Genomic DNA, 288,358 nt, shown 5'->3' on the forward strand with positions numbered 1-288,358 from the left:
ACTTGAATGTTGAATGTCACCGTATGCGTGAAATTATATATTTCGGGGTAGTGTGAGCTTTTAATGTTTAAGTCATATTAAACTCTTAAGTCAAATTAAGCAGACCCGGCATTGGCAATGTAGCCATAACTTTCTGATAGTAAAACAAAAATTGGCAACTTTAAAATTAAACATGCCAAGGTTTTGATACACTTGTCTTAAGATATTAATGAAACACTTCAAAACACTGACGTGAAGTGTCCAGATTCTCAGATGTTTGTTGCGTGAGTTTTTGTTTAGTTGTGTGGTTTTTTTTTCAGTGAATGTCTGGCACATTGCAATCCTCAAAACATGTGGTTATCTTTGTTGTATTGGCATAATCAGTGACTTGTACATTCAGCAATAGCATTTTAGCAAGTTTTACAGCCAGCAATATTATTCAGTTCAGATAAGGATTCAATCATATGCAAAGAATGGGTTTAATCATATGCAATGAACGGATTTAAACTTGCTGAATGTAAAGATTTGAACTTCAAGTCACTGTAGGTTTAGTAATTGCTTATTGTATTAGTTTAGATGCTAGCACTGCATGTGCTGTGCATTGCTCTCAATTTTAATAAAATAAAAAGTTGAAATGCACTTTATCATGTTTGGTCTTTTTCTTGGTGACAAAATGTGCTTCTCCTTTTTCATTGTTAATCTGGGGTGTCTCACTGCAATCAGTAATGATTAAGTGCCACAGATGCAGTTTCTAATAGAAGCAGCTCACACATTTAGCTAGGAAAGTTCATTATATGGAACAGCCCCTTGTAGCTGTTCTGCTTGGTCCCCCAGACCTAGTGGCCTGTTTTGGTTCATGTTTTCTTAAATGTGGGGGTGTTGTTCAAGTGGTGGGTCTTCCTTCCACCTGCAGAAAAATGGCTGCTTGATCAGATAATAGGTTTTGCCCCAAACCCCTTTCCTCCCAAACATCTGATCAGTGGTATGTGGATTTAACCCCTTGCAGAATGATCTTGCACGCCATTCAGAGTTTTGACACCAAAACACTTTCATAGTCAGAATTCACCCCAATATATTTCCAGAATTATATGTTTTATGTCCATATAGTAATTGAAGGGTGTGAAAAGGGAATGTGTGGTTTTAATTACCCCAAGTGCCCTTTTCAATTCAGAGGTGCTTGAATGTTTATTATTAAATCATTAAAATAGAATTTTTCTATCTTTAAAATAATGACTCCAACAAGGAGAGAGTAGTATCTTGATAGAATAGGATGGTGCTACTTAATAAATGTGGAACAGATCTCTGTTTAAACAAAGCACCTGAAACTTCAGCATTCACACAACTCAACCAGCATTAAACTACTTAAAGGTGGAATAAAATGCTGAAATAAAGTTGTGTCCACACCTGGTACAGGAAGGTACTTAACCCCTGAGATTTCTTCTGGAGTAAGTGACTGCAGATGGGGAAGGTAACTTCCAATACAGAAAGCACAATCTTCCAAAAGTCATTTTGAAAACAGCAGCTCAGACAAATTGAGAATGGTTGGAGATTATAGGGTGTCAAGCTTTAAAAAGCTCTGTAATTGAAATGTGATTTTCACAATCTTAACTTGGAAGTTTAGTTTGATTTACTGTTCTTGGCAATATAAAATTTAGCAGAGCAGTTTGCAATGTAATTGCATGGTACAACAATGGAAGAAGGAACAAAATTAAGACGTGATAAAAGCCTGGGAAGACAAGTCTGCCAGGAAGCCATTAAAGTATTCGTCTCATACAAATGGTGCATTGAGTTGAAAATTATGTGAATTAAGCTAGGTTTTTATGGTAAGAACTCTTAACCCACCCCCTCAGTAACTAAAGTGTTTGGGGATAGGGCTGGCAGCTCTCTAATACACTGTCAACCTGGTGCCCTCCATATATTTTTTACTATATCCATCCCTTGACACCTTGCTGTCCCCTGTTCCCCTGGAATAAGTACTACAAGGCTCCAGAACAGGAACATTCCTCTTAGGGGATGTGAATCCACTGCAACATTGTGACATATTGCACTTGTATTAATGTACTATGGAAGTGGGTGCAGGCTGTGCCTTGTGTTGCTGGTACATCAAGTGGGGGGAAATAGTGTGGGTTTCTTTTTCTGGTTAAAAGAAATATATATTGGGTAGAATAAAAAGATAATTCCCTGCAGCCAATCAGAAGCCGCGCTTTGGAAGTCAGATGTTTCGGAAGTCAAACAGAATTCCAGAACGGATTCTGTTAGACTTTCAAGGTACGACTGTACAGCAAAGGAAAGTGTGGCTGGAGCAGTAGACCTTTAAAATAACCCCTCGGTTGCTTCTAAAGTTCTCCACTTCTCTTAGCATAGAAAAAGACCACGTGTTTGGTAAGTTAAAGATGGTTTACTTACAAACTCTTCAAAGATCAGATTCGTGTGCTTTTCCATAGAGCAGTCAGAAAAGACAAGCGGTAAGACTGGAGTTCCAAAGTCGTGAAAGTTCCTAAAGTATAGAAACATAAGGATGGCTTGCTTAAGTCACATGGTCTAAGCTAGAGGTAGAGTTCGCATGATGGAAGAACAAAGGCTTTATCACCTTCCTAATGTGAGGGGAAGTGACCTAGTTAAACCTGGCAGGACAGCTTACTCTATGGTCTTAACCCTTTCATGCATTAATTAGGCTTAAGCCTGATTCTCCCACAAATACTGGGTGCAGATGCACCGAAAAGCACAAACATGCAAGTTAATGTTTCAACAACAGAACTTTGCCTTTTGCTCCACCCTCCCCCAATCTGGAAGGCATGCTGGGGCAGGGAGAGCAAATAAAGTGCAATTGCATGACTGCAGCTGATGGCCACAGTCTGCACTATGCAGCAGGTTGGTTGTGCAACTAGTGCATGCTAAGAGAACAGCATCTGGCACCAGAAATGTTTGTTACTTCAGCCCTGGTGGCTGGACAGCATTTTTCCCACTGCACCTGTGGGGGCATTGTTCAAAGACTGGGGGGGGGGGCACATTTCTGTCCCAGCCTCTGCTTTCTGAGGTGGCTGCCTCACTCAGCCCAATGGTAGATCCAGTTCCACTGCTATGTGTTGTGGTTCAGATTATGGCAGGCAGCTGAGTTTTGAGACTTTCCCTTGATAGGAGAAGTCAGGTGTGTGCCTTCCTCAGTCACTGTGTATGCTAAAATCATAAGCTTGCCCTCAAACATAATTATATGCCTCTCCTTATGTAACTAGCACTGGGCGAGGGTTGTTTTCCTTTGTAATGCTGGGGATGGCCGAGGGCCAGCTCCTGTCTGATTTTTGGGGGGTGTGAGGGGAATAAAAGCTGATGGATTTGTCAACAATCCAGGAGCTTTATGGAACAAGACAAATTCATCCGTCTCTGCTAATCCTCCCCTGATACAGAGGATTTTCCTGCCATTAAATGATAGCTTTTGAGAGCAGAGAAAATGCCAGCCTTTCAGAGATGCTGCAACAGAGCTAACCGCAAGCTTCAGAAGAAAAAAGGACAACACAGACATCCCCCTGTCAGGTAAGGGAGGCAGGTAACCAGTCCTTTAGGTGTTGGTGGAGGAAAGTATCTGTGGCTGGTTACATATAGCCATACATTTACATTATTTCCAGTCCACTTCATATTTCAGTGTGATGTATTATAAGACTGTTTGGGCAAGTAGGATCGCAATCCAATAAACAATTTTTTGGGAGAAAGTCCCATTGAATTTAGAGGGAATCCAATTCACTCTGAAAATAAAGATGCGAAGGATTGGGTTGCTGGTTGGAAAGGTTTGTGGAAGAAACCAGCGGAAGGGAGATCAGTTGTGCTTTCAGACAGAGGATGAAAAAAACATATTATAAGCAGTACATTTTTAAAAAGAAAGGCAAAGGACAATTGCAAATCAGAACTGTATGGCATAGTTCCCTGTTTTTGGTCTGCTTTTAGATTTTGGAGGACCTGAGATGCCACAAGCAACTAATCAGGGTAATGTTTGTCATCATTTTAAATGGTAAGTAGACTTTTCATTCCACAAAATTTTACAGCAATTTCTAAAGCTAGTAGTGTGTAGTTCTTTTATTTTGAAAGAGTTAATTTATGTTAAGCACCCACTGTAGGGAATTTATCAGTTTTTGGAGTCAGATTTTTCAGCATAAAGGTACAGGACTGGATCATTTGACAATTATTACAACATCTGTGTCATTTTTCTGCTATGCTACCCTTTTACTTCAGTCATATCTGGACACCAGCAATTCCCCTTTTGTTTAATCTATTACATTGATTAGTTTTTGTGGTTCTTTGAAGAAAAATATGGACCATGAACTTTGAGGAAATTGTATCCCTCTGTGGACTCTACTTAATTATGTATTAACTGTCTTTCTGTGTAAAGACAGTATGGCGGCTGTCTTTTAAGCTTATTCCTTTCTTTGGATACCTAAAATGGATACTTGCTACAAATGTCAAATTGACATTTGGGATTTGAAGAACTTTTCAGCATTTTGTGTGGCTTAATTTGTGACTTTGATTAGGGACAATTTTATGAAAAATAAAAACACTGCCCATTCCCTGCTATACTGAGGCAAATTAGAATAAAGTGGGGATCCAGTTTACAGTGGGGGGGATTATTTACCTCAGTTTAGTGCTCTTTTGACTTAGTTTATCCTTCCTTCTCTTGCATGGAATAGCTAAGCCCTTCAGGTAATGCATACTTAATTCTGGGTGACACAGTTTTGCGTTAATAATGCCTAAATAAACAGTAGACTAGAGCTGTGCAGATAGATGATTTGATGGTGGAGTATTGCATTGTGGTCACTAAAGCTGACTTACACACAATACACAGACTAGCGTTGATGCCTTTTAGTTAAGGGGAAATGAACAGAAAGAGTTATGCAGCAGGCTTTATTTTACTGCAGCTGTAGGCCTTAATGTTACCACCCTTTATGTTCCTAAGTACCAAAGATACATCTGTGTAGGAGAAAGCAGTGTTTCTTACCATTTATTAACATAAATGATGGTGTGTGTTTTTTTTAAAAATCCCTTTAAAATGTCCTCTCCTCCACCCGAAGTACTTGACTGATTATTCCTATTCCAACTTTTAAGGCAGGACTTATAGCAGGGATGGGGAGCCTAGAGCTCTCTGAATGTTGTTGGACTACAACTCCCATCATTTGCTGATCATTGGCCACGCTGGTGATGACTGATGGGAGGTGGAGTCCCAACAACAGCTGGAGCAAGGATGGGGACCCTTTTTAAGGGGCCATGGGGGGGGGCAGAGGCAAAAGTGTGCAGAGCAATGCGTTCCAACATAGCACGAGTGGGTCTATGTTTCTCCTTCCCTGTGTGCCCCCCAAAAATCTGCTTTGGAGGGTTGACAGTCTCTCGCAAGCAGATGTTGGTGGGGGCACAGTGGGGAGAAGGGAAATCAGAAGTCTTGTTGCACAAGCTGATTTCCATTATGCAAGCAGATCAATATCATTAGGTGTTGTCTGCTCACTATTCAGTAAGCGTGTGTAGCATTCCAAGCTTCACAGAGAGGACTTTTAGAAAGGCTACAAGCACACATTTATTAATTACATGTTGCTTTATAAATGTATTTTGTTCTGGGGGATAGTCCATTAGCAAGTTTCAAGCAGCACCTAGAATCCTAGACACGAAATGATTCTCAAACGACAAATCAGGACAGTCAGTTTGGACACATTTCCACCTCTCCAGATAGTCATTAAAAAGTGGTCCTGAGTGCAAGTATCTGCCTGAGTGAATGTGACATACCACTGACACCTTGTCCAAGTCCTTGATGGTTTCTGGAATTAATATTATTAATAATAGTGGAGTGGTATTCTAACTCATTCCCTCGGTGCAAAGATTACCGCTAGCGCAACGGGACTTTCTTCCTCTTCTCCCTTGCACCCTCCCCAAATCTGGAGTATTGAGGGGAACCTTTGAACAGATTTAGCAGGGACTTGTCCCACTGAAGGCAGAAGACAAAACTTTGAACTCGTTTTAATTAGCTTGCTCTTAAAAGCTGAGTACATTTTTGGCCCAATACCACATGTTTGTGTTTGGTTGCGAAGACCTGCTAGCTTTTACTGCTTATACTCCATTAACTTGTGTTTAAAAAATTGTTTGCCCAATGCTTGAAAATGTGGGGCCCTGTGAGCAGATAAGCTGACACAAGGACCCTGTAATATTGCAGTGACATTGATGCCTTTAAACTCTCATCACCTGCCATGATGACAATCTTATCGGTTGGCTAGCCTGCCCACAGTGTGCACTTGAGAAGCCTCCCCATTCACAACCAATAATTTCAGTTTCTCCTTTTCGCTATCGAGAGAGTCCTAGGCTTAGTTCCAGCTGCATCCCTTAAATACAGTTCACAGGAACAGAGAAAACGTACTGATGGGAAGAGGATGGGAAAATGCCTTCATTATGTAAATTGGGGGCAAGTCTCTCCCTTGAAAGGATCCCAAAGAAGAACCTATTGGATGTGATAGCGAAGCTTGTAGAGCTTATTGAGATTCTGCGAAAGTAAATCAGCTTCTTGAAACTTAATAGGACCCTTCCACAGCTGGTGTTTGTCTCAGCAACTAGTCACTCAATCCCAGTACATTTCTGGGCTCAATTCAAAGGGTTGGTGCTGACCTTTAAAGCCCTAAACGACCTTGGCCCAGTATACCTGAAGGAGCGTCTCCACCCCCATCGTCCAGCCTGGACACTGAGGTCCAGCGCTGAGGGCCTTCTGGCGGTTCCCTCACTGTGAGAAGTGAGGTTACAGGGAACCAGGCAAAGGGCCTTTTCAGTAGTGGCGCCTGCCCTGTGGAACGTCCTCCCTGCAGATGTCAAGGAAATAAACAGCTACCTGACATTTAGAAGACATCTGAAGGCAGCCCTGTTTAGGGAAGTTTTTAATGATTGATGTTTTAATGTATTTTTAATCTTTTGTTGGAAGCTGCCCAGAGTGGCTGGGGAAACCCAGCTGGATGGGTGGGGTATAAAGAATTTATTTATTTATTTATTTATTATTATTTATTATTACTAGTAAGCAAGATCCATTCATTATATAAATATTGTGTTTTGATACTGTGAGTGTTCACTAATATCTGATTTTTCTCTTTCTCTCCCCCCGCTTCCCTTGCTGGTACTCTTCCTTGCCAGTCCTTCTCTGCATCCCCCCTGTTCACTGTGTGTGGGCCTGTGTCCGCTCCTGCCCCACTAGCTGTGTGTGCACTCAAGAGAGGAGTTGTGCCATTCTTTGTGACCGTGCTGGTTTCACACAGATCCCTAAAGAGTTTCCCTGTGAGGCCTACTCTATTAACCTGGATAAAAATAGCATCAAATTCCTCGCTGAGAGGGCATTTGGTACCCTCCCATCCCTCAGATCTCTCTCATTAAGCCACAACAACATATCCTTCATCACTCCTGGTGCTTTCAAAGGGCTAGCCAGCTTGACGGAACTAAAAATGGCCCACAATGAATACATTCAGTATTTGCACACAAGGACTTTCATTTCACTCAAGAGGCTCGTCAGACTGGACTTAGCGGACTGCAACCTTTTCAACATCCCAGACAGGATTTTTATAGAGCTTCCAGCTCTTCAGGAACTCTTTTGCTTTCAGAACAACTTCAAAAGGATTCCAGGAGCGATACGAGGGATGGAGAATTTGACCCATGTTTATCTGGAGAAAAACAAGATTGAAGCTGTGGCTTATAATTCTCTCTTGGGTCTGACCCAGCTGAAATATCTCAATCTGCAAGATAACAGAATAAACGTGATTCATGACAGAGCTTTTCAGTACTGTCAGAAATTGGAGTATCTTTATTTAAATGACAATGTCCTCAGTGACCTCCCTGATAACTGTTTTGACGGCCTAAGACGTCTCAACATGCTTAATCTTGGCGGCAATTTACTTCGAAATGTCTCTAATACATGGTTCCAGGACCAGTTAGAGCTGGAAGTTTTGTATTTGGACAGGAACAGGATTAGCCACATTGAGGAAGGGGCTTTTGAAAACCTCATAAGCTTGGTGTCTTTGCACTTGAACAGTAACAACCTAACCACCTTGCCTTTCTCAGTCTTCCAACCTGTCTACTTCCTAGGAAGACTCTATCTTTTCCGGAACCCCTGGGAATGCGACTGCAGGATTGAGTGGCTGAAGGAATGGATGGAGAACTACAGACTCGTTAGGGATATTCCTTGTGCCTCCCCATCCTCTGTGGCCGGTCTTGACTTAACTGATGTTTCTTTCGAGAGAACGCCTGAAGGTTTTTGTCTTGACCCAGAGGAGCTAAATGCCACAACTTACAATCCTTTCGCAACCGCAGAACCACAATCTACCACAGAGAACAAGTTCAACAGCCTTATCTCTAAATTCCTGCTCCAGAAGGGCCTTTCGGAAGAAGTAGGAAACACCACAGAAGCTTTTGTCAACACAACCTTGTTAGATGGATTGACTAATGAGGCATCTTTAGGACTGGGGGAATGCAATATCAGATTAGTATGTTATCTAAATCTTTGGATATTGTTTAGAACTACTAGAAGTTCTATACCCTCTGTATAGTGTTTTGTACAGGATAGAATGTTAAGTACCACCTTCAGACATAGATCAGGTACAAAAGGTCTCTGTGGTTTAGTGCATATTTAGACCTAGTGATCTACTTTGGGCCCATCTTTCAAAATAGGTTTAGGTTCACAGAGGCAGAACTCATTTATAAAGCGCTTTATAATTTTATAATCTGTCACACTGAGTGAGTGTGATTCCTGTCATTAGTCTCCCATAAGAGTGACTCTAAAGTAAAGCTGCAGTAAAATTAATCCAAATTCACGATGAATTGAAAGGTTGGCAGGAACATGATTGCTGTTCATATTTTATAATCAGACATAGCTTAATAAGGAAGACAGAAAACAATATGTATGGTGATATGTACTGAAAAAAATAGATAATGGACTTGCAGCTTTACTAAGGGATTTGGCAAGACATTCTGGTGGTTCTTACATATAGGATGCTATTGTCATGGAACAAAAAAGGGTGATGGTGTTCTGCAGCTATTAAAAGGATCAGAAAAACATAGGGATCAGTTTCTCTGTATGAATCTCTTGCACCTGATGGGAACCTATTTAATAAGACTAAAGCATAATAATCCAGATATTAGGGATGGGGTTTTTCCCTTTTTCTGCCATGTTTTTTATAAACACACTTCACAAACATATATCCATGTTTAAACAAGACTTTTCACTTCCTCTGCTAGACCTAATTCCTCTGCTTACTGTAGGGAGAGCATTTCACCATTGCTACCACAAACTGTACTTGCCATGCCTGTGAGTCTGGCAGTGTTGAGAGAGAGGCCTAACAACTGCCACCGTCCCATTCCATTATCTTCAGGGGACAGCAAAGGAAGCTCCTCTTAACACCCATGATAGCTACATGGAATTACTACCATTAAGTAGTGGGTTGACAAAGCAGATGACACAGAGATTCCTCCAAGTAGTTCTTTATAAGTAAGCTGGAACTGAACTGAACAGAACACAGCTCAGCCGGCCTGCTTTTATAGCCAGCCAGCTGTCACATTGTAACAACAACCCAGGGTTTCCCGCCTAAATTAACTGACGTGGACCTGAGTGAAAACAATATACACAATACCCCTGGTGGCCAGGGTGAGCACTTCAATACATAACAACTACTATATCAGATGCTAGGAATTAAAAAAACACACACGGGAGGAGCACCACACTCGTGTCCTAACTATAAACTGGCTAGTTTCTGTGGGAAAGAAGAATGCTGGATTAGATGGAGACAATTGACTTTTACCAAGATGGAGCCACAAATGCAGTTTAAGGCAAGCTGCTCCTTTGCTCCCACAGCTGCTGTCACACCCATTTTTACAGAAGACCTGCTTCTGTAAGGCCACAAATGTTGACACTGCCAAAATCATTTCTGCTTCCAAGGCTGACCTCTCTCATTTGACTCAACATTAGCTGGAGTGCCATGGTTTGAATTGTTCTCCCCTCATGATAGCCACACTTTGCAGAAACAAGGGAAATAAAATTCTGGCAGCTTTATAAAGAAAGGCTGCTAACATTCTTCTTCAAACAATGCATAATGAACATACAGAACTCACAGCTGTGAGGTGTGCTGACCACCATTAGTTTCGATGGGTTAAAAAAAAAAATCTGAATTGACATATTGACAGCTTTTACTTGTGATAGCTAAACATAATCTCTATGTTCAGATGCAAGATACTTCCAAAACACATGGGTATATTAGAGATAAAAAATAAGAGAAAGCCACTACCATCTTCATGCCCAGTTTTTGAGCTCCCAGAGACATTTGGCTGACTGCTTTTGGAACAAAATGTCTGAATACATGGCCTTCCCACCAGGCGTGTTGTTACGTTCTGATGCAACAACCATGACATGAATTAAAATATTTAATTTCTCATAGTGATCTCTCCCAAAATTACATTTTCACTTCAGTTAATTTCTTCAATAGTCATCTCCCACCCTGATTTTCCCACTAAGTAGTGTTACTTGTCATGATCATTGTTTTTAAAATTGCTTTATTACATCATTACATCCAGTCATTTCATCTCTCCTTCAGACTTTGTCCACTGGGCTGTGGGTGAACTCAAGGGAGGGAGAGGGGAGGGGGTAAGCCCCTGACTCTTCACAGGTGCTGAGCAAGCCAGCAGTCCTCTCCACCAAATAGAAGGGACTTGGACAAAGCAGGGTATGTAGCATATATAATGTAAATAAAATTAAAATGGGCAGGGACAGCTGTTATGCTATGGGCAGTGGCTACTCAGGTCAGTAAGCCATTTGCCCCTGCCTCCATCATCCCTACCTCTCCTCTGTGAAGAACAGCTCAGGACCACAATACCTCAAGGACCGCCTCTTTCCATATGAACCTACCCGGACCCTGAGATCATCTTCTGAGGCCTTTCTTCGTGTGCCTCTTCCTCGAGAGGCCCGGAGGGTGGCAACACGAGAACGGGCCTTCTCTGCATTGGCTCCCGTCTCTGGAATGCTCTCCCCAGGGAAGTTCGCCTGGCGCTTTCATTATACACCTTTAGGCACAAGGCAAAAATGTTTCTTTTAAACCAGGCCTTTGGTTGATTTGATTGACATCCTATGCCCTTTTAAAATGTGGGGTTTTTTTTGGGGGGTGTTATTGGGTTGTTGTTTTATTTTGATTATACATTTTGTGGTTTTATATTTTGATTTTATTCTGTGACCTCCAAGTACAGGGCAGTATATATCAATTCAAATAACTCCACCACAAGCAACTATGTGGTACTCCTGAACTCCCTATGACAGAACTGTAGAATCACAGAACTGTAGAGTTGGAAGGGACCACCAGGGTCATCTAGTCCAACCCCCTGCAATGCAGGAATCCTTTGCTCAATGTGGGGCTCGAACCCACAACCCTGAGATTAAGAGTCTCATGCTCTACTGACTGAGCAAATCCTGCAAGTGCCATTTATGCAGCCACACCACCTGGAGTCTCTTAACCCTTCAATTACATCTCAAATAGCACATAACAGGCCATTTAATTATTATTCTGTTTTTTAAATTTGCTTTTAAATGGTTTGTTGTGCTATAGGCACTGAATATATATAGAAGTCTTTGCAGTGCTATAAGCTATACTGCAAGGAGAAAGACTACAGATACATATAAAAAATTATGAATGCCCCCCTCCTTAGAAAATGTCTGTACTCATACATGCCTTTATAGGCATGGATATTAATTAGCATTCATGAAGAAACCAAATCAGTGTGTAAGGTTTCCACTTGGAAAATATTATTATTCAGGGTTTCTTAAAAGCAGATTTTCCAACTGCACAATTCCCCATCACTTAAAAAACCAAACAAACATAAATGAGTTCAAAGCATGCTTTTCTGCTTGTTTACAAGGACTTGCATGGTTTGCAACTCCATGCCTACATGTTGGGCAAAATAAATTCCCGCATTGCAGGGGGTTGGACTAGATGACCCTTATGGTCCCTTCCAATTCTATAATCCTATGACTCTACACTCTGTAGCAATGACTGTTTCTCCATAGGAGTCAGCAGTTCTTATCTACTATGCAGTCTCTAACACAGGACAATCCAATGGCCCTTGCACTAATATAAAGCCCAACTCAATATCACTTACATTGGTGCAAGAGCCATTGTATCTTCCTGAAAGTTACCTGTATCTATTCTTTTTGCCCCATCAAACATGTGCTACCAAAGCTGGTATCTCTCAAACACGAGGGGGAGGAGGAAGAGGATCCTGGCAAGGGCTGGGACTGGGACACACTGGGGCAAGCAGGGGATAGGGAAGGAAGTACTCACGCGATGGCGAGGGGATGAGGGCCAATGCACAGGAACCAGAGCCAGAGGGGGGCTTGTCCCCACAAACATGGCAGGCCCTGAAGTGTAGAGAGCAGTGGGAGAGGCGTTGTAGGAGGCTGAGGCAAGCAAGGGCCTACAGCCCAGCTCCCTAGCTGGCCAGGTGGGACTCACTAGCTCTGGGAATGCGTGTGATTCCTCAGCTGGAGTGGGCTTGGCACAGGTGAGGGTCATCTGCCTCATCAAGCCCAGATGCTGCAATCAGCAGGCAAAGTACCAAAGGGAAGCAGAGAGGAAGTGCTGTGTCTGCTCAACTGCCCATGTTGGTGGACCTTGGCTTGAATGTTCCTGGACCTCAACTGTACTTTGCTTCAGGTTTGACTCTGGACTGTATCCTGATATCAGACATTTTTACTTGGACTGTGTTTCCTAACCTTTGGACTTGGTGTGGTTTGATCCCTGGACTTTGAACGTGACTTGCTTGCCAGGTAGGTCAGGACACTCCCTGTTTCTCACGTTTGTGTGAGGTGGGGGAAGGAGAGAAGGAAATTGACGAGTGGAGCTTTCATTCAAGAAAACAAAACAGCCAACAAACCAAACAATGTTCATTGATGAAATATTTGGCGTTGTGTTGAGAGTGTGTCTTTCATGGCTTTGAGAGAAAAGATCAATTTTTTTTGCAGGGCTGCCAAATTACAAGTTGTCAGGGCTGCCACTCAGTCCCAGCTCACATAGGACCACGCTAGCCAGCGTTCAGGTTAAAAGAGTCTTTATTGGATTACAGGTTCCATTTCCAAACTGCAATGTGCAGCCCTACTTCTTCTAGGTCAGACCGGCGAAGACCCGTCTGAGTCTCCGCCTCTAGCACACCAGCTTAATACCCTAGCCTTGCTCCACCTCCTGCGCCTTTCCCTCCGTCTCTGGGTCCTTCTGCCCCCCGGGGTCTCCTTTTTCCTACTCTCTTCTGACGCGGACCCCCCTGACCCTTCCGCCTCCTTGCGGCGGGCTTTGGGACCTGGTTCACTCTCTGGGCTGCTTACTGCGCCAGCTTCCGCTACATTTGAACTTGGCGCGCGCGCCCAACTCTCAACCTTCCTCTTGATCGTTTCGTCGCTCCCCGAGGTGGGCGTGACTACTCCTGACTCATGCCCTCCCTCCTTCTGAAAGCCTCCGGAACCCGATATCTGGTCCCCTTTCTCCCCGCTGTTCCCGTCTGGGTACGTGGGTCCCGATCTCCAACTGCTGCTCTCTGATTCCTCTCTGGACCCTTCTTCCTGGGATGTCCCCCTGCTTTCCCCCCTTGCTCTGACTGCTGGCGCTCCCTTCTGGGAATCCTCGGACTCACTGGATAAGCTCGGCGATCTCGGTTCGTCATCCCCACTCATCTTTCCTTTGTATTCCTCCCCCTCGCTCTCTGTCTCCTCCCTTCTCTGCGTCTCTGCTTCTGAACCCCTGACATCCATCCCCCCCTCAAAGCCCCCCCTTCCCCCCTCCCCACTTTCAAGGGTGGTTGCAGGGTGCTCCATCATCACAGGAGTGAATGCCGGATACAGTTCGCTCCTCGTTGCTGGCCGCCAACTGAAGACCTCCGAGTCTTCCTCCTCGCGTTCGTCAACGGTGAGCTGCTCCGCCTCCATTTCAGTGCCGCCGTGCTCGAAACCGAGATCCTCCCCGCACACGTCCATGTCAGTCTCTGCGTCGGTCGCTTGACCTGGCATCTCCAGCCACCTCCGGCGCCACTGCTCCTCTGGCCGATCGTCCCACCAATACGAGGTGTCGGACGCCGAACCCTCCGGTGACCCCTCTGGGGAATGTGTGCGCTGTGCGGGCTCCCCGTCCGAGTCGAAGCCATGGAACGTGCTGGAGGAAAGTGTGGGCGTGAACAACCAGTCGTCGAAGAAGCCTGCTGGCATGGGTCTGTGTGGGAAAAGGGCATGAAACTCGTCCTTGAGCAGGGGTTCCTCCAAAGCGTAGTCTGGCACCCAGCTATTAGCACTAGCCCGGGTGCCCTCTCTGGCTAGGAGGTATTCCACTCCGTCTTCCCCCCATCTGGAGTCCAAAATCTCCGTGACTTCGTTGATGGGGTCCTGCTGTGGCAATCTTCCCGCCTCCGACCGCTCCTGAGACGGACTCGGTGCTGTTCCTGGTTCCTGGAACCTGTGAGGTGTCCTGTAGGGAGTGAGCACCGACCTGTGGAACACCGGATGCATCCTGGAACCCTCCGGTAGCACCAGCCTGAAAGCTACTGGATTGATCTGCGCTTCGACTTGGTATGGACCGAGTTGCTTGTGCCCCAACTTCTTTTTGGCTAACGATCTGGTCGGCACTGCGTGGGCTGCCAACCAGACCCAGTCTCCCACTCGGATCTCTTCGCCAACCCGCCTGTGCTTGTCCGCTTGCACCTTGTATGCGTGCTTCGCTAGCTCCAGCTGCCGTCGGAGTTGATCGTGGACCTCCTGCAACTCAGACGCGAAAGTGTCCGCCGTCTGCGGTTCCCCTTCCCCCACTCTGTCCAGTCCCGGGAAGGTTCTGGGATTCCTCCCATTGTTGGCGAAGAACGGTGTCACCCCTGTGGACACGTGCTTCGTGTTGTTGTAGGCGAACTCGGCGAGCGGCAGGTAATCCACCCACGTCGCAGGCTGTTGATTGGCATAGCATCTCAGGTACTGCTGCATGATGGCATTGACCCTCTCCGCTTGCCCGTTGGTCTGCGGGTGTCTCGCTGATGTCAGGTTGATTTTGACGTTCAGGAAGCCCATCAGCTTCTGCCAGAAATTCGAGATGAACTGGCGACCGCGGTCGGACAGTATAGACCGCGGCAGCCCGTGCACTTTGAACACGTGATCTATGAACAGTTTGGCTGTTTGTTCTGCCGTGGCCACCTTCGCACACGGTATGAAGTGTGCCATCTTGGTGAACAAGTCCACCACCACTAGTACAGCCGTCTTGCCTCTCGAGCTGGGTAGATCCGTGACAAAGTCCAGGGCCACCCTCTCCCACGGTTCAAACGGCGTTTGCAGCGGTTCGAGCAGTCCCGCCGGTGGTTTGTGCACCGGCTTGGCCCTCTGGCAGGTGTCGCACCTCGCGACGTAGTCCGCGACTTCCCCTCTCAGTCTGGGCCACCAAAAGTCCCTTGCGACTAATTCCACCGTTTTTTCCGTGCCAAAGTGCCCGGCCGTGGGTGCGTCGTGCAACTGCTGCAGTACCTTGGTGCGAAGTTCATCTCCCGGCACGTAGATGGCCCCTTTATGTAAGAGCAAGCCGTCCCGTATCTGGAACTCGTCGCTCTTCGCCGTGCCCTTGTGCACCTCGGCCATCTTCGCCTGCGCGAATGAGTCGTCCTGCAACGCCCGCCGCACCGCATCCAGGTCTACTGTGGCTGAAGCGCACGCCCACGCTGTTGGCGCGAAGATGTGCATGGCTGCCGCTGGCGTCGCCTCTTCGAGGTATTGCGGTTTTCGGGACAGTGCATCCGCCATGATGTTGGTGTCGCCTGGGACGTACTCTATTCGGAAATCGAAGTCAGCAAAGAACTCCGCCCAACGTATCTGCCTCTGGTTCAGGAACTTCGCCGTGCGCCAGTGCTCCAGATTCTTGTGGTCCGTGCAGACCTGCACCGTGTGCTTGGCGCCGATCAGGAAGTGCCTCCATGCTTTGAATGCTGCATGAATGGCAAGCAACTCCCTGTCCCAGATGGTGTAGTTCTGCTCCGACTTGCTGAGCTTTCTGGAGTAGAACGCTCCCGGTCTCCAGACCCCCTGTGGGTCCCTCTGCAGCAGGACAGCTCCCACTGCTCTATCGGACGCGTCTGTCTCTACCCGCATCGGTCTGCTGGGGTCGATATGCAGCAGTTGCTCTTCCGACGCGAAGAGACGCTTGAGTGCCTGAAAGGACTGCTCTGCCTGCTCCGTCCAGATGAATTTCTTTTTCTTGGAGCTTAGCGTGTCCGTAATAGCCGCCGTCTGCATCGCGAACCCTTTGATAAACTTGCGATAGAAGTTGGCGAAGCCGACAAACCGCTGGACCTCCTTCCGGTTGCGCGGGCTCTTCCAATCCAGCACCGCTCGCACCTTGGCGCTGTCCATGGCTAGCCCCTTGTCCGACAACTTGTAACCCAAGAAATCCACCTCCGTCGTGTCGAACTGGCACTTCTCCAGTTTGGCGTACAGTCTATGCTGCTGCAACCTCTCCAGCACCTCCCGAACATCCTGGTCATGCGCTTGCTGCGACTCGGAGAATATCAGGATGTCATCCAGAAAGCAGACGCACTTCTTGTAGAGGAGTCCCGCCAACACGATGCATGAAAGCTTGAAAAACGTGGGAGCCATTTTGCAATCCAAACGGCATCACTCTGTACTCGTAGGTTCCCAGAGGCGTGAACATGGCTGTCTTCCACTCATCGCCCTCCCTCATGCGGATGAGATTGTACGCCCCTCGCAGGTCCAACTTGGTAAACACGCGTCCCTTGCGCACCGTCGCCAGTAGGTCGTCAATCCTGGGCATGGGGAAATCAGAGGGCTTGGTCATCTTGTTCAAGAGGCGAAAATCCACCACCAGCCTTTTTTGGGGCGTGTCCTTTTTCTTCACAAAGAAAACAGGACTGCCCCCTACTGCCCTGGACTCCCGGATGAAACCGCGCTCCAAATTGTGATCTATGAACTGTTTGAGTTCCTGTAGTTCATCCTCCGACATGGAATACAGCCTCCCCTTCGGTAGCGTCGCCCCTGGTAGGAGGTCAATCTTGCAGTCATATTGCCTGTGCGGTGGTAACTTGTCTGCCTCCTTCTCGCAGAAGACCTCCAGAAAGTCTGCATATTTGTGGGGGACTGCTTGCAACGTTCCCAACTGCAGTTGTGATTCCTCCTCCTCTCCCTCCTGTTCGGGCAGGATGCAGTGTTCTGCGCAGTAAGAGGAGCCGAAGATCAGCTGTCGCTGGTACCAAGCCAGTGTCGGACTGTGCCTGTCCAGCCAACTCATGCCCAACACAATGGGTGTGTCCGACAGGCGGGTGACGTTAAAACTGATGACTTCCCTGTGGTTGCCAAGGCGCATCACCATTGGCGGCGTTTGCTTCACCACCTGCCCCCCCAGCAACTCTCTACCATCCACTGTGACGACTTGCAGGGGCAGAGTGGCCGGTAATAGCTGTATAGCGTGCTGCTCCACAAAATCCTGTGCTATAAAGTCTGCGTTGCTTCCAGAATCCACAGAAAGCGGCACTTCGATAGTGACGCCATCGGGCAGCTGGAGAGATGCTGTGAGTTGCACTACTGGTTTGGGTGGGAGGGGGTCCGTGGGTTGCAGGATTGCTGGGGACTGCTTCAGTGATGCGTCTGGCTGGGCCCCAGTGCCTCTGTCTCCAGCCAGACATCGTCGTTTCCCTGCTGTTGTTCGCTGTGTTGCGTGGCCGCTTTCACCATTGCGGAGGCTGCAGTGTGCTTGGAGCTCCTCTGGGGACACTCTTTCGCCAAGTGTTGAGAGCTGTCGCATATATAACACTTCCTGGTCCCTCTAGGAGGTTTAGTCTTGACTGCCGCCGGTGCAGGGGCTCTGGTAGCTGACTGAGCCCTGGCGCCTCCCACCTCCATAGGTTCCACTCCCCCTCCTGGCGGAGGTGTGGATTGCGTACGCGCAGCTTCCCTGGGAACGAAAGAGAAACTTCTCGCTGCTTCGCGCCCTCCACGTCCTTCGTCTCTGCACCATGGACGTTCTTCCAGCCTCACCCCCACAGTCAGCGCCCTTTGGACCACCTCCTGCGTGCTCCGGGGCCTCTCCCTCCTCGCAATTTCGTCTTTAACAGCACTGCTCAAACCTTCCCAGAAGAGGTCTCTGACTGGGGGCGAATCCCGGTCCCATTCTAAGGCACTGACCAGCGCAAAAAAGCGGGCGTGATACTGGCGTACGCTCGCCCTCCCTTGTTTCAGTCCATGAATCTCCCGTCGGGCAAGATCCACGTCAATGGTAGATAAAAAGCACGCATCCATCGCTTTGATAAAGGCATCTGCATTCTGAAGCGCCGGATCTTTATCCCTCCACAAATTGCGTAGCCACGCTTTCGCATCCCCATGCAAATGGGATAGTATAAACCCCACTTTCTCTTCCTCATCCCTAAAGTCTTTCGCCAGCAGTTGCAGTGCGCACATTACGTCTGCTCGAAAATTGGGGTACTGTTGTAAATTCCCATCGAAGTGAGCCACAAGCCCTCCTGCTCTCCGTGCCAACCCAACCCCCTCCGGTCTGGGTCCTGGCTGCCCATGCTTAACCAATGCTTCAAACCTGGCGTGGAGATCTCTGTAGGCGGCTGCCGCATCCTCCTCCCTTTTCTTGGATGCCTGTACCTCCGCGTTCAATTGGGTCACTGCCTGTTGCAGCGCTGAAATTTTCTCTGCTTCCGTCATCTCTGCCAACCGTTGTGAGCTCGCTCCCAAACACCAATTTCCTCCTCTCGCTGCTTCTGCCTCCGCTGCGAGGTATCAGGTGTCCGAAGCTTTAAAGAGACGGGTCTTACTGTCAGGGCTGCCACTCAGTCCCAGCTCACATAGGACCACGCTAGCCAGCGTTCAGGTTAAAAGAGTCTTTATTGGATTACAGGTTCCATTTCCAAACTGCAATGTGCAGCCCTACTTCTTCTAGGTCAGACCGGCGAAGACCCGTCTGAGTCTCCGCCTCTAGCACACCAGCTTAATACCCTAGCCTTGCTCCACCTCCTGCGCCTTTCCCTCCGTCTCTGGGTCCTTCTGCCCCCCGGGGTCTCCTTTTTCCTACTCTCTTCTGACGCGGACCCCCCTGACCCTTCCGCCTCCTTGCGGCGGGCTTTGGGACCTGGTTCACTCTCTGGGCTGCTTACTGCGCCAGCTTCCGCTACATTTGAACTTGGCGCGCGCGCCCAACTCTCAACCTTCCTCTTGATCGTTTCGTCGCTCCCCGAGGTGGGCGTGACTACTCCTGACTCATGCCCTCCCTCCTTCTGAAAGCCTCCGGAACCCGATATCTGGTCCCCTTTCTCCCCGCTGTTCCCGTCTGGGTACGTGGGTCCCGATCTCCAACTGCTGCTCTCTGATTCCTCTCTGGACCCTTCTTCCTGGGATGTCCCCCTGCTTTCCCCCCTTGCTCTGACTGCTGGCGCTCCCTTCTGGGAATCCTCGGACTCACTGGATAAGCTCGGCGATCTCGGTTCGTCATCCCCACTCATCTTTCCTTCGTATTCCTCCCCCTCGCTCTCTGTCTCCTCCCAAGTGCACTGGTATGATCCTCGCCAGCGTACGCACTCCACCCAATGAATCACTGTGCTCAACAGCTGTGGAGCTGAAATGATCCTGAGGGAAGGGAAACACCTCAGGTCTTGATTTGGGGGGGTGAGGCGGGGAAAGAAGATGCAACGTCTCTTTCCCTTCCCCTCTTCTTGACTTAAGGGTTCAAAATCCCTAATTAAGCATTAGCCCTGTCCTCAAACTTGTTTAGGACAGTACCCTGCCCTTTCTCCCAGAGGAGTCCAGGGTGGTAAACAAGTGATAAAGCAATAAAAATCTTAAAAATATTGCATATGCAGACAAGGCAATATCTCTGCTTAAAAGTGCTCAGTAAACACATACACATAATGTCCCTGCCCCGATTTTTCCAATTGCACTTTTTTGTCTACCTGGGCACCACCATAGCCATCCACTTTTCAACTGATGCTGAGCTGGACAAGCGTATTGTCAAGGCAGATATGGCAATGGCTCGCCTCTCCAAAAGGGTGTGGGAGAATGTGATGCTAATGACCAATGTCAAGATGAAGGTCTAGCAGGCTTGCATGTTGAGCGCACTGTTTTATGGAAGTGAGTCGTGGGCAGAAAGTTTTTGGGTGTCACATGGCAGGACAGAGTCTCATACAAATATATGCTCTCTCAAGCCCATATTCCTAGCATGTTCACACTCCTCTCTCAGCGACATCTATGTTGGCTTGCTCATGTACACAGCATGAAGATGGCAGAACCTCCAAGGATGTGCTGTATGGGGAGCTGGCTTCAGGCACTAGGCCTGTTGACAGACCAACTGTTATCAAACATGATATGAAGGTTGGCAACATTGACCCTACTGTGTGGGAATCCCTTGCAGACGATTGTAGTGCCTGGGGACAGACAAGTGAGGTGCATCCACAGCAGTGGTAGGAGGAGTGCAGAGAGCAGAAACGCCATGATGCACCCGTAGCAGCAAAATGGGTGGAACTTAATTTTTGCAGCTTTCATCAGTGAGAGGGTCTTAAAAATATTTTTGGGGGTGTGAGAAATTCAGATCTGCTATTTACCAAAGAATTTTAATTTTGCCTCTTAAAAATGTCATGTAATGCTAAATAATAATAATAATAATAATAATAATAATAATAATAATAATAAAAAAACTGCAAGTACTTGACAATCATTTTTAATTATTTCCAGTGAATTTTTACACACATTTTACTTACCAAGCAAAACTAAATTATATTATATTAATTTAACCAAAATATCTTTTGAATTCCCAAGTTATGTTACAACTTTTTAGCACCCCTCATTCTTGGAATTTGAAAGCTGAAAAATTCAACACTCCCTTAGGCTACTGTGAACTAGATAATTATGTAACCTGTCTTTAGCTTTGGATATTTTTTTTTAAAAAGTGTTGTCTAGTGTAAGATTAATCTTTTTTAATATAATGGGAACTCTTAAAAGAGCACTTTCCCCAATCTGGCGATACAATAAGAAAATTTTTTACCCACAAGTGCATGGAGCTTGTAATATGTGGCTTATGGTTTTCAAAGCACACATATTCCAACATAAATGATAAAAGAAGTGAAAGAATAAAATGTCTGACTAAAATTTCCCTACACAAAGATCCTGTTTTAAAATATAATTCATGTTCTTACATCTGCAATGGGTATTATAGGGAAGAATAGGCAAACAGGTGGTTTCTAAACAGGATTAAATAAATAAATAAAAAATCATTGACTAGGCATGTCAAACACACAATCCAGCCACAAAAGCCAGTTCCCACTCTTGATTTAAAAACAGCAGGCGGTGTTATTAATGACGGATGCTTCAACTAATAATGACCCTTTCCTGACAAATTTTAGATGGTTTACAGAGTTACACATTGTTTCTGCTGAGCCTTTCAGAGTAGCAGCCATAGTAAGAAATAATGAACAACTTGTTATTGCATGGACTGGTGGAAATGTATTGTCCAGCTTTTCCAAGCCCAGCTGCTGTTGAAAGCGGTAGAATCCTCACTCTTTCTCCAGTCTATAGTTTTGACTGCCTTAAAAAATAGGATTTTATGCTGCTAAATTCCTAACTGGGTGGCCCTATTATTGTTCAGCTATGCAAAGAAAAAAGCAATCACAGCAGCAGTAGCAGCAAGCATTTTTGGGTGGAGTGTTAAATACACCCAAACCCAGGCATTCTAGCCAATGCAGTGTTATAGACAATTTTCCTACTGCAAAAAAGGGGCCAGATGGCATGATAACTACTTGATTGATCTCCTCTGTGCACTACATTCAATGACTTTGGATTTTCAGGCTATTTATAAATGCAATAATCTTCTTAAATGCTAAATTCAACTGTGTATTATAAAAGGTCTCGTCCCTGTCCCCTCCTGTATCAGCCAAATGCTGTAGATTAAGTTGAGGATTTCTCTAGGGAAAACATTGTTCATCATGCGGCTTGAAGTTTGCAGATATTTGATAAAACTGCTAGTAGGATCCAGAATATTGGTTGGCTTTCATTTCTGTACAGCTGGTTCTTTTTGTAATGTATATTTAGGAACTGCTTTTATTGCTGTTGTCCTTAACATGAAAACTTTATTAGGGCAATTGTAGTAAAAAAAAGGTTAACAGTGCATTTTAAGCAAAAGCCAGCAGACAGGGTTTCTCAAAACTAATAAAAATGCAGAAATATTTGTGACTTAAGAGGTAGCAGCAAACGTTTAAGGACCCATCAACTATCTTAGAAACTCAATTACAAAAAAACTTTCCATTTCAGGGAAATTTGTGCTGTTCAGGGCCATGACTCTGAACAGACAGGTTGACAATATTGATTTGGACTCCTGTGGTTATTTCAGCCGCAGGTTGGGGACCCCTGATCTAGCCTAACCCTCAACAATGCAGGAATCTTTTGCAAAATGTGGGACTCAAAGCTATGCTCCTGAGACATGGGTGTAGCCAGGACTTTTGTTAGGGGGGGCAGGGATGATGTGATTGGTCAGTTAGTTATTTCTATTGTTTTACTTGAGAAGACTCCCTGGAAAAGACCCTGATGTTGGGAAAAATGGAGGGCACAAGGAGAAGGGGACGACAGAGGATGAGATGGTTGGACAGTGTTCTCGAAGCTACGAACATGAGTTTGACCAAACTGCAGGAGGCAGTGGAAGACAGGAGTGCCTGGTGTGCTCTGGTCCATGGGGTCACGAAGAGTCGGACATGACTAAACGACTAAACAACAACTTTGTTTTACTTGATCTGTGGGGGGGGGCAGCTACGCCCATGCCCATGCTCTGAGATTAAGAGTCTTATGCGCTGCCAACTGAGCTATCTTAGTTTTGCTTGTTCACTGGAATACACATACGGAGTCTATACAGCTGAAGGTATTATTTTGCATAGCAAGTACCCAACTGGCAACAAATCCCATTCGCACAGAATGATAAGGAGTTGGAAATGTGCTCAAATGTCACCTAGGTGAACTCCCTGCTTACTGCAGGTTAGCCAGAGTCAGTGGGAGATAAGAGAGGCTTTTTAAGAATTTGCTGAGTTTCCCGGCACAGGAAAGACTGAGGTTTTGGACTTTGTAGGTAATGATTGAACTGCATTGTAACGATATGTGAATTTGTTCTCAAGCATCAGCCATGGGGTTCGGGCAAATGAGCTCTCCTGGCATTTTGGAGCTGGAGTGAACATGGAAAGCCCTTAGCAGAACATACTAAGCTGAAAGGTTTTTTATGCATTGAATTTGATAATGTTTGATCATGAGCTATCCTCAGTATATTTTCTTCTTCACAAGTTTGAACAATTTGTGCAAAAAAGTAGTTAGCCCTGAATATAGTGCTCATCAATTTAATTGGGTGACCCTGAACTCTAAATTTCTATCTACACTCCTCTCAGTTCCATTCATTATTGTCAAAAAATCCCAATGCAACTCCATAGCTTTTTTCTGAACTAAAAAAAATAATCATGAAAAACTTTCCTCATACGGTGGGTGCTCCAAACACAATAATTTGGGTAGCACTTTGGGGTACCTTTTCCAAAGGTATGATCTCCTTTTTGAAATGGAGCACCCATTCACAGTATTCCAAATACAGCCACACCATTAGAATAACAAAGCATTATGATGCTAGCAATTTCATCTCCAACACCTTTCCTAATAATTTAAGTCTTTCCTACCACTTCGCTCCCACTATTTAAAAATCTGAACAGCAGCTAAGGAGGAAAGGGCCAATTTGGACCACCACTGCACCACTAAGGGTGGGTTAACTTTCCCACTGCATATTGTTCTCCTACTGAAATTTGCCACTGTGGATGCTAATTGTATCACAGTAAAAATTAGCTGCATGACACTTGTTGGTTCTACATTGCAGGGCAAATAGCTGCTGGAGAAACTATTTAAATCAGAAGAAGGCACTGGGAGAGGTTATCTCCCACCCTGATACCAGAGTCCTGATCCAAACTTCCTCCTTGTGACTGCTATTCAATTTTAAACAACAACAACAAACCTGGAAAATGTAATTACAGATCCCCATGGGAATATGTCATGGCTACATGCACTCCCTGAAAACAATGATCTTTCCATTTCATTTTCTGCTAATCCTTTCATAAACAGAGTACTAGTCACATAAAGCATTCTGGCATATTTTTCAGTGAAAAAACCATGAAGGCATTTCCACAGGACGAGAATAAGGGGTTGACATTGCTGAATAAACATGACACTCAGGTAAACATTCAAAGATAACTGGCCTAATTCACTTGAGTATCTGGCATATCCCCACTCCCCCTTGGATTCCCCCAAAGTAACATCTATGTGTTGATTTACCCCCATTTCAGAATACCAATTAAAATGAAAGCTAGTAGATATCAGAATATTACAAAACAATGCAGTAACTCACCATGGTAATTTCTTCATAGAAGTGCTAATTCTCTGGACAGATGCTCTCTTTTTTCCTCGAGACCCATTTCAATTTCATTTAAATATTAATAATGGTAAGGTTTCTTATTCCAACAGAAAACAAAGCCTCTGTTTATAATGCCTTTTGGATTGATACATACAGAGAGGCTCCTTCATTGTTCCCTAATATTATTTTTAAGAAGGGGTAGTATGGGGGCACCATACTTTAGTGGTTCCATTCTGACCTCCAGGGCTGTTTCCAGAGTAGTCATGGGAGGCTACTGTTCAGTTGTCCTGTGGTGTCTTTTGTTTCTCAAAAACATGGCAGCATAGGCACATCCAGTAAATCAGGGTGGGCAGGTTTCAGGCTTGCATTTTCTACCTTTAAAAAACAAACAAACAAAAAACCCACAACTCTGAAATTTACCAAATGGAGCAAGGTGCAAATGAGTGGCTGGGGTGGAGAGAACAGCATATTCTTCAAACTGAGGAGCAGGATGCTTCCAAGCACCTGCTCAAGTTCACAGAAAAAGGCACTCCTGGTTTTCACTCTTGAGACATCGTTTGCACAATATATTTAAAGTGGCATCATACCTCTTTAAGCAGTCACGACTTCCACATGAAGAATCCTGGGAACTGTAGTTTGTTAAGGTGATGAGTTATTAGAAGACCCTTATTACCCCCACAGAGCTACAATGCTCACAGTGGTATAGCAGCCAATCCTTCTTCCTAGTAACTCTGTTTTGGATGCAGAGTTCTGCATTTCGATGCCTCTGAAGGCGCTGTTGCTCAGTATGGTGTTGTGACGCCCAGTTTGGTGTGATGGTTCCAAGCTGTACCAATTCTGACACCTCTGAAAATACTGTTGCTTAATTTGGTGTGTTGGTTCCCAAGAGCGAAGAGCAGGTTTTGGTCTGCTTGGATACCATTGGACAATGTTTTGAATCCAAACAGCAGACTGAACCATTCCAGACTCTGCCTATCTGGAGATGTCACAAGAGATTGTTGCTCAATTTGGTGCAACAAACTGGGTCAATGGGGATGTCTCTGATGATTCTGCTATTCCAATCTGACATGGCGGTTCTTAAGATGGAGGTGCAGATTTTGGTCTTTGTTTGGAAAAGGTTGGCTGCTATTTTGAATCAAGATGGGGGACTCCACCATTTTAGATGGGGTGGGAGGTGGTGGCATTGTTAATGGGTGTTGGCAGTGCAGGAGCCACCCACCAAGGGTGCAATCCTGGTGATCACAGAATCATAGAATTGCAGTCAGAAGGGACCCTGAAGGCCATCCAGTCCAATCCCCTGCAGTGCAGGAATTTCAACTGAGAAGCACAATACTACAAACCATGGGTGCTACTTAGCTGCATTAAAATGAACTAGGGTTTTGCTGTTGTCATGGAAGATGAACTTGCATCACAAGTGTACACAGATACTGCTAATAAATATGCTACTAGCACAAATGTTTTTGATAGTGGCACTGGCTACTAAATCCCCATAATTTGCTGCTGAATATTTAGCTAAAGAATAAAAAGTTTAACACATAAGAGCAGAAAAAATCCAGAGAGAATAAGTCACTAATGCAGATGTTAGAATGCTGGGAGATTAAAAGCTTATTGAATCAGCTCAGTGATTCCATTTCCACAGCACTGGATTATAATAGTACACTCAATTCCTTAAGAATAATGTTGATGGTAAAGAAACAGCTGTATATTGCTTCAATTTTTTGCCAGCCCTGTGATGCAAGGCATGATGTCATAAAGTCAGGAAAACCATGTAGTCTAATAACAAATGCAAATTAAATGGTTATGTTTATAGTTGAATAATCAAAGCCTGGGGAGGGGATAGAAAAAGGGATATCTTTTTCTCATTAAACTTACATTGTGCCAGGTTCAGAAACTCAAAACTAGCTTGCAATCCGAATTTCTGAAGGTGTCATGGGCTATGCAATGAGACAAAGGCAACTGATAAACGTTCTGGGTGCTATCCAGCTAAATTATGGTTGTCCACTGAGATCAATGTATTTAAGTTTACTGGGTTGTGCAATGGGACTTCTCACCTGCATACCCTCAAAATCTGCTATAAAAGGTTTGCAGAGTAGTTCTTTGGGACATGCGAGGAAAAGTGAGGTAGGAGAAATCCTGTTGCACAAGTGGAACTCTGTGTGCAGAGCTGGATTCAACTCATTGATTTCAATGGGTATACTCTGAGGAGGACTAATGTTGGGTATCACCCTCTATACATAAATACCCTAGTGCAAAGACTTATATGCCAAAGGAAATGGCTCTCTTTGCTCTCGCTTGCAGTCTTCTCAAAGTGCATTAACTCTTCTTAGGCCCTTTAAAAATCTTTAGTCCTTTATATTGTTAACATATGTTGAATTCTGAATGGTTCTCAAGGAGGTGAAGCTATCTATGAGTAAATAATTTTTTTTTGCATTTTAACGTTGAGGATAACATTTTTCAAAAACATACTGGAATTTAATAACAAAAGCAAAAAATCCATATTAAATAATAAAAATGTAAAACAATCAGTCCAAGGTACATCAATACTGGCGATAAATGGTGATTTAAGTTCACAAAGACATCAAACTGGGATGGGAAATGCTCAGTCTCCCTCTTCTAGGACAGGGAACAGACGTTACCCTTTGCTGAAGGAAGGTCAGATAAATCAGAAAATAGCAACAACCCTGAGATGAATACATGGAAAATATTTGCTTATTAAGGCTCTGCATATAAAATTTAGGACTGCTTCACACATTGTCAAGAACAAACGCTTCCCCATTCAGTATGCACTGCAGGAGGACGTGGCCAATTGGAAGCTCCCAGAGATTTGTACCTGTGCACCACATGTTTGTTTTATTACGCATATTTTTTTCGGTATATTGTTTTTAGCATGTATAATATGCGCACATGCTAAAAATGTGACTGTATGAAGCAACCCTTATTTGCTAAGTGAGCCACAAGTCTTCAAGTCTTGCAGTCAAACCACGTATGCCAATCAACACAAAGATGGCGAGAATCCCTCCCCACCCTAAACATCTACAAAGGAGTTGACTGGCTTTTGAAGCACCTGAAGAATCCTGTGATGAAATGAATGACCCAAGGCATTTAATTGTTGAACACATAAAAGGAAGTATATTTAAAATAAAAAATTGGTCAGAATGTAGAGTCATTTACCGTTGAAAGGAATTTACAGGGCTGCGGCAGATGAGTCTTTTGGAATTGTTAGTTCATCGCAATGCCTAAACTGGTTTCTTCATTGCACAGTATTTTCTCTTAAAATGTGTGCATTTTCAAAACAATTACATACATATTAAAAATCAGCATTTCTTTGCTTAAACGTAATTAAAACGTTAATACTCTCAGACAACACAGATCTGAAATGGTGAAACCAGTAATTTTTTCCCCCTCCCACCTTTACAACAAATTAAATTGAGACAAAATTACAAACACATTTCACTACATGATTATTAATAAAAATTAGGAGTTTTGTTTATAAAGTTGCCCAAAATGCAAGGGATGTGCATAGGTTTTACAACTTAGTCATAGTACTTAATTTTATTCCCTTGGGTACTTCCCCCCATGAACGGAATGTACTTTGCTGTAGATTACAGTTTTTTTTCAACACAGATACACCAACAGCATGAACGCTTGCGACTGTCCACATGCATTAAGAGTCAAGACCCAACTTCAAATCTCTATAAGTTTTACAGAGTTCTTCAAAGAGACAGTATCACATTATTCGGATATTACATGAAAGTACTTCAAAATACTATTCTAAAAATAAAAAAGCAAAGGAAGGCCATTAGAATTTAAGAATTGATCTTGTTATGATTGGGCTAATAATTTCAAATAAATAAAGGAAAGCAAGGTATTCCAATTCACAAAATCAGACTCTAAAAAGAATGTAGTGTTCCAACCCCAAGTTAAGTAACAGATCATATTATTATTAAAATAGATTATAGAAAGCAGCATCTATTTTGTGCAGTTTTAGGGGCCTTTGAAATTAAAAGCTATGATTTCCAAAAATATAACATTCCAAAGGATTGAATAATACATATATTTAAAGATACATTTTAATAAAGTTTAGGAGAACTGATTAAAAAAGATACTGTCTCTTTAAATTAGCATTTTCTCCTCCTATCTATAAGGACATGACGATAATTATAAATTTAGGTCACACTACATCTAGGTAGTCTCTAGGGGCCAAGACCTGTTGACACAAGGTCAATAACAAAGAGGTTCTTCCATGTATGAGGTGGTTCCCAGTAATGATAAAATTCTTCCGGTGATAAGATTAATACACCCAGGAGACGGGAACCCATTGCGAGGCTGTACAAACAAGCTCAATGGCTTCCTCCAGATGCCTGATTGTTTCATCAATTTCATTGTTGATAATTGTAAGATCAAAGTAGTGTGCATATGTTCTCTGTAAGATTTCAGATTCCTTTTGCAAGCGCTGAAGAGATTCATCCTGCACAGTGATGGGGGAAAAGGGGTGGTGAAACACATGTATTATTTTCTTGCCATTATATCTTGCATGTGTTACTTAGACAGAAGAGACTACCAAATGAAATTCTTACCTAAGAATTTGTCAGTGATTTAGTACCTTAATAAACGCCAAATTCCACTTAATTTGTTATACAGTTTGCCATAGTCTTAGGTTTCTCACATCACAACCATACACTTATCTACTTTCAGGGAGACTTGAATGGACAAGGAATGAAGATGAGAAAAAAGGATCAGCATAAACAAGGACCAAGGGGTGTGGAGGGCTATGTCATTAAGGACAACACACCACATACAACCTATTTGTCTTCTGTTATGCATTGATTTGATTAAGGCACATGAGCAATCTAATTCATTTCAGTGAAAGAAGCAGATCTGCACGCATAAAGGAACATGAGCATGATTCTGTTGTCTCTTTCTAAATTGGGGGTGGGTGGGGGTGGAGCTAACCTGTGGCCTTGCAGATGTTATTGGATTCCAACTCCCATCAGTCACAGCTAGCATGGCCAAGGGTCAGGGATGATGGGAGCTGTAGTCCTGAAATGTCTGGAGGGCCCCATGTTAGTCGCCCCCTTATTTAAATGAATGGGGCGGCCCTTGTGAAATCGCTTAATTCACACAAACTGGAAGTTCCTTTATTCACAACGAATTGGTAGATGGTGTTGACTAAAAGGAATACATTGTATGCTCTCTGGTACACATGAACTACTAAAGTGTATTAGAGAACAGGGAAGTTGGGAAACCATTACAGGATCATATTAAGTTTTTCTGATGTGCACACTTTTGCAAACCCTTTAAAGGTGTGGGGAACCTGTGGTCTTTCAGATGTTGGATTTTCAACTCCCATCAACTCCAGCCAGCATGACCAACAACCAGAGAGCCGTATGTATCCCACATGTGCTCTAAACCTATAAATGCTGGTGTTGCCTTCACAGGGACAACTCTGTTCCCTCCAATAGGAGCAGCCTATGCACACAAAGAGCTTCTAGTTTGGGTATTGTGCATTAGCAACATGAGACCTGCGGTATCAACTAATCCACAGATATATTGCTCCCTCTTCATTACTTTGGCCTATATGAAATTGCCACCACGGGAAACATTCACAGATCAACACACATTCTGAGAAAATTGTGTGAGGCTCTGAGCACTCGTCATTTCCAGTTGTACCACACTCCTCCTGAACAGGCACGTATCAGGAAAGGGGGGTGAAGCAGAAAAGTACTAAGATTCAGAGCCAATGGATTCAGAAGCCAGGCATGTTATAGCCACACCCTGGTGATACTATGGGCCTTAAAATGATCATGGTGTAAGGCAGGCACTTTCAACCTGCGGCCCTCCAGATGTTTTGGCCTACAACTCCCATGATCCCTAGCTAACAGGACCAGTGGTCAGGGATGATGGGAACTGTAGTCCCAAACATCTGGAGGGCTGAAGGTTGGGGATGCCTGGTGTAAGGCAAAGAAAGTGCAGTTGTTCCTCATTAGTCTAAGTATCTACCAAGAAGCTGCATTTTGGCTTCAGGGATATAACATTTTCCTATCAGCAGAGGCAGTGCTTTTTTTCTGACAGTACTCAACAGTATACAGTACTGGCACCCCACCCCCCACCAATCTTGCGATAAGGTATATGGAGGGTGGGGAGAGCAAGCAAGCAAGGCTAAAAGGGGGATTGCAAAAAGCAGGAGGCTGAGGCAGTGGCAGTGAGGAAAAGGAGGTCCTTGTTTGGGGCTGGAGTTGCTGCTCTCAGTCAACAGGTTGCATCATTCCCCCTCTTCTGCCCTGGACATGCTCCTATGCTGCTGCCTTGCAGTGCTGCAAGCGGCTGAGCGAGTGAGTACCACTTCCCTTTCGTCTCTGCTCGCTCTTCCCTTTCGTCTCTGCTCGCTCTTTGCATGTGTACGGGGTGGGAGGGAGAGAAGGCGGACAAGGCTCCATCACCCTCCATTCTGGGGCTGGGGCAAGGCATAGAGGTGAGTGCGGACGGTGGGGCTGGTGGCTGGGAGGAGGGGAAGGAAGGAGAAGGGGAGGGCAGGATGTTGGGTAGGTGTGAAGAGCAGAAGGGACAAGGTTGAGGGAGAGGTTGGAGAAGTGAGAGGGGCACACAAAGTGGGCCTTTAATTAATGGAGGGGGGGGACAGGAGAGAGTGTGTGTGAGAGAGAGAGAAAAGGGAGGAAGAGAATCATGGTAAAAACTGTCACCCTTTTTTTCTAGAAAAGAAGCACTGAATAGAAGTACTATAATTTTATATTTGGGAAAATGAAATATTTCCTTCATACACTGTTACTGAGACTCCTGCATGGATTGTAACCTGTGCATTCACTGGTCTGTGACATCATTACTGAAATGCAATTCCTGTTCCTGTCCATGTCTGGCACCTTTCCATTGTGCAACTTAAAATAATGATTATGTATTATTGGTTCCTAAGCTGGTACTTACAGGCAACTTTCTGCACCATTTTGGCAGCTAGATAAAATTAGTACAAGTGCAAGAAAATGAGAAGAAAAGTAAAAATGATAATTCAAGAAAAATAAACAAAACAAGGGCAGTCATGTAGGAGGATATGTCTGTGCCATCACCACATCTTACACTTATTTTCATTTCAATTTCTGTCTCCTTTTGTCAGTTCTGTCATACAATTTCAGTGAACAGGTGCTTGCTCCATCTTGGAATCATGAGTTCAGCATTTTGCTTTTTATAAAACGCAATACCAAAATATATACAATTACACCTAGACACCATTGACACTTGATACAAAATGAAATGAATAAAATAGATCTATACGGAAGTTTTAAGCAGCTGGGCTTGGACAAAGTAAAAAACAAACTCCTACTTTCCCAATAAATGTAAGTATGCTAAAAATTGTTTTAAAGATTAAAAGGAAAAGAAGCTCTGATAATGTCTTCACATCACAAGACATTGTCCAAACTAAATCTATATATTTAAAAAGGTTATTCTCTAGCTGTGTGTAAAGAAACTTGATGTGAACTTCTATTTAGGGACAATCAGTGACATAAAACAGAGGCAGACTTCCATCATCCTCTCATGCATTTTCATTGAACGATTGTGCAGAAATGAGTGGTACAGACATGTCCTTATAAATATGTGCTTTTAAGGTAGGTTTTAAAACAAGGTAAAGCAGGTAAAGAAAAAGGGATATTTATGCAAATGATGATTTGAAAGGAAAATGAATGAATGGACGTAGTCTTAAACTTCCATTACAGTACAGAGAAACAATAATGAATATAAGATTTCTTCATCAAGATTTCATTCATCACTATTATCTATCACATTAAATTCTGTCAAATAGGGATGAAGTTTCTGTTTGTGCCTATTCTTAAGTACTCTACAAATGTGATTTCATTGCAAAAGTCTTACCTCGTTAATGCCTGGGGTAATTGTAGGTGCAGCGATAAAAACAACAAAAGGAGCAAACTCTGCAGTCCTCAGGACCTTCAGGGCCTAAGGAAAGAATATTTTAGGAGGAGGAGCATGGCATACATTGTAATACATTTGAAGACAAAACATGATTCTGGATCCTTTTGGAAGCCAAATTGTAAGTTGATAAGTGTTTCCAACCTTGCAGCGCCCGAAATGTCTATGCATTGTTAGAACTCGTTTCTGTCAATGGTACTACTGAATGTAAAAAATAAATTAAATATAATACAAGGGCCCCAAATTTTATCTGGGCTTGGCAGGCAGACACTATTTGTGATTCCCACTGACCCCCACCTGTCCTCTGACTTTCTGTTCGTATCAGGCATTGGTGACACTTGGAAGTAGGCTAGAGAACTTAGGAGTGACAGCAAGAGGGGAAGAGATCTTTACCACCTTTGATTTCTCTGTGATGTGCAGAGAAGTAGGTGAAGGGGCTTTCATTTGCTACTAGGTAACCAGGAATAGCAGGTATGTGTAACTGCTGCTGACTACCAGGTCGCAACAGTTGTAGGTATTTCATGTTTGATGCTGAAGATTTTGCAAACCAGTACTCAAGCTGATATCATTGCAATTTATTCAAATGAGAGAACCCATCTGCACAATTCCTATTGTTCATAAGACAACCTGCAGTTTAAAATACTGTTTCCGTCCGCAATTGTTCTTACTAGTGCTTGAAAAATAGCAAGAAACACTTTGGGCTATGTATGAAGTCTTTTCAGGAGCCCCGGCAAATTTTAATATTTAGAGAGGAAATGTTCCCCCACAAGCCCCTTAGCTGCACCCTTTCCCACTGCTGTTCACAGCTTGTTTATCCCTCTACTGCTGATTCAGCGGCATTGTATATTCCCCAGGTTCTCTTCCCTGAATGATCCCAGCTGATCAGGGATCATGTTGCAAAGGCAATAATTTCACAGACAATAAGGTTTGGCTATGTGTCAACCCACATTCTAAATGGGTATGGAACATCCTTGTTGCTGAGGTGGCTACACCCCACTAACAAGGCAGTGTACTGGCCTGATTGCCTAAATAATTAGGGGCACCCTTGGAAAATATTTTCACAAACTTTTGTGGGCCACCTGGGATGTAAAACACACTGCAGATGGACTTTTTGTTTCATATTTCTTTTTGCAAGAGACAAAAATGTTCAGAAAAAGGACACATAGTTAGCTCTGATTCATTTTGTGGGAAAATGTCATATGTTTTTCATATATACCAACAATTTAAAAATCATGTTCATATATGAAGAAAAGCTCATTAACATATCAAATGTGTTAATTTAGCGCAAAAAAATAAAACCGTGTTATATATTTGTAATACAATGAGTTAGTCACTTCTATATCTACCTGAGGTTCTACGTCAAGTATTGCAATTAATCCCTGTTCGTGGATCTTCCGTATTGTTTCCAGTTTTGTCCCATACATTGCATCTTCATGGCTACCATATTCCAAATATTCGTTGTTTGAAATGTCCTGCATCATTTGGTCATGTGATACGAAGTAATAATTCTTTCCATTCTCTTCATCTTTCTTTGGTGGTCTGGTTGTATCTGTAATTACAAGATACTGAAACTAGCTGTTTGTTCACTCGCCATGTTTCACACCCAATCTATAACACAGACATACATACAGGATGGTTGCCAATGCTGTCCATGAGCAAGTGGAGCAGACTTCTGTTCATGTAAGGGGACTTTAACTTCCCCTCAACCCCTTTGCAGCAGCTCCTTGCATGCCCTCAAAATTTGCTCCAAATGATTATAATAGACCGTCCATATATTCTGATGCCAAAGACATTCATAAGTAAATATGGTGGACTATTATTTTTCTCGAAGCAACTAATATGAGTCTGACCAAACTGCGGGAGGCAGTGGAAGACAGGAGTGCCTGGTATGCTCTGGTCCATGGGGTCACAAAGGGTCAGACATGACTAAATGACAACATTATTTTTCACCTTCATATATTTGTATTTGCAAAGACTACCACTAATTATTTCAGTATTTTTACATTGTTTTGTCATGCTATGGAAAACAAGAATGATGTTTTTTAAATTGCAGAACACTGAAGAAAACATTTCTGAAAGCAATTCTTTAGAATAATTTTTTTTAATGATTTTATTATGAGTATAGCAGCCCCATATTTTTACTACCCCCAGTTCATAATATCTCAACCTCAGAAAACGTATAGGTGAGTTAATGTTGTAGTTATCCATAGCTGTATCTATTGTAAATGTGGCTGGGTGAAAGTTCCACATTTGCACTGTGAAAAGCGGACAGCCAGGGAGTTGTGCTAGGGCTGGAGGTGGAAGGGAATAGGAAAAACTGACTAAATTTGCCTTGACAGATCACAAAACTGTGTGAATTTATGAGGGAAAGTATTTTGCTTCTGCAGTAGGGTTCTTTGGTGCTGTTGAGGTATTCCTCTTCCACAATCAGCTGGAAGGGGTATATGAAAGAAGTTTCACTTGAAACTACATAATGCTATAATCCCCATTACAATTCTGCAATGCCCATTGCTTGTTGCCAGGGCCCACTCTAGCTAGGGTGTCCCCCCTCACTTACAGAGCCAATAGACACCATCTGCCCTATGAGGAGGAAAATGAGGGCATAGACAACCTCAGGGCTTGCTCTCGGTGGACCACCCAGGGCCCAGACACAAAACCCCCGTGAGGAGGAAGAGGAGGGTGAGGCACAGAGAACATGAGGTCAAGCAGTCTCCCCACCCCCCAAGCCAGCTTTAAATACTGTATCATTTGTTGTAGTCCTTTTAAACTGTAAACCACCCTGGGTGCTTGGCAGAAGGGAAATGAATAAATAAAATAATTTTGCACACAGAATATAGTTGTCGGCAATCTCCAGTAGTAGATGCTGTGAAATATTCTTTCCTGAGATCCTGGAGAGCAGCTGGCAGAGTAGAAAATACTGGGATAGACAGCAGAAGCTGCCTTCTACTACTTCAGATCATTGGTGTACGTGGCTCAAGTTGCTACTCTGAGATTGGGGTTAGGGTGCAGAGAAAGGAAAAGTTGAAATGTCTTTATTGAAAAAACTTCCAAAAAACACAGCTAAGGGTTTTTGGGTCAGGAAATGGATAGAAAATTTATTTTCAGCCTTGTGACTGAAAGGGCACACAAAAAAGCTGGAAGTGTTTCCAGGAGGCAGTTCCTCTCATGCTGGTTTGATCAATGATCTCTCCTGGGTGTAGAGAGAAAGAGGAATTGCCTTCTTAACTATCAGATGCGTTCTTCATGCAGCACCTTCTCCTGCAGTTGTCTCTTGCAATGTATTGGCGCTCTGCTTTTTGCACAACAATGTATATTATTAATTAATTAAATCTGTATACTGCCTTTCACCTGTAGATCGCAGGGCGGTTCCCAACATAAAAATTGTGCATTAGTTATGGTCAACCTCTGACTGCAGGACTGCAAACAGCCTGGGGATTGCTTCCAGTGCACAGTAAATTCAGGCCATATTCCATACATGGTTTACAGAATGCACAAAGTGAAGCAGGTGGCAAGGGACTTGATGGATGGAGTTGGTAGAGGAACTCTGAAAACCACCACCATATTTAGCTTTTAATCAAATTACAATTGTTGGAAAGTAACAAATTAGGTATATCAAGTAGTTAATATGCAGCTATCTGCCTCATAACACAGTTACTTACGTGGAATAGGGTATGCAAATCTGTCTGGATGTTTTGTGATTAGTGTATTTTTTATATGTCGTCTCCCAACACCATGTGCTCCTACAGGAAAGGAAATTTAATATTATCACAGCGATTCAAAATTATGTTGTTTAAATTTCAATTATAGAACAAAAATGATACTCGAAATTACCTAGTAAGACTAGTGTTTTCCTTTTGAATGCTGGCAATTTTACTACTTCTTCATACGTGACAAGATCTAATTGATCAAACACTGAAACAGAAAACAAAAGCCAGAAATAAGGTGAAAAGGTATAGCGAATCTACTATCCACAAATGTCAAATTTATAAGCTAAACCAATATTTTAACCAACCATTTCCTTCTTTCAATTTATTAAACAAACTAAATTTGCTTCAATATTAGGATCATATTTCAAACTGCATGCTTAAGAATTTGAGATCATGCACTATGCACGTTACAAAAAATTAGTGCTTCTGGAAAATTCTGGGATTCCTGAAAGTGAGCAATAAAGTTTGTAGACAGATGAATACAAATATGAGAACATCTACTTACACAGACAATAAAGATTTAGATTTTATCAAAACTAACGAAATGCATTAAATTGTTTGGTTTTATTGTTTTACTTACTCTTCCATATACATTTATCAGATTAATTGTAAGTAGAGTTCTCTTCACACAGAAGTGCTAATTTTATATTAACATGCTCTCTAAATTTCAGACAGTGAGTAAAGATCTAATGTCAGAGGATGGCTTCACGGCACACTATAAAGCCACCACCATAATTCAAGCATTTAATAAAATATGACTCTAGTAAAGGTTCTCAATTTTCCTTATGTTTACTGCAATGCGATCTCAAACCACTGTCAATTGCTATGATACAGCAAATCATATTAACAACCCTGTCCTTACTTGTGGCCAATAATGACAGGTTTCTGGTGTTTTAATAATTTCTGTAGAAAACATTTGTCAGTTGAAGGATTTAGGCCAATTGTAAGGGTATATTTGAATATCTAAATTATGATGATGTTAATAGTGAAGAAGCCATTCTATTAAACATTGTCTACTATGATTTTGAAAAAATAAGGGAGGACCTAACAGTATGCATGGCTTAACTTTAATCAATTTATTAGAGTACAGTTTTAAATTTAGGTTCAGAACCAGGACATCCAAACATTTTTTCAGTCATATGTCCCCGAAAAGCTGGAAAGCTGTATTTCCAGGACAGGATGGTCAGTGGGTGGATCCAGACTAACTGCAGGTGTAATTCTGTCCATAGTACTCTCCTCCTAGAGGAAATTATTTTTGTCATTGGTCAGTTTTCCCATTCTCCCGTCAGCCTCCTCTGCCTTCCTCCCAACAAGCTGCTCTGGAGGACCAGGGAAGCCTCGGAAGAGCATGTGGAGGGGCGAGGAGGGTTGCAGAGGGAGTGGGGAAATGAATGACAATTACGTCCTCCCCTTCTTCCAAGGGAAGTTGCCACTGGATCTCAGCCCATTTTGGCCAGCTGAAGGTCCCCTTTCATTTGTGGAAGGCTACGTTTGGACCAAATCTATCTCCAGGTACAGCAATATTATGTCAAGAATGTCAGAAAGCTTTTAATTTGTTTTCTTAAAAAATAAACCCCACACACCATATAGCTGCTACGGTGGCAGAGGTGTCCCTTGAGATCAAAAGGTGGGGCATAAACACATGATGAATTAAAAGCCAATATCTACTTCAGCAAGCGAAACATTTTAGTTTCAAAAACATTTCCAGGCAAATTCTAGGTATTTTTTGATAGGATATTAATATTTACATCTTTAACATTTCTTCAGAGCTATCCCTAAACATGTCTCAAGAACTATATTGCCATGTACCAAGAACGTGCTTCACTTATATTCTCAGGTTATTAAAATCAAAGAGCTTGTTCTACAATATCCCACCTAAGTCAGTAACTAGGAATATTAAGTCCTAAAAATTTTTTCCTTCTGAAAAACTTCACTCCAGCTCCCCAAAATAATATACCATGCTAATAAGAACAAAAATGGTCACCCTGTAGTACTTTTCAGGCCCTTGCTATATTTGCTAAGAGTAGAACCACCCTTAGTGAAAACAGAACACAGTTCCTTAACTACAAAACAAACAGAATAAAACATTCTGGTAAATAATCATGACCACTAATAATTTCAGGGTTTCCAACAGAAATGAAGAAATGACTTTTTAAACACAAATTCAGGAGTACATGGACACATTTACAGACTGAACTTTTAAACATTTCTACACTTCTAGCTAATAAAGAAAAGGAGTTATTGAAAGGAAACCGTAAGAAGCAAATAAAGAGGCATTGTCACTTGACAGGTTACTTACATGCACAGAGGCCATTGGGATTAAGACAGCATGAAAAATGTACAGGGGTCATTGAAATATGGCTCATATTAGTAAAATAAAAGTATATGCACAAAATAAACTTCACCATGCAATAGTCTAAACACAAGGCAAATAAATCACGTTAAATGATAAGCATGTTTTATAAAAACTTGGCTCTGTCCTGTAAGTTGCTGTCATTGGCATTACCAGATGAATAACTGAATATGCCTATGGTCTGGTGTTTAGAGAAAAAAACCCACAACACTTGGCCTTTATAAATTCAGGGTTGTATCCAATGCTTCTGTGCGCAATTGGAAGTCCACTCACAGAGCACTAGATTCCACTCTTACTTTATAATTTTAAAATAAAACTTAGAAGTAATAACCTGCACTTCAAATTAGCTGTAGATATTGATGGGCAAGAATGAGCCTCGTGGCCAGAATTTCTAAAATAACTAGGATAAAAAGGAATTCAGAGATAGCAGAAATAGGAGAGAAGGTAGGAAATACTGCCTATACACTATAAATACAGGGTTGAATTCCATGGTGTCCTTCCATTCAGGGAACAGTTTGATCTAGAGGACTATTTCCTCCCCATTTTTTGTAGGATGGAATGCCCTTTCCCCCTGAATGCTTAAATCCGCTTCACAGACTTCTCTTCTTGCCAGTGGAGGTCTCCACTATATCAAAGATGCTTCTGCAAAAGGAATGATTCCTTCTAATGGTGGAAATGCACCATTGGATACAACTCAAAGGGAGGAGAAAAATAACCAGTTTGAATTTCGGAACTGATTTTAAAGAGCTTTCCTTTCCTTGAGAAGTATGTGTCTAGCCATCTGGTTTGTTTGGAGGACACCATTTATAAGTTGTATTTTTTAAAAATTAAAAAACACATTACTAACAAGGCAGCAACATGCCTCCCCATCAGTACTGAGAATGAGATGTTGCGCATGTGCAAAGGTGGAGTAATTGAAAGGAAAAGGTGGAACAATGGGGCGTGAAAGAATTAAGGGAGGAAGGGTTGTAGAGATAGTTTTAGCAACTGGTCTGTACACTACAGATTCTATAGCATTTTTAAAAAAACCCAAATATATTAAAAACACACAGATTGAGGGGTCCTGACAATCTCTATGGTAGCAGTGAAGCACAAAGAACTCTGGATTTATTTGGGGGGATTGGTGTCTGACACCCAGAAAGTTTCTGCCATCAGCCAGCAGTTTCAAATTCTCTTTGATAAAAGACTGTAGTAGGGACAGGACACTCATTCACCCAAAGCACAAGAAACAGGCAAGAAGATAATGACACACAAATCAGGTATCCAAGTTATGTGACTCCATTTTTGCCTGTGCACTTACTTGTTATTGCCTCAGATTTAAAATACACGTACAACTACCTACAATTTATTGTGACTCATCATCATAATAAATACTAGACTCCTCCTAGATTCCATAAATTATGAATGGACCAATCCCCACCAAACCTAGAATATTAGGAGAACTGGGGGCATGAAGTACGGAAGTTCAAATGAAGTACTGTTAAATCCCATTCATTTCAGAGGGTGAGTTAAGCACATGCTTAAATCTCTCTGCTCAAATCAATCGGACTTAACACCATTTACCTCAGATAGATTAGGCCTTTCCAATTTGAAACATTTACTGTTTGAATTTTATTCCTGTTACCTTAAACACATTTGAGTTTTTCATAAGACTCTATGCAAGGAAATGCACCCCACCGGCAATATGAAGCAATTTCCAAATTGCCTGCCCATACTTTGACAAATTCCACATTTTAATGAGCATGCTTTGCAACATGGTGATTTCTGCATTAGATGGTCCAAATTAAAATGCACTAATCCTAAGATCATTTAGAAGGAAGTCTCACTGAATTTACTGCCTCTGATTGTATTGTAACAGTTTTTTCACAAAACAGATTCATCTAGGTAATGGTCCATTTTGAAGTACATTATTGCGCTTTATATTGGTAACTAACACAGCAGAATAGTACTTGTGTGGGAAAATCCACTTAAGAAAAACATTCACAGTAGATTTCAATCTATCATTCAGGTGACACGAGTTTGCAGGCCATGGGGGAACTGCTTGTGGTCTCATATGAAGATTTGATGTTATACACAGGAGCTTATCACCACACACTGGAATATGTATGCAGACTATATTTTCACACTTTGACTATTACTGTTAATCTTCAACTTGTTTTTGTAAAAAACTTAAATATTTTTAAAACAAACAAACAAACAAACAAACAAACAAACAAACAGGCACAGTCCTAATTTTAGGAGCTTGGAGCAAAACATATAGAATAGAAATAATTATGCTAATAAATATGAAAGGAACTTTTGTCTTTAATATACAAGCAACCCTTATGAATATTTGCACTGTCCTTTTCTATTTGTCAGTGTAGCTATGTGTAGCTTGACTATAAAAAATATCCGTTCTGTTGCACCAATGGATGCCCACTCACAATACATTGTATCTAATGCTTAGATACTATTTCCAACTCTGCATAAGACACTGAAGGACAAAGTGGGAGGTGTCCATGTTAGCATGAAAAGCAAGGGGGAAGGATTTACAGGAATTTTCACTGCTGCAATCATATAATATATTTTAGAAAATAGCCCCCAAATGTAGAGTCTGGGGGCGTGTGTCTCAAAATGTGTGCACAGTTCTGGTGAAATATTTCCAAATTTGGTGAGAACTTGGAACTGTCACATTCAAGATATCGAAACTCCTCAGTCATGTTCATTGCTCCTCTCCTCCCCTGCCCCACAACAGCAACTGTACCTAGGTTGTCCCAAATTTTCCACCCTTTCTTCTATAGCCCTTTCCCAAACTCCTTAAAAACAAAAATCCCTTCCCTCAACTATAGCAAAGGAATGAAAAATATACAACAAATTGTATATTTAAGCAAGTTCCAGAATTTGGAAGTGCACTATAACGCTTAATTGTCTGAGTGTCAGAGCACCACAATACATCTTCATCAGAAATACAGTGCCCTCAGTCACATTTGACTGAAATGTCTTAACACAAAAACTTAAAATATAAACCCCCCAAATGCAAACATACAGTATATTAAAATATGCATAATTTTCAGTTCCATTGTAATGAAATCCATGATGTACCCAGTCTTTTTCTTTTTGCTAATTCACTTTGAGACTTCCTCAGATGTGAGAAGCGTCAAATGTAATAAATTACACTAACTCTCAAAAGATATGCATAATGTTAAACTTATTAAAACTGTTTTATTTCTTAAGAGCACTGTATTTTCCTGGAAGTTCAACTGCATATGCAAATTCTGTACAGCTGCAAAAACATTCTTGTACAACATCTCAGATTACCTAACACTGTCTCCAAGATGCAGATCTTGCCCCAGATGCAGCAGCACATTTTCCATATTCAACTTATGCTAACCATTGCTTTTCCCATATATTGTTTATTCACCAGTATCTGTTTAGCGCTTATGCTTTCTTACGCTTCAATATCTGGATTTTTTAAGTTAAATGTTTCCACTGAGAGGCATTGGTGAAATTAAAATTTTACTTGATAATGAACAATGCAGCAATGTTAAATACGGCTTTATGTGCATTATGTTTTTCTCACCTGCATTGTGCTTTGCTAAGTATTTGTCTTTGTATTGCTTCTTTTTCTTTCCAAACCAAGTACAGCTTGCCTGCTGCTCTTGTTTAGTCTTCTCCATAGCAATACAAGCCACTCGCCTTGTAGGTGAAGAGGAAAAAAACTATCAGCTTGTTACTAAAGATTACTTTTTAAATGAAGCAATGTTAATATTTATCTTTAACATAATCTCCCCCACCATTTTTCTTTTGCAGGACAGATTAAAATTCATTTCCCAGCTTTCACATTGGAATTTTTGATGACCCTTTTCAAAGCACCAATTCCTTGTTTACCACACCAGCACCCACCACGGAGTCAAATGGGTTCTTGCTGCTTTAAAAGATAGCTGCAGCTGCTGAGAGGAGCTAAGGCAGGGGCGAAGCAGCACTTTGACAGCTGTGGCTCTTTTCATCTGTCACAGCACAGGGCATGGCAGAAGGTACTCCAGTTTCTCAAAGCCTCTCATCCTGCCATGGCTACTGACTGTCATGACTGATGGCAGGAGGAGCTCCTGGGGCAACTCTCATGAATACAATCCTCCAATAGCAGGGTGATCTGTAAACCAAACTTAAATTACATGACCTTCATAGTCTAAACACGAAGTAAGGCCTTGATTTCATTCGCATTACCAAAACCTGGATGGACTGCTGCTTAATCCATAGTGGTCCAGTTTGTTCCACCTGGTCATTTAGTGCAACATCAGCCACAATTTGGGTACGGAGTAGATCTCTGATCTCTACAGTGGTAGCCTTCCTTTTAGTAGATAACCAGTACAGACTATATCCACATATAGGATAAGGCTGAGACTGAGATTTTATCCTAGAGACTTCCTAATTACAGACCTGGTCTTCAGGTTTGCTATTATCAAGCCTTTAGCAGGAACTTCACGGCTGCTATGACAATCATTTGGCTATGCTGATGTGTTACAAACCCAGATAATGGCCTAAGATTATATGATGCATTTCTGCTACTGAAGTCTAACAAGTATGATCTTGGAAGCTGCCTTAGTGGAGTGCTGACTCAGAACCATATATAAGTTGCTCTGAGCTCCTCAGAGGAAGACTAGGGTGTAAGTTTTATTAATTAGAAACCACACACAGAAGGCAGGATACACTCTTGATTAAGTGTTCTGTAGCGGGAGGCGTCCTAGATTTAGGTAGCCAGGGTATGAGGGTATTGTTGTAATACATTTTGTCATGAATTGACCACAACCTTATGTAGGCCTGAGTGGTCTCAGTTCATGCTCTCTGCAGTACTTCTCCAGAAGCTGATGGATCCTTTGGCTTACAGAATTATTTGGAGGATTTATCCATTGACACTAAAAGGTCACTCTGGTGACAGAACGGTTAATATATGAAATCAAAAGTTGAGCATGGCTACAATGCTGTGGCAGCTAGGCATTCTCTTCTCACACTTTTGTAAGGTGCTACTCCTTGGTAACTGAATTGCTAAGAAACTTAAAGCAGCAGGAAAGGCAACTGAGGGCAAGCAGCATAAGATTCAGGCCAAATCAAACTAAGCACAACACAGTTATCATTTGAAGGTCAAATGAAACAAATCATTTGAAACAAATGCCATGCCATCTGGTGGAGCTCTTCTGCATAGGAAAGGGGTTGTTGCCCTCTGTGGTTGGTCACTTATGTGAACTAACAGCAGTTTGTTATGGACTTGTTTTGCAAGGCATTTTGTAGAAAAACAACATTGTCTTCAATTTGATCTGGACACTGCTACTATATGATAGTATCCAAACAGAGGCACTGAAAGTATCCTCTTATCTTATTTGTCCGATGCCAACATGGTGTATGGGAAAATGTTAGCAAACCATTTACACTAAGAGGAAGAGCAGGTTGTTGAATGGGATTACCAATACATTTTTAAATTAGAGAAAGCTGCTGCTGCCTCAGAAGAAGCAGTGATGAAAGCCCTCTGAAGGCTAGTGTATAAGCAGATAATTTATATAGCTACTATTTAGTGTCTAATCTCACTATTTTAAAGATGGTGGGGGAAAATGGTTGCTGAATCACACAACTCTCCCCAAACAATTTGTTTGGTTTAGTAGACCTGGCAGTCTAGCCAAGGAAGGGCAAATGCAACACCATGTTCAACCATAAATTTCTCATGGATTGTCCACAGCACTTGTTCAAAATATCAATGAGAAAACGTCATGGCAGCACTCATCTGCGTCTTCACTGAATTGTTGATAGAAATGATTATGGAAGGCATATTTTAGTTTGTGGGGCGTCGTATCCAATGGAATGGGTGTTCACCTTGTTGTGAGACATAGTGAACATCCATTCTGTTGGAAACGACGCTCCACTCCCCAAACTACACTTCAGGTAAGACCAATTTTTCTTTTCTTTGTCACAAAGAGGCTGCCTGAATAAGTTCCACAGGGACTGATCTTATCACTGCAGTGTTACCACCACTTACCTCTCCCAGGAGTAGTCTCAGGGTATATGTGCATGTTCTTGCTATAACAGTGTATGTGTGTTTGAGTGCTAGACTGAATGACCAATTTAATTGACTAAATCAAACACCTTTTTTGCCAGAAAAAAGGGAACAAATGTTTCAAATAGTAGGCACATTTTGGCAGACCAATTTATTTTAAATTACAGACATATTAATTTTATAAAATTCAAAACATACCATTCCTGAAGCTCAGGAGAAGGAATGAGGCCTGCAGTTCCATTTTTTGAATTCTCCAGTTTACCCTGCCACCAATTGTGATCATCTTTGCTAATAATCTGGATAATATCACCAACTCTAAATCTGATACCAGCTTCTTTGCAGGGAATGAGGTCATCCTTTGCTGGGTCATATTCAAATTGTGCTCTTACATATATCTATAAAACAGGAGTTTGTGAAGACAATGTGATGTTAATATGGTTAGAACTGATAGGTGAAATGTTACTCTATAATCTAACTATCACATGCTGTTTGCATCCAGGCTTAGGAAGATACCAGTATTAGACATAAGAATGACAGCTGAAAACAAAACAGAAAAAGCTGGAAAGAACTGTGGTGATGATTTTGATGAAGCCTTTAATTGGAGTGCTTTAACATTCCATTGAAACTTTGAAATTCTACTTCACCTCTTTGTTTGCATTAAAATATTGTTACTAGTTACTCAAAATATGAAATAGAAATATGTATAACTTAATGGACATTACCTTAACTAACAAAAACTTTAATTCAGAAGATGAAGAATAATAATGTACACAGTGCATCTTTACTATGTGCTGAACACAAGATATATTACTAGGGGCATATCTATAGGAAGCTTCCTGTGCTCTAAATCTTTCATTTTTATGTATGTTAAGATTCCATTTGACCCAGACCCTGGAGGAAGAGGACTGGGACCCCACGGCAGATCCCACCCCAACTGAAAACCTCAAGCAACTGACAGAAGGCCAGTCTATAAAGCCCTGTTTCAACGATTCCTTGTCTAGGCTCCCCAATAACTTCTTCAACATCATCTCAAGTCCTGCCTTAATCCTCCGTTCTCCCTCATGTGCCTCCAGCCTTCAGGAGTCATGATAGCTGTAGACCAGAAGGACAGAATCATAGAAGGAATGCCTAATTTTGCTGTCAGATGGCCAGGGGTCTACTGAGAGGAGGAAAAGATCTAGCCCTTAGATTCAACATGTATTGTATTAAATATATATACTAATTTAAAATCTGGAATTCTTGGTTGTATTTTCCCAAGTCTTGGGATTTTTTTTTTTTTAATAAAGATGCTACTATTTTTGAAATTGATGAGTCAGTTTGAAATAATTTGTTGTTCAAGTGATGTTTTGGAATGAATTGCAAGCAGACAATACAGGATGCAAAGAATTTTTTTGAGAAGCATATCACTAAAAACATTAAGAGCAACCATTTAAGGAAAAAAAGACATTAGAAGTAGGACACCTGCTAGACAGGCAGTTGGACCTTTGGAAGACAGGAAAGTTAAAGATGTATTAACAGGAAGAAAAGGAAATTGTGAAGAAGCTGAATGAATTCTTTCCATCTGTTTTCACTGTGGAAGATGTAGGACAGATCCCTGTAGCTGAACTAACTTTCTCAGAAAGGGAATTTGAGGAACTGTGCCAAACAGTGATGACAAGAGATGCAATTCTGGGTCTTATTGACAAATTAAAAACAGACAAATCCCTGGTTTCAGGTGATATCCATTTTAGGAGTTCCTAAAGAACTCAAACATGAAATAGCTGATCTAACAAAAATCTGTTAACACCTCCAAGATCAGCCTCTGTACTTGAGGATTGGAAAGGACCAATACTGCGTCTGCAAGGGTACCTTCTGTCTAACTTAAAAGTTATTTGAGAGTTTTAGTAATCATATGGAAGGACTTATCTAGGCTATATTGAATACTTGGACTTTCAAAAAACTTTTTGATGGAATTTGTCATCAACGGAACTTGAGTATGTTTAGCAGTCAGTCATGGGATGAGAGGACAGGTCTTTTAATGGATCGGTACCTGGCTGAACAGTAACAAGTCAAGCAGGAAGAAGAGAGTAGAAAAAAAGGACAGTTCTCACAATGACAGAATGTGAGGTCCCCCAATATTGGGGCCAGTGCTTGTTTTAACTTTTTCATGATGTAGAGTTACAGGTGAGTAGCAAAGTGGCCAAGTTTGTCCAGGGTGGTAAGAACAAACAGTGAGGCGCTCCAAACAGATATCTATTCAAACTGGGTGAATGAGCATTAAAATGGGAAATGAAGCTGAGGGTAAGCAAATGTAAACTGAAGCACATTCAGACAAAAAAAATACGACGACACACAATTGCTTCTTTGTAATATCTGAATCAAGGTCTAGACTGGTGTTTGAATGCCGTGAGTAGGCTGAATGAGGACACATAAATGGAGTTCAAATCCTATGTCTATTCCTGGACTGAGATAGCTTGGCCACTGTGGGTATGGTCCTGGTACCCAGAAGACTGGACTACTACAGGGTGCTCTATGTGGGGCTGCCCTTGAGCTTAGTCTGGAATCTGCAGTTGTAGGAGCATATAGATGCTAGGTTGCTGACTGGGACACCCTGTTTACACCACATAAACCTCTGCCACGGTACTGCACTGGCTGCCAATATGCTATTGGGATCAGTTCAAGGTTTTGCTGTTAACATGTAAAGTCCTAAACAACTTGCCTCACCCCATATATCCCTGCCTTGGAACTACACTCTTCAGACAGAGCACTGCTAAAAGTATCACATGCCCCAGAGGTGTGATTAGTATGCGGTAGAAACTAGGCTTTTAGTGTTGCAGCTCCAGCTCTCTGGAATCAGTTACCATTTGAAATCAAACAAACACCTAGCTGTTTTTATATTTAACTAAAGGGAGTTTTGTTTTAAAAGGCTTTTCATGAAATGTGACCCAACCATTTTGTGCAATGATAACTGTAACTATAGAACTGGTTTTATTGCCCTTTGTTCATGGTGTTTGTAATACTTTATATTATTTTATTGTATACCACTTCAGTAACTTTTTGTTGTGAAGCAGTTTATAAATCTGCAAGCAAGCAAATAAATAAATAATAACTTTATATTATTTTATTGTATACCACTTCAGTAACTTTTTGTTGTGAAGCAGTTTATAAATCTGCAAGCAAGCAAATAAATAAATTCTAAAGGTATTCCCAAATATTATCAGGATACCTGAGTAATAATCATAAATAAAAAATTCCAGCTTGTAAGAACTGTCCCTTAATCACCCCCTCCTCAGCATAATGAAACTTAAGGAAATCCAGTATTTATTATGACCAAAATACTCAAGAATGCATAACATGAAAAACTGTTATGTATAATAAATGCCTAAATATTAGTTTCAGGGCAGCAAACGACAACCATGAAGATGCAATGAAAACGAAACATTAGAAGAATGATGGCATCAACACATCACATGGTCCTGAATCTAGCTACTATTAGAAATTATAATAAAAGTTGTAATTAAAAAAAATATACAACTATATTTCAGGTCACAGGAAAATGAAACTATGGTGAATCAGCTAGGTGAGTAAAACACAAAATGGGAAAAGTTTTTAGAGTTAAAGTCAGCACATCATGGAATACCACATTTGAGATGGTAAGGAGCGATTGCTACAAACTAAAGGCGTTAAATTAGGAAAGCTTCCACGTAGAATAGCTATTCACCTGTCGTCCTTTTGGTTGTGTTGTTGATGGCAAGTCCTGCAGAACAAAGCCAACCCAGGAAAAGAAAACTTCATTTTACTTTGAAAGCAGTCAACAGTATCAAAGCAAATAGTTAATTTGCAAGTATTAACAACAAATTTACTTTCAGAAATAACAATTTAATAGGAAAAAATGTCAAATCCAGGCTGTTTAGCAGCAAGCTGAAGAAAGCAGGTAAAAATTAAGCAGACAGAAAATGTGCTTTCAATAAGAATTCATCATCTTCAACACAAAAGCACCTGTAAGCAAAGAAGGACCCCTTTTTTAGTCTTAACATTCTAATTATATTTCTATTGGGACAATTATATAAATAAATTGATTTTACAATTTGAAAGCTACTCTGTATCCAGCCGTTATGTCTACATAGATTTCTAATTCATATAAATCTTAGTGTTTCTACATAAACCAAATTATTCCTGTAGCTAATTACAATGGCAGTATTTTAAACAACATATAGAACAAGTCTATATTGACGTTAATTGAAAGTTCGCAGAAGCAGATACCATTTCTCATCTTATAGTACATGTGTTAACAGCACAATTATCTAAGTATTTCTCAAGGAAGATCTGTCTACAGGTGCTTTCTAGTGTTTTACCATATATGTTCAGAGAAAAACAAATGATAAAAAATAGTGGTGTCTGCCATTATGTTTAACAGTACCTTTTTCCCCTGAACATATGACTAAAAAGAAAGTACTTTGTGTTAAAGATGTGATGTTAATAGCTTGGGATTATAAATGCAGTTTAAAGCCAGTTCCTTTTGCTTTTCATATCCAGGCAAGGCTCATATTTCACAAAAATATGTGCACATACCACAACAGCAGAGGACACACCAATTCCTTAACTGAGATAGCGGAAACCAATACTGCAATCTACAGAGCTTTAAAAATAAAAAATGTCCAGGTCTAAAAAAACCAAAACCCTCCAAATACCTGCTGTGCAAATATTTTGCTTCAAAAGACCACTTCAAAAGTTGAAAATAGAAATTAGCCTTTTTGTTTAGTTTTGAGCAAGTCAGGATGAGGGTAATGATAAGCATATTTCAGGGATGAGTGAATTTTTACATTACAGTTGAATGTAACTCATTAAAGGGATTTTAATGAGAAGATTATGTTGTCGCATAAACCCTTGAATGAGAGCAAATGGGGAATTAGACTTCTAAGTATTCTTGATTTTATCAGCAGAACACAATTTTCTACTGAACATGTAATCATAACAGGAATGGTAGATGAGCACCAACAAGATCTGAATACTCTCTGTCTAGAAGTCTTACCGAAACAGAATTGTTAATGCTGCTATGGCCATTAGCTGGGGACTGTCTGGATGTAGAGGGGGAATCTCTCTGAAATAAGACACAAGGTTCATTATCACACAACACTACTGCAGAACACAGATATATTCATGTCAACAGTTATATCCACACAGGCTTATGACCAATGATTTTGCCTTTTCTTTCCCAGTCTGCTTTCCACACCACACAAAGCCAAACCACAGCTTTGTGCAAACTCTGGAAGAGATCCAAGTGGCTGCTTTGCTTCTCCCAGGTGGTCCTGATGCTATATTGTACTAAGCCATGGTTTGGCTCTGTGTATTGTTTAAACCTAGTTGTAGTTTAGCTCTCTCTAGACTAATGTTAAGCTTTATCCAAGGTTTTGTCCCATGGTTTACAGTTTGAGGTTTGTCTGGGAGAGTGAAACCATGCATCCAGATCCAGATGACATACTGAATCAAGCTATGGCTTAGCTCAGCAAAACAACAGGGGAGGAGCAAAATTATTACCCTCGCCTCTTCTGAAGTTCATGCTAAACCAGTGATGGCCAAACTTGGTCCTCCAGTTGTTTTGGGACTACAACTCCCATCATCCCTAGCTAACAGGACAAGAGGTCATGGATGATGGGAATTGTAGTCCCAAAACAGCTGGAGGGCCAAGTTTGGCCGTCACTGTGCTAAACCATGGATTGGCTTAGCATGATGTGGAAACCAGGAGTGTCGAGTGTTTTCATATTTTTTAAATACACAATCTAAATTAATGTCAATTTTTTATAACTTGAAATGTAAGTGGGACATACTATATATATGTACACACACACGTGTGTGTGTGTGTGTAACTTGGAATGGCCTCTCTTTCATAGTATTTTGAAATCTTGGGACATAATTGAATAGAAAACCTGCTATTATCTTTCTGGTGTATATGGGGAGGCTTTCCTCCTATAATAATAATCTGTAAATTCTGTTGGACTTTTCATAGTCTGCAGTTCATCTGGAGGGTAACATGAAGTAACATGGCTTGCTTAAAAACACATGGAATAGTATGATATTGTAAATAAATAAATAATAATAATAATAATAATAATAATAATAATAATAATAATAATATGCCACCAATCTGGTTGGGTTTCCCCAACCACTCTTTAGAAGACATATCTTTACACTTCTGATGGGGCATATAATACATGACAAATTTGTCAAAAAAGAAAACTCAACTTTTTTTGAATACTTCCATAGTAAAACAAATCACTTACATTATAGAAAAAAGGACTGAGGCAAAAGTACAGGACTCTGATATTTTAGGATGAAAATATTCAGTTGGGTTTAATAATTTTCCCAACAATAAGTAAAATATGTCTAACACCATATTAGATTGCAATGGGTCAATAGCTTCTTGTGTTACAAAACAACAGAGGTCATGAATGGCTTCCTCATACATTTTGGCTTACAAAGATGTGCCTGCATCTGAGAATATTAATGCATGTATATGTATGTTTGGGGACTACAACTCCCATCATCCCTAGCTAACAGGCCAGAGGTCAGGGATGATGGGAATTGTAGTTCCAAAACACACACACATACACAACAGGGGCAGCTGCGTATTTTCCTCAAAAGAGCTCACTCATCTATTGATATGAGAAGGAGTAGATTCAGTCAAGAAGCACTATCAATGAGGAGATGCAGCAGCCTTTATTGTTGTGGGTCCCATATTTTGTATTCTTTGCCTAGGGAAGTCTACCTAATCACCTGTCATTTGCCTTCTAGGAAATATTGTAAGATCATCCTTTTAGGAAAAATGTTCGGACTCTATGATTTTCAAAATAAAGTTGTATCCAATGCTAGTCCTGCTCAGAGTAGATCCACTAAAGTTAATGAATATGATTACTTTGGGTCATTAATTTCAACAGTGCTACTCTGAGTAGATTAGTATTGGATATAACCTATGATTTTAAGAGCCTTTTAAACATATACTCGCAGGTCCTGCTTACCAAGCACAATATTTTCTGTGAAAATCACTCGTCAGGCGAGTGTTCACATAATGAGTTCATGATTTCCATTATTTCTGATAGAAATACTTCTAATCTGGGATTTTCCCAATTTCTCCCCCACCCCTTTCTATTTTTTCTTCCTGAAATGGCTGCAGCCAATCAGCAAAAGAGAGACGAAGGGAAAAACTGATTTGTCTGATTCCTCCTACTCACTGATTCATCTGATCTTCAACCCTCAATCCCTTCATAGTTTCTGCCTAAACATAGCTGCTACCAACCAGCAAAGCTGAAGCAAGCAAGCAAATAAGGAAGTGGGCAAACTCTGGATGTTCGGATATGTGAATCTGTGGTGTTTATAGTGAGGTTTGGGCACAATTCTTTACTTGTGGATTTGTGAATTTTTGCATAGCAAGTGGGTCGATAGTGGGATTTGCGCGTATAATTTCTCTTCTTGGCCATACTTTTTTCATATCTAACTCTCAGCTTGTATTTTCAGACAAGTGAGGATCTTCAACAAAATACTGCATTGTTCCTTCGGGTTCTAAAACTAATCCTCCAAGCTCAGAATTCCAGGCAGCCTGAAACAGGAGCCTTGCAGGACTATTTTGGACTTGCTGTGGAAGTTGACATGAGAAAAAGAGTGTACTGTTATTTATTTATTTCCATCTTCCTGAAATCTTAACCTTCTGTGCTATACTGTGCTGAAGTGCTCAAGTTTGGGGCTGGGGTGCCAACAGTGATTTTGAGGGATCTGCTGCTATATATCGCAATATCGGGTGCCTACTGTTACCCCAGCTGGATTATCCTTTCCCCCATCACAATACTATTTATCACCAAGGAGAAAGAGAGGGAGACAGGCAATTTCAAGTGCCTGCCCTTGAACTACGAGCTCTTCCCTCCCTATTAGGCCATAAATGGATGGTTTTGGGGGGGTATCCATGATGACATGTTGTGAATGGCTCTAAGGAGTTCAGTTAAAGAGTAGGATGTAAATGTATTAAATAATGATCAGCACTAAGCGGAGATTTTACTGGAGAGTAGGAAAGGTGTGGGGAAGCAGCCATTTGCCTTTTTTTACATTCTTATTGCCTGAAACACCCCCATATACTAGGGATGGTGAAACAGTGAGCCTCTAGATAGGCCTTTCTCAACCTTGGGTCCCCAGATGTTGTTGGACTACAGCTCCCATCATCCCTAGTTAGCAGAACCAGTGGTCAGGGATGATGGGAGTTGTAGCCCCACATCTGGGGACCCAATGGTTGAGAAAGACTGCTCTAGATGATGCTGGAATATTAGCCTTGACCACTGGCCATGCTAGTTGGAGCTAATGGATTGCAGCCAAATATCATAGGACCACAAGTTCCCCATCCAAGCTGTATAGCATGAGTTTGTGAAGTTTTTAGCTATGACGTACACCCAGTGCTTTTTCCCCTAAAAAAAATGTTTAGGGGTACTCTCATTTTCCTACTCATACTGAAATACTGCCCCTCAATGAGACCAAACTTAGATTCACAAAATGTTTAGGGGTATGAATACCCCCAGAAAAAAGCACTGCATACACCTACTTAATCCTCATCTACAGGATGATGCAAGAAATAGGCGCTTTAGCAGACAATCCATGCCTCCATTTTCTTTTGAAAAAAATCAACAAAGCAGACCTCCAACACTTTCAACATACTCAACATTGAGTACTCAACACACTTGGTCTTTGGCCAGGTCACTTGCGGCTTTTTAAAGAGCCCCCCTTTCTTAAACAACAATTGAATATACTTCTGTGTACCAAGGGAGTCCTCTGACTGTGCAGAAGCTTATTATTGGGTGCCTTAATTCATTTCCAAATCCAGAGGCATGGTATTATAAACAGTATTAAAACTGGAGTATAGTAGACAAATTAAATATTAGAATAACTGCTTCAATTGATTACAGAAGTGGCAGAATCTCTTAGAAGCTTATCTACATTCAGATACTTGGAACCTGAAGGGCTGATGACATAACCTGTCCATATAACCAAGGTAATTTCCAGGGGCCCTCTTCAGGTTGCCTGCAACTTCTGAAGTGAGGTAGATGGCAACTGGGGAGAAAGACTTATTGGCTGTAATAAAAAAGGTATCACCTTTGTGATACACTACCTTTGGAACTTATCTTCAGATAAGTTCACCTGGCACTTATTCTTTTGTGTTTTGGGTCCAGGGCAAACTCTTTTAATTTCCCCCTAAAATCTGGTTAAATTGGTTTTATGCTGCAATTGTGATTTGTTGATTTTATTCCTCTGCTCTTCTTTGCTGTTTTAGGATTTTACAGATTTTATTGCTCTTCTATATTTGTATAATTGTTAGCTGTCCCTGGAAATACTAACAGCAAAAGGGATGTTTGTGCATTTTGAGAAGAGGTGATGTGAGTGGTGTTTAATCCTTCCTTCCTTCCTTCCTTCCTTCCTTCCTTCCTTCCTTCCTTCCTTCAGCATGTTTTTATTAAAGATTTCTTGGTTTACAAAAGTATGTGCAATGTCTCTTTTTTCTCTAGCTGTTACTTACCTGCTCCAAATCACCCCTAAAAACAGTTTTTTCTGCCTGGGGAGTTTAAAACATGTTTACTCCCATTTTGGATTCTGCAGTGGAGGAGATGCTTGAGCAATTAGGAGCAGAGTTGTGCAAAATGTGAAGTGTCCTCCATAATAGTTCTTAGCCCTCTAGCAAACAGAAGCGTGTGGGAGATTTTCTTTCATAGAAATGAACTACTCTCAGATTAGGGGATGACAGATTTGCAGTAGCAATCAGGAATGCATTTATACCTCAAGAGTGTGTTTACACATTATTAATGTTTTACAATAAATATTAAGTGCAAACAGCCAATAATGAAGTATTCATGACTCCTTTGGTTCTACCTCCTTTTTAAACAAACAAACAAACAAACAAACAAACAAAAAAACAAACTCTAGTTCAGTAACAGATTTTGCTATTTTACTAAAGGCTGTACATTCTCCTGTAGCCAATCATACAATTTGTTTATAATGTTCCTTTGATTTGTTATGCTTTATGCCTTTGTATCTCAGTTACCAAAGGCCAACTCAAAATTTGAACTCAGTTTAAAAAGCAAGGTGTTCCTAACATAGCTACAGTTCTGAACACCTGAAATTGCAAAACAACTTGCAGAACCCAATGGAGGAAACATGGATTTGACTTCTGCACAATTCCCAATGTTCTGCTATAAATAATGAAATCAAATTTCCATTTATCCATGGAATTTTGACTTCATGCCAGATTTTCATATGAAGGTAAAACTTGCATTGCTGTTCTCTGGCTAAATTTACTTCCTCTGTATATATTGTCTCATTTTCAGATAATTACTTTTGCTACTTGCAGAAGAAGGAACACATGGACCTTTCAGGAACAAGCCTCCCAAGCAATGCCTCACGAACTAAAAGGTGTGTTCCACCTTTCAGCATTAAGGGAATGTCATGTTGGTCACCAGCTCTGGGCAATATACTCTGATGTATTATGTATTAGTCAAACAGTCTATGCATTCCTTCAATGTGCACTTAATGGATGAGGAGCCTGAGGTTAGAAATTTTAACCTATCTCAAAGTTAAGGGATGCAATATAATACTGGTTTGTAGGACATGCTCAAACCAGAGTTTGTTAATTCAGATGCGATGGCAAATTAAGGTTGACCTCAAACCAGAAGGGAAGTAGTGAATCACTATGTTCACATAATGCCAACCCATGGTTTGCCATTAGGTCTGAACCATTCTAGAGAAAGATACTCTAAGCAACATATTTCTGGGGATGAAATTTCAACACCACGTTTGAATTCTAACTATTAGCCTATCTTACAGCAACTAGGAGGAGAATATTTGTTAGTTCTGTTCCATGTTGAGTTTTCCTCAAGAGCTAGAGGCACAATGTGTCATAGACTGCATTACAGTATAAGAAACCGGGCATAACTAAAATACCAGCTGTAGCATAAAAAATTCTAGTAGATCATAATAAGCTTGTGCAAAGTCCTACAAAAAAACTTGTACACATGGAGAAACTCCTCTGGATCTGGGGATTATTTTCTCACACAATGCTTTCCTGCTAAGTCAGAAACAGCTCTTCCATGCATGGAAGACGCTTTTCACCAACTGATGGCATACCTTTGGTTCCAACCCAAAGCCTGCATATTAGGTTTTCACAAATTTCCTGGTGCTTTTTTAAATAGGCAAAGCTTCTCCAAAGAACTCAAACATGCATTTCAAGAACATGTGTTTTGAAATTTTGAAAATTGAGCTTTTTATAGATGCTAGAAGTTGAGTTTTCTAATGAAAAATCAAAGTGAGGATAGACTACTAAAAAGAATGGCTAGTAAAAAGCAAAATGAAAAGAAACACAATAACAGATCTAATTTTACTTCTATGGATCAAAAACCTCCAATTGTATTGTTTTAATGTAAATGAATGTAAAGTTATCTTCTCTTTTTTATTTTATTTTGTAGGAGCAGGAGAGCTTTGACCAAGGCAGCATCTAAAAAAAGAATTCTTAAAATTCAAAGTGATTTATCAAAGTCTAAAATACATCCTGAGAGTTCTAGAAAAATAGTAACTTGTTTTCAGTGCTTGACTACAGGTATGTGCTTAATCATTTGCAGAATGCATTTAGAGAAATAAGATTCTACTGTATACAAACTATCCTTTAAAAATCATCTTATGCTGAGGGTTAGTATTAGAGGTTGAAGCTATTTCACCGCCTCCTGAATTAAAGCAATCTTGGTATAGTCTATAACCATGTTAAGTGTTTTGAAGGGCAACATCCCCTCAACATTGTCGTGCTTTGTATCACTGAGTAGGATTTATGTGTGGGAAAATGTGGGTTCTCCGCTAGCATATTCATTGCTTCTTTGATTGTTGTGGGACTGCGGTATGGAAGTGTCATGGGCAGCTATTCAGTACAGTTTGTAATGTGACTTGTGATGCCAACACAGTTTTTTTTAAAAAAAACAATTCAGGCCATTTTGTAAGTATTACTTATCCTTCTAAAACAAAAGATTTGGAGACTGTGCACTGAATCAACTGCACGACTCCTGAACAGGAGTGTACAACTTGTCAAGGTTTTAAAATGGAGAAACAGTAGCATGGCAAGCCTCCAATGCAAGGTGGGCCTCTCCTTACCTTTTACATGAGTGTGAAATGTTGTGCTATTGACACAAACAAGTAATCTACATGGATGTTGAATAATGGCTTATATGCGCTTCTGGCAACTACTGAAATAAATACAATTTACTTAAAAATTAAATAATTGCCATTTTAGAATGGAAGATGATAATTTTGTGTATCTGTATATCGGCAATCTATAATATGCTACCAAAATCCACATAGGAACAACTGATACATTGAGCATGCAGTATTTTAAAGTACGACATCACTTACATAGTATTTCTCCCAGTTTGTTTGCTAAGTAGGAAAAACATCCTTCCTTAAAATTAATTTAATCAAAACAAATCTATCAAAGCATATTTTATACAGGTACAAAACCCCAAACAAGCAATTAGAAACATTTTGCATGGGAGACAAGAGAGTAGAAGGCTCTTTGGTTTAAGAAGTTACATGTACTTCCTGGAAAAAAGTGTTTTAAATAGTTTTACACTTAGGCATTGCAGAATTAAAGATTATGAAACTAGAAATTTTTTAAAAGAGGTAACCCAACAATAATTTAAACAGAATTATATTTAAATATTTTCTGAAAGCTGTTTGGCTCACAATGTGCCACTAATTTATCTCCTTGCTAGTTTGCCTGATATCAGGATACTCCTAAATTTTTAAATCTTTTTTTAAATGTACAGTTCAAAATCCATTAACCACTTCCCACTTATTGGAAGTATTACAAACTGTGTTATATTCCTACTTATAGTTTTCTTTTAATATTTTTGAACATACATCATTTTCTTTGGCTAGATAACCCCCCTCCAAAAAAAAAAATAATTCTATCCATGCCTCATTACAATTATGAATTGCAAAAAGAATCCAAGTTACCGTAATCCACTGCGAATTTCTACTTCTTACAACTAACAGTGATTATATGGAACTTTGGGCTCAGGATATAAAGTACAGTGGTACCTCGAGTTACAAATGCCTCAGGTTACAAACGCTTCAGGTTAAAAACTCCGCTAACCTGGAAGAGTTACCTTGAGTTGAGAACTTTGCCTCAGGATGAGAACGGAAATTGTGTGCCGGCGGCACAGCAGGAGCAAGAGGCCCCATTAGCAAAAGCACGCCACTAGTTAAGAACAGTTTCAGGTTAAGAACGGACCTCTGGAACAAATTAAATTCGTAACTTGAGGTACCACTGTATTAAAATCATGAAATAATTATCTGTGATTTTGAAAAGGGCTGGCTTTTCTCATAACTGCAATTCTCATAACTGCAATCTTCTCCTTTCTTCTCTTTCTTCTTCTCACTCTTACAAGGCATTTGATCTGCCATACTACTGCTAGGTAGATAACTCTAACCCCCCCCCCCCAAATCAGCATTTTCAACAGGAACAAACTTTGTAAATCTACCCTATGTATGTTAGAACATTTACTTGTCTCATGAAATAAGTTATTCTATGAAATAAAATTGGTACAGCATTGCTTACTCCTGACAAAGCCAAACATCTACTTAGTTTCTATCATAAGTAGGAAGTTCCATGACTGTACTTCTCACTAGGTACTAGAGACAGAAATTTGTCCTAATATATTAAATAAAAATAATTATTTTCCCATTTTTTCCAATATCAGTGATTCTTCAGCCATCTGGTGCTATTGCTTTCCTCTGGCTAAATTGGTAGATTAAATGGATATCATAAATGAAATATATCATACATCCCAGTGACGAATTCATTTTCAACATTCTTTTCCTATTTATCTATATAACTTTTATCTCTTCATTGAGTATCTTGCCCTTTGGTCACATGGTTATCCTTTTTTTAATAAACAAAGTTATCCTTTTTTTAATAAACAAACAGGAATTTCCCCCATTAATTGATAATCCTGCTAAGCACTTACAATTTACTGATCTTTTTGCTAATTTATTTATCCTCTGTGATGTTTAATATTTTCACTAGATGCAATATATTGGTCTGTTGGCTAGATCGGTTTGTTTCTACTAGAACATCCACATACGAAATGTTTCCCTTTTTCTATTTAAAAGCTTGTCTTTAATTCTCACATTTTAAAAAACCCTGCTGCTACAGCCTGTGTTTCCTTTTAGTATCATCCTTCTGTCTCTGTCAGTGATTTGCTATAGTAGTCTAAACATTTTAACTCCTTGAGAAACAACAGACCATGCATTCTGAATTTATTTTGCCTTTACAGTCCTCCTGAACATACCACCTTATTCACTGCACTAAAAAACTTACTTAAGCCTGCTTTTTACCACCCAACGTCCCAATTATGCCTAAAATAAAGCAGGAAATAGTATATGTCCTTTTTCATATTATAGGCTGTTAGGGAGCAATTAATGAGCTGATGTAATGAATATGAGAGAAGGACGACACAGTAGGTAGGTAGCGCTACTCCTCTGTTCCGTTATCTTTGTTGTAAAATTGGTGTGCGTGATCTAACAGCACAGGCAGAAACAATTTCCCAGAAAGCAATAACATTCAGCCATCAGCAGGCAGTTAGGTTATAGGATTGAGAAGAAAAAGAGTAACTCATTAAATTCATTACCTCACATGAAGAAGACTGGGTGCGATAACTTGGCACAATCTTGAAGGTGATACTACCTCGCATTTCCCTCTGGAGAAAGTGAAATACATTTTTTAAAAAACAAAAAACACAACAGAACACTCAAAACCATCTAATATTTCAAGAAAATAAAACACCTTAGGGCTTCAGCAGTTCTTTCAGAAATTCATGTTCAGAAATAAAATAGAAAATATGGCAATCATGTGGCTGTATTTCAAACCAGATGCACCTGTACTGTTCACTAGTACTCATTAGAGGTCTTCAGAAATCAGCAAGAAATCACAAACATTTTGAACCTGCAAGCTGCTTCTCTCTTGGTGATTTCAACCTTTTCTCCTTGTCATTTCCTGGCTTACTTTAGCAACAAAGACATGCGACTATTTTTCAATTCACATGTTAAATTCAAATACAATAATTTTGATATAGCATAAAATTTGTTATACTGAAGATGGAAAAATAGAGAGTGGCATTGAATACTGAAACACTAACATTAAAAACTCTAACCTAAATTGACCATTATTATAAGGTGAAACCTGCAGCTTGCTGCAGATTTTATAATTATTATTTATTTACATAGCACGCAAAGGCTTGTCATAATCCATTATTTCTTTAAAAACAACAATGAGGCTAAATTCAAAGAATGGGATTATTTTATGAACAACAAATGCGGGCATACAAGCAGAAGATAACAACAAGGATAATCAAATCTTACAGATGAAAGCTGCTTAATAGAATGCTTTGAAAATAACTTCCTTCCTGTGCTTAGTACTACTATTTAGATTGAGTTAAGTATTTTATATAAAAATGCATCTCCAGTCCTGAATAGAATGTGTAGATTAAACTTACACAACAAAAGACTGAACAACTTCTACAACAGCGATCACTGAAGACACAATATTTTTCATTACTGTTTTCATGAAAGAAAGATTGGTGTCACTGAACATTTTCAACTTCTGCTCCTTACCCTAACACACACACAAGTTATTTGTACAAACTTAAAAGGACAGGATCAGAATGGTCAGTCTAACTGTTGGGAGCATTACTTTTCAATGGAAGAGAAAAAGAATATTTTTTTAAAAGACAAATGTTCTAATTTTGCCATTATGAGTATCCCTAAATCATGCTGTGTTTGTGTGTGTGTAGTACAAGTCATCTCAACTGAAACACTTAGTTAGGGCTTATTCACGCTTACCTTTCCTCTGCTATTTCAAGGCACAGCTGCGATTAAAAGCTCTGTGTCTGAGCCCCACCACTTCTTTTTGCTTTGGAGCTTTCCCCGTGAAAATCCATTCTTTAAAGCTCAACTGGAGCAGACAGCAATCCGTGGGAAACCTCAACTGATGTTTGCTTCGATTCAGCTTTAAAGAACAGGTTTTTGTGCAGGAAGCCTGGGGCACACACACCATCCCATGTTTGGACACGGAGCATTAAAATGTGGACCTGCGTCTGGAAAGGGCAGGGCAAAAGGTAACTGTGGATAAGCCCTCGGGGACAGTAAATATCCTGTCCCACTTTAGTTGGTAAGCAAATCAGAAGAAGAGAGGGGGAAAGACAACAAATGCTTTGAGGCCTGAGGTTAAGCTTGCAAAGAATTATCTCTTGAAAAAACAGTGATAGGTGATAGGGAAGCAAAGCTCACAGCACTGGACTCCATTAGTTTAAGAAGCAAATTTGAGTTTTTATTCCTCCATTGAAGTTAGATAAATCAGGTGCATAATTTGCATACTTACAAGCATTTTTTGCAGCTGTTCCACTGTTTGATTTGCTACACTGATTCCATTTATTTCCCGAATTTCATCACCCACATGAAGCGTACCTATAGAAGTAAGAAAGCAATACGGCATTGTGTAACAGAAGCATCAAATCCCAAAGAAAAAAGGATTGGCAGTAAAAGGAGTTATACCCGAAATAATATTAAACTACATCAACATACTAAATATTAACATCAAAAATACTCTACTTACATTTCTCTTATTCAACACACACTACATATATCAGTGGGTTTTCATACTCTCATGCTTTTAATGCACATCTTTTTCTTTATTAAATGTACAGATTGCTTTTTGCTCAAAGACCTTAAAGTGGTTTCTAACAATCATAAAATGATATGATCATTAAAACATAATACAGTTTAAAATCAGATCCATATGAAGCAGTAAATGCAAGGATTGCAGAAGAGACAGAAAATAACACACAGCAGAAACAAAATAAAATGCTGTAGGAAGCCCACCATGCACAAGTCATTGGAGGTGGGTCCTTGGCTGCAGTCCAGTTGGCTCATGTCTTAATGAGGCCTTACTCATGACTCTGGTTCACAAAATATAGTACAAAATCAACCTCTGCATTATATGTTATTTCTTGAAGCATTTCTATGCTTCAGATATAGCAGGTACGTCCAACAGGTAGAAAAAGCTCAATAACTTTGACCTGAACCCCCCAAAAGGGGGTAGATCACTGCCAGTCTTTAACTTCGTGTGTAGATCGCAGTACCTTGGGAGTTGGCCACCCCTGAGGTATAGCAACAGGACTTGCTGAAGCAGAGAGGTATGGGACCATAGCCATTGAACAATTCCTAGCACCAGGTACTCTTGCGTCACTTGGACTCAATGCCTCTAAGCTCTGCATGTTTGCAGGGTACCACATGAAAGTTGTGCTAATTTGCTCTCGTGCGAACATTACCTTGTCTGTGAATCATTCCTCCATGCATAATTCTCGCTACAATGCAGTGGTTCAGTTCATTCATTTTTAAAGTGATTCCCTAGTAAAAAGAAACAATCAATTCAGAAAAAAGGGAACAAGTATCTTCAGAAACTAAATTTGTTCATATGAGTATTCTTCACAGATGTGTAGTAGAAATAATGTCTGACCCAGCATGTTTGAAGTTCCAGAGTCCGTTTATGGCAACCCTTAGATTACTGGATAAAATTCTGTTTTTAATTATAATTGTTTTTAGAATATTTTTAACTGAAATTGTATTTAGAAGGGTTTTTTTTTTACTGTAACTGTTTTTGTTTTAGAACGCTTAAAAACAAAACAGAACAAAAGTTTGGATGTGTTTGCAGCCCTGGGCTGCTTCAAGAGGAGGGGGAGAATGAATGAATGCATGCATGCATGCATAGGGTCACTGAAATGGTTTTATTGAAATGTACTGTTTTTGGTTTTATGTTATGCCTTCTTTGCTCTGAACCTTTTACAACATACTTAGTGACTTTTTATAGTAAGCAACTAATACATAATATAATAATAAACCTACCACTTTCTACTTTGTTTGTGCAAATTGCATAGACATTGTAGTATTTTCCTTTCAGATACTGCACTCACAGAAATTACCAGGAAGTCACAGATCGGATGTGCTGGGAAACCAGGGATATGCCGGCTCAAACATTATTTCCTTCATGTAGGCAGAATCCTCTGGGTCACTTGGGCTGTTATGTGTTAGTTTTTAAATATCTGAACCAGCTGGAAAAATGGCCAATTCTATTAACGGATTCATGGAAGCCAAAGGTTTCCATCTACAATATTAGCAAATAGTTGTTCTTTAGAAGGTCTATCATGCAAACCTTCCAAGAAAAGATTCTATCGGTTTACGTCAGCTAACATTCTAAATCAAGGCTTATCACAGGAAAACTCTACTGCAGGTACACCAAGAAAGGTCATAATTCTTCTCTTGAGCGAATATCCTCTATCAGATATTTGAAGTTCACTTGGAGGATACTTTCTTAAGCTAGAAATCAGATATATAAACTGAGGTAACCTTTCTGAGAGTATCTGTGACTTTATTCTTCTGCAAAATCCCAAGTTGTTGTTGGAATAGCCATTATCATTTTTTTCATTGCAATTTAAGGATTTTTTCTTTTCAGCATAACAATGTTGCTTAGGTGCCAGCAATTCAGTTCCATTTCCCCTCACCTATATTAGCCAGAATTTCATGACAGATGAGTATGCTCAGTGTTCATCGGTTCCTTCTGCAGTTATTCCTGCCCACATGGGCCTCCCCGCCCAGTTTTTCTTTTTTTGTATTTCTGCAGAAGTTCTTAACAGTTCTACCAACTTGGATTCTTCCTCTTGCGTGTGGATATTGTTTCAGTGATACATGGACGGTGCTTAGCCATTTGTGTTAGCTATTAGGATGTGTCCTCACAACAGTGAACAAGCAGGCTTCAGCTAGCAAGCGCGTGAATGGTCAAGTACCTTTATATCTATGTGTTTCTGCCTTATTTTCCAGCCATTCCATCTGATCCCCACTTCCATCCAGTTTTCACTCCTGTCCCCTACAAAGAGCTAGCATTCCATGGGCACTGAGTCCTCATTGGTCTACTTTTGGGGATTCTTCCCATGAAACTCCTTTGTATGGCTGTTGCCTTTTTGGCTACATAAGCAACAACACTTGGAGCGAGTATGGCGGGGTGCCCGTGACGGAGCCTCAAGAACATCTTATAGGGTTTTTATGAAAACCTACGAGATGGTAGTGAAGGCCGCTAAGAAGTCCTACTTCTCGGCCTCCATTGCCTCCGCTAGCTCTCGCCCGGCGCAATTATTTAGTATAATTAGGTCTTTAACGTCCCTTGAAGGACAGCCAAATTTAAATAACAATTTGACACACAGCTGTGAGGCATTTGCGAGCTTTTTTGCGGAGAAGGTCCTGTTGCTCCGCCATGACCTCCCTGCCAATTTGGATACAATAAAGGAACTGGAGGCCCCTCGACTGTCCTCGGGTCCAGTATTGGACCACTTTGACCGGATATCCCCAGCCGATGTGGACAGACTCCTCCGAGCTGGAAAGCTCACCACCTGTCCTCTTGACCCGTGCCCGTCTTGGCTGATTAGAGCGTGTCCAGACGAGGTGCGGGCCCCCCTGGGTGATATCATCAATTTGTCCCTTGGTACCGGGATATTCCCAGGGGAACTGAAGGAGGCAGTGGTGCGCCTGCTCTTAAAGAAAACATCATTAGATCCCTTAGATCTATCCAATTACCGCCCGGTTTCGAATCTTCCCTTCCTGGGTAAGGTGATTGAGAGAGCGGTTGCTGAACAGCTTGGTAGGTTTCTGGATGAAACATCGGCTCTCGGTCCATTCCAGTCCGGTTTCCGTGCTGGTCATGGGACCGAGACGGCTCTAGTCGCCCTAACTGATCTCCGCAGGCAGCTGGATCGAGGCGGGTCGGGGCTGCTGATTCTTCTAGACCTGTCAGCAGCCTTCAACATGGTCGATCACGAACTCCTGGACCACCGCCTTGCCGACGTGGGGATCCAGGGCACAGTCCTTCAATGGCTGCGCTCGTTTCTCTCTGGTCGGGGACAGAGGGTAGTGCTTGGGGGGGAATTGTCATCGCGCCACTCCTTGGTGTGTGGAGTGCCTCAGGGTGCGAGTCTCTCCCCGATGCTTTTTAACATCTTTATGCGCCCCCAGCTTTATTTGCCCAGCTTGTCCGGAGTTTTGGGCTGGGTTGCCATCAGTATGCTGATGACACCCAACTCTATCTGTTGATGGATGGCCATCCTGACTCGGCCCCAGACACACTGACCAGATGTCTGGAAGCTGTGGCTGGATGGTTACGTGGGAGCCGGTTGAAGTTAAATCCTTCGAAGACAGAGGTCCTCTGGCTGGGACGGGGCGATATGGGATTGAGGGGGCAACTCCCATCTCTTGCGGGGGTGCAATTAGTGCCAGCATCGTCCGTTAAGAGTTTGGGTGTAATCTTCAATACCTCCCTCTCTATGGAGGCGCAGATTACAGCTATAACAAAGGCGGCATTTTTCATCTCCGCCAAGTTAAGCAGTTGGCTCCTTATCTCTCTCGCCCTGGCCTAGCCACTGTGATCCACACGACGGTCACCTCCAGACTGGATTATTGTAACTCGCTCTACATGGGGCTGCCCTTGAGACTGACCCAGAAACTCCAGCGAGTGCAGAATGCCACGGTGAGACTCTTTATGGGGTCTTCGCTGCGAGATCACATTCATCCGCTACTATACCAACTGCACTGGCTCCCGGTGGAGTACAGGATCAGGTTTAAGGTGCTGGTTTTAACCTTTAAAGCCCTATACGGCCTAGGACCCTCGTACCTACAGGACCGCCTCTCCTGGTATGTCCCACAGAAGAACTTACGGTCTGCAAATAAAAACATCCTGAAGATCCCAGGCCACAGAGAGGTTAGGCTGGCCTCAACTAGAGCCAGGGCTTTCTCGGCCGCGGCTCCAATCTGGTGGAACGCTCTGTTACCAGAGACTAGGGCCCTGCGGGACCTGACATCTTTTCGCAGGGCCTGTAAGACAGAGCTGTTCCACCAGGCCTTTGGTCAGGGTGCAGCCTGACCCCCTCCGCTGGCAATCTGCACAGAATTTTGGTTAATGGTTGCCATCAATTTGATTTTAATTACCATATTTTTTGCACCATAACACTCACTTTTTTCCTCCTAAAAAGTAAGAGGAAATGTCTGTGCGTGTTATGAAGGGAATGCCTACGGGTGGCATGCCTACGGATTTTCCTCCTCTAAATACTACGTGCGTGTTATGGTCAGGTGCGTGTTATAGAGCGAAAAATACGGTAATTTTTATAATGAAAGGATTTTAGAATGTTGGATTATTTTGATTGTTGTTAGCCGCCCTGAGCCCAGCTTCGGCTGGGGAGGGCGGGGCATAAATAAAATTTATTATTATTATTGATTTGGAATAAGAATACAGTATGATATACTGTAGATTCCGGCATATTAGGCAACTGGGCATATTAGACGACCCCCCAAATTGGCAGCTGCAATTTGGGGGTTCGTCTTATAAGCCCAGTCGCCTAATATGCTGGGCGGGCTCCGCGCCGGGTGGCTTTCTCGTGGCGCGGAGCAGAGCCCGCTGCCGGCTGCTGCTGCTTTGGAGCCACCGCAGCAGCAGCAGTGGGTGGGCTCCACGCCGCGCCACCCATACCCGGCGTATAAGACGACCCCCGACTTTTTAACCCCTTTTTGGGGGTTAAAAAGTCGCCTTATACACTGGAATCTACGGTAGTTGGGCTAAGCAGCTGCAGCAGCAACACAGTTAACTACAAATTGAAGTCTGTTTCTAAAGTTAGGAAAATGAAATATGTAATGCTGCAACTTATTAAGAATCCTCTGTAAAACATTTTTAATGATTAGCTATCAAATGCCATTCTAAAGATAGAAATTAAAAATGGTTTATATGATCCAGTCATTAGTCACAATTTACCATCTGGTAATGAATGGATGCAAGTCAGATATCTTTATATGGGAGCAGATGTCTATTTACCATTGGTTCATCTGTGTTTTTCTGGAACTGAACCAATCGCACTCTTGTTACATTCTCCATGTCCATGTCTCCATTGGCGCTCTCTGGAGAATCTCCATTTAAATATGGAGAGGTGGGAGGTGGTGTAACTCGTAATGCTTCATCACTGTAAACTTCATGTGCCACAACATCATGAGTTTGAAGCAAGGCCTGTAAGAAAATAACAGTTAGGATGTTCCACAATTTCTTGTGCTTACTCTACATGTATGAGGATTGAACATATTCTACATACATAATGATGGTGTCCCAGAATCGTACTGTACCTTTTGTGCCAGATTTCAAAACCCAAGCTACAGTGGTACCTTGGTTTACAAACTTAATCCGTTCCGGAAGTCCGTTCTTAAACCAAGGCGTGCTTTCCCATAGCAGTGGGGGACTCAATTTACATTCAACAGGAAGCGGAACATGTTCTGCTTCCAAGGTAAAGTTCACAAACTAAGACACCTACTTCCGGGTTTGCAGCATTCTTAATCCAAGTTGCTCATAAACTAAGCTGTTCTTAAACCAAGGTACCACTGTATTTACATTATTGTGTGATGTGTGCGTATCTCACTGACACACATGCACACCTCTTAACTTTCCTTTTAAAAAAAATTGTTGTTTATTGGAAACAAGAGTATTGTATTCTATGGAAATAGTGAGATAATGTTTGGTCCTGATAGCACCCTTAATTCAGTGAAAACAAAAACTAAAGAGTGGGTAGATTGATTGATTGATTGATTGATTGATTGATGTTTTTGAGGGAACTGCAATTATTTTAATTAAAAGATGAGTTCCAAGCGACAGCAGCAATACTCATCCACATGCAGAGAAAGTATGGCTGATGGCCTCCTTTCCCAGGTCCTTTTTTTGGGGGGGGGAGTGGGTAGATTTTGTCACATTGTCCACTGCAGACCTAGTTAGCTTATTCCAGAACATAATAAATTAGCTCCACATTTCCTGCCTTGACTTGGCCATGCCACAGTCCAGCTATGGCTGATCACAGTGTCAAGACTTTGAGTTACAGGGTTCCTCTTAGATATCAGACAGGCAGGACAGAAATAAGTTAAATAAATACATTTAAATAATAATAATAATAATATGTTGCTAATTAGTTATCACAAATTTTATACTATGATAGTTGATTCATCTCAAAAGATTTGCTTTTAAAATTATTTTACCTTAGTTAACTAACATCTCAATCCTATACATGTTTCTGCTTATAAGTACCACTGAATTCAGTGGTATTCCCAGTGCAGAATTGCAGCCTTAGATAAAATAATTGTTTCTGGACTTTTCTGTTGTCACTATGACTAGAAGATGACAAATGCCATAGGCAAGCATGATCACTGTAAACTAAAATGTTAGGAGAGTTAATCCAAATGGTTGATTGAGCATACTTCTGTGCACTTAGCTAGATTTTTGTTTTAATGCTCACAGGCTTCGGATGGAATTTCCCCCCTTGATGCAGAGGTTTCAATGACAAATGTTAAGAATGGCCACTGCAACATTTTACTGTTATAAAACAATATAAAATTGTTTTACATTTTTAAAACAAACATTTGCTTACCATGAAATGAGGTTGTGTTAAAATACGTTTCAGTTCTTTTGCATCACTGTTTTCAGGGTAACATGAAATTTCTTCCAATACCTGGGAACCAAATCAGCAGACATGCTAATTAAATGAATTGAACTTTTAAACAAATTAATTCCCGTCCCCCGATCAGCCATAACCCCATCATATGAATGTTAACTCTATTGAAGGTCTAAAAGAAGTGAATTACTTAATTCAAATATTTTACTTTTCTTTTGACAGATGAAATTTTGAGTGTTAAATGAAACCTCTCAATTCAAATTAAACAAATTTAAATGATTTAATTCCAAAGCAAAATGCTAATTATGAATAGCATTGTATTTATTTGTTACATTTATCTCCCACTCATTCCCTCCAAGGAACCTGGATGAGTCTACATGAGATTCATAAATAGTCTCAGATCTGCACAACTTACTAGCCATGTGTACCCCACACTTTAGCAGAAAAAGCTCCTTAAGAAGGCCCACAGTGTCCTGGGACAGATGCTAATATGCCAGTGTCAGGACACACAGATTTGTGCTGATGTGGTAGGAAGAGCAACGTGTTTGCTTTACCCATGAAGGGACTTTCCTAATTGGGAGGGGGCTTCGCTCTGTAAGTGGATTTTGATGATTGTTGGGTGTGGCTGTATCACTCAGTATGGTGTATCCATCATTGGTGTGTGTGTGTGTAAGAAAGAGAAAGAGAGAGAGAAGAGAGAGAAAGAGAACAATAGAAAAGTGGGAGCAGGTGTGTGAGAGAGACAGAAAAGGGGAGTAGGTAGATAGGTTGGTGGAAGAGGTGGGGGTATGTGAGTGAGAAATAGAAAGGAGAGGGAAAGTATTTAGATAGTTGTTAATTGTGTCTGTAAGAGTGAGATAAAATTGGGTCAGGTAGATCAGTGCTGTCTAGGTGTATGTGTGAAAAGGGGAGAGCTAGATAGGTTGGTGTGCATGTGTGAGAAAGAGGAAAAATCGGAGTAGGTAGATCTGTGTGGTCTATGTCTTTATGAAAGTAAAAGAAAGAGGGAGAGGTATGTTGGTTGGCTAGTTTGTGTGGGGTATGTGAATGAGAGAGAGAGAGAGAGAGAAGAGAAAATAAAGGAAGAGGAGGAGAGGTACATAGGTATGTGCTCCTTGTTGTTACTAGATAGCAACATCATTCTGTAGGGGGGAAAGCAATTGTGTTATTGCCACAGTTGGGATCAGCAGGATATCACTGACTTCTTCAAGTTCCATTAGGATAATCATATTAGGTATCTTTGAAGACTCTAATACCACTGTAGTTACTCAGGCAAGCTGAGCATTGTGCATGGAGCATGCCACAGCACCATGAGTAACATTTTGACAGTTATTTCATTTGGATTTAGGACATAGAAGTCTGTATTCAACCAGTTCAAACATGTTTAAAATGTTTACCTCTTTGGCTCTCTGTACAGCATCACTTGGCGGATTCCTGATTTGCGGCGAAGATTTTGTGTTAATTTTGTCATAAAGCTAAAAGGAAAAACACAAACATCATAACTACATACTCTACCTTTTGCTAAAACATCTCAAAAATTGTTTCCAACCACACAACATACAAAAATGGTTATATCTTATGGCTAGGCTAAAGAAGAGGAATAACCACAAACCCTTTTTGATGGCCAACATTCCCCAACACAATTTACTGGACACAGTAGTGCTGCATAAAGTGCCTTTCCTCTGCTGGCTGCCACTGAGAGCAGATATGACCGGCCTGAAACAGTAAGTGGTGCTCTGATCTGCTATGAAGTTTCCCAAGTTCTGGGGATAACCCAACATGCAGAAAACACAGGTTCACGCCTCCCTGTTTCCAGAGTGCTCTGACCTGCTCTCAATTGTAGTGGCTAGAGCTGTCTCCCATCACTCCTGACCACTGGTCCTGCTAAGTAGACTGCAAGCCAGCATACACTTATGGAACAGTTAAGTTGCACTGAACTCTGTGAGATTTGATTCCAAATAAATATTAAAACTCGAGATTTATTTTTCACAAGAACAGAAACCATTGTACAAATATCACTTACCTTAAAGACCATGTATGAAATAAAAAGTAACACTAACTTCATAAGTTGATTATTCATATATTACCAACTATAGCTATAGAGCTCAGGACAGACAAAGGTGGTAGCACAAACTAGCCTTGGATATACAAAAACCGATACTGTTCTATCACTAGGCAGAAATTTTACTTGTAAATCAAATGTCATCTCTATTCAGAATCACCCATGTAAGTTGTCCCCGGTAGATGACTAAACTGCTTGATTCCATAAGATAAATTTAGTTTGTGCCCACCAAGGTAGGCAGCAGTGAACTATTAGTGAATTGAGGATTTTGTTGATGCCCCCCCCCCCGACCCCGGTAGCAGTTGTGCTGTGGGAAATTGGGCAGAATATCACTTTCATAAGAAAAGTAAAATGGAAATTCCTTATGTGGGGGTTACAAGTTTCATGAATCAAAACTAATCAATTTGTGCTATATTTTCATGGCCACCTGTAAGATACGTATATAAATTAAGAAGATAAAAGCACTGGTGCAATTTTCACAGTTTGCTTTTCAGAAGGAACAGTGTTGTACAGATTTACATGGGAGTATTTCTAAAACAGGAACCATAATTGTGATTCATCATTTGACAACTTCCAGACTGGATTATTGTTATAGACATTTTATGGAGTTTTCTATGAAATGTGTTTGAAAACTATAATTGATCATGAATCCAGTGGACATGTTTTTAGCTGCATTCAGTGACAGGTGCCACTGAGCCCAATCCCTGATAAAAGCCTTTCTCTCTGGAGGAGCCTATTTCCTAGACAGAGAAAGGAATCCTCAGTGTCTGAGACACTGGATGGAAGCAAGTAGGAAAGAACACCAGCTTTCAAAGAGTGATACTGGCTTCCAATTAAGGTGTATGAACAATTCAAAGTGCTGGCTGTTATGCCCATTTACAGAACCAGCTAAAATATACCAGGCACTGATCACGATTTTGACATGAAATGTTTCAAGGCAATTTGAGGCTAGGGTACCTTAAGCACTTCCTCCTCCAAGCTACAGTGGTGCCCCGCAAGACGAATGCCTCGCAAGACGGAAAACCCGCTAGACGAAAGGGTTTTCCGTTTTTCAATGCGCTTCGCAGGACGAATTTCCCTATGGGCTTGCTTCGCAAGACGAAAATGTCTTGCGAGTCTTGAGATTTTTTTCCGCTTTCCCCCCCTTTTTCTAAGCCGCTAAGCCTTTAATAGCCGCTAAACCGCTAATAGCTCTAATCCGCTAATAGGGTTGCTTCGCAAGACGAAAAAACCGCTAGACGAAGATACTCACGGAACGGATTAATTTCGTCTTGCGAGGCACCACTGTATTTCAAGATCTATAGCAATTTTAATATTCTCCATAACCATGAAACATTGATTTGCTCAAAATATTTCAATAACCAAATATTTCTGCCTAGGAAAATACTTACATCTAGTAACGTATGAAGATGCTGATCCTGGAAAACACTATGTAGAAAATCTAAATCTTTTTCACTGCAATCTGTAAGCGCATGGATTTCCTCAAGGCTGTCCAGCACTTGTGAGACTGCTCCTATAGCCAAGGACACAGAGAAGAAACTACTTAGAGAAAAGACTGAGAGCTCAAGTGGAACAAGAATATTTCACTGTGAATGAAACAAGACAGAAAGCTGTAACATTTGCTGAGGAACTGTTATTTGAACATAATGAACATATTTTCCATGTATTTATATTCTATAAATTAAAAATACATTAACACAAAACAATTTTGCTATAGCATATAAAAATGGCTTCCCCAATCCAACCATGAGTTTGTCAGCACAAAGCATCTGAAGTTGGTTCCACCGCAATCCAATTATGCTTAAGTCTGTAACATGATCTGACAAGAGTGTATTGGTTTTAAATCAGAAATGCAAGAGCAGCCAACATTTTTCACTGGTTGAGTTCATACATCATGCGTAATTCACGGTGTAGCATGGTATGTCCGAGTTGGAAGGCACCCAAGCTCCCCTCCCCTCTTCCCTTGAGGCCAGAAGGACGACTTGGGCAGTGTTGTGTTTCAGTTTCCCCTAATCTCATCTTGCTATTGTCTGTGGCTGTGGTTTGTAACAGCCTATGGTTAGTTTAACAATCAGCTTCAGAAAGCAGAGTTTGAAATTGGCTTGTTCTGAAACTGAACAGAATTTGTTCTAAATTATGAACTTTGGTTAAGATGCAAAGATAAGTGCAGTGCTAGCTGGGCTGATGCTAGCTGTAGCCCCACATGTCTGGAATGTACTAACTAGGTGAGCAAAGGCAAAAATTAAAGTAAACATTGGCCCTTCTGGGGCAGCGACCCACCCCCATTCCCCCAATCTAAAATGTTAAATCTCACCACTACCAAATGGTTTGTGAAAGGAATGGTGGACAAGCACCTAAGAGGAAAAAGGTCAATTTTGCAGAGCAGAAACTGAGGTATGGTGCTCAAGACCTAAAGTAGGTCTTTAAATCCTAGCTACTACTTTTTGCTGACCGAAGCTGTCTTGTTTCCATATTACATGAAATACTTTGTTTATCAAACACCATTTCATTCACAAGTATCATACCATAAGTACTCCAACATGCTACAATGATTTGTCTTTAGTAAATATTTGATGTGGGCGGGAGGGCGGGAAATTCAATGTATTTCCATATGCATAAACATGGAAATATCTACCTCGTATCCCTAGCTTACTGATTTTGTGCAATCTTTAATAATGGTAAGGAAATGCCACTTCTTAAAAATGAACAAAATTTAAAGGAAACTGATATACATTTTATAGCTAATTACCCCCTTTTAATACCTGAGCTACTTTTTTTAGTCAGATACTAGACCACAGTTGTCAGTGCCATATACCTGAACAGTGAAATGCATACGTGTGTTCAAATTAGAGCAACCAAACAGAACTTTCCAGAAAAGCAGCAATTTTAATTCTGACATCCCATTCTAGGACCCTGAATTAGAAACTGTGATACCCAGGATACCAAATTCTGCAGCAGATATCAGATTCCATTGCTGCATGGCAAACGTGCAGAATGCATACAGCTGGTGACAAAAAAAGAATTCCCATTGTGGTAATCGTATTGCCTATACAGATCTGACACTTCAGGGCACTTCACTTAGAGAAGATCCTGAGATTTAGAACAGGGTATTATCTTCTTAAGTGTCGTGAAACTTGTATTAATATTTAAAATAAAGAGGATTCTACACAGAAAGGAAAGTCATGTTCATTCACAAGTCAATCAAAAGCAAATGAGGGGGAAACTTGTCCATCTCTAGCTGCTGCCGGTCTGAGCAGACAAAATACAGAGTTATGGTCTGACTCACCATAAGGCAGCTTCAATATGTTTACCTATTCTAACCACAGTTTGAAGATCAGGCTGTGTGGTGGGTTCATGTTGTCCCAACTCCAGCTTTGCATGCAGCTTCTCCATTCTGCTCCATGGGCTGTGATAACCAGCAATTGGTGAGGCATCTGAATCAGGCAAAACTATGGTTAGCACTAACCAGGAACTGTCTCCAAACTATGACTTGAGGCCATAATTTGGAAGCAACACTAGTTGATGCTATACATAGTTTGCACACTTTTGGAAAACTACAATTATTGCAAACAATGAAAGGGGGGGGTTGAATGCGAGAGTGGAGAAGAGAGCACATGTGTATTATAAGTTACTCAATATATTGATTTTCAGTAACTTAAAATTACAGGAGAAGAGAGGGTGGGGCACACAGACCTCCCATTTCCCTTAAGGCAGGCACAGGCAAATTTGGCCCTCCAGATGTTTTGGAACTACAACTCCCACCATCCTTAGCTAACAGGACCAGTGGTCAGGGATGATGGGAGTTGTAGTCTCAAAACATCTGGAGGGCTGAGTTTGCCTATGCCTACCTTAAGGCCTTCGTGTGCTTTCGTGCGCTTCTTTGTGCTTTGAACTGAGGAAGAGAAACAGGGCTGCATTGATTAGTTGAGGAAACCTGCCATATGCAGGTTTTGCACCCTTGCTTGGAGAAGAATTGTGTTCTTACTCTTAATACTATATCAAGAACAGCTTTCCCCCCAAAAATAATCCAGAAGAAACATTTTTTATTATACTTAACTACCAAATAGTGTATACAATTACAGCATGCTTTTATGTTTCTTTTAAGCACAGGCAATATAAAACTGGGATATTGTAAAGGAGAAAATAGCAGATTTAAACATGCAAGCCAAACACAGTAGCAGAATGCAAAGCTTTAGAGGAAAACAAAGGGATACCTACTTTCTGCAGCTAGAAGTCCTAGCAGGAAAGGCAGCATTTGGACAAACAACAAATAGCATGAAGATTTCAAAATAAGCAGTTATAAAAGCTGCAACCTGGCACACTAGCTTAGCCACACAAAAAAGATGAACACACAAACACTTTTTATTTATTATAGATTATATTTTAATATGTTGGTTAAAATAAGCAATACAAAGTGGGGAAGCAGACCCTGTCATACATTTTCCCTATTCTAAACACCTGACTTTCTGGCAGTTGTATAATTTTTGAAATTAAAACAAGTACAATATTTTTGCTATCAGTTATGCCATACAGGAGTAAGGAAGTACAGGTGTACATGATATATATGCAAAATCTGTGTGCATAATTATATAGCATCATAGCTTTTCACATCTTTAGTAAATTTAATCTACCAGGCAGTTTGATCATAATTTCAAAACATTAACCTGTGATTCAATTGTGAAAAAACTTTGGACTTTTTTGTAGCTGGAGTAGCTAGGGAAATTATTGTAAAAATGATCTTAAAACTGCTCAGACAGGAAAACAAATACATATATGTAAACATTATGGTGAGTAGATGTATTCAACATCAGGCAGAAGAAGAAAACAAGTGTGATGCAAAGAACAGGCTGTTTACCTATAATGCCAGTTCTCTGAGTAGTCATCTGTGCAGATACACATATGGATTTTGCACAGAGTCTCATTTGGGAACATTCACAACATAAGCTAGAATTTGGCAGGCACTCCATCCTCAATGCACCCACCCTCCCACTCAGTTCAAATTTTCAATGGTCACAACACATATATAAATGAGCCATGTAGAAAAATAGTAATCCCTGCAGCAGGGGACTGGCTGCGTGCCTGCACAGATGACCACTCAAAGAACAACAGGTACAAGTCTCTGTGCAGTCACACATATCGGTAGAGTAGCAAGCTTACTGGAGGTGGCACAAGGGCTAAGAAAGCAAAACGCTGAGTACAGACAAAGAAGGCATCTGTCCGGGATCTCACATCCAGCTAGAAGTGATGAACAAGGGTTGCAATGTTGCAGGGGGCCAAATATTTAGTAGTGCAACTCCCTGAAATAACCCAGTGGAAGCTATAATAGCCTATGGGAATAAAGCTGGACCTGTTTCAGAGAAGCAAGCTTTGCCAGTCTATAGAGGTGAAGATGGACACTCAGTGAATGAAATGTTGAATTGAGACTAGTTCACTCAATTTTGCATAGGTAAAGGTAAAGGGACCCCTGACCATTAGGTCCAGTCGTGACCGACTCTGGGGTTGCGGCGCTCATCTCACTTTATTGGCAGAGGGAGCTGGCGTACAGCTTCCGGGTCATGTGGCCAGCATGACTAAGCCGCTTCTGGCGAACCAGAGCAGCACACGGAAACGCCGTTTACCTTCCTGCTGGAGCAGTACCTATTTATCTACTTGCACTAGTGTGCTTTCAAACTGCTAGGTTGGCAGGAGCTAGGACCGAGCAACGGGAGCTCACCCCGTTGCGGGGATTCGAACCACCGACCTTCTGATCAGCAAGTCCTAGGCTCTGTGGTTTAACCCACAGCGCTACCCGTGTCCCTCAGTTTTGCATACCCACAGCAAATTGACGGTGGCAGATTCTCCCGATGATCTGGTCCTGGACAACTAAAAGGACAAAGCCTAGCAAACATCCAAGCTATGAACTGCTTTGTCCTATTCTAATCCCAGGTTTGGGAAAAATTCTAGAACTATAGCCTCATTAAGATGGAATGGACTTTGGGTAAACCTGAGATGTCAGATTTCAGCATGACTCTTTCTCTGTGCAGTGCCAAATATGGCAAAAGAAGTCTCAAAGAAAGGCCCACATCTCTTGGTCAGGATGAATCCTACTAAGAATACCACCTTTGAAGTGATAGGTTCAAACAGCAACTGCATGAGCTACACAAGCACCACTGTGAAGCTCCGCTTTTGTGTTGAGGTAGCTGTTAAGTGTTTCTCAAACTTGGGTCCCCATTTACTGTTGGACTACAATTCCCAACATCCCTAGCTAGCATGACAAGTGGTCAGGGATGATGAGAGCAGTAGTCCAACAACAGCTGGGGACCCAAGTTTGAGAAACACTGTTCTAGCTACTATTACTGAGAGCTGGTCACTCTGGGAACAGGAAGGTGTGCACCCATTTTCCTGCATGTTGGGCTTTGCCCAGCACTTGGTAAACTTCATAGCAGATCAGAGCACTACTTACTGTTTCAGGGCACTCATATCTGCTCTCAGGGTCTGTGAAGTAGTACATAGGTCCCCATGAGAAACAGCTCCATCTCCCTTGTGGCGGAGTGTTGATAACTCCTTACGGGGCAGAAGATGCCAGAACACACAGCAGCGGGCCCAGACACTTATCCTCTCCATCAGTACATCCTACTCCTTTTCCTTCCCTCACATTCACATGGCACACTGTCTACCTGTCATCCACATCTTCTCTTTCTTTCTTTCTTTCTTTCTTTCTTTCTTTCTTTCTTTCTCTCTCATTCTTTCATTTTCCTCCATTCTCTCAAATTTTGCATACTACAGCCTTGCTCTAGCCTTGCTCTCTAACAAACTTCTGCTGAAACACATGTCAACATACTGTGCATGCAGGGAACTGCTGCTGGCATCAACCTACTCAAAGGTTTATACTGCACCTGGGTGTCAGGGCTGAGGCTCACCAGGGATCCCCGGGCCACAGATTGAAAAATGCTGGCATAAAGTTGTGTGAAACTGACTCTACTTAAAAAGATGTATAGTTTAATTCCAAGTTGGGAGACACTTTTTGGGGTAGCATGGATGGAGAGGAGTGAAGTCACAGGGAAGCAAATTGCACAAAGAGCAGTAATAATTACATGAAAATTAATGTTACAGTGACAATCACAGCTGATCAAATTGAATTTCCTGACAACATGCAGTCCAGCAGTTTCAAGATGGAGTCTAACACCAAAGTTCCTTTGTTTGAGGATGACTGTCTTAAGTGTCTTGGTATGTCAAAATATTCTCTAGTATTACAAGTTCTGATGTCAAATTTGTGTCCACTTTTTGTGTTTGACCTGTTCATCCTGCATAGAATACAGAAAGACATTGCTGGCAGATAACTCTGCAATGTTTTGGCTGACATTATTAGATCCTGTAGATACAAGGTCAAAATTGGCATCTAGATTTGTTGTAATAATGTCAACCACAATGCCACAGTTTCATTCATCTGCTTCTTTTCATTCAGGCTAAAACACTACTGAAGAATGTTATACATATGCACATACATATTTTAGCTCATTAAGAAATTATTGTGCTTTAAAGCAGGAGTGGGAAATTGGATCTAGTCAGAGGGTCTGACTGAAGCCTGGTACACCTAATTAGACCTGTGGACTTGGGGCTCCCCTCCGCTGCTTCAAAGATTGCATACTGCATCATTTTATGCAGTAAAGTATAAAGTAAACATTAACATTTGCCTGTTAAGGAAATGGTCCCAGAAAGTTCATTCTCTCTGCCATCTAGTGGCAAATCAAAGCACTTAAACCTTCAGTGACAAACTCAATTCGTCATATCCAAAAATAAAACTCAAACTCCTGAGTGATGAGAGTTCTGTTAAGACAATAATATGGTTTTTTTTAAAAAAAAGAATAGTGAGATTGCCTAGACCATTTCTTTCTGTAACCAACCCCCCCCCTTTTCCTTTCAAGACAGTTTTATTTTTCTTATACTGGTTTAAATAACTCTGTTCTTTTTTTGTTCAAGCTCAGATGTTGGTTAGGTTATGGGATATGGTTTACTTGAATTGTCCAGCCAGTTTGCTCACACTCTATGGGCTTTAAGGGAGATGTACCTTTGTAAAGGGAAGGGTATTTAGTTGTTTTCTGATTTTTAAAATTTTAATTGTTCATTGTAATGTGTTTGTTATATTTTTGTAACCTGCCCTGGGATAATTTTAAGAAGGGTGGTCTATAATTATCGGGGGACGGGGGATACATCGCAGAACTGGACTCTGGCTATCTGTAAGCAAAGTGCTGGTTTGGATCTATAAACTCTTAAAAGGTTCAGGACCGCAGTACCTCAAGGACCGCCTTTCCCCATATGAACCAACCCAGACCCTGCAATCATCATCTGAGGCTTTTTTTGGTTTGCCTCCTCCACCAGAGATCCGGAGGGTAGAAACATGAGAATGGGCCTTTTCTGTGGTGGATTTCTGTTTGTGGAATACTCTCTCCAAGGAGGCTTGCCAGGTGCCTTCATTACATATTTTTAGGAGCCATGCAAAAACGTTTCTCTGTAACCAGGGCTTTAGCTGATTAAGATTCTGTAGCCTTTTAGAAGTGTTAATAGGAGGGGGGTTATTGGTAATCTTCGGATAAAGGGTGGTATACCAAGTAAGTAAGTAAGTAAGTAAGTAAGTAAGGAAATAAATAAATAAATGTAATATCCATAATAAATAATCTAAAGTTACTTCACAGTGTGTCCTACCTCAGGATTGCTGTGACTGTTTCTCTTTTTGTTACATTATTTATCTTGAGTATTGCTTCCTTACTACCTTATCAAACTGACGTCTTTTAAAACCAAAATATAATTTTCCTCTGGCATTCTGTTAATCTAACAACAAGCAGAATGACATCCTAAACTTTTGTTGAAGTGCTTAGGCAGGATTGTAATTATAGAATGTTAAAATAATTTTGGTAATTTAGTGTATCAAGCACTAAACACAAAATATTTCTTACATTATTTCTTATTGTTACAAGCAAAGCCTTAAATACAGGAAATCTAAAAATTCTTATTTTTAGCTCCTGGTATCACGAACCACTACACATGCTGACTAGGGCTGCTGGGAGTTGGGAAGACTGCTTTATACCCTACACAAGTGCTTTTTTTCATTAAAAAATGTTTAGGGGTACTCTCATTTTGACTCAAGAAAATCACCATTTTATAGTTCAAACTGGGAAAAAATAGATACAGTACATGGGCAAATGTACAAAGATTCACAAAATGTTTAGGGGTATGCATACCCCTCCATCCCCCCAGAAAAAAGCACTGCCCTACACACTATACTCTTCCTTACCAGAACTATCACATCCCAGAAAATTCAACTGATATTACCTTGGAAAGAAGAATCCCATTTGAAATTTGCATTCTGAAAGTTTTGCCAGTAAACAACCTGCATTTCTGCTGATTTCCATAATTTTATAAGTATGATATTGAAGATATTGAAGAATTAATATTATTGCAGAAACCAGCAGCATTTGTACAGTGCTTTTAAGTGTTCAAACCATTGCTAATCCGTACAACACACTTGTAAAGTAGACTATGTTCCCAAAATAAATGTTAAAAGACCAAGGCTGAGAATTAGGGTTTAGTGCACATTGCTTGCAGCTCAAGAGATCATGCTTCTTCACCTTTCCCCTCAGATTTAGAATCATACAGCACTACTTCAGTTAAATTTAAATATAAAAGCTTAACTGAAGATTTTTAAGTTCCTTACTAATAAGCTCGTATCTCATGCCACATTCATTTTTAAAAAATTGAATTATTTTATTTCAAGTAATAAGGTACAAATCCCTCTGAAGGATTCTCCAGTGAGAACAGTTAAGTTAGTGTCAAAAAACCATTCAAGCCCCTCCTTCCTGCCTCTGGAAAAACAAAAACAAAATAATACAGTAGGATGGCATTACACATAGCAATATAGCTTAGTAGAGCTATACAGCATCAACATATTCCTGCAACCTAGTGTGAGAAGGAGGCATCTTCAGTTTCATAACTCTTCCACCTGACATATTCAAGACACAAGGATGCATGTGGAGACAAAGTAAACTAACTATGAACCTTTGCTTCAATACATGCTGATATCTTCAAAAGAGGAAGAGAAATCATGCTGATGCTGTACAGAAAATAAGAGGAACCATGCAAGTTTTAGAACAGGAAATATGACAGGGCAGTTATGCAAGTGGGCTACTGCTTCTATTAAGATTGAGGAACCAGTAGAAAGAAAGCCTTCCTGAATCTTTAATAGTTGGCTCTTGAAAAATATAGTGCATAATGCAAAAATCTTGAAGTGAAAATGTATATTATGCAAAGTTGTGACTGACTTTCGGTGTACTATAGTACATTTTAGAGAGCAGAGATAACAGCTAGTGGGAAATATGTCGATGTATTAATAGTGTTTGTGGGTGGGTAATCAGTAAGTGCTCCCTTTTGGTAACAAAACAACTTATCAAGATATGGCATGCAGTAAAATTAGTTAACTGAATTAATTATGTTCCAATTCATACAAACTGGGAATCACTTACAAGATACTGAATAGGAAAGAATATTCTGAACAATTTGGAGATGCATTTGTTACATCAATCTCAGGATTATTTTTTCATCACCTTAAAGGTTCCTTTATTCTTCCTAATTGTTTTTCTAATTTGGTTCTGATTGGGTTACTAGGAGGCATCTATTTTTCCTTGTCACAACTACTCACCCCAAAGAATGGCTGGGGAAACCCAGCCAGGTGGGTGGGGTATAAATAATAAATTATTATTATTATTATTATTATTATTATTATTATTAGTCAGCTAGTAGGTGCAAAGGACTTGGGGACAAAGATAGAGATTTGCCTCAGTTGTACTGAAGTATGATGGAAGTAAGAAAGTTAGAGACTTTTGCTGTTTTTAACTTCTCCAAATTTCAGTGTAAATAACTGAAACTACCTCTCACCCAAGTCGCTATTTATTAATTGAAGTACTTGCATACCACTTTTTATCGAGAAAAAGATCACAAAGAGGTTTACAAAAAAACAATAATACAATATAAACAATAAACTTTAAAAAACTGAAATAAAAACAGTGAGACATCCTACAATATCAAATTATCATAAAACCACTTTTAATCAGAAAGCATTAAAATGTAAAGATCCATAGATGAGAACAGATAATCATGTCCACCATAAACCTGAGCAAGTTTTAAATGGTGACAAGCTCATCAAGGAGTAGCTGTCTGTGCTAATAGGGGAAAAGTGTTTCATAATTGGGGTGCCAGCACTGAGAAGACCCTATCCTATGTCCCCACACTGTGAATAACATTAACATGAGGGACAAAATGCAGGACCATAGGCACTGTTCTCAAAGCCTCAACAGGTTGGTGCTGGCAGAAGAATTCTCTCAGATACCCAAATCCCAAGTTGTTCAGAGCTTTATACATTATCAAAAGCACTTTTAACTGAGTTAACTGAACTAATAGACTGCCAGAGCACTTGCTAGAGGACTTGGGACAGAGATAGATTTCTTGCTCTCAATATGAATTGGGAAACATAGCTCAGTGGCAGAGTATATACTACAACTAACCCCAGGATTAACCCCTGGAACAAAGGTTTTCAACCTTTTTGGGTCCACGGCTCCCTTGACCAACTGCATTCTTTCTGTGGCTCCCCTGTGGGGCTCAGAAGCCCAGTTATGTCACCCCTTGCCTGCAGAGCTGGCAGCCTCTCACCCTTTTTCGAACACCCTCCCTTGTGGAGTGTTCTCTCAAGTCTCCTCTTCTCTCCCCTCTCCTTGGGAGTCCTCTGGGCAGCCGCAGCTGCCACCCCAGTCTCTGAACTGCCCCCTCCAAAGAGAGGTGCCTCCTCACACTGTCCCACAGGCCTGGGAAGCACCGCCTGACCAGCACCAGAGGCACTATTCACATGGGGAGCTTGTAGCCAGGGCTGCTGCAACATAGAGCTGTGCAGGCCTTTGGGAGGCAGAAACCTGAGAGGGCATCAAAGGAAGGGAGGGAAGGAAGGAAAGGGACAGAGGTGAGTGTTGCCCGTGGCATCCCGTCCATCATTCAAGGCACCCCAGGGTGCCATGGCACACTGGTTGAAAACCACTGCCCTGGAATATCCATGTACAGCTGATAAAGATTCCTGTCTGAAACCCTGGAAAGCCATTCCTGGTCAGTATAGGTAATACTGAGCCACAATGTCCCAATGGTCTGACATAAATTAAGGCTGCTTTCTATGTTCCTACTTCCTAGTCTGAGCTGAAGTTTAGAGATAAAGGAAGACAAAGCAGGAATCTCTTCTGCTGTTTCTAACGTTCTTCAAACATATTTTTTTAAAGCTGTGACAGGTAGACTACTGAGTAGTTCAGCTCCTTGGGATCTTATTGCATCAATCCTGCTTGACTCTGAACATTTCCTGCTTTGAAGGCCAGGTGGCGATAGTCACCCATGTGGTGGTCTGACACCCAATGAAAATATCTCTTGTGCAAGCAGAAATACTGGTTTTAGCAGAAGTGCTCTGTTGGATACCACCCACATTTAGAATACGTCTGACCGAAAGTCACTAGAGTAATGTTCTTTTAAATGGAAATACCTGAGGAGGTAGGGTCTTCAGAGAAGTCTGGCAGTTCTTCAGGGGGATCACCGTAGAAAGAATTGAATTTGTGGCTTGATACTGCTGCTAGTACTGCACCCTGAATAAACAAAAAGCTAAAGTCACAAAGTGGACTATCAGTAATGTTCCCCCCAATACTATAGATCCTAAAGCCATCGTTTTAAGGCCAAAGGGGATTCTAAATTTAGCACTAGCAAAAATAGTTGCTTGCTTGTAACGTGTATTCAAATGGTCACCCATGAATTCAACACACCTTTGCAGAGCAAACTCTGTGGATATTTTAATAGCCATTCTAGGATGAATCAATTGAATCAGAAAGTGGTTTAAAGTTTTTTACTTCTGTGAAGTGTTTATGACTGAAACAAAGGATTGTGCAATACCAGAGTAACCATTAAGCTTTATTCTCTGTAGCACAATTCCAAGTACAGTGGTACCTCAGGTTAAGTACTTAATTCGTTCCAAAGGTCTGTTCTTAACCTGAAACTGTTCTTAACTTGAAGCACCACTTTAGCTAATGGGGCCTCCTGCTGCTGCTGCACCGCTGGAGCACGATTTCTGTTCTCATCCTGAAGCAAAGTTCTTAACCTGAAGCGTATGTAACCTGAGGTACTACTGTAGTAATATATTCTTCAGCTGACCGAAGTCCTAAACTCGGGCACAAGTGGCCTATATAGCCGGGCCCTCTGGCCCTCTGATTGGCTGATTCGAAAACTAGGAGATGGTGGGTTATCCCACCCTCCTTTGCAACTGGTGGGGGAACTCTCCAGCAGCTGGCCACACAATGGAGAGGCCTTTGGTTCCGTGGCATTGAGGGCCTGCAGCAACAGGCTGCAACTGCTGCACACTCAGAGACTGCGTAAATGGCCTATTACTGCTTCGCTCTGCTGAAATGCAAGTTAGTGACGTCAGCTTGCAAATACTGCATGTACTTGGGCAATGTGGATATCATTGTTGCTGATTCTTTTATTCCAATTTAAATAATTCAAATTATGAGGCTATCCACATTCTTTTCATGAAGATCCCACCCCATCAATCACCCCCCCAATATCATTAAGGCCAACTAGAATAGTATTCTGAGAGTGATTTTCAGCTAAGTCATATTCAGAGTAACATATGTCTGGCATGGATATGACTAACATTGGCAATAACCCTGAATGTTATTTTGGTATATTTTAATATAAGTAGTTTGCTTGTTTTCGTTACCTTTAACTTCCTTCTTGCATTGAATTTCCTCAGCTGTTCCACAGTTTCTGGAAGGTGAATCTTGTATGCATAGCGATCACGTTCCTACAAATAAAATATTGGAAACAATGAATTAATATCATTTAGAACTGTTTTCAGTAAGAGTAAGCTATTAACTCAAACACATGTTCAAAACAAACAAAAATCCCCTGAAAAATGTATGTTTGTAAGTTTCAATATGAGCCAGGACAGTTCTCAAGAATCTCTCTTTTTTAAAAAGATATTTATCTCTCACAAAGTGTCTTGAGATAGTTCATAATCATTTAGAAAAATATTTAATAACAACCATTAGACAAAACACACACACACACACACACACACACACACACACACACACCCACCCAAGGAGCCATAAACAGAAAAACACAAGCTCAGAGTAGCAACTCAGAGAACCCTAAATGCCCCTGAAATAAAATGGTTCTTCACTGCTGCCATAAAGTTAGGAACAAGAATGTGAAATTACAGATAAACAGAAGAGAATAATTAAGGTTGGTATTGTAGATTTTTGACAAATATTGGAACATTACAAAATACCCCCTTAGAATCCATCCCTGGGTGCCTTTTGACAGTTTGCGACAAACCTTCTCTGTGGCAAGACCACAATTACAGATTCCCTTATGAAAAAAGGTTAGTCGCATCCCTGATGGTTTTTAGGCAGGAAGTAAACCCTTTTTATTTTGTGTGTTTTTCTACAGTGTTTAGAACATTGACATTTTAATTTTTTCTATTCTTTTAGCTTCAAATATTAAATGTGCTCAAATATTTTCATAATGTTTTGTTTAATTATATTATTATTATGCCATCTAAGGGCTTGGTATCAGTTCATACGAGTTAGCAACAGTTTTACCAAGATTTATAAATGTTGACAGATTTGGAGAGCTGCTGTTCTTTTACATCATTTATACGGCTTACCTTCAGCCAAGGATGGTTGAGTGCCTCGTAAACAGTTATTCTTTCAGCTGGGTCCAGCATAAGCATACGTCGTACCAAATCTTTGGCACTTTCAGAGATATGACTCCATTGCCTTGGATTCATCTAGGTCAAAAACAGTAAGTTATGCTAAGGCACATAACAGGGGTCTTTACAAGAAGAGTTCCAGAAGCATGCTGTAGATTGTTAAAAAGCTGGAAATGTCAATCCAAGTTAAAACATTTGTGCAGATTACTGCACAACTACTTTTGTAACAACTGAAACAGTTCACCAAGCAATCTACCAGATCAAGTCAATTGAATTCTCCAGTATTTAAAAATGCTGAACACTTTGAAACAGTGTAATTGCAAAATACTTCTCTATTTATTTCTGAATAACCGAACTTAGACCTCAGCAGCACGGGCCTAACTTAACACTATGAACATTGCATATAAAGAAACTCTCTCAAGGGCATTAAAAAAAAGTAATAAAAGACAATTCAGGTGGTGGTGATTTAGGGTATAAGATATTTAACAAATCACCCACCCACCCATGTTGCTTTCTCTCCTTCATGAACTCCAACAGTATGTTTTTATGTATTTGAAACTTCATACACTGAAAACAGTAACAGCACTTGGTATGCAAAAGTGAGGGGCAGGGAAAAGGTTAAGTATCCCCCCAGAAAAGAAAAGAGCAATTAGGGTTTCATTACTCATATCTGCATGCAATATTTAGCTAGTTTCTAATAAATAATAATAATAATAATAATAATAATAATAATAATAATAATAATAATAATAATGTATGCATACATACAAATAAGATGTACATATTACATAATTCAGCTTTTTTTTCAATGGAATCTGTTACCTAAGTTCAGGTTTCTGATTTCTGTGTGTGCATGTTTGAAGTGTACACATACACCGCCAATGAAATATAACATACTCAATATTCCTGCAAACTAAGGACAATTAACTAAAGATGGTTTAATTCCCTCCAAAGTAAAGAAAATTTCAGTAAGCCACAGATGGAAAACACCCAACTTTGTGCAGCTTTTATTATATTAAAAATGGTTCAGAATCACTTTATAGAAAGTGTTTTGTTGCTCTTCTTTAAAAAAAGCAGAGACTCCCCAGCTGATGAACTATAAACTAAAACCTAGTATTTGGCTTTGAAAACAGGTACTAGGAGTTTTCAAATGTCAGTTTTGAATGAAACTGTAAACTTGAAACTAGACTTTATTGTTAAACCACTGTGATTTGGAAACTATGTGGTTTCTAGCTCCTCCATGTTTTCTACAAAAGAAGAACTGAGTAGTAAGGAAACACAGGACAGCTTACCCACAGAATGATTTTAATATGCTTTAATTTATGTGATTCAATGGCACCAACTTTATGTAAAAAGTGTTGTCATTGTTACCAAATGATATATGATTGCAACTCCAAAAATACAAACCAATTAATAAAATCAGAAAGGAGGTACAGTACTGTAAGAAGGCTCAATACTTGCAATGACCTTTTTAAAAAGTGAACACATTAAGAGGATTTATTTGAGCTCTCTAAAAATTATGGCACATTAACCTGGCTAACAACAACACTTCCAGTGCCATGGGGAAGGGAAGCACTACTGTGGACTTCAGTGCTTACCTGCAGGATCAGGGGAAATAATGCAACAACAAATGACTAGGGATGAAGATTGTACAGGTCAGGGGTCTGCAAACTCACTTGCCGTGCTTTTTGTGGGAAGTATCCATGATGAGTGTGACAGGTCCTTTCATAGTGAATGCCCATGACACGTCCCAGCCCCCTTCCTGAACTTGGAGCTGGGAGAGGGGAGCTGCCCCTCTAGTTGTTCTGTACTTCCTCAGTGTTCAGAGTACAATTGTTCAGGAGACTGCTGATCTGATTCATTCTTATGTGGACAAACTCCAGGCTTTTTTTGATATTTTAATGCATCAAAATACATTTTACAAAAATGCAGACTTCCTTTTCCTTGAGAAAAGCAATTACTATAACGTACCTTGTATTTTCCTTTGATAATGCCTTCAAATAATCTTTCCTTTGTTCCATAAAAAGGCAAACAACCACTGAGCAGAATAAAAAGGATCACTCCACATCCCCACACATCTACAGGCTTTCCATATGGCTCTCTTTTTACTACTTCTGGGGCCATAAAATGAGGCGTTCCTACCCGTCCTGAAGGAAAATACAAAAACCACTTTAGTTTTTGAAGATGGAGCTATGATCTGAGCAGCTTCTACTTGGAAAAAGACATGGCGGCCTGTAACAGTTCTACCAGTGCAGTAACAGCCCACAACACTAGAAGCTTGGCTGATCTCAGTCGCCTGGGGCCTAGTAAATGCACCTCTTTTCTCTCTCCTCCTCCTTGCTTTGTCTCCACTGAATGTTACATGACATGAACACAGGCATCCTGGCTTTAATTGAAACAGAATAGCAAACGGGCAACTTTTAAGGAGGGGCCTCAAATGCAGGCCTAGAAGGTTTTTTTCTCTCCCCCCCCCCCAAATTATACATGATTCATGGCAAGGCTAATAAGTAGCTCAAGGATTGTTTATTTAAAAGGTGTTAAGACAGTCAACTGGGGGAGGTGGGAAGGTGATGAATAATAAAAAAAAATTCTCAGGAAGGGAACATTCTCACCAAGAATCCTCTTTCATTTTGACTGTCATAAAACCCCCCTTCACATACAACTATGAGAAGTGAAAGTGTAGTTCGTGCCTGAAATTAGCCATTTTGAGCTCCATAGCACCTCTTTTGAAACACTTGCATTTCTTACCTCCAGCAACAAGTCCCGATTCCCCTAATTGAATAGCAACACCAAAACCACCAAGTTTCACAGGTGCCGAATTTTCCTTTGAGGCAAGTAGCACACAGTGCGGCTGAAATGACAAAAACCCCTCTGATATTTAATTTAAAAACACAAATTTTTGTATAAACAAAACATGACAACAGAAAATATGCTTATGTCTTTACAACAATCACAAGCACCATATAAATGGCAAAGTATTCTTGGTGTAGGACTTCAACAGAGTTAGCTAGGCTTTAGGTATTCACAAAAATACAACACACATTTGGTAATGGTATTAAGGCTAGAAAGAATGTCAGTTGACATTAATGGATGCATCAGCTGAATAGAACCATTGTTTTGGCACGTGATATCGGGGCAGCTGAAAGCGGGAATTTGTTGAGAAAATAATTTTGTTATTCTTGTAAATTTCTGTTCTACCACCAAGGAGAGAAGCACCCAAAACCTGTTAGATCTCAATGCAGGGTTGGCAAGCCTCCTTCTGATGTCATATGTGATGTCATGTTTAAGGTAGGGAGACATGCATTGAATTGGCTACACAACTGAGCACCCTCTGGCGAACTCAATCCTGCAGCCTATCCCTGTAGAAAGCAGTGCTGAAGTTAGCTGATGAGCAGTAAGTTCAACCCTACTGGATTGGCTGTCTGCCTGAATTCCCTGTAGGGAACTCAATTGCAAAGCTGGTCTCTGTAGATAGAAGCTTGTCACTTTGCTGGCAAATCCCATCATGATGCAGTTTGCAAGTGCCTGACAACCAGGTGGTTGCTGGGTGCTTGCGACATGTTGCACAAGCAACTTTGACAACCCACCTGTCAACTGCCTAGTATCAGGTGGTTTCTCGCCCACCTGTTAAAGATGGCCTATGGGGCCAAGGAATGATAACGATCTGGCCCATTGAGTCAAAAAGGTTTCCCGCTCCTGTTCTAATCCCTCACAAGAGTTTCACTGAGTTTGTTATTCAATTTAACCGGATTATTCTTCCACTAGTCTGGTTTAGTTTTCTGTGTAGCACAAGCTCAACCAATGAAGAATATGTTCAGGAGGATAAGGAAGATTCTGTGTAAATCGTCAGCCTAACCTATGTTTTCCAGAGGTATCCGGCTACTTCATTATTGGCATAAATACGACTGTTCACAACAAGGGATTGGTTACTTTGCTAGGTTTCCCTACACTGATGGCATGGTGCATTTATAAAAATAGGTTTAGATGACAAATGGGACAGCACATTTATGCAATGTAGGGACACACTGGTCACAAGAAATGCTGCATGTAAACATATTTCAGGTAACATCTTATCACATTTTCTTAATGCCAAGAACCTCAAAAAAAGAGAATAAAGTTAAAACACAGATTTTTATTTTCATTTGTTTGTGGTGGAGGACCTGTGTATTTTTGTGATCACCATAACACACTCAACCAACAGAAGCGTTATTTCCCTAAACTTATCTGCTTTTATTCCTAATGAAAATTTCTTGTTAGTTCACCAGAGCAAATCCAAATTTCAATACAATAAAAGGTAATTAGCCTATTGCCTATTTGTCTAGAGAAGTCTTTAACTGATCTTTAGGAGCAAAAATAGAAATTTCTGTGTCAACTTGCATACCACACTTCTGCTACCTGCAGCTAGTGCAAAAGGCATTGGTTCCACTGCTTACTGGGACCTCTTGAAGATACCATCTCATCAGGAGGTCTGTTCCAAACAATGTAGGAATCAGGGCTTTAGTGTGGTGGCACCTATTCTTTGGGACTCCTTCCTATTACATATCAAAGAGGCACTGTCCCTATTATCTGGTACAAAAACAGAATTTACTAAAACAAGCAACACACTTGTTCTGAGCTGGAAAACTCTTGCAAAATTCTATTTGCATGAATTCTTCTGTACCTTCTTTAAAATAAATAAATGAATGAATGAATGAATGAAAAGCTCTTATAATATGTCTAATTCCTTACTGTTAAATTACCTTTTCACAACAAGTTCTCATTTTGAGTATGTTTGATTCAGTAGTACCCCTTACTGTTTTACACCTAGCAAACGTTGACAAAACCAGTGCATATTTTGTCCATCCACTCCTGTGACAATACTCCTCTGTCAATCACATCTAACCTATCCGTGGCAAAATTCACCACACACAAACAGTGATCTCATTTATCTCAGCTGCCCGTCCTTAGGTTGCCAAAATAGCACGATCATGCACAAAGAGGAGGTATCAGCAGACTTTGGGGAACTGCAAGTTTTGCAGAGGCACGAAAAATATTTAGGGGAGGGAAGTTGCATTCTGAGGTGGACATACCATTATCGATTTGACATTTTATTTAGACATTATAACAACAATCAGAGGAATAGCTTAAATGGAAGATTGAAGTATGAAATTTGACAGCATTACTTAGTGCCTGGAAAAGGATTGTAGGCAATATTTCTTTCACCAAAAAAGTAATTGTCTCTCAATAATCATTAAAACATTGGAAGTAGGTCCAGGAAAACACACTACCCAACCACCCTGTAAAGTATCCCCTTCTGCTGCCTTAACTCTGATTAAGCTTTGCCTCATCAGCAAGCTAAAATCATGGTTAGAGCTAACTGGGATTTCTTTTTAAATATGCTTTTGTTTTCAGCTATGGCAGCTCTCTTATTAGGATGTGTTTCTGCGTTCCCCTGTATTTAGTGCTCATATTTTGTCCTCCACCATATCCCAATGTGTGTTTATATATACCTGCCATTCCCGCGGTGCATCTTCATGCATCAGAGATTACTATTACACATAAAAGCTCATCACCATCCCCCAATCCTCCTACAGATATCTGGAGGAAAGCACGAAAGACTAAAATAGCTGATGAAGCTGATTCTTACCAGTTTAAAACAACCCTAGTCACAACTTTCTAATAAGACAGACTTCCTTTCCTTCCTTCCTTCCTTAAACACAAGTTCTGAAAACAGAATTCAGTAGAAAAGACTCCGTCACTAACCCAAAAGTGAGTATTTCCTTTTATTATAGTTCAATTTTTCTCATACGTTAAGTGTAGAAAAATAGTTTTATATTTTTAGTGCAACTTTCTTGACAGATGAGAAAGCACTTTTCTCAAGAACATATTCTACTTTTCTTTCACATTTTTTTCTTTCCTTTTAAAAAGGCAGAGAAATGTTAAGACTGCCACCTGGATAACATTCACAAGCAACTTTATCAAAGTAGTAGCATATATTTGAAACAACAGGCAGTTTAGGATTTGCTGCCGAGGAAGTGTGAATACAGCACAACCTCATTCATGGCTATTGAGGAGTGAATCCCTCTGAGCTTAATGCTGATTGCTTCCATTAAGAGAGAGAGAGAGTGAACATGAACACACACACACAGTATAAATATATAAAATGTGTTATTAAAACACACTAGTAAAATTACAAATCTAAATCTTTCAAGGTTCATGTTTTCACTTTCAACAATGAAATCATACTCTAAACTACAAACACAAAGTAGAATTTGATTTCCCATTTTGAATCTACCCTTAAATAATCTGAATCTGTTTTTATAGTGACAAAGTCATTTTGGAATGTCACTTTATTATGGGCTCAGGTATCAACATGCAAATATTTTTGCAGGAATTCTCAATCAAGTTAATGCATGGGGAAATTCTCATAGCCACAGATCAAGCATATTGCCAGAAATCATCTATCAGCTTCCTAAGAAGATCTTTGTTCCATTTCTAACATGTCTTTGCCTAAACCAGGTGTGGCACCCATGGCTCTCCAGATACTGTCGGGCTCCCATCAGCCTCAGCCACCACAGACAGTGGGGAATTCCAAATAATTATATTTGGTATGTAAACAAGATCTGCTTCTTACATTCCTAAGATACTTCTTTGCTAATATCAAGCCACATTTTGTATTTTTTATTGTTTTTGAAACTACAGTTTGTTTGTTTTTAATGTGCCAAAGGAGACTTTACGTACTATTTGTTTATCACCAATTGTTATCAATGCAATCTTTCCTTACTTTAAAAAAGGAGGAAAAATAAAAGGAGTAAAATGTTTTCATAAAGCAGTTATAATTGCAAACTTGTTCATAAATAGTTTCTGGGCGAAGACCCTATTTTGCTGATTTTATGCATGACTAAAATAAGGTTTATGACAGAAAAACTTCTGAGTTTGTTTGAAAAGTTAATCAAGTTAATTCCACACTGTACATGTTGCACTGTCTTCCATTTTATTCCAGGCAAAGTGTAAGTGAAGATTTACTAAGAATTTTGACTTCCATACCGTATGTACAAGAAAACCCCAGCGAAGAACATGAATTTTTCACTTGCTGAAAATGAAACTGGAAAAAACTCCACAGAAATGCCTGTTACTTACTGTGATACGGAAGAGAAATCACTGTCTTTAACTCTACTATTTTCATATTCGGTCATTTTTGTAATTGGATTGGTTGGCAATATTACTGCCCTGTATGTTTTTCTGGGCATTCCTTGCAAGAAGAACTCTATCCATGTTTATTTGCTTAATGTTGCCATCGCAGACCTCCTACTGATCTTTTGTCTCCCTTTCCGAATATACTATCACATAGCCCAGAACAAGTGGCTGTTGGGCTTGATTTTTTGCAAGATTATAGGAAACTTATTTTATATGAACATGTACATCAGCATCGTACTACTAGGGCTTATTAGTTGGGACCGTTATGTAAAAATTAACAAATCTATACAACGCCCTAGAGTGTTAACAGCAAGGCGAAGCGTATATTTGTGTTGTACGCTGTGGACAGTTGCAATAATGGGATTTATACTGATGGTTGTTCAGTCTACCAGGAAGGAAGATAAACATTCATCAAAATGTTTCCATTACAGAGAAAAGCGAAATGCAAAAGTGGAAGCAGGTGTTAATTATATTCTTGTTATAATATTTTGGATTGTTTTCATTCTACTGATTCTGTCGTATGTTAAAATTGCAAACAATCTTCTGAAAATTTCCAAGAAGAGAACAAGTTTTCCTAATACTAGAACATATGTTGCCATTGCAAGGAAATCTTTCATAGTACTTATCATTTTCACATTATGCTTTGTTCCTTATCATATATTCAGATTAATTTATATCACTTCACAACTACAAAAAACCTCTTGTTACTGGCAACAGATCATTCACAAATACAATGAGATTACACTAGTCTTCTCATCATTTAACAGCTGCTTAGATCCAGTTATGTATTTCTTAATGTCCAGAAGTGTCCGGAAAACTGTACTTCAACTAATTTGTAAGCGACTCCATGTGGATTCAAGTGTGAATGAGAGTACTTCAGAGACAAAACAAGGACATTCTTTTCAAGATAATTCAGAAATCCCAAGTCACCATTCCAGAATGCATCTTAATAAGATTAACAATTAACATATATTTCTGTTCAGAAGTAACTTCCATTTGAGTTCAGTGAGTGAATAGGATTGCAGCTTAAAGGTAACAAATCCTGTCAACACAGATAACATTTTTGCATGTTCTTAGTTTTAGTTACTCTCATGCAGAACTTCCTTAAGAATTCGCTTTGGTAACCATATATATATAATTTTGTAATAGCTAAGACTTTTAAATTTAAGAGTAAGATTTCTGAGATGAAAAAGTAGTAATAGCTGTGGATGCAGTAGACTTTTGAAAGGGTGTGCGTGTACAGTATATTAGAAACAGAAAGTAATCTCCCCACAAGACTCTTGTGTATGTATTGATGTTTGCTAGCATTAATTCTCAATAACATTTCATAACTGTACTGCATACTGTAGACTTACATTAATTAAAACTATTTGTGTCAATGGATTCCAAACTATTGTATCTATATACCGTACACATGCAGACAAGTATCTCGAATATTACAAAACAAGTTTAGTGTGATCACTCATTTCTTTTTATTTTAACATAAAACATAAAAAATAAAAATTACCATATAAAGCAGGAAGAAAAAATGATAAGAATCTAGCAGAGTAAATATGCTTAGAATTACACTGCACATGTAACTAAGGGCTACAAAAGTCAGAAAATGTACAATAAATTTTTAACTATGAATCTTTAACAATGAAATTGAAACAGAGTGGGTAAAAATTCTATATTGCACTTTCCCAATTATGGCTACTAACCTGTTGCTGACACTACTGAATTAGAAATGATTGGAAAGCACTCTGTATTGCCAAGTGTGGGTGCCAAGCAGGCGATGGCTGAGGATCCTTTCACAGCCATGTTTAAAAGAGGAAGTGGCATGTGCAGGTTGCCATGCAAGAATGAAAAGGCTGCATGTGCTGAAACTCCAGCACTGTCAGACTTTGCATTTTGATCACCTTAAAGAAGTAATATTCTCTAACGAAATATGCAGACATCCCACACTTAATATTTGTCTTCTAGCTGGTTATTCCTACATTACACATACATCGCATATAGTAGAACCCTAAAACACATCTCTGTGTTTTGATAATATTAAGATAAAATGAGAAAAATGGTAGTGCCTTTTGAGTGGGTTTGGGCATTCTAAGCCCCTGCAAGTGGTTAAAATCTCATTATGGTGTTCCTGGGTAGAAAAGGGTCAGATACTGTATCTGGTTCCTCTGATCTCAACTGAATAACACTATCAGCAGCTGACTGCTTGATTCTGCATTTGTTTTTGTAAGCAGCAGTCTAAGTTAGCAACCAAAATTTCCTGAGCCACAATAATTTAAACGATTGTTGCATGTATTATGGATGTTTTTATCGGTCTGCTTGTAACATGCACTGCAAAGTTCACTTCCTAGCAGGCTTCTATACAGTATGTCTACTGGATGGCCGTAAATAGGTGAAATGGTGGCTCCAACATCACAACTTATGTTGGGGTCTCAGCCCATAACTGGATCCACTGTTGGCAAAATTATACAGTGGTACCTCAGGTTACATACGCTTCAGGTTACAGACTCCGCTAACCCAGAAATAGTGCTTCAGGTTAAGAACTTTGCTTCAGGATGAGAACAGAAATCGTGCTCCGGCGGCGCGGCAGCAGCAGGAGGCCCCACTAGCTAAAGTGGTGCTTCAGGTTAAGAACAGTTTCAGGTTAAGTATGGACCTCCGGAACGAATTAAATACTTAACCCGAGGTACTACTGTACAATGAAGAACCCTTGCTATGTCACCATGGAGGTACAGCACTGGGCAGCCACAGTCTTTTAGTCAAAAAGGACTAAGTGAACTTGAGACAAAGTGGTTATCCAGGAAGGTGGGTAGAAGATGTTTCATGTTGCAGAGGTTAAGCAAAATAGGTTTGCCTAGCCCTAGGTAAAGGTAAAGGTACCCCTGCCCGTACAGGCCAGTCGTGACAGACTCTGGGGTTGTGTGCTCATTTCGCTTAAGAGGCCGGGAGCCAGCGCTATCCGAAGACACTTCCGGGTCACGTGGCCAGCGTGACGAAGCTGCTCTGGCGAGCCAGCACCAGCGCAGCACACAGAAACGCCGTTTACCTTCCCGCTATAAGCGGTACCTATTTATCTACTTGCACTTAGGGGTGCTTTCGAACTGCTAGGTGGGCAGGAGCTGGGACCGAACGGCGGGAGCTCACCCCGTTTAGTCTTTGGGCCTATAAGCCCCAAAGTTCCAGTCCTAAATAACAACATACATGCAGGAAGTAAGTGTTCCCATACTATACCATGCCTTTGCTAATGTTATTTATTTCTTTGGCTTCAAGTAAGAACCAAAGCTAAAGAAATACCTACTATTTTACTTATTACATTGCCTCTAAAAAGGTTTAAAATTAGTGCAGAGTATCTCTCTGGTAAAGCCACATATAATGCCCAATGTATCAATGCAATTAATTAAAAGTGCTCAATCAAAATGCAGCCATAGAAACTCTCACTCTACTAAATATAACAACAGAACAGACCTTTACTCTCAATTTCTGTTCAGTATATCAATACGAATGCTGCTATTCAATTTGCAAACACATACAAATACGGGGTGGAGGGGAGAGATAAATATAATTTACAATTAAATCTTACTGTGGAAAACACCGAAGAATTTTTTTTACAGATTACAGAAACCATTTACAGGCAGCACCATACAACATTTTCATTTTTATTTGATGTGTAGCAAAACACTGCTAAACATATAAGATTTTCATCAGATTCTCTCCAATGCGGTTCAAGAAAAGCAAGCTCAAAACTCCCTTCAGTGCAAGGAGTTAGTTGAAGAGTTTTTTGAATTCTGGCCACAGATTTAATCAAGCTATTTTGACTCACATGTTGTTAACCTAACCCGTATCACACAGCAACTATTTTTGTTTAGCACCTTCCTCAACACATTAAAAAAAGTTTGTTGTGCTTAGTATTGTAGAAAACATGGAAAGAGAAAATAACATTTATTCTAAAGAAGATTGCAAAATACATGCAGATAAGAATTATTGCTTAATTTTCCATCTCCAAAATCCTACCCAGACATTTAAAAGTCTAGCTATTACAAAATCATATAAGTGGTTACCAAAGTCAAATCTTAAGGAAGATCTACATGACACTAACTAAAACTAAACTAACAAATACCAGTTAATAGTGACCAAATCTAATTCCTAAGCATCATAAAAGTTTCTGTACATTATTTTTTGGGACACGGGTGGCACTGTGGGTTAAACCACAGAGCCTAGGGCTTGCCAATCAGAAGGTCGGCGGTTTGAATCCCCACGACGGGGTGAGCTCCTGTTGCTCAGTTCCTATAGGAACATCATCACTGGCACCAGAGATGGTAGAAAGGCAGATCAGAAATATCATTAGAAAGATAAAACAAATAATGAATAATATTTAGGGACCAAACCACTCAAATGTGGGCACAGCACCCATAGAATCATAGAATCATAGAGTTGGAAGAGACCACAAGGGCCATCGAGTCAAACCCCCTGCCAAGCAGGAAACACCATCAGAGCACTCCTGACATATGGTTGTCAAGCCTCTGCTTAAAGACCTCCAAAGTAGGAGACTCCACCACACTCCTTGGCAGCAAATTCCACTGTCGAACAGCTCTCACTGTCAGGAAGTTCTTCCTAATGTTTAGGTGGAATCTTCTTTCTTGTAGTTTGGATCCATTGCTCCGTGTCCGCTTCTCTGGAGCAGCAGAAAACAACCTTTCTCCCTCCTCTATGTGACATCCTTTTATATATTTGAACATGGCTATCATATCACCCCTTAACCTCCTCTTCTCCAGGCTAAACATGCCCAGCTCCCTTAGCCGTTCCTCATAAGGCATCGTTTCCAGGCCTTTGACCATTTTGGTTGCCCTCCTCTGGACACGTTCCAGTTTGTCAGTGTCCTTCTTGAACTGTGGTGCCCAGAACTGGACACAGTACTCCAGGTGAGGTCTGACCAGAGCAGAATACAGTGGCACTATTACTTCCCTTGATCTAGATGCTATACTCCTATTGATGCAGCCCAGAATTGCATTGGCTTTTTTAGCTGCCGCGTCACACTGTTGGCTCATGTCAAGTTTGTGGTCAACCAAGACTCCTAGATCCTTTTCACATGTACTGCTCTCAAGCCAGGTGTCCCCCATCTTGTATTTGTGCCTCTCATTTTTTTTGCCCAAGTGCAATACTTTACATTTCTCCCTGTTAAAATTCATCTTGTTTGTTTTTGCCCAGTTCTCTAATTTGTCAAGGTCGTTTTGAAGTGTGATCCTGTCCTCTGGGGTGTTAGCCACCCCTCCCAGTTTGGTGTCATCTGCAAATTTGATCAGGATGCCCTTGAGTCCATCATCCAAGTCGTTGATAAAGATGTTGAATAAGACCGGGCCCAAGACAGAACCCTGTGGCACCCCACTAGTCACTCTTCTCCAGGATGAAGAGGAACCATTGATGAGCACCCTTTGGGTTCGGTCAGTCAGCCAGTTACAAATCCACTGAGTGGTAGCATAGTCAAGACCACATTTTACCAGCTTCTTTACAAGAATATCATGGGGCACCTTGTCAAATGCCTTGCTGAAATCAAGGTAGGCTACATCCACTGCGTTCCCTTCATCTACCAGGCTTGTAATTCTGTCAAAAAACGAGATCAGGTTAGTCTGACATGACTTATTTTTCAGAAATCCATGCTGACTATTGGTGATCACAGCATTCCTTTCTAGGTGCTCACAGACTGTTTGCTTAATGATCTGCTCCAGAATCTTCCCTGGTATTGATGTCAGACTGACTGGGCGGTAATTATTTGGGTCCTCTCTTTTCCCCTTTTTGAAAATAGGGACAACATTTGCCCTCCTCCAGTCTGCCGGGACTTCGCCTGTTCTCCAGGAATTCTCAAAGATGACTGCCAGTGGTTCTGAGATCACATCTGCCAGTTCTTTTAATACTCTTGGATGCAGTTCATCTGGCCCTGGAGACTTGAATACATCTAAACTAGCCAAGTATTCTTGTACTATCTCCTTAGTTATTCTGGGCTGTGTTTCCTTTGCTGAATCATTTGCTCCAAATTCTTCAGGTCGGGCATTGTTTTCTTTATCGGAGAAGACTGAGGCAAATAAAGCATTGAGGAGTTCAGCCCTTTCTGTGTCCCCTGTTTGCATTTCACCATCTTCTCCTCTGAGTGACCCCACTGTTTCTTTGTTCTTCCTTTTGCTACGAACATACCCATAAAAGCCTTTTTTGTTGCTTTTAACCTCTCTAGCAAGCCTGAGTTCATTCTGTGCTTTAGCTTTTCTGACTTTGTGTCTACACATGCTGGCTATTTGTTTGAATTCCTCTTTGGTGGTTTCCCCCCTTTTCCATTTTTTGTACACATCCTTTTTTAATCTTAACTCAGTTAAAAGTTCTTTAGATAGCCACCCTGGCTTCTTTAGGCACCTTCCATGTTTCCGTCTCATTGGTATTGCCTGACGTTGTGCTTTTACTATCTCCCTCTTAACAAACTCCCAGCCATCATGAACTCCCTTTCCTTTTAGTATTGCTGTCCATGGGATCTCACCCAGCACTTCCTTAAGTTTTATGAAGTCGGCTTTCTTAAAGTCAAGAAATTGAGTCCTAGTATGCTTGGCTGCTCCTTTCCGCTGTATAGTAAACTTGAGAAGAGCATGATCACTCGCGCCTAATGATCCTTCCACTTCTACCCCACTAACCAGGTCATCAACATTGGTTAGGACCAGATCTAAAATGGCTGTTCCTCTTGTTGCTTCTCCCACTTTCTGGACAATGAAGTTGTCTGCAAGGCCAGTGAGGAATCTGTTTGACCTTATGCTCTTGGCTGAGTTTGACATCCAACAAATATCCGGGTAATTGAAGTCCCCCATTACTACTATCTCCCTTCCTTTTGCATGCTTGGCTATCTGTTCCAGGAAGGCATCATCTATGTCCTCCGTTTGGCTTGGGGATCTATAGTAAACTCCCACAATGAGGTCTCTGTTATTCTTCTCTCCCTTAATTTTGACCCAAATGCTCTCACTTTGGCTTTGAGGTTCTAAATCTTGGATCTCTTCACAGGTATACACATCCCTGACATATAACACTACTCCTCCTTCTTTCTTGTCTGGTCTGTTTCTCTGAAATAGATTGTATCCCCTCATTTTTACATTCCAATCGTGGGACTTATCCCACCAGGTTTCAGTGATGCCTATTATGTCATATTTAGTTTGCTGTACCAAGAGCTCAAGCTCATCTTGTTTATTTCCCATGCTTTGCGCATTAGTGTACAGACATTTAAGTCCATTAATCATTCCCCCGTGTCTCTTATTTAAGGATTTTTTCCTCCCACCACTAAGTCTACGTGCTGTTTGTTCCATTTGGTCTATGACATTTGGATGATCATCTTCATCAATTGATAGACTCCTACCTTCAGGAGCACTGTCTCCCTCCCCCACATTAGTCAGTTTAAAGCCCTCCTGATGAGGTTTCTGAGATTTTTGGCAAAAACATTTCTCCCAACCGTTGTGAGGTGCAGCCCATCACTTGCCAGAAGTCCATCTTCAAGAAACTGCAGTCCGTGATCTAAGAATCCAAACCGTTCCTGTTTACACCATTTGCGAAGCCAGCTGTTCACTTCCACAATTTTCCCCTCTCTCCCTGGGCCACGTCGTTCAACTGGGAGGACAGATGAGATGACAATTTGTGCATTTAGTTGCTTCAATTTCCTGCCGAGAGCCGCGTAGTCTCTTTTGATCTTCTGGAGGCTATTGCTTGCAGTGTCATTGGTTCCCACATGAACCAAGAGGAAGGGGTATTTGTCAGTGGGTTTTATGATTCCTTGCAGTCGTTCAGTTACATCTTGGATCTTAGCCCCGGGGAGACAGCACACTTCCCGAGACATCTTGTCAGGCCCACAGATCACTGCTTCTGTTCCCCTCAGTAGGGAATCCCCTATCACCACTACACGCCTCCTCTTAGGTTTGGTCGGGGTTCTTCCGTGAGCTGTCCGTTCCAAGGTCGCCTGCACATTCCCTGAGGACTGACTTTGCTGCTCGTCTTCATATACCTGATCGACTGTAATGAGGGAGAGATCCTCAAATGGAGTCTGCTCTTCGTCTTCCATGCTAGGGGAGAGGACCTCAAAGCGATTGTGTATTTCTAAACAATCAGAGCGAACCCTGCGCCTCCTACTTCTTTGAGTCACGTTTCTCCATATATCTGGCTCCTGTGTTGGTGAACTAGCCTCATTCTCAGGGGAGTCCCCTGTCTCCTCCTTGGTGGAGACGGTGTGCTCTGTTGCTTCCAAGAAGAGCTCCAGCTCTCTAATTCTTTGGAGCGTAGCTACACGTTCCTCCAGTTGCTGGTCTTTGTCTTTTAAGAGGGCAATCAACATGCAATTGCTGCAGGTAAAGCTGCCTGCAACCTTTGGCAAGATGGCAAACATTGTGCAGGAACCGCAGGCGACTGCAGCTGTTCCCTCCCCCTCCATATTGAGAACGTGTCGTTGGAGGTGGCTACAGTGGTCCTCCATCATAAAAAGTGTGAAGACAGGACAAATAACTCCCCCCACAAAAAAACCTAGGTCTCCCCCAACAAACGTTTGAGACTAGCTCCCCTAAATCTAAAAGATGGATCAAACAGCTAATCAGCCACAAAGAAACACACACACACAAGAAAACCCTTTTTGCACCTTCTTCAGCTGCTGCCCTGATAGCTCTGATAAGCTCCTCCCACAGCTAATCACCTGCCTCAACAGAAACCCTGCCCCCTCTGACCTTTGCACAGGGAGAACAGCTAATCAGTCACAAACACACACACACACAAGAAAACCCTTTTTGCACCTTCTTCAGCTGCTGCCCTGATAGCTCTGATAAGCTCCTCCCACAGCTAATCACCTGCCTCAACAGAAACCCTGCCCCCTCTGACCTTTGCACAGGGAGAACAGCTAATCAGCCACAAAGAAACACACACACACAAGAAAACCCTTTTTGCACCTTCTTCAGCTGCTGCCCTGATAGCTCCATGCATGGGCCCAGGTTGCATGTGATGCTAAACCATGGTTTAGCACTACATGCATGTGCTGGATGGAGCTTTGAGCAAACCTTCAGGCTCACATGCCCCCCACTTGCAGACCTGCCCTCTCCTGAATGGCCAGGAACTTGGATAGCATTTAGTTTCACTATCCACTAATCCTAGCTCTCTGTTGCCAAAGATTTAAAACAAACGGGCAAGTTAAAAGCCAGCTCCAAAAAACACAAAATTGTACTTAAACAGACTAGAGTTTGTTTTAAATCATGCTCTCTGGTTCTAATTTAATAACCCAAGATTTGTGCAAAATTATCTAAACATTGCATAACTCCTTGTCCCAGTCAAGTTGGAGGAGAAGAGGGAGGAGTGTGAGAACTGGAGGCTTACATGGGTTCGTTTTAGCTCATACATGTGGTATTAAAGCATGGTTTTAGCATTACTTGCAAACAAGCCCATTGAGTCTTACAGCACTAATAGAGCTCTGTTTTCATCATTCCCTACCACAATAGTACTCACATTTGTAGGTGCATGGGAGCATTGCAGAGCCTTGGAGACCTATGCATACCTTCCACATTTTCACTAAGCCCTCTCTCTTTGTGCCATGCAAGTTACTCAACTGGATCAAGTCCTATGTTTTATGAAACATTAATAATATGTATCACCAAGGGTCTACAGAGCCCAACTGGACTCCCCTGTGCATTGAACCTGCACTCAACTGGAACAATAAATAGCAGATGCTATGGAAACAAATGAATTTAATACATAGCCTGTGGAACACATGCATTTATTGTAGCCTTATGTTCTAGCTTCTATTTTAAAGAATGTGGCTGTGGAGCTAAATACAGCAGCAACGTATTTTAAAGAATCATAAATTCAAGGCCAAAAAATGTAAAGAGAAAAGAAATGTGTGGTGTGTGCGTGTGGATGCATGAACGATTTGCTAATGTTACAATTTTCAGCATTTTGGTAGTTGTACCAAAGATTCTGGAAGTCCCAGTTGCTAACAGGTGCTTTACCTTCCAAGAATGGGTTAAACTACATGGCAACAAAGAAAAAGGCAGATAATATAAATGCCACACTTTACTGTTAACACAGTAAAGGGTAAATATTTTTGTGATGTTAATATGACTTACCTTCACATCTCTGTGAATTATGTTATTATCATGACAATAGCGTAGTGCTTCCAGTATCTGTCTCATGTAATGACTGCAAAATCAAAATATAAATAAAATTATTATAGCTTAACAAATATAGCATAGGAATTGTGCTCAGGTTGTTTTTGAGACCATTTTAAGGTCCAAGGCTACAATCTTATATACACTTTGCTAGGAATAAGATCTGTTGGATACAGTAAGTGTTACATTTGAGTAAACCTAGGATTTCACCATTAGTCCCTAGAAAGAGCAGACCACCTCCCTCTCTCAGCCAAATGGATTATCAATTGACAAGGAGATGGAGAGAAAAAAGGCATTGCCAGGTGTCATCCTGTAACCAACCACAGATATGATTTATAGACTTCTGCTGCCCTCCTGGACTTATGGATTAGTGCACAAAATATCTAAATCCAGTGGTTCATTTCCTAGTTTCCCTCCATAGCAGCCTTTTGTGAATGCAGTATCTACTATTACTAGATTGGATCAAGCACTAGCATATGATGTATGCAACATGTACATATTAGCTGCATTTGGACTTCACATTAAGCTATGGTTTAGTGAGACACCTGCTTCCAGGCTCACACCTTATTTTTTAACTATCAAAGCTAATATACTTCTTCTCCATAACACTTTCCTGTTCTTTATTAAAATAAACTCAACTAGTGGTCATCACTACATCTTATGGAAATTAATTCCCTGTTAATTATGCACTACATGAGAAAACTTTTCTCTGTCATGAATGTAACATATGTATGAGAATATATGAGAATATATATATATATATATATATATATTTGCTTTCGTAGATGAAGATGACGAGTGAGACCTCGTCGAAACGTCGCCTAGACACCCCAACTCTTACACGGGAAGACACCCGAAGACACCAAAACCATATATATATATATATATATATATATATATATATATATATATATATATACACACACACACACACACACACATATACATATGAGAGAGATTAATCCTAGGGTTTTAAGGGAGGAATAATATTTGTTTATTCTGACTAGATTACCCACAATTTAATAACTCTTTATTTTGCCCCCTCTTAGTTGCCTTGTCTAAACTATGTAAAGCAGTTTTGGACACAGAGCAGTCAAAATTACAGTGTTCAAATGAGAGTTCATTGCACTGGAAATCTTGAACTGAACATGGAATAGAAATGTTTTAAATGAAGAAACAAAATGTTTATCTTTTAGGAATTCCTAACATTGAATTTGCCGTTTGTCTGCTCCAATTCGAAAATTTCCAATCACCTCAAAATTGTTTCTTAAATAACCTGCAAGCTCTTTGAGGCAGAGAACTGTATTATGTTCTTTTGCAAAGTATCATACACAGTGATGATGCTATGCTGCTGATCATAATCTTAATCTTCCAACTCTCCTAGTTTTGACTGTTGGATGTATCTTTTAAATGCTAATCTGCTGAAGTCTTATTACATTGGATTGTATAAATTTTAATTGATAATGTATCATTTTCATTTTTTGGTAAACTACTTTGGGAGGCTGTGTGTGTAAAAGGTGGCATACAAACGTTTAATAATATTTCCCCTAGGGACTAGTACTCGCCTATGCAATCCCACATGTTCATTCTGAAGCAACAATGGTATTTAAATTCATCACTATGTTATTTTCCCCATGCTGCAATTTACATTGCCCAGTGGATGGCACTCTTCTACTCTGTACTAAACTAATGCCAAAATAAGTGTTACTACATACAGAATGGTGTGAAAAATCTGGATTTTTAAAGATTTGCAGATTAACATATACTTCCTTGGTGAAAAGCTACCTTTTATGAAACTACCTTTTATTCCAAACAGAGCTGAAAAAGGAATAGTGAATAAAATACCCAAAATTTATTCCATGTGTAAGAATACATCCTAGTTTTCAGTTTGCTTATTATTTACTAAACTTGTACACCTTTCACCCTATAAGGGTTTAAAGACTGTTTAAAGCAAAATAAAAACAAATTAAAAGCAATCCAGTTAAAGCCAATAACAGCTTCAACTGATGAATGTGGACCCCATCTGACTATATGGGTGGTATGCCCAGAACAATTACTTAGTAGTGCTGCAGCAGCTGGTGGAACCAAGCAATTTTAGTGCAACGTCCATGTTTGCTTCACACAGCATCATAAAACAGATATTGCTTGATTCCTGAAATAATTTACATGCAGGTAAGCAATACAAGGTGGAATAACTCTTCAAAGCAAACTTTGGTGGTATGCATTTTCCCATTTTCAGGGAAGAACTTACATTCATATCAGAGGCTCATTGTATGTGCCTGCCTCCAATATGGACAGGACCTTATCTGTAGTGGTCCCATGTCTCTGGAATGCATTACCAACTACACTTCAGCATACACCATTCCTTCAGGTACTTGGGAAAGCACAAAAAAACCAACTTGCTTTTGTTGGATTTTTCTTGAGTTGCTTTTATTCTCCTGTTTACAATCTTGTTGAATGCTTTCTTTTGCATTTTAGTATTTGGACTGGAAGTTCACCGTCTTATTTGCTGACTTCTATTAACAGTTTTAATGTTAGATTTGTAGCATACTATACTTTAACTGTAAGCCACCTTGAGAGGGTTTTGCCCTTAAAGGGAATATATTAATATATGGATTGTATTGGTGCTATATTAAAAATAACTAAAATCCTCTTACACTTAATTATTCCTTAGTTAACTACACATCAAGCTTACACCATAATGCCAATTTTAAAACAACAAGCTCCTCAAGAAAACTCCTACTCTGACCAACCTGAAAAATAACGTCCATGCTTTTGGTTTGCCTTGCTTCACTAGGCAGGTAGAACAGAAAAGCACCAGATCAAAAACATCAATTATATTCTCCTCAAACCTGTTCTAAAAATCTTCCACAAAATCTACAATCACAAGAAAACTCTATTTCTCCTAAGATCATTGCACCCCATTTTGTCCATTCATTTTATTCACTCCTCCCCCCATTAAACTCATTGCCACCCTTTGCTATACTATCAAAGGCACCCAAACCATTTTTCAGACACACTAGATTTCATCCTTGAGTATATTAAACTACCCTTTCCCTGCCTCTCCCTTCTATCGCCATAAACTCTGTGCCCTTGAAAGCTCTCTGCAACATTTTATGATCTATCATCTATTAATCTTTACTCATATACTTTTTGGCTTGAAAATATTCCCAATGTCAGACATCCTCAACTCTTGAAATGCTAGATAATTAAACTTTATAAAGGGTAAATAATTCTGGGAAACATAGCCACTGAAGATGAAAAGCTTCTACCTATAACCTACAAATGTGTAAAAAGAGTGAGAGAAAAAACTCCTCAGACATTTTGTGTTGCTTTGTAAAGCGCGCGCGCGCACACACACACACACACACACACACACAGAGGTAGTTTAGAAATTTGGAATATGAAGTTAGTGGGATTTCATTCAGTTGGCTCAACCAGAAAAGTTAAGCAATACAACTTATTCATTCAATACATAAGTTGTAGAATTCTCTGCCTCACATGTAATGCTAAAACCATGGTTTAGTGTTATAAGGATGTGCTGCTGTGAGACTAAGGCTTATGCACTCTCTCCTTCCCTCTGCTCCTCATTGTGATGGTGCCAGGGATCTGCTTCCATTTCAAATTAACCAGAGTTTAGGATAACACCCAAATCCCAAACTGTGGTTCATAAAGTATGCTTTGGAGCTGGCTTCCTTTCACTAACCATAGTTAAATTTAACTGTGATTGGGTTTGAACACCATGAAAACGAAAGCTTCTGAACTCCTTCCTGGAGGAGGACGAGAGAGTGCACAAGATCACAAGGCTGGCTGTTGCACCTTGTCATAATGCTAATGCAAATGCAGCCAGTGTGTTTTTTGGGTACTGATTTACATGTTTTTAAGACAGGAGAGCAAATTCATGGGGATCTTTCAACATCAGCTTATGAGAGCAGCTGATATGGTGACACCAGTTACTAGTGTTACTGCTGCTTACCAGGATGGTTCAGAGGTGAGGCTGGTTCTGCATGGGGACACCAGCAGAGCTAATCTGGTGCTCTTACCAGTGAACTGCAGAGCCCAGCCTTTTACACCACCCTGACCCTGCACAGTCTCGGGAAGCAGCAGCGACACTGGTGTCAAAGGGACAGCTCTGTGGCACCATTCCACCCACTCTTTAGTTTAATGCAGTGTTCCACTAAATACCAGTTGTCACAGGACAGACAGGCAGGACTATGCCAGCTTCCTAAAAACATCTGACTAGTCACTATTGGAAACAGGATGCTGAAGCAGGCAGACCACTGGCCTAATCTAGCAGGGTTCTTATGTTCTTAATTTACATTTGCTAAATTTTGGCTGGACCTTTTATTCTTTTGGTATTTTTAATTTAAAAAGAAGTATGATTGACAACATATTGCCAGCAGCAGCTTGAGATAGCTGAGCAGTATAAACTGCTGAGACAGCACTGGTACAAAAACATTTTGTTCCACACTGACTAGCAACAATGTAAATTAATCCCATCGGAAGTTCGAAATCATACCAGCTACCCTTTGGATTTTTAACCCAAATGCATTTTAGTCCACTTTCATACTTTAACATGCATGAAGCTGCTTTTAAAAACACACTATATGTGCAGTATTTGTGTGTGTATGTATGTATGTATGTATGTACGTACACACACACACAAATGTTGGATATTTAAGCATCTAATATTAGTCATTTATGCCCCCTCCATTCTCCCTAACAATTTAATTAAAATAAGAATACATACCTGGCTACAGCTTCACTGTACACAAAGCCAGCATCTGCTCTCTTTACAATTTCAAAGCAGAGGTCTGCACCATCCATACTGCAGGTTAAAAAAGTAAGAAAAATGTGATTGTAGAACAGGAAATAGAAATGTAATAATGATAATGCTCCAATTTTACATGTTCGAAAGCATTCTAAAGAATCTCACACATTACACTAACCAAAATCTTAGACACAATTTTTTTATTTGTAATGACCAACAATATTTGAAGTCTTAACCATCTTTCTTATTGCAAGCTCAGTGCAGCTCAAAACGTAATAGAGTTGTGAAGAATGGTCTCAAACATGAGCAGCTATCTGTTATTTCTAGATGCTTATGGGTACAGTTGGAAACAAAGTTAACTAAAATATGTAAAGAATCCACATGTACCATTTCTACATGTATACTCCTGTATATTCTGTATACTGTGCCAAAAATAAGACATCATTACCAAGCCATTTTGTGATTGCCACTGCTTCTTTGCAACAAAGCAGTGTTAGGAGGAGACAATCTATAGAAGTAGAAAAGTGCTGAGAGGAAGACGGGTGCTTAACCCATTTCCATTTGTCACTTTCTCACTGTAACTCTCCCTTACCAGCTGGGATTCCAAACCTGTGTATGCAACAAACCAAGTCTGTAACCAGGGAAGAAGGGGGAAAGTAGGGTGAAGAAGCAGTAGTAAGCAAAAGGTGGTTAGGTAACATCTCATTTCCTACACTCTTTTTCTGCCAAATGTGTAAATTCATAATATGATTTATTTATTTATTTTTTAAGAAAATTTGCTGTTGTGATAATTGTCTCTGGAATGACAATTTACTTTTTAAAAAGACAGTTTTATCTTGAAATCTCAGACACTGCATGCTACTACTTTACATGCAAAACAAAAAATTTACACTATCAGTTTGGAACATGGTGATGTAATAAATGTTTTGCCAGTAGATGGAGACAAACTCCTAACTAAATGATGTGCCATTTAGTTAACCAGCCACATGAGAATTCTTAAAGTGCTTCACAAAAATAAGAAAGTGCACTTTTACAATGTGTCCAAGGCCCAGACACTGTAATAAGATTTTAATATTTCCCCTTTCCGTTCCCCTTCCTCATAGATGTCTGATCAGGGTAAGAAAAAGTAAGCAACTGCTAGTGGAACTGTAATTATAATCACTGGATTAAAAAATTCATGCTTTAATAGCATTTAACATTACACAGTAAATCATTGCCTGTATATGATGGCAATCCATTAAATTAAAAAAAAAATGTTAAGGAAAGTAACTGTGCAATGCCCAATCTGCATTAAAGTAAAGAAATGCTACTATCTGCATGAGTCTTTTAAATAAATAATGATATATTAATATATAACCCTAAATAAATATATTGTCTGGAATCCAAATACTATGTGAGTGATAACTATTTCCAAGCATGCTGGCTATAGTGAGAACTAGATGCTTCAATATTGCATCATGCATAGCTTCTAAGGTTCTCTCAGGTGATTCTTCTACAAGCATTAAAGGATACAGAAGGAGGGAAGGGCAGAAAAGCATGTGCATATAAGCAACACAGCACACAACATATTATAATTTTACGTTGTGAAACACCCAGAGATCTATGGGGGTATAGGGAGGTATACAAATTTTAAAAAGCAAGCAAGCAAACAAACAAACATTTGCGATCCCATCCCTTCAGAAAAATCCAACTAAGACAAGCATGTTTATGTCCTACTAATTTAGAAAAGAGTTTATCATTTGCTTAGTTTTCTTGAGTTAACATCCACCAGACTTGCTCAAATTTGGCTGGACCTTTCTTATGTCGTAAACATTAAGGTTTTGCTTTGTTAGAATGTGTGTTTTACAATTATAGTTCAGTATATTAATGAAGTTCCATTTTCTTCATGATACTTTTTATTATATATAGGACAAGTAGCTTGGAAGGAACTGTTTGCAACTATCTGAATCCAATTTAAAAATTACGAAAGGTTAACTACCTTTCTAATGTGTTAGCCTATTTTGGTTAGCTTTAAGTGCATGCTTGACCATATGAGCAAAACATATGAAGAGTGTGTATGGAATATACAAATGTAAAACTTACAATTCGAAAACCATATATAGCATTCCATCGGAACTGTAGGTCTCCAAAAGTTCAACAATATGAGGGTGCTTCAACATGTGACAGATACTGGCTTCTCTTTTCAGATCTGTTGAGAGACAGTCATTGCTGTATAATTTGTACTGATAACAGAACACACACAGATGATGCACAGCCATTTGAATGCTTAACACCAAGGTACTGGATTAATTTCTGAATCATTTTCAAGAGTTTAAATAGGTTTGGCATGTTGAACTCTCTCTTTATAGCTGAAGTATTAATGCAACATTTTATAGATATACATATTTTATATATAATGGTATAAAATCAAGATGATTGATTAGACACACAGTAAAAGAACAACCCTGAAAATATAAATGAAAGAAAGCCGAGTGCTTTCAAACTCATGTGCAGTTATAAAATGCAATGGAAGGGCATTTAACATATGTGTGACAAGATCTGTAAAGGTTATGTAAACACCTGAATCTCATCATGAGGATCCCAACCAATCAGTTCCAGGCCTGGCAGAGTGCACGTCCTTAGAAAGCAACAGGCATATGAATAGGACACCGTCCAGTAGGTTGCAGAGTGTAGTTCTTTTCAAATTACAAATGGATAGACACAATCACAAACCTAGTATTCACTGTCACCCTGCTCCAACTGCTAAACTTATCTAGCAGTCACTTCCAACAACCTCTGCCTCCAATGTTCCTGCAGAACTGGCATTTTGAAAATATATGCATCAGACACTTCCCGTTAAGTGATAAGTTCATCAAACACATGTTGAGGTTAAGTAAACTGTCAGTTCCTGTATGCATTTTCATGTGTACCCAACTAGCCATTCATGTGCACTATCTTTCTGACTATCATAATATGGGATCCAGTGCTCCCTACAATTCTCAGACCTACTAGTTTCCCTCGCATGATGGTGAAGGCAACTGTCAGGGGTTCAGAAGCAGAGACGCAGAGAAGGGAGGAGACAGAGAGTGAGGGGGAGGAATACGAAGGAAAGATGAGTGGGGATGACGAACCGAGATTGCCGAGCTTATCCAGTGAGTCCGAGGATTCCCAGAAGGGAGCGCCAGCAGTCAGAGCAAGGGGGGAAAGCAGGGGGACACCCCAGGAAGAAGGGTCCAGAGAGGAATCAGAGAGCAGCAGTTGGAGATCGGGACCCACGTACCCAGACGGGAACAGCGGGGAGAAAGGGGACCAGATATCGGGTTCCGGAGGCTTTCAGAAGGAGGGAGGGCATGAGTCAGGAGTAGTCACGCCCACCTCGGGGAGCGACGAAACGATCAAGAGGAAGGTTGAGAGTTGGGCGCGCGCGCCAAGTTCAAATGTAGCGGAAGCTGGCGCAGTAAGCAGCCCAGAGAGTGAACCAGGTCCCAAAGCCCGCTGCAAGGAGGCGGAAGGGTCAGGGGGGTCCGCGTCAGAAGAGAGTAGGAAAAAGGAGACCCCGGGGGGCAGAAGGACCCAGAGACGGAGGGAAAGGCGCAGGAGGTGGAGCAAGGCTAGGGTATTAAGCTGGTGTGCTAGAGGCGGAGACTCAGACGGGTCTTCGCCGGTCTGACCTAGAAGAAGTAGGGCTGCATATTGCAGTTTGGAAATGGAAGCTGTAATCCAATAAAGACTCTTTTAACCTGAACGCTGGCTAACGTGGTCCTATGTGAGCTGGGACTGAGTGGCAGCCCTGACAGTAAGACCCGTCTCTTTTAAGCTTCGGACACCTGATACCTCGCAGCGGAGGCAGAAGCAGCGAGAGGAGGAAATTGGTGTTTGGGAGCGAGCTCACAACGGTTGGCAGAGATGACGGAAGCAGAGAAAATTTCAGCGCTGCAACAGGCAGTGACCCAATTGAACGCGGAGGTACAGGCATCCAAGAAAAGGGAGGAGGATGCGGCAGCCGCCTACAGAGATCTCCACGCCAGGTTTGAAGCATTGGTTAAGCATGGGCAGCCAGGACCCAGACCGGAGGGGGTTGGGTTGGCACGGAGAGCAGGAGGGCTTGTGGCTCACTTCGATGGGAATTTACAACAGTACCCCAATTTTCGAGCAGACGTAATGTGCGCACTGCAACTGCTGGCGAAAGACTTTAGGGATGAGGAAGAGAAAGTGGGGTTTATACTATCCCATTTGCATGGGGATGCTAAAGCGTGGCTACGCAATTTGTGGAGGGATAAAGATCCGGCGCTTCAGAATGCAGATGCCTTTATCAAAGCGATGGATGCGTGCTTTTTATCTACCATTGACGTGGATCTTGCCCGACGGGAGATTCATGGACTGAAACAAGGGAGGGCGAGCGTACGCCAGTATCACGCCCGCTTTTTTGCGCTGGTCAGTGCCTTGGAATGGGACCGGGATTCGCCCCCAGTCAGAGACCTCTTCTGGGAGGGATTAAGCAGTGCTGTTAAAGACGAAATTGCGAGGGGGGAGAGGCCCCGGAGCACGCAGGAGGTGGTCCAAAGGGCGCTGACTGTGGGGGTGAGGCTGGAAGAACGTCCGTGGTGCAGAGACGAAGGACGTGGAGGGCGCGAAGCAGCGAGAAGTTTCTCTTTCGTTCCCAGGGACGCTACGCGTGCGCAATCTACACCTCCGCCAGGAGGGGGAGTGGAACCTATGGAGGTGGGAGGAGCCAGGGCTCAGTCAGCTACCAGAGCCCCTGCACCGGCGGCAGTCAAGACTAAACCTCCTAGAGGGACCAGGAAGTGTTATATATGCGACAGCTCTCAACACTTGGCGAAAGAGTGTCCCCAGAGGAGCTCCAAGCACACTGCAGCCTCCGCAACGGTGAAAGCGGCCACGCAACACAGCGAACACCAGCAGGGAAACGACGATGTCTGGCTGGAGACAGAGGCACTGGGGCCCAGCCAGACGCATCACTGAAGCAGTCCCCAGCGATCTTGCAACCCACAGACCCCCTCCCACCCAAACCAGTAGTGCAACTCACAGCATCTCTCCAGCTGCCCGATGGCGTCACTATCGAAGTCCCGCTTTCTGTGGATTCTGGAAGCAACGCAGACTTTATAGCACAGGATTTTGTGGAGCAGCACGCTATACAGCTATTGCCGGCCACTCTGCCCCTGCAAGTCGTCACAGTGGATGGCAGAGAGTTGCTGGGGGGGCAGGTGGTGAAGCAAACGCCGCCAATGGTGATGCGCCTTGGCAACCACAGGGAAGTCATCAGTTTTAACGTCACACGACTGTCGGACACACCCATTGTGTTGGGCATGAGTTGGCTGGACAGGCACAGTCCGACACTGGCTTGGTACCAGCGACAGCTGATCTTCGGCTCCTCTTACTGCGCAGAACACTGCATCCTGCCCGGACAGGAGGGAGAGGAGGAGGAATCACAACTGCAGTTGGGAACGTTGCAAGCAGTCCCCCACAAATACGCAGACTTTCTGGAGGTCTTCTGCGAGAAGGAGGCAGACAAGTTACCACCGCACAGGCAATATGACTGCAAGATTGACCTCCTACCAGGGGCGACGCTACCGAAGGGGAGGCTGTATTCCATGTCTGAGGATGAACTACAGGAACTCAAACAGTTCATAGATCACAATTTGGAGCGCGGTTTCATCCGGGAGTCCAGGGCAGTAGGGGGCAGTCCTGTTTTCTTTGTGAAGAAGAAGGACACGCCCCAAAAGAGGCTGGTGGTGGATTTTCGCCTCTTGAACAAGATGACCAAGCCCTCTGATTTCCCCATGCCCAGGATTGACGACCTACTGGCGACAGTGCGCAAGGGACGCGTGTTTACCAAGTTGGACCTGCGAGGGGCGTACAATCTCATCCGCATGAGGGAGGGCGATGAGTGGAAGACAGCCATGTTCACGCCTCTGGGCACCTACGAGTACAGAGTGATGCCGTTTGGATTGCAAAACGGTTCTCACTGTTTTCAAGCTTTCATGCATCATGTGTTGGCGGGACTCCTCTACAAGAAGTGCGTCTGCTTTCTGGATGACATCCTGATATTCTCCGAGTCGCAGCAAGTGCATGACCAAGACGTTCGGGAGGTGCTGGAGAGGTTGCAGTAGCATAGACTGTACGCCAAACTGGAGAAGTGCCAGTTCGACACGACGGAGGTGGATTTCTTGGGTTACAAGTTGTCGGACAAGGGGCTAGCCATGGACAGCGCCAAGGTGCGAGCGGTGTTGGATTGGAAGAGCCCGCGCAACCGGAAGGAGGTCCAGCGGTTTGTCGGCTTCGCCAACTTCTATCGCAAGTTTATCAAAGGGTTCGCGATGCAGACGGCGGCTATTACGGACACGCTAAGCTCCAAGAAAAAGAAATTCATCTGGACGGAGCAGGCAGAGCAGTCCTTTCAGGCACTCAAGCGTCTCTTCGCGTCGGAAGAGCAACTGCTGCATATCGACCCCAGCAGACCGATGCGGGTAGAGACAGACGCGTCCGATAGAGCAGTGGGAGCTGTCCTGCTGCAGAGGGACCCACAGGGGGTCTGGAGACCGGGAGCGTTCTACTCCAGAAAGCTCAGCAAGTCGGAGCAGAACTACACCATCTGGGACAGGGAGTTGCTTGCCATTCATGCAGCATTCAAAGCATGGAGGCACTTCCTGATCGGCGCCAAGCACACGGTGCAGGTCTGCACGGACCACAAGAATCTGGAGCACTGGCGCACGGCGAAGTTCCTGAACCAGAGGCAGATACGTTGGGCGGAGTTCTTTGCTGACTTCGATTTCCGAATAGAGTACGTCCCAGGCGACACCAACATCATGGCGGATGCACTGTCCCGAAAACCGCAATACCTCGAAGAGGCGACGCCAGCGGCAGCCATGCACATCTTCGCGCCAACAGCGTGGGCGTGCGCTTCAGCCACAGTAGACCTGGAGGCGGTGCGGCGGGCGTTGCAGGACGACTCATTCGCGCAGGCGAAGATGGCCGAGGTGCACAAGGGCACGGCGAAGAGCGACGAGTTCCAGATACGGGACGGCTTGCTCTTACGTAAAGGGGCCATCTACGTGCCTGGAGATGAACTTCGCGCCAAGGTACTACAGCAGTTGCACGACGCACCCACGGCCGGGCACTTTGGCACGGAAAAAACGGTGGAATTAGTCGCAAGGGACTTTTGGTGGCCCAGACTGGGAGGGGAAGTCGCGGACTACGTCGCGAGGTGCGACACCTGCCAGAGGGCCAAGCCGGTGCACAAACCACCGGCGGGACTGCTCGAACCGCTGCAAACGCCGTTTGAACCGTGGGAGAGGGTGGCCCTGGACTTTGTCACGGATCTACCCAGCTCGAGAGGCAAGACGGCTGTACTAGTGGTGGTGGACTTGTTCACCAAGATGGCACACTTCATACCGTGTGCGAAGGTGGCCACGGCAGAACAAACAGCCAAACTGTTCATAGATCACGTGTTCAAAGTGCACGGGCTGCCGCGGTCTATACTGTCCGACCGCGGTCGCCAGTTCATCTCGAATTTCTGGCAGAAGCTGATGGGCTTCCTGAACGTCAAAATCAACCTGACATCAGCGAGACACCCGCAGACCAACGGGCAAGCGGAGAGGGTCAATGCCATCATGCAGCAGTACCTGAGATGCTATGCCAATCAACAGCCTGCGACGTGGGTGGATTACCTGCCGCTCGCCGAGTTCGCCTACAACAACACGAAGCACGTGTCCACAGGGGTGACACCGTTCTTCGCCAACAATGGGAGGAATCCCAGAACCTTCCCGGGACTGGACAGAGTGGGGGAAGGGGAACCGCAGACGGCGGACGCTTTCGCGTCTGAGTTGCAGGAGGTCCACGATCAACTCCGACGGCAGCTGGAGCTAGCGAAGCACGCATACAAGGTGCAAGCGGACAAGCACAGGCGGGTTGGCGAAGAGATCCGAGTGGGAGACTGGGTCTGGTTGGCAGCCCACGCAGTGCCGACCAGATCGTTAGCCAAAAAGAAGTTGGGGCACAAGCAACTCGGTCCATACCAAGTCGAAGCGCAGATCAACCCAGTAGCTTTCAGGCTGGTGCTCCCGGAGGGTTCCAGGATGCATCCGGTGTTCCACAGGTCGGTGCTCACTCCCTACAGGACACCTCACAGGTTCCAGGAACCAGGAACAGCACCGAGTCCGTCTCAGGAGCGGTCGGAGGCGGGAAGATTGCCACAGCAGGACCCCATCAACGAAGTCACGGAGATTTTGGACTCCAGATGGGGGGAAGACGGAGTGGAATACCTCCTAGCCAGGGAGGGCACCCGGGCTAGTGCTAATAGCTGGGTGCCAGACTACGCTTTGGAGGAACCCCTGCTCAAGGACGAGTTTCATGCCCTTTTCCCACACAGACCCATGCCAGCAGGCTTCTTCGACGACTGGTTGTTCACGCCCACACTTTCCTCCAGCACGTTCCATGGCTTCGACTCGGACGGGGAGCCCGCACAGCACACACATTCCCCAGAGGGGTCACCGGAGGGTTCGGCGTCCGACACCTCGTATTGGTGGGACGATCGGCCAGAGGAGCAGTGGCGCCGGAGGTGGCTGGAGATGCCAGGTCAAGCGACCGACGCAGAGACTGACATGGACGTGTGCGGGGAGGATCTCGGTTTCGAGCACGGCGGCACTGAAATGGAGGCGGAGCAGCTCACCGTTGACGAACGCGAGGAGGAAGACTCGGAGGTCTTCAGTTGGCGGCCAGCAACGAGGAGCGCACTGTATCCGGCATTCACTCCTGTGATGATGGAGCACCCTGCAACCACCCTTGAAAGTGGGGAGGGGGGAAGGGGGGGCTTCGAGGGGGGGATGGATGTCAGGGGTTCAGAAGCAGAGACGCAGAGAAGGGAGGAGACAGAGAGTGAGGGGGAGGAATACGAAGGAAAGATGAGTGGGGATGACGAACCGAGATCGCCGAGCTTATCCAGTGAGTCCGAGGATTCCCAGAAGGGAGCGCCAGCAGTCAGAGCAAGGGGGGAAAGCAGGGGGACACCCCAGGAAGAAGGGTCCAGAGAGGAATCAGAGAGCAGCAGTTGGAGATCGGGACCCACGTACCCAGACGGGAACAGCGGGGAGAAAGGGGACCAGATATCGGGTTCCGGAGGCTTTCAGAAGGAGGGAGGGCATGAGTCAGGAGTAGTCACGCCCACCTCGGGGAGCGACGAAACGATCAAGAGGAAGGTTGAGAGTTGGGCGCGCGCGCCAAGTTCAAATGTAGCGGAAGCTGGCGCAGTAAGCAGCCCAGAGAGTGAACCAGGTCCCAAAGCCCGCCGCAAGGAGGCGGAAGGGTCAGGGGGGTCCGCGTCAGAAGAGAGTAGGAAAAAGGAGACCCCGGGGGGCAGAAGGACCCAGAGACGGAGGGAAAGGCGCAGGAGGTGGAGCAAGGCTAGGGTATTAAGCTGGTGTGCTAGAGGCGGAGACTCAGACGGGTCTTCGCCGGTCTGACCTAGAAGAAGTAGGGCTGCATATTGCAGTTTGGAAATGGAAGCTGTAATCCAATAAAGACTCTTTTAACCTGAACGCTGGCTAACGTGGTCCTATGTGAGCTGGGACTGAGTGGCAGCCCTGACAGACCTCAGACCTACTAGTTTCCCTCGCATGATGGTGAAGGCAACCTATATTGAATATATATGATCCTGCAACCTGGACCATAAGTCTAAGTGTCTGAGTCACAAAAAGGGGGACAGTGAGCACAGACCATGAGTATTGCATTACAATTCTTCAATTGCCAAGATGCAACATAGGTTTTGCAACATAGATGTGTGGGCTCTCAGTTTCAGCTCCAGGAGATCGATGTTGGATGATGTCACAATAAAGGCAGTGCCATACTAGACATCCCCAGTTGCTGAGGGCAACAGGACATGGGTACACAGATGACTACTATAGCCAAATGAAGAATTACCCCTCCAAGGTCCCTGTTTTTTAACCAAGCCTTCCAAAGCTGCAGTCAATCCGCTTGCTTCCTCCGAAAAGCTTGTGCTAGACAAAGACATGTGTCCACACAACACAACAATATTTTCTTGTAGCACAAAAATCATATAATAGTTTGTGAAGTTTGACTGGCACAGCAATGGTACAGGAAAGACTGAGCTACTGCCTGACAAGTCTCCATATCTGCTTAGCCACCCAACAGCTTGCAATTGTCCCTATGTTGGCCTAAAGGTGATTTTCTAGGTTAAAACCTGCTACTTGTCCTTTGAATTACACCTTGACTATGATTTCAGCAAACCAGACCTGACACCAAGCACAGGAATCAGACTTCATTAGCAATTCTAAGTTAAATCAAGGAAGATTAAAATAAACAAAAACAAAAAACAAAACAAAAAAAGCCTTTCATACTGTATGAATTACATTTTGCAAGCTTGATTTCAAATCATTTTCTATATAACAGAAGTACATTCCATGTAACTGTGCCTTGGTAGTAAACATTATTTCACAGGAGATAATTCTAAGAAGAATCAGATTTTTTAAATCCCATCAACCTGAAATCCTAACAATAGCTAATTGTAGGAAAAAATGTTTCCAAGAGCCAAACATTTCTGAAATTAACTTATCTCTGTTCTAAAGGAGCATGATAGAGACAACATTTTTTATTTTATTGCATGTCCTACATTAAGAACCACAGAATGAACTGATCTCCATCTTCTGGAAAAGCAGTATCAAGGATTTTTTAATCACTGTTCTGTATATTCTGAGAGGAAAATAACTAGTTTCAGTTAACAAGCAGACACAATGGGAAATGTTTTCACACAGCTGATCTCTCAGCATGCATAAAGAACACTACGGTAAGTAAAAAAGGACATTCCTCTTGCCTTGAATAAAGCACAAAGCTACATATACTGAAGTATTTAATGACAGACAATTAATTCTCTTCTATTTATCACAGGGACATTTAGCAGCAGGTCATTGTTAAGGTGGCACAGGTATCCATTCCTGCCCCCCCCCAATATATTTTTCTTTTCTTTCTTTGCTACAGGGCAGCTGGACACATTGCAAACTGCACTGCTGGTGAGACCCCAGCTATCTACCATCTTCATTTGGGGAGGGCCCATTCCAACATATTGGGCCCAGAAAACCCTCTTGGCACACCACAGATCAGAGTAAGTCCCAACAGCAGGAGCCAGAGTGTGCTGTTCCCCGCCCCCCTGAAATCTTAAATGTACATCTGGTACCTAACATCATGCCTAACAGCAGAAAGCAAGCTTCCATTCTATAGCACATCAACTGACGGGCAGTAAGCAATCTCAGCTTATTCTAGAGTAAGACCCATTGGAATAAATAGGACTTAAGTAACTGCATACAAGTTTATGACCAGGATGGGGAATCTATGATCCTCCAAATGTTGTTGGCCTGCTATCCCTGCCTATTGTCTGTGCTTATTGTGGATGATGGGGGGTTGAGGTCAGCAGCTTCTGGAGGGCCACAGAGTGGTGGGTGAGGGAAGAGGGTGGGCTGCAGGCTGCACTGCCCCATAGCATGCTTGTGGGGTGGGGGGGTGTACGGGTGAAGTTAACAGCAGTGGCAGCGGTTGGTTCTCCTTCTGCTCCTTCCTCCCAGCCTTCCCATAATGCTCATATGTTCTGCCGTGGCACCAGTGGTCCTGTGAGGAGGGGAGGGCAGGGAGGCAGAGCATAGCCTTCTAGATCTGGGTGGTCCAGATCTAGGCCATGGAGCCAAAAAGTTTCCTTAATGTGGTCTAGTTAGTATGTGCTGTACAGTGGTACCTCGGGTTACAGACGCTTCAGGTTACAGACTCCGCTAACCCAGAAATAGTACCTCGGGTTAAGAACTTTGCTTCAGGATGAGAACAGAAATCGAGCAGCGGCGGAGGAGCAGCAGCAGCAGCAGCGGGAGGCCCCATTAGCTAAAGTGGTGCTTCAGGTTAAGAACAGTTTCAGGTTAAGAATGGGCCTCCAGAACGAATTAAGTTCTTAACCCAAGGTACCACTGTATTCAATATAGGGCTAAGAATATTGTTCTGCTGTGCAAAGAGAAATCCTTCCACTGACAGAATCATCTCCCCCTCTCCTCCCTCTGTGCCCCCTAAATCTGTTCTAGGAATTCCCCAAACCCCCCAGAGCATATCTGGGGTGAGCATGAAGGAAGAGGAAAAATGTCATGCTATTTTGAATACCACACTATTTTCTGATAAGCTGAAGATTATTTTATAGGATTGAGACGCTATCAGAATCAGCTGACATGATTTGCACAGGATAGATAGGAAATTTTAAGCATTTAAAGGCTGACATGCCATAGCATGCAAACACACAGAACTGTGCTTGAGGACAATGAATATGTATGGTTTGTTGGCCTTAAAAGATACTGTAGTTTCTTTTTAGGCAATTACTAGAATTTAACCAGTAATGCATGGGGGGGGGGGGGGAGAACAGGAGCATAGGTCTTTACATAATTAGACACCCTTTTGCATAGAGAATTCTACAAATATAACTTCTGACTCACCACACCCTACTAATAACAAAAGGCCAAATTACTGAGCAGCACATTTTTACTCAGAGCTAATCAAAGCCTTTCAGAAGCAAAGATGGACAATAAAATAGCTAGAAATTTCAACTCCAAGACATAGGTTACTTCAAAATACAGCGGAAAATAACTATTTTGTAAAGGAACACAACCACAAGAGAACAATAAAAATAAGAGGTACTATTCAGACAAAAGTACAGCATGTTTAATTCTGACTGAAATAGAATCAAACTTAAAATCTGCTTAATTGGATTGCACCCAAGGACATTTAAAATTTCACTATTGAAGTTTCACAGATATTCACTTATCTGAGGGAAGGGGGAGGGGAGAGAATAAATGTCCAGATTTGGAAATAAAATATTACTTTTCATAACGTAGCAATCCAATTCATCTGACTGAATGGACATATTTTTAAAAGGAGAGGGGAAGATCATGTGCATCAAGTGTATGATAATCAGTCTCCCCCCTACCTGCTTGAGTTCCTCATCACAGCTGACTCTAAAGACAACCCTACAACTACAAACATATAGGAAAATACCAGGCGCAATTTCTTTAGCGCAGAGCAATCTGACCAAGGGAGGTAGTAGTTGTTAATTTCTACAAAACACTAATGCTCTTGGGCACAATATGGTAAAGCAGTTTTAAGTTCAGATTCTAATTCAAGCATCCTCCCAGAGACCATTGAATTGGGCTTTAAAAAGTTTTTAAAACTCTGGAGAATTTAAGTAGTAAACTGGGGATGCACTTTAAAAGAATTGCTTGTGCATGAAGATACTGCATTCATGGATTAAAGCTAAAAGATAGGAAGACTGAAATTCCATGTACCCAAAGGGAACTTTAGATCCATTCCTTAAACAGCTGCTCCTGTTTTTCTCTTCCTTCATTCACCAAAGGAGGACACTTTCAAAACCAAAAGCATGGCATGTGGCTTGGGCTTCATTAAAAAACAACAACAACAAAAAACAAAAAACCAAAGAGTGAAAAAAGCTCTACTGGGCATACTCACAATTTTCACTCAGCTAACTGACTATTTCACTTTGCAGGAGTGACACTTGCAGTTAAACCATTATCTATACTGTACAGAGATCATAATTCAGATTAAATCAAGAGGTTGTATTTGACACAGAATCATTCAGCATTTTACAGCAACTTTTCAGAGAGCTCTTAAATTAAGCTAAACTTCTAATTCACTTAATACTTCTAATTCAACTGCACCAATTAATGATAATGTTTCTACTTTATGAACCATTTTTAGGCGATAAGCATCATTATGCTTAATTCTTCAGAGTGGGCATAATCTAGTTCACCAAAAGGACAGCACCTGAACATGGAGGGATCTCCATGGGACTTAATTGGAGCCATGTTTTCTCACATTGATGATGCACACACAGGAAGTCTGTCTTTGTTTCCCACATTCCTATCCAGCCTCCCTCTCTACCTCTAGGAGGTGTACACAGGTCTTCCATTGCTAATAATGCACATACAAATCACCCATACACTTGGGTAAAGAAACATGTCCTATGATAATCCCTCCATGTGCATGGATCAAGCCCTGTACTGTTTATAACTACTGTAGTCTAAAACTGTAAGATATGACTATGTCTGCAAGCTTTTCTGTTTCCTTCAACATCCTAGATGTGTGGCAGAAAAGAAGTTTGTTGTATAAAATTGGTCCAGATTTTTTCAAAAACACACCCACAAAGCTTAGATTTGAGAAATCATCCAAATAAACCATTATCCTATGCAGACATTTAATTAAGTGCAAATTTCTTACCTCCTTTCATGTACATATTTAGCCATTCCCTGAATATCATCTCTAGTGCCTATTCCTAGACAAGGTCTTGAAGTTAATTTATATTTGGGTTTATCGTTCACACCTGCAATGAGTTACTGTCACCATTGCTACAGTGTAATGTATTCATAAAAACCTTATTGCCAACATGCTCAGGATTTTATCTTATTTTACTGCCACTATGGTTGCTTTTATCACTTGACCAGCAGATATTTCTTATTGTTACCACCCTCTATAAAAATTAGTACTACAATCTTATTGTAATTGTAAAATAATATAGTTGAGCATTTCCTGAATTTGAAATCAATATTTAACACCTGTGGTTCTTAAACTTTTTTTCTGGGCCAGTCAGAATAAAAATTTGCTCACACCACACTGATCCTTTTATTAGTAGGAAATACATTGGAAAACAAAAAGAAACAACTCCTATCAGTACTTGATTTATAACATAAAACACAACTACTTTATATTATGATCATGGGACATCCAGAAAGTATAAAACAATGCATCTACATGAGAAAATGAATCATTCCCAAAATATATTTATAAACGAGCCTCTTACATATGTGCCTTAAGTATGTATACAAACTTAATGAGAAGTGTGGGCTTGCTTTTGCTAGGTAATCTCATTTATATCAGGTCTAATTTGAAACAGACAAACTCTCATCAACATTAAGAAGCCATTCTCTTTTCTGATCTTTCATATTTGTCAGAGTTAAAAATCCCTGTTCACCACAATATGGCATGGAGAAATGTAGAAGAATAGCCAAAGCTCTTGAAGAGAGACATGGATACTGTTTCTGGTTGTACAGTATATCCCAAAATAATTATTTTGATACTGTACTATACTATACAGTCATCCCTCATGTTACGTCTGCTTCATGTTACGTTCTTTCAGGTTACGTCCTGCGGCAACCCGGAAGTACCGGAAAGGGTTACTTCCGGGTTTCGTCGCTCGTGCATGCGCAGAAGCGCAAAATGACATCACGCACATGCGCAGAAGCGGTGAATCACAACCCGCGCGTGCACAGATGCGCCGCTGTGGGTTGCACTCTTTTCATGTTGAGAACGGGCGTCCGGAACAGATCCTGTTCACAACCAGAGGTACTACTGTAGTACACTGAAATGTCCCTGAATAAATGAACCATGCTTCCTCAAGTTCAAAACTTCCATAACTTCCACTCAGCTTTGTGTCCAGGCAATAGTCATAGTTCCCCCTGCGCACATCCACATTAATTCATTCCTAACCACTTCCCCACCCCTTTTGTTCACATATGGCAATCACTGCACTTTGTCAAGGGGCCAACTGAACATGTATCTTTCCCCGTCTCCTTCTCCCTCTGTCTCTACATATTGATTAGCAATCAATTCTGTTGCAATTCTTTCTATTACAATTCTTTCTGGACTGTTTTACCACCTTCCAAATGTCATTGGTAAAAGGCACATGGTTCTTTAAATGGCCATGTTGATAACATTATAAAGACCAGTTTGTTGCTAGGCATTCTTTGGATTTAGCAGCATGGCACGCACAGTAGGTACTTATCAGTGTTGCAATAATGGCAAGAGATGTGGGGAGAAAAGAGTATTGGTGTGATGGTTGAAATTGTCGCAGTAACTGAAACCTGCTTTCAAAGTGATTTTCTCCTCTAAAACTTATGGGTAAGACATTTGAGGGGATTTGTCACAAGTGGTCACAGATGCTCAATACCAGTATTCTGACAGTCCCCACCATCTACTCAGCTGCCTAGGCTAGCAAAGATGCTGAAAAGGTGGTTGTGGATGCACTGAGATATTTGTATATGTGAATCATTTTTATACTACAGTATCTGAAAGCTTATTTTTTTAAACCCCAAATAGTATCAGTATACTTTTATATGACACAAACAATACTAATACTCTAACTGATTCTGCCATCACAAATACATATAATACCCAGTAGATTCTGCTACTTCCTGGAACACTGAGAAAGTGTCAATGGACTGTATTTGAAGTGATAAATTACAACACTACCAAGACTGATGACACAGAACCAAATACCATGAATACTAATATTTGCTTCAATAGAATTTTGCATATACTAGATTTGCTAGTTGTCAGAATTCATTACAAGGCATTTAATACAATTTTTGTTCCATTACAAGATACCTGCATTACATTGACGTTTTGATAATTTCCCTCCTCTCGTTTATGTGTTATGCATATATGGAAAGTGACTGCTTCACCATTAAGAAGGATCAATGAAATAATACTCATTTTCCCCCATGAAGCATCAATTTCTTAGGTAATTGTATTTTAAAAGCAAAAACCTACTAGGCCTTTTTATTTTTCAAAATGCGATAGGGGGGATATGATTTATACCACAATCATTAATAGCAACAGCATTGGGAATCTGAATGAGATGGATTCTGTGCACATTTACTTTGAAGTAAGTTCTAGTAGAATCAGTAGAACTTCTGAGAAAACATTACTATGGCCAGGCTCTAAGATTCCTCTTGCTAAAGGACATTATTTAATATTTGTTCATCTGTATTCTTATAATGTGCATAAAATCAAATGTAGTGCCGTTGATTAAAAACAATAAGCTCTATTTATATTTGTCTCTAAAAACTTTCTTCATTCCGAGCCAGTGTGATGTAGTCAGAGAGCTGGACTAAGACTTGAGAGACCAGGGTTCCAATTTCCACTGAGTGACCTTGAGCTAGTCACTAACTCTCAGCCTGACCTATCTCACAAAGTTATTGTGATGATAAAATGGAGAGAGGGGGAATGCTGTGTGCTGCCTTGACTTCTGTGGGATATAAATGTAATACATAAATTAAGAACGCTTGTTGCTAGTAGTATTTCATAAACCATTGTCCAGTTTAGGAGCTTCTCTCATCTTCTTTGCTTCCACTATTGCTTCTGCCTTTCTAGTGGAGAAGCAGAAGCATCTTTTTTACAGTCCACTGTTGCTTCCTTAATAGAAAGGGGGGGCATGTGAATGAACATGTATATGAATGCCTGGTATGTGTTTAAAGAACAATGGCTGTGCATGAACATAGCTGTATGTGTTGGAGCAGACAAATAAAAAAAATAAAGCTATATATGTGGGCACATGTAGTTTTGAAGTGAAGTCTTCCGTCTGTCAAAATTAGCGATGCCCTAGTTCAAAACAAGTGCTCTCCAACCTTGACTTAAAGCTAGACTAATTCAAGAAGATGACCACCTCTCCTCTTATCACTGAACAAAATTAATCACTGATTCCTCCTATCCTCCCAACAAGAAACAGATGCAGCTGGTGCAAAAAGATACATTTACATGGGCAGTTTTTATGTTTTTCTGATTTGTGATTCCTGTCATCTGATCATAAAATCAGAAGACTGGGAAGCTGTCTCAGAAAAAGGTGCCAAAATGTGATATTTGACCTTGAGAGATGCATCCTCATAAGTAATTCAAATAAGGCAGGAAATGGGTGTGGATGGAAAGCAACATAATTAAAAGGCAGAGCAAGGAGCTCTATAGCTCTGCCTGCTCTGAACACATGTGCTAGGAATCACTGAGTTGGAAAGGGTGTTGGATGTAATCGAGTCTGAAATCCTGCTTAGTGAAGGAACTACAATGCAGGTTGCAACTACAACATCCCTGATAGGTGGCAATCTAGCCTATGCTTAAATACCTTAAGCAATTGAGAGCCCACCACTTCCGGAGGCAATCTGCTCAATAGATGAGCAACTTGTACTGTTAAGGAAGTTTTCCTATTGTTTTGCTGAAAGTTATTTGCCTGCAATTTGATTCTGGTCCTGCACCCTTGAGCAATGGAAAACAAGTGCACTCCATCTTCTGCACAACAGCTCATCAAATATTTGAAGACAGCTAATAATGTTAGCCAAAATGAAAGGAGGAGGAGGAGTTTGGATTTGATATCCCGCCTTTCACTCCCTTTAAGGAGTCTCAAAGCGGCTAACATTCTCCTTTCCCTTCCTCCCCCACAACAAACACTCTGTGAGGTAAGTGAGGCTGAGAGACTTCAAAGAAGTGTGACTGGCCCAAGGTCACCCAGCAGCTGCATGTGGAGGAGCGGGGAAGCGAACCCGGTTCCCCAGATTACGAGACGACCGCTCTTAACCACTACGCCAGCATGGTGTCCTCCAGATGTTTGAAATTACAATGCCCATCATTCTCTACCATTGGCCATGCTGACTGGAGATCATGAGAGCTGAAGTCCAAAATATTTGGAGGGCATCATGTTGGCTACCCTTTTGGAACAGATAAGGCATGAAGCCATGCACTCAATGGCACAACTTTACACTGGCCCAGACCTTGTACAAACGATTTCTCTCCAATTAAAATCAATTGAGGGAGAAACTTACAAATAGCTACTTCCACAGTGGCAACTCATGTTGCCATGAATGTGCACAGGAATGGTGTACCTGAGTACCTTTTCACAGCTCACCACCAGTATATGTGAACACGACACGGAAAGATGACAGTAGGGCATGTGACATAGGGCTACATCCCTCTGGATCCATGTCATAGAGCTCACAAGGGTGACAGGAACTACTTGTAAGAAAAGGGAGTACTTACTCCAAAACACATATAGAAATGTAAGCAATTTGCTAAAACTTTTCTTACTAGATCTCTAACCAGTACCTTGCCTCGGGACTCTAGACCCAAATACCCAACAAGAGCCACCACTTCACTGCAACGAACTGGTGGGTGTCAGAACAGAGCAGTCCACCTTGACAAGAAAGGGGAAGGGCAAACATTTGTTGCAAACTGTGACAGTCTTCCATGTCTGCTCTCCAACCCCTCTGACATATGCATAGCCTAGATCTTGTCTGAACTGTATTTCTACAGCATACTCTCCCCCCACCCCCAGCACAACAGTGAGAACCAGTGTCTTCTACACAGTGGAAGCACACAGCCCCATGTGGAGTTAAGCACTCTGTTGACAAAAGCCAGGTATTCTGCTCCAACCATCAGCATTGCTGGCCCAACTCATGAGAAGGTTGCCCTGTAGGATCGCAGACACATGGAGCAAAACAAGCTGTCACCACATATACAAAAAGAAGAAGAAGTGTGCATGCACACGAAAGCTCATACCAAGAACTAACTTAGTTGGTCTTTAAGGTGCTACTGGAAGGAATTATTTTTTTTATTTTGACTATGGCAGACCAACACGGCTACCTATCTACTACTGGAACCACATATACAGAGTCCTGAAACTCCCAGAGGGGAAGGGATTCACAGTCAATGAAATCTACCCCTCTCCCCATGGGGTGGGGTGGTGACTAAAGCATGAGCAATAGTTGAACACTAAGGTGGCACCACTCATTCTTCCTTCCACTCTCTTTCTCAGCAGACTCCTCTCCAACAGGTACAATCATTGGGGCCAAGGAACTGCCCATCTCATGCAAACCATGAGGAAGACTCACCCTCATCTTCTTCAACACTGACCACGACCAGCACACTACTAGATGTTCCCTGTGAGGCTGCAAACCAAGCAGGGGTCTTATGTCCTGGCAAGCTCTGTGGTAGTCTGTCAGACAACATATGGTGTTGCCTCTAGCATAGACACTAAGCAATGAGGCTTAGCACACTTTCTTTACTTTCCTCTGTCATGCACATGCCAAAGGAAGTGACTGCCTCGAGATGCCACATATGCTTTTCCTACTGTTTGCTGGGGTTGGTAGACAGATCTCCACATCCACAGCAAGCAAACCCTAGACAGGAAGTGGAGCAACAACAGGAGCGGGGGAAACACATCCCAGAAAGACCCTGTCCCCCTCTCCAGACACCAGGTATGAGGAAGGCAGGCCAATGAGGAGGCTTGGTGGGTCTAATTAAGCCTATGGTCTGGAGGTTTTTGCACCACTGGAACAGAGCTGGAGTCCCTCCTCTTTGCCTGTTTAACATGGCAGGATTTTAACAAATATATTTACATATTTGCAAGCTACTGTCTCGTAATAAAAACTGATACCATAGATCTATACAAGCAATATGAAATATATAATATGTTAAAGATTTTTTTTATCCTGAATATTGCTTCTGCTTTATAGACTCCAGAAGAATAAAACTCCAATATACATGGCATCAGCAGATAAAAGTATATGTAGATTATAAATCCACGTGTATAACTGTGTAAAATATGCAAACATTTTTTTAAGAACTCAAGAAGAACCCTGCTGAATCAGACCAAAGTTTCATTCAGTCAAGCGTCTTGTTTTACTTAGTGTCCAAACAGATGCTTCCAGAAAGCCTACAAGCAGGGCATAAAGACAACAGTACTCCTTCACTCCTGATCTCCAGCTATTGGCATTCATGGCAGATTGTGCATCTCATGCTCCACATAACCACCATGACTAGTCACCACAGACAGACGTATCCACAATACTGTAAAGGTAAACCAGCAGCCATCACTACATATTGTGGTAGCAAATTCCATAAATTAACTATGTGATTTTTGTAGTAGTAATTTAATCTGTCCAGAATCTATTGCTAATTATTCCACTGGGTGACCCAAAGCTCTAATATTATGGGAAAACTAGAAAGAATGCTGGATTCTCCTTCTATGTACAATGAATAATTTTATAAACTGTTAGAATGCCCCACATCATCTTTTTTTTTTTGAAACACTTCAATTTTCCCTTACAAGGTGCTCCAACTACCAGATAAGTCTAGCTGTACTTTTCTTTATCTTTTCCAGGTCAACAATATCCTGACTGAGATGGGTTGACCAGAACTATACACAGGATTCCAAATGTGGCTACACTGTAGATATATAGACATTAAATGTCAGCTGTTTTATTTTCAGCCTCCTTTCTAATTATTTCTAGCATATGCCTTTGTCATTGGTGCTGCACACTGTTGAAGTTTACATTGAGCCCCTGGATCACAGAAATAGCAAAACGAGACTAGAGATATAGAATCATAGAATTGAAGAATTGGAAGGGACCCTGAGAATCATCTAGTCCAATCCTCTGCAATGAAGGAATATACAGCTGTCCCATGCAGGGATCAAACCTGCAACCCTGGCATTAATAGCACCACATGCTAACAAACTGAGCTACGTGTGTGTGTGTGTGCAGAATACCGTACAACCGAAAAGAAAGGAAAGGAAAGGAAAGGAAAGGAAAGGAAAGGAAAGGAAGGATAACCACTGATTTTCACCTTCTGTACTTAATCCTGGACTTGAGGTGAACTTTGCTACATCGACAATCTTCACAGCAAACTGTTGCCCCGTCTCTCTGTTGATACATCGCCGCACAACACTGAATGGACCCCTAGAAAAGAAGATAGCCCATAGTTAATTGAATGTAAGCTCCAAAATAGTTCACATATAGCTTTGTTTTTCTTTTTGATCTGATTAACTACTACTAACATGAAATTTTGAGAGGTTTACAGTGATTTTTAGTCATATACAGGAAAAACCCATCATTCTAAATATTACTTATGGTTATTACATTGGTTTTAGTCAGTTTTGCCAAAGCTTATGTTTCTGGAATTAGCACCAGCATAGAAGACACTAAAAATCTTTCGGGTATGACTCTACAGCAAGGGTTGCCAACCTTTTTGGACAAGTGGGCACATTTTGAGGAAATGCCATGGGCACCAGTTACACATGACTGCTATGTGAGACATCACTTCAGGCATCAGAAATCCCTTTTATAAGGTAAGAATCAAATAGACTTTTCACTTCTACCTGTAGAGCTATCCCCAAAAGGCCTGTGAAGAGTAGGCATATACAGAAGCAGGCATATAACTGCTTGGAAGCACATATAAAGTATTATGCTCTTTATTTTTGTATTTTTATGTTGTGAACCACCCTGTGATTGTTGGATGAAGGGCAATATACCAATCCAATAAATAAAAAGTAAGTCACATAAATAACATAAATAAAGCCAACTTTCATTCCAATATCTCTGTCCAGAAAGCTGCTTGTCCTCCCTTTAAAAACAGGTACAGGAGTCAGATATTACATTGCATTTTATATCTCTCCTGCCCCCCCCCAAACAAATCTGGGGCTTCAAATGGGCTTTAGAACTGAAACACAAAATGTTATTCTGAATGTGCACACCAACTTTCATTCACTTAAATGTCTCACTTTTCAAGTACACTATTGTTTTGCAATATATCTGTATTTTCCTTTCCCCAGCAAGTATTTAAACTTGAAACACAGAAGTATCACCTAAACTTGTGTATATAAATTTATTCTATTATATCAATCTTCAGAGGAGTTATTGTATTAGTTACAAACAAAATCTTAAAATATTAAGCCAAAGGACTCACATCACTTGGCTGATCATAGGTTTACAATTCAACCCCATGCAGATTTTTCATGTAAAATAATAAAAACATACTTTCTTATTCTGCTCTGTGCTTTTTTGGGTAATGCCAAAAGAAACAAATGTTTAAGTCTCGCTAATGTTAATCTGTCTGTCAGGGACTGCCATCAGAACAGGGGAGGGAGGCAGGGGAGCCGCCTCCGAAACTCCTGAGGAGCAGTTCCTCTTCCAGCGGTGGGAAAAGCCACACCTCCAGTGGAGAAGAGGGGGAAGGGGCCAGCCAAGCGAGGAAAGGGCTCGAGGATGCTGCTGAGAGCCCCAGCACCTCACCTCGCCAGGCTGGCCAGGAGGGACGCACGCTACCGTCACCAAGCTTGCGCGGAGGGGTGAAACGCAAGGAGGGGAGGAGGGGGTTTGGGGTGCTGAAGTTCTTATGTTGAGGGAGAAGCCAGAAGGGGCCACTCCCGGATTCAGCAAGTGACTGAGACGGACATGAACTTGGTAGATCTGCACTGTAAATAGTTTGCACAATAAAACCAGTAAAAGCCAGGTCAGAGTCCTGCGTGGTTACTCACAAACAACCACCAACAGCATCTGACACTGTCATAATAACAACATATAAAAAAATCAGTATAGATATATCTGAATAAAGAAGATCTCTGGAAGTATTACAACCAATGAAAATTGGGATAGTTGAAGCAAAGAACTTTGTCCCCACTTCATTAGGGACATCACTCAAGAACAAACCTTGGCTGCAGCTTACGGTTAGTGAGGAGAGAACTGAACTGTGAGTCCCAGTTTGAATGACATGCTAAGCATGGCACAGCACTAAAAGGGACTAGGGAGAGAAAAAGTGGCTGTCAGCTCATCTCAGAGATCCCACATGCTTGTGCAGTCTCAGAATGCCATAGTTTGGCTTGCCGTCTTGTACATACCAGGTAACTGTGCTCATCTCATGTGAAGGTACACTTGTAGCATATATGCTTTCTTCTCACAAAAGTCTTACTTCTGTGAAGGAAGACAGTAGTCCATAAAGTGATCCTGCATAACTTCAAAGTTCTTTTACAGAATCCGTTTTTACAGGACTAATATATATACAGCATTAGTTTCTAGATTTTAGGCAACATGGGCGCTTAGACTATATGCAAAATTTTGTTATGGTTTCTAAAATTCTTATGAAGGTTTCATTGGAAGAGAAATGCATATTCACTGTATGTAGTCTTAAAGCTCTTGCAAAAATAAAAGCAGCCTTAAAGCCTGTTAAGCATTCTATAGCCCAAAGCTAGTTAAACATTCTACTGCCAAAGGATTGGCTTTAGAGCTATATATAGCTGGAAACAACAATTGTCAGATAAAGCTTATTAAGCAATTTAATGATCACTTTAGGGTTTATTAAAGATGGAACAGTTTTAAAATAGCTACATTTCAATATCACTGACATTTAGAAGTAGTTAATGTATATAACACCATTTCCAGAACAAAACACTGCTCTTGTGAACAACTTCAAATACTTTTTCAGACAGACATCCATGATAAGGAAGGACTACTCTGAGGACCACACACCTGTGAACATTAGGGCTGGGTGGTATTTCAATACATTGAAACCCGCTTGAGGTTCAGATCGCAATAACAGTTTCAATTTTTTTGAGCTAGAAATGTAGCATGGTGCTCATCCATGGCAGCAGAGGGAGCCCAAGAAGGTGCTCACCTGTCTGCCTGCCTTCACCGGAACAAGCAGACTCCTTCTTCCTCCCTTCCTCCTGGTTGCTCCTCCTTCCCTCCAGCCCAGCTGCCATGTTAGGCGATGATCACACACAGAAAAGATAAGCCTTGGGAAGGACTGCAGATAAGCCTTGGGAAGGACTGTGTGAGGTTCTTTTAATAAGAGTGATGGCCTCAGCAGAGAGAGCCTAAGAAGGTGCTCACCTGCCTGCCTGCCTGCAACCGAGTAAGCAGGCTGCCTCCTTCCTCCCGGTAGCTCCTCCTGTTCCCTCCCCTCCCTCCACAGCCTAGCCACCCCTCCTTATTTCAGGCGTTGTGATATATCACTATACTGCAATTGTTAGCTGGTGATATATCACGATCTTGAAAACCAGATCTTGCCCAGCCCTAGTGCACATGCACACTCAACACACACACACACACACACACACAAATCCACACATCTGGCAGTTTCAGACTTATACATGTACACACACATATGCAGGCAGAAGCATGAACACAGGCACACAAGACTCTGTTCACAGCTGGGGGAAATGCTGTATTTTGCTCTTAACAGAACCACCTCTGAAGAATAAAAGACAGGGTTTCCACTCACTCTCATCAGAGCTCTGTGGTGGTGGTGGGAAAGGAGGAACAGCATTTTGTTCTCCACAAAATGATCTGGGAAGAGTAAGCACAGTGTTTCTTCTAAGCATGCACACCTGTTGAGTGCTACAGAGAATACCTTCTAAAGGCATCCCTTCTTTCTCTTGCACAGCACCAGGGTGGAGGTGTTACTGACTGTGCAAGAGAAACAAGAACGAGTGCTCTTTCTTAAGCACCTCTGACCTAGCAACAGTGCCAAGCAAATTGAGGAGGGGAAGGTATCACAAGTTGAAGAAGTATCACCTTTGGAAGGTCCTGATTAACAAGGGGCTTGGGCCTGATGTGGCACTGGACCATGGAGTTAACAATGTGTCCTGCAGAGAGCAGCAAGAGCGAGATTAGAGCAAGACATCATCTTTTGACCTCTAAGCAAGTGCAGAAAACAGTGCACAATGGGAAACTTTGTAGACCTCAAAAGATTACCCACCTAACAGAATAAGCACGAGCACAGGACATACAAACGTTAGTGTATTTTGTATTCATGAGGCTCAGAAACATCATCCCACCCACAGATCCTACTTGGTCACAGTTGAAGAGATATTCAACTCTTTCCTCTCTCACAGCATACACCAGGGGTCCCCAAACTAAGGCCTGCAGGCTGGATAAGGTCCGAGGGACTCATTTATCCGGCCCACGGTGACCCCTGCCACTTGCTGTTACCAGCGCTGCACTGCACAGAGCACCAGAAATAGCTTTTGCGCATGCACAAACGTTATTTGCACATGCACAAACGTCATTTTGGTGCACATCTGCGTTGGAAGAGGCCTGTGCACAAGCTATTTCCGGTGCTCCTCCCACCCGGAAGTGAACTGGAAATAGCGTGTGCGCACGCGTATGGGCACACACTCTCCCGCTCTCTGTGCGATCGGCGCTGGAAACACCGGCCCGAGGTGTGGTAAGTTTGACCCCTGACATACATAATGCTGCTTAGAATCATAGAATCATAGAGTTGGAATAGACCACAAGGGCCATCGAGTCCAACCCCCTGCCAAGCAGGAAACACCATCAGAGCACTCCTGACATATGGTTGTCAAGCCTCTGCTTAAAGACCTCCAAAGTAGGAGACTCCACCACACTCCTTGGCAGCAAATTCCACTGTTGAACAGCTCTCACTGTCAGGAAGTTCTTCCTAATGTTTAGGTGGAATCTTCTTTCTTGTAGTTTGGATCCATTGCTCCGTGTCCGCTTCTCTGGAGCAGCAGAAAACAACCTTTCTCCCTCCTCTATATGACATCCTTTTATATATTTGAACATGGCTATCATATCACCCCTTAACCTCCTCTTCTCCAGGCTAAACATGCCCAGCTCCCTGAGCCGTTCCTCATAAGGCATCGTTTCCAGGCCTTTGACCATTTTGGTTGCCCTCCTCTGGACACGTTCCAGTTTGTCAGTGTCCTTCTTGAACTGTGGTGTCCAGAACTGGACACAGTACTCCAGGTGAGGTCTGACCAGAGCAGAATACAGTGGCACTATTACTTCCCTTGATCTAGATGCTATACTCCTATTGATGCAGCCCAGAATTGCATTGGCTTTTTTAGCTGCCGCGTCACACTGTTGGCTCATGTCAAGTTTGTGGTCAACCAAGACTCCTAGATCCTTTTCACATGTACTGCTCTCAAGCCAGGTGTCACCCATCTTGTATTTGTGCCTCTCATTTTTTTTGCCCAAGTGCAATACTTTACATTTCTCCCTGTTAAAGTTCATCTTGTTTGTTTTGGCCCAGTTCTCTAATCTGTCAAGGCCGTTTTGAAGTGTGATCCTGTCCTCTGGGGTGTTAGCCACCCCTCCCAGTTTGGTGTCATCTGCAAATTTGATCAGGATGCCCTTGAGTCCTTCATCCAAGTCGTTGATAAAGATGTTGAATAAGACCGGGCCCAAGACAGAACCCTGTGGCACCCCACTAGTCACTCTTCTCCAGGATGAAGAGGAACCATTGATGAGCACCCTTTGGGTTCGGTCAGTCAGCCAGTTACAAATCTACTGAGTGGTAGCATAGTCAAGACCGCATTTTACCAGCTTCTTTACTGCTTGCTGTTCTTCATCACAACCATTCAAGTCTTTCAATCTTCAGTGTTATTCCCCCACTTTGCCTAACAATTACTATAGCAATCAAACAGTTTAATCCTTTGTGGCTCCTACAAATGTTTGCTGTGGTCTAAGAATATGAACAGTTTCCAGCTCTTTATTATGCTATCACTCAGCTGTACCTTTTTGCCTATAAAAGTTAAATAAATAATGCTGCACTACAGATGCATACTATGAAAGTGGATAAAATTTGGCCTGTAGAAATGTGAATACTAAACAACTAAAAAGCTAGATTCAAATGACCAGCTGGATCAAGGAACTCAGCTCTTCTCTACATGGCACAGTAGGAAGAACTGTGCAATGCCCTATTTAGACTACAGAAAGTCCTGCTGGAATTGACATCTGTTCACACATTTTACAAGGTTTCATAAAGCGTCTAGAGACATGGAACACAATTCCTCCTGTGCATAAAGTTCTCACCACTGTACTTGTGGGAAAGGATCCTCAATAGAATCTTTCCCTCCCTCTCAGCAGTTCTTGCTGTGTGCAAGCATAAACAAATGGAGCAATACTGCTAGTCACCATCACCTATTATGGGATATATACGCAAGTAAGGCTTCACTTGAAGAGTGGATCCAGATATGAAAGATGAGAGATGTTTATCCACATATGGGAGAATTGGTTAGAAAGGGGCAGAGGGAGAAAAGGGCTTGATTCAATCTTATGTGGACCCCTTCTTGCAGGTGCTGCAGGCTGGAATGGGTTAGATTGTGCTCATGTGGTTTTTAAAATGAAGATAAAGCAGATTCTAGGCTTATGTGATGAGGCCAGAGATACAGACAAATCAAACCCAGTCAACAAGTTATTAATAAAAACTGAAGGTTTTTCCCCTGATCTCAGCCCGAATAATCATATTAGGTTTAACAAATTAACAGGAGTCAAGACTCCTCTACAGTTCTCTCAGTGCTTGTTATTAAGCCAAAGTGACTACCAGCACTACCAGCAAAATTATCAAATAAATCATCCAGTCAACTATGCATATTGCTTCCCCACTAGTAAGCTCCAGAGAAGTTGCAGTCTTTATGATATGCATGCTAAAGGCAAACAAGACAATCAATGTTCTCAATTTCCTAATGCAATAATAATCAAATCTCTTCTCTCCTACAATATCTCAAGACTAATACCATGTTTAATTACGTAGTTGTAATAGGAATTAAACTCAAACATGCCCACAAAACAAGATTCAATGGACAAACTAGGCAAAAAGAAAAGCATATTATATATACAGTGGTACCTCAGGTTTACTTAATTCATTCCAGAGGTCCGTTCTTAACCTGAAACTGTTCTTAACCTGAAGCACCACTTTAGCTAATGGGGCCTCCTGCTGCCGCTGCGCCACCACTGCGCAATTTCTGTTCTCATCCTGAAGCAAAGTTCTTAACCTGAAGCACTATTTCTGGGTTAGTGGAGTCTGTAACCTGAAACGTATGTAACCTGAAGCATATGTAACCTGAGGTACCACTGTACACACATGCACATACACTACTGACCCAATCACACGTGTTGCAACCACTTTGCTAGAGTCTGAATCTGGTCAGTGCCTTGATGAGAGACCATAAGGAAACCCAATGTTCACAACCTTGAATTCTGAATGACAAGCAGGATAAAGGTGTAACTACAAGGGGCATTCATTAAAGATTTCCCCTGACGTACTTCCCGTGAACTGAGACAAACGAAACTGGGCACAGTTATTAGTCTCTACTTTGCTACCAGCAAGAGTCAAACACTTCTCCCATCACTTTATGTAGCTGTGAAGACCTTGTCTGTAGAGGTTGGCAGGTTGTGACAGAAGCCACAACTTGACCTCAGAAATCAGCATTTCATTGTCTGGAAAAAGCTTGCCCTTCAAAAATAACTTCACGGTTGGAAAAGAGGTGGAAGTCTGATGGTGCGAGGTTGGGAGGATAAGGGGGGTGAGGAAGGATTTCATAGCCACAGAACCGTGCTTCTGTCTGAGCAACATGCGAGTTATGAACTGGGGCATTATCCTGCAGGATACCACGCCTCTCGATTTTTATGCCCTCCCGCAATTCTGCAGCAGTGAAGTGTAGTATGTCCTGGTAATTGTGGTACCCTTGGCTAGGAAACCCATCATCACTACTCCACGCTGGTCCCAAAAGACCGTGAGCATGACCTTGCCCACTGACGGTTGAACACGTGCCTACATTGGAGGTGGTGAGGCAGAGTGCTTCCATTGTTTGGACTAGGATTTAGTCTGAGTCATAATGATGGACCCATGTTTTGTCCTAAGTGAAGTCTGGTGAAGAAGTCATCATGGTTTTTGTGACACATGGCCAAAAGAGCCCGTGAGCATGTGACTCGTTCCTGCTTCTGGAAAGGCATCAACAGCCAGGGAACCCATGACATTTGATAACTTTCCCATGTGCAAATGGTCATGGATGATTTTTTCTACAGAGCCCACACTGATCTTGACATCTGCAGGTTATGCTGTGATCCTCCAAAATGGTGGCCTCCACTTGCCAGATGGTGCCTTCATCAATGGTGGACTGTGGTCGCCCAGGAATGGGAGCCGTTCCACTGAAGTCCAACCACAAGATTCAGCTAGTGTGGTACACTAAGAATGAAACTCCTGCTAGTGAAGTAGCTGTTGTATGAATGGAGTACTACAACTGGACATCATTCAGAGAACTGTGACATCACTTTAGGCACATTATATACTCCTGTCCTTCTAATAGTCTTCTGGAGGAGAGTAATTACTGACAGCAATATCTGCTTAGATGATATAGAAGTCATAGTCTGGAATGAAAAAAAAAATGAGTAGATAACATGGTTGGCATCAGTCTAGGGAAGCCATTTGGGCATCTGACACCATTAAGCATGGCTTCTCCATGCCAATGACGGCTACAATATGTAGATCAGAATAAGGAATTAGAGTACCCTATGCCAAAACAAAACACTGGGCCAGGTATGTTTCAGTGTAATCTCATAGAGGACACTAGAGGACACCCTCCTGGACCGCTATACCTGGAGATCATTTGTGGTGGCCCAAAGCTCATTTTGAAGTGCACATTCACAGCTCCTTATTCTTTTCTAGTTATAATACAACAGCATTGTCAGTTGGTTGAACATGAGACTCTTAATCTCAGAGTCATGAATTCAAGCCCCACATTTGGCAAAAGATTCCTGCATTGCAGGCGGTTGAACTAGATGATCCTCATGGTCCCTTCCAACTCTACGGTTCTAGGATTCTATTATTATGTTTACTCTTATTGAAACATCCCAATATTTATAGTTTGATATGCATTTTATGGATATAGGGGTCATGGTTCATGAAATAGGTATTGCAGAATGTTGGTTAACAGCCATTATTGGAAAATGGTTTCCACAGATTTATGCAAACTTGCAAACGAGGGCTACTCAATTTTCTTTCATTCCAAGCAGGAATTGTCATCAGAAAGGACTTTCCTACAGAATTCATATGGCAGTATATTGGCAAAGAATGTGATCTGAAGTCAGACAACCTATTGCTAAGAAATTATAGTGAAGAGAAACTATTCTTGATAAGTACTGTTAACAACCAAAGTCAGTGTTCACTGAACAAAGCAAGCAGCAGAGAGATATAGTCAGCAGATGGAATTGTAAGCCTTATAAAAGATCCTAAACCACATACATATACAAGTAAGGATGCCAGTAAAGATTTTTTTTACAGCTTTGCAAGATTCCATTGTCTTAATAAGAGCTCATGCATTATCTCTCAGAAATCAATTTCAACCGATAAGCAAACATTTTTTCTCCAAATTTTCCCCCAGTCTGTAACTTGCATAGATTACATCACAATGAGACAAAGCTTTATAGTGAGCATTGTCTATTTTAAAGAATTTTAAATACTATTTTTACAATTACAAGTCAAAGCACTGACTTTTTGTTCAGAATACTTTTTGTTTTATGAAGGTTGTTGTGAAACATGAAAGCTTGCCTTATCTTATCTCACCAACCTTGTACGTTTTTATCTAGAATCAGTAGGAAAACCCATACTTTTGTCAACCTACCCATCAAATGGATAATTTCAAAGTTCAAATTGATAAAAAATAATAATAAATGATATGTGCTCTTCTATGTCACAAGAACACCCAGCAGGATTTGTACTGATTTCCACTGAACATAAAACTAGCAGAGGTTTGAATAAAAGTGATTTGATTGAGGGTTTTGCTTCAAATAAGTCTCAAAAAAGTTCATTTCATTAAACAGGGTAGCAGAACATTGACTCTTAAACCACTTAATCACTGTACCATTATTTATCAGTGAACAGGCTATAACCAATTCATCATATGTTCCTCCTACCATAAAATAATACCATATGCTTTTTACATCCTCCCCTCCACCTTATTTCTGTTTATGTAAGAGAATTACATACAGTGAGGGGGGGGGAGTATTTGATCCCCTGCTAAATTTGCCCGTTTGCCCTCTGACAAAGAAATGACCAGTCCATAATTTTAATGGTAGGTTTATTGTAGCTGCGAGAGACAGAATAACAACAGGAAATCCCCCAGAAACCCAGAATACAAAAGTCAGAGGGCAAACGGGCAAATTTAGCAGGGGATCAAATACTTTCCCCCCTCACTGTATGGTGGTACGGGCTTGCTTCTTTTTGTTTATGTCTTATATTTACCATGTAGTGTTGACAGAATATATTAAGTAGTACTCTCCACTCCAGTTGTAATGAAAATTGACAACAAAAAATGTATTTTGTACACTTATCTATACTTTCACTGAAGCTTCATGTATAAAATCAAGTGAAATGTTATGCCTGACTTGCTTTTATAACTTTAATGACTCTCCTGCCCAGGACCCCCAAAACCCTTCGGCAATTCCTAGTTTAAGTTACAAATGGTCCCTTTAATACTGTAAAGTTTTGGGGAGTGGGATTAACATTAGGCACATCAATATTTGTTGCTGCACTTCACTCAACCCCAATTCTCCTCTCCCCGCAAAAAACACACCAGGTGAGCCTCTCTGGGGAGAGCATGCTACCATCAGGAAGCCACCACAGAAAAGGCTCACTCTCTTGTTGCTACCTTCCAAACACTCTGGGAAGGGGGACACAGAGAAGGGCCTCAGATGACAAGCACAGGGTCTAAGTCAGAGAGAGGCAATCTTTAAGGTCCTGAGCCATGTAAGGCTTTATAGGTCAATACCAGTAATATATGAGTCATCACTCTGCTCCACATACTTGTACTATTACAGTGGTCAAGTAACATGAAACTGAAATTACAATCTAAACTGTAAAAAGAATAGGAGAAACCACAAACCAATATGGCTACACCGCTTTGTCTTTAATAAATAAGAATAATAAGAATAATAAGAATAATATTTATACGCTGCCCATCTGACTGGGTTGCCCCAGCCACTCTGGGAAGCTCCTAACAAAAAATTGTAAAGGAAATACAATAATAATACAGTGGTACCTCTGGTTAAGAACTTAATTCGTTCTGGAGGTCCGTTCTTAACTGGAAACTGTTCTTAACCTGAGGTACCAATTTAGCTAATGGGGCCTCCCACTGCCGCCGCGCGGTTTCTGTTCTCATCCTGAAGCAAAGTTCTTAACCTGAGGTACTATTTCTGGGTTAACGGAGTCTGTAACCTGAAGTGTCTGTAACCCGAGGTACCACTGTAATCTGCAACCAAAGGGGAAACATAGGGGAAACAGACAGGTACTGTACTGATACCTGGAAATCTGGAGTACGTTGTCAGCAATATGCTGATGACACACAGCTCTACTTTTCCTTTACATCTGCAGGTGTGGCAGTGGATGTGCTGGACCATTGTCTTGCTTCAGTAATGTACTGGATGAGAGCCAACAAACTGAAGCTCAATTCAGATAAGACTGAGGCACTGTTAGTGGATGGTTCCCTAGACAGGATGGATGGGAAGTTGCTTGCCCTTGATGGGGCTAAACACCCTCTGAAGGAGCAGGTACAATGGTTGGGGGTACTTCTGGATGTTTTGCTACCTCTGAAGATGGTTTGGAAACTTTACCTGGTGCAGAATTCAGTTGTCAGGTTGCACACTGGAACAAGGCGGCTTGAGCATATTACACCAATCCTGGCCCAACTGCACTGACTGCCAATTAATTTCCAGACCCAATTCACAGTGCTGATTTTCCTATAAAGCCTTAAATGGATCAGGACCACAGTACCTCAAGGACTGCCTCTCTCCATATGAATCTACCCAAATCCTGCAATCATCATCTGAGACCCTCCTTCATGTGCCTCCTCCACAAGAGGTCTTGAGGGCAGCAACACAAGCAGGCCTTTTCTGCAGTGGCTCCCCATTTGTGGAATTCTCTCTTGTGACTGGTGCCTTCATTATGCACCTTTAGGCACCAGGTGAAAACATTCCTATACCCTTTAAAATGTGTTTGTGGGAGAGAGTGGGGGCGGGGAGGGTGCTATTGTGGGTGGGGTTTTTTGTTCTGGTTTTTATTGTGTATTTTGTGTGCTTTTCTTGTATTTTTATGTTGTGAACCTCCTGAGATCTACGGATGAAAGGTGGTATACAAAATTAATAAATAATAAGAAATAAGAAAACACTGAATGTCATGAAAAGCATTGAGGCACAAATCTGCAACTAGGAAGAGATTTTAGAAATACTGCTTCCATTTTCTAGTGGAAGACTGGAAAAAGTTGTAAATGGACACAATATGTGAGACTGTTGAATCTGTTTATTGCATTTGTGGAGAGGAACTTATGGCAAGTGCATTAGCTTTCAGCTTTCATGGTTTTCACTGCATGAGTGAATTTGTAGTTAGGTCTTCTCAAACTGAAGGACTTTTGATCTCAGAATCAATAATGATAAATGCCTTCTCATAGATTTCCTTTTCTCTGTAGTTATTGCAACCAAGTAGCCACTGAGTAGTTCAGTATTCTGAGTTGAGAATTTTTGTTGTCCTTCTTCATCAAACATCTCATTAAAAATAATATGTTTCCCCCCCTTTTCAAAGTGTAAGTATGTCTTGAAGATGCAACCAGAGTTATTATTTTTATTAAATTTAATGAACAACAGCTACTCCTCTTTAAAATAATTCAACCTGACCTGTGCAACCAACTTCTGATGCTTCAGTGATTCTCAGATGCTCTCTGAATACACATTGCATGTCAGCTGCTGGTTGTACTGTCCCTCAGCTCTGAAGACTTCTATTAAAGAACGGCCTTTCAACTATAGAAGTACACAACCATATAGTATTGGCAGAACCACAGCATTTTGCCAGTCTAACCATACTTATAGGTATGGGAAACGTTCCCTACCAATATATCAGGGTTTCCTAAACTTGGGTTTCCAAACTGTTGTTGGACTACAACTCCCATCACCCCTAGCTAGAAGGACCAGTGGGTGGATGATGTGGTCCAAAAATAGCTGGAGACCCAAGTTTGGGGAACCTTGCTATAAATCATTGTCATCCTACCTGGTGCAAAATATCAAACCTTTGAAGAACAGCAGTTTGAATAGCCAGAGCACCTGCAATGATAGCTGAGGTCCGAGTATGAAGAAGACGACTTGTTAGTCTCTTGTTACTTAAAATGTCTCCAAGCAACTTGTAACAAATTTAAAGCATAAATATAAATACGTTATTGCATAAAAACAAAATAAACCAACCCGTCTAAAAGCAACAGGAAGCTTTGGCAGCATACTAGTAACAAAATAACATCTTGGTCTATCAAAAGCAGGGGGGGGGGAAAGAGAAGTGAAAAAGATGTCAATGAAGGCAGAACTTGCTGTGGAGAGCATTCCGCAATTGGGGAAGCACAACTGAAAATGGCCTCTTTCGTTATCACCACCATCCAAGCCTCCCTCAGAGAGGTGATCTGAAGGCTTGAAGGGTGGAGATTGATTCTGCTGGTGGGAGCTAGAGTCTCACAATTGGCTCTGCTGGCTTGTGCTGATGGGAGCTGGAGTCCAACAACATATGGAGAGCTAAGGCTTCCCACCCATGTTACATTATCACCCGTGAAGTCACCTCTCTCTCTTAGAAAATAAAATGCTTGTTTGTGGCGTACAAATTTTGTCTTATTGTCAGTCACCTTGGAATTCTTTCGGCAGGTGGAAAGATGGGCTACATTTTATATAAATAAATATAAGCAATACACCCAAGCTAATCATGCCAGATAAAAGCCAGAGCACCCACTGCTAAGCGGGCTTTGGTATGAGTGTTCAAGTTACTCTGCACTGGTTGGAGAGGGGATCCTGAACACCCAATCCACCCAGACTTCCTCTTCTGTTAGGTAGCGGGCAGCAAGGTGACCTGTACACCACCAGAATACCTCTCCTATCTCAAGATCCCAATACCAGATACATATACTCAAAACTGATAGTCCAATAGACAAAATACCTGGAAAAGGACTGGAATTCTTAAGTCAACAGCACCACTGTGTCCCTGCCCTACAAGCCAACATATACAAAGGAAGTTGCTTTATAAATTGTGGCACAACCACCAAGGAGACCTGTGTGCTCTTACTTCCTCCAAATGCAATTCACTGAATAGCATTAAAGAGTTCTCAGTGAATTTGATGGCTAATTAATACTTACTGGCAGCTGCCTCAGAAAACTATCAATGGACTTGTGGACAGGCCACACTCACACAGAACATCTGGCTCACAAATGGCAAATCTGTATAAGCTGTAAGCTAGTCAGAGCTCCTACACATTCCTAAGGCACTTGCTTGGGAGCTGCTGGCAAATGTGAGACAATCTTGAGAGACTATGGTATTGACTACCATGGATATCTTTATGTTCAAATACAGGATATAAACCTCTGATATATATTGACAAAACCGAATGAGGCACTTTCATAGCTATCTTGGTATCTAAGCTGTTTAAAGCATTAGGTCAAGCACAACAACTAAAACAGGAGTTGGTATAAAGCACTGATATTGTTATGTCTTTCCATAAGTGAATAATCATTTGCTGAGTGTCCTTCCTAAGCAATTAGGAAAGAGTTATAGTCTGAAGCATAGATGTAAATTAATTTCAAAACGAAAACAAGAGAAATTCAGGAAGTGTTAGGAGGGGCTTGCCTTTTCTTCCTTGTAAAGGTTAGTGGAATGAGCTAGAATGATACCTTGTCTATTTTTCTAAGAGCTAACATATAAAGGTCACAATATCATAGGGTACTGCAGAAAAGAAGTTGCATCAGAAATGCCATAGACACTATTCAACAAGTGCTTGTAGCAATCACTTCCCAGAGTAGAAAAATAACAGATTTCAATTTTGAGTGTTAGAAAAGTTGAAGACCCCTTGAGCTTCCTGTACAAAGCTTTGCAGGAGAGCTTTGCAAAAATCCAGGTAGATTCCAGAACAACCTCAAAACTATTCTAAAGCAGCTGTGTGTGTGTGTGTGTGTGTGTGTGTGTGTGTGATTAAGAACAGTTAACTCTGGCTCACCTGACATTCCAACAGACTGGAAATTGGACAATTTATGGAATTGTCAGAGTCACAATGGAGCGATCTACTGTATCAAAATACTGAAATCAAAACATTTCAGATACTGAATTGCTTATTTACTGGCTAGATTTCAGTTTTTCTTATGCTTGCTTTGCCACTCTATTACTGGAGACACTCGGGACAAAGATGTCTGTCTACATTATATGCTATAAGCAGCATTTCCTAAATGTAGCTATTGTGTTTGCCAGTATTTACAACTTCAAAACCTGGAGCTGATGTCACATTGCTGCCTCCCTCCAATGCTGTAATATATTATTATTATTATTATTATTATTATTATTATTATTATTATTATTATTATTATTATTATTATTACTACTACTACTACTACTACTACTATTATTATTGGAAGGGGGTAGGATGCATATACATTTGTCAAACATCAGGCCAAAGTACAATTTAAATACATATTCTAGTGATAATGTAAATATTAAACACTCAGCACTAAATGCAACATTAAACAGTGGCTAACACAGCAGTAAACAGTGGCAGTAGTTTCCTATAACACAATTGTAGTTTTGAATGTTATACCCCCTAATACTTTGCAGAGATGGGGAGCAAAAAAGGAAGACAACACGACATGCTCTAAACAAAGCCACCAGTTCTTCACCCACAGTGAGGTGATTCTACAAGCCTGGAATCTGTCCATTCATACTGTAAGATTCATTAAGCTGTAGCAAGAGAATAAAGAGGGAAAAGGCATAGGGAACCATAGAGTGAAACTACATATTACACTTGATGCTGAGATGCCTCCCAAAATATCATTGCTACATAACATCTTCTTCCACATATCATGTAGGAATGCTTACCTGATAGGCAGCCCTACAGAGTGCATTACACTACCCATTAAAAAGTTAAGACCATCATAGAATCATATAATTAAGGAAGTAACACATGAAACAACTAAAGAAAATTTCTTTCCATCATCTTATAAAAAGGCTCCTTGGTCTTCTGCAGTCAGGAATCATAAGGGTGTAGCCAAGGATATGAAAATTGTCGATGATTTTGGTAACATTGCAATGGCTTTTCATATTCCCAGTACTTGGTATACCATATTTTGAACACTAAGCATGCTATTCTTGCATAGGCTAGCATATCTATTGCTTTTGAAACTACCATGTACCATATAATGATTCTAATCACAGACTACCTAAATCATTTACAGTGGAACCTCGTGTTACGGACGGGATCCATTCCAGAGGCCCACCTGCAACATGGAACTGACAATTTAGTGCTTCTGTGCATGTGCGAGCGGAGAAACCTGGAAGTAACCCGTTCCGGTACTTCTGGGTTGCCGTGGGACACAACACGAAAACACGTAACCTGAAGCGGATGCAACTTGAGGTATGACTGTAGTGATTTTACCACCACCACATTGTTCTAATGCACCAACAGCTACCTAATGGGAGGCCCCATTAGCTAAAGTGGTGCTTCAGGTTAAGAACAGTTTCAGGTTAAGAACAGACCTCCAGAACGAATTAAGTTCTTAACCCGAGGTACCATTGTACTGTCCTATACCCAGAGGTCTCAGGGTGGTTGCCGCATCCCCACACCATCCTCCCTGAGCTGCCTTGCAAGCTTTGGATCTGGGGAGGGCAGCACAAGAAAGGCATAACTACGTGCCCCTCCATCCTAGCCTGGGATCAAATGGCTGCCATGTCCCCACGCTGCCACCCCAGCAGCCTTGCTACTTGGATTGCAGCCTTGGTGCCTGCTTTTGTGCTGGAAGAATAAAGCACAGAGTTGTGTGTTTTGCTTTGCTTTGCTTGCTGCAAACCTGGAAATAAGTTGCCTTCCCCCCCCTCTCTCTCAGGTGAGGTGCTTCAAGGGTTAAACCTAGAAAGTGCCCCATTGCCTAGACAGTCCCAGGTCTCACAGAGTTTTTTGGGGGGATTTAAATATTAACACCTTCCTATTCTGTTCTAACTATTCTGAGGAGAGAAAAAAATGGCTTTGGGATTTCCTAGGAGTAGTATTGTTGGGAGGGGGGTTGGTAGATTTGGAGGAAATGTGAGTAAATAATTCCAAAAAAGGGGAGGATTTGTTGCTGCTTTTCAGAGAGTAGTGGGGGGGGGGGAGACTGGACTTCAATGGAGGATGCAGATATGGAATCTCATTTCTTTGCAACCATCAAGTTCAGCCAGGGAGCAAGTCATTTGCAAAAGGGCTGATTTCAAGGGAGGAAAGTGTTAAAAAGGTTCGAAACTGTCAGATCTTTAAATTGGCCCCTGTAGATGTTTGTTTTTAAATGGCAGTATTGACCTGCAGGAATTAAGCCCTCTGGAGCTGGCAGCACAGATCACCTGCCTGTTTGCTGTGGATGGAAAGGTGTGCAGGCCAAGGCTGGTGCTAAATGGGCTCTTCGCTGCCTGTATGCCCTTGCTGCTCTCCCCTCCCTCTCACACACCAGATTCCACCTGGCATGCACAGAGCCCTGACAGGGGTGGCAACGGCCAAAGGAGGCGCAGCAAGGGCAGAGTGCACTGTGGTGCAGGTGGCAGAGATGGGCAGGCTGGGCAGGAAAGGGTTGTGCCGCTCTGCACCAGAGAGGCTTCAGCTGCTTCAGCAGAGGGGGAATAGTAATTCTCAGGTAAAAAGACTGGAGATCGGCTGGTTGCTCCAGCATGATGTGACATACCCCCACACTGAAGTCAACATACTAATGTGTTGCGACACACGGTTTGGAAAGTTCTGTCCTAGAGGAAGCAGATTAACAATTTCACAGTAAAAACTATGCATTGAAAGAGCAGCAGTCAATGTACATTTTTACTAGAAAAAAAGGGCAGATAACGTTAAAACTATATTGACTTTTAGAAAATATGGGATATAATCATAATCAGTCAGTTTAGGCAGAGGACTGCTGAATAAAGTTGGTGATTCTAAAAAGGCTGCCCATCAGCAGTCATTTCATCCAGCAATTTCTGTGGGAGAACAAGACCTCATCTACTAGCCTGGCTGGGACTGACAGCTATTTGGCTGCTCCTCTTCCAAAATCATCTCCTGCACTGGGCTATTCCACCTCTGACCTTTATGTAGCATTGTACACAATCAATATCAGTATTTGCCATCCCCCTTCTCTTCCCTTTTTTCTTTTGCCTATAAAACATTATTTTAGGTTGTAAAGCACATCAGGTGAACGGTTGCATAACATTGTAATGGCTAGTTGGATCAAGGCTGAGGCTGTAGCTCTTATGTATTCTTAATGTTTGAGTAATGCCTGATTAAAAGCTCTGGATTGCTGATGTGATAAAATCAACTGATTGCCTTTATTACAAAATAAAAACCTGTGATCTTTATAACTATCCAGAAAACATATAAAACAGAAAATAACTAAAATGTGTGTGGACATTTAAAGGTTGCAATTTATTTTTTACATTCATAGCTCACCCTTCCCCCAAAGAGCTCAGGGCAGAACATATGGGGTTAATCCAATTTATCCTAACAACAATTCTGTGAGGCACCTTAAACCGCAGATTGAGAATCTGCAGAAGCAAGCTTCATATCTGTAAGGATGTGAATCCTGGTCTCTTAAGTCCGAGGCCAATACTTCACCTATCAGATCACACTATTAATTACTCCACACGCGCATCATTAATAATTATAGTAGCTTATACTGCACATTAAAATACAATATTGAGTACTACTATTCAGTGGCTGTTGCTGTGTATGCTCTCACAATCACATAAGTATATATATATAATTGAAGCTAAGTTTTCTTGACCAAGTTAAGAGAGTGAGCCCATTATAAATTTATTATTATTATTCATATTAATTAAATGTCTATACAACCCTTCATCCAAAGATTACAGGGCAATTTACAACATAAAAACACAAAAAATCATAACATTAAATTAAAAACAATAATGCACTCCTATGCCCAGTCTTTCCTTTTTAAAGAACCATGGTACTACATTATACATAGTTGTAGGATCTTCAGCAGCTTACTCAATTTCATCTCAGGATAACGCAACTAAGAGCCTGGGTGGGGGGGAATATCTAAAAGGAATGATGATCATCGTTCTGCAGATATCTGGAACATGTATCTCACTAATTAGCTGGCTCTGGACAAATGAATTTTGCAAGGACATTTGCTATAAAGATAGTGTGGAATGCCAAATAAGAGAGAAGCCAAGTCCTGGCTTCGAAGTTCAACAGTGGGCCAAACAGAAATAGGTGACAGAGCTTCAATACTCTTGTTTTAGAAGGTCAGTTTCTGAATGTGCCACTGCAGAATGCTGAAAATAGGATTCACATCTAAGAGAGTCATGTAAAATAAAAGGGCATTACTTTATATGCTTGGTTACAGAATATGCAAATTTATTTAAAAGCCAGATAACAAATCAACTGGGGGAAAAAACTTTTAATTTTTAGGCCTAACACATGGTCTTAAAATAAAAATCTCCAGCTCATAACAGATCCAAATAAAAATACATTACATTTCTTTTAAAAGATACAGAACTTCTTCTGAGGCTTAGCAAACCTGTTAAGCAGCAACAGAATATACAAGAAAAAGTTCTCAAACTTTGTTCTGTGGGTCACACTTGCAGAATATTTTTTTTATGCCACACCAATTTTTTTTATTAACAAGAAATACATTGGAAAACAAAAAGGATCAACTCCTAGCTACATAAGAATATGAATCATTCCCAAAATGTAATTATAAACAAGCCTCTTACATATGTACCTTAAGTATATATACAAACTCAATGAGAGGTGTGAATTTGCTTATGCCAAGTAATCTCATTTATATTCGGTCTAATTTGAGACAAACTAACTCATCTCCTCATCAACACAAAGAAGCCTTTCTCTTTTCTGATCTTTCATATTTGTCAGAGTTGAAAATCTCTGTTCATACAAAATGTCACAGAGAACTGTAGAATAATAGCCAATGCTCTCAAAGAGAGGCGTGGATGCAGTTTTTGGTTGTATATTCCCACCCCACTTTTTGATACTCTACTCTACTCTACTGAAATGTTTAAATGCGTCTTTGATTGTTCTTGAATCTTCCTGCCATACTTGCCATCATCTCCTGCCACACCAATGTGGTGTGCCACACCGTTTGAGAACCACTAGCCTAACCATAGGTTAAAATGAACACATTGGATTGTTTTCAAAGTTTGCTCTGCATTAGTGGGAAAAAGTGAGATGGGCAGAAAATATACCCAAATGAAACCTTTCTTTTTCTGTGGAAATATTTTTTGTAAGTTTATTAGCAACTATGAGTAGAAGCCAATTAAACTACAACATCAGGCAAACTTAGCAATATAAAAGGCTTTAGCTTTATTTACTATATAAAAATGACAAATTAGATAACTCTCTAGAATAGCCTTTCTCAACCTTGGGTTCCCATATATTCTTGAACTACAATTCCTATCATCCCTGACCATTGGCCATGTTGGCTAGGAATAACAGGAGTTGTAGTCCAACAACATCTAGGGACAGAAGGTCAAGAAAGACTGCTCTAGAACACCACAATTTATCAGAATTAGCTTACTTTGTATAGGAAAATTTTCCAATTCAAAAATTTCCAGAAAACCCAGATCACTGATGGAAAAGCACTTATGTTCATGCAAAGTGGGGCACCTGATTTTTACTGATTTTCCTCTATCCACCAAAGCAATATGGGATACAGCAAAGAGAGCTTCAATAGATGGTTGAGCAGATCAGTTAAAATTAGGTGTGTGAACAGAAGTATTTTCCATTAATGTAAAATCACCATTTGATACAAGCCCTTGAGTTGTGCCTACTGTGCTATATCCATAGCTAACGCAGATGCTACAAAACATTGGTATAATATGTGTCTGTCCTCCAGAAGCCAGGTTATAAAATTCCGTAATAAATCTAGCTTTGTAACTGTCTCCTAGGGCTATGTCACACAGAAAACCATTGCAGTAGTCATTTTTCAAGTATTATTGGGATTCAGCAATATATTATCCTGACATTTGTTGTTGGAGCAAAATTTAAAGCCACAGGGAAGACTTGGGTTTTTAGGCAACATCAAGAGGTTACCTCTGTAGACGAAAGTATTCTAGGACAGCTTGAGAAGGAGATTACAGCAGGATTTGGCTGCAAGATACAAGGTAATGCTACCAAGAAGTTGAATCACTGCTAGCACCATTCCAATAATTCATTCAAAACTGTTTTTAAATCTGGTAACAGGGATGGATTGGCTTGCCCACTCTAAGCCAACCGCTGAAAGCTCTATCATGGTTTCCCCCAATGAAACCTGGGAATTGCAGTTTTACAGTTCCCAGGATTCTTTGGAGAGGAACACACAACTGTTTTAAGCCGTATAATGCTGCTTTAAATGTATAGTATAAATGAGGTCTGAGTCTAGGAATTTGCTTTCAATTGAAACCAATCCATTACCACTTTTCACTCCAAAAAATAAGTCCTCTCTTGCTTACTGCAGGGATAGCCATGTTCTCAAAACAAGCTTCTGTGGAAAAAGTTAGCAGATCATGTCCTTTAGAAATGATTTTCATCTCCAGCATCCTCTATGTAGTTAAGATTGGAAAAGTCAAGCATATGCTGAATGTAGACATAAAAGGATTTTAAAATGTTAAATGTTCTGGGCACCTAATTTCCATCAACTAACCAGAAATCTGGTATACTGTATTTTTCGCTCTATAACACGCACCAGACCATAACACGCACGTAGTTTTTAGAGGAGGGAAACAAGAAAACAAATATTCTAAACGAAATAGTGGATATATGATTTTTGTGGTTCATGCTGTGGCCACAGACACGTGATCTGGCAGTGAGTTTGGAGTAGCCCAATGCAAAAATCCTGAGGATCCATGTGGATCCATGCTTTGTAACCACGGAGGAGGAAAGGAAGGGGAACCATGGATCATCTGCTCATGACTGCAGCAGATCCCACCTGCCACCCGTAGGCATTCGCTCCATAACACGCACAGACATTTCCCCTTACTTTCTAGGAGGAAAAAAGTGAGTGTTATGGTGCAAAAAATACGGTAATTTGCTTTCTGGTATCCTTTATTTTAGTTTTAAGGAACCTTGGTTTCATGTAATTCCAAAAATGAGATATTAGACATTCTTTGCTCCAGCAATCCTAGGTGCACCCTGAAATCTACATAGCACATGGTTGATCCTAATCCAATTAAGTCTGTTATCTACTCCTACACTCCATCTTAAGACTGTGACTAAATACAGACTTTGTGGCTTCAACATCAAGCCAGCTCTTTCCCTTCCTCTCCCTCCCTCCTGTCCCTCCCTTCACTCAAGTTCCAACCTGATTAAGAGTCCTAGGGAACTAAAAAAACTTACTATTTTGTGACTTTTTGGTTTGTCCTAATAAACCTATTGCCAGTCTGTCAATTTCTGAACAATTCTTATAGAACAACATAGGTACTTTAAAAAAATGCATTAAAAATTATGTAACCAAGAAATTCCATTCAAATTCCTAGAGATTGCAAAGTGTTTCAGAAGTTGAGCACCCTCATATTAAAATGCCAGATCAATGTATAAGATTATTTATTCATAAAATTATTTACAGATCACCCCTCATATATCAAAGCTGTGTGCAACAAAGTATGCAAGTACAATAAACATAAAATACAATAATAATCATACAAATAACTAGCTATCTTGAAAAAAATTAAACAACCGAATAGGCCTGTCACATAAAAAGGCCTCCAAGAGGCATCTGAAAATTAACAGTGAGGATGCCTGCCAAGTCTCTGTTGGAAGTGTGTGTGACTATCAACACTAAGTGCCGGGCTTCTAATTGAAGCCAGTCGGTCTTCTGAAACACAACAGAACAACTAATAGCACTCCTCCAGGTGACCTCAGTAATCAATCTGAGGCAGTCCTCAATTTTACTAAGACATTTTCAAAGAGTTTAAGAACATAAGATGCTGGGTAAGACCAATTCTCTATCTAATGCAGCACTGTATTTTCAAGTGGCCAGCTGTAAGCTTCAAGAAAGCATGAACTATATACCGTATTTTTCGCCCTATAGGACACACTTCTTCCCCTCCAAAAATGAAGGGGAAATCTGGGTGCGTCCTATGGGGCGAATGCAGGCTTTCGCTGAAGCTTGGAGAGCGAGAGGGGTCGGTGCGCACTGACCCCTCTCGCTCTCCAGGCTTCAGGAAGACATCCGCAGCCTAGGCAGCCCTGCGGGAGTTCCCGCAGGGCTGTCTAGGCTGCGGATAGCAGCCTGCTTCCCGGAGCACCGGGCGCGCTGAAAGCAGAGCGCCCGGCGCTTCGGGAACACACCCGCAGCCTAGGCAGCCCTGCGGGAGGTCCCCGCAGGGCTCCCAATGCTGTGGATAGCAGCCTGCCGCCCGGCGGGTGGGGCGCCCTGAAGCAGAGTGCCCCTCGCGCCGGGCAGACATCCGCAGTGTGTGGAGCCCTGCAGGAGTTCCCCACAGGGCTCCCCACACTGCGGATAGCAGCCTGCCGCCCAGCGGGCGGGGCGCCCTGAAGCAGAGCGCCCCTCGCGCCGGACAGACATCGGCCAGCCCCACAAGCTCGGGGGACAGCAGGGAGGAACAGCGCTGCCATCCCGCTGTTCCTCGACCTGGTTCGGTTTCCCCGACCTGCTTTCGGGGGGGGGGGGGTAAATAAAGGAAAAAATTTCCTTTATTCCCCCCCCAAAAAAAAAAACTAGGTGCGTCCTATGGGATGAAAAATACGGTATATTTGCATATGTGTGTTAAATTGAGAGAGAGAAACTTATCAAGCTCCCCAAACCCTAAAAAACCACTTTATAGCAAGTGCAGTGGTTACTAGCCATGAAAGCTATATTCTAACTCCACTGTCAAGAGGCAGTATGCCTCCAAATACCAGTTGCCAGGAATCACCAGTGGGGAGAATTCTATTGTAAGTGGTTTGTGCTTGCAAGCTTCCCACAGGTATCTGTTTTGTTGTGAGAACAGAATCTGACTACATAGCTCTTTGGCCTGATCCAGCAGGGTGGTTCTTGTGTCCTTAGCTGCTTTGCAGGAAAGAACATCTGGTGCTGCCTCCTGCTCCAATGGGGCTTGTTGTTGCATTTTCTGAGCATATGTGGTGTATCCTCTGTGATGACTGGGCCAAAGTCTTCTAGAGTTTCATTTCTGAGTGGGGAACAGAACTGGATCTCCACAGTCCAAGTCCAATGCTCTATCCATTAAATCATACTGCCTCTAAGAGGCAAATCTTTCCTCCACTGCTGGACCTGAAATGTTATTCTTACTTGGAAAATTACACACAGAGATGTGCATTACAAAGTGGGCTAGAAGCCCGAGCAATGTAAAAAGCAGGAGTGTAACATTAAGTATGTAGAACAGAGATGAGGACCATTTGAAAGAGATGAAAATACAACCAGAGTAGATGTGTAACCCACTTGTAGTGAATACGGCAAAGTATGATGGCTAGCGAGTATAAGCACGTAAAGAGTGACAAATATTTTCTGTAGGAGCTAGCTATGCTCACTTTCAATTGAGTCCAACCCCTATAGTAAAATCTCCATAGGTACAACTAACGACACTTTATGCACGTCCAATGGATGCGCAATGGCTTTGGGACCCAGAAGAGGCAGAGAAGGGGCATAATGGTGCGGGGCACACTTATACATGTTCAGGGCTGCCATATGTCCTGATTTCCCCAGACATTACAGTGGTACCTTGGGTTACAAACACCTTGGGTTACAAACACTTCAGGTTACAAACTCCGCCAACCCAGAAGTAGTACGTTGGGTTACAAACTTTGCCCCAGGGTGAGAACAGAAATCGTGCACTGGTGGCGCGGTAGCAGGCCCCATTAGTGAAAGCACGCCTCAGGTTAAGAACAGTTTCAGGTTAAGAAAGGACCTCCGGAACGAATTAAGTCTGTAACCCAATGTACCACTGTACTGGGATATCAAAGGCGGAAGTGACATCCTTTTTGTTTTTTTAAAAAAGAAGGCTTAACAACTTTAGGGGTGTTCTGGATTTTACAGAACCTTGTATGAAATGGTCACTGCCTGTGTTCTAACAGCAGCTTCAGTCTCTAGAGTCTGCCTGTCTCTTTCTGGACACAACAATGCAACTATGTTATTCCAGGAAGGAAGGCCCTTGTCAAAATACTGCAAACTTTAGTAACTTCCCAGTAGGACTATTGTAACAAACCCAACATGAGACTGCCCTTTAAATCATGCTCAAAAATTTAAGTGGTTCAAAACGCCACTGCCAGAATAGTAACTGGCTCTGACAAGAAAAGAATACAGTGGTACCTCGCAAGACAAACGCCTCGCAAGACGGAAAACCCGCTAGACGAAAGGGTTTTCCGTTTTGGAGGCGCTTCGCAAGACGAATTTCCCTATGGGCTTGCTTCGCAAGACGACAGCCCATAGGGAAATATCCGGGACAGCGGGGAAGCGCAGCGTGTCTTCCCCACTGTCCTGGGACCTCCTCCGAAGCCGGGCGGTGGGGCTGGAACGCCTCCTCCCGCCGCCGCCGGGCTTCGGAACGGTGCTCCGAAGCCGGGCGGCAACACCTGCCCCCGCCGCCGGGCTTCGGAACGGTGCTCCGAAGCCGGGCGGCGGGGAGGGAACACCTGCCCCCGCCGCCGGGCTTCAGAACGGTGCTCCGAAGCCGGGCGGCGGGGAGGGAACACCTTCTGAAGGCGGGCGGGGGGCGAAAGTCTTTGTTCCCCCCTGCCTGCCTTCCCGGGAGAGCGGAGAAACACAGCGCGTTTCTCCGCTGTCCCGGAGGGCTTTTGAAGGCAGGCGGGGGGGAGCAAAGACTTTCGCCCCCCGCCCGCCTTCAGAAGAGGTCCAGGACCTCTTCTGAAGGCGGGCGGGGGGCAAAAGTCTTTGCCCCCCCCTGCCTGCCTTCCCAGGGGCTTTTAAATGGCCCCGGACAGCGGAGAAGTCCTCCGCTGTCCCGGGGCGATTTTAAAATGCCGCCCGCCAGCATTTTAAGATCGCCCGGACAGCGGAGAAGTCCTCCGCTGTCCCGGGGTTTTTTAAAATGCTGGGGGTGGGAAGAAAAGCCCTTGTCCCCCCCCCCAGCCTTCAGAAGAGGTCTGTCCCCGGACCTGGTCTGAAGGCGGTTTCCCTAGGAACGCATTAATTGATTTTCAATGCATTCCTATGGGAAACCGTGCATCGCAAGACGAAAAACTCGCAAGACGAAGAGACTTGCGGAACGAATTAATTTCGTCTTGCGAGGCACCACTGTACATAACTTTTAAAACTGTTAGTTTTTTCACTGGTTCCCAACCCCAATTCAAAGTGCTGGTTCAGCTAGCTTTCCAAAAACTCCAGCACCTCTAACTTGTCTATGCAGCCAAGTTGGGATACTGATCAAGCTCTACATTTATACTTTTAAAAAAAATCATCACACAGAACACAAGTACTGTGCAAAATTGCCTGACCTTTTGAAACGACAAAGCTGGGTATACTAAAAAGTCCTTCATACACATGATTATGCAAATTCATTATAAGCACTAGTTCAAACTATACATTTGTAATAGTTTGCCATCCTAGAAAAACTTCATATGGAGGAGACAATATGAATGAAACATTGAAACATGTAGCAAAGTACTGGAGTGTGCATCTTCAATATTCCGGCCAGTCAGCCACACCCTCAATTCAAGATGCTCCATTCCAGTCCTTCCTCTGTGGGGTTTTCTGTTCCCCCACCCACACAGCTCAGCCCTCAGGGAGCTGTTTGGTTCCCTGCTGTTTAGGAGGGTTGATAAAGTTTTCCTATGCGTCTGCAAACCTTGGAACTCCTCCCTCCTTCTCAATGATCCCATTTTGGTGACATTCCTATTGGCACTATGTTAGAGGGGGTGACCAATTACATCTATTACGTCATTTATAATATATGCAAACATCCCAACCTGAACAATATCAAAAATAAATTATTACTTTATCTTGGAGACATTAAAATTTAAACATATCCCAAATCTAACCGAAGCTTTACAGGCTTTACTTGGTTAGTCAATGTGAAACGCAACCCACTAACTGTAAATCTGTGTCAGCCTGAAAGTCCAGCTATATGAGATTCTCTTAACCAGCAGCTGTGTGATCCTCTTAGGTAGATTGTTACTAACAGGAGGCTGGAGATGATGCAAGGCAAACAAGCTCTCCGTTTCAGTACACGGATAACACAAGTGGATCCCAGCCTGAGATTCTGTCCAGTTTCACTGTGGATCTTTACAACCAAACAATTGTTTAGCCAGCAACACAGTTAATTCTGATGTTTTAAGTATAAGGATGTAAAATGTTGACCTTCAAAGCACCAAATGGCTTCAGCCCTGTATACCTGAAGGGGTGTACCCCATTGTTCAACCTGGACACTGAGGTCCAGCTCTGAGGGCTTCTGGCAGTTCCCTCATTGTGAGAAGTGAAGTTATAGTGAACCAGGAAGAGGGCCTTCTTGGTAGTTGCACCTGACCCACAGAATGCCCTCCTATCAGATGTCAAAAAGATAAACAATCATGTGACTATTCATATACACCTGAAGGCAGCCTAGTTTCAGGAAACTTTTAATGTTTGATGTTTTGTTTTGTTGTGCTCTGTTAAATTTTGTGGGAAGTCCTTCAGAGCGGCTGGAACAATCCAATCAAACAGGCAGCGTACAAGAACTATTTATGATTATGATTACTGAAATTAACAATTGTTTTAACTGAGATTGCACACTTTTATCCTTTTTAGGGGAAACCCAGCCAGATGGACGGGGTATAAATTATTATTATTATTATTATTATTATTATTATTATTATTATTACTACTACTACTACTATTAGGTATGTTCACACAAAAATGTCACATGCACTTTCCAGTTTGTCTCCTGAAAAATTCACTTTTCCCTTCAGTTAAACTAACTAAATATGTGAAATAAAACTTCCTAAAGTGTTAACATTATACTTGAGAGCTTTTATCAGGTCTTTATTCAGTGTCTGAGTATAGTTGAATATTATTATATCATATCATATCATATCATATCATATCATATCATAAGTGTGTGTCTAAATCCAGATTGTAAGTTGTTGCTGACATGCTAAAGTAGAAGCAAGAGTTTAATCCTATCCATTCAGAATGATGTGAACTGATAAAAAAAATGCCTATCACTTAGATGAAAGCACCATTGTTAAAGCACTCATAAAACAGGTTCTTTGAAACTCATGTTCCTTCCACAGTAAATATCAGGATATCATCCTTATCCTTGTGAGATATTTACACATAAAATTGCATGAATATTTTAAAGTTAGAGACTAAGCTATTTAGAAGTTAAATCAGTATATCAAAACTTTACACCTGCACAATTGTGTGGGTAGAGAAACAGCTATCCAAAATAAATTTTGGCAGATCATAAATTTAAATAAGAGAGAAACACAAGGTATGTCTACTAGATTCTAAATAAATACTGGTTATGCAGAAAGTTAATTACAACAATGATCTTTCTGACCCCTATTGAAAGAATTGAAGAATAAGATCATGTCTAGTTAGCATGTCTGGGAATGTAAAGATCTGGAATTCATCACTGGTTTATTTCCCCCATTAGATAATAACAAGTATTTTCACACACCAGACAGCATATATTTATACGTTCACACAACCACCAACAGCAACTATTATTATTACTGCTATGTATGATCATTTGATACAAACGATAATGGCTACACCCTTAAGCACACCTGAAAATAAACTCCACTAGAATTAATAAAACTTAAAAGTAATTTTGCTAGGGGTCCAAATATGCACGGTTGCAATCCTGATGAAGTAATTCAAACCTTTGATCTGCCATGCTGGATGGGGTGCGTGGATGAGCTGGAGGTGCCTTTCTGCCCAACCCTGCCAATAAGGAGCACCCCAATGCCCAAACAAAAGGCAGGCAGAAGCTCCCACCTGCAGTACCCCTTACCAGTAGTCAATGGTAACCTTCAAAATGAGACACTTTGGGACAGAACTCTTTGACATCAAGCCCAACTGAGACCTCTCAGGTTTTGCTAGCCTGGGAGCTCACAGAGCAAATACAGTAGACATTTTTGCCTCTCCCCACCCTTCCCCCCTCCTGACTAGAGGATGCAGCAGTGGCTACACTGGTCTATTTAGCCCTGCCACTGCCAACCAGGGATTTGGACTGCCCATTAAATTCATTTCCATGAAACACATTTATGATCTTAGAATTGATTTGATTTCAAAGTAAAGACCTCAAAATCAGCTAGTGTATACCTTCAAATAATTTTAGCCTTTGGGTCATATTCCTACAAGACCCTTATCAATGCCAATAAAAGATAGTTCAGACCCGGCCAGCAGGGTCAATGGTAAGAGATGATGGGAATTTGAGTCCAGCAACATCTCGAGGACCACAGGTTCACCATACCTGCTCTACAGTATGTAACAAACTGAGCAGTGAGAGAGAAAATTGCTGTGCCATTGTTCTTCCATCCCTACAGTCAAAGTTTGGGCGAATAGGGAACCTAAAGATCATACAGCGAAGGCCATCATAAACCAAGGAAAAAACAATGAAGACTCAAATTTAAGTACAATTAACCATTAACTGATTAACTAGTTATAAGAAAATTCAAATATAAATGTGTGCTTGTCAACTATCTCATTCATTGGTAGCAAAGTAGATTTGTGTCTTATTGAGCAAATAGAAGAATGATGTGCTTTAAGTAAAAGGGTTATCATACAGTCTTCCACTGAAAGCTAGGAGAGGAAGAGGTCGGGAATATCTCAGAAGGAATCAGAGTGCCACAGCCTCTTCACAATTGCTTATACCTGTCTTAAGAAACCTACTAGATGTGTATTCCAATGTACAGCCTAAAGAGAGCAATTACTTTAAAAGCTCACAAGATGCCTAGGCATTACTACTGAGAATTAGCTTTGTAGATATTTGCCACTTTAAAAAAATCATTAAGGCAGCCCTCCTGTTGGAGCTGGGAATGTAAGAAGTTGCATTTTGCCAGGTCAGACAATTTTCCATGACTGTCTACAGTCTGTCTTGCAGTTCATCGAACTCACATATTCATATTCCACGCAGCAATAGTGTGCCAATAGCTTCCCCCGCCCCCACAAGTATGTAATGCTTTTTATGTACACAGTCTTCATAATACTGAATACAGCAATACCTTGGAAGATAGGCCAGAATATCCAAAAAACAGAAAGGGGCTGTGTCTGATTGATTCCGGCTTGTCTAAAGCCAAGTAATGCAGTAGCGGACCTTGGAGTCTCTAATTTCAGCAGCACCCTGTACCACTCCAGAATTCAGCAACCCTGCCTTCCATTCTATATAATAGTTGCAGCACCCTGAGTCTTTGTGCTCCCCTAATCCATCTCTGGTCCCGGCTCAAAACACACAGACAAAGGCTTCAACTTGTAAGTAGGAAAGATATACTTATTCAGGCAAGTAACTGTACAGGCTTGGCAGCAGACATAGTGCTCAGAAGTCATGATTCAGGAGTTTAAGAGCATAGAAAGTAGAGAAGAAAGTATCCCAATAAGTTTCCCTGCCCTCACCTCCCAAGCTTTTAAAGATAAGGTATGCTTGAGTTTAGTCACAAGAGTCACTCATCTTGTGGGAATGCTGAGATTACAAATGCATGCTGTCAGGGCAGATGGGTCAATTTTTGTCAGTGAAGGCAGCACCTGATTCTAGGTCACAAGACAACACCATTATGTTTATGCTTCTGTTCAGCTGCTGCTGCCTCCTTTTCAGCCTTAGAATAATAGAATCGGACAGTGTTCGAAATTATCCATGCGCCAGGTGCATTTTGCACCTGGCTTTCAACCACTTGCAACCAAGTGAAGATGCTTAGGAACCAGGATGGCCCCTGGCACCTCCATCATTTGGAGGTGCATGCCTGGGGATCATTGGATCTGGACTGTTTTCACACACCAATACCCCATCCTTTAGAATTCCATCAGCTATAGTTTATCTGTACTATCAGAAAGAATTTCTGGAACCAAAATGTGTTGGGTTTATTTGCAGCCTGAGCAGGAGCAGTCACTGCTAACAGAAAGAGGTAGGAATAGGTCAATAGATCTGTGAACTGCCCCTGGATTGAGTGACTTTTCTTCTTTAAGTTCTAAAAGTACTTAATCTAGCTCAAGGTTGTCATCTGAACTAGCCAGATGTTTAACTGAGAATCAATCACAGTCAGTCCATCATTTGAAAAATAAGACTTTAGAGCAGTTTTACCCCAAAATGGCAACTAGACCCCATTTTGGCGACTGTAGCCTTGGTTTAAGGAGGCACTTGGTGCTTATCTTATATATCTGAGTTTCTAACACTGGAATCAGAGTTGGAAGGAACCACAAAGGTCATCTAGTCCAACCCCTTCCAATGCAGCAATATTTTCCCAATGTGGAGCTCAAACTCACAACCCTGATACAGTGGTACCTCGAGTTACAGACACTTCAGGTTACAGACTCCGCTAACCCAGAAATAGTACCTCGGGTTAAGAACTTTGCTTCAGGATGAGAACAGAAACCGTGCGGCGGCAGTGGGAGGCCCCATTAGCTAAAGTGGTACCTCAGGTTAAGAACAGGGTTAAGAACAGTTTCAGGTTAAGAACGGACCTCCAGAATGAATTAAGTTCTTAGGTACCACTGTATTAAGAGTCTCATGTTCTACCAACTGAGCCATCTCAGCTTCCTCCCTCCTGGCTGATCAAAGCCCCCCCCCCCCCCCGGCTCTTTAGTAAGGTTAGAGGGGACAGCCAGCATCCCAGCTTCCTCTTGCATAATGGTTAAAGACAGCGTGGAAAGGGGAGGTCCCTTTCTTACAACTAAGGCTTCCCCAATTCAAGCCCCCCCCCCATTTCTTCTTCTTCCTGTGAATCCAATCCCAAGGCCTATGGTCTCACAACACCTAATAAACTTCACCTAAGGCTGAATCTAGGACTTCTTCATTCATCACTTATGATCAAAGCTACACCATTTGTCATTATTTATTAAGTTACACCTACCCACCCCAATCTGCCTTTTGAGCGAAGCCTTCAGAAAATGGTTTAGAAACGAGGACATTAAAATAAAAACCCATAAAACAGCACCTAATTAGAACAAAGAGAACCAGCATTAAAAACCAAGAAGAGGTTTGGTAGAATAAAAAGAGGGTTAAGAAACATTAAAAACCTAACAGAGGGCCAAATTAAGTTATCATACCAGTAAGTTCCAAAGGTGTGAGACCACAACTGAAAAAGCCCTTTACCAACACTAACACCTTCTGATATTTATCAGTGGCAGGACAGGGAGCAGGACCTCAGAGGTCAGTCTAGAGGGAATTCTGCATTTCCTCAAGTACAAAACAGTGTTAATTGAGGGCAACTTCCCAATGAAGGAGGAGAACCTTTTGGAAATACATGAGTGGTAGCACATTTATTGCAAAAGCAACAAAACAAAGCTCTATCACAGGTATACTGGAGCAGCAAAGTAAAATAAATGAATGAATGAATCTGAGAACTATGGAGCAAACACATGAATTTATAACTGATGCTTTTAGGGTTCTAACCAAATTATCTCTCAAAAACTGGTATTCCCATAGACAAATTAATAATTAAGAGTTGGGAGACACTTGTAACACACACAATTCAATAAAGTATTTGGCAAAAGGTGTTACAGGACCAAATGTCCTCAAATATTTTGAGCAAGCAGACACAAATTTTAGCTTCATAAAAGAAAATTTTGAGGGAAACATGACAAAATAAATGCTAAAATATTATTTCTGCATTGTCTTACAGTAGACAACTATCTGACAACTATTATAGCAAAATTAGAATGAAAGAAAACAGTGCAATCCTATACTCAGAAGCATACCTTACTCCCAGGTAAATCATTTCCAAAGGCGTTTTCCTCACCATGTAGTTATCCTTTCAAAATCTGTAATAGGAAAGCCACCTAAGTGCTAAAGCATCTTCAGTTAACTCCAATATGCAAAGTTACCTGTTCTTTCAAAATGGTGCATCTTATTCTACTTTTGTTTTATCACCAAGAACTGTAAAAATAAGTAGGAAGCTCACAAAAAACACAGTATCACTACTAACCTAAAACTATGAAGAAAAATAAAGTGTGGTTTTGTTTCCTTTTAGTATATTAATTTTATTTTCCACTAGCAAAGAATTGCACAAGTTACAAACTAAGCAGACTTGAGCTGCCATTTTCAAACAACCTACCAAACTGGTCACTCCAAAACAGACAGGCAGTGGCAGTTTAGCAACCGCTGCAACTTCAGTTTTATGCAAGCTCTTGAACATAGATTTAAAAGCAGTTGCATAAGCCCCAGAAAGGCAAAAATCTCCTTCTGCACTCTTCATCATTATTATTCCAAGTGGGTGGGGGTGGGGGGGAGAGAAATATTTACAGAGAAACTGAGCATTACCTGAGTGTCACTTACATCGTCGCTAACGAGCTGGGCTATTATGCAGCAGAGCACAGGAAGGCACCTGGCGTGCAAATATACCAGGCACACCACACAAGAGCAGAAAGATGTGGAGGGAAAACATCCCCCGCCTCATCCCTTCCTTGCCTACCTTCCTGGTCACATAGACCTCTGCCAACACCGGGGCAAGCAGAAAACCAGGTTAGCTGCAGGAGCAAACAGCCGGTTTAATCTGAGTGCCCGAAGGTGGCGAGGAGGGGGGGAGGGGAGGGAGGAGAAGAAGAAACAGCCCCCCCCCCATTATCAAGTCACTTCCCCCACCGTGTGAAAGCGCGTGGGCGCCACGGCGGATCCACTTGTCATGTCACTCAGCCCCAACGCCATGGAGCCGGTCCCTCTCTCCCCCTTCCCTGCCTCAGACAGACACGGCGGCCGCAACAGCAGCAGCAGCTCAGGTGGGAACGGATCCGAGCATCTCTCTCCCCACCACCACCTCCCGTCGGGGAGGAGGCTTTGCTGCTTCGGTCACGGTCGCCTCCGTCTCTTTCTCTCGCCCTCCCTCTCATCCCCCCCCCCGGCCATTTGCCTCTCCCGCCGCCACTTACTTGCCGATCACCTCGCAGAGCTCATACACATCCTCGAAGAGCACGTCGTCGTCGGCCATGGTCCAGATGGGGGCAATTCGCCACACGGGCGGCCGAGGCGGGAAGGGGGCGCGGGCACGATCCCCTCCGCGCTCCCCGCACGACGCGCCGCCGCCACCACCGCGTTAAATCCCAGCCGCCTCACGCCGCACAGATCCAAATCCGCCCCGGAGGCTCCAACGGCCACGCCGGGAATCCCTTCAGCCGCCGCCGCCGCCGCTCCTTGTTCCTTCCTCCTGTGGGCCTCAGCCTCCCCGCGTGTCTCTCTCCGTCTCTCTCGCTGCCGCTGCCGCCGCCGCCAGGTCCTCACCTTTCCCCACCCCGTCCGTCGCGACCCTTTTCCCTTTGCTCCCCCACCGCTGCGGCCCTGGAGGCTAATGCCGGCAGGCGGCGGCGGCGGGCGGGGTGGAGCAGGGACCACGGAGGGGATGGATACGGAGATGAACCGGCGGAAGGCAGAGCCGCCTCATTCGCCTCCCCTCCCCCACTGGTGCACACTCACACGCTAAGGGGCCGGGGAGAGACAGAGAGAGGGAGGGAGGGAGAGAGAGAACGCGCGCGCACAGGGAGGGAGCGAGGGAGAGGCAGGCGCGGCTCCGACCACGCGCCAAGCAACTGCCGCGCTAAGCTGTTTAATGGAGGGCGGGCGCGCCGCCGCCGCCACCTTTCAGTCACGCAACCGCCCAGAGCCAGCGCGCGCGCTCCCTTCTTCCAAGTGCGCGCGCGCAGTCTTCTTCTTCTTCTTTGCCTCCTCCCTACCCCGCCCGGCCGTTCTCTCGTCCCCCCTCCCTCTTCCCCCATTTGACAAGTCCTTTGCCAGAACCGCGCGCAGAGCCACGCCCACAACACCCCCCCCTCTAGGGGGCGCAAAGGGAGCGCTCTGCGCAGACGCGGGTGTGTTAACGTCATAGGGAAGGCGAAGGGGGAAATGAGGCGGGGCGCCGTAGCGCTCTTCTGGGGGGCGGGCAGGCGGGCTTTCATTGTAGTAGCTTTGGAGCCTGTGCTTGGAGAGCGTAGTGAGGCTTGTAGGAGCTCGCGCGGAGAAGTGAGAGCGGCTCCCTGGCGCGGCGCAGCAGCGTGTACTGTTTGCGGAGAAATAGCTGCGGTTCCTCCTCAGCGCTGTTTTCTGTCTTCCGCGACTGTAGTTTTTATGGGAACAAGAAGTCAGTTTGGCTTGTGCAAGAAGTTAAACGGGGTTGAGGAAGGACAGGTAATGTAGCCGGGCGTGCCTCTTTGGCGCTAAGGTACCTGACTGGGGCAGCCGGACAGGTTTTCTTCGGATCCGCACAAGGAAAGCGAGGAAGCCGCCTTGGGGAGCTGATTTTGGATGTCGTTGAAAGGCAGCACATTGTTGGCTATTTAATTAATCATTTGCATTTTCCTTGTTAAGCAAGAGGGAGAAGAGCTTGCGGGATGTTTTTGTTTCTGGATGCTGTTTTATTAAAATACAAGTTTGGGTTCTTTACCCCCACTCCCCAAAATGCTTGTGTTGGATGTTTGACTTAAGTAGGAATGTAGTTATTTTTAAAAGGTGGGTTTAAAGCATACTTGTTAGGCTGCAACATGAGATAGGCGTACTTCATGACAATACTCATAACTCTGAGCTTGTAGTCACACCCCTTCTAAGACTACAGAACAAAAACGTATTTTTTACTTATGTGGACATTATGGCTTCAATACCAAACTACCTTTTTTTGCTTACTCTAAAGTGTGCTCACTATTTTGTAATACTTTATCTTATATGGTGAATTTATCTATGAGAAAAGCTCACTTATTTATTTGGTATATAGACTGTGATAAATAATGCTGCTGTAGATATCATCCTTGCTGTGAAATAAGTGGTGGATCCCTTCCTGGCTCTGCCACTCCACTGTTGAGTGAAATGCTTTCTCTGTGACCACATAACAAAGTTCTCCTTTTACTCTCCCACTTAAGTTTAGTATGCCTGAAGTTTAATGGAAGAGTATGTGTTTTATGTGCAGGAGTTCCTGGAATCTACAGCTTCAGTTAAGAGCCTGTGAAAGCTGCTACCAGTGGGAGTGGTTGGGTAATGCTTGGCTAGATGAACCAATGCAGCTTTTATGGGTGCTGCTCCTGAATCTGATATCCCAAGAGCATGAAAGCAAAATGAGAAATTGTGATATTTATATAAAACTGTTGTGAAGTGAAAGGGTACACAAAAGACATGGTTCAGATGTGCCTTTCTGCCCAGGATAGGTTCAAACTGCAGTTGTATATTAATAACTGCAAGCAAATGGACACAGCAATTATATATGTAGTGCAACTGTTTCTGTGTATGACACTTTTGCCTGGCCTTCAAGCTAAGATCTCCCTTTGTTATCTTTGCATATGGGAAGGTGACTTGCAGTTACATCTACAGTCATACCTCGGGTTACAGATGCTTCAGGTTGCGTTTTTTCAGGTTACGGACGCGCCGAAACCCGGAGGTACTGGAACAGGTTACTTCTGGGTTTTTGCGATCGCGCATGCGCAGAAGCGCTAAATTGTGCTTTGCACATGTGCAGAAGCGCTGAATCGCAACCCACACGTGTGCAGATGTGGCGCTGCAGATTGCAAACTCTGCGGGTTGCGAACGTGCCTATCGCACAGATCACTTTCGCAACCCAAGCATCCTCTGTACATTGTATCCTGCTGTACTGTCTTTACTGAAAATTCCATCTTGACTACTGTTTAGGCTAGTCTCTCCCACTTACAAGAGTGAGTCCCATTGAGCTTGGTGACTTCTGAGTAAACATGCAGTGGGTTGTGTTGCTACGCCTGGATAAAGCAATCCAAACAGTTGCTCCTGGACCTGCTAAGGAGGAGTGCCTCTAGACACCTACCCAAAAATCAGGGGGGTGGAAGCCTAGGTGGCATCCCAGATTCCCAAAACAGAGCATGGTGAGGAGCTGCACCAGCACTGCTGCCATCATGTGACAACAACAGGCCTGATCCAGACCCTTTGGTGTAGCAGCCTAGGAGCTAGCATAACAAAGAGGCAGTTTTCCTGTCCCCTCACTTTGTCATGTTGGCACAACCAGACGGGTTGTGGCAATGGCTGTGCCACACTCCATTAAGCCCTGTCATTAAAGGTAAAGGTAAAGGGACCCCTGACCATTAGGTCCAGTCGTGGCTGACTCTGGGGTTGCAGCGCTCATCTCGCTTTATTGGCCGAGGGAGCCGGCGTACAGCTTCTGGGTCATGTGGCCAGCATGACTAAGCCGCTTCGGGAGAACCAGAGCAGTGCACGGAAACACCATTTACCTTCCTGCCTGAGCGGTACCTATTTATCTCCTTGCACTTTGACATGCTTTCGAACTGCTAGGTTGGCAGGAGCAGGGACCGAGCAACGGGAGCTCACCCCGTCACGGGGATTTGAACCGCCGACCTTCTTATTGGCAAGTCCTAGGCTCTGTGGTTTAACCCACAGCACCACCCGCTGCCCCCTAAATGAAGAATCTAAAAAGAACCTGCAGGATCAGGCCAGTGACCCATTTAATTCCAACAATCTCTTCTTAAAGCAGCCAACCAGATGTCTCTGAGAAGTACATGAGCAGAGCTCAACAGCACTTTTTCCACTTTGGACGCCCAGCAAGTAATATTCTAGTTCTAGTGCTATGAGGGAGAAAAACATTTCTCTACCCACTTCTCCCACATCATACATAACTTTATACACCTCTGTCCTACTCTTTCTCCTCTTTACTCAAAAACCTTTCCTCATAGGGGAGTTGCTTCATTTCTTTAATTGTTTTGATTATGCTTTTGGATTTTTTCTCCCCAGGTGCACAATATCATTTTTGAGATGAGGCGACCAGAATTGTACACATTACTCCAAGTGCAGGCACACAATAGATTTGCATAATGGCATTATGAGATTGGCTGTTGTATTTTCAGTTCTTTTCCTAATGGTCCCTTGCATGGAATCTGCCTTGTTCTCTGTGCTGCACCTGTGGTCAACATCTTCACTATGACCGTAGGGTCTTTTCCCTGGTCAGTCACCACCAGTTTAGATCCCATGAGAGTATACGTGAAATTACGTGGGGTTTGTGCATAGACATCACTTTATACTCTCTTACATTGAATTGTGTTTGCCATTCTACCAACCATTCACTCTTTTTGGAGAATAAAGATAAAGTTTTTTTCAGTCATACTGACAAGTGGAAAATTTCTTTTGCAAATCTTGGCAAAGTCTGAACCTGAAACTCTTTAAAAACAGTGTGAGTTGTTACTTGGAATCGGTTTTTAACAGTAGAAGATAGGATAGTTTAATAAAAATTGAAGTTACGCTAAGAGCCTGTTGCTGCCTCCAACCGATTCCCAAAGTGTGTAGTAAAGATCACTATAAAGTATGAAATAAGGTATTTGTAGTACTGTAATCTGATTTAGAGCTAGACTAACTGATTTTGTAGTATGCAGCCTTTAGGTCAATCCTAAGAGACTGCATTTTATGTATTAACTTGGTTAGTTTAACCAGCAGTAAAGATAAGTGGGTGGATGCATGCAGGCTAAGCTCAATTTAAGAGGTTGTAAGATCAAACCTAGGATGTTGCTTAAAAAGGACATTTTTCATTTTCAGTAGAATGATTTGAGCCAGTTCAATGTTGATATCTGTTGGTAATGCAGTGGATGAGGAATGCAGCAGTCATTAACAAGATAGACTTCCATCATAAATGGGAGGGATCCTGCTTTGCATGTAGACGATCCCAAGTTCAATCCCTAGCACATCCAGTGAAAAGGATCAGGTAGCAGGTAATGGAATATGCACCTGACCTGAACTCTGGAGTTCTGTTGTCAGTCAGAGTAGACTGGCTGTTAAGTCAGGACCTGCTAAGGGGTTGCAGCCTGACTAAGCTGGGTGGCAACAGTAGTACTGCCACAATACAAATGTATGGAAGGGGGAAGACTTGACTTCATCAGCTGCTCAGCCTTACTCCCTTACCTTAGTGGAAACTACTACCTGGGAACAGCCATCAAAGGAAGACTTGGGTTTGGCAACAGCAGAGAAAACCAAGAAAGGCTGCCTTAATAAGCCTGGTGACATGTTATTTCTGATTATATGTGCAAATCTTTTTTGAATGTGAACCTCTTGTAAATCGTTTTGAGAGCCTCTTGGACCTATAAAAAGCCAGGATGGTTGAAGACTTCTGGAGATAGACAACTAGTTTTGCCTGACAGAATGCAGCTTCCTACGTTCGTGTGATCAGTGGTGACAACAGATCATACAATAGACTCAATCAGCCAAGAATTTCAGGTTTGCTTCGTTCATATCTACATCGTATCTTGACACCCACCCATTCCCAGATACACATTCGCACTAGTCCAGAGAACTCTGATTGCAACAGATAATTGCCATACCTAAGGAGCTCTACTCCCCAAAATGTAATTTGAAGAATTTGAGAACAGCACCAGTTATCTTAAGAGGTGTGGTAGAGAGGATGCACCTAGACCAAATCTGGGCGTCTTATTCACACATGCCCTAACAGGTGTGGGCAAAACGGGTGGCTTGTGAAGTGGTGAGTGACTTTTGCTCTAGGTAGAAAGCACATGGAGTGACACAATTGTGGTTTAAATATGTCAGACCTACTGCTGTAGTGCAGTAGTGCCAAGGCAGGTACACAAAGACCTGGTCATACAGTTGCTCCTAAATAAGCTGAACTGACCTTGCCTTCCCCACCTTGCAATATTTTGGAATTATACATTTTTGCCCCCCACTCCTTCTCTCCTATCTTTCCTTGTGGAGACCATTTGTTTTATGTTTTCAATATTAAGGTTTTATAATGGAATTACTGCACTTAAGACGTTAGGCAAAAGGTAAGATACAAATCTTAAAAAGAAATGATAGCATATTGCCGTGTCTTATTGTGGCGGACCTGTGGTGATTTATTTGCACACAGTAGTGTGCATAACTTTGCTGTGGAGCCCATTGAAGAGTGGAGTAATTGCACATTGTTCCTCATTTCAATTAAAATGGACAGTTCTGGACTCCAAGCTATATGGTAGACCTGTGATCCGACCTTCCACTATTTTTTTTTTAAAAAAACTAAAAGCATCTCTGGTAGACTCCAGCCTAAACCAGAGACAGTCCCCAATGCATGATTGATCCTTTGCCCTGTGCTGTTTTTCCAATCTAATTTGCACCCAAAGCTGCTGTTAGGTATACTGCGGGTGGGGAGACAATCAAAATTTTAGTAGAAATTGTGATTCTAAAGGCAGGCCTTGTTAGAGTACTTTATAAACTTCTTAATAAATGTGTCATTCTTAAAGGTTCCACCTTAATGCTGACATAAAATAGGAAATATCCTCTTGGATAGAGGACATATTGGGGTCATATGGGGAGAAATAATGTTTCAGGAAGCAATGACCATTCCCCAAATCTGGGCAACTTGACATGAATTATCTAAATCTTTTTCCTGTTATGAAATACTTAGCTTGTTTTTTTGTGGTTTTTTTTTTGCCTGTTAGAGTATGTTGCAAAAAGTCCCATAAAACTAAAAGCGTTGATATACTTTCAAGTTTTTACTCATATGCATTCCTTGAGTGTATCTGAATATTCGGGGGGGGGGACACCATGATCTAGTTTTAATTGGATTATATCACATCGTGATGCAGGGGACAAAACAGCACATTTGAATGCACCACTCAAAGTCTCTCCCCATGTAAAGCTAGTATCCCTGGGAGAAATACTTACAAAATGGATCAATAAAACAACACCCCCCCTTAAAGCTATCAACAACAAATAGCAACATCCCCAGCCAATGAGAGCAAGTTCAAATTAAAAGTCTTCTATTAGCTCTGAAACACAGTAAGATTTGGGCACAGGCAGGATTGTAAGGGAAAGGGTTCCATAACTGCTGGCTCTGGAGGAGAGAGAGAGAGAGAAGGGAAGCTTACTATCAGCTTTGATATGAAGGCAGCTTCATCAGGCTCCTCCCCCTATTAATTCACCAGACAGCAGTCATTCCATCAACATCTAATAGAGAGAGAGAGAGAAAGGAAGGAAACAGAGCTCTCTCTTATGTGACTAGCAACTTTGCACCTTGAACTTTGTACATTCCAGCTGATGGTTATAAGAACCAGTGCCTGAGTTTGCTTTTTCCTCATCCCTCCCTGTTGCTTTTTCTTTTGTGTCATGTCTTTGATTCTAAGCCTAAGGGCAGCTCTCCATAACCCAGTCCAGGAGCCTTATTTGGCTAAAGCGCAAACGTTTCCTTCTGTCCCTTTAAGACACACAGGATGTTCCAGAGAAGGTTTCCCATAGTTCTCCAAATCCATGGCAGACAAACCTGTCTTTTAGCTTTTAGGGACTATGCCAATTGGTATTTTCTTGATTTATGCCTGAAAGCATGCCAGGAGCCACTTCAGAGTAGGACTGAGATGAGAACAATTCCCAACTGTGCCACTCTGTTTGCAGGCTACAATTAAATATTCCTCCGTGTGAGTGGAAGGACTGTGAACAGGGACAATTTTTTACCTCGCTTCCTAGCAGCAGCAGCAGCAGCAGCAGCAGCAGCAGCAGCAGCAGCAGCAGCAGCATCCTGTTCCTGACTGACAGCTTACGCTTTTTACACACAAGACACCAGAGAGTGATCCAGAAGCGTTGGCTTCTGTCTGATTTGGCATCATGATGATGTCACATATCCAATGAAGTCTGACATCTGCAGCCAAATTAGAACGAGCTTGTTGCAGAGCCTGCAAAATCTAGAGACAGTCTCAGTGAGGTAGCCATGGGGCAAATGTTGATGTCACCCCAGACTCAATGGTGGCCCTACTCCAAAGTTAACTTAGTGCTGCACGAAGTATGCTGATGGCATGGGGTAAGGATTGGCCGTCTCTGATTAATGTACACGCTCTTGGCAGCCTCATTTAAGGCTGAGTTCTAGATATAAGATTTACTACCAACCTCACTTTAAGTGATAGACTCAATATGAGATTTCTATTTCAAGACTCTTTCACAAGATCAAAGTCAATTTCCCTTCTCACAGCCAGGAATGTCATCCACAGCCACTCATATAAAGACAAGTCTGGAATGTGCCTCACTCCCCAGAAGTTTCCTTTCCAGCACTACTTTCCGAGATCGTTATGTCCTCTCAGAGGTTTGTATGCGTACATATATTTACACACCCTAAAATTAATCTTTTTTTTTTTTTGGCTTTGAAACAGGTTTGCAAGAGATTTCAGAAAGCAAGATAATTGTCAACAGTCTCCCTCTCCCTCTATTCTCCCTCCTGTACCTCACACACATGGTGGCACCTCACACACATGATGGCAGCAAAATAATTGCAATGGACTGCCACTTGAATATTGTACTACACTATGAACCTGAGCTACACCTACCCCAGGAAAAAACCCTAGTAGTCAAGGCCTCTGATACTTGGCATCTTTTCACAACTCTCATTTCTTTCAACGTAAGGAAAATTCCCTAAGATACAGCCACACTACTTTGAAAAAATACATTTATTTCTGGCAAGTTAAGGTACTGTGTCATGTGGACTTCATAACATTCACCAATGCCTTAGATAAATTTTATCTATATGATCTGTAGATAGAATAATATTGCCAGTCATTAATAATTATTACAGTCTTATCTGGCCAGCTACTAATGGAAACAGAATATTAAACTCGATGGCTTGACTCTTGGCCTGTTCTAGATATTATTTCTTCCCTCTGAAAGAGACTATAGGTATAGTTAATAAATAGCTGTTCAGAGACAAATTAGGACTGTCCATTCTTTTATTGCCTGGAATCATGGATATAACATATCCAGTGGTTTTTCTCCAGTGTATGCTGTACCGGCACCTCTTCTTGTTGCTGTTAAAAAGTGTGGCACTTACTGTCACAACTTAATGGTGAGTAAAAGGTAAAGGTAAAGGGACCCCTGACCGTTAAGTCCAGTCGCAGACGACTCTGGGGTTGCGGCTCTCATCTCGCTTTATTGGCCGAGGCAGCCGGCGTACAGCTTCCGGGTCATGTGGCCAGCATGACTAAGCCGCTTCTGGCGAACCAGAGCAGCGCACATAAATGCCGTTTACCTTCCCACCAGAGCGGTACCTATTTATCTACTTGCACTTTGACGTGCTTTTGAACTGCTAGGTTGGCAGCAGCTGGGACCAAGCAACAGAAGCCCACCCCATTTCGGGGATTCAAACTGCCAACCTTCTGATCGGCAAGCCCTAGGCTCTGTGGTTTAACCCACAGCACCACCCACGTCCCTAATGGTGAGTACCAGCACCTATTTTTCTAGGGGGGAAAGCACAACATATCACCCGGAGGTCTTTGTATGTGCTTCGTCAAACGGGAGCTGTTAGATCTTCACTATCTTCTAAATGAGACAGAACACTTCTGCAGTACAAATGAACTGGTTAAAAATGGTTTCAACATCTACTACCCACAAAAATTGCAGACTGGAATGAAGCAAGTGTTTTGCCTGAGGCTATGCCAGGAAAATACTGACCTTTTTCGAGCCATGTAGTCTTCTCCCCTGTCCCTTGTTGTCTTGTTCCTGAGACCTTCCACTCTAAGTTCTTAATAAACCACCAGCAAATGCTTTCCATTAGTTTCTGATTAAGTATTAAGGAAGTTTGCCTTCCTAATAAAAGCAGGTTTTGCAGGGAACCCAGCTGCTTTTCCCACAGCTTCACGGTGAGGGAGGAACCTGTCTGCCCACCTACATTAGACGACTGTCACTCCCAAGTTCCACCTGCTCTGATCAAGTGTCATGATTTAAAAATTTAACCCTTCCTTTGCTTCCCTAAGAATGAAATGCTTCCTTTGCTTCCCTAAGAATGAAATGCTAGTGTTAAATCCGATAGTGCAATTATGAATATCTTTATGTACAAGAAGATTGAAAAAGCACTTCTGAGTTTCTGAGTAAAAATTAAAGGAAAGAAAAAGAAGAAGTGATAATGCAGTGGGGATTTGCTATAGACTGCCTCACCTCAGCAGAAAACAGACAAAACAGAGTAGGTATCACGAATATCCATATAACATGAAATAATGCAAGTTCCAAAACACACACACCCATGTATAGTATGTCGGTTACCAAGAGATAGTAAGTGACCAAAATATGCCCATCTGAGTGGGAATTTGAACTCAGACCTCCTGGCTTCAAGTCAAATACTCTGCACTAGACTAACCTGGCACTAAGTGTTTTTATCTTGTGGATGCCCATGAAGTGGTTATAGCAGCTATTCACAGGTTCAGCAAAGGAAACAGATAAGCTATGTTAATAGTTTTCTCTCTTACTTTGGTTAGAATCAGGTGATCTGGAAAAAGGTTTTGAAAATGTGCAATGGCTTGTTAAATAGAAGAAGAATGCTAATTCTTAAGACTGCATTTTGGACAAATGCAGGGGAAAGTATTCAGGGGGATTATGCAACATCTGTTGTCTTAAATGTGCAAATATCTATCTCTAGTAGACTGCAAAAGACTGTTGCAAAAGCAAACCTTGCAACCAACCACCCCGTGGTATCTCTCTTCTTTGTAGTATTGCTTCCACTATTTTTGGATCAGTGCACTTCAAAATAAAACATGGGGGAACTTACTATCTGGAAGGGAGTCTGGTGGTCCCAAATCTGAGTTTTGAGCTGGTTGAAATCCTCCCTCAGTCAGGAATTCAGCTACGAAGGCTTAGTGAGACTGCTGTCTCGGCCTCGGTTGTATGAAATGCTCTGAAAACTAAGTAACTACAATGTAAAATTTACCGTATTTTTTGCTCTATAAGACTCACCTTTTCCCTTCCAAAAAGTAAGGGGAAATGTGTGTGCGTCTTATGGAGAGAATACAGGCTGTGCCGCTATCCCAGAAGCCAGAATAGCAAGAGTTCTGTGCTGTTCTGGCTTCTGAGATTCAGAATATTATTTTTTCTTGTTTTCCTCCTCCAAAAACTAGGTGCGTCTTATGGTCTGGTGCGTCTTATAGAGCGAAAAATACGGTACATTCTAAAGGTTTATGACTGTCAATCCTCAGAGTCAGTCACACTGAGCAGTTTTGAGCATTAAAGTGTATTTTATTCCCCATACAATCAGCTTCCCACTCTATGCATGCTCTTTCAAAGTCAAAATGCACATCTATATGGTCACTGTTAACTAACTTCATGCACCTACACATAGGTCAGTGATGGCCAAACTTGGCCCTCCAGCTGTTGTTGGCCATCACTGGCATATGTGAACCTTTGATTGTGTGAAACAGCAGTGTTAGAATCTGCCCCCAGTAAATGCAGTCCCCTACTGCAGTATTGCAAGCGTTAAACTAGGACTTCAGCTCAGACTTGCAAATATTACAGAATGTCACACCTTTACTATGATTGCTACAGAGTTTCTGTCGCATTTATATAAATGGGCTACCACCCAAAAGATGCTTGCGACATTTTAGAGTGTGGAAAACATATTCCTGGTACAGCACATAATATATTTGCACTCCTTTATTTATAATACTTGCTTTGAATACATCCATCAGAGGTGCTTCTAAGCTGCTTAAGATGCAAACCAAGACAAAATGCTTCACTTGGTACAGAACCCTTTCCATTAAATGGGAACAAAAAACAAATGAGATGTAGGAGATTTCCACAAGTTAGGCTGCTGCATACAGATCACTGTTTTCTTAAAGTTAACTTCCTGCTGTAGAATATTCTATAGATCTGGGGTGAGGAACGTCATGGTTGAGGGCCAAGTGCAGCCCTTCAGAATTCTCTATCTGGCCAATGAACCCCTCCCAAGGCCACACCTTCATCCCAGACTAAACCTCTCAGCAGCCTGTTAAAGAGCAACAACAACAACTTTATACCCCAGCCACTCTGGGCAGCTCCCAACAGAATATTACAAACACGATAAAACATCAAACATTAAAAACGTCCCTAAACAGGGTTGTCTTCAGATGTCTTCTAAAAGTCAGTTAGTTGTTTATTTTCTTGACATCTGATGGGAGGGTGTTCCACAGGGTGGGCGCTGCTACTGAGAAGGCCCTCTGCCTGGTTCCCTGCAACCTCGCAGGGAGGGAACTGCCAGAAGGCCCTTGGAGCTGGACCTCAGTGTCCGGCTGAATGGTGGGGGTGGAGATGCTCCTTCAGGTATACTTCAGGTATATATCAGTTTAATATGCATAAAATGTAACATTTGTATGCATCCTCTTGGTAAACATTTTGCAAAGAAAAGTTTGCATTAGGCATGGGATGTTTCACTCTGTCATATGTGGCATAAAAGGTTGGATGTTTCTGTTTCAGTCTTTAGACTAATCAATGACTTGTCTTGGAAACCTGAGCAGCTGCAGATCTCTCACAGCAGGAGATGGAATGAGAACTAAGCATCTTTGTTAGCAATGAAGCCGAAAGCAGTAGCAGTAGTGGCCAAGTTGCAGGATGATGCAAATTGCTTAGGATCTCTCTCTAGGATCAGAGAGAGAGAAGTTTATTGAACTGTATTAAGGACTGAAAAGGAGACAGGACCTCATTGCTTGCTTGTTTGAGAGCAATGTGTTCCTTTGTATCTTGTAATGTTTATTTGCAAACTCATTTCTGTGGGGGAGAGCAAATTATTTTCTACTCTATACAAGGTCTAGATCAGGGATTCTATTGCAGCAACTCTAACATGGCCCTGCTCTGCATTCTTCTTGAGTGCTTGTGCCTGGCGGGAATGTGTGATTGAACTGCAATAATGCCTCTTGCTTGCCTGCCTGGAGGCACACAGGCACACATGTGCACTTGCACACAAACAAAGTAACCAGATTTTTGCAGGACAGGAATGTAGCCTACTGTAGAGTAGTAGGAGTCACCTTCATTGCTCCACTTGCTTTTGTATCTAATCCCACTAGCATGCAGCCCTGGGAACATGATTGTTGAGTTGAAAAAGTTCCCATGCACACTGTGTCAGATGAAAAGAAAATCAGAATCCAAATTGAAATCAATGGAACCTAAGCTTTGCCACTGTCTTCAGTGGGAATATGTGCCTGCACTCCGAAGTATTGTTCTTGTTTGTTTTATTGTGTGTCTCAAGAATAGTGAAGCCTTTGGGGGGCCTCTCTACTCACTATCTATGTAGGTATGCACCAATTATTCCTCATTTTATTTTTTTAGTTTATTCATACCAACCAGTGTTTTAATGCAAGAAACCAGTGTTTGAAAATATTTATCATATTCCACTCTCATCTCAGATTGGCTGTGGTTGCCTGTTTGATATATACACTCAGTGTAAACCTAGATTTATTGCTGCGTCATATATGAAATCACTCCAGGGAGAGCTGATGATATGGTTCCTTTTAGAAATTCTGAAATGTCAAATTCAGCATTACACATTTTCTTTATAACAAGTACTAAAGCAGACTCATCTCTGTATTTTTATTATATACTAGAAAATATATCTGCTATCTGCTCCCAGTTGTTTCCTCTAGCACACAGAATGATTAGTGTGTATATTACATATTTGCAGGTGTTAAGGTCATCCTTTTGACCAGCACAAACTAGAATATATTTCAACACTGAGGCTGGGCCGGACAAAACAGTGTACATACATACTTACAGCTTCTTTATTACTGTAATTTGAATAAAGCTCAATCCTGTTATTGTTTCTGCAGAAGTAAATCCCATTGCATTCAGTTGGACTTGCTCCCAAATAAACAAACATAAGATTGCATTAGTAGAAGTGCAGTCCTGTGCATATTTGATTCAGCTTGCAAACAACAACAATGGCACTCTTGCCCATCTGGAGAGTTAGGTCTTCCACCTGAAGGGGGACAAGGAAACCTGGAGACTTCTGGCAATCATAATGTGGACCCAGATATTATATGAAAAAGCCCAATCCCAGTGCGACCTTGCATACTTTGGGCAATCTTGATTGGTTTGCCCAATGCATGTAGGTCCGCATTGGTTTGTGAAGTGATAACAGATACATGTTTTGAAGCATGTGATTCTATCTATTCTATCTATTTGCTTCCTCACACTGTGGCCTACATTCTGCATTTCTTACTCAGTGGCAATCCATCACTTTGAAAAGACGAAAATATGCTGCTGGGAAAGATGAACCAGTCAAGGCTTCCTGGCAGTGGCTCAGAATCAGTATTTCTCAATGCTGGCCTTGGAGATATTCACACCTGATGCAAAATTCAAGATGTCATCCTCCCTGGCTATTCTTTTGTTAAGTGATAAAAAGAGATGGAGACTGCACCCGTCTGGAATCTGTTGCCTGAAGCAACTGTTTCATGTCCAGGAAATCAACCATAACGTTGGGAAAACAATATTTTAGGTTTTAAATTATTTGCTTTAAAGGAATTTCTCATTCTCTGTTATCTCTCCTTTCAAAATTTCAACAATTCAGAGAATAATTTTATTCCACTTCCACCACACAGGTCACCACCAGGTACATCAAAACTTTTGAACCTCTAGGGAGTTTTAAAGTAAGTCTCAGTGCTGCATATGCCCTGCTGTGTTTCTGAAATGCATTGCATACATCTAATGGAACTATCTGAATTCAAAGAATCATAGGGTTCTTTGTAGAGGTTGGAAGGGATCACAAGGGTCATCTAGTCCAACCCCCACAGTGCAGGAAGCTTTTGTCCAATGTGGAACTCAAATCCATGTCCCTGAGATTTAAGTCGCATACTCTACTGACTGAGCTGACTTTTTACTACAATGGTAAATCCTCTTTTAACACCATACTGCAAATTGTTCTATAGTAAAAAAATATTGGAAACATTCTATATTTTTAATGCATGAGAAAGAAAATCTGTGGTTGTTAAAATTCTTCATTCTACTCTGGTCCAGAGTATTGGCTGCTCTGGACATTTAAATTTAGGCAATACAAAGAAGGTTTCTCATCAGATGTCCATAAACCCATGTAAAACTGGTCTATGAAATCTTGTTTCTCTAAGTCAGCACTGTCTCTGCCTGTCCTGTCTTATTTTGGTGGCTGGGTGTTTGCCCGAAATAGAGAGGTAGTTGTACTAGAAAAGTCAACATGACATCGTAACCTTTTTTCTCTTTAATGTGATACACTGAGATAGAGTCTGGAGGCTGGAAAATGGGGTCATCTCTAGACTTGCTGCCTGAATGTTGCACCCAGAATTCAGGTACCCCCCCTCCCTACAACCCCATGGGAATATTAAATAATGACTACAATCAATGCAATTTAAGGTTATTAATTATTTTTCATGGCATGAGTGATGATACAAGCAGCATCCAGTATCAGAAAGTCCTTTGTGAGGATCAAAACATGAGCAATGTGTCTAGGGTACCTTGGGATGCAGAGCCTATGAGTTCTGCTGTTTTCTGAACATTTTTATTGTGCATAATTCTATGGTCTACTGAGTTTCTGAAGTAAAACTAAGCATAATCTGATTGAATGATGGGTGAAGCTTGTAACTATGTGAGAGGAAAGCAGCCATCTGAAAAGAGATGCTGATACCAACGATTACGTTCTTATTCAATACACAGCAAGGTTACTTACTTTGTAGGCCCAGAACAAGAGGCTGTTTACTGATGGGCATTGTGAAGACAGATGCAAACTATTCATTCAGCTGCTCTGGCATCTCTTTATGCTCCCTTAGCACAAATTTGACTCCATTGTCATCCAAAGGTCCAAAAATCCACTGTGTGAAAAAGGGAACTATATTGCAGTGTCGCAGGTGAAGGGATAAGGATTGCAGCTCAAGACTAATGATGATTTGGGCAGGAAATGCCTAGCTATCTTAAATGAGTAGGGGAGGAAGGAGGGCCCCACAAAAAGGACCAAACAATATGTCTTCAACACCATGGATGATAGTGGAACAGAATATACAGGAGTCTGTTTGTTAGCATCTTGATAACATTGAAGTGATCAGTAGAAGCCAACATGGAATTGTCTAGAATAAATCCTGTCAAACCAGTCTGATCTCCTTCTTTGTTTTTTTTTTTTAATAAATTTTTATTGGTTTTACAACATTTTTAAGAAAAACAAACAAACACAAAACAAAACAAACATACAAAATAATTTCAAAGATATTTTCATAAACCTCTTTTCTTGGACTTCCCCATACCCCCCCTCTCTGCATCCCAGTGTCCATATTTGAACTAGCAACTCCCAGTTGTTACTTTCTAATCTCTGTCGTCTTAGTCCTCCTTTATTGTCTAACCTTGTATCCCTGTACCCTGTTACTTCTAACAACCACAACATTTTAACATTCGTTGAGTTTATAATAGTCCTTAAGATAGCTTTTAAATTTTTTCCATTCTTCTTCCACCATCTCTTTGCGTTGGTCACGGATTCTGCCTGTCATCTCAGCCAGTGTCATATAGTCCATCACTTTCATCTGCCATTCTTCCAGAGTAGGTAAATCTTGTGTCTTCCAATACTTTGCGATGAGTATTCTTGCTGCTGTTGTGGCATACATAAAGAAATTTCTATCTTTCTTTGTCACCAATTGGCCGACAATGCCCAAGAGAAAGGCCTCTGGTTTTTTAGAAAATGTACATTTAAGTACCTTTTTCATTTCATTATAGATCATTTCCCAGAAGGCCTTTATCTTCGGGCATGTCCACCAAAGGTGATAAAAAGTACCTTCAGTCTCTTTACATTTCCAACATTTATTATCGGGCAAATGGTAGATTTTTGCCAGCTTGACTGGGGTCATGTACCACCTGTATACCATTTTCATAATGTTTTCCTTTAAGGCATTACATGCCGTAAATTTGATACCGGTGTTCCATAACCATTCCCAGTCATCTGACATAATGTTGTGTCCAACATCCTGCGCCCACTTAATCATAGCAGATTTAACTGTTTCATCCTGTGTGTTCCATTTCAACAGCAAGTTATACATTCTAGATAAATTCTTAGTATTGGGTTCTAGCAATTCGGTCTCTAATTTTGATTTCTCCACTTGGAAACCGATTTTCCTATCCTGTTTAAAAAATTCCATTATTTGGCGGTATTGAAACCAATTTTCTACTTTGTGCTTCAATTTCTCCTGACTTTGTAGTTTAAACTTGTCTCCATCCTGTTCTAAAATTTCCCAATACTTCGGCCATCCGACCTCCATATTGAGTTTCTTCACTGCTTTAGCCTCCACTGGTGACACCCATCTAGGGGTTTTATTTTCCAATAGGTCTTTGTATCTTATCCAAACATTAAATAATGCTTTTCTAACAATGTGATTTTTAAAGGTACTGTTAACCTTGTCATACCAAAGATATGCATGCCAACCAAAAGCATTATTGAAGCCTTCCAGATCCAAGATGTCCGTGTTCTCGAGGAGCATCCATTCTTTCAGCCAGCAAAAAGCTGCTGCCTCATAATACAATTTTAGGTCTGGCAGGGCAAAACCCCCTCTTTCTTTAGCGTCAGTCAGTATTTTGAATTTAATTCGGGGCTTTTTGCCCTGCCAGACAAATTTCGAAATGTCTTTGTGCCACCTCTTAAAACATTCCATCTTGTCAAGAATCTGCAAGGTCTGAAACAAAAATAACATTCTAGGCAATACATTCATTTTAATTACTGCAATTCGGCCTAACATTGACAGTTTCAGATTTGACCATATTTCTAGATCTTTTTTAATCTCTGACCAACATTTTTCATAATTGTCCTTATACAAATTGACATTCTTAGGTGTTAAATAAACCCCTAGATATTTGACTTTCTTAACCACTGTCAAACCTGTTTCCTCCTGAAATTTCTCCTTTTCCATATCTGTTAGGTTTTTCCCTAAGACTTTAGTTTTTTGCTTATTCAACTTAAATCCAGCCACCTGGCCAAATTGTTGAATTATTTCTAAAACCCTTTTCGTACTAGTGTTTGGCTCTTGCAAAGTCAATACTAGGTCATCTGCATACGCTCTTAACTTGTAATGTTTAGCTCCGACCTGCACACCTTTGACCTGCTGGTCATTTCTTATCATATTCAGCAACACCTCCAGAACCGAAATGAAAAGTAATGGGGAAATTGGGCACCCCTGCCGAGTTCCTTTTTCTATCTTAAGTTCCTCAGTCACAACATTATTTACAATCAGCTTAGCTTTTTGTTCAGAATATATTGCAGCCATACCATTCTCAAAACCCTGGCCTACCCCCATCCCATGAAGATTCTTCCTCATAAAACTCCAAGAGATATTATCAAAGGCTTTCTCCGCGTCCACAAAGATCAATACTGCTTTAGTGTTTATATTCACCTCCAGCTTTTCCAAAATGTCTATTACATTCCTTACATTGTCTGCTAGGTGTCTTTTAGGGAGAAAGCCTGCTTGGTCTTTATGAATCTTCTCCATCAAAACTCTTTTAAATCTTTTTGCCAAAATGTCTGCAAAAATTTTGTAATCCACATTGAGGAGTGATATCGGGCGGTAGTTCTTGAGTTGAGTCTTTTCAGTCTCTGACTTTGGTATGAGTGAAATATATGCCTCTTTCCACGATTCAGGTGCCCTTTTTCCCTCAAGAATCTCATTACAAACTTCTCTTAGTGGTTGAATCAACCATTCCTTCAGCGATTTGTAGTATCTAGAAGTCAGTCCATCTGGTCCCGGAGATTTGCCCAGTTGCATATTCTGAATGGCAGCCTCTATCTCTTGTTCTGAGATTCTCTGGTTCAAGTCCATCTTACTTTGCTGAGAGATGTTTTGTAATCCATATCTTCCAAGGAATTTGTCTATATCTTCTTCATTTTGCGGGCCTTGGGTGTAAAGTTTTTTGAAATAACTTAAAAAGCAATTTCTAATTTCATTAGGTTTAGATATGTTCTTTCCATCGACCTCTAGGCTTGTAACTGTATTTAGTTTCTGCCTTTTCTTCAATTGCCATGCCAAAAGTTTACCACATTTATTTGCTGATTCAAAAGTCTTTTGTTTCATTTGCTTTATCTTCCATTCAATCTCTTGGTTCATCAATTCCATATATTGAGTTTGATATAACTTAATCTCTCTTAAAATGTCCTGAGACTTTGGTTTTGTTCTTAGTTTCCTCTCTCCTTCCTTTATCATTTCCAAGATCTTCTCTTTTTTCTCATTTTGTTTTTTCCTCTTTATTGAATTTTGTTGGATCAAAAATCCTCTCATAACAGCTTTACTTGCGTCCCAGATCACTCTTTTCTCCACGTCAGTCCTCAAATTTATTTCAAAATAGTCTTTTAGGGTCTTTTGGGCCTTCGTGAGAATCTCCTTATCTCGAAAGAGGGTGTCATTCATTCTCCATCTAAATTGACCAGTTATTGTGAGTTTCATCTCCATCTTCACGGCGTTATGGTCGGAGCAGGTTTTTGGGCAGATTTCCACTTTCTTAATCTTTGGAGCCAATCCACTAGTAACCCAGATTTGGTCAATTCTGGTCCAGGTCATCATTGCTTGGGAGAAGAAGGTTCCCTCTCTCTCCAGAGGGTTCCTTGTTCTCCAAATGTCTATCAAGTCCATGTTTTCTGTCATTTCGAAAAAAGTCTTAGGGAGTCTCCCTTCTTTAGTGACTGTTAGTCTTTGTGCCTTGTCCATATTAGTGGAGACCACGCCATTCATGTCTCCCATGATTATCATGTTGTAATCCAGATAGTCCGTCAAAGTTTCATGAAGTCTCTTAAAGAAGTCAGATTTGCCTTCATTTGGTGCATAAATTCCAACAACTAAAAGTTTTTCTCCTTGCACTTGTATCTCCACAGCCAGATATCTCCCTTGTTCATCTTTGAATATCATTTTTGGAGCCCATTTCTCCTTCACATATATTACCACTCCTCTCTTCTTAACTTTGTCTGATGAAATAAATTCTTGTCCTAACCTTTTATTTGTGAGTAATCTCCTGTGGGCTCTAGTTATGTGAGTTTCTTGTAAACATATCAAATCCAATTGTTCTCTGTTCAAAATATGAAATACTTGTCTTCTCTTCAAAGGCCCATTCAGTCCATTACAATTCCAACTAAGGAATTGCAGAGCCATCTTGTTATTTTCTTAAGGCTCCTCCAACAGCTCCAAGTTGTTGCTCTTCTTCTGACGGTGGTGGTTTTTGTCCAAACGAGAGATTCAGGATATCCAGTGCTCTCCTCTGTTCTGCAAGTGCGTCCACAGTCCCCTTCTGTAGGTCCTCCTGATATCTTGCCAAAAATTTGTCTTTATCTTGAATTGTCTTTATTTTCACTTTCTTTGCCTTGTAGTCGAATGACAGTCCTTGTGGGAACTGATCTCCTTCTTTGACTGGGTTACAATCTTAGTGGATTGTGGGAATGCTGAGGATGTAATTTATCTTGATCTTAGCAAAGCATTTGACAAATTTCCCTACTATGTTTTAGTCCGCAAGTTGGTTAAATATGACCTGGTAGGAAAATGACTCCATATGGACTAAAAGAAAGTTTTCAAATGGGGTGCTACTGGGTTCTGTCATGGGCAAAGTACTCTTCAAGATTTCATATCAATAACATAGGTGGAGGGCTAGAGGATAATCCTTATCAAATTCCAGAAGAAGCCAAATAGAAAGAGATACCTAACAGCTCAAAAGACAAACAAAATTTAAAATGACATTGACAGGAGGGGGCGGGATCCGAATGTATGGGGATATCTGGTTTGGCAGCAGTACATATGAACATATTCCCAAGATTTTAATCTGCCACAAGCAAAATGTGAGTCAGCTGTGTGATGTGACTGCAAAAAAGGGTTAATGCAATTTTAGCTGCATTAACAGAATATTTGTTTCCGTGAAAGTAACAGTTCCACTTTATTCTGCACTAACAGTCATACCCCATCTAGAGTGCTGTGTTCAGTTCTGGACGTTGCACTTTAAGGTTGTAGACAAATTGGAAAAAGGTTAAGAGGAGGGCAACAAATATGGTCAGAGTTATGGAAAAGAAGTACTTTGATAAGTACAGATAAGTACATTGATAAACAAGTACATCGATAAGAGCTACTGTGTGTCTTTAGCCCCGGGAAGAACGTGGGGGGACATGATAGCATTTTTCAAGTATCAGTGAAGTGTTGTCACAAAGAAGAGGGCAAATACTTTCTTTCTGTTTCCTCTGAGGACATAATTGCAAGAGGGTAGATTTCAGATGTATATTACATGAACTAAGAGCACTTTGACAATATAGCCTACTTGACAGGAACGTTGTAGTTGAATGCAACCAGCAGCTCTAATTGTGCTCCTTGCCTAACTTGTGTAGGCTTTTCGAAGGAGACATTCTCATTTCTATATATAGTTCTGGGAAACAGCTACTTCAGGAAGGGCATGTGCGCTTTTTGAAAATGGTGAATAGCAATATCTGCAGTTGGACATACAAATGGTTTAGAACTGATGGATGAAGTAAACTGCATTTGTCTTGGGTGCTTTAGTTGAGATTCCTGCATCGCAGGGGGTTAGACTGGAGCACCCTCAGGGTCCCTTCGAATTCTACAATTCTGTGAATGGAGCCTTGCTTAGAGAGGTGGTGGATTCCCCTTTGCTAGACTGTGAGGGGAGAGACTCCATCAGGCAAGGCCTCTTCTCAATGTGTATTGTATTATTTTATGTACTGTGGCTTGCCGTTGTTTTATTGATTATAGTTTAGATATTATTTATTGTAACAGTTGAGTGGATTTCTGTTTAACTTTTATATGTTGATATTATTATTTTATACTATTCTAATGATTGTTGAATGTTACTTTTTTGATGTAGGTTGCCTATTTTAAAGTTATGTTTTATTATCACATTTTTGTATTGCATTAGATTGTTATAAGATGTACATTTTTTGTTTCTTCAGCTTGTAAACTGCCTTGAGTATTATAAGATAGAAAGATGGTATACAAATTAAAAATGATGATGATGGTGATGATGATTCCACAAACAGAAGCTGGACAGCCATCTGTCTGGACCGTCTTGAGGGGCTGGGAGCTGGGGGCACTGTTATACAGTGGTTCCGCTCCTTCCTCCTGGGCCGTGTTCAGAAAGTGGTGGTGGGGGATGAGTGTTCAGACCCCTGGGCTCTCACTTGTGGGGTGCCTCAGGGTTCTGTCCTCTCCCCCATGCTTTTCAACATTTACATGCGGCCGCTGGGAGAGATCATCAGGAGGTTTGGGCTGGGTGTTCATCAGTATGCGGATGATACCCAGCTCTACCTCTCTTTTAAATCAGAACCAGTGAAGGCGGTGAAGGTCCTGTGTGAGTGTCTGGAGGCGGTTGGAGGATGGATGGCGGCTAACAGATTGAGGTTGAATCCTGACAAGACAGAAGTACTGTTTTTGGGGGACAGGAGGCGGGCAGGTGTGGAGGATTCCCTGGTCCTGAATGGGGTAACTGTGCCCCTGAAGGACCAGGTGCGCAGCCTGGGAGTCATTTTGGACTCACAGCTGTCCATGGAGGCACAGGTCAAATCTGTGTCCAGGGCAGCTGTTTACCAGCTCCATCTGGTACGTAGGCTGAGACCCTATCTGCCTGCGGACTGTCTCGCCAGAGTGGTGCATGTTCTGGTTATCTCCCGCTTGGACTACTGCAATGCACTCTACGTGGGGCTACCTTTGAAGGTGACTCGGAAACTACAACTAATCCAGAATGCGGCAGCTAGACTGGTGACTGGGAGCGGCCGCCGAGACCATATAACACCGGTCTTGAAAGACCTGCATTGGCTCCCAGTACGTTTCCGAGCACAATTCAAAGTGTTGGTGCTGACCTTTAAAGCCCTAAATGGCCTCGGTCCAGTATACCTGAAGGAGCGTCTCCACCCCCATCATTCTGCCCGGACGCTGAGGTCCAGCGCCGAGGGCCTTCTGGCGGTTCCCTCATTGCGAGAAGCAAAGCTACAGGGAACCAGGCAGAGGGCCTTCTCGGTAGTGGCGCCCGCCCTGTGGAACGCCCTTCCAGCAGATGTCAAAGCAATAAACAACTACCTGACATTCAGGAGACATCTTAAGGCAGCCCTGTTCAGGGAAGTTTTTAACGTGTGATATTTTATTGTATTTTTGGTTTTTATGGAAGCCGCCCAGAGTGGCTGGGGAGGCCCAGCCAGATGGGCGGGGTATAAATAATAAATTATTATTATTATTATTACTCTGTCTCTGGATTTCCTGCACTGCCTAGGGGGTTGGAGAAGATGCCCTTAAGACCCACTCCAATATAAGATTCTATGATTCATGTTTTCAGAAGCAGCCATACAGCATACAGCCTGACTCTGTCCTCTTTCCTTTGGTATGACTACTTAGGTCCTCACTGAGGAGGATATCAGCTTCTGGCAATCTGTCAACGCTACTGTTTGCAAAAGCATAGTCCACACACGTCACGAGGGCAAACTGCCGAAGAAGGTAGAAGAAAACTCTGCAACAATTAACAGTACATTTTGCAGCAGTGTCCCCAAACTCAAGCACACAAAAAAGATTATAGTGTCTCTCTTTATTTTCAATCTTTGTCTTCCCTGGGTTCAAAATAACTTTCCTACAAGAAAATAAACATCTTTCTCTCTGGGTTGCCTGTCAGAGAATGATCATGGTCTGCAGCTCCACTAGCCACCAGGAAGTCATAAAGCATAATTGCATCTATTAGGCAAAGAACTTTATTTCTCGTCATCACTGTTTGCTTTAGTTTCTCAGTCTCCCCTCCTGTAAACATGACTTCAAACACGGGGATCTGGCTATATATTCCATGAAGGCAGATGCACAGAATTCGTTCAGCTTCTCTGGAATCTACTAATGCTCCTTTAGCACAGCTTTGACTCCCTTGTTATCCAAAGGTCCAGCCACCTCTCTAGCTGTTCTCTTGCTATTAATGAAATTAAATAATTCCTTGTTGTGCGTCTTTATGTTTTTAGCAATGTGCTTCTCAAATTATTATCTTTGGTATCCCTTAATTATCTGCTTGAATTTCTTTTGCCAACATTGGTGATCTTTTTTGTTCTCATTTGGGCATTATTTTGAAGGAAGCCTCTAATGGCATCTTTAACACCAGTGGCATTCCTTTGGCTTTGGTTGTGCCTTTCCTGATCTGTGGTATATGCTCCAGTTGAGCTTTTTTTAAAAAAACAAAAAACAAAACAAAAACCCAAGCAATTTGGAGTGATATTAATTTGCCTATCAACTTCTTTTTTTAACCAATCACCTTGTTTTGGGGATTCAAAATTTCCTCATTTGAAGTCAAAGGTAACTGTTGGGTTTTCTTGACAACTGACCATTTGCACGTACATTTAATTTAAAAGTCCTATGATCACTACTCCCAATTGCTTCAACAATACATCTCACACCAGCTCCTGGCCATAACCCAAGAAAAAAAGCAGGTTTGCTGCCCCTCTGGACACTTCCATGACCAACTGGTCCAAGACACAGTCACTTCAGGTATCTAGAATTTTTACTTTTGTCATGACTGACCTATGTGAGGTTCGCTGAAGTCATCCATTGTTACAACATTTCCTCCTTTGGATGCTTCCTTGATTTCGTTCTTCATTTCTAGATTTCCTTGAGCATTTCGATCAGGGCGACAGTAGCATGTTACCAGTGCTAAATTACTTTGGAGGCCTAATATTACTTACCCACAATGATTCTGTGGAGGGTTCTGGAAACCACAGGAGGGGAGAGGCTGGGAGAACAGGATGGTGTGCTAGATGGACCACCGGCCTCCAGCGGGCTCTTATGTTCTTAACATTGTCCTATTTAGTATTTCAGTACACTCCAAGCATTATTTTATTCTTCATTGTGGAATATTCATCTACCTGTTTAGCAATTTCTGTTAATGTTATTTTCAGACAATTAGCTCCCCCGCAGGCCGATTCATACTGATACCATAATGCAAACCTTCTAGACATCTTGTATAGAAGCTCATTTAAATACATATGTGGCTTCGTCACAAACTTTTAGGCAGACACCTTCAAATGCTTATGATTTACTACTGTTTAATCTTGCCAGTTAGATATTCATTCAGAGTAACAATTTTGTTCCCTGTTTTTAAAGAAAGAGTGACAAATGGACTTGTTTGATTGATATCTCACTCCATTTCAGAGGCTCTGAGCAGCTTACACAAATATTTCAAATATTTACATTAAAGAAGGAGAAAAAACTGGCCTTCCTCTTGCAGATGCTCTTGCTGGGTGGAAGGGAGCTGGTGTTCTTCATCTGGTTGGTGACTGACTGACACCAGATTGTTTCTCCCTCACCTCTGCAGCCACATGAAAACAGTCTATTGCTGCTGCTTCTTCTTTTGTGTTTAAGAGTGGCTTTTGATCCTCTGCTCAATATCTGAGGCCAGGGTGATCTTCCCTTTGCTGATGTCTTGCTGGAAGATAGAAAGGGAAACATCTCTCAACAGAATTTCTTCATCCATCCAGGTACCAGGGATAAACTATCCTTCCCATCACCTCCATAGCCATAGGGCAACATGCCTGCTGCAATGCCTAGTCACACATGAATGTGCTATTTATTTGCGTTACAGTTTGATGCATGCAGATCCATAGCCAGATAGCTGGTTTGAAACAGGGCCATCCCTACTATTAGGCAAAGAGAGGCAGTGTATCATAAAAGGGCAGCAAACTGTTAGTTATTTAATTGATTATTATTTTATTTTTATTCATAGGGAGGGGGAGATAGATTTGTGGGATTTTCTGCCCATGTGCTAGAATAATGCGGCTGGTCCCGGGAGCCCTACACCTTTATTAGCCATTCATCAGGGTTACCTCTTTTCAGGTGTCTCACAGTATATTAAAGCACAATCCATTACAAGCTTGCAAACCATAATAAAACATAATCTAAAACACAACAGAACTTCTAATATATATAAAATTTCAACAGCTGACTAAAAACAATGGAAGCAGATAAAAATGATACAAGCATAGAACCAGACAGCAAAAACAGCAAGTTCAGAAGACCTCCTGCAGTAGAAAGCCAAACATAAATAGTGACTTACATCAGTTTGGGATAATTATGATGAACATTATTCAGTGTAGTGAACCTATGTTTGACTTCCAACTGATTTCAGTTAAGGTGCACATTTTTGTTGCAGTTGCAAAATTCTATGTACGTCACCTTAGTGAAAGTCAGAAGATGAATGGGGGAATTTTTGTATTTTTAAAAGCAGCTTCCTGAATGGGGATGTATCTCCTCGATCAAAAGCATCTGTTTTCCAGATGCAATGATTTACAGTGCTGTCTGTGGTCACTCCAGACATTTTATTGCTGCTGTAATCATTCATGCTAGTGGCAAGATATGCATCTATCACATTCAGCTGACCGTTCCTGTAAAATGAAAATCAAACCAAGGGAAGCAGAGGTAGTAATACTTGCATGTAGTCCCTTGAGACATTTGTCATCTTCCCAGACACGATGCTCTCAAAATAGATGAGCACCTTTATAAACCAGAGTGTGAGCAGCAGCAGCAACACGAATCTTTAAAGAGACATATATAAATTATTACACAGAATAGGTTTTTTCATTTATTTAAATAATATGCAGTAGCACTGCAAGCAGGAGCAAGAGATTACACAGGAACTACAGTTTGAACATGGACCTTCAACGCAATATGGTTGAAAAATTATTCCATGGTTATGTGTGTCTCCTCTTTCTCCAAACAGCTCAAGGCGACTGACCTTGTGTTATCCTTGTGAGATAGGCTAGGCTGAGGGTTTCTGACTGGCCCAAGTTCATTCAGGGATTCTCATGGTCTCCATCTGCTAAACAACTTTGCTCCATTAGATAAACAACTTTTTAAATGGCATTTCTTGATGCGTTGTGTGAAATAGTACTTGGCACTAAACCAGGGGTAGCGAACCTTTTCCAGGACAAGGGCAACTTTCCAGGGGCCACATGACAGTGGTGGGTGAGGCCAACGGCAAAAAAGAGGGAGAAGTAAGGAATGCATATCTTTTGTGAGTGGTAGGCTCGTTTCTGCACACTCCCTCACACCACTGGCATTATCAGAGTTCAAGGGCACATTCCAGTCAGGCAACGATGCTCAAGGAAGGCAGGAAGCAAGGTTGGTGAGGTGGGTGGGGAGAGATGGTGTGCTGGGGAGGAGATGTGGGATGGAGACAGCTCCAAAGGCCAGACAGAGAAGCCCAGCAGTGGTGGAGGAACTTTGGGGTCTCAAATTTCAGCGGCACCCTGTGTGATGCCATAATTCAGCACCCCTGCCACGTCTTCCATTCTACATCATAGTTGCAGCACCCCTTGCAGTGCCCACAAGGCTCTGCACCTGGTGCAACCAAACTGGCCTCGCACCCCTAAATGCATCTCTGCTGGAGGGCTGCATTTGACCCTTCAGCCTGGGGATCCCATTCTCTGTTCCGAAAAATTCTAGGAGATTCTAGAATCATACCAGCTAATTTAGACATTTAACCTCCCATTTTTGTTACTGTTTTTCAAAAGAAGGATGTAAACAAATTGGAAAGAGGTTTGACCTATGCGTGTGAAGAACATTTAAAGGTAAGGGTACCCCTGACCTTTAGGTCCAGTCGCGGACGACTCTGGGGTTGCGGTGCTCATCTCGCTCTATAGGCTGAGGGAGCCGGCGTTTGTCCGCAGACAGCTTCCGGGTCATGTGGCCAGCATGACTAAGCCGCTTCTGGCGAACCAGAGCAGCACACAGAAATGACGTTTATCTTCCCGCCGGAGTGGTACCTATTTATCTACTTGCACTTTGTCGTGCTTTCGAACTGCTAGGTGGGCAGGAGCTGACTGATCGCCAAGCCCTAGGCTCTGTGGTTTAGACCACAGTGCCACCCGCGTCCCTTGAAGAACATTTATGCCCCCAATAAAGCAAGAGTGCCTCAGATTTTCTGAAAGCTACAGTATAAAGGTTTCTACCCAACTAGGGTGACTCTTTGAGAAGCATAGCAGAACAAAACAAAACAAAACAGGAGTGCTTCTTCTGATTTTGAGCCTTTTCATTATAAATAAATATTCTCTTGTATATTAATAAAACTGGGTGGAGAAGAAAAGTCAAAGGTAAATAAAGACTGATAAAAGTCCAGAGTCTGGTATGTAAGGATGGATATGGTCTGTACAAATGTAATGAATTGACACATTTCCTTTCTCTTAGTCCCCCATCTTACTATTAAAGCAGGCAAGCAGAGCACCTGACATGTATCTCTCTCTCTCTCTCTCTCTCTCTCTCTCTCTCTCTCTCTCTCTCTCTCTCTCTCTCTCACAGAGCTTAAATCCCTTCTCCTTGCAGCCTGCATGAAGACCTTGAGGTTACTTGGTTACTGTATCTCATCAGCAACTCCAGCATGCCAACCAGACCAAGCAGAGTTGGTTATTTCAACACAAGTGCCAAGATAAAACTGTCTCTCAAAACATATCCTTGGCAGAGCACAGTTAATTGTTCATCAAACTTGCTTCACTGGTCACTGGGCACAAAGTGGCTTTCCTCTGGATATTTTTGGAGGCTCCAGATCTCTGTTAATTGGCTAAATATGAGGTGTTGACTGAGCCATCTGTCACAGGTCATCTGAGGTCTCTCACAATTCAAAGGTGATAATAATCTATGTTTTAAAATCTATGGGCCTGCACTGGGGGAGGGATATTAGATACAGCTGGGGCTTTCTTTGTTGCCTTTTTCTCTCCTGTTGCAGCTCTGTCACCCTGAAGAGACTGAACATATGCTTTTCAGTTTGAAAAGCAGTTCAACTTTTCAGCAACAACAAGAAAACTACACATGTGAGCTCCTTCTCCTAGAATGTGCATATAATTTCTTTGGACACTGAGCAAAGTGTCATATTTAAAATGCTATTTAAAAGGTTGTTATGAAGAAAAAGGAGAACAGATCATACCACACACACACACACACACACACACACACACACTTTCTGTTGTAGTTCTTTATTATGCCTAGTGCCTGTATTAAAGTACATAAAATACAAATGAAACGTAGGCCAGTACTGACTTGCAACAATCAATACACAATGGGGCTTACATACTGACCCTATGCTCTATGGATTTCATATCACAGCTGATTTATGTTTAGTACTACAAGACATTCTGCTCTAAAGTTGTTCTCCGTTGTTTTAAGATTTAGTATCTCAGCACCTGACTCTCAGGAGATTTAGTCCCCCCCCAATAGCAAAGAGTTCAATAATTTTGCATAGAAATGGCTATGGGCAACTTTTCATTCATTCTTCTAGGTTCTAATTTCAATGCTCTGACTTCCTATTTGTGCTCACAGTGATGTGATGACAAACTGGGATTATTGCTTCCCTAGACTTTCTTTTTGATATTACCGGTACATCTGTGAAAAAGATGGGGGTGAAGAACAGCTAAATACTGTTTGGAGGAGACATAAATGTGAGCCAGTTGCCACATAGCATCATTGGTGGAGTGATTATCAAACTTTGGTAAAACTGTGATAACTGTCATATGGGCATGATAACAGTTTTTAAGTTAGGCTCTGTACATACCAGATATTTAAAGCACATTCAAAGCCTATCCCCCCCATGGACACTAATGTTTACTTATTATGCTCTGCTAGGTTTTTCTTCAGCGAGGAAGTTTATAAAGGACCTTCATTATCACCCACATTTTAAAACATTGTTCTAAAAAACATTATTTTGCAAATACTGCCTGTACATATGTTTGCATACACCAGCAAGCCACAAGTTAAATGCATCTGTAAAGAACACTGATGTAATTTGTATGTCAAGTACAGCAGTCTGTTAGAGGCACATCAAGTCTCATGCTCATGCTATACGGCACTGAAAAGCATATTGGTTCACTATGTTGTTGTTATTGTTTTTTAAAAATAAACTGCAGTACAAGTACCACAGAACACAATTTGTTCCTTCACATCATCCTAGTTTCCCAAACTCAAACCTCATATATTGCTGTATAACTAAATTGTTGTCAAGATGATATAAAAATTAGACCTTATCTTTGATTTTCATTGTGCTGCAGACATGCACTGAAATTTCTATACAGCCTTATAAAAATAAATCAAGGTTAGCCGCATAACCCTACAGGCTTCAATTTGCTCATATTTTTTAATGAAGCAGCATCATAGTATGCTTCTGCAGCTCAGAGTTTATCTAATGTGACACCTGCCACCTTGTTTCTGTCAAAGGTGGTATAGAAGTTTGCTGCAGCTTCCCCCTCCGACTTTCTGGTCTCGATCCACAGGTCTTCAAACACTGCACTGGGCTATTGGATATTACCATCTTCATGCAGGCACCTGCAGAACAGATGGTTGCTGTGTTGCTGGGACAATGTCAATCATCCGTTGAGGGTAGAGAGGAAAGGGGCCACTGATATTCATGGACTCTAGCTCTGAAAATTCAACGTTTTACAGTAAGACTGAATCCAGCAAGTGCAGCTGTGTACAGCACCTCTGGTAGTGGGTGCGAGGAATTTTAACTCCACACAGCAGCCTTTTGAACACAGAGGGTTTGAATTGAGAAAAGCAGAGTATATACCCAGGGTGGCTAGTCTGCAGGCTAGATACAGACCACCAAGACATTAGAAATGGCCTGTCAGACCCCACAACTTCTGTTCCTTCTCTGCTAGGGGGATAAAATGCTCTGCCTACTTTAGAGTTCTCAAAAATTAGCATTAAGCATCCAAGAGCACTAAGATAGGAGATGAAGCCTTCTGCCTGCTTTTTAAGACCATGGCCACCACGACCACCACCACCAATTAAACGCGTATACTTCCCTTTACCCAAAGATCACAGGGTGATTCACAACATAAAAATACAGAATGAGAACACTATACAGTAAAACAACAAAAACAAACCAATAAACCCCTTCCCACAAACACATTTAAAAGGGCATAGAATGTTAATCAGTCAAAGGTCTGGCTATAGAAAAGTGTTTTGCCCGGTGCCCAAAGATATGTAGTGAAGGGGCCAGGAAAGTCTCTCTGGGGAGAGCATTCTATAAACAGGGAGACACTGCAGAAAAGACCCATTCTGTATTCTGTGGTACTGATGAAGGAGGAACACAAAGGAGGGCCTTAGATGATGATCACGGGATTCATATGGAGAGAGGTATTGTGGTCCTTAGACATTTAAGGTTTTATATGTCAAAACAGCACTTTGAATTGGGTCCAGAAACTAATCGGCAGTCAGTGCAGTTGGGCCAAGATTGGTGCAATATGCTCAAGCCATCTTGCCCTGGTGAGCAACCTGGATGCTGAATTCTGCACCAGCTGAAGGCTCCAGACCATCCTCAGAGGCAGCCCAATGTATAACACATTGCAATAATCTAACCTAGAGATTACCAGAGCATAGATGGCAGAAGTTATGCTATCCCTGTTCAGATAAGGGCACAACTGGACCACCAGCCAAAGCTGATGGAAGCCCCTCCGTGCCACTGAGGCCACCTGAGCTTCAGTGACAGCAAAGGAGTCAGAAGTAGCCCCAAGCACTGTACTTGCTCCTTCAGAGGCAGTGTAACCCCATCAAGAGCAGGCCACCTTCTATCCATCCAGTCTAGAGGACCACCCACTAACAGTTGCTCCATCTTATCTCTGTTGAACTTCAGTTTATTGCCCAGTCCATTGCTGAGGCAAGACGATGGTCCTGCACATCCACTGCCACACCTGCAGATGTAAAGGAGAAGTAGAGTTGTGTGTCATCAGTATGTTTTGTAGCTGGAGTCAGTAAGGTGGGAAAGGCCTGCAAGGAGGGAGCAGCACCCTGCCCTGGATTCACAGACAATGCAGCGTTTCCACCTACATACCCCAGAACTGGACTGGGGGGCTGGGGGAAATGTTAATATTTTGTTAGCCCGTTTTTGTAACTGAGTGAGCATTTAATACTACCAAATTATGCTCACGGCAACAACAAAAACCTGGTACATGAGTGTAAGAAGAGCCTTGCTGGATCAGGCCAAAGGCCCATCTAGTTTGGCACTCAGTTTTCATAGTGGCCAATCAGATGTCCATGGGAAGCCTGCCAGAAGAATCCGAGCAAAATAGAATCCTTGTCATTACCAGCAACTGGCATTCAGAGACAGACATACTGCTCTGACAGTGAAGGTAGAACTGTGGCACGGAGCCATTGATAGCTTTAGTGTCCATGAATTTGTCTGATTCACTGGTCTTCAGCTGGTGGCTTGGGACCAGTCTGATCCAAGGTGTGTTGCAACAGGAACACTACCACCATGCAAATATTTGGTAAAAGATTAAGAAATGCGTCCCCTAATGCACCCTAAAAGTAGGGTCTGAAGAGGGATCTTTGTATCATGCCTGGTGGGAATGTGATAAAATTAATTTTTTGGGGGGAAATATACATGAGGAATTGAAAAGAATGCTCAGAATAACAATTGGTAAAAAGCCAGAAGCATTCCTTTTAGGAATCGTAACAAATGACATCCCCAAAGACATGAAAAGAATTTTTCTATACGCAATAGCCGCCGCTAGGTTATTCGTTGCTAAAAATTGGAAATCAGAAGAAATACGATCAGTAGCAGATTGGCAACATAATTTTTTTGAAATGATTGAATTAGCAAAAATGACAACAACAATTAGAATGCAATCTGAGCAAAATCTCAAACAGGAATGGAAGTATGCAGATGAATACATGATTAAAAGATGCTCCAACAAAAATTTATTGATATGTATAGACTGATCTCACAAAGTGAATTTAAATAGATATACAAGAATGTATGTTTAATTATTAAGATACGAGAATACAATCACAATAATAAAGTTATAAAATAAAAATCACGCACGGGTGGAGGGAAGACATAGGGTAAGACAAGAAATAAGAAAGAAATGACTAAATGTTGATACATAATGAAATGAAAAATGTGAATTTACAAGTCTAATGTATATGTAATATTATGTAAACATTTTGTATATGTATTGATATATAAACAAACAAACAAACAAACAAAAAAGTAGGGTCTGAGAAGGTAGAAGATACTGGGGCTCCTATTTTAAAGGTATCCATTTGGTAGCCATCACTACTTCTTGTAAAACGAATTCTATTGTTTAGCAACGCACTGTGTGAAGAAGTGCTACAGTCCTGAATCTTGTATCCCAATCTTTTAAGAGATTGTTTCCTTCTTCCTCAGAATTACAGCCTCCTTCCCTGAAGCCCTCCTTCACCAAGACAGTAGGGGAGCTGTCCTCCTGGGATCAGGATACAGCTATGATATCTCCAAAGGCCTCACCCACCAACCTCTCTACCTCTTTCATATTCTCCAGATTAGACGCTTTGGCCTTAAGGGAACAAACGCATTCTCTGAGGGCCTGGTGCTCATCGACTTCCATCCTGCAGATAGATACATGTGACATACTGTGCAATACACTGAATAGTCTTCCTACCCCTACTGGCTTTCTAACTGCATGTCAATTTTCGTAGTTCATTGAGTTATTTCTCTGAGGGCGAGAACAGCCCGCCCTGCTGGACTCACTTGCCAGTTTAACTCATACACTAGCTTGATGCTCTGTCAGTGTGCCCCCTTCTAGCTACTGGGCTACTTTCTGGACTGTTCTAAATTTACATGCCTGGCTAATTAATGCAGCCAATGAGATCAAGCACAGTGGCTCAAATTCCAGGGAGTAGGAATTTGAAAAGGGGCTCTATTTAGGTCAGTATAGAGCTAAAAAGTAGCCCTTGAGCTATAAGTTAGTACAGGATTTAGCTCCTAGTACACAGTGTCCTTACTATGCCCGTATTCTCTTTATAACACAACCGTCATGTTCAGTTACTTTATTTACCGTATTTTTCGCACGATTGGACGCACCGGACCATAGGACGCGCCTAGTTTTTTTGGGGGGAAATAAAGGAAAAAAAATTTCCCTTTATTTCCCCCCCAAAAGCAGGTCAGGGAAACCGAACCAGGTCGAGGAACAGCGGGATAGTGGCGCTGCGCCTCCCTGCTGTCCCCCGAGCTTGTGGGGCTGGCTGATGTCTGCCTAGCGCGCGGGGCGCTCTGCTTCAGGGCGCCCTACCCGCCGGGCGGCAGGCTGCTATCCGCAGCTTGGGGAGCCTTGTGGGGAACTGCTGCAGGGCTCCCCACGCTGCGGATGTATGCCTGGCGCGAGGGGCGCTCTGCTTCAGGGTGCCCCACCCGCCGGGCGGCAGGCTGCTATCCGCAGCGTGGGGAAGCTTGCGGGGAGCTCCTGCAAGGGTCCCCATGCTGCGGATGTGTTCCCAAAGCGCCGGGAGCTCTGCTTTCAGGGTGCCCGACGCTCCGGGAAGCAGGCTGCTATCCGCAGCCTAGACACGGCTAGCGGAGCGCTAATCCTGAAGCTTGGGGCGTGCGGAGCTCAGCGTGCCCCAAGCTTCTGGGCGCCGGCAAGGTCTCCGCTAGCCCTGGGAGAGCCCCGCGACGTCGCGGGGCTCTCCCAGGGCTAGCGGAGACCTTGCCAGCACCCAGAAGCTTAGGGCGCGCTGAGCTCCGCACGCCCCAAGCTTCGGGATTAGCGCAGTGGTCCGCTAGCCCTGGGAGAGCCGTGCGACGTCGCGGGGCTCTCCCAGGGCTAGCGGAGACCTTGCCAGCACCCAGAAGCTTGGGGCGCGCTCAGCTCCGCACGCCCCAAACTTCGGGATTAGCGCAGTGGTCCGCTAGCCCTGGGAGAGCCGCGCGACGTCGCGGGGCTCTCCCAGGGCTAGCGGAGACCTTGCCAGCACCCAGAAGCTTGGGGCGCGCTCAGCTCCGCACGCCCCAAACTTCGGGATTAGCGCAGTGGTCCGCTAGCCCTGGGAGAGCCGTGCGACGTCGCGGGGCTCTCCCAGGGCTAGCGGAGACCTTGCCAGCACCCAGAAGCTTGGGGCGCGCTCAGCTGCGCACGCCCCAAACTTCGGGATTAGCGCAGTGGTCCGCTAGCCCTGGGAGAGCCGCGCGACGTCGCGGGGCTCTCCCAGGGCTAGCGGAGACCTTGCCAGCACCCAGAAGCTTGGGGCGCGCTCAGCTCCGCACGCCCCAAACTTCGGGATTAGCGCAGTGGTCCGCTAGCCCTGGGAGAGCCGCGCGACGTCGCGGGGCTCTCCCAGGGCTAGCGGAGACCTTGCCGGCACCCAGAAGCTTGGGGCGTGCTGAGCTCCGCACGCCCCAAGCTTCGGGATTAGCGCAGTGGTCCGCTAGCCCTGGGAGAGCCGCGCGACGTCGCGGGGCTCTCCCAGGGCTAGCGGAGACCTTGCCGGCACCCAGAAGCTTGGGGCGTGCTGAGCTCCGCACGCCCCAAGCTTCGGGATTAGCGCAGTGGTCCGCTAGCCCTGGGAGAGCCGCGCGACGTCGCGGGGCTCTCCCAGGGCTAGCGGAGACCTTGCCAGCACCCAGAAGCTTGGGGCGCACTCAGCTCCGCACGCCCCAAACTTCGGGATTAGCGCAGTGGTCCGCTAGCCCTGGGAGAGCCGCGCGACGTCGCGGGGCTCTCCCAGGGCTAGCGGAGACCTTGCCGGCACCCAGAAGCTTGGGGCGTGCTGAGCTCCACACGCCCCAAGCTTCGGGATTAGCGCAGTGGTCCGCTAGCCCTGGGAGAGCCGCGCGACGTCGCGGGGCTCTCCCAGGGCTAGCGGAGACCTTGCCGGCACCCAGAAGCTTGGGGCGTGCTGAGCTCCGCACGCCCCAAGCTTCGGGATTAGCGCAGTGGTCCGCTAGCCCTGGGAGAGCCGCGCGACGTCGCGGGGCTCTCCCAGGGCTAGCGGAGACCTTGCCGGCACCCAGAAGCTTGGGGCGTGCTGAGCTCCGCACGCCCCAAGCTTCGGGATTAGCGCAGTGGTCCGCTAGCCCTGGGAGAGCCGCGCGACGTCGCGGGGCTCTCCCAGGGCTAGCGGAGACCTTGCCGGCACCCAGAAGCTTGGGGCGTGCTGAGCTCCGCACGCCCCAAGCTTCGGGATTAGCGCAGTGGTCCGCTAGCCCTGGGAGAGCCGCGCGACGTCGCGGGGCTCTCCCAGGGCTAGCGGAGACCTTGCCGGCACCCAGAAGCTTGGGGCGTGCTGAGCTCCGCACGCCCCAAGCTTCGGGATTAGCGCAGTGGTCCGCTAGCCCTGGGAGAGCCGCGCGACGTCGCGGGGCTCTCCCAGGGCTAGCGGAGACCTTGCCGGCACCCAGAAGCTTGGGGCGTGCTGAGCTCCGCACGCCCCAAGCTTCGGGATTAGCGCAGTGGTCCGCTAGCCCTGGGAGAGCCGCGCGACGTCGCGGGGCTCTCCCAGGGCTAGCGGAGACCTTGCCGGCACCCAGAAGCTTGGGGCGCGCTCAGCTCCGCACGCCCCAAACTTCGGGATTAGCGCAGTGGTCCGCTAGCCCTGGGAGAGCCGCGCGACGTCGCGGGGCTCTCCCAGGGCTAGCGGAGACCTTGCCGGCACCCAGAAGCTTGGGGCGCGCTCAGCTCCGCACGCCCCAAACTTCGGGATTAGCGCAGTGGTCCGCTAGCCCTGGGAGAGCCGTGCGACGTCGCGGGGCTCTCCCAGGGCTAGCGGAGACCTTGCCGGCACCCAGAAGCTTGGGGCGTGCTGAGCTCCGCACGCCCCAAGCTTCGGGATTAATGCAGCGCTCCGCTAGCGGTGGGAGAGCTGGGTCTCCCTCTGCTAGCAGATAGCTTCCTGAAGCCTGGAGAGCGAGAGGAGTCGGTGCGCACCGACCCCTCTCACTCTCCAGGCTTCAGCGAAAGCCTGCATTCGCTCCATAGGACGCACACACATTTTCCCTTGCTTTTTAGGAGGGAAAAAGTGCGTCCTATGGTGCGAAAAATACGGTATTTAGATCTTTTGTATCCTGTTTTTTGTACAAAAAATAAACAAGCAAGACAGCACGAAATACAGTCAGAAGATAAAAGCTCACTCCATATATTGCAGAGAAGAAAAATGGCAAGCTACAAAGACACGTTTCTACATCTATTTGTCTATCTTCATTCTGTGAGACCAAGACTCCATTTGCAATGAAGTTCAGTATTTCATTCCTCTTTTTTCCAATGTAATTTTTTTTAAAAAGAAAGGTATGAAATATATCCTGATCAGATGCTAGGTCTAAATAAACAATCACCCACATTTCTGAGTCATGTGCCCCTCCCCATCCCCCATATACCACAATTTTCCTGATCTATGGTGGTATGGAATGCTTCCCAGATGTGATTCTCTGTCTGAGAAAATGTTGTTCTATCCCATCAATTAAACCTTGCTGGAAGGAAACACATACTTTTCCCCAGTGCTGGGTATAGAGAGAACATTTCTGCATCTGCAGGCAGTATTATAAAGCTGGCACTACTATGAAAAAGCCAGCAGTTTGCTTTCACCTTTAGCATCAAGTGTGTATCTCTGCTATTAACCTGACCTCTGCTAGCTCAAGAAGTTAATTCCACATTTGCTTCCAGAAGTTATAGTAACATACTGTGCCGATGTCATGCTGCTAAGGTGGCCACATTAGGATGTTAAAAAAATGTGCTCTGAAAGTAAGTTGCATTGTACTATTATGAAGTTTTTTTGGTACTTGAAACATGCCAGCATTACTGCACACAATCTACCCCCATTATAAGATTCCCTGCTAAAGAAACTGAAAATTTGTTGCTACAAATTGTTACAAAAGCTCATTTAGTCCAGCATCCTGTTCTCACGGTGACCAACCAGATCCCTCTCGTAAGCTCAGGATCTGATTGCAAGAGCACTCTGCTCACTTAGGATTCTGAACTGCTGATATTCAGAGACATACTGCCTCCAACAGTACTGGTAGCCATCATGGCTAGTAACCACCGATAGTTTATATTATTGTCTCATGCCTGGAACATCATCTTTATTTCCCTGCGTAAGAAACGCTAGCCAGTGGTTCTACTGAATGCATATAGTTCTAATGCACATATATGAACAAGATCCTTCCCGTTCTCTTCCCTGGTAGAATTACAGACCAATCCTATGCATTTATGCTCAGAATGACATCCCATTGACTTCAAGTAGGATCATTCTCTAGTTAGAATCCCTCCTCCCACACCTGTAATTAATTAAAGGAAAATTAGGCACTTAGTCACATTCCACACATTTAAGTGAACATCAGTTTTGGCTCTCAGAGATGGCTGTGTCCACAAAGCTGACGTCTGCCCTTCAACCTATATCTCAGCAGTTTTCAATGCTATTTTCCTTGAATACTTTTCAAGGTAATTATTTCTGAGAGTTAGAAGGCAAGGCCAAAAACTGTCAGCTCTAACTTATTTAGATGACAGTAAAGTTCTTCCGAATCAACAACATCATCATAAAAAAAAAAATGGTGCAGGGAATAGTAATAAATATCCTTCCACATATGAAAATGTTATCCTATAGGCACATGAAACCAGTGAGAGTGCCCATACATGAAAAACCAGAACAATTAAGGTACAGTGATATATTGTTGTTATACCTCAGTTATTTGGATTTCTCACAATTTCTTGAGGCTTCCCTTATTGTTGTTGTTGTTGTTTTTATAAAGTAAGGATGTCCACTTGGCATCCTGTGGACCAAATTGTCCTCCAAAGCCATGTTTTCTGGCTGCCAACTAGCCTATCAAATTTTAGTCAAGATGAAACTGCTCAGTCATAAGTAAAATTATTATTTCTATAAGAAAATGACCTACACATGGGTTATACTGTATGTGAGAAACATTGCACATTTTAATGGATTCAGTCCCAGACTTGCTTATGCTTAGAGTAGATCCATATAAATTAGTAACCTAGGGCTTACATCCATAATTGGGTTTTCTATGCTATTCCTGAGCTCAGTTACTGTGAAACTCTTGCTCCTACTACCTAAACTCTGGTGAAATATTTTGTCTGTTCTTCTGGCAAAATTCTGCTCTGATCCCTGGACCATTGTGTAGTTAACTGAACAGTCCCTAATATTACAGAAATTGGCCATCCCATTGGCTATCCTTGTTCTTTCATTTTGCCTTTGAAAACTGAACCTGATACAAAATCCCTTGCTTTATATCAGCTGTGCTATGTTGTTATTCTTTGGCTTTAAATAATTGCCATTTTAATTTTCTAAACTGTTCTGATGGTTTCATGAACAGTGGCCTAAAAATACTGTAAAATAAATAATAAAACACTACCATCCTCATCAGTGTTTGCTACAGGATCACAGCCCAGGAACCAGGGCACAATCATTAATAGAACCTTCTTACTTCCTTTGTAGCCCCATCTTGAACTTCCAATGACTTGACATTGGGTGATTGACAGGTGGGTATCGAGGATTCACTACTGACTCTAGCCCTTTGGCCAGATCCATTTCTCCACTCCTTACCTAAAGCGAGAAAAAAAATATTCCCAATAAAAAAGTAAGTGCTCATTTCCTGATCTATAAGAACCGGAGTTTGATGAGCTCCATAAGATCTTTCTTAATAAAAGCACATCTCAGGGTTTTATATAGATTGCTTTTTCTTTGTAGTTACCATATGCAATCCTTACCTAAGGAAAAAATGTTTTCTCTTCCTTCTTGGCCCAGAGGAAATGAAAAAGCAAACTTTCAGCTACTTTCTGTTAATTGACTTTTATTAGGCTCTAGTGGGTCCAGCTGTCACTAATTATAAAAGTTGCAGGTTGTGCAATAATCAGTGACCAAGAAATGAGTCAGAATGGGTATCCCACTATATACATGTTTATATTTAGGTTTTCTAAAGTAGCAGCATGAAACTTAGAAAAGTAAGTGATAGACTGCACATGCTTTGAAAATGGAGAGATTCTTGTTCCTAATTTATTTCTTCTAAGTAATCTTGCTCCCATGCATTACAGACTATTTCCCACCCAAAACATTTCTGTCCTTCAGAGAATGCTTCTGATTTTTGAGAGTGAATTAGGTCCACTTTTCCAAAAACTGAATCACTTATTGCAGTCAGTGGTATTGGCCTGGGTTGTGCTCCTCATGTCTCTCTCCCAATGCAAGTCATCAATCAGGATGACCAAACCCATTTCAGTACTGAATCCAGGTCTAAAGCAGATTGAAATGGGTTGAGATGGGCACAGGCTAGTAACCTTTCTTGTAAGGCAAATGTTGCTAAACATTTCTGACCTCATTTGAAAGGATGTTTGGAATTATTGAAGTAAAGTAACCCCAACTTTTGGCAAACAAAGAATCCTTTTGCAATTTCACTCCTATAGTACTAATTGTTCAAATGATGGCCAGATAAATAACAGTTGAAATTATTTTGAAGCAGCAGTTCTTCTGGGGTGTTTGTCTTTGATTATCCTCAGAATTAACAAGTTAGCAAAATGAAGTGGCCAACTTGTTAATTTTGGTGAAAATGACAAACCCAGCCCATTTTTTTCTTTGTGGGGTGGTGTGAGCCATACCCCTCAATTTTAAGAACACCAAAAGTTTTTCCCCAGGCTCAAGTTAATTGCTGTTCATGACAGTGCCTCCCCACCTGTATGAAATTTGCTGAAATTCTGTTTGAAAAGAAAAATGTTCTGAAATGTTGGGCAAGTTACTTGCTATGGTCAAAATTAAACATTGGCAAATGTTACCATGGATTTTTATATATGTATAAAAAGAGCTGTAACCTTTCACAAGCAAACAGATGGCAGAAGTATATTTTTTAAAAAATGAAGGCATGTGCAGTTAAGGTTAATTCATTCTGACAAGCTGCATGGGAAGGATTTGGCCATTCTGGTTTCTCCTCTCATATTTGTATTAGGGATCTTGCAATACCTTGCTATCAAAATATTGGGCCTTTTGTAAGCAGGGGCCTCCTGCTATGCATGCCTGCACAACAATCTGTTCTTCAAAATGCAACCAAGAACATGTTTCTTGTTAGGTATGAGCAAAGCGTGGCAAGGTGTAGAGTGAATATGTCAAGTTGTGAAGTTGTAATGCATATCCTGAAAGTCAGGACCAATAAAGGCAGACTGTCTTTCTAACATGCTGTTGTGCTGTAGGAGTGTCAAAAGCTACTGAGATATCTAATAAAAGAAGACAGGGTGTTTCCTAGGCAAAGAGATGAGTCTAATTAAATTGTCAGATAACGCAAGTTTGTAGTGTGTGAAGAAGATTGTTGTGCAAGAGTATATCTGCATAATATAGACATTGCCTAAGCCTTATTAGAGATAAATCCTTAATGTTGGTACATTATGTTGATTTGCTCCCAAATGAATAAGCAATTTACACTACATGTTAAATGCTGGCTTCACAATAAAGTTCCTTGAACGGATAAAGGTCTTTCTCTTACCTGAAGGCAATGTTGGAGAGATAGATTTGAAAGAGAGATCCTTGCTCTCTTGTAGCCAAGTTAAGCACAATGATGATTGCCCCAAGCACATTACAACTTGGTTAGATTGATATCTGCCCACATTCACCTTTAAATAAATGTTCTCCACAAAAATACCTAGGCTAGAACAAATCACAAAGGAAGATTTTAGTCAAAGAGTTTCAGAAGTTACAGCAAGCAAGTCTTTATCCACTGGAAGAAAAATGGTTCCAAATGACTTGAAAAGGACAAGAACTTGGTTTCCTTACAAAAAGGATCATGCAGCCTTGCAGTTAGTAAAGATGGAGGCTATACAATCGCCCTCTTGGAAAGATTCAGTTCACTTAGTTTTTCTTGCCATTGGGGGCCATAGCCTCATGGCTTCTTGCTTGTTTCAGGAAGCATGAAGAGAGAGAAGAAAGGGGTGGGGATAAGCCTGCTGAGACCCTATAAGCCACACCCACACTGTCAACTTGAGCTCAGGGCTTAGGTTAACCCTTTCATGCACACAAGTGTGAGTCAGTAACTGTATACTACAACAGGCAAATCCCTCTATCAAGTTCAATGGGTGTAAAACAGTGGAATTTTTAACCACTACATGGTCTGCTACTTTAATACTCAACTCTTTCTGCCCATCTGCTCTCTCACCTTTGGTTCCATATCACAGGTAATTTAAGTGATTCCATGACCCCAGGATTTTAATTATAGTTGGGTGAAGCAGTACAATTTATACTGTACAATTCCTATGAAAAAGAGTCAGGAAATGGTTCAGTCACTCATCTGTCCCAGACTTTGGATTTCAGCTGCCTCTCTTCTTATGTACCTTCAGTGCTGGGCTGTCTACCTTCACATAGGCCTTGTTTTTACCTATCTTGTTGTGGAAGACTCTAGCATTGGTATTTCTTTTACAAAAGAGGCTGAGACACAGAGTCAGCTAAAGCAGAGCAAATAAATTCAGCTTAGTTCCCTAACTACTAACTTTCTTCTTGATCTGATGGAGATTGCCCAAAATAGGGTGAAATTGTTCCATAATTAAGAGAACCCTCAATATCTCCATTATTTCTCCCCTCTTCTCTCAGAAGCTGAAGACCAAACTGTCCAGTCCCTTTTATCCACATGGCACTTCAGTGGTTTTATTATGATGCAGAATTCTCCCCAGAATTTCATTCTGTAAGGAGTCAAGTTAGCCATTTGACCTGAAAGCCCATCTTCAGAATTCCCAGTGTGTGGGGCTGATTCTGTTTATGTAATGAAAACACTTTGCACACATATAAAGGCTGTTTCTCCTCATTACCTATTTCAGAACTGAGCCACGATCCTAAACTAAGTTTCTGGGACTTGTCAGTCCTGAACCTGTTTTTTTGGGGGAACCATTTGTGGGATTAAAACGTCCGTTTGTGTTACTGCACTGTCAGCTCTTGGTTGTGTTGAACTGCTGAAACAAATGGATGTCTCCATGTGTCTGTTTGTGCATGTGTTTGGGTATGTTTTTGTTTGAAGCGAGAACAAGGGATGGCATTTTAGTAATACCAGACACCAGCCCTATAAATCACCACTAATCTGTTTTATCCTTTTGGGCAGAGATAATAGAGGCCTGCTGCCAAACCTTGCAGCTTCTTTCAGGACCAGCATCTGGCTTGTTGGCGTGTCCCTTACAATTATGATGTATGACTTGCCGGGACCTTTGCCTGCAATTTTGTTTGTGGATGGAACAAATGGACATTAAACAGGAACATTATTGATTTTTGCTTGGGCCCAGTAGTCCTGCCATCACAGGTGTTCTGGTTCCCAGTGTAAACACAGAGAGGCAAGCTTGTGCTTCATAGAAGCGTTGCTCCTTTCTTTCAGCTCTTTGATATAAGCAGCAGGCTGTCTCTACTCATCTTCACATGGGGCTTTGTAGGTTCTCAAAAGGACATCGTTGTCTCTTGGGATTCTATTCACTGCAAAGGCTGCAAGTTCATGACGTATTGATGGCTCTTAATAACTGATTCACACAAACAATTCTGTTTTTCAATTTTTAACTTTGCATAAGAATGTGGACAGAAATAAACACATTTGTTCTTTGATAATAATGAGATATAAAGTCAATTACAAGCAGAACAATGATAAAGGACAACCATAAGTTCTTACAGTTACCTTGCCAATGGAAGTATTGAGTGGTTATTAACTTATATTTACTTCTTTGAATCATTAAACTAAATGGTCTGTTTGGATATATGGTAGCTCTTTTACAATAGTTAATATGTCCAATTTATCCTAAACTTGTCCCATTTCTGCTGTCCTTTGTGCTTTTAACTATAGTGTGGAAATTTGGCCATAGGAAAGCATTTTAATTAATAATAATAACAACAACAACAAATATGACACCCATCTAACTGGGTTACCCCAACCACTCTGGGTGGCTTCCAACAAATTAAAACCCAGTAATACATCATCATAATATCCAGGATGACATTTTGTGTCACCACAAACTATCTGAATGCCCTAGTTCCTCATTTAGGTTGTAGCCTTATGCACACTTACCTTGGAGAAAGCTCCATTGAACAAAGTGGGTCTGTGAATAAACATGCCTAGGATTTTACTGAGAGTTGCTTACACATGGACATGGATCTCAGCAGGTGTTCATGCAATGATTTCAAAGAGATGCACAACTGTCGCACATGTGCAGACACATTAAGATTTATATGGACGCCAGAGCACATAGGAAACTAGAACACATGTAGAGCTACAGTAACCATATCCACATTTCTAGCTTTGTTCTAGAATCATAGTTCAGCTAGCAAATCCAATTATGGAGAAACATGGGTGTGTGTGTTATGAACACCTATTTTGTTTCTTAGCTGTTTCCTCTGACCACTGTCAGAGATAGAACACTGACACCATGTTCTACTGAAACCATTGGCGCTCATTAGCAAGTAGCCTTCAAGGCCTCATTTGAATGGTCTGAGGCTCAGTCTACACATGAAGACAGCATTCAACTAAATAATCAAGCCAGCAGTATGACTTCTGCTTGTGCAATGGGACTTTCCTCCTCCCCTATGCATGTTCTGCACCATTCTCAAATCTGCTCTGAAGGGTTGGAGAATACCTAGCACAACTTTAGGGGTGCACAGGGGAAGGAGAGGAGGAAGGTCCTAATCCAATGCACTAGCGACAATCTTTGTGCTGAGGGGACCCTGACTCAGCACTACATTGAATACAACCCTTATATTCTTAAATTATTGTCATTTTCCAGCTACCTGTAATGCACGTGGGTAGCTCGGAAAGGGGGCCACCATAGTCATAGAACCACAGAGATGGAAAGGACCACGAGGGTCTTCTGGTCCAACCTCTTGCAATGTACGAATCTTTTACCCAAAGTGGGGCTTGAACCCACGACCCTGAAATTAAGAGTCTCGTGCTCTACCAACTGAGCTATCCATAGCTCCACACTGAAGGGTTTGTTTTAAAGAAGATACGCTGTATGTGGGTGAGTGATATTAAACTCTCGCCCTGCCCACTCCTTATCTCCCTACAGTTCTTCCATCCAGGTCAGGAATGGGAAACTTGCATCCCCCACCCAGATGTTTCAGGACTCCAACTCCTATCATCCCTGACCATTGGCTAGGATGGGATAGATGGAAGTTAGAGTCCAACAACATATGGAGAGCCACAGGGTCTCTCCCCACCCCCACCCCCATTCTGGGTGTTTTCATCCCAGATAGGCACATGGCTGGTGTCAAAGCATGCCTGAAGGAAAAGTTAGATTACAGTCAATTTTGCAGGGAGGAAAACCATGGACAGAGGATAGGGGAGTTCAGTACCCCACGCCTTGCACCTCATTTTGCTCTCCCCCACCCCCAGTCTGCTTTATAATGTAACTAGGACGGGCCCACATGAGGCATTTTAAAATATTTTTTCCTCACACTAGTGGTGACTGCATCCTTTTGTATTAATATTCCAAGGATAAATGATTGTGAGCCTCCTTTTCTTTTTTCTTTTTTGTTTCCGATTTTTATTGTTACACATATAATTGCAAATGAAAGGGGAAAAGGCAGAACACAGTAGCTGAAGGGAAGAAAGGGGAAACACATTCATTCTTTTCCTCATATACGGGCAAGAACAAGCTCCAGATTAAAACAAAATCTACAATGGTATCTCAAAAATGCTTTCTATCTTTTTTGAAACGGCGCAGCAGGAAACATCAATAAAAGGGGGAAAGATAGAATAATAATAATATAGTTTTCTATAGCGGTGAGTGTGAAACTTTTATTAGCAAAAAAATTATAATGGAAATTGAATTTCATATGTGAGCAATAGGACATGGCGATATACAGAGTCTTGTTGCAGCTATTGTATAATACCAAGGTTTCTTTGAAGGGCAAAACAGTTTATTGCAGCCACACAAATCTGTGCTTACACCTAGAGTTCTCCCATTCTGCAGTGGGTTTCATATTTTATAAGAAATAGAAAAAGCAATTGCTGTCAATAGTTGTCTGTAATGAACAGGAACTTGCAGCTAATTATATGGTATAGGATTTCATGGTAAGATTATTCAGATTCTCCATTTTCAAATTTGCATGTAGTCTTCCAGTGCAATCCAAACCATGGCTACTTAGAAGTAAGTCCTGTTGGTTTCAATGGTGCTTAGTTCCAGGTTAGTGGAGTTAAGACTGCAGCCCAAAGAACTAATTTCTGAATTCACGAGAGAGACCTTGAGACATAGATGATAGTTCAGTGAAAATGTAAACTCAGTGTGTGGGAACTGTTAAAATAAAGAGGCAAATTGGATGCTAGGGATTATTAAGAATGGTGGAATTGTAAAGTCTTTGTATAAGTCTGGATTCAGAGTTCTCATGAGTGGAATACTGTGCATGTGATACCGTAGCTAGAGAAAAGGTGGGAAGTGGTTCTGGGGTTGCAGGAGAAGGGAGAATCAGCATAAATTGCTTCCCCTCTTCCTGCAATGGAAGGCTTTGCAGGTTTTCAGCTCCTTCCCCAAATGAAAGAATCCCAGGGTAACTGTAGATCCAGCCCCATGTTATTTTGGCTGTTCTTGTCTGCATGTTTTCTAGCTGTACAATATCTTTTGAGCTGGGACAATCAGATCTGCGCAGACGAAAAGTGCAGAAGAGGACAGTCAAGATGATCAAAGGCTTGGAGTACCTTCTCTAGGATAAAAGGCTTCTGTCATCACCCCTGAGTCCAGCAGCAATTCAGAAAGAGGCTGCACAGGCCGAGCTAAGGAGTCAGGCCAGGTTTGAGAAGAGATTCTAAAACTTGAGAAGCCATGGACAAAAGCTTTTTAAAATTATTTTTCAATGAAAATCTAATGTTGGGGGAAATGGAAAACAATACGCAATACTTATCTTTTAGCACCCTTTATAGACTGAAAGTTACTTTGTTAATATAGGACCATAAAATGTATTATGTGACAACAGAGGTGCTATGTGTCTTGAGTTCTCAAGTCTAGGATCTGGAGAGACAGCCTATTCTGGGCCAGGTTTCACTCCCTTGAAAGGAGCAGCAATGTAGCCTCAGGGGGCTCCTGGATTCAACCTCTGTCACTGGAGGCCCAGGTGACCTCAATGGCTAGTAGTGCCTTTTTCCAGTTCCAGCTGGTCTGCCAGCTAGGTCCTGTATTAGACAGAAATGACTTCGCCACTGACCTAAGTTATCATGCTCTGATCACTTCCAAATTGGATTGCTACAATGCGCTCTATGTAGGACTGTCCAGAAACTTCAGTTGGTCCGAAATGCAGCGGTTGGGGTTCCATTTAGATCTGGCATAGCCCCACTTTTAAAACAGCTGTATTAGTTACCAATTCATGGTGTTCACATTAGTATTTAAAGCCCTAAACAACTCAGACCACAAGGGTCTGAAAGACCTCCTCCTTCCCTATAGACCCTCTAGCTGGTTGTTATTAAGATCAGTAAAGGGGTCCATCTTGGTAGATCTGCTTCCTTCAGAAGCTCTTCCCCCAAAGAATTCTGGGTGCTTTAGTTTGCTAAGGCAGTGCCAGATTTATGTATAAGCTAAACAAGCTATAGCTTAGGGCCCCACTCTCTTGGGCCCCCGCAAAAAAAAATTAAGAAAAAAGAAATTGGATGTACATTTCCAAAATGTAAGATAAAAAACAAATAAAATAAAACCTACATACAGCAGCAGTGTTTTGTGTTGTGTAGGCTCCTATTAGGTCCATAAATTACCATATAGCATATGTTCAACACAAAAAGCAGTGACAATTTGTTGTTGGCAAAGGACAGCTGGACGTATAAAGGGCCCCATTACCTTCAGTAACTTAGGGCCTCCTCAAACCTAAATCCAGCCCTGTGCTAAGGTGTGAGAATTGTATGTCTGTGAGAGGTAAACAACACTTCCTTGGATTCCTAGGGGCAGGGGAGCCATGCGCCTCAAATGTGCATTAAATATATGGTCTGGGTGTGATATTAGTTTGCTTTCAATCTCTCTTGGAGCAGGTTGCTGACTCAGAGCTATCCATGGTTCTGCAACTCCTGGACTGCCTTAACCGCCTGGGATCTGGCACCAGACTCAAACAGGACAGCTTTTTTGTTTAGAAATGACAGCTAAGGAAAGACATAATAGAGCAGGCTTCCTCAACCTCGGCCCTCCAGATGTTTTTGGCCTACAAATCCCATGATCCCTAGCTAGCAGGACAAGTGGTCAGGGATGATGGGAATTGTAGTTTCAAAACATCTGGAGGGCCGAGGTTGAGGAAGCCTGTAATGGAGGTTTATTAAATATCTAATTAATTAATTAACATTATTAGAAATTTATTTATATTATTTATTTATATTATTTAGCTGCTTGGTCTTATCCAGCAGGGTGCTTCTTAAATGGACACTCATTGTTGGGATGCTATGGGAACGCAGCAGACGGATCTTCTATATGTGAAGAGATATTTTCAATTTTGTTAGCATATCTAAGATTAGAACTTGGCACTGTTACATTCGTTATGTGTAAAGAAAGTATGAGCTTGTCAAAAATGACTAATACACTGAGAAAAAGGAAGGAAACAAATTCAGAAAAAATTGGCAAACAGATGTACAATATATTTATTTATTCACTCTTTAGAAGAAAAGTCTGTCCTTAATAAAATAATTGAGAGTGTAAAACTCCATATTCATGTGGATCAGCACAAAGCAAGATTGGAGCCTACAGCCAAAATTTCATTTAGACAGAAGAAAGATTGCTAAATAGTTTTGAAAACTTGTCCATTTTTTAAAAAAAAGATACTTGAAATGCCATGGTTATTTTTTTTTTTGGGGGGGGTTTACACAGCCAATTGACATGATAATTATGCCATGTCCTTCTTTACACGTATATGTGAGTTGTAATTTGTTGTGTAGATGTGTGCCTGATTATATGTGCGTTTACTCAGAAGTAAATGCCTTTTGACTTAAGCTATGGTAAGTATGCTGAGGATTAAAACCTTCCTTTAAAAAGAGAGAGAAATGAACAAACTTGTAATTAGGAATAGTAGTTGTGGAATGTTGCTGTTAACTCTTTCGTGGGAGGAGAATAAGGAACTTTTCATCAAATGCAATAAGAATATAAGAAGAGATCTGCTGGATTGTGCCAAAGACCTGTCTAGTCAAACGTTCTGTTCTCGCCGTGGCCATCAAGGCCCCTGGGAAGTCCATGAACAGGACTTTACACTATCCCCAATTGTGATTCCAAACAATTAGGTATTCAGAGGCATATTTGCTCTCATAGTGGAGGGTGAACAAGCCCTTGTGGCTAGTAGCCCTTAATTGTATTGTCCCAGGGTATGGTATTAAGACTTATGATGAAACCAAGTTGATGAAGCTAAGCAAATCTGACCTGATCAATTCCTGGCCAGGAAACTGCTTACAGTTCCTCCCCACCCCAGAGGAGCCAGTGTGGTATAGTGGTTAAGAGCGGTAGACTCATAATCTGGTGAACTGGGTTCGCATCTCCGCTCCTCCACATGCAGCTGCTGGGTGACCTTGGGCCAGTCACACTTCTCTGAAGTCTCTCAGCCCCACTCACCTCACAGAGTGTTTGTTGTGGGGGAGGAAGGGAAAGGAGAATGTTAGCTGCTTTGAGATTCCTTAAAGGGAGTGAAAGGCAGGATATCAAATCCAACTCTTCTTCTCCTTCTCCTTCTCCTTCTTCTTCTTCTTCTTCTTCTTCTTCTTCTTCTTCTTCATGAATTAGTGCAGACATTGCATCACTTCAGTTTGTTGGGTTCCCTAGGATTCTCCCATGATGGTAATTCCCTTGTTTGCTAAGGGCTCAATGCCTTTGCATTGAATCTTGAATTAGAAACAGCACTGGCCAAAGGACATTCTCAGATGATCTGCTCCGTATTTTGAAAATTCAACACACATTTTTCGTTAGATAACCCTGAGTGCAGATCTACCAACCTAAAAACAAAAGAGATACTTAACACTCCCAGTCGGTGTTAATTCACTCACACGACCATATTATGTTAGGGTTATTGTTCAGCTGTGCAAAGTCTATCTAATTTGTGCCCTTAATGTGTCACAAAAGGCTTCATACAAAAAAGACTTAATACATTCCTCCCTAAATTGCAACCCCCTCAAATTTACTGTGAATGCTGAGACTTGAAACTCTGAAAGTAAGACGCAAGGCGAAAATGTAACTGTGATATCGTTATATAACATAGCTGTTTCTGCTTCATGTTTCTGAAAGGAGTTATGTTGCATTCCAGTTTTAAATACATTTACCTAGACATAAGCATGGTTAAGTGCAATAGATCTTATGTAAAAGTTAAGGTGCTTACGGTGTGGTCCTCCTAAGCATGTTCACTCAGAAGCCCATATCACTGAATGCAATAGGTTTACTCCTGAGTAAGAGGATTGCAGACTTGCACGGTAGTCTCAACAAATTTACTATCAATTCCTATTTATTTCTATGGAAATGTACTTCTCTGCAAGTGTCAAGGCTGAAGCAATAGTGGGTTATGAGTCAAAACTCCCACAGGATGGATGTCCACTCACTGGAAATGCTGTAGAAGTAAATTTCCTGTATTAACAGGCGGTTGATCTAGCTGACCTATGAGGTTCTTTTAATTTTATGACACTGTGGCTTTCCCCAACAGTATTGAGTAGAAATTACTTTTATGTTTTCTTTGCTGTTTTAGTGCTCCAAATGTATTGTATATTCAGTGTCATTTTCTGAAACTATTCAATGCATTTTCCATGTTGGGATGAGCTATCTGACACTCATAATGATCCAGCAGCATTTATTACGCTTTCTAAGCCCATTGATTTCAGGAGGTTCAAGGCTGTTTAAGTCTGCACTGAATTGTTGTCTTTTTTGTCTAATGTCTTTTTCTTTTCTCATGAGGAGCAGAATTCATTAGCAGAATAAGGCTTCTGCTACATTTCCTTCTTAAGATTTGCTTCTGCCAAGAGGTTACATATAAGTATTTGAGTTACCAATAGCTATTTGCAAGGCCTTTTTTTCAGCTGGAATTTGACAGAAATCAGTTCCAGCACCTCTCTGGTGGATGCCAATGCCATTCTAAGAGAACAAGTGGAGGAAGGGTGGGGTGGGGTGGGCGTAGTCCGCCCTGGGTGTCATCCCTGGGGGTGGGGTGTGTGACATTGCTGCCCCCCTGGGACGCTTACTGTTTGCCTTGGGCGGCACTCCCTGGGCTGCTCGCTGCGGGTGGTGCCCCCGCAGGCGGCTAGCCGTCCCCCCCCAGGTGCCAGAGCAGCTAGCTCCACCTCTGAACAAGGTAGGTGTTCATGGTGAATTTTGACACCCCTTTTTCTCGAAAAATAACACTCAATAGCCTGTTTGACATTCCCAGTGGCCTTGGGATTTATTTCTTATTTTTATTTTGCAAAGTGTATATCTGATGTAGACTGCTTCTACTTGTGGCATTCATGATAATGCCACTATAGAAATTAGCATTGAAAATCCATCACTCAAGTGGGAGCAAGGGAGGACCAGAAAAGCAAAGAACATACTTTGCACTGGAAGACACAAAGAATTAAAAGCAGATATCAGAACAAGTGGAGTGAAGCTGACAAGATGACTGTACTCTCAGGTGTTCTCAGAATATTTAGAACTTGGGGTAGTAGCTGTTTCGAGCATTTGCACATCATTGTTTGGGTGTGGCAACAACATGAGGCATCTTCTGCATTATTATTATTTTTTCTGTATAGAAGTAAAACCTGGAAAATGTGGCTTATCTTAATGATGGCATCAAACAATAAAAAGGCCAGCTTCTGTGTGGTTCTGAGGTGACAAAAGTTGCTCAGTTCACATTATTAGCTTGAGACTTTGGTCTATGATGTTTATTTCCCTAAGTATAAATACCATATCATGCAAAGTTCAGTTGTGCACAGGGTAGTTTCTTACAAAAAGCTAAGCCAAAATATTGGCAGGGCTGTTAGGAAAGGTCCAAACATTTCTGTTTCTGGTGTTAAAATGGCAGAACATGCGGATAACACAAAATTGCATGCAGATTGTGCAACGATATTGCTATTAAACTCATTCTAGTCTTTTAGCTTAGGCATAACAATTTTACTCTCTTTTTAAAGTATTATTAATAGACATCAGAAATGATGTAGATAATAGAACCAGGGAACAAATTAATATCTGAGGGGATGGGAGGTAATTAATTATATTAATTTATCTTCAAATTTGATGATGAATAGCAACTTTTCAAAATAAGACAGCTTTTGTTGATAGGAAGGATCTTGGTCCTGATAATGAATTGCTTCCCAAATCACTCTTCTTTTATGCTCTATGATTTTCAGTCCAGATTTTATGAGATGTATTGCAGACCTAATTCACTTCCAGTCATTTAACTGGCAAATTCAGGGTTAAACATATTCACAGTGTAATCCTGTGCATGTCTACTTAGAAGAATCACTTGATACTAGGCACACTGAAGTAAAAATGTCCCTGTACTTCAAAAATAAAAATGTGGAAGTGTGCAGATGCAAGATGGTGAGATATGACAACATAAAAAAGGTAAAGGTACCCCTGCCCGTACGGGCCAGTCGTGTCCGACTCTAGGGTTGTGCGCTCATCTCACTTAAGAGGCCGGGAGCCAGCGCTGTCCGCAGACACTTCCGGGTCACGTGGCCAGCGTGACGAAGCTGCTCTGGTGAGCCAGCACCAGCGCAGCACACGGAAACGCCGTTTGCCTTCCCGCTATAAGCGGTGCCTATTTATCTACTTGCACTTAGGGGTGCTTTCGAACTGCTAGGTGGGCAAGAGCTGGGACCGAAAGACGGGAGCTCACCCCGCCGCAGGGATTCGAACCGTCGACCATACGATTGGCAAGTCCTAGGCACTGAGGTTTTACCCACAGCGCCACCCGCGTCCCATAACAACATAGATATAAGTAATTGAGAACCACATACCACAAGTGCACTGCAAAGGCAGTAGGAGAATCTTTTTAAATATTTTCTAAATATTAGACATTTATCAACTGCCCATTAACTATGTCTTCTGGGTGGTTTACAGTTAAATCAACAAAATATACAATTTAAAAATAGAATAAATCAGTACAATGACTATATGAAAATCAACAAAATGCTTTCCAAAGTATTTAAAAATTAGCTAAAAGTGTTGCAAGGATTAAAATTTACTAAATGTGGTGCTAAACAGCCTGGAAGAATAAAAAGGTTTTTACCCAGTGTCCATTTTTTTAAAAAATGAACATATATGTACAGTCAAGCCTTGGATCCCAAATGCCTCTGTTTTGGAATGTTTCAGCTCCTGAATGCCAAAAACCTGGAAGTAAATGCTCTGGTTTTTGAATGTTTTTTGGAAGCCAATTGTCCAGGGGAGGTGTCGGGTGGACTGTTTGGGCAGCATGGAGTCTGCGGGTGCCTAAGCCACCATGTCACTCCCAGGAGAGACGTGTAGCTTGGGCGCGCTGCAGGCCTCGCGGTGAGTGCGGCCTGGCATTTTGTCACCCCCCTCAGTGGTGACACCTGGGGCGGCCCGCCTCCACCACAGCCCCCTTCCTCTGCACCTGCGCGGCTTCCACTTGAGTGCAGGAAGCTCCTGCAACCAATCGGAAGCCATGCCTCGGCTGTCAAACATTGCAGAAGCCAAATGAACTTCTGGAATGGATTGCATTCAACAACCGAGATTTGACTGTATAACTCAGCATTCAGTGCTTCATTCACAGAAATACAGCCCCATAGTGAGCTAAGCTGAAGTTGGTGACATACTAGTGTTGCCTATCGTCAAGCCTTTCCAGATCCTTATCTGCTAACTCTCTGGGATTTTATTAGGTCATCTTCAACATTAGGAAGAGGGCAACTGTGATTTCCCCTTCACAGGAAATAAGTGGAGGGCGCAGAAATTGGATTGCTCACAAAACCTGGGCTGTGTACACTCTCTATTTAAAGCACATTCTTTCTCCCAAGAAATCATAGGAACTGTAATTTGCTCCTCATAGAGCTAAAGTCCCCAGCACCCTGAACTAACTGAAGTTTCCAGGATTCTTTGGGGGAAATTATGTGCTTCAAGTGTATGGTCTATATGCAACCTTTAAAGAAGTAAAGGTCACAATTAAATGTCACTATATAGGTATAATTATCATCAGCCATACTTGAAGGAGGTACTGGGCAGAATTAGAAAACAGTAAAGTGCAATACACAATAATCCTATGCTTCTTTCCTTAGGCGTAAGCACCACTGACTTCAACAGGGCTAACTCCCAGGAAAGTGTGTATAGAAGTGCAGCCATAGTCAGAGTAACACCCAAGTGCACTAGAGAACAGATATTTCACCAAATAGCCAATTTAACAGCTCTCACCAAACAGCATCATTTGAGTTTACAACTCAGTATTTGCTTTTTAATGGGCTCAAGATTGGTCTCTTCTGAATCAGCCTTACTTCATGTTCTGAGAACTGTCTTTAGAAACAATCCCAGCTTGGCAGCTCCCATGTGCTGTTTACAGATTACAGTAAACAGCCTCCAAGAGCTGCTGAGCTGATTCAATGGAACATTCCTTTGTGTTTTCTCTGCATTTTTATTTCTTTCTCTCCACATTCGTCCCCCCCCACCCGGTGTGGTCAGCAGCCTTTGAACACCGGAAAGATGTGGATGGAATCACGGCATTCCTTGCTGCAATTCATAGCCAGCCACAATAGGAACTCAATACGTCGAACACTCTCCTTGTAGAGCAGTGTTTCCCAAACGTTTTTGGGCAACGGCACACCTGTTAGCCGGAAAAAAATCTCGCGGCACACCACCATTAAAGCCCCGCCCCGTGACGTCAGCGCGCAGCGTCACGCCGGGAGGGACGCACAAAAGCGAAAGTTTTTTCCCTCCCCCTTGCCGGGGTGGGAGGAGGCAGCAGAGCGAGGGCAGCTGAGGCGGCGGCGGCTGTTGTGGTGGTGGCGGCGATAGCGGGCGGAGGAGGGGGCGGCGGCGGGAGTTGCTGCTGCTGTTGTTGCTGCTGCTGCCCGGACATGCCGGCCTCCTCCTCCTCCGCTGTCTCGCGATCCTCCCTTTTGCGCGCGCTGCCCCGCCGCTCAGCACCACCACCGCGGAGCCGCCCCCGGCTCGACGCGGATCCTCGCCGCCGCCGCCGCCTCTCACCGCCCGACTCGCCCGCCTTCCTCCCACGGCACACCAGCCGATGTCTCACGGCACACTAGTGTGCCGCGGAACACCGGTTGGGAAACACTGTTGTAGAGTATATATACCCAAAGATATACTTTTCTGTGCCTGTCTTGACTGTATTCTGCACATTATGCACACTCAAAACAGTACAGAAAGGCTGAAGAAAGGTTTAGGAACAATTTAAATTGAGTCAAAGACGTTTTCATCTTCTTGGAAAAGTGAGTGCCTGATGTATCTCAACAGGGATGCTGTTAAATGATAGTTTATTTTTTTTTTTATAAAATTTTTATTGGTTTTACAAAATTTTAGAAAACAAACACTTAAAAGGACAAACATACATGTATAATTTCATCACCTATTTTCATAAACCTCTTTTCTCGGACTTCCCCATACCCCCCCTTTCTGCATCCCAATGTCCATAATTTTATAGCAACTCCCAATTGTTACTTTCCAACCTCTGTCATCTTAGTCCTCTCCGTATTCTGACCTTGTATCACTGTATCCCTTTGTTTCTGAGAACCACAACACTTTAACATTCATTAAGTTTATAATAGTCCTTAAGATAACTTTTAAATTTTCTCCATTCTTCTTCCACCGTCTCTATTCGTTGGTCGTGGATTCTGCCTGTCATCTCGGCCAATGTCATATAGTCCATCACTTTCATCTGCCATTCTTCCAGAGTGGGTAGATCTTGTGTCTTCCAATACTTCGCGATAAGTATTCTTGCTGCTGTTGTAGCATACATAAAAAAAGTTCTATCCCTCTTTGACACCAATTGGCCGACAATGCCCAGGAGAAAGGCCTCTGGTTTTTTAGGGAAAGTACATTTAAGTACCTTTTTCATTTCATTATAGATCATTTCCCAGAAAGCCTTAATCTTCGGGCATGTCCACCAAAGGTGGTAGAAAGTGCCTTCAGTCTCATTACATTTCCAACATTTGTTATCGGGCAAATGATAAATTTTTGCCAGCTTGACTGGGGTCATGTACCACCTGTAAACCATTTTCATAATATTTTCCTTTAAGGCATTACATGCCGTAAATTTGATACCGGTGTTCCATAACCATTCCCAGTCAGCTGACATAATGTTGTGACCAACATCCTGTGCCCACTTAATCATAGCCGATTTGACTGTTTCGTCCTGTGTATTCCATTTCAGCAACAAGTTATACATTCTAGATAAATTCTTAGTACTGGGTTCTAACAATTCAGTTTCTAGTTTTGATTTTTCCACCTGGAAGCCAATTTTCCTATCCTGTTTGAAAAATTCCATTATCTGATGATATTGAAACCAATTTTGTACTTTATGTTTCAATTTCTCATGACTTTGTAATTTGAACTTATCTCCATCCTGTTCCAAAATTTCCCAATACTTCGGCCATCCGACCTCCATATTGAGTTTCTTCACTGCCTTGGCCTCCACTGGTGACACCCATCTAGGGGTTTTGTTTTCCAACAGATCTTTATATCTTGTCCAAACATTGAACAATGCTTTTCTAACAATGTGATTTTTAAAGGCACTATTGATTTTGTCATACCATAGATATGCATGCCAACCAAAAGCATTATTGAAACCTTCCAGATCTAAAATGTCTGTGTTCTCGAGGAGCATCCATTCTTTCAGCCAGCAAAATGCTGCTGCCTCATAGTACAATTTCAAGTCCGGCAGGGCAAAACCCCCTCTTTCTTTAGCATCTGTCAATATTTTAAATTTGATTCTGGGCTTTTTGCCCTGCCAGACAAATTTCGAAATATCTTTCTGCCACCTCTTGAAACATTCCATCTTATCCAGAATCTGCAAGGTCTGGAACAAAAATAACATTCTAGGCAATACATTCATTTTAATCACTGCAATTCGGCCTAACATTGACAATTTCAGATTTGACCATATTTCTAGATCTTTTTTAATCTCTGACCAACATTTTTCATAATTGTCCTTGTACAAATTCACATTTTTGGATGTCAAATAAACCCCTAGGTATTTAACCTTCTTGACCACCGTCAACCCTGTCTCCTCTTGGAATTCCTCTTTTTCCATATCTGTTAAGTTTTTTCCTAAAACTTTGGTTTTTTGTTTATTCAACTTAAATCCAGCTACCTGGCCAAACAGTTGGATTATTTCTAAGACCCTTTTCGTACTAGTGTTTGGCTCTTGCAAAGTCAATACTAGGTCATCTGCAAATGCTCTTAACTTATACTGTTTAGCTCCGACCTGCACTCCTTTAACCTGCTGGTCATTCCTAATCATATTCAGCAACACCTTCAGAACTGAAATAAAGAGTAATGGGGAAATTGGGCACCCCTGTCGTGTTCCTTTTTCTATCTTAAGTTCCTCAGTTATTACATTATTTACAATCAATTTAGCTTTTTGTTCAGAATATATTGCAGCCATACCATTCTCAAAACCTTGGCCTACCCCCATCCCATGAAGATTCTTTTTCATAAAACTCCAAGAAATATTGTCAAAGGCTTTCTCCGCGTCCACGAAAATCAGTACTGCTTTAGTATTTATATTCACCTCTAGCTTTTCCAAAATGTCTATTATATTCCTTACATTGTCAGCTAGGTGTCTTTTTGGGAGAAAGCCTGCTTGGTTCTTATGAATCTTTTCCATCAACAGTTTTTTAAATCTTTTTGCCAAAATGTCTGCAAAAATTTTGTAATCCACATTAAGTAGTGATATTGGGCGGTAGTTCTTCAATTGGGTCTTTTCAGTCTCTGTCTTTGGTATGAGTGAAATATATGCTTCTTTCCACGATTCAGGTGCCTTTTTCCCCTCAAGGATCTCATTACAAACTTCTTTTAGTGGTTGAGTCAACCATTCCTTCAGCGATTTGTAGTATCTGGAAGTCAGTCCATCTGGTCCTGGAGATTTGCCCAGTTGCATATTCTGAATGGCAGCCTCTATCTCTTGTTCTGTTATTCTCTGGTTCAGATCCATCTTACTTTGATGAGAGATTTTTTGTAATCCATATTTATCAAGGAATTTGTCTATATCTTCTTCGTTTTGCGGGCCTTGAGTATAAAGTTTTTTAAAATAACTCAAAAAGCAATTTCTGATTTCATTGGGTTTAGATATATTTTTTCCATCCACTTCTAGACTTGTAACTGTATTTAATTTCTGCCTTTTCTTCAGTTGCCATGCCAGAAGTTTGCCACATTTATTTGCTGATTCAAATGTCTTTTGTTTCATTTGCTTTATCTTCCATTCAATCTCTTGATTCATCAATTCCATATATTGTGTTTGATATAACTTAATCTCTCTTAAAATCTCCTGGGACTTTGGTTTTGTTCTTAATTTTTTCTCTCCTTCCTTTATCTTTTCCAAAATCTTTTCTTTTTTCTCATTTTGTTTTTTCCTCTTTATTGAGTTTTGTTGAATCAAGAAACCTCGCATCACCGCTTTACTTGCATCCCAGATCACTCTTTTCTCCACGTCGGCCCTCAAATTTATTTCAAAATAGTCTTTTAAAGTTTTTTGGGCCTTCATAAGGATCTCCTTATCTTGAAAGAGGGTGTCATTCATTCTCCATCTAAATTGACCAGTTGTTGTAAGTTTCATCTCCATTCTCACGGCGTTATGGTCGGAGCAAGTTTTTGGGCAGATTTCCACCTTCTTAATCTTTGGAGCCATACCACTAGTAATCCAAATTTGATCGATTCTGGTCCAGGTCATCATTGCTTGGGAGAAAAAGGTTCCCTCTCTCTCCAGAGGGTTCCTTGTTCTCCATATGTCTATCAAGTCCATGCTTTCCGTCATTTCAAAAAAGGTCCTAGGAAGTCTCCCTTCCTTAGTAACTGTTAGTCTTTGTGCCTTGTCCATATTAGTGGAGACCACACCATTCATGTCTCCCATGATTATCATATTGTAATCCAAATAGTCCGTCAGGGTTTCATGAAGTCTCTTGAAGAAGTCAGATTTACCTTCATTTGGTGCATAAATTCCAACAACCAAAAGTTTTTCTCCTTGTACTTGTATCTCCACTGCCAGGTATCTCCCTTGCTCATCTTTAAACATCATTTTTAGGGCCCATTTCTCTTTCACATATATCACAACTCCTCTTTTCTTAACTTTGTCTGATGAAATAAATTCTTGTCCTAGTCTTTTATTTATAAGTAGTCTCCTGTGGGCTCTAGATATATGAGTTTCTTGTAAACATATCAAGTCCAGTTGTTCTCTGTTCAAAATATGAAATACTTGTCTTCTCTTCAAAGGCCCATTGAGCCCATTACAATTCCAGCTAAGGAATTGCAGAGCCATCTTGTTATTTTTCTGACACTCCTCCAACAGCTCCAAGTTGTTGCTCTTCTTCTGATGGTGGTGGTTTTTGTCCAAGCGAGAAATTCAGGATGTCTAATGCTCTCCTCTGTTCTGCAATTGGGTCCACAGTCCCCTTCTGCAGGTCCTCCTGATTTCTTCCCAAAAATTTGTCTTTGTCTTGAATTGTCTTTATTTTCACCTTCTTTCCGTTGTAATCAAAAGACAGTCCTTGTGGGAATTCCCACCTGAAGCGGATGGAGTTTTTCTTTAACAGAAGAGCCAAATCCTTGTAGAAGTTTCTTAAATCCAAGATATATTTTGGAATGTCTTTGAAGATCTGTACAGCTGAGTTTCCAATTTGCAAGGCCTTTTCAAAATGTAGCCCTAATATTTTGTCTCTTTCCTCCTTAGATCTAAATGTAATCAGGCAGTCTCTCAGGGTCTTTCTGTCCTGCTTTTTGCCCAGTCTAAAAGCTGTTGTGATTTTAAATTCGTCTTCTTCCAGATCCCAGCAGTCAACAAACTCCCGTGTCAAGTATTCCACAAGGTTGTCTCTTTCGTTCTCTGGAATCAGTCTTAATTTCAAATTTCTCTCTTTTCTCTGTAGTTCCCACAAGGCCAAAGTTGCGTCATGCTCATGAACCTTCTTAGCAATCGGCTCTAAATTCTCTTGTGTCTCTCCAGCAATAGCTTTCGCTTCTTCGGCAATTTTACGTGTGGTAGAATTTTCCTCCACCAATTTGTTTATAGATTCTGTATTCTGGTTTAGTCTTACTGATATTTCTGTTAATTTTTGTGTATTTTCTGAAGTCTGTTTTGTCAGAGACTCCAGAGATTGATTTATTTTAAGCAGAGCTTCTGTCACAGCTTCCATAGAAACAGCTGTCCCTTTTTCTTGTCCTGTTGTTCCTGCAAGTCCGGCAGTTACGCCTGAAATTGAGCCTCTTTTCTTTGTCTGTTGCTGCTGCAGCTGTTGTTGTTGTTGTTGCTTGGTCTTGGCTCTTGTGACTATCTCTTCTTGTGAGCCACTCATGTCAAGGTCGTTTCCCACGGGAGCTGTTCCCCGTTGGAAAATTCCACTGTCTTAAGCCGTGCCAACCTTTACTTTACCCTCTAGGGGGAGCAAATCAAAATGGCCAAAAAATAAAATGTCCAAATACAGAGACAAAGGGGAATGTCCAAAGATGTAGAGAAATTAACGCAATTAAAGCAAGTATAGCTAGAAGCTTATAGCTGCAAATTGCCACAGTTTCCCAATAGATACTGTTTCGTCTTACTCTGATGTACTGTAGCCAAACAGTATATAAACTTTGTATCACAGTGTAACTTTTACAGGAGAAAGTCAGTTCAGTGTCCTATTGTCCTAAAAGGCAGACCGTTTCATGCTCTTAAATGACTGAGGCAGCGGAGGATTTTTCTTTTAAATAAATCATGCAGTTACCAAAGTCTCTTTCACCTCCCCTCTGCCCTGCTAGCTAGAGGGGAGATCTAAGGTCCAAATGTCGGGTTTTATTAAATAAAAACAAAGTTTTAACGGATGCAGGTTTAAAGTTCCGTTGCTTTCGCTTTCATGCAGTCGGGGGGAGGCAGACTTCCTTGATTTTAACCTCCCCGCTTTCAGCCCGATTTTCAAATTTTAAAGGGTCCCAATTCTTTTTCTGCTCTTACTCACGGGAATTCAGTCCAGATTTTCTTTTCAGGAAGGAATCGGCGCTCTCCGCTTATGGCGACGCGGCTTCACTCCGCAGGCTGGGTAGCGACTCTCAGCACCGCGCTCACTCCCGATGCCGCTCCGGAGCCTTTAAAAAGGCTCTTTCACAGTACCGGGGGGCGCAAAGGTGCCCACCGAATCTCCTTGCTCTCAGGCTTCAGCGCCTGAGATTTTAGGGGTCCCCCGCTTGCCGTAGCGGGTAAGACCCGAACTTGCGGAGCAGTCCTTCTCCGGAGCTCAGAGGTAGGACCGCCATTAAGCGCTGGCACCGACCGGAAGTTGTTAAATGATAGTTTAACATCCACATGTGCTTTGCTTTCCTTTGCTCCTGACTGTGTCACATGGGGAAAAGAAATAAGCCAGAGTCTAGCTTGCCATGACATGCAGATCGAAGATTGTGGCTTCCATCTTCCAAACAAACCATGAATGGTAAGCCAAGGTAGGGGGATAGTAAGACAGCTATAGTAAGAGGGGGGCTATAGGAGAGGGGGTCAAATCAGTACTCTCTCCTGTGGCAGTGCACAGTGCAGTTCCAGGCTAATGGTGTTGACTGACTGAAGATGGAGGAGGGTGACTTGAATTTGAATCACAGAATGGTAGAGTTGGAAGGGTCATCTAGTCCAACCCCCTGCAACCCATGAATCTCAATTAATGCACCCATGGCAGATGGTCATCCAACCTCTGCTTAAAAGAAGATTCCAACACCTTCCAAAAGAGTGCTTTCCACTGTCAAACAGCTCTTACCACCAGAAAGTTCTTCCTGATGTTTAGTCAGAATCTCCTTTCTTGGAACTTTAATCCATTGGTTTGGGTCCTAGCCTCTGGACCAGGAGAAAACAAGCTTGCTCCATCCTCTGCGTGACAGCCCTTCAGATATTTGAAGATGGCCATTATATCTCCTCTACGTCTCCTCTTTTCCAGGCTAAACATACTCAACTCCTTCAACTGTTCCTCATAAGGCTTGGTTTCCAATTGAAGGCTTACTGGAGTGTTACCCAAAATTGAAAATATGCACAAGCAGTTGAATGTCTGTGTGTGTTCATGCGTGCAGACAGGACATCAATCAATGGAAATAACTATTTAAGTAAGATACAAATTTGTAACAATATCAACTTTTCTAATATACAATACACACGGAATCCCCCCCACCCCAACACTTTAGATGCACAGGATGTCTTTCTTTCTTTCTTTTTAAATGAAAGACAGTATTAAAAAGTCCGCTGCCTTCAGATGTAGGGAATATTGCATTCGTTTTCCTGATTATAATGCTACTGCTTCTGTCCTGTTCACTAATGTTCCTTTCATACTGCTGTACTGTGTTATGGAATGGTGAATTTTTGACTGATACTCGTACCAGCATGTCATGCTAGATTTCATGGTTTGGTGTGACACAACAATCAACATCATTGGACAACGTTGCTATGCCCTCATCATTTCTGCACATGTATTGTTTGGTTTCCCAAGATTCCCCCATGGAAACAGCAGGAAGGAACTGTATGCCACCCCAAATGTTGTCACTTTACTCTCACAATTTTCAGGGTTAAGGGGGCTACAAATGGATTTTTTTAATGGAATCAAATACCATGGAAATGGGGGTTAAATACGTACTATATTCCATTAGTTTCTTTTGGAAATGGGTTTTACATCATGTGAAAGCTCAGATAAAACGTGGAAATTAACAGTTAGGGGGACATTGGGGAAATGGAATAAATTGCTGTGTAAATGCAGCCAAAGAGCCCATATGGTCTGTGTTTATTGGTCTGTGCAGGCTGTTGCTAGACCAGCCCTCTCTGTCAGTTGGCTGGCATATATGACTGGCATACACACTGGAACAGCAGGAGGGCCAAGATGCCATCATAAACATTTCAAGTTTATTATCAGCACTCTAAATTAAACACTTACCTGATTTTAATAAGAATCTAAAATAGAAATCTTTTACTCTTGTAAGTCTTTTCCTCCCTGGGCTGTGCTATTTTCTCTAAACTGTCCTACTTACATAACATTTCTGCTAGTATTAATTCCACTAGACTAAGAACTGCTGAAGCTCAATTTTGTCTCAACCCAAAGATGGGATTTGGTGTGTGAGTGGATTAGCCACTATCTTTTGCCATCCGAGACTGCTACATGAATCAAACAATTATTAAATTGCAGAAGATAAAAGTCTTTGGTGAATGAGCCAAACATATTTTGTTGATAGCAGGCTGTGAGTTAAAATGCATCTGGGATCCCTTTGTACTATCTGGAGTTCCTAATTTTATCATATCTGTTTTTAATAAAGGGGGTGGGATGGCGCTTAAGAAACGAGTCCATTGTTCCTCTGCTATAGCCTGTTTGTGCTTGTCTGCAAAGGGATTTTATATCTGTACTTTAGAAGATAAGAATGAATAAGAGAACCCCAGTCTGAGCTGCTGTCAGCCCCTAAGGACGGCACTGGCATGTCTAAGCAGTAGGAAGGCAACAGAGAAAGGAGTATATAACTTGCCGCAGTTTTAATCAGAATGCTCCCTATACAGCACTTTGACCTTTCAGTTGATTTCTGAGGCTAGGAATATACAGATCTATATATCAAGGAAAAATTATCGGTAGGCCCACCTTTTGTAAAAAAGTATCCCCCCCCCAAAAAAAAGAAAGTTACAGGATGCTTGGGGAGTTTTCTGGGCTCTGTTGCCAAGGAACCTTCCTTACACCCCAGATCTGAGAAAGAAAACCCTCTTTGGATTGTACTTCTCCCAAAGCCAGAGGACACAGAATCTAACAAAATCTTGTGGCATATCCTTAGAACACAAGGGGTATAGTAGGTGGAAAAGATTCTTGTGAGAACTGAATTTTTAAAACCAAGGAGGCCAAATGTCAAAGTATAAAGAATTGTATTGGGGGTGGGGGAGAGAAATGGAAAGGCAACATCACACAGAAATACTTGCAAACTGAATAGAAAGGGAACTCTAACAAAGCCAGTTGCATATTATCTGCTTGAGAAGAGCCTTGGGTTTCAGATAATGTGCAGAGTTCCTCACAGATGAGTTTGTGTCTTTGGTGACTGGTGATGGGCAGCGTCTGCCGGCACCATATAACACTGCCCCTAAAAGAACTGCATTTGCTCCCAGTACGTTTCCGAGCCCAATTCGAAGTGTTGCTGCTGACCTTTAAAGCACTAAATGGCCTTGGCCCTGTATACCCGAAGGAGTGTTTCTTCTTCTTCTTTTTAACAAAAGAGCCAACCAGTTCCATCTAGTTCAGGTGTAAAAGGATTACCTCTGAAGTTTATTGGTATGTTGTGGACTTCCCCAAAGAGTGCCCTACTCCCAGACACTCTAAGTGGCACTGTTGAGTTACACTGGAATATAGGAGTTCATCAAAATATATTGTGCCAGTGATCTAGATCCCAAGCATCCTTATCAAGTACTTTATTTGGTCCATGTAGTGTCTCTGTCTGGATCTTCAGGTCTAAAGAAGATTCCAGAAACAAGAGGTTGCATTATACAGATTTATCTTCAGTCTGTATAGAGAACATAGAAAGCAGGCATTTCAAGATGAAGGTTAACACACGTTGCTGGCTACCCAGGAGCAAATCTTCTCTAAAGGTTTGTCCTGTGACGTTTGGAAAAGGGTGTGCTAAGAATTTACAATCAAAGTAACAGAATCAACAAAGTTGGAGACAAATGCAAGGGGGACACACCTACCGTGTGAACAGGAAAGACGGAGGACTACAGATTCAAATACTTTCAGGTCAGGTGTGGACTCGTCCAGTCCAATTCAGATGGAGAAAAAGGATTAACAGCTAAATGATGCATGAATGTGGACAAGCTCTAAGTGTCCTAGCCTGTCATTTATTCTTCACTGTTGTTCTTGTCCCTTAATTATCTCTTTTTGTGCATCTGCACTGCACACAGCAGTATGGGGACATCCCAGGGATGATGTGAGGCAAACAAAACAAAGCCGCAAGAAATGAAATGTGACAAAGAGCGATGGTGCGTGCAAGTCTAATTTGATCAGAGGCTGCTTTGTCAAAATAAGTACAGTATAGGCCAAATGGCACAGTGTGTACATGCAGGCAGTGAAATCTAGGTTAATTACGCAAAGTTAGGTTTAGCTGCTCTAGGGTACTTGATGGTGCCAGAGTGCTCAAGCCCGGTGCAGAGAGCTTTGTTTGCGTGTTTGTTTGTGTATTCGTGGAACTCCTCTTTGCTCAGGAGAGGCAAGTGACTCAGCATGAATCTGCAGAAATGTGAATGGCTTCTGAAGAAGTCTTGGGTAAATCTGTTCACAAGAAGCAGCACGAAACACTCAAGAAATGGAAAAAACCCCGCTATGCTTCTAAAGTTCTAGGAAAGGGAATTCCCCCACTTTCAGTCAATCAAAAAGAAAGAGAGAAAGGAAGAAAAGCTGGCTTCTTGAATCTTTACATTTGGCACATGAATTGGGCTGATGCAATGAAGATGTTGAGTTATGATCTATATCTGCAAAACATGGGAACAGGACCACTCAGTGTTCCTGCACAACAGGGTTCTGACTGATTTTTCTTGGTTAGCTGACAATTGCTCAGGATTTTCCTCTCATCTAAAAATAAGGGTTTATTTTCCAGAAGACTGCAATTTCTGTGTAGCTTTGGTTTTACAAAATGTTACCAATGAATGTGGTTAAATCTTCTTCCAAGCAACAAAAAAACCACACAAATATTTTTGGGGACATTTTCCTCACCACAATCAGAATTCAATTATATCTTGTGGTTCTAATATATTCCAAAATAAGCGACCCATGTGTGTGGTGTTGGAAGGACATTGAAGCCTGAATCAGTTTTTGTTTGAAAAACCACATGCATTTTTTTTATATATCTCTTTGTTTCCCAGTGGCAGGGACAAAAATAAATTTCAGCCATAGGAATAAGCTGGGAAGTTATCTGGATATTTTTTGTCTCAAAAAATTCTTTGTATAGGGAATAAAATTGGCTTCCACTGAATAGTTTTTGTTAGTTTGCATGCACCCCCATGTTACATTAGCAGGGACAAAATATGCCCCAAACACAAGTATCAGCTGGGATTCTTTCAGGATTTTTTTGGGTCCCAATAGCTTTTTGTGTATGAAGGGGAAGCTGTCAATGGTAAGGGGCTGAAATTTGCAGACATTGCTTACTACTGTGCAGGTGACAGTTACAGTATGCTGTAAGTCTACTTTTGTGTAAATTCTGCATTGAAAGGTATGCTCAGGTTAGAATTGTACACCACCCTTCTCCCAGAATGTAACATATCTCTTCAGAAGCAGCTTGCCAGGTGGAGCAAAACCACTATACTAGCTTCCTGGAAGGTGGGTCACTGTTGCTTACTGGGAGGGAGAGGGAGAGGGAAAGGGAGAGGGGGAATGGCTAGGTAGCGGGAAGGCTGGTGCAGTGCAAGCACACCAACTGGAGCACCATATTGGCTCCATCAGTGTGCTTGCTGTCCAACAACATCTGGAGGGCACCAGGTTGGAGAAGGCTGACCTAGATAATCTGAGAAGGAAGGGGACCTTTGCCCACATACTGTGCCATTGTTATAGACCATGGTGGCCAGGGGCCATTGGGGTTGGTGGAGTGGAAGGCAGGGAAGCCAAAAGTAGGTAAAGCCAGAACCAATGAGAGGTTGAAGACTCCTTGGACATGCTGCCCTCCCCAAATCATATAGTACCAAAAGAAATACTCTACAGATAATAACATGAATAATAATAGCTGGATTTACCTACATGTTCACGTGTTTGTCAACACTGCAAGAATGCCAGCCAGAAATGGTCAAGCCAGCACCGCTTAGAGGTAGGGGCTGGGTTTTGGGGTTTTTTTTTTGCAACTTCTCATGCATTAGTCTTTTTAACCTTTGTACCCCAGAGGCCTCTGTGATTGTCTTTTTCAAATGAGTCAGTATCATTCATTTATAAAGCACACCAGGAGTTTCATCTGTTTTATCTTGTTCTAAAACATTCTGTGTTTGTTTGCATGGTGAGGCATGGGTTACAGTTGTACCAAACATTTAAAGCATTATGGTACCAGTTTAAACAGTCATGGCTTCCCCCAAAGAAGCCTGGGAGCTGTAGTTTGTTAAGGGTGCACTGCTAAGAGTTGTTAGGAGACCTCTGTTCACAATTCCCAGAGTGGTTTCTTAATCAATCTTTCTTCACAGGGAACTCTGGGAATTATACATCTGGGAGGGGAATAGAGGTCTCTTAACAACTCTCAGCTAGTTATATTTTTCCCGGTGGGGCAGATAGCATATTCATGTTCTGAGGTTTGTGTGGGGAGTATAAAAATCAGGAAAACTTCTTAGGGAAATGGTTAAACACCCTTCCCCCAGCAATGCCACTCTAAGAAAAAATGGACCCCCCCCAATATTGCTTTGATGTTTGGATTTCAGAAAGTTGGGATCTGGTCTATTTTGTCCTTTAGAGAATAGATCAAGCTAAGGATATTCTATAGTCTGTCCTGAACGCTTTGAAAAAAACCTCTTTTTTTAAAAAAGTGCTAGAGTAGTATTAAAGTCCTCTAATTAAAATATTCAGCAGATGCAAAAAAGCAGGTTGGCAAAGACTGTCAGATTTTATTTTCTGTGGGTTTTGGGGTTGTTATATCATACAATTGCAACAATCTATTTCAAACTTCAAGGCTATATTGCAGCAAAGCGGAAACAGTGTTAGTGTTGGGAGGGAGATCTAGTGAAAAACCAGCCTCACAACTTTTGTTGTTGTTAAGTAAGCCAATTAGCAAACACCTTGGGTGGATAATATTACCCTTGATATTAGATCAGCAATCTTTTGCAAAGAAGCAAATAGCAACTTGAGCTGGATTTCTGAGCAAGTAATAAACGAAGTAGAGCTTCAAGAGATTATGAAAGAAATGAGGTCTGCTGATGTGCAGGATTCTGACTTTACAGTGTCAGCACTAATTTACAGAGTTCAGGTGGGATATGCTAAGGCATATTCCATTCTTTATAACTGGCGATCAAAGATGATAATTGTTGTTGCAAACCAGCACACATTCAATGCTTGCTTTAAAAACAGGCAATAACAGAATGTGAAAACACAAGAAATTGTGAATGTGAAAAGGCAAAAAATACTGAATAAAAGAGGGAGACGCCCAACAGGCAGTTAATACTTTACTGATAACTATATCAATGGGATGATGAGTTAGAGGCTGACAGTTCTGTGTATGGTCTCCAAAAGATCCAGCCCAAGTTCATGCAAATGGCAATACTGAAATTTCCCTCTAAGCTTTCCCTCTAATATTTCCCTCTAAGCTTTAATTAAATTCTGAAACCTACAAACCTGTAACTGTACTATTAGTAAACAGGTGCTCAGCTGAAATGGTAAATGGGTGCAAATACATATAACAAAAAGAAATATTGGGTGGGTGGCTGGGAATCTCCAGCTGGCATTATCTATAAGAATCCATCCATTCTAATTTAAACATATAGATTAATATAAGCATTCTGTATGACCAAACAGGTATCTACATTTTGTTTTTTTAAAATATATATTGAATAGTTGTTTTACTGTACACTGCATTGGTATTATTTTAATGAGAGCCAGTACATAAATATTTTAAATGAAATTTTAAAAATGCATCTTTAGCTTCACCATTTTAGTATAATCTTCCACATATTAACACAGAATTATGTCCCGCTGTGTTACTTACTCCCTGGTAAATGTGCATCAGATCATGGTCTTAATCTGAATAAATCTTCCTTTACCCTGGATTTATTGGGGGTGGGGGAATCATTGTTAGCATTTTAATTAGCTATACTTACAGAAAGGTGGTATCTAGCTAAAGGATTAGCCTGGCATTTGGAACAAAAGGAGCAATAGCCGGGAGCAAAATCTGATCCAGTGCAAAATTCATTGCTAAAAATAATGTGCAGGTGTGTATGGATCTGCACATGAATATATTCAGAAGTTCCAGGTAAACTGATTAACAATACTGTTGTGATTTCTGGTATACTTATTATGCATGTAATCATTTTTTAATAGCAGTGTTGTTTCCCCCCAATACATTTGTGTGCCCTACTAATAAGCTTTATGCAATAATGGAAGACTCAGTGAGTGGGTGTATGGTATCAATTTCCATTTCTCATGCCTTATTTCATTCATTACTTTCCCCACGTAGCACACTTTCATAAGATGTCAGAAGCTCCTATTCAAAGTCCAAGTTGGACCACCCTTGCTCAGACTAAAGTCCCGTAAATAGATCACCCACCTGCTATTGGTATGTAGTTCATTTAAGGCAGCACTTGCCAATCTGGTGTGCTCCCAAAGGTTTGGACTCTTTATTTATTTTATTATTATTTATTAAATTTCAATACTGCCCTTCATCTGAAGATCACTGTTTAAAATAGAAAAACACAAAAATGCATGTATGCTACATACATGCTACAACTCTTGGTGGGGCCATTCAAAACATCTGTAAGGCACCAAGGCGGGGGTGCAGTTGCTATCACATTATACTCCCCCTACTTTTTCATTGCCCTGGGACAGTGAAAGACTTGCAGTCCTGTAAGTCCTGACTCAGGTGTCTGCACTCAGGTGAGTATGCACATACTTGTTACCCTCTTAAGTGAAACATATAGCAATCAGGGCAATGGCTGGATTCAACGACCCTGGTGCATTAGCAGAAGCCAGTGCTAGCACAACGGGGCTACTACTCTCTCCTCTCCCATGCACCCCAACATCTGCTTACGCCAGCAGAATGATCGTATTAGCATGATGTTGAATTCCACCAAATATATACGGTTGTCAAAGATGCCAGTGTTTCTCTTTTGGCCTCAGCAAACTCTTTCAGAGACACTCGTAAACTTGACGTACATTAGTGAGTCTGAACCACTCTTTGTCATTGCTGGTTTCTGCCCCTGTGTGAGATTTAGCTACTTCTGCACAGAGCGCTGAGCAACAAGGAGGAAACAGGATTGCCAGATGACTGGTGCATTCCTGGTGTGCTATCCAGTGTGTGTTCTAACTCAATTTGTAAAAGCGAGAAATGGCAAGCTGTTTTTCACTCATTTTTCACCCCAAACAGGCGAATAATTTAGAATTGACTATGTAACAGTGTCAGGAAATTATTCTCTCCAGAATGATAAAGGACTAAATTAAGTCCTTGTTTTATTCCTTCATCTTTTTCCTGCCTTGCCTTTTATTTACTTCAGAGTGAGGAAAGTGTCAAAACAAGCAACATTATTTTGTCCCTTGAAATGCGCCTTTAAAAAAAATAAATGAGAAGATATATAGGCTGGGATATACATGCAGAGAAATTGGTGGCAAAGTCAATGGTAACTTGTCACTGGTTCTGTGTGCCTACATGTGTGGTAAATCTTGCCCTGTGCAAGGGGGAATGTTTCTTTTTGGCAGGCCTGGTGTGGGAGTCTTGTTAAAATAAAGTTATAAACTCACACGGAAAAGCAGCTGGTTCCTGGTGCTGTTCTCTTCAACACCCTCCCTAGTATTAATTTGTAAAAGCGAGAAATGGCAAGCTGTTTTTCACTCATTTTTCACCCCAAACAGGCGAACCCAGCTTGGTTAAAAATGCTTCCTGAAACTCAGTAGTTTCTTAAATTGAGGTGTGTTTTTTGTGTCTTGCTATTGTATCCATTTAAATCCTAGAATAATGAATCACTGTAGTCATTTGGTCCACATGAGATTGCTTTGTAGTCTATCTTACAGTGCTGTTAACTAAAGTGCTGTTCAGAGCTCCAGCTAAGATGAGCAACAGGTGTCTCAACATGTGCTCTGAATCTGAAAGCTCGGCTGAATGTTTTATAACAAGTCTCTTATTCTCAGTGAATTTTTCCCTTTCAGATGTCTGCATTTCACTAAGCTTGGACATTTCAGGGATAGTCTAGCACAGCTTGCTATTACAGAGTCTGAGAAGTATACAAGGACATAGAGATACCAAAATATGTTTTAATGACACAGCTCTGCCTTTGACTTTCATGCCTTTTTAAGTGAGCTGCTAATATATATTCTGAGCAAGGAAATATTTTATATCAAGGGCATTTTTATGTTGATAGATTTTGCTAATGGCTACCAGTATATAATAAAACTATTCAGTAGACCAAGTGTAAGTGTGATCAGTCAGAACCGTTAGTGCGATTTTTCTCCACAAAAAGACAATGCAAAACCTTTCCTCACCCCATATTAAGTGCAGACAATGCTCTTTTCTTGTCTAAATGCAAAGGGCGTTTGAACCATAATCTGTTCTATCAATCCTAGGTATCAGTTAGATGAGACATGGGGTGATTTTATTTTATTTTTTTAAATGGGCAGTTGGTTTCATTGGTTTAAAAAGGGATATCTCACTAAAACCTTTTCCATGTGTTAAGGTATGTTTGCCAGATGGGGTGGAGCTGCTACCCTAGCTCTCTGATCATTGCTGCTTACCAGGAGAGGCAAGGTTAGCATGGTGCAAATGCGCCAGCAGAGTTAACCTGGTGCTTCTGCACATGCATTTGCACTGCACTGGCCTTCCTACCAGCTCACCCTTCCTCCTCTTGGTAAATATCAGCAATTCATCTGCCAAGAAGCTAGCATAGTGACTCCACCCCACCTGGCTTCTCCCATACCTTTGTTTTATAAAGATATTTCACAAGGTATGATGTAGACGATTTGGTTGAATTATGGCATCCTTTTATAAAATACTTTACTGATAACCCTGAAGGAATGTCAGCCACTGAAATCGCAGGCTGGACTTTAGCAAACACCCCCCTGGAAGGGGGTAAAATGGGATTTTGTATTTGTATTTTTTCCCTTTTCCCTTTTTCTTTTTTTGTAATTGTGGTTATATAATGGAAATTAATAAAACTCTATAATTGAAAATGCTCACTGTGAGTGAGTGAGTGCTCACTGGAAGGATAGATCGTGAAGCTGAGGCTCTAATACTTTGGCCACCTCATGAGAAGAGAAGACTCCCTGGAAAAGACCCTGATGTTGGGAAAGATGGAGGGCACAAGGAGAAGGGGACGGCAGAGGATGAGATGGTTGGACAGTGTTCTCGAAGCTACAAACATGAGTCTGACCAAACTGCGGGAGGCGGTGAAAGACAGGAGTGCCTGGCGTGCTCTGGTCCATGGGGTCACGAAGAGTCGGACTTGACTAAACGACAACAACAAATAATTGAAAATATATATCTCACAAGATTTTGCCATGTTCTGTGTCCGCTAGGCTTTGGGTTCCTTAAACCAAAGCTCTCTTTACTTTCCCCCCTAGAGCTGGTCGCAAGGGAGGGACTCTGGGCAAATGGGCTCAAAAACATTCTAGCAGCTGGATGGACTGATGTGGCTGAAGATTCATCCTGTCTTGTAACAGCCTGTTACACTCAGGTTCCCCACTTCTTCCCTAAAGTGAGTTTTAGATTTTCATTGATTGACAGCCCACTCCAAGCCCCACTTACCTAGGAGTAAGCCTCACTGAATTCAGTGGGACTTTCTTCTGAGTATATATGCTTAGGATTGCACTGTTGTTGTATTTTAGTTTTATTAAAGCTGATGTTTTATTATAGTCATATTTTAGTTTTGAACCTGCAGTGGGATTATGAACACGAAGAAGTAAGGGACAGAAAGAAAACAAACAGAAATGCCTGGGGGGAAACCCTCCGTCCTGCAGGCTTTGATGTGCTAAGTGAACAAGCAAATCCTTTCTAATGAAGCAAGGTTTTGATCTGTCAAACCTGTAACCTCCTCCATGAGGGCTCAGCTTTTTCAAAGACATGAGTCTTGCCTTTGGCTAGCTCTAAGACTTGAGTCAGTAAGAACTCTCCCACCGACTTGAGTTGGCTTGGGAGCAGACTGCTCATGCAACATACATTTTGAAAGGTAAGCTTGAAAATTCAGGGGGAGGGGAATGCTTCCTCAACGTTTGCTAAAAACTACCTATAGCACTTCAAGTATCGCATCCTCCTTCTGATGGTTCAGCTGGAGAAGAAAATGCTCAGGTCTTTTCACACATAGATTTCTATATACAAATGACCTTGTTTTTTTTATAAGTGAAAACTTAACAGAGCATATTTATGGCATTAAGAACATAGAGACCAATTGTCCCCTCACTCAGATGTCCCTCATTCAGTCTTCAAGGTTCTGTACCAAATTCAGAATGTTATTATTATTTAAATGGAATAATAGAGGATTCCATTAGGACATCAAGACCAGGGAATTAGGAATGTCAACATCTGGGGAGAAATTATGTGAAAGTTTTAGAAGCACCCTTATGCAGAGTAGAGTAACTATATGCAAAGGATGACAGAACTTCCAGATGCTCAATAATTAGTACCTGAGGGGATTTGGGCAACCTCATTGTAGAAACACCCTTAAAATTCCCTTGCACCTATAGAAACATAAAGGAACCCCTGCCTTCCTGTGTTTCTCTCAACCTGTTCTTAGCAGATTCTTATTTTTACCAGAATTGTGGTTCTTTGATAACACGGCACAGACTTTTTTTTTTTAAAAAAACCCCTGCTACTTGAATGGATTATTCCTTACAATAAGAAACATGGCATACAGAGTTTTGGGAAGTTCTTCTGGTACAGATGTAACTTTTCAGAAGCGATTTTAACAAAAACATTCACAAAAAAATCTTTTTAATCTTCTGCCTTGTACTTGAAAGATCAAATTGTGCTTTTATCCCCCGTTTTATTGTCTAATGTAGTCGGAAATGATTCATGGGGAAGAGCCAGTGCAAGAAACACTCAGGCAGCCGTCACAAGTCCTGTTTAATTGGCTTCACCCTTTATCATGAGTTGGACACTTAAGCACGTTTCACTTTTTTGTGTGTGGAGGGCGGAAGAATGTTACCTGACAAGTAAAAAGCTATTCTTCCATAATACAGATTCCCTGCCCCCTCTTTAAAATAATGTAGTTGGACATTTATCTTTATGGAGCAAAGTTTCAAAAGCCAACTATTGCAATTCAGGTAACTTTAACGCTATAGGAAGGTTCTGCAAAAAAAATAATGTTTTAGTTGCAGTGGTGAAAGTGCCACAATGTTGAATAAAAACAGACGGGGCAGACTTTATTTTCCTATACTGCAGACTACACAAGCAAAGCAAACAGACATCAAAGTTTTCGTGATGTTTTATTGTAGTTCAGTTTTTCCCCTCCACAAACACCCTGCTTGCTCTCTCCATGGGAGAATTACCATATTTTTTTCCCTTTCGGAAAATGTTAAATTTAAAATTGTCAGTGGATTTTCCATGGAAATCAATTGCCTGGAGCTAGGGAAATGGGCTTGCAACCTTCACTTCAGCAGATCAATAATTACTATCAGCATTTTGTGTTTTAAAGGGAATCAGACTTTAAAGGGTAGGTCTGTGTTTGAACAAATGTATTGCAAGAGGCCAAGGGAATATTCGGGAGGGGAGTTTCATTTAAGCTGAAGCCACTCTTGATGTTAGTTTTACATTTTTTGGTGGAAGGAATTGTTGCTAATAGTAAAAGTACAAATCTACGCATGCCTACTGAGTTGAGTGTGCCTTACTTCTAGATAAGTGCGTATAGGATTGCCGCATTGGATACCAAAAAGGGATACAATTTTACTGGACCAAAATCATGTCAGTTAAAAAAACGGGGAGGGGGAAAGAATGAACCTTTTATGGCTCACAATGCTTTGCTTCAAATAATCAAAGTGTTATAATAATTGATTATCAAAGCATTTTGATAATCAAATTATCAAAAAAAGGAGAGGTGTTTTCTCATGGTCCCATCAACTGAGCGTCAGCCAGTGCTGGAACTGGGACCACAAGAAGTTGCCTCCTTTAAAAAAATGCTTCAGGTGCCACAGTGGTGTAGGGTGGCATGTATTTGAAAGCAACATATCCAGTGCTAGTGAAGAAGAAGAAGAAGAAGAAGAGGAAGAGGAAGAGTTTGGATTTGATATGCCGCTTTATCACTACCCAAAGGAGTCTCAAAGTGGCTAACATTCTCCTTTCCCTTCCTCCCCCACAACAAACACTCTGTGAGGTGAGTGGGGCTGAGAGACTTCAGAGAAGTGTGACTGGCCCAAGGTCACTCAGCAGCTGCATGTGGAGGAGCGGAGACGCGAACCCAGTTCCCCAGATTACGAGACTACCGCTCTTAACCACTACACCACATTGGCTTAGACATCAAAGGGTTCTGTACATATCTTTCCTGATATATAGACCACTATATATCCAGCACAGAGCTTAACAGCTGCTCTGTGCTGCCAGAGTCTACAGAGACCTGGATTCAGGCTCCCAACACTTGCAGCTTGTGGAGAGGGCCCAAGCTGCCTCTCCAACACTAGTGTCACTACAGCTTACCTGGATGGTGCATGGCACTGAGGTTGGCTCTGCGCAGATGCACCACCAGGAACACTGGATTGGCTCTGCTGGTGTTTCTGTCCCACCCATCCCTACTGCTGTCCTGCCCCAGCCTTGTCAGCTGCAGCAGCGCTAGTGTCAGGAGGACAGCTCCACCTCACTGCACTGACTCCCACACCTCAAAATTGATAATTAGGGACTATTCGACTGGACAGCTCCTGCCATAGGTTGGTCACATAAGTGAGTGTTGAGAAGACATAAGCAAAACTATAATGGCAGCCCCAGGTTCCCAAATAAGAGGAATAATGTATGATACCAAATCAATTCCTGTAATTCAAATAGATTACGGCCAGGATCCAAAGAGCCACACTTTGCTATAATTACCCTTCTGTGCACATCCCCTGTGCCACATAGCAAGCTGCTCTGTGAAGGTCATTCATTTGATCTTCATAGAAACAGGAAGCTACCTTATGCCAGGCCTATTTATACCACACGATCCAGTGAGCTCAGTATTGTCTCCACTGAATGCCACGCGTTCTCCAAGGCTGCCAGAGCTCTTTCCCATCACTGCTACATAATCCTTTAAACTGGAGATACTAGGGTTTGAAAGTTGGACTTGCAGAGCAGGCTGTCTGCCCCTGAGCTGTGGTCTCTCTCCACAGAAATGTGTCTTTGATGATGATGGGCAATGTGTTTGCAGAAGGAGGGCCTGTGTGGTACAGGCTCCTATGCCTGGCACCCGTCCATGTCAAAAAGAAGGACTAGCCTTCAATTTAGGATGAGGAATAGGGGTAAGAAAACGGAAAAAAGTCCCAAACAAGTACTGTATTTTTTGCTCCATAAGAGGCACCTGACCATAAGAGGCACCTAGTTTTTAGAGGAGGAAAAGAAGAAAAAAATCTGAATGAAACAGTGGATGTATGGTTTTTGTGGTTCATGCTGTGGCCACAGACATGCTATGTGATCTGATGGTGAATTTGGGGTGACCCAATGCAAAAATCCTGAGGATCCATGTGGATCTGTGCTTTGTAACCACGTTTTTGTGCCATTGTGGCCCCACGAAACAGTGGATGTGTGTGTTTTTGGTGTAGGCTGTGCGTAAGAGAAACCTGGTGGACAAGCAGCGGCAAGGACAGGCCCATCTGCTTCATCCAACCAAGTCTCTGTTACACATGCCAGGTCAAGTCCTCCATCCATGATCAAGTCATGGATGGCAGTGGTCTTATGAATCATTGACCTGGCATTGCACAGCAGCACCTTCAGGTCATGTGGGTATCCCTTGCTGATTCTAGTATCCATCCAGTCAGGACCAGACACGGAGGCAGGGATAGTCCTCAGACAATGACTAAACCTGCCTCCTCTGTAATGGCATGGTCTGGTCTTAGCGTAACTCCTCCTCCTACCCATGATCACTGAGATCGGTTGTCCCAGTGCATCCCCCCCTGTGGAACATGCCCCAGCCATTTTGTTGGCTGGGACCTACTAAGAGATATGCTAAGAGATATGCTAAGTGCCTCCCCCCACCAAATGCTACCGGTTGGGGGTGGCCTATGATTTTAAAAGATTCCACCTTCTGCCCAAGTAGTGCTTTCATGTGGCCATTGTAGCTGTGCTTTTAACAGCAGCTCAACATGCAGACATAGGGTGATATTCAATTAAATAATTGCATGAGTGGACCACAATTGGACTTTCCTCCCTCTCTTCCCCCTGTGAGTCCCCTAAATCCTTTGTACGGGTTCCCCCAAACACAGCGAAAAATACGGTAACTTGTTTTATATTCACCTAGGTCAGAAAGAAACTCAACCATAATCTTTCTCTTCCTCATTTGACTCTCAGCTTCTTAATCATACTGATCCTTTCTATAATAGTTCAGAAATGCTATCTGCAACTGCCATTGCCCTATGCCTTATGCTTGTTTTTCTGTTAATGTATTTGCAAAATGCAGGCAGCCCCCCATTTACGTTATGTTCCAAGACACTGCTCACTTTGATGAAATCACGTATAATCGAAACCCACTGAAAGAGCCGCAAACAGCCGGTTCTGCCCCTGCCCCCCTGCCCCATTCTGCCCCTTTAGTGATGTTCCAGTGACCTCTTTATGACGTTTCCAGGTCACATCTGAGTTCAGGACGATGCACGTATGTACAGTTGCACATATTTTGAACATGCACAACCAGGGGGCTGCCTGTATTTATTTTGAAACTTTTAAATAAAAATTAGAAAAGGAAAAGTGAAGAAGCTTCAGTGCATATTGTTATGTATGCCGGCGTGGTTGCTTGAGAGCGAACAGACAAGACTCCCACTGGTCTTTACAAGGCTTTATTATCTGTGCAAAACATTTACAGTGCAGAGCGTCTCAATTCCATGTCTGCTCAGTCACTAGCAGAATCTGGGAGTGGGCAGTCCTTAAACTTTCCCCAGCATAGCAGTCTTTTGACCCCCATCCTACGCCTCCCCTCTCTGCGTGTAAACCAACTGCGCAGAGAGGGCAAAGGGGGACCTGCCTCCCCCCGCTTTGTTCAGGCTTGGTGTTGTGGCTCTCCCTTGCATCTTCCAAGCCCTGCATCCCTTCCCCACTGGAGGCGGGGCTTCCCTCCTCGCCGGAGGAAGAGCTGCTTCTCACGATCTTCGGAGGCTCCCTGTAACCCAACTGTCCTTCCACCTCTTGCCTCTGAGCTGATGGCAGTTCCCTGACACATATGCTCTTGGGATCGTGGCCAAGAGCTGCAATTCAATGTGCAAGTATGCATGCTTATATTCTGACCATGTGACTGTGGTTATCATGCTTCTGTTCATTCTTTCCTGGATAGTGCAACCTTATTCTCAGTCAAACTCCTTCCAGCCCCCAGCCTTTCGGCACAACCTGAACGGTGCATTTCATGAAGCCAGATCCCTTTGAACTTTGTAAAAAGAATTCATGCAGTGGAGGGGAGAAGTTTCTGCTGCTGAAAGCACAGTATGCTCTGAGGAAATATGGGTGACAAGGCAGGATACACATTTGCATAAACAAACATTACACATGTTCTGGTGCTTTGTTGTCCTATACAAGAATGCTCTCTTTGAAAGTTTCATAGCCAATTAAAAGCCCTGTTAATTAAACATTATGCTCTTGCATCAATTAAATATGCACAATTGGCGCACTGTTTTTAAAGGCAAGTGTCAACATCCTTTAAATGCCACAATGAATAGTTTGACTTACTACATTGTTGGGTGGTGGAAAACATTGCTTTCCAAAGGTATAATTAATAAAAACTGAAAGATGGCATTTCTCTGTACACTTCATGCTACCAGCCTATCTTCAACTGCGGCTTTTCATAAGCTTGAGAGAACAACAATACCATTTCCATTTATTTAAATGTATTCTGAAGCCTCTTAGTTGTGATGAACACAAAGAGGAAAAAAATGGCATTCAGCTAAGCAATGATTTGATATATGAAACTGATCTGTAATCAAAGTGGTCCATTCAAAAATTAGCATATATGACCTTTTTGTATATATCCAGTCTTTGTATAAACATTTTTGAATTCTCTTTGTCTGAAAGGAAGCTGACTGGTAAAAGGGCATCATGTTTGAGCTTACTACTTCAGTAATAACATGAATTAACCAAATTTTGGAAACTCAGTAAAATAGAAGTTTTAATTGCTGTATTAATTAGTAGGAAAGGATGGAGCAACTAAGCATATACAATTATGTATCTGTTAGCTGAACTTCTGTAGTATATGAAAGCCCTTGAATAGAGGTCAGGTCATACAAAAGGTGGTAACAAAAAAGATCAAATTTTATACAAATAATAGATCTTCTTGTGGCAAAAGCATCGTGCTTTTTGGAAAAGAGATATGCCATTGATACAGGCAGCAGTCTAATGTGGAGATCCTATTTGGTTTGGTACTAAGGGGAAAATGCCCCAGAATGTTTGTTTTTAAAAATGGGCTTAATGACAAAGAGGTATTGAGCTTGTATAGGATGTCTTTTCCCTTCTATGGATAGATGTCCCACTTAACTCATGCAGGCTAAAAGCAGGACAGCCTTGGGCTAAGAGCACTGAATAAGACTATTTTGTCCTTCCAGCATTCGTTTTGGGTACAATGAGAGTACTTTTGTAATTTTAGGTCTCTGTTTGTTTATATTTCAGGCGCATGAAACATCCTTCCTGTACAGACTGTGAGCAAAATCAAGATCTTGTGGATAAGAAGCATAACAGATGGGTTTCCAGAAGATGTGAGAGGAACGCTTGGCCTGCCAAAAGGGATACTGGCAAACATACTTCAAAAACAGTACGTGGCTATTAAATCTTTATTGGGCCACATGAACTCACGTACATATGAATAATACTAATAGGCTATCTAATAGCTGGGAAATTTGCAGAGTGCAGTAAAGGCAGAGGTCATTTCTTGTGCCACTGTTGGAAAGGGATAGACTGGACGACCCAAGTAATTATAGGAGGGTTAGTCTGATATTGATTTGGGGGGGGGGAATGATGGAAAAGCTAATGATGGATTCAGTCAAGAAGCATTTAAAGCATATCCTGCCATTAATAACAAGTCAACCTTCCTCTGTGGAAAATGGGTCTCATCAAACAAAATTAATTCAGTCTTTGCTGTGATTACAAATCTGGTTACTGATGAAAGCAACTCAGCTGATATTATACAACAAAGATCTCTCTGCCCTCCCCCCTGTAGTCAGTTGACCTAGGACTGCCTGAACAATGCATTGCCAATGAGACACGAATTAAAGATTGTACAATATCAACCAGTATATGAGAAAATTAAATTATAATAAAATGATGTTCTTTCTGTTCCAGACCCAAGACTTAATATCCTCGTTCAAGAATCTGAAAGAGGATTTCAAAAATATTTGCTGATCACAGGATTACACTTGCAGCAGGGGATCACATGCTTAAACATAGATGAATGTAAGACTGCATCCTGGACCTACTGGGCAACACTGTCTATGAGATGCTTATGAGACTAAAGATGTACCTCACCAGCAGACCTCTGAGTAGGCAAGTACAAGATAAGAGTAAGGAGTTTTATTTGCCCTCTGTATGTGTGGAAATGGCAAATCAGCTGAAAGGAGGAGCAAAGATTTGGCAGCCATGGTCTTAAAAATATATCAAGGGAAACAGAGACACCAAAGAAGTCCCAAGAATGAGTAAAATAAATGGAAGTGAAACTGCCCTGTGAAAAAGCTTCTTAAACAGAATTTGATGACTTTGTTAAGTTTAGGCCTCAGATACCTAAAGGTGTGCCTCCTCCCACATAGACCAGACCAGGTGTCAAGATCTGCAAGGGAGGCTCTGCTTGCAGTTCTGTTGCTCTATGAAGTTCATGAATGGCCACCAAAACCCTTAAAAGGCCACCCAATCCATTGTGTTGCTTCAATCTAGAAGTCATATCATTGAAGTTGAAATGTCGTCCCACTATTTTTCAATATTTTATTTATTTATTTTTTTACATCATTAGGTCCTGTAACAGTGTCAGGTGGGTAAAAATGGGAAGCACAGGTGCACTGGCACCATCTCCAGGGGGCCGCTGGGGCCTGGGAACCCACACATTTTTTTCTGCCGGTGCCTGGCCTCTGCCCCCCTCCCCACTGCCCAAGGTCACCCAGTGAGCCTTTATGGTCAAGTGGGCTTTGCATCCTGGTCCCCCAGGTCCTATTCCCACACTCTTCGCCACACTGTCTCTCACACTGGCTGGCATGATTGAAAGGTATTCCTCAGTCTTGAAGGTGCTGCAGCTGCAGCTGATGGGGGCTGGGAAGAGCAGCAAATTGAGGTGAAAAGGGTAACTTTGGACATTCTTTCAGGAAACACTGCAGAGCCCCTGAAAGCCCCTTTTCATACCAAAAAAATGTTTGCTGGAGAACATTCAGTTCAGCCCTAATTGAATCTAATACCAAGCGCATTAAAAATGGAAGAAAGGCACACATGTAACAATGAAGGTAATTAACCTTTGAAAGAGGCAACGAAGGGAAATCTCTTCAAATCTTCAAAGTCGACCTTCAAAAAGATGTTTTAATCAAACACACCAGAGAAGATTTGATATAGTAGTAACTGGGGAAAGTAAGATGCTGTGTATGAAACCAGTTGTTATTTCATCATCACTGCCTGACATTAAACCTTTACACTGCCAGAATGAGAGAGATGGTAATAATAAAACCCCAACTCAGCCTATTTTCCCTCTCAATTGTTTTGAGATAGATTAGGTGCTATTAATCCTTCCCCTTTGCCAATAATTTCCTGATTAAATTTGAACCCATCCACCCAGCTGCTATTTGCCTCATAATGCAAAACGTTCAGGTACCCAGATTTGCCCTTGCTACTTGTGGCTGCTAGTTTCCCCCTCTCAGAAAATAAAGAAGAAAATGGAAGATTGAGGATGAAGTATGTGGCAAATGCAAATTTCCCAGAACACCCCCAGCCCTCCCTTTGTGTTCTAGAACTTACTGCAAGGAAGTGGGGCAGCCAGTGGCAAGGAAAGCTGGTGTGGAAGGAATGGGGAGCACCTTATCTTTAAGGCCCGGGTGCTGCTGTGGTGTGTCCATTGCTACCATGGACCTTGAGTAAGCTGAATGGCACTGGGGACAGAGTTTCCCAAGTTCCCTGGCAGCAATGGACTCTCCTGTAGAGCATTCAGGTATTACATTAATCTGTCCCTGCACACCAGTCTTCTTTGCTGCTAGTTCCCCTTCGTTGCATGGGTAAATTTCAGTCAAGAAGGGGAGGGCTGCTGTCAAGAAGGACTGCCTGGCAGTGGACACCACTGGAGTTTGGCAGGTTTGGGACTCAGTTCACAAGGACTTGTGATTTTCTGACCGCCAAGCTCAAGTGTGGGATATCAGAGCACCCTTCAGAGTGGCGGATTATCGGAAGCACAAGATTGGTCTGCATATGCAGCTGCCCTTTTCTTCTAGCCAGTGTGGTGTAGTGGTTAAGAGCAGTGGACTCGTAATCTGGGGAACCGGGTTCGCATCTCTGCTCCTCCACATGCAGCTGCTGGGTGACCTTGGGCCAGTCACACTTCTCTGAAGTCTCAGCCCCATTCACCTCACAGAGTGTTTGTTGTGGAGGAGGAAGGGAAAGGAGAATGTTAGCCGCTTTGAGACTCCTGAAGGGGAGTGATAAAGCAGGATATCAAATCCAAACTCCTCCTCCTCCTCCTCTTCTTCTTCTTCTTCTTCTTCTTCTTCTTCTTCTTCTTCTTCTTCTTCTTCTTCTTCTCCTCCTCCTCCTCCTCCTCCTCCTCCTCCTCCTCCTCCTCCTCCTCCTCTTCTTCTTCTTCTTCTTCTTCTTCTTCTTCTAACATCTGGATCCTCTGCCAGCTCATTTGTTACCTCGCTTGTCTACAAGCCATCTACAAATGACTACGGCAAGATTCTTTTTTGTGCGGTGCCAGACTGACATGTATGTGTGAACTTGTGTGAACTGGAAAAAAAACTGCAGCCAAAGAATCTCGATATAATCAAATTCAGTTTCATTTATAGACCCCCCACGCCCCATCCCATAGAGAGGTAAAGACAAAAGGGAGGGACTGAAAACTGCCATAAATGGCCTGCGCCCCTGTTCTGGAATTAACTTTAGGAATTCTCTGACTTAAATCAGAATGCTGGAGGAAAGATGACAGCAGAAAGCAATAAAAGGACAGAATAGGGGAAATCTGCTCATCCCAAACCTTGCCTTCATTAAAAGGCAGTGTAGGTGTGTGATTTGTCGAGCTTTCATTTGGGTGTCTTCCATTCAGGGGTATCAGCTAGACAGATTTATTAATAGGAAAATCCTATACGAGTCTACTTAGAAGTAGGGGTGATGGAGAAATTTGAATCAGTTCTCATTTGAAGTAGAAAGTATATCATTCATATTTTCCAGAACAATATGTGAATCAAAACACAGCTATCGATTGAAAGTCACACTTATCCAAATTTTGTAGTTCATGAACCAAAATGCATATTTCAGGGAAGACTGTGCATAAAAAGGAATGCTTTGGTGAAAATAACACATAAAAAGTGCATTATAGGAAAACTGCAAATACGTGTCCGTTAGTGAAAACAGCACATAAAAATGTGTCAATTAGGAAAAATTCACACTAAACTGCTGGTGAATTTTCATGAGTTCTTTTTTTAAATTGCTAATTGCTGTAAGATTTGGAAAAATGAATTTAAGATTAGAAAAATGAGAAATCGGGAGAACCAAAATGGACAGATCCTTCCATTCTTACTCAGAAGTCATAATGAGTTCAGTGGGGTTTACTTTGAAATATGTGGAAACAGGAGTGCAGCCCGAATGGGTAAATCTATCAGAGTCTTTCTACTGCTTATGAATACAATTGACCTTGAATTTGCTGAAAGGCACCCACAAGCAATTGTTTTGCTTGCAAAATAGAAGCTCAAAGACTTGTTTGCTCTCAGCCAGTTATGTCTGGAGAATGGAGCATAATCAGATGTGGCTGTGAGACTAAAGTTGCATATGCTTGCTGTTCACCCCATAATACCTGCTTGATGCACACATTTGTAAATTAATTAAAGTTTTATAAAGTCACCATAAGTCTCCAGTGCTCCCTCGCGCTCTCCTGTGAAAGAAAACTGATCTTGCGAAAGGTGCCCTAGATTTTCTTCTGCTTAGGCAAAATGTTTAGATGCAATAATAGCAGCCATGCACAGAGGCACCAAATTTCAGAAAACTGAAGCACTGGTATATCTTTTTCTCCAGAAGGACACAAGGCCATCTCTTTACATTTTCTCTTGTGAAGTATATAACTATAAGTTGCACGATCAACAATGTATTCGAAAATAAAATCCTTTTTGGCTTCAAAATACAGAGGTCCTGGAGTCTGAGTAATAATATGCTAATATGTAAAAACAACTTCCCTTTAATTTCTAATCTTACACTTCAGGCTTCCCTATGCAACAAGAATCTAGGCATATATGCATTGTTTCTGAGATTGGGTAAGCTATGCGGTGGGCAACTGAGAAAATGATGGAGTAGAGCTCTTGTCCAGGTAGAAAATGAGTAGGGTTTCAACCCACCTCCAACTCCTTCTCCAACTGTCCCTGAAATTAAAGAGCTGGTGGGTATTGCATGCACACTATCTATAGGCCTACTAAGGATCAATGGGTTCAATCAGCAATGGACAAGTACCCAGTGCTGATCTGGGGGAATGTGTACTGGGAGGAAGCATTTGGTCACATGCTTCTACTCAGCCACTGAAAAGTCTTCTCCTTCCTCATGTGTCTCTGAAGCTCTGATGACCTCATGTAGGTGGGAGATAATACACTTGTTCTCCCTTCTGCCACTGAGTTTGCCAGATTTTCAGCCAGCTTCCATAACTGTGCTGTTTTAACTGCCGCTGATTGTGGGAACTTTAGCAAAGGTTCATGTTGATCTCCGTGCTATGGAAAGCTTCACCTGCTGACTTCTGCAGATCAAGCTAGAGTTTTGAGACAAGATAAGCAGGCGAGTTTTTTTTCTGGACAGCTGACAATCCAGTCTGAAAGTCTAAAAATACTGTCTACTATACAAGCTGAGGATGGCACCAGTGGCGTAGCATGGGTTGTCAGCACCCGGGGCAAGGCAAGTAATTTGCGCCCCCTAACCCGTGGATTTGCGCCCCCTAACCCTAACCCCCAGATGTTGCGCCCGGTGCGGCCGGCCTCCCCTGCACCCCCCACGCTACGCCACTGGATGGCACTGCCCACATCCTAAGTGGACTGAGTTCACAGGAAAGTTCAAAGGCCATGTTGCTGCTTGCCAGCTGAACCTAGGCCCAGGCCCCACTCTAGCCTTGTTCATGCATGTTATTCACCTGGGTACAGAATATGTGAGAGGCCTACTGAGAATATGCATGACTAGACCCACCCCCAGTTGCCAGCATGTGCACCGACCTTGCCCCCAGCCAACACACCATCAGCATTAGGGACTCTATGCCTATATTGTTGTATGTACATAGAATCCTTCCATAGGGGTCTGGTTGACCAGAGTTCACATCCCTATGAGGGATATATGTCAGACTGGTGCCAATCACACATTGCCCCAGGGTGTGGTCAGCATGTGTTTTAAAGGTAAAGGACCCCTGGATGGTTAAGTCCAGTCAAAGGCGACTATGGGGTTGCGGCGCTCACCTCCTTTCAGGCCGAGGAAACAGGTGTTTGTCCACAGATAGCTTTTTGTGTCATGTGGCCAGCATGACTAAACCGCTTCTGGCGCAACAGAACACTGTTAAACATAAAACAAATGATTTATGTTAACAGCATATCCTTGGAAGCAGATTCATGCATTTGGTACCCAGAGGTAACAAATGCCTGAACAGGGCTTGTGTTGCTTGGAAGGTGGGAAATGACTTGGTACCTGAGCCATGAAAGTGGGTACCCTTAGAATATGCAGGGAACTGCAGCAGCCTGGAATACAAGAACAATATAGGTATTACTGGCAGCTGAACACTTGTGGAGCACTTTAGAGCATGTAGAATCTACACTAATGGGTAGCAGTGAGGGAGCCATCCAGTACTTAGTGGGTCAGCCACTGGGATAGTGTTCAACATGGGACTAGCCATGAAGAAATAGCCATGAAGCAGAGAATGCAATCTTGATCTGCAGCACTTAGGATAGTTCTCAGGCAGGAGACAACCTGCCCCAAGATCCAGGGTCTTTTTCTCCCTGATGGCCCTGCTACCTCTCTTAAGCTCTATCCCTTCTTTGAAAGGGGATATCTTTAAAGGGAGAGCCTCCTGTCCTGGAGCGTGATGTTTGATGATTTCCAGATGGATTCAGTGGAAACTCTAGTATGAGTGCATGAGTGATCATGGGACTTTTGATAGAGAATGTGATAGTTCTGGGCTGTGTGTGTGTGTGTGTGTGTGTGTGTGTGTGTGTGTGACTTAGGGGGTTCTAGAGGTCTGCACATGGTTCAGAGTGCTTGATCAGTAGCTAAGTTAAAACGGTGGGTATCTGGGTCCTTTATAGCTGGAATTTCAAGGTCACAGAGTTACCCAGACCTCTTGTGTCTTCTCTTCCAAGTCACAATCTTGGTTACTGCTCTAGGCTGAGGTCATGAAGAGGAGGCGGTGAGCAGCAGAAACCAGAGTGACAAGCATTAAGCTGCCTGCAGAATAGTCTGTATGCGCACATTAGACATTATTCAGATGAGGCTAGATATTTCTGCCTCCAAAAAACAATATATTCAGCTGACTGAATTATTTTCTCTGAAATCTCTCCTGTGATCACTTTACACATGACCAGTTTTGTTGGTTGATTTGTATTTGCTTAAAGGAGAAATAGATGTGGTATAATAAAAAGGAGAGTTCATTTGATGCCTAGATCGAGGTTTGGGGCAACTACTCTTTGGTGAGAGAGCCCCAGCAAAGATTTAAAATCACAAAATATGCAGCAAATTTTGGAAATACAGGCTGTTAGACTTTTAAAATGTCCCCTTCTAAGTTGCTTCTAACTTCTCCACTTCTCTTAGCATAGAGAGAGACTACATGTTTGGTTTACTTACAAACTCTTCAAAGGCCAGATTCATATGCTTTTCCATACAGCAGCAAGAAAAGACAGGCGATATAACTTAGGTTCCAAAATGGTAAATGCTTCTAAATTATTTGTATAGAAACATAAAGATGGCTTGCTTAAGCCACATGGTCTAAGCTTGGAGCATCCAGCTTAGACTTCCTTACCAGTAGAGTTCAAATGGTGGAAGATGAGAGAACAAATAGTTTAGTAACCCTTCCTCCCAAGATGAGGGGAAGTGACCTAGCTAAGCCTGGCAGGACAGCTTCCTCAATGGTGTAGATCATGGGTAGGCAAACTAAGGCCCAGGGACCGGATCTGGCCCAATCGCCTTCTAAATCTGAAGGCAGCCCTGTTTAGGGAAGATTTTAATGTTTAACAGACTATTGTATTTTAATATTTTGTTGGAAGCCGCCCAGAGTGGCTATTATTATTATTAATCAGGCCCGCGGACAGTCTGGGAATCAGCGTGTTTTTACATGAATAGAATGTGTCCTTTTATTTAAAATGCATCTCTGGGTTATTTGTGGGGCCTTCCTGGTGTTCTTACACAAGTAGAATGTGTGCTTTTATTTAAAATGGGTTATTTGTGGGGCATAGGAATTCGTTCATTTTCCTCCCTCAAAATATAGTCCAGCCCCCCACAAGGTCTGAGGGACAGTGGACCGGCCCCCTGCTGAAAAAGTTTGCTGACTCCCTGGTGTAGATATATAACTGTTTCCCATATTATGCAAAGGCTTGGCTTTGGAAAATTTCAACTTGGAAACAGTAGAAGGAAATATGTGAGGAAGGAAGTTATAGAATCCACAGTTCTGCTCTATAGATTCCCGAGCTGTTGCTATCACTTGAACACTTAGACAAAGCAATGTGCGTACCATACCATTGTGTAAATATGGGCAAGCTGTTCAGTGAAGTTGTCAGAGCTGTGAATGGATGGCAGGGCACAGGATCCATGGATTGTGAGATAAGAGGACCGATGAAGAGTTTGTTGTTATTGCCTGTCTGCATGGCAAGTAAACTTCTATTCTGATTCTGTGCCAAAAAGGCATGTCCTGTAGTTGCACACCAGTACTTGATAATGCCAGCATGTCTTGAATCTAAAGTGGCTCTTAGCTATTTTATTAATGACTGTTTGCTTATTCTCGCCCAGTCTGTCTCCCGGAGTATAGATAACTGCAGTGCACATAGGCTAGCAGATAAGAAAGGATGTTAGAGAAATCTTAGCTGTGCAAACAATAGTTTAATGTGACTTGTTCAATTTTCTAAGTAATTTTGTGTGAATGTGAGTCATCTAAATGAGCTGCCTCTCATCATCTTTTGTGGGAAAGCGTTCTCATTCATAAGCGCCTGGCTAGACTGTGTCTCCGTGTTGAAGTGCCTTCCAAGAAATATGCCAATCACAGGGCTCACGATTTTGGTCCTTGGATTTGGAAGCCAGACACTGTCAGCTGTGCTAGAAACTCAGGAGTTTCACTTCCATACAGTGCCAAGCACATTAATTCTTTCCTCTCCTTTCTAAATTGCCTTTTAACATTTTCCATCTGGCCTGCTGTGTTTTATTTATTTATTTTAAAATTTGGATGAGGAAAAAAGAACTCCACCCTTTCTCTCTCCTTTCTGTTGCAATGAATTTGATTTGGAATCATAAGGAGGGGAGAAGGGAATAAATAGATTCAGAGGGTGGGTGGGTGGGTGGGGGAGAGAGAGAGAGAGAGAGAGAGGAAAGGTACTGTCAGAGTCTTTGCATATCAAAATGGAAAAATAACCAAATCACATTAATACATTCATATAATATTATACCCTTATATTTAAAAAGTCTAGAAAACATAAAGTGCTTTTTTTTAGCTTATCACATGTATCAGGAAAGGTTTCCATGAACATTTATTATGCGTTTCAGTAGGCTTACGTGTCCTGAATGAATCTTGTAAATAGCTGAGTGCATGAAAATTCATTTAAATTACAGGGGTCAGCAAACTTTTTCACCAGGGGGCCGGTTCACTGTCCCTCAGACCTTGTGGGGGCCAGACTGTATATTTTTTTTGGGGGGGGGGGAATGAACGGATTCCTATGCCCAACAAATAACCCAGAGATACATTTTAAATAAAAGCACACATTCTACTCATGTAAAAACACGCTGATTCCTGGACTGTCCGCGGCCCAGATTTAGAAGGCAGTTGGGCCGGATCCAGCCCCCGGGCCTTAGTTTGCCTACCCATGATTTAAAACATCAGTATTCAAGCTCCCCCCTTTTCTCTGCATGACTGGAGCGGGATAGGGCAGGGTAGGTGTGACTTCTGCCAGGCCCTCCCTACCAACCTCTGGTGGAGGCCTCTGCTGTGTCCACTGGGCAGGAAGGTTCTTCACTATGCTTCAGATGAAGGGTTTTTTGGGGGGGGCACCAGTGGCTTTTGATCCTCAGGCTGGAGTTGGCACAGCAAAACAGGATAAAACAACCTCCTCCATCCCCCTTGGCTGGTGTGAATGGCAGGGCTTAGGATATCCCTTCCAGTCCTTAGGACTGCTCTGTCCATCACCTTCAACTCAATGGGTCTTACTGGTTGCACTGTAAACAGCTAAAAACAAATCCAAGAGGACCAAAGGAGCTCTAGCCTTCTTGTTTAGTTACCGGTATCTGTCACCAGGCACGACTTAAGTTGTCACCTTATTTGCTATAGTGGCAAGGTGGGATTAGCCCTACCGACTCACAGAATAAGATTGAAATATGAAAATATTTTAATAATTGTTTTTTTGAATGTATTGTAGTAACTGAAATCTGGTTATATTGGGATACCTTTAGAATACCACTGCTGTGGCCAGTGGCTGATAGACTGAGCCAAACTATAAGCAAAGGTGTGACTGCTTTGCATTTAGTGGAACTACCTCTTCTTAAGAGCAATTAATGGAAAGATGTAAAGCATAGTAGGAGGCTGGAATAAGCAGTTGAAAGAGCTGTTTTCACTGTTTATGCAGAGGCCCGCTTTAGAGTGACATATTGTCTCTGACGTGCAGAAGCACAACAGCACAAAGAAAGTTCTCACAGGGAATGAAAGCGAATTTAGGGCAATTCAAATAAAACTGCCCCATGCTTATAATTAACAGGAGTGCAAATGTTTGGTTCCCAGTGCAGATTTATCATTTCTCAGTAGAAATCTCATTGATCTCTATGAGCTACTTAAACGTGTGAATATTGCGATGTGATGATGAATATTATCCAGACTACGTAACACACATTCTACCTCCTTTGAAGCATCTTTTGAACAAAGGCTGTTTCCTGAGAAAGAATTTGACTCTTTTAATGATGCTGCCCACACTGATGGGGCTCTTATTAGGGAGGAATATTTCTGCTCCTCAAATCTAGTTATAGCACAGAGCCAAACCTTCAAAGGCCTTCATGCAAGCCAGGTCTTTAAAATGAGACTCTGACGAGGGCATGAACTTGAAACAATTTACATCTAAGTCAATTTATTGACAAACTATGAAACCTCTGGGCTACCAAAGTACCGAGAATCAAGAGAATACATTCTCTGTGAAACCTTTCATGCTGTTAATAGAGTCCTAGTTACTCACATGAACATGAATTGCAATCGGTTAACAATCCCTATTAATTTGTCCATATTGTATTACAGCATGTTTGCTAATGCCTCAGTTTTAACTACTCTGTTTCTGTAACCATGGAAGAATCACTCACTTCAGTTGGGCTCAAGCTTCTTAGGGGGCAGTTCAGAATTGCTTTGGCCCTTTAGAAAGGCATTTTCCATGTCCCTTCCTGACTGAAATAGAGTTCCAAGCAATATCTTCATGTGTGTTGCCACATTTCAGTATTGAACCTGTCAGACAGCATCTCCCCCAGTACAGTGGTACCTCGGGTTACATACGCTTCAGGTTACAGACTCCGCTAACCCAAAAATAGTACCTCGGGTTAAGAACTTTGCTTCAGGATGAGAACAGATATTGGGCTCCAGCGGTACGGCGGCAGCAGGAGGCCCCATTAGCTAAAGTGGTGCTTCAGGTTAAGAGCAGTTTCAGGTTAAGAACGGACCTCCGGAACGAATTAAGTACTTAACCCGAGGTACCACTGTACAAGGGATTTCTGACTTCCCCTGAAAGGGGGGAAATGTCTCCTTCCCCCCAAAAAGACTTTTAGAGGTGAGACTCTGATTTGGGATTCTTGTCCAGTAAAGACCTTGCAGTAAGACCATCTAATGGGGAAGTTAGCTTGGAAGCTTCCAGGGAGTTGTTAAGCACTCAATACAAATGTAGCAGGGAAGGAAGAACGATCTATCCGAAGAAAGATATTTCTTAATTACATCCACTTAGTCTAGCCTTATCAGATGGCTGGCAGTCAGCAAATGTATTGCGGCTGAAGAGAAAAGAGGTGTGAGATAGACTGTGGGTACATTTATCGTGTCTTAGAATGCTACTAAGCCAGTATGCTCTCATGCTTGGCATCAGTTTTAATTTACAGATAGCTGGGATATCACCAAAAAACAGCCCAATGCTGTACCACATTTATTTTCTGGAAGAAGAGCTCTTTTTTTAAAAAAAAGTCCCACCAATATGGGGCCCAAATGCCACCAACATCAAGTGGGGTGCACTGGCCAATGTGTTGTGCTTAGGTTCAAATACCTGCCCCGTCATTGTGTTTACTTTGTAGTCTTGGGCAGGTATCAGTCTCTCAGCCAAATCTACCTCATATAGTTTTCCCGATGTGAAGGGGCTGAAAGGCACTGATGGCGGCATTGAAACAAAAAAACAAACAAAAGGAGAACATGTTTCAAGATAAAATATGGATTTTATTTTCAAAATAGCCCAACACTTTTCAGCTGATGTGTTTAAACACCTTCTTCAGGGCCTATAAAAATAAAGACAACACATCACATGACTCATATATATGCAACAATTAAGAACAAGCTGAATTGGTTCTATTCAAAATTGCAAGTAAGCCTATGTATACTTACTTAAATTGAAAAACAGCCTGCAGAGATCTCTGTTAGATATATTTCCCATTAACTTTGAAAGGAATTATTATCCAAAGGCTGATTATTTACTTTCTAAAGAATTGTACACTGCTAATATGTGGTAAAAAAAATCAAGGGCTTCCAGTTGTAAAGGTGACAGTACAAAATAGTCTACAAGACAGGAAGAAGATCTAAGTCTGCAGTGGCCATCCTTTGATGTTACCTGCACCCTGGGACTTTGGCCGGCTAGCTAGGCTCCACAGGTGCCTGCTGTGCTAACAGTACTGGCCTGAGTTCTGTCAGCAGACCATACAGCTCAATAATGAGGCACCAGGCACTATGGATCCATTCCTCTGGCAACAATGGACACTGCATGGCCTTGCCTTGCCAATACAGTATTTTTTTATCTCCAATCTGTCTGTGCCTATGGCTATGTACACATTACCACTTACTCTGGCTTCTGTGTGCTTCCACCATGGGCGTTTGAAGGTGAGTACAGCTGACATTAGCCACAATCCATAGTTTGTTGTTGTTTAGTTGTGTCCGACTCTTCGTGACCCCATGGACCAGAGCACGCCAGGCACTCCTGTCTCCCACCGCCTCCCACAGTTTGGTCAGACTCACGCTGGTAGCTTCGAGAACACTGTCCAACCATCTTGTCCTCTGTCGTCCCCTTCTCCTTGTGCCCTCCATCTTTCCCAACATCAGGGTCTTTTCCAGGGAGTCTTCTCTTCTCATGAGGTGGCCAAAGTATTGGAGCCTCAGCTTCAGGATCTATCCTTCCAGTGAGCACTCAGGGCTGATTTCCTTAAGAATGGATAGGTTTGATCTTCTTGCAGTTCATGGGACTCTCAAGAGTCTCCTCCAGCACCATAATTCAAAAGCATCAATTCTTCGGCGATCAGCCTTCTTTATGGTCCAGCTCTCACTTCCATACATCACTACTGGGAAAACCATAGCTTTAACTATATGGACCTTTGTCGGCAAGGTGATGCCTCTGCTTTTTAAGATGCTGTCTAGGTTTGTCATTGTATCCTATAGCTTCTCAAGAGATATTCTTGTTTGATGCGCTTTCCCTCAAACTAGCTTCCATTGGATTTGAAAATGGAAGCCACTGTTAAACATGCGTTTCAGACAGTCATTGCACATGTGCAGTTGACATCACAAATGTAGATGACAACTTCAGTGAATTGGAGTTCAGGGACTGCAGGGAAATAAATCAGGTAATGGGTGTTGGGTGACGACACCACTGCCACTGTTTTGGTCTATACAACAATGTAAGAAGCTAATTTGAAATGCAGCCAGCGGGAGTTGCATTTCAAGCTGCTGATGTGTACATAGCCTTGGTATCCTCTCTCCAGTCCTCATTTTCTGTTTGCACACACACATACAGAGCCTATTCACAAGCATGCACCCTACCTTTGGCCTGTGTACACATTGATCTGAATCCACGAAGGTCTGTTGCGAGCAAGAGGCTGCTTTTTATTAATGGCTTACACATTTGAATGTTGTGTGTAGCTTGTTCCTAAAAACACAGCTCTGAGCTCTTTGAAGGAACACCAGCATATGAATGAAATCAGTCCAGTGCCCATCGCAAAAACACTGCCTCTGAGAATGTTTAGTAATGGGTCAAGATGAGCTGGTGCTGCTGTTTGAAGAAAAAGAAGAAGGAAGGCTAACCTTGTGTTGTTGTTAGATGCATAACAGGAAAATCAGTTTGAAAAGGAAGTGTAAATCTGTGGTTTGTGTGAGCTAACTCTACTGTACACACTAATGCATAGAAAGTACTGATGGAACCGTAATCAGGTCTGGATTGGGCCAAATGCACATTAATATGGTTACTTTCCAAAAAGGCATGCGGCGCCATTCAAATAATTATTTTATGAGCCATCAGCAGCCTTCTCTATTGACATGCTCAGCATATGGCCGGTTCAACCAATGCCCATAGCTAGATTTTAGAGAAGGCTAGCAAATGAAAAAGAAAAATGATTAAAAATTTGGCATACAGACTCTCTAGGCTCAGGGGGCTAAACTAGAGCAGACGGCTGTCTCTGACAACCTGCCGATTACCTAATGTTGACATGGAGGCTGGGAAGAAAGAGAGCCGAGATGAAATGATGCACAGCACACTGCCTAAAACACAACAAAGGAACAGATGAGATGGTGCAACAGCTTTCCTCTCATTTGTCGTGTGTCTGGGACATGTTTGTCAACCAAACCAAGAATTCCTTAAGTGAATGGAAGGAAACCCTCTCTGGCCTGTGGTGCCTTCAGCATCCTGGAACAAGAGCCATGTCTGGCAGCCGATTCACAGATAGCAACTGGAGAGAAAGCACAGTATCTTCTATCTATCTATCTATCTATCTATCATCATCTATCTATCTATCTATCATCATCTATCTATATCTATCTATCTATCTATCTATCTATCTATCTATCTATCTATCTAACTAACTATCTATCTATCTATCATCTATCATCTATCTATCTATCTATCTATCTATCTATCTATCTATCTATCTATCTATCTCTCATGTTTTTCCGTGTATAACAGGCCCCCGTGTATAAGACAACACCTATTTTTTTGGACTCCAAATTAAGAAAATGGGGAGGGGGTTTGCCCAGAGTCAGTGAGCTTTTTTGTGGGGGGGGGATACCTGCCTGACCGCCGATGCTAGTTGAACACCTCGATGAAGCCACCAATCGTCTGCCCACTCACCATTGGGGAGAGCAACCATTGGGGAGAAAGTGAGATGTCGCAGGAGTTAGGAGAGAGAGAATGGGGAGGGGGTAGAAAATGGTGTGTGTGTGTGTGTGTGTGTGTGTGAGAGAGAGAGAGAGAGAGAGAGAGAGAGAGAGAGAGCGAGAGAGCGAGAGAGGAAGAAACAGTGAGGGAGAGAAAAAATGACAATGGAGTGCCAGGGAGAGATGAAAAGAAAAATCGTATGTACGCACAAAAGTCAAATCTAACAAAACCAACTGGTCACAGGATGAGGCTTTGAACAGAAAGTCTTTGCCATGGGCATGCCTGGGGGGGGGGGGATGACAGGCAGGGGGGCAGCTGCCCCCCCAGTCAAGTAAAAAACCCAAAATACTTAACTAATTGACCAATTGCATCGCAAATAGCTCTGCTCTGCTCCCTTGACATACATCCTGGCTATGCCCATGGTGTATGGCTGTGCACATGGTATACATGAGAAGCACACATACTTCCTTTCAGAATCCTGGGAGCTGTAGCTTAGCCCCCACAGAGCTACAGTTCCCAGTACCATCCACTACAGTTCACAGGATTCATTGTGTGTGTGCTTGAAATGTGAGCCTAGAATGAAATGCTGCCTCCTAGTTATAGCTGCTCTGCCCTTTGCAGGCAGGTAGCAAAGAGCTATGGAAAACAACTAACTTTAGAAATATAATTGTTATGGGAATAAATGTTTTGCCAAATACAGAGGCAGACAGAGTAAAGCAGACAATTCCTATCTGCGAGATCCCTTATGGTTTTGGGTAATTTATAAGCTGTTTTGGACTTTTTGGAGGGGTAACACTCATGGAATGTGAAATTTTGTTTTTCGTGAGGAAGCTGCATCACACGGCCCCTTCTACTAATCCTTCAATTCTCCTGGTATGAAAGGCATTTCTTTAGTGGTTATTCAAGATCCAGTTCCATTTCAAATTAGCTTTTTTGCCCTCTGTATGAATTTGAGGGCTGGAGGGGGATGTCCCCCCCCAGGATTTTTGACCTTACCTAAAAGCCAAATCACCAGATTTAAGTTTCGCTCAGTGGTGGGGGGTTAATCAAATATGCTTTTCACTCTTCATAGTTTTAGATTTCTACAGCTGTAGTATTGAAATAGCGCTGCCAACAGAGGTGCTAAAATAATGCGACACTTTTATGCTATTTGAAACCAGGAATGAAAAATGACAGAATAACCAATATTTCTTCATCAGGTTTGCAGTCACATAAGTTAGGTAACTCTTAACAGATTCAAAAGTTTTTCTGAAAAGAAAGTTGTTTTTATCTACTGAGAAACTCAAGGACAAAACTAAGTACGCCACAGTTGATAAGTCAACTGTTATCTTCTCATTATCTTGAAATAAAAGGGTCCCCTCCCCTCCTCGAAGTAGCAGAATTTATCTCCACTCAGTTTCTTTAGGAAATGCAGGAAAATACAGAAACATACAGATTGTATCGCAGAGCAGCAACTTGCAGGCAAATGCGCAAAGGCGTAATAATGTGAAATAGTCACAATCTATGGCCTTTTCAACTGTGTGTGGTGGGGTTGTTGTTGTTTGCTGTTATGCTATGTATTTTTGTGCTACTATATTGTAAACTGGGACGCTGGTGGCGCTGTGGTCTAAACCTAGGGCTTGCTGATCAGAAGGTCGTTGGTTCGAATCCCTACAACGGGGTGAGCTCCCATTGCTCGGTCCCTGCTCCTGCCAACCTAGCTGTCTGAAAGCACGTCATAGTGCAAGTAGATAAATAGGTACCGCTCCGGCGGGAAGGTAAACAGCATTTCTGTGCGCTGCTCTGGTTTGCCAGAAGTGGCTTAGTCATGCTGGCCACGTGACCTGGAAGCTGTCTGTGGACAAACGCCTGCTCCCTCAGCCAGTAAAGCGAAATGAGTGCCGCAACCCCAGAGTCGGTCACGACTGGACTTAATGGTCAGGGGTCCCTTTACCTTTATATTGTAAACCATCTTGTGCTCTTCAGATGAAGGGTGGTATAGAAAGAATAAGAATAAGAATACAGTAAGACTATATAATATAAACAGTCTGCAGAGAGGAGTTGGCACCCCCAACAGACAATCTTCGCGGTTAGAAGGGCTTCACAAAGGCGCCTGTCTCAGCCTAGGCTCTACCAGCACTGCTGCCATCTCAACAGCAGTGGCTCTTGGTGGTGGTGGAGGAAGCCAGTAAAGGCAGAGTTGGAGCTTGCATGGCACTCCAGCCAAACAGAGAGAACTGCAAGATGGGCTGGCTGCGTGGTTGGGGGTTGTTTCAATGGGCCTGGGGGTTATTTTTAATCCTATTTTCTTCATATTTTAAGGAGTGTGTAGTTGTAAATTGTGTTTCTTTTTAGTACTATTTTTATTGTTTTATTGGTTTTAATGTGCAGTCTGTATCAGATAGCTTGTTTATTTTTTGTTGGGAACTGCCCAGAGTAGCTGGGCAACCCAGTCAGATGAGTGGCAAACAAGCCAGCAAGCTACATTTCTGCAGGTCAATTAGGATTAGCATTCATATTCAGCTATTTACTGTAGATATTTATTTACTGAACAATATTTTGGTACTCAGTTTGCTTGAATGGATGTTTGAAATAGAGGAATAACACTTGAAACTGACAAATCAATATTAGTTTCAAAGAAGTATATATTGAGTGTAATCTTAATATCACAAATCAAATGGAGTGGAGCTTTTATCCTAATTCAGACTTATACCTTTATGGTCTAATTCTGTGTTTTGAATGATATGGCAAACCATAATGTCAGTTCTGTAAAAACTTTATACTGGCCTTTTGACATTTCCCCCTTTTCTAATGTTTGCAACAGTAGCTATCCCGCACCCCGGGGCCAATACTCTGAAGAGTTTATGTTTCAGATTATATACAGCACAAGAACATTTAAGGACAGAAGGCCATATGGTCCACCTAAAGCTTTAAAGCCCTAAAAACAATCTGATGATTTCTCATTACATAAATTGAATTAGTAGCAGCACCTCTGCCATGTAGCTTCCAAAATCTAGTTGCTCAGATCTTGCATCTGTACTTGGCTTTATGGTGTTTTTTTTAATTTTTCTTCTCCATATCTGTGATCTGTAATGTTGTGCATACTTACAGTGGTAATATGCACTAGGGATATGGTTCATTATTGGCAAATTACTACTGTTATGTTAACTGGCTTATTGGAACCAATCTGTTCTTTCTCTTCACAGGTGCTGCTTATCTTTTGCAATTCTCAAACAATTTTTCCTTTTCCATTGGCTCACAGAGGCCAATCCAGGTTACCTTTTTGCAGTTTAATATACCTAATTGCAGATCCTACTGGATTAGTTTATATTGCGTCTTCCTAGTCTACACAATATTTTCTTGTTAATGAGGTGTGGCAAAATTTGCATAGCAGTGTAAGCTTATGTGATTATTCTCACTGTTCAAATGGAGTTGTGTTGTTGTTGGCCCCACTCCCCAAACCCCCTCTTTTGTCTTACTGAGTTTTTCATATTCCTAGAATATAGACATTTGCTTGTCTGTAATGTTTAGTTTCATCTTTATATCTAAGGAACCAACACCTTATACTGGACTTTCCACCAAGTGTTTATTCCATGAACTACAAGAGAAATCTACCTAGGGTGAGAGTGCTGCTGTTTAACATTAGAGAGGAATGTTGGAAAAGTTACATACTTAGAAGCAAATGCAGGATAAAACAAAAAGAAGATAGCACTCTTAGGCCTCTGTCATGGCCTTATTTAAAACATGTACTGTGATACCTCGGTTTTCAAACGTAATCCATTTTGGAAGACCGTTTACTGAAATGTTGGAAAACCGAGGCACAAAGGGTGGTCTGAAAATTCAATTGAGAAAATTGAGAAACACTCAGCGGAAACCATTCGACTTCTGAGGCAGGTTTGGAAACGGAAGCATTTACTTCTGGGTTTTTGGAGTTCGAAAACGAAAAGGTTCAACTTCCGAGACATTCTAAAACTGAGGTACCACTGTACTCAAAAAGGCGACACACAGGATAACAGATGATAATCATTAAGAAGAGAGAGCTACAAAACATACAGCATGAAACCCAAAATCCTGAAAATCAAACAGCTGGTCAGAGGTTAAGAAACAGTGTTGCTCAGATACTTTGCTGTGCCTTTTTAGTCCTCTGGTGGTGTTTTGCATTCAGGTTAAATTATACTAGTTGCTGGGAATTGCAGGTGCGCAAAGTACTGCCATGCTCAAGTCCTGCCTCTGGGGTTCCCACAGGCATCTGAGAGGCCACTGAGAACAGGGGTCTGGACTAGATGGGCCATGATGCTCTTAAAAGTACTTGCAGGAGCAGTGAGAATAGGGGAGCATGCCTGACTCATTTGCCCACCAACTCATAGAGGATGAAGGTCTAAAGCAAGAGCCTTGGAATCCTTCACACATAGGGAGCTTCCTTGAGTACAGGAGACTCCTTCAGATCTTCGCCCTCCGTGCGTTAGTTAGGCAGAGCCTAGTGTGTCAGTTTTACACATGAGCTGAACACCTGCACAGGGCTTTTGAGACTTTGCTGTTCATAATCATGGATTAGAAAAGCAACAAGAAAATGCTTGTTTTTTTCCAGGAGAACTGAAGTGTAAATCCACACCTGTGTATGATAAAAAGAGAGCAATGTCTTTTAATTCATTTTTGCTTAGCTGTGGTAAGGAAATTTGCTTTACAGCACATTTAGTGCAGATGTGCTGTAAAATGTGTGGCATAATAGTAAAATGCCGCCACCCATTAGTGGTACTTGCTTTTCTTCCCATCAGCTTGCAAGAACAGATTCAGATGAAGGTTGGGGTTTTTTCATGTTTACTTTACAAGCACAAAGCTGGTTTTAGAGCTGTTAACTTCGTCATAAGATGAAGGGATGGGCACACTACAATTTTAGGACATACCCTCTGTGGCTATTACGAGGATTCCTGTAGTTTATCACAAAATATATTCTTTCCTCTCTATACAATTATGAAACAAAACATGCTAGAAATACTGGACTTTGTGGGGTCAGCTTCCCACTTCCCACAGTGGAAGCTCTGGTTTTCCAACAGCTGTGTTTAGTGGTGTGTTACTCCAAGTATCTTGCTGAAAAAGAGTGCTTTGAATATGCAGTTGTACACAATACATCCCTCCAAGGTGCTTCTTAGGTCACTGAAGTTATAGCAGAAACAAAAAAATCAACTTGCAAATATTGTTAGAAACACAAAGTGTCCTTGTTTACATCTTCACAACAGTGAACAGATGGTGTAATGTATTAACTGCAATCATCTCTGAGTCTTTTTTTCCTGATCCCTGTTCTATAATGTGATTTTGAGTTCCTTGTAGGTTACAGTTTAAGGTATTACTGTAGGTGTCTGGGATTTAATTTAAGAGCTCTGTTCTCTCATTAAACTGTTTTATTGTTTTGTAAAGTTAAAAAGGCACAATGCACAGCCAAAATGCCAGGGAATATCACACAGTGAGAATGATTATAAATTAAAGCTTCAACAACACGCACATTTTCTTTGGGATAAGCCCCATTGAATATAGTGGGACTTCATTGCTTACTAAATGTGCATAAGATCAAGACACATGTTGCTTAGAGTATTTCCCCAGCTAATTCCTTCAGTTAGTTCAGAACTCTTTTCTTTTTCTTCCATGAACTATATTATTTTCATTCATTGTAACCATGTAAAGCACCAGTGAAGAAGGACAATGGAATGCTTCATATATCTAATATCTCACATTTTGGTTCAATCTCCCAGTCTTTTGGTATAACCTAAGTCAGCATTATAACAAAATATATGGGCAAGCTCAATAATTTCCTGAATAGCAGCAGCAGCAGTTCAGTGGTACCTTGGAAGTTGAACGAAATCCGTTCTGGAAGTCCGCTCGACTTTCAAAACGTTCGGAAACCAAGGCGCGGCTTCCGATTGGCTGCAGGAAGCTCCTGCAGCCAATTGAAAGCCATGGAAGCCCTGTCGGATGTTTGGATTCCAAAGAATGTTCGCAAACTGGAACACTCATTTCCATGTTTGCAGCATTCAGGAGCGAAAACATTCGACTTGCAAGGCGTTAGGGATCCAAGGTATGACTGTAATAAGGTCCTGGACTGAGAACTAACTTCCTAGCTTTGCTTACACTAGATCTGTTCTTGCAAAGCAACTGAAGGAGGTGCGGAGAAGGCAGAGGGTGAAGATATTGCTGCGAGTGCAGGGGCCCCTTTCCCATCCTTAGGACTCCCTGGGAAACTCAACAAACCTGTTCCACCCAGGGTGGAGAATGTAGCTGAATGGGACACGGCTGTGGGCAGCCTGAGAAAATACCATCCACCTTAGTTCTGCCCATAAAAAGCAAGTCTAGAGGGAGAGACTAGACTAGATGGTTATCTGCTGTTTCCAGGAACTCTTCTCATTGAGAGACTTTTGAGGGTGAGCTGAGAGTTAGTTTGGACCCTGGGTGTAACTATGTATTCTTGTAACATTTTGTTTAAGTTGTCTGTTGTTGCTTCAATTTTTTTGTACATTGCTTGGAGATATATTTAATATATTAAGTACTGTACAGTATATATATATTTTCAGCGGGAACTCAGTTTTGGTACCTCTCAAGTGGATGCCATTGCCATTATAAGAGGACAAAAGGGAGGTGTTCCTGGTTAGTTCTGGCACCTCTTTTTCTAAAAAAAATAAATAGCTTTGGACTTCATGTGGGTTCTGTTTGAATTAGTTCTTAGGTACAGGCTCATTACTTGACATTAAATCATATGTTCATGTGACTTCATTTCAGACAACTGAGGTGAGATCTCTTGGAATCCAAAGCTTTTTTCTTTTTTTGAAACAGGGGAAAGCTTTTAAATTTATATATGCGACACATTCCCAGTAAAATGCTGTACAACACTTAAAAATAGATTTAGAATTGCCAGTTAGTCAGTCATGCTTCTGGTAACTTTATTTAACATCGTGGCTGTAATCACTTCTGCAAGGCCTTGACATATTTTATAATTGAACTGCCAGCTTTGCATTAAGCTGCAATTCATTCACACATAAGTGTGACTTGTTAACCAAATTATGTTGATTTCCTCTGATGTGGCTGGATAGCAGGTTATAGTCTTAACTTTTCCCTCAATATGAGATTACAGAGCAACAACAGAGCATTAGCATAGTCAAAGAAAGTTTATTATTTTCTGAATTAAATCACAGCTTCACCTCATTTATCTTTTGCCCAGTGCTTTTTTTTTTTTGGTTAAAAACGAAGTGCCAGTTCTCATATCTTAATAAAAGTGTTGTGGGTGGCAACATAAAATGGCTGTCCTGGGCAGCAAAAGAGAGATGCCAGTTGTTCGGATCCATCCATCACAAGAGACAATGGAGTGCGCCTCTGGGGGTGAAGTCAAACCGCTGCATTAGCAGCACCAAAGTGACCTCCTTGGGGCGCAAGTGTGTGTGGAGGTCCTGGGCTCCCCAAACAACCAGACCCCACTCTTGGCCACACTGATGTGATCCAAAGGACAGCAGAGCAATATGTTTGGCACAAGCTTGGCTGCAGGAGTTTCCAGAAGGAGAATTACAAGGCACCATTCAACCATCTGAGGGACTCTACTCCCAACTTTTGTAGGGTTTACTTTACTCCTTAGTCTTTTCTTCCCCTGAAGATATCCTGCAAGGCAGCAGAGGTTTAGGTTTGGAGTTTTCCTTCTCCTGGATGGGCTATTTTCCCAGGTTGATGAGCTCCATATGGCCCTCACTTCCCTCTATAGCACATGCAGAAACAGCCTTCTGAACTGTTGGACCCACTATTGGTCTCATTCACTCCATCCACTGGAGCCTGTCTTTGTATGCAGGGCATGTCCCTAACTCACCAAGCGTTTGAGACCCATCAGTTATCCTCACTTGATTTAGCCTATCAGTCAAAGCGATTCCTGGGGTGTGGCTGCTTTCACATTTTGACGGCTTCTAGGAGCCACAGGTGAGAGCTGAGTGCAAAGGTGGACAAACTACCTCAGAAGGAGCACAACATGTTCCCCACCAGGGGTATTACCCCACTGCTAACAACCCATACACTCTAATTGCTTTTCAAAAAGCATTGCTTTTGCCGCAGGAAGCATTTAGTTAACAAATATGTGCTTATTTTACAATACAATCCTGTACAGTGGTACGTCGGGTTACAGACGCTTCAGGTTACAGACTCCGCTAACCCAGAAAGAGTACCTCAGGTTAAGAACGTTGCTTCAGGATGCGAACAGAAATCACGTGGCTGCGGTGTGGTGGCAGCGGGAGGCCCCATTAGCTAAAGTGGTACCTCAGGTTAAGAACAGTTTCAGGTTAAGAACAGACTTCCAGAATGAATTAAGTTCTTAACCCGAGGTACCACTGTACATGTCTACTCAACAGTAACTCCCATTGAGTTTAATGGGGTTTAATCCCAGGTAAGTGCATATGGCAATGTAATTTAAACCAATGTTTTATGTTGCTATGCCTGTGCTGTGGGCTCCAAACCTAAGAAAGATCCAGGAACCTCAAACCTGCCTTATTCATATTTGGCTGCAGTTGCTTCAAATCAATACTTTTTAGACAAAAACTGAGAAGGCTCATTAAGGCTGCAAACTTATAGACGTATGCATGTTTACTCTGAAGTATGTCACATTGGCCCCTTTCACATCATACATTTAAAATACTATGGTTCCACTTTAAACACTCATGGCTTCCCCAAAGAATTCTGGGAAGTGCTATTTGCTAAGAGTGCTGAGATGTTAGGAGATCCCCTGTATTCCCTTCGCAGAACTACAATGCCCAGACTGGTTTAGCAGTCAATTCTTCTTCACAAGAAACTCTGATAATTATAGCTCTGGGAAGGAAAGGGAAGGTCTGCTTTAAAACAATCTCCATCAGATTGTTCTCTTCCCTGAACAGCTTCAATTACATCTGGTCATTTAACTTTAAGAACTCATGCCTGAGCTTGCTCCCACCCTTCCCTCTTTTCATTTTGTGCTGTCTCTTTGCTATTATTTCTCTATCTATCTACTTACGGTATTTTTCCGTCTATAAGACGCCCCTATGTATAAGACGCCCCCTATTTTGGGGGACTCAGATTTAAGAAAATGGGGTAAATCTATCCGTGTATAAGACGTCCTCAAATTTTGGACATTATTTTTTAGGATAAAAACCTAGTCTTATACACAGAAAAATATGGTACTTGTTCTCTTTCAGGGTTATCTCCCCCATCAGGCAGCTAACAACAAATTAAAGATGTAATAGGAGAATCATAATATAGAACACATCTAAAAATATAATAGCAGTTGCTGCTAAAAACTGTATTAGCAGAATAACACGGATCTAGAATAATTGAAAAACTGGCCAGAATTTGTCTTTAGTGTTCTTCTAAAATGGAGAGCGGGGACATACATATCTCACTAAGAGGAAAATGCCAAAATGATGGAGCCATTATAGAAATGGCCCTGTCCCTGGTACTAAACAGTCTAACAACTCCCACTTATTTTATTTGCGAAGGCTTCAGATTGTAAGCCTGTGGACAGGTATACAATTGATTGTGTTTCACACAGCTACTGGTAACTTTGAACCTTTTCCTAAAGAAAAGTAAATTGACATTACTGCTGCTCTGTATATGAAAAAGCATAGAGATGACACTTCATAAGCCTTAAATATGCAGTCCTAAGATGCTGGTCGCACCTGAGATTCTTTTAAAAGAAAGACAAGGTGGAAATGCCCATTGTTTCCCACTAACTGAACTTCTAGGAAGACTGTATATTTAGGGTGCTTCTGGACTGTCGCTATTTTGGGGTGGGATTCAATTGCATGCTGGCAAATCCAGATTGTGCAATTATAGTTGTTTGGGAGGTCTTGCACAGTGAAGCGAATCAGGCACGCTTCCTTGCCACTGTGATTGAGGAGGCTTGGGGTTTCCAGATGGGTGGGGTATAAAACATAAATTATTGTTATTATTTAATCAAACCTTAATTAATTCTAACTTTGACTAAATCTAGAAATTATGGGGAGGATTTGGCACCCAAGCATTTAGGTGAATCTGCCCCCCCAACCCATAACAATAGCTAATGTCATTTAATTTCCCTACAAACAGGTCAGGATTAATTCTCAGTAAATGACAAGAACCCCCAACCTGAGTTTTGGCTGCTAGAAAGGGTCTGTTATCAGCGACCCTGAGTCTCCCAGCCTTTGCCAATTCAGAGATTCGAACTGTAGCTTAAGTCTAGATGATAAACTGCATTCTGTTGATGAGAAGCCAACTGATGGAATATACATTTTATATGCAATCTCACTCTTTTCTGCAAATAAAGTAAAAAATAATTGTTCCAGAATCTACTTTCTGACAAACACACATGTTTCTTTATAATGCTAAAAGCATACTTAGCTGGCGACTAACTCTTAGCAGAAATTTTTGATTTAGGGAATTCTCCTTTTAGGGCTGCTACACATTAGAAATGAGCATGTTCTGCAGTTTTTAAGCTCATCCATCCTGGATTCTATTAGCTGCTTTTTCCAGGATATATAAAGGGAGACAAGACGTGGCTCTTAAAAATGCATGAGCTATTACAGTAAATCACTATGTTTACAGTGTGTAATCACTAAAGTTCCATGTGGCTAAGCATCTTTGGCAGGACAAGGTTTTCTAATAAACATATCTGAAGATTTCCATGGTTTTAAAAAATGTTGCGCCCATGCCCAGTCTAGCAGTGATTGGCTAACAAACCCGGGAACTGAATCCCTGATTCCTTACAGACACATTAACTCATTTCTGAAGAAACTAATTGTGGTACATTTTCTTTTTTAAAAGATGCAATTCAAACATAAGAACATATAGAATGGAAAAGGACATCATTAATTATTCCCACCTGAAAATATGTCCCACCAAGAACATTTTCACTCGTAGAACAAAAATTCCATCATTCATCATTTTATTGGTATGTCACCTTTCCATAGTTTAAATTGTCCTCAAGGTGGCTTACAGCATGAAAAAAATTGCATAATTACAAGCATCACAAAAGTGGCAATAAATAAGAAATAGAACACTAAAAAGCACACAACCAAACTGAGCAATTCCCACATAAATCATAATAAGAACTAAAATAAGATAATAATAATAATAATAATAATATCAGCAACGGCCACAGCTCAGTAAAGATTTCCACACTGTTTCCCTTTGGAAGGTTGAGTGGTCAGAGTTTCAGCTATACAAGCCCTTGTTTAACACTGCAAATACTTCCTCCTGAAACATCTCTTAATAGGGAAGTTATAATATAGGAAACTTAATAGGCTAGAGTTATGACATGCCTAATGACATCTGGCTACCACAGCTGAGTCATCTTAATGACCCCTTAAAGATTAAAATAGTATAACAGAAGGGTTATAGCTGATGAGAATTGTAGAGCTGGGTCAATTAAACAAAGATATATAAAAGAGCAGTGTGAACTGTTTTATGGTATATCATGGAGAAATGTGATCATGAAGAAATTCTGTTTGTGCATAAAGCAAATTATACACAAATCAAATTATGAATTATATAAATTATATGCACACAATAACATTTGAATCTGACAAATCATAGTGTATGCACACTGTAGCTGTATTGGATCAGATTGTTATAATATGTGTGATCTCCTTTGTTTCTGCAGCTTGTAAACCTTTACCTTGTGTATCGTAATATAGAAAGGTGGTATACAAATTAAAAGGGAAATGAAATGGAAAAAGTCTCCTCCCCTCACCAGCAGCCACCCCCCATTTTTCAAGAGGGTGCCCAGAAAGTCATTTTTGGGAGACGCAAGTGACTTCAGTAAGGATTGCCCTTTGTGAACTGCCTCTCTCCAATTGCTGAGGGAGCTGAAGAGTTCAGAGGAAAGTCTTCTCTTTACCTTGGGACCTCTTTGCTCACCGACAAGCTCTCTGTTGCTGCCTCTTCCCAAAAGCAGGGAGATAAGGGGATAAGCAGAAGAGGTAACACAAACCAGGCCCACTCTCCAGTCCTGTTACCAAAGGGTGTGGGAGCTAGATAGGTATCCCTCCTGCTCAACTTTGACAGGCACATTTCTCAATATTAATGTAAAGCAGATCAAGAGTTTATTCAGTGAAAGAAAAAAGAAGCAGCGAGGGAAAAGTAAAAACCAAGGAAGATCTGCTAGGTCACACAGTCTGCAGTTGAATATTCAGAGTACTGGCGAATATTTGTTTCCCGTTTCAGCTACAAGTTACTACTTCTCTGCCAAGTCATAATGAGGTAGGGCCATTATTTGGTTTTTGCATTTGTTTGTGTGCTTGTTCCAGATGGTTAATTCATTGCGTTGGGTCGGGGGAAGAGGTGGGTTTTTGAGTGTGCGGGAAAAATAGCTTTGTCGCTCCATTGCTTACACTGAACGATGATGACGAGGGGGAAAAAACCATGAAAGACAACAACATTTTGTGGTAAATTCCTGGCAGCAAATAGCTCCAGCTCAGAGAATGCCATCTAGAGATGAACATTTTATTATTCTGATTAAACTATTCATAAAATTAAACCCATGGCACTGGATTTGTTTTGTTTTTTACAGGTATAAAAACAGGCTAAGAAGTGCGGGGCACATTTGTTTTGGACATTTTTCAAGATGGCTATTATTTTTTCAAAATGGCTATTATTTATATTATGCATTTGCTCAGGGCAATGAAAGTGGAAATTCTAACTTAGCAGCGCTCAGTTTAGGATGCCCAGAGTGTGTGCTTTGCTCTCCATCTCAAGCATCAAAGCCAAAATAAGTAGGACATCAAATTGTGAAATGCAAGGATCAGATAAAAGCTAAAAGAGAATGACATCAAAATGATATTAATTTCAGTAGTGAGGATTGGGTTTCCAAAGCTGTGATTCATGAAATTTCAAGTCATTTTAGGTGACGGATGATTAATGAAGGATCCTGCATGAAAGGCAGGGAAAAGAAGAACTCCCAGGCCGGGAGCTGGGAGAAAAAATTGAAGTTCCGAGGTGAGTACTGGTAAGGTCCACTCCCTTCTGTGCGAAACAAGGGTTAAGATCTATCACTGAGAGAGGGCTCAGTATTCTCTCTCTCTCTCTTCCTTCCTATTTTCTCTCTTTGTTTTCTCCTTTTCTCCTCTCTTTTTATTTAGATTAGTTTTGTTTTTATTGTATTCTATGTTGAAAACTTTCAATAAAAAATCAGATTAAAAAAAGGAAATTTCAAGTCATACTAGGGGAAAGAAAACTGACAGACCAGTCTGATGCACACTGACTTGTATGATGGTGCAGACTGTAACCTGAACTGTGAGAGCGAGGGGAGCCACCCACCTAAACCAGCACCTTGTCTGTTGATCTTCACTGACACCATTAAGTGGGTCTGTTTCTTTCCTGACTGCCTCTTCTAACCCCTAGAACTTAAAAATGCTGGTTCAGTGAAAAACAGGAATAAAAGGAGAATTCCCTGGATGCCAAGATCCAAGTCTGGGGCAAGTACCCTTGGGTAAGAGAACCCCAGGAGAGATTTAAAATCTTTTGTCAGTTCCAAAACCTTCCTCTTCCCCAGCATAGAAAAAGACCATACGTTTGGTAAGTAAACCAAAATGGTTTACTTACAAACTCTCCAAAGGTCAGGTTTATGCACTTTTCCATACAGCATTCAGAAAAAGTTGCACAGTCAGTAAAATCTGGCTTAGTTACAGAGCTCCTGATTAAAAGTTTTAAGCCTTCGTAAGCAATCTAATTTAGCTGTGTGACTTTGTGAAGAACACTTCCTTTGCTTCCAGAAATTCTGATTTATAGACTTTGAGAGAACTGGACTTTAAATTCACTATTCTGAAATAGTCCAAGAACAAGACTGGGGAGCATAATCATGTGGGATCACATGTTACAACTGAAGTTTTGGTTCTGCGCATAGGATTATGTGACAACGGGTTAAGAAGATATTCTTCAGACTGAATTTTAACTATCAGTTTTGTCTTTGCTTAAACAAACACTCTCCATATTTTTATTCTTGTCATTCTTGTTCACTGGAGAATTGATGGCTCTCCATTTCTTAGGTTCCAGTTCTGTTACAGAGATGCCGGTCATCTGAAGGTAAAAAGTCTCAGTGTGATGGCCTGGGAATCCGATTCAGAGGCTGAACCGGAGGAATCCCAGCCTGTACAGGAGTCCCTGCCTCCAGGGCCGGCTGAACTGGGGCAGGGCCTTGATTCTGAAGCGCCTGCACCTGTGCCGGATCCTCAGGAGCAGGCACCAGGTGAATCCACTCTGGCTCCGGAGGTGGTTGAGGACTCAGTGCCTACAGGTGAGTCTCCCCCTGGGTCCAGTAACCCTCCAGCCTCTCCTGAACTGCAGAGGCTCAGGGCAGAGAGACGAAGGGAACTGGTTTCTCCCAGGAGGAGTGCTCGCCTTAAGGCCAGGAGAGGCAGGTCTCCTGGGGGCCGGGACCACCCCTGGTCTCAGAGAAGATAAAGGCCAGTCAGCCCGGTCCCAGGTTGCGGGAGCAACATCGTTGATGAGCTGTTTCGGCCAGCATCCAGTCCTGTTCCCCCAGAGTTCCTGTCCTTGCCCGGCGTCTCGCTGTGGACCCTGCTTTGCCCGAGGAGGACTGTCTGGCGACCCTCAACTCAGGTCCTGGACCTTGCCCCACGGTAACCTCCCCCCTGGACCAGCACACTCAGTGATTGCAGAATGTTGTCATCCATCTTAAAAGCTCTGCAAGTGCAGAAATCCTTATATATTATTTTCCTCTAATAAGCTCTTTTTAGAAAACACTTATGGGGAAAAGGTCATAATATTGAAAGGAGCAATCTTCAATTTCATTCATTTTTAGGTGAGAGGATTAACCAGTGTCAGTGTTGCTGAGCAGGGAACTGTGGAGAGGAATCCTAAACACATTTCCTTAGAAGTCTGTGTTCAATGGAACTGTCTCTCAAGCGACAGTGCAAAGCTTTACAGTCTTAGTCTTTCCTGGTCCCAGAAATGACAAGCCATGTTACTTCAGGATACAAATCAGAGGTCTATTTATTGTAGCAGTTGCCCTTGTATGCAGTCTTTCTTGTTCAGGAAGATATGTTATAAGTAATAGCTGGTTAAATGGGTTATTGCTTGAGAAAACCATAGGAGCAGCAGAAGGCTTCTACCCTGCAAGGGAATGATAATAGCTTGCAGATAGGTTGCCAGGTGAGAAACCTTATTATCTGATAGTATATGCATTGTGGAGTTACTGTATATGGGAGTTCCCTTACACCCTGAAGCTGCTTGTGAATATCTAGCTCAGAATTGCCTACAGACATTTGCCACCAAGTGATTGCATGCCCTCCAACATTTCTCTGATGAGAATAGGGATGCTTGTTCCATGATGATGACAACGATGATGGATGATGATGATGATAAATTTTTTTTATACTCTGCTCATCTGCACTGGTGGAGGAAGGGGGGTGCAGTAGGTGCGGTCCGCCCTAGGTGTCATCCTGGAGGGGGGTGACATCACTGCGCCACCCTCCAGGACATTCGCTGAGGGCGGCTAGCCCCACCCCCACAGAAACCGGCTAGCCCTGCCCCCATGGAAGACAGCCCATGGGCGGCTTGCTCCACCCCCAGGTGCACAGCATGTGTGCCATTCTGAGTGCCAGAGCAGCTAGCTCCGCCTCTGCCATCTGACTGGGTTGCCTCAGCTACTCTCAGCAGCTTCCATCATATATAAAAGTATAATAAAACTTTAAACATTAAAAAGCTTCCCTATACAGGGCTGGTAAAGCTATGGTTTTCCCAGTAGTGATGTATGGAAGTGAGAGCTGGACCATAAAGAAGGCTGATCGCCAAAGAATTGATGCTTTTGAATTATGGTGCTGGAGGAGACTCTTGAGAGTCCCATGGACTACAAGAAGATCAAACCGATCCATTCTTAAGGAAATCAGCCCTGAGTGCTCACTGGAAGGACAGATCGTGAAGCTGAGACTCCAATACTTTGGCCACCTCATGAGAAGAGAAGACTCCCTGGAAAAGACCCTGATGTTGGGAAAGATGGAGGGCACAAGGAGAAGGGGACGACAGAGGACAAGATGGTTGGACAGTGTTCTCGAAGCTACCAACATGAGTTTGACCAAACTGCAGGAGGCAGTGGAAGACAGGAGTGCCTGGTGTGCTCTGGTCCATGGGGTCACAAAGAGGGGGACACGACTAAACGACAACAACAACATACAGGGCTGCCTTTAGATGTCTTCTAAAGGTTGCATAGTTACTTATCTCCTTGGCTCGGGAGTGACATAACTCCATATCCTCTGACATTTCTCCAATGAAAATAGGGACATCCTCAGGAAAAGCAGTACATTCTGGGACTGAATCAGAAACCTGGATGGCTTCTGTCAATCCAGGACTGTCCCTGGAAAATAGGGACATTTGGAGAGCCTGTGATGGCATTCAGAATGAGGTTTAAATAGAATCCATATTCCCCTGAACGAAGGGAGTCTGCTTACAGAATCTAATTTTTCAAGTGCTCTTCATAAATACAACAATTAGCATAAACTGTTCTGGTTCTGTGATTTCAAATGAACCCCCAGGGAGACATTCACATGGAAACTTTTTCTGTTCCCAATTTCAGCGCTAGCATATAAAGCAGAGCCATGGAAAAAAGTTACCGGAATTAGAAGAAAGATTTTGCAGTGACATCACCCCTTCCAGGAACCGAACCTCCTTGCTAAACTGCAGCCTGCAGCCTAAAATATCTGTGAATTCTGTTGTGAAATACACAAACTCACCTGTACAGCTTTTAGGTAGCAGTCAATAAAAATCACTCCAAGCCTATTACAATAGGCTGGGCTTCAGCTCAGTGCAGCCTGTGGAGACGGAGGTCAGTTTTCTGCCAACAGCGTAAGGTGCTTTAGCATAATCACTGCTTCAATTTGAATTCAGCTGTACTGAGACTAAGCTCTGGAGGCATCTTGGCAGGTTAGAGCAGTACATAATGCATCAAATGACAGAAATTCTAAATTTGATATGGCGTATATTCGAGTGGCAAGCTATAGAATATATTAAGCACACTTCTCAAGAATAGATGTTGCTGAGGAACTGGAAGGCAGATTTTGTTTCTTTTTGAAATAAGAACTTAGGAAGAACCATGCTGGATCAGACCACTGGCCCATCTAGTCTAGCATCCTGTTCTCACAGTGGCCAACCAGCTGCTTGTGGGAAACCCACAAACAGGGTTCAATCACAAGACCACTCTTCCTTCCTCTGCTTTCTAGCAACTGGTATTCAGAAGCATTACTGCCTCTGACTGGGGCTAGTAACCATTGTGGCTAGTAGCAATTGATAGCCTTATCCTCCAGGAAAGTGTCTGTTGTTGTTGTTTAGTCGTTTAGTCGTGTCCGACTCTTTGTGACCCCATGGACCAGAGCACGCCAGGCACTCCTGTCTTTCACTGCCTCCCGCAGTTTGGTCAAACTCATGCTGGTAGCTTCGAGAACACTCTCCAACCATCTCGTCCTCTGTCGTCCCCTTCTCCTTGTGCCCTCCATCTTTCCCAACATCAGGGTCTTTTCCAGAGAGTCTTCTCTTCTCATGAGGTGGCCAAAGTATTGGAGCCTCAGCTTCAGGATCTGTCCTTCCAGTGAGCACTCAGGGCTGATTTCTTTAAGAGTGGATAGGTTTGATCTCCTTGCAGTCCATGGGACTCTCAAGAGTCTCCTCCAGCACCGTAATTCAAAAGCATCAGTTCTTCAGCGATCAGTCTTCTTTATGGTCCAGCTCTCACTTCCATACTTCGGGCACTGTGGAGAGTCTTGCTTTGTAAAAGTATATTTGTATTCACCTTAAAGTCATATCCAGAGAAGTAATCTTGCCGCACACAACATTTCATTTTTACTCTTGTCACCTGGTATCCCAACACTAAGATTTATGTTTCTCATTCATCTGTACTGCTTTCGGGAATAGCAGGCCTCACATTCTTACTTTTCCTCCTAAAATCATGCTTAATTTGGATGAATTGTATGCATGCAATTGTGCACCGGGCTATGCATCAAAAAGTTACATTCACATGCCACGGAAATTGAGGAAATGGCTGACCTGAGGCCAGGTTGGATGACCCTACTTTAACCTCGAGTCTTGAACAATGTACAGTCTATAGATATACAGTATATAAATTAACACATGCATTTTAATGTCAATCTGTGACCTCTTTTGTAGTCTTTTTTGTGATGCATTTCCTCTTTGTTTTGGAGCTGAATAAGTGGGCACCTTACATTCCATGCATCTATCAAGGAAATATATACTGGATGCAAGCCTTCCCTGATTTGCCCATGACACCTCTCCCCACAATGCCCCTTTCTGCCCTTATTGCTCACAAAATAATAATAATAATAATAATAATAATAATAATAATAATAATAATAATAATAATAATAATAATATTTAAACGTTGCCCATCTGTCTGGGGTGCCCCGGCCACCCCATCTCTGTTCTCTGCAGTTCTCTGCTGCTGATCAAGGGAGGACCTCTGCAGTGCACTTCCCTCTCTGCACATGGACCAACCTTTCCTCTAGCACAGGGTTGTCCAATTTCCAAGAGACTGTGATCTACAACCACTATAAAAAAAATTGTCAGTGATCTACCCATTGGATTGACAAGAGTTGTTGAGTTGTTGAGCTTTTTTGGGGAAAGCGTCATCAAGGTTGTTGAGCTTTTTTGTGGGGAACCAAAGTTGTTGAGCATTTTTTTGGGGGGGGGACCCCGCAATCGACCACAATCGACGAGGGGCATCCCACAATCAACCAGTAGATCATGATCGACCTGTTGGACAGCCCTGCTCTAGAAGATAGGGAGATCCTCACTATAGAACCCTCACAGGGGTCATTGAGAGGAATTCATCATAGCACTATAGCAATCATTCCACCAGGACAAGCATTTCAGCTTGTCAGGCATAACCATCTCCCTTGTTCTCCCCCTGTGTGTTGTTCTCCTGACCCATTATTTTGGGCAGTGCAGGTGTGCAGAGGGTGGTAGAGAGGGGTGGAAAGCCCCGCTGTGCCAGCAGAAGTCCTTGCATGAGCTTCCACTACCAAGACTCATTAATTAAAATCAACCCCTAGGGTTGTACTCAACCAAGTCCAACTCAGAGTAGACCCATTGAAATTAATGAATAAAAGTTGGCCCTATCCATGAGTCTAGTCTTAGTAGGATTAACATTGAATTCCACTCATAGGATCGCTCCATAAATTAGGAAGCAAATTACTTCCATCTGGGTCAGTACCATGAGGGATAACATTCCCCAAGTAAAATAGTCAAAGGGAGATGTTTTTCATGGGCTGATACTTCCTCCCCCTCCCCCCAAAGAAATACTAGAGAAAGAGGTCTTTGGGACAATGACCCAATCAGCTTCTGTGAGCAGCCAAATCTATTCAAACCGCCAAATTTAGCTCCAGGCAAAGTCCACCTCTATGATCAAGTGACTTGAGTATTTCCTTTTCAATGAACCTTCATTTAATATGCTAAAACGCTCCCCCAACCTGACTCCTTATACAAGATTAAAAAGTCTAGAGCTTGTCACTTTAAAGGGATGGATGGGCTGTTAAGGTGTGGGGCTGGTAAATGTTTGGACAAAAGATGGTCATTTTGCATTTGACAAGCACCTTAGGCAAGCACTTTCCAGAGCAGAGGACATTTTGGCAATTTCTTTGAAATACACAATTCCTAAGAGCTACACTCAGGGCACATGATTCAAGCAGCCTGTCTTGATGGAGGCAGTTTGGTTTTATAGATGACTTGTAGTTTCAACGACAAAAACTATGGATCAAGAAAGGGCTTTTCTGTCACAGCACCAGACTGTGTGACTAAATAAAGTTGGGAGAAACCTTGAGACTCATCAGGAGATACAATGTCTGGCTCCACTGTCTGGATTATTACCCTTTGATATTCCTAAACTCAAATGCTGAACATTATTAATTAGCATCTTCAAAATCATTATCATGCCTCATTAGCATGCTTTGGAAACTGCACACAGCTCACCATAAACCGTATGTTGCTTCCCAGGTTGTCTTCTATGAACAGACTTCTCTGTATTCCAGCTTTGTTGTTCCAAATATTTTGAGGAATTCAAATACATTGTTGTATACGGTGAGTAAAATGGACCAATGAGGGTAGACGACTATACAGAATAAAAAGCTTTCACTGAGCTAAAGTTTGTGCGGCCTACCTGGTTTTGCTGATACCTCTCTTAAAATTAGAAAGGATTCACTTCCTCAAATTACATCCAGAATCAGGAAAATCTAAGATTCAGTAGTTGCCCTGGCCATATTAGACCCAGCTGTTCAGCAGCCCATAATAAAAGAAGGAGGAAAATGTTGCTGATCATTGCTCTCATTCAGCCTCATAGTTTGCTGCAGCAAACAGCCTACGCAGAGACATGGCAGCAGCATGCATTAAAGGAATTTACCTGAAATGTCTGATGCTTTATATTTCTTTTTCTTACTTCCCCTGCCTTAGAACCATTTGTAGAACACTTTGGGTCCTACGGTGGGTCATTAATGTTAAATAAATAAATAAATAAATAAATAAATAAATAAATAAATAAATGAATGAATGAATGAGAATTAGTTATTTGTTACAATTATTAGTCACTGTTCAAAACGGAATCCTTTTCCTAGGTAGAATTCTGTTTCTCTTCACCTGCCTGCTTCTCTTTGGATCTTTGCCCTATGCCTTATCTGTGCCCTCTTATTCGCTGAGAATTTTCCTCACAGGATGTCCTTTCCTATTTGCTTGTTGACTTCACCTAAGACAAGGATGGGGACTACAACTCCCATCATTTCTGACCATTGGTCACGTTGACTGGGGCTGATGGGAGCTGGAGTCTTGGAACACCTGGAGGGCCAAAGGCTCTTTACTCCTGAACTAAGACCTCATTCTGTGAAACTCTCTTTTCCACCCTGATCCTGCAAACCAGCTTTGGCTAGGCCCTGAGAGTACTATGATGAATCAGACATACCACCATGGGCTGAATTAATAGTTTGAAATGAGGGGTCCATTACTTTCCAGTGTTAGCAAAGCACAGAACAATGTTCATTCTGAAGAAATGTGGAGAGCAATCATAAGCAAAATTAGTCATGGGAAATCAGTTTGGGTGACAAAGAGTAATAAAGCCTATGCAATTTTCTACTGCAGAGACTATTAGCTTAATTTTGAAGGCAAAACTTTTGAAGACTGAATGTCACTGTATCTCAGATTTACTTCAACGAGGGTTAGAGACACAAATAGGCAGAAGCCTGCTGGTGAGATTAATTATTCACCGTGGGACAGAACAAGGTTTACAAGAAGATGCTTAAAAATGGGAAATGGAGTCTCAAGGCCACAGCTAGAGAAGAGGATAAACACAACGAACAATCTGAGGGACTAATTATAGGTTCTGGATAGAGTGAAGCATTTTAAATGCCCTCTTGGGCTTACAAATATTATAGTTATAAATAACTAGCCAATACTGTGATAGTTGTAGTAGAAGTGAGAAAAGCCAGGAAGGCCAGTATTACACACAGAGGTGAGTGTTTAAACCCCAAGAGCTGCTTTTACTAGGTTAACACTGCTTCAGAAGGAGGAGCGGTGGGAGGAGGAAAGGGAGCCTTCCCCTCACGGCCATTTCCCCCGAACAACACCCCCATCCAGCCAAGCTCCTTCCTTCCGTTCACACTCCATGTTTATTCTAGCACATCTGGAATCTAGGGGAAGAAAATGGACTGGAGGCAGAGATGTCATTAAGCAAACCTTTGCCCCCAATTCCTGCTGCTTCTTTGTTAAAAGTCATTCCCTTCTGAAGTTGCTTTTCTGTTGGAAAAAGCTGCGGAACTTTAGATACCTGTGTTTGCAGCTGCAATGGGCATCTTGGTACTAATTCCAAGAAAGAACTAAGACTGAATTAGGTAGAATGATTGCCCATGACTCAGTATGGGTAACAAATCACTGCTCATATGGCAACAGAGGTTGCTTCGAATTGGTTCTCAAAGGCAATGTAAAAAAGAAAAGGCACGTTTTGTAAAGTTGTGTTTGTAAGTGCATTTGATTGGCTTATGCTGTGCAGTTCACTAAGAAAAGGCAGATGTAAGAGCAATTTGATTTTAACTGATACACAATAATTCTCCATCTCTAGAAGTTAAACAACAAAAAAGGGAAGAATGAAAATGATATATCAAGAACCTAGTTTTGATTTGGCAAGTTTTAAGTAAAGCATTTGCCAATTTGAAAAAAAAAGGAGGCAGGTAAGTTCATAAATGTGTGGAGCCTAATTATTTCATAACCATTGTGGGTAAATTTAAGTAAAGGATAAAGAGATTCAGTTTGCACTTTCTCCTTTAAACTCTTTACCTGCAAAAGGACTAGATGGAAAATTTAGTTTCCTCCCAGAAAGTAAATAAATAAATTGATGATAGCAATTATTTTATATTAGTGAAATAAAGAAGAACAAACATTTTTGTGGGGGGAAGGTCTTGATTTATTGTATGAAAATATGCCACATACAACACTGACCATTCTAAAGAAATAAATACACGTTGGTTATGGTACACACAGGAACGTATTATTGTGGTTTAAAACGACTGTGAAAGATTCAAGTCCCTGAACCCAGAAGAGCTTGTTGGCGCTCTCTCAATTATGGTTTACAAAACTCTGCAAAAAACCCCAAAAAGTTCATTCAGTACTAAAATAATGTACAACGAGAAGACACAGTTGCTATCCCGAATATACATCACCATCATCATTAACAACAACTTTCTTGATTGTACTATGTCAGATCGCAAAGACTCAGTCCAATAATCTCCTTGCTAAGAAATATATTTTCTTAGATTTCCCCCTCTAGATTCTTGGGTTTTAATCAGAAATGGCTGAGCTTGTTTTTCTGCCAGACAGAGGGGCAGAGGAGATGATGGCACTGCCATTAACACATTGCAAAATACACCTACAAGGCAAAGACCCTAATGGTAACGGAGGGAAGGTTGCCAGGACAACAATGGCCTGATGTCACACAGAAAAAGTTGCCCTTTTAGGTTTATGGCAAGGAATCAAGGAAGTGGAAATTAGGCAGAACGCCATGTGGCGCTGGCTGAAGAAGGCTACACTGAGAGAGCAGTGGAATGGGATGCAGGTGATGCTTTGGTCTAAACTACTGAGTCATTTGGGTTTGCTGTTCAGAAGGCTGGCAGTTCGAATCTGCACGACGAAGTGATGTCCTGTTACTCTCCCAGCTCCTGCCAACCTAGCAGTTTTCGAATGCACACCAGCAGGTGCTGCTGTGGCGGGAAGGTAAACAGCATTTCTATGCGCTCTGGCTTCTGTCACAGAAGCGGTTTAGTCATGCTGACCACATGACCCGGAAAGCTGTCTGTGGACAAACGCCGGCTCCCTCAGTTTGAAAGTGAGATGAATGCAACACCCCATAGTCACTTTTGACTAGACTTAACTGTCCAGGGGTCCTTTACCTTTTGCCATTCGGCATAATTGTAGAGTCAGCCCTATAATCTGCAAGGCAGATGTGGCCAAAGAAATTGCTCAATAGATATGTCTGTCTGGTGGGGCAGGGAGAGGTTTAGTGTAAGGAATCTTGTGACAAAAAGGAGTTTCCAACTATTTGAATCTGTAAAGAAGCAGTGCCAAACTTGATGCTGAGCCTTGATAAATACAAAAATACTGCTTTTTGCAGGTTCTTGTCTGACATTATATAGAATGTCACTTCTGATCAGTAACAAGATTTGACAAACAACCAAATAAAGAGTAAGATGCATTGACTGTGCTATGGATGGGTTGAAGTGCTTGACTGAGGTTATATTTCTCTCTACAGCTTTATCATCAGTGAGGCTTAGGTGAGTAATTGCCTAACCGTGGATCTGAGAAGTTGGTATGCATGTAGGGAAATCATCTGAGTAGGCGGGGTGGAGAGTAATAATATGAATCAACACATTTATGCTGGCAATGGATGGGTTTAGGTTAATCTTTCTCCTAGCTGTTACCATTAGTGATATGTTCTAAAATACTGTGATTGAGGCTAAAGCTTTACATTTCCGTGTGCTGTAGCACCATGTTAGCAACTGGGCTGCATGCTCCTCTTTCATTGCAGCTGAATGACAAAACAGCTTCCTTAATGCACTCTGTATGAAACAAATGTCACAATATTCAGAACCTATTTTTTCTCCCTCTATATGTTTGTCCTCTAGAAATATTACATTTTATTGCACATTTTATTCTCATGCAAAATTGCTTTAGCCAGAAAGGAGATGGCCACTATTTTGTAGAACCTAGGATGCAGAAGTAAAAAAATGAGCAGATACAGGGGTGGAATAAATGGGACAACAAATTTTCAAATGCATTTTTAACGTTAGCTGCCATTAGAAAGGTTGGATATACTGCTTCATTCTGTGTTGAACAGATGATATTTAAACATTGTATAATTTGCTGTAGGAATATTTGGTAATAGTATTCATTGTATTTGTATAATGTTTTTAGCATAATTGACATCCTTGTGTAGATGAAAGATTGACAATGATTGCTTGCTTGAACTTTGTTTCCCCTTTCCTACTGAAAACAAACTTTAGCAATAGTTTGGGAGCATGGGAACCACATCTGTCTGATGAATAAATAATAAAAAGCGAATTTGCACATCAAAATCTGACAGCATTATATTATTATTATTTGACTGACAGTGCAGTCCTAGAATATCTGCTCAAAAGAAAGCATAATTGAATTCAGTGCAGCTTAGTCCCCAAGTAAGTATCAGCAAGACTGCATCCTGAAATATTTACATTTAAATTTAAAAGAGGAAGCCTCCACTGGAATGGATGGTGTTAGGTAAAACTTTCTCTGTATGGCTGCGAGCAGAATTAATTTTGAAAAGGTCAAATGTTAAAGGGCAAGACTGTGATTAAGGCAGGCTTTACCACGAAATTATTGCCTGAGGCATATGACCCTGTTTCACATTGATTTTTCAATGATGCAGTAAGCATAATTGAGAGGCGGGAAATGAAACCTACAAATAATGAAATCACATTTAGAGAGACAACTGTTTTCCAGTTGTTCTTTCTCAGCTCCTCACATTAAGGAAAGAAGAAGCCTTTCCCCCTGCTGAATTCAGATCTTTGGAATGCTTCAGCTCTAAACAGCCTAATTACTTGTCTTCGTGCTGATAGGAGAAAAGGTCAGAATTCTTAGGCATGTCAAGGCTGTTGAGAAACAAAAGCAAAATAACCAGCTCTTCAGTTGCACTGCAGAGCATTGCATGGCACATTGGTTTGCCAACTTTCCCCGCTTCCCTAATGGAGGTTTTGTGCCTGTAACAGCTGCAAGCCAGGCAGAAACACATTCAGTGTTCCCTGTCACTGCATCTTCATCCCATTGAGTACCGTTACAAACATCCAGCAAACTCAGTGCTTGCTATGCCTTCTTGGTGAGCTACAACCAACTGAGGTTTTTATGTCTGATGCCATGCAACCCTGTGTTCTACAATAGCCATGGTTATTCCTTACACATTTCTTCTTCCAAGACAAGATGCCTTTATTCTAGGTTTGGTTGTTTTTTTTTAAATGCAACTTCAGATATGGATGTGAATCTTGAGAGCATATCTGCAGCTTTGAAGATTACAGTGAGAAGCAGCCCTGATGCAAATATCTGCTTCATGTTTTCCCTGTTTAAACCACTCTTCTTCAGAAAATGGAGCTACACCCAAAAAGTCTCTTCTGCATGTGGATGTGAAAGGTTTTGAGCAAGCGGTAAAAGCAATGTATTTATTACATTTTCATTCCTTCCTCCAAGGTGCTTAGGAAGGTGTACATAACTGGTTGAAGATATTTTGCTGCTGGAGGTAGAACAGCAGGTGGCGCCCTCCCAAATCAACATAAGAAGAGCCTGCTTGATTGGGCCAATGGCTCCTCTAGTCCAGCATCCTGTTCTCACAGTGTCCAACCAGATGGTTCTGGAAAGCTCACAAACAGGCCCAGCCAATATAGTTCCCCTCGAATGATCACATTATTTTGGCACTTGAAGCAGAAAATGTCTGCTTCTTCTCCCTGTCAGTAAAAATCACAGTTAATTTGCTGGCCCAAATCAACTACTGAATTTACCTATTTACCAGTTTGCAGCCTTGTTGGGGCCAACACTAAGTAGGGACTGATCCAAGTTACTCAGTCAGCTCCACGGCTGAGTGTGCGAAAAGTATCGTGAAGAGGAGGCACAATAAACATAACTTTAATACAAAGAGTTTATGGTGAGGAAAAAACATGCTTGTAACACACAGCATGACTCAGGCAGTGCCTGGTATGGCAAGCCAGGAGGGCCAATACACTACAGTGAGGATTTAAACTTAGGTCTTCTTCGTCCATGGTCCAACCGGCATCTAACTGTTACACAATGTTCATGCTGCAGTTCTCTAACCACTTACATTGAATTCAATGGGACTTGCTTTGAGTAAACATGTAGACTAGGATTGCTCCACCAGTCTCATGTTAGCTAGCAAGAGTTCTGCTCATGAAACCCTGGATATTGGCCACTGTGTAGTCAGTCCAGAGAAAGTAAGATTGAATCCTATTCAAATTGATAGGATTAAACACTAAAGATCTACTTGCATTTTTTAAAGCTATTTTTTAATGAAGTAGTCAACAACACCCCCTTCAAATTCCCACCCCACCCCCAGCTATTTTCAAAGATTCCATGCAGGGAAGTTTAATGGCACATCCCCCCAGCTCTTTTCTCTGAAAGTTTGCCTTCATTGATATCATTAGTTTCTATATTGTAGAGTTCCCACCCCTCCATGGGATTACATTCAAACCTCAAAAGAAAGAATCAGCCAATAGGGAAAGCCCTGGAGTTCATACTAGAGAATTGAGAGATAAGGAAGCTTCAGAGTCTTGAAATATCTAAGGACAGGCTGACAAATATGACACAGTAAGAGATTTAAAGCTATTTTCTCCCGAAGGAAACTCTTATGTAAAACACACATTTCTGTGTATGTGTCTTTGTATTGCAGGAGGGAAGAGGGGCTGGGGAATAAGAACCGTATCGTATCAGCTCATTTCACGATATTTTGGAGGCAGAACTGCCACAAACAAAAAGCTTGCTTGATTCTTGAAAAAAACAAAACAAAAGGACATGTTGCAATAGAATATTTGAAAAATTAATCATAGAAGCTGGTAAACTAGTAAACAGCAATGTGGACTTTTAATGTTGTCATAGATCAGATATCTAAATCTATATCTTCAGTTCTTTCTTGAAAAAAAACTTTTAAAAAGTTTAATATACTTAAAACATTAATTGATATTCACAAATTAGTGAAGTTCCTAAGAAATGTTAAATGAAACTTCTGTTGCAATCAGGATTGATAAAAGGCAATAAGGAGAATCCTGTTCATTGAACTGAACAAGAAGAAACTAAGAAAATGAGAGCCTGGAGCTAATAGTTATGGAGAAACTATCCCCATGCTTGCTAGTAAATATGAGGTCATTGCCAAATTGTCCTGCCTATGTTTTACTCATCTCTATTTAGTTTAGGAATCGCTTTAAGGCACATTATGGGTATGGAATAACAGCTCCCTTACAAACATTGGCCATTCATGGGAGATTTGTAGACGTGGCCTGAGAATGGTGGCAGCAATCAAAGGGAAGTTAACAAGATAGATTTCATAGCAACTATCTCTCCCCTCACCCCATCACAATCTTATTTTGATTTCAATGAAAATGTAATTTACTCAGTGATGTTTTGTGCTATTTCTGTCGACTACTGAGAGAAAAAGTATTCAAGGTTTGTTTTGTAAAGACTGGAATAAATTTATTCCCAACTACAAAAAGCATTTGGAAGAGAGTTTTCAATAATTCATGCATGCTAGTGGATGGCACACATATTAGATGTGATCATGTTAACATTGTACTTCCAAAACTACTAAAAAATCCCCAGATCTTACAGTAAAATGGTTTGCATATTGCCACTGATAAATTCAGTGTTAAATTCAGTCTGTCACTCTTGGCAAGTAGTTTGAGGCAACCTAGAGTAAACAGCATTAAAGTGATAATAATGCACAGGGTTTTTTTGTTTTTGTTTTTAAATAAATAGTTCTGCCCTGGCTAGAAATTGTTTGTCCATTAAGAGCATTTTGTATGGCATTCTTTTTCAGCTCAGAGAAGCCTGCATCAAAAAATCAATATATTGTAAATATACAAATCACATCTAATAAAACAGTTAATTAATTCAGAAAAAAATTACCAATTAAAACTTCACCCCATGAGGAAAGATCCTGTGAAATATATCACTGAGGTCCCCCCCCCCCCGCAGCACCTTTGTTTGAAGTAATTGCCTTCCATGTTAGTCACAGGCTAACAGACAATATATGATCTCATCTCAATTTGTCTTCTCAGGCTACTCTCTTCGGTCAAGTTATTTGTTCTAGCTTTCTCTCTCCTCTACCTCAGGGCAAGATGGTTCTTCAGAAATGACCAAGAATAGTTGGACTATAAAGTTGTTATTACCAAATGCAGCATCTTTATTCCTGTTTTAGTAGTTGCACCAAAAATGGTTAATGCTGCAGTCCTTGGTGCATGAAATTAGGAGCAAGCCCCATTGAGCTCAATAGGCAACACTGGTAACTGGGTAAATATGCTTAGGGTTGTGATACATCCCCAAAACCGTTTTCAATATATCTACAGTACATCAATCAAACTGAAAAATAGGATGTTTTAAAAGACTGTCCTTCAATGATCCATCTTAACATATGTTGGCAAAAAATAATAATGCTTTATTAGTCCTGAGTGATTGCCAGGAAGCTGAGAAGGGAAGTGTGTCAGAAGGAAAAAGAATTCATACTGATATAGGTATATAGATATAGATATATACAGTTTTGCTAATATAACTGTATTCTTGTAAAATTTGTTGTTGAATTTGACTGTTGTTGCTTTAGTTCTCTGTACACTGCTTAGAGTTATTTTTATATATTAAGGGGTATAGAAATGGTAATAATAGTATTATTATTATTATTATTATTATTATTATTATTATTAATAATAATAGTCCAACCTGCCACAAATCCCAGCTGTCAGTAATGTATAGCATATTCTACAATTAATGCTAGATGTCTGCATGAGAACAAAGGATGTCGGATTACGCTATAATGAAAAATTTGACTTCAGAAAGAAAGCCCACCTTTGACTGAGCTCTGTTTGTGCATTACTAGCAGTCCCTATACCCTTCCTGGGCTAGGCTTCTCTTGACGACTTCCCTCAGATTGAGGCTCGTTGAAAGAATCATGACCTTGCATAGCTTTGCAGAGCAGCTGTTCCAGATCTTTCTCATTCCGTTAAAACTTTTGCAGGATAAACAGGATGTGCTATTGTAGCCAGTAAGCTCATTGGTTACATTAATTTTAGAAACTGTAATGTTTCCAACTTCAAGCTTGCTTAAACATGGCTAATATTAAATTACTTTGTAATACGTATTGAGTATTTAGTGGATGGAAAAGTGCACAAGAATAATAGTTGTTAAAAGCTTTAGTGAATTGGAGAAAGGCTATCCAGATTATACAGCATAAGATTGTCATGGATGAAATATAAACAAAAGTAAGCACAGATAACGTAAGCAAAATAAACTGAGATACACCAATCAGTTTGAAAGGGTAACCAAGGGAAACAATATATAAATGGACTATAATCATTAAAGGAATACAGAAGTTCACTTAGTTTGAAGGATTTGTAGTGTGTGTGTGTGTGTGTGTGTGTGTGTGTGTATGAGAGAGAGAGAGAGAGAGGGAAGGAGGGAGGGAGGGAGGGAGCACACTTAGACTCTTTCTCACACTATGTGCATAATTAGTCTTCCTGAGTCAACAACCAGGAATATGCTTGCGCACAGTACTTCAAACTGAAATCCTGCTGGATTATACCATCAATATTCTGCTTGATGTTGTTTGCACAACTGCCCTCAAATTCATAAATGGAAAAACTGAAGGGATGGACTTGATTCTCTACTGTAGGCACCTGACATGATGTCACCAGCCTTGCTGCCACTGTGTCGCAAAATCTAATGACATCATTGAGTAATGTCCAGCTCATTCCTGGGGGCATTGTGAGGAGGTAATGCTAGGTCTGTTGTATTGGTCCCCAGATCTCCTGCCTCTTGCTCCCTTTTGCAAACTTCTCTTTTTTGCTTATACAGTGTTACCTTGGATTACATACGCTTCAGGTTACATACGCTTCAGGTTACAGACTCCGCTAACCCAGATATAGTGCTTCAGGTTAAGAACTTTGCTTCAGAATGAGAACAGAAATCGTGCTCCGGCGGCACGGTGGCAGCAGGAGGCCCCATTAGCTAAAGTGGTGCTTCAGGCTAAGAACAGTTTCAGGTTAAGAACGGACCTCCAGAACGAATAAAGTACTTAACCCGAGGTACCACTGTAGTGCTTATAAGCTGCCATGCTGATGAGACCCCAGGCACACATGATCTTAACTCCCCAAAGGTATCTGGACACATTATCAGCACATGCACATTTAATGCAAATTTGTTTCATGGGCATGTGTCCCCAGTACTTTAAGAACCTGACAACACTCCTGTTTATTCCCCATCAATAAAAACAGGAAGTATAAGCTCCTATGCTACAGTTTTACAAGAGACTTGATAATCCTATTATACTATCCTATCACCAATTTGCTGCCCTCCATATGTTCTGGGCTACCAGGGGGTTGATGGGACTTGAAGCCCAAAACATCTGCATGGTAGCAGGTTGGCAAAGGCTGTCCTATCACATGTAAATATTTCCAAATGACACAGGTTTAAACTGCCAAATCCTTCCAGAATTAGCTGTTGACCTATATAGTGCTCTTCAGCTCACTTATAAGAACCCCGGTCTGACCTATTTATCTACAGTTTTGTAAAGGAAAATGCTTTGTTCCTCATTATGTGTTGTTAGACACAGCCCACTCATTTATTTTCACACTCCTGTTAGCACATATCAGATGCCCGGCTGCTCTGTAGCTCACATGCCGTACGCAATATGGCAGGCACCTGGATCTCTTCACAGTTTCACAAAGTGTACAATTTATACCATTTCTTCCAACTCAAAGGTTCAAATGTGCAACCTAGAACTGAAAGAGAATTTAAATATATAATAAGCATATCTTGTTATTGCACAGGGCTCCGAGCAATCGCGAGTATCTGAGCTACTGCCTAGCTTAAGTAATACTGCTGCATCAGTGAAAAGTTATTTTGGGCAAAACATTTGCATTTGAGTTGAAAAGACCCGGCTTTCTCTGACTGCCAGTGCAAGGACTGTTGCACTAGCATAAGGGTGAGAATAATGGCTGTGCAATATGAAACCCAATGCTACAGTGGTGCTAGCATACTGATGACACACAGTTCTTTTTATGAATAGCATCTAAATCAGGAGTGGCTATGCAAGTGCTGGACCACTGCCTGAATGCAGTGGTGAACTGGGTGAGGGTAGAGAAATGAAATTTGAATCCTGGGAATACAGACGCTTTGTGGGTATGTGGTTCCTCCATCCAGAAAATACCCCAGTTACTTGTTCCAAAGGGTTTCAGTCCCTTTAAAGAAGCAAATACATAGCTTGAGCTTACTCCCAGATAAATCTTTGTCATTAGAGGCCCTTGTGGTCTCTTGGGCTATGGTTACCAGATTTTTTTTAATGAATCCGGGGACAATATTCTTTTTTTTTTTTGCAGCTGAGTAGCAACAGGGAGTCAGTAGTGGGGATGGTGAGGCAAAAGGCCCTGGGCCCATGCATATTGTATAAAGGTGCAAAGCCCTTCTTTCGCACCCTGTGAAACATAAATGTGCAGAGTTTTTAAAAAACTGGGCAACGGCCAGCCGCCCGCAACTCCTGAGCCTCCCCCAGTTAAAACAAAGGGGGAAGGGGGCAGGAGATCTGTACCACCAGACGTCCCCGGTTCCCCTTTGGCAGTGGCGGCGGCAGCGGCAGTCAGTTGGCTCTGGCTGGCTTCAGGAGCTGCTTGCAGTTGTGGCGCCTGCCAGTTTTCCTCTCTGGAAGTCCCCATATGATGTGTTGTGCACAAGACACATCATATGGGGACTTCCGGAGAAGAAAAATGGTGGGCGCCACAGCAGCGAGCA

At 41.9% G+C, this 288,358-nt stretch overlaps 4 protein-coding genes and 1 long non-coding RNA gene across 22 annotated transcripts in view; 4 read left to right on the top strand and 1 right to left on the bottom strand.

Annotated features, from left to right (window-relative positions):
• DDX3X (DEAD-box helicase 3 X-linked) overlaps positions 1-618 on the top strand; it is a 20,174-nt gene extending 19,556 nt beyond the window's left edge. For all 5 annotated transcript variants that reach the window (XM_081199486.1, XM_081199488.1, XM_081199487.1 and 2 more), the window contains one exon: positions 1-618. This exon is cut by the window's left edge and continues 1,905 nt beyond it. The gene's annotated coding sequence lies outside the window, so the exon portion shown is untranslated.
• Positions 619-2,224: 1,606 nt separating this feature from the next.
• Positions 2,225-9,033, top strand: NYX (nyctalopin). 2 transcript variants are annotated; one of them, XM_081196967.1, is made up of 4 exons: positions 2,249-2,356; positions 3,384-3,510; positions 3,919-3,982; positions 7,123-9,033. In XM_081196967.1, the coding sequence occupies exons 3-4, from the start codon at positions 3,961-3,963 to the stop codon at positions 8,523-8,525; spliced, it is 1,425 nt and encodes a 474-aa protein (XP_081053093.1). In that variant the 5' UTR covers positions 2,249-2,356; positions 3,384-3,510; positions 3,919-3,960; the 3' UTR covers positions 8,526-9,033. The 2 variants fall into 2 exon arrangements, with proteins under 2 accessions (XP_081053092.1, XP_081053093.1); XM_081196966.1 differs by having other exon boundaries at positions 2,225-3,510.
• An 18,469-nt stretch (positions 9,034-27,502) lies between these two features.
• On the bottom strand, positions 27,503-163,005 carry CASK (calcium/calmodulin dependent serine protein kinase). 13 transcript variants are annotated; one of them, XM_081197162.1, is made up of 29 exons: positions 162,298-163,003; positions 161,131-161,193; positions 128,342-128,454; positions 108,989-109,094; positions 106,886-106,963; positions 102,094-102,166; positions 87,557-87,659; positions 86,780-86,955; positions 84,764-84,886; positions 83,813-83,896; positions 82,589-82,688; positions 74,263-74,280; positions 71,436-71,557; positions 69,380-69,457; positions 67,959-68,039; positions 66,371-66,559; positions 61,794-61,872; positions 60,845-60,930; positions 59,097-59,165; positions 56,818-56,841; positions 49,430-49,498; positions 48,119-48,154; positions 44,617-44,813; positions 41,956-42,071; positions 36,168-36,248; positions 35,996-36,076; positions 33,683-33,885; positions 32,280-32,363; positions 27,503-28,869 (listed from the first exon to the last, which is right to left on the bottom strand). In XM_081197162.1, exons 2-29 carry the CDS (start codon positions 161,172-161,174, stop codon positions 28,693-28,695), a joined length of 2,790 nt encoding a protein of 929 aa, XP_081053288.1. In that variant the 5' UTR covers positions 161,175-161,193; positions 162,298-163,003; the 3' UTR covers positions 27,503-28,692. The 13 variants fall into 13 exon arrangements, with proteins under 13 accessions (XP_081053288.1, XP_081053289.1, XP_081053283.1 ...); XM_081197163.1 differs by lacking the exon at positions 161,131-161,193 and having other exon boundaries at positions 36,168-36,233; positions 162,298-163,005; XM_081197157.1 differs by lacking the exon at positions 161,131-161,193 and having other exon boundaries at positions 162,298-163,002.
• On the top strand, positions 90,288-93,367 carry GPR34 (G protein-coupled receptor 34). Its single transcript, XM_081197228.1, has 3 exons — positions 90,288-90,556; positions 91,307-91,395; positions 91,791-93,367. Exon 3 carries the CDS (start codon positions 91,838-91,840, stop codon positions 92,948-92,950), a length of 1,113 nt encoding a protein of 370 aa, XP_081053354.1. The 5' UTR covers positions 90,288-90,556; positions 91,307-91,395; positions 91,791-91,837; the 3' UTR covers positions 92,951-93,367.
• On the top strand, positions 116,811-127,979 carry LOC308588690. The gene is made up of 3 exons (XR_014008878.1): positions 116,811-117,704; positions 117,896-118,019; positions 127,878-127,979. It is a non-coding gene; the product is annotated as an uncharacterized lncRNA (long non-coding RNA).
• Positions 163,006-288,358: the final 125,353 nt, after the last annotated feature.

This window comes from Podarcis bocagei, assembly GCF_964188305.1.
Source record: "Podarcis bocagei genome assembly, chromosome: 6".
Lineage (NCBI taxonomy): Eukaryota > Metazoa > Chordata > Lepidosauria > Squamata > Lacertidae > Podarcis > Podarcis bocagei.

Excerpts from the sequence above, each read along its gene's own strand:
- NYX (XM_081196966.1), top strand. The coding sequence starts at position 3,961 with ATGTTTGTCATCATTTTAAATG. Across the intron at positions 3,983-7,122 it reads GTTTGTCATCATTTTAAATG|TCCTTCTCTGCATCCCCCCT; the intron begins GTAAGTAGACTT and ends CTTCCTTGCCAG.
- GPR34 (XM_081197228.1), top strand. The coding sequence starts at position 91,838 with ATGTACAAGAAAACCCCAGCGAAGAACATGAATTTTTCACTTGCTGAA.
- CASK (XM_081197157.1), bottom strand. The coding sequence starts at position 162,356 with ATGGCCGACGACGACGTGCTCTTCGAGGATGTGTATGAGCTCTGCGAG. Across the intron at positions 68,040-69,379 it reads CTGTACAGAGAGCCAAAGAG|GTATTGGAAGAAATTTCATG; the intron begins GTAAACATTTTA and ends TTTGGTTCCCAG. Across the intron at positions 61,873-66,370 it reads AAAACACAGATGAACCAATG|GGAATCACTTTAAAAATGAA; the intron begins GTAAATAGACAT and ends TCTTTTTACTAG.